The sequence below is a fragment of the Panthera tigris genome, chromosome A3 (assembly GCF_018350195.1).
Source record: "Panthera tigris isolate Pti1 chromosome A3, P.tigris_Pti1_mat1.1, whole genome shotgun sequence".
Lineage (NCBI taxonomy): Eukaryota > Metazoa > Chordata > Mammalia > Carnivora > Felidae > Panthera > Panthera tigris.
Window position 1 is genome coordinate 26022501 of NC_056662.1, and position 225898 is coordinate 26248398.

A 225898-nucleotide genomic window follows, 5' to 3' on the forward strand; every position below is an offset into this window, starting at 1 on the left:
TTCATTTCTGAATACCTAATTACCATCTCTAAAAAATAAATTTTTTTTCCCCTTATCAAACCACAGTGCCATTATCTAAAATTAAAATATGCAGTCAGTGTTCTAGTGTCCCCATTGTCTCACACATTTTATTTGTCTGTAGTTGGTTGCTTTCGTCAGGATCCAGGGAAGGCCCCACATTGCATTTGGTTGCTGGATGTCCCCTCATATGCTTACTTGTCACCATGGCTACTTAACAGCTTTGAGATCTTGAGCCAAGTTACTGAACCTCTCTGAAAATCTGTTTTCTTCAGAAAACAGAGCTCCTAATAGTAGCTCATATATCATTATATGAATAAAGATAATAACTGTAAAATCCTTCAGTAAGCGGTGGCTGCACTGTTGCTAATATTATGATTGTTGTTATCATTACGAGTTGTCTCCCAGACACAGGGAGCTCCCAGATTACAGATTACTTGGCTGTAGGGCTACTACTGAAGGCTGGTTTTATTTTTTTATTAAAAAAATTTTTTTTTTACTTTTTTTGTTTTTTACTTTTATTTATTTATTTATTTATTTATTTAATTTTTTTTTGACATTTATTTATTTTTGAGACAGAGAGAGACAGGGCATGAACGGGGGAGGGGCAGAGAGAGAGGGAGACACAGAATCGGAAGCAGGCTCCAGGCTCTGAGCCATCAGCCCAGAGCCCGACACGGGGGTCAAACTCACGGACCACGAGATCGTGACCCGAGCTGAAGTCGGACGCTCAACCGACGGAGCCACCCAGGCGCCCCTGTTTTTTACTTTTATTTTAAAATTTTTGAGAGACAAGAGCATGAATGGGGAAGGAGCAGAGAGAGAGGGAGACACAGAACTTGAAGCAGGCTCCAGGCTCTGAGCTGTCGACACAGAGCCTGATGCGGGGCTCGAACTCACAGACCACGAGATCATGACCTGGGCTGAAGTCAGACATTTAACCGACTGAGCCACCCAGGTGCCCCTATTAAGAAAAAATTTTTTAATGTTTACTTATTTTTGAGAGAGACACACAGTGTGGATGGGGGAGGGACAGAGAGAGAGGGAGATACAGAATCTGAAGCAGCCTCCAGGCTCTGAGCTGTCAGCACAGAACCCAATGCAGGGCTCAAACCCACGAACTGTGAGATGGTGACCTGAGCCAAAGTCAGATGCGCAACTGACTGGGCCACCCAGGCACCCCAAAGCCTGGTCTTATTTTAATACGTAGCAAGATATGTGGCCCTTGTGGACACTCAGTAACTGTTTTTTTTTTAGGAAAAGTTGATAACTCCTCTTCATTTGTCCCAAAGGAGTTCTTTCTGGCTGGGCAAAAATAGAGTAATCAACAATGAACAATAGTCACGAATGGTATTAAACAGCTGCAGAACTAAGTTCCCCAGGACTCCCAACCTCACTTCCCTCTATTACTTCTTTCTATGGCACTTTTTAGTCATATTCTATATGGCTTTCTTACTTGTTACATTATTGTTGTGGTCTTTCTCTTCCTGATAGAATGTAAGCCTCATGACCGCAGACATTGATGTTTGCCAGCATCTAGCATCGTGCTGGCACTAGTAGGTGCTCAGTAAATGCATGCACAGTGACTATGACTTCTGTCCTTCCGTGAGCTTCAGGGAAGTGGATTCAGCTGGTCAGCCTTCAGGGTCAGTGATGGCTCACTGAATGTGGCTTACCGTCATCTCCCATCTGCTTCCTTCTCCTGGAGTTTTAACCAAGGCTTAGTTCTTTTCCTTGAGTTTCCTTTATTACACAGAATAAGCCTATGTAGATTTTTGGCTAGTAGAACAATTCGCTAATTTCCCAACTGTTTCCTGGCAAAACTGAAACCGTCCCCCTGGACATACACTTCTGTGTTGTCCCCCATACTGTTTGATGGCAATAAGGGTTTACCAAGGCAACTGTTCCAGTGACAATTGGTGCTCAAGGATTTTATAAACCATCTCAGATGGTTATATGTGTGGGTTTTTTAATGTTTATTTTTGAAAGCGAGAAAGAGTGTGAATGGGGGAAGGGAAGAGAGAGAGGGAGACACAGAATCCGAAGCAGCCTCCAAGCTCTGGACACAGAGCCCGACGTGGGGCTTGAACTCATGAACTGTGAGATCATGACCTTGAGGCGAAGTCGGACGCTTAACCGACTGAGCCACCCAGGCGCCCCTGGTTAGATGTGTTTAAAGATGGACATTCTCAGATTTCCCCAAGTGGGATGTTCTGGGGACTCCAGCTCTGGATTTACAGTTTTCTTTCTGTCTGACATAGAGTCAAGGCTTCAGGCCTGTCTTGTGCTTAGGACAAAGGTATCACCAAAGGAGAAAGCTGAAAAAGAAGTTAAGAGCTATAGTCAACAATTCTGTATTATAAACTTCAAAATAGCTCAGAGGCTAGATCTTAGAGTTTCTAACCACAGAAGGGAAGTGATAATTATGTGATGTGATAGAGGTATTAGCTAATGCTACAGTGGCAGTCATATTGCCATATATGAATGTATCAAATCAACAGATTGTACACCTTTAACTTACACAACGTTATAGGTCAATTATATCTTAATAAAAAGAAAGGAAGATTAATTAAGGGCTTGAGGCCTAGCATGATGCAAATATATATGTGTGTGTGTGTGTGTGTGTGTATACGCACACATGTATATATTTTTTAAGATTTCTTTTTTTTATTTAAATTTTTTTGAATGTTTGTTTATTTTGAGAGAGAGAGAGAGAGAGAGCACGTGCAGGGAAGGAGCAGAGAGAGAGGGAGAGAATCGCAAGCAGGCTCTGAGCTGTCAGCGCAGAGCCCGATGCGGGGCCCCATCTCATGAACTGGAAAATCATGACCCGAGCGGAAACCATGAGTCAGATGCTTAACCCACTGAGCAGCCACCCAGGCGCCCCGCAAATACATTTTTAAAGTACGACGTGGGCCACAACAGTGGGCACAACGGACCAAGTCTTTAGTCTCATCAAACAGGCATTCTAGTGGAAAAATTGACAGTAAATATGTAACATGAAACTGGGTGGTTATAAATGCAATGCAGAAAAGCGTAGCAGTAGGAGGGTGCCAGTGAAGAGCGGCTCCGCCTGAAATGGAGGGGGGATGTTCAGGGAGAGGCCGTAATGACTGTGTGCAGATTTGAGGAGGAGTGTCCCCAGCAGAGGGAACTGCAAAGGCAAATGCCAGGAGGTAGGAACCTGCCTGGCATGTTGTAGAAAAAGCTGAGTAAGCAAGGGAGAGAAGAGCTTAGGGGTTCTAGAGGTGGCCAGCCACTGCCACACGTGTATTTCAGTGTACTTTCAGGAGTGTATCTGTTGGGTGACTTCTTGGCAGTGCAGTTGTTGACTATGTGCCTTTGCCAGATTTTCTCCCCCAAAGCTTAATCTTTCTGATCTTTAGTTTTCCTGGTAAATTAAAGGCTTCGATAGCAATCCCCCACTTCAGAGTACTTTGGGATCATCAAGCAAAATATTGGATTTGAGCTAGGTATACACTAAGGGGCTGTACATGTGGTAGTTATGAATTAATTGAATTGGCTAGGAAGTGGCCTTTTTCTAGGGCCTTTATGGCCAGGGTTTCCTGGTGTCTTGCCTTTTTAATTTCCCTATGGCTTCCTTGCTCAGTCTGATTTTGACGATAAAAGATTTCCTCCCTTTGTTTACATGGTTTATTTTGCTGCAGACAGGCTTTAGGATTGTTTTTCTGGAGTGAGATGGGAGTGGGGGTTGGGTTTAGGGTATTACTTCAGGGCCCTCCCTGGATGGTGGTGGATATCTTCTTATTCTTTAATTAGTCATCTTCTGGAAGACTAAGAAGTGGAAAATTTTAAAGTGGTTTCCAAATTGTGACTCTAGGCTGTAGTCTGAGGTTAAACACTGAGAAGCCCAGGTTGCTGGCGACACTTTGTTTTCAGGAATTGGAGCTCGCAAGCAGAACAAAGCAGCCCCCACAGGGGAGTGATCGCAGGGCTTGTGAGGAGCTTTGCCCGGCCCCTCTGGAAGTAACTTGTGAATCATAGAGGCCAACTGTTCAGTCCATCTTGGTTTACGTCCTGAAAGCAGGTTCTCTATGGCAGCGCTGGCCAGTGCAACTATCTAGGTAGACGGAGATGGTCTCTGATCTGTGCTGTCCAGTACCGTGGCCACTGGACCCATGTGGCTGTCGAGGACTCAGAACAGCTAGTGCAACTGAGGAACAGAATTTTAAATTTTGTTTAGTTTTAATTAATTAAAACCTAAGAGGGTGCTGGGAGAAAGAAAGAAAGAAACTTTAAATAGCCACACATCTTTATGGTTACGTATTGCCCAGCGCAGTTCTAGGCTGTTGCCCTTACGCCCAGCCTGACGTCGAGCTCCCCGATGTTGCTCCAGGAATCTGAGGCCTTACTCTTGCCTCTGATCAGGGACCCCCAGCCCCAAGTCCATAAAGTCCTTTCTGTTGTCTCTAGTTTCCTTCGTACTTTCTGGAGGGGTGAACACTCCTGTTGTACAATAAATAGAACGTGCTGTCACGTTCTCCAGTCGTTTCCTTTCTGCATCTTCTCCGCAGCTGGGTTGAGATCTTCCTGGAACCAGCCACGTCTTTGTGTATCCCTTTTGTCCGTTGATGCCTACTGCCAATTGATTACTGATTTGTCCTTTTTAACTGCTTTCTCCCCTGTTTCCCAGGTGCCTTGAAGAAGAGTCTCACAGCTGATCAGGTCCGGGCTGATTTCATAACTCTGGGTAGGTCATCACCGAGGGAGGTTGCTCAGGGTGACAGGCCCAGTGGCTCTTTATGATGTTAAAATCTCCTTCTCTTCTCTTATAGGTCTTAGTGAGGAGAAAGCCACTTACTTTTCTGAAAAGGTATCATAATTCCTCTTAATCAAGGTTAATTAAGATTGTTTGCTTTTATTTCATGAATAGAAACAAATGAGAAATGCCGACTAAGGAGAAACCACTCATCATTATGTGTCATTTCCCCAGCTTACTGGTTTTCATTTGATTTCATGCAAATAACATACATACAACATTTAAACGGCACTATTTGGTGCATCTCTAATTTTTTGCCTCTGATTTGTCTGACTTTAATTGTCATACAGTTTTTGTTCCAATTTGGAACAAATCTTGGAATGAAAGAAAACATTTAGGGGCACCTGGGTGGCTCAGTTGGTTGAGTTTCCGACTTTAGCTCAGGTCATGATCTCGTGGTTCGTGAGTTCGAGCCCTGTGTCGGCTCTCTCCTGTCAGCATGGAGCCTGCTTTGGATCCTCTGTCCCCCTCTGCCTCTCAAAAGTAAATAAAACATTAAAAGAAGAAAAACATTTATATCGTCTTCTGCCCCTCTTTGCTTCCCACATCCCCCAGATCTGTGCCTATAGGCCAGGCCCTTAGTTCTGCATTCTTCGCCTTGTCTGTATAAATAAATACATTGCCGTGCTGGGGGCAGAATGAAGAAGGGGGATTTTCCCCATTGTTATGACTTTGGCTTTTTGCTTTTGTTTCAGTGGAAGCAGAATGCCCCCACCCTTGCTCGATGGGCCATAGGACAGACTCTGATGATTAACCAGCTTATAGATATGGAGTGGAAATTTGGAGGTAACTAGTTAGAGCCAGTCCTGGGTCATTTGGGGGATGTAGGGCGGGGGTGCAGAGGCTTTCAGATAGCTTCCAGGGGGAGGACAGGTCCTCAGTCCTCAAAGACGATTGGGGCCAGCAGCGGCTGCTCTGTATTGCCATTGGGCAGCTGTTTCTATCCATGGCTCTCAGTAAGTTGACTTCCTGAAGAGCACATTTTGCTGTCCTCATACTCGTCCCCACACGGCTTCTGCTGTACAGCCTGCAAGATTGGGGTGTTCAGAGTCCGTTGTCAACCCATCACTTATTACTTTTCTCTCTTGTGTCACAGTGACATCCGGGAGCAGTGAACTGGAAAAAGTGGGAAGTATTTTTTTACAAGTAAGTTTCCTGATCTGTGAAAATGGGTAGATTTTTGACTTGGTTGATAATTATAAAATCAACATTGGATTTTTTTTAATACCCAATTTGGATGTGGAGGTCCTGTGTATCTCCGAGCAGTATTGTCAGCCAAAAATGTGGCCACTGACACGCCTACTCTCGGATTAATAGGATCCTGACATTGTTCTTAAAAGCTCAATTGTTCTGTAATCATGCAAATTGTTAGAAGTTTCAGTGATAGACGCCCAGACCGCTCCCGTCTGACTCTCAAGTCCGAAGCTGGATGCTTTGATATTTAAGTGGAAGGATTTCAAGAATTTCTTTGCCCAGTTGTCATCATTTTAATTTCAGCTTTTTATTTCTTCTTTTTTTAATCAGTTAAAGTTGGTGGTTAAGAAAGGAAATCAAACTGAAAACTTGTACATAGGTGAGTCCAGATTCCCATTTGAGCCTTTTCACTTTTCCCGCGTTCTCTTCAGTCTGTGGGCTCGTGAAGCACCACAAATCATTTCTTCTAGCACAAAGTCATAACCGAGCTGTGGAGTAGCCATTCCGCTGCCTCTCCTCTCGTAAATAATAAGCCGTCGGCAGGTTGGAGACCCCACAGTTGAAGGGCCTCTTTGAAAAAGGGAAAGCGCAGGGAGAAGGGACGGCAAGACTGAAGAGCAAGCAGCCCTTGCGTCAGAAGTCGCGTTGAGCGTCCTAATGCCCTTTCATCTCTTTGTGCTGTGGAGTTAGGCCGCTTTTAAATTCTGTATGGAGCTGAGAGAACCCTTCTCTGTTCAAGGCTCTCAGTTCTTTATTATGGTCAATTACCCATCAAGAGCTGCTTAGATGTACTAAGTCAAAAAAGAAACAGAAAAAACTCTTTGGGTGGAAATTCGTTTTCTCAGATGATTCTGTGGAGTTGGAAACATGTACCTGAAGCTGAATTTTCTTTCCCCAGAATTAACCTTGCCCCAGTTCTACAGCTTCCTGCACGAGATGGAGCGGGTCAGAGCCAGCATGGAGTGTTTCAGCTGATGTCTGGCCCCCTTCCCTGCCCCCTCCCCTACCATGGGTGGCTGCTCTGAGAGGCGCCTCACCCACAGGCCTGTGGGGTGCTGATAACAGCTCTGCTTGCTTCTCGGGAGCCCAGGTGCAAAGGTTTCTGGAAAACAACAGGATTAAGTACTTAAAGAGCCCTACATGATTACTCTGTGAATCCTTTGTGAAGGGAACCTCCAGCACCTATATCTCCCAGGACACTTTTTAGGTATTCAGACAGGCTATTGCTTCTCAGATTCAGGGGAGGAAATAAGTTGTCACTTCCCCATCAAAGTTTCAGAGTAAACAGATGGTGCCATCACTCAAGATGCCCGCCGATCACCCTCCCCTCCAAAAAGCAAGGGCTTATTTATGGCTGAGGAAGAGGCGGACTCGATGGCTGACACACGTGGGGAGCCCCAGCAATCTGTGCGCACCCTGCCTCGGTGGTGGTGGCGGTGGTGGTGGTGCATGGCTAATCAGTTTTGAACGGGGCACCTGTGTATAAATACTTGCTTCGTCTGCTCAGAAAAGAACCGAGGCCAACCTCTGTCCTCGTTTCGGGTTGTGCCCTGTTGTGTTGTAATGAGGCTATTTTAGCTTGTTTTGGTTCAGGCTGACCTTCTCTGTTGGTTAGATGTTGAATAAAAAAGGTTCTGAAGAAAAGGTGTGAATCCAGTTGTCTCTGTGCATGGATGAAAGAGTCATCTGCCTCGCAGAACACTGTTGCTCTAATCTGCAACGTTTATTTTCCCAGTTTTGGGGAAGGCCCTGCGTCTTCTGTGAAACTGTTGTCCAAAGTTGGAATCTGTAAGAGCAGTTCAGGGGAGATTCAGGTTAAAAACATTACAAAGATCGTAGCGTATGAATGCTTTGTGTTCCCCTGACTCTGGGCTCCCACCTCATATGTGATTTCTCCCCTCCTGCCTCATCCCTTCTTGGGAATTTTTTTAAATTGAGCATAGATGATACATGGCCGTGATCGTGTAGTGGTTAGTACTCTGCGTTGTGAGTAGATCATACGTGCCCGTGGTTCAGAAGGTACATTGTGAAGTAATTTGTGCCTCACGCCCATTCCCTAGTTCCCTGTTGCCTTTCCCCAGAGGTAACCACTGTTACAGTTTATTCTGTGCCCTTCTGGACTCTTTTCTTGCGTTTGCAAATACACAGGCATAGCGTCTGATTTTCTTCCCACACAAGTGGGAAGTACACACGGCATCCTGCGTCTTGCTTTTTTTTCTACTTACCCTGGAAATCGTTCCACATCAGAACAGAGAGAGCAGTCCTCTGTAACAAATGCACCATGTTTCTTCACATGGATGATTTATTTAACCGGTTTCCTGCTGGTAGGTGTTTAGGTTGGTTCCATTCTTTTTCTCATATTAATGATGCTGCATCTGAATATTTTTATAGGTATGTCATTTTGCATGTGTGGAAGCGTATTTATAAGGTAAACGAATGGGTGTGGAATTGCTGGGTCAAAGAATATGTGCATTTATCAAAGAGTATGAAAAGGAATAAAACAAAAAGTTCTTCTGCCTTATCCCATTTACTCAGTTTCCCTACTACTCTCCTCCAACAGATAATCCCTGCTGTTAGTTTCTTTTTTGTTTTTAATTTTTTTAATGTTTTATTTTATTTTTAGAGAACACGAACGAGTTGGGGAGGGGCAGAGAAAGAGGGAGACACAGAATCTGAAGCAGGCTCTGAGCTGTCAGCGCAGAGCCATGAGATCGTGATCTAAGCCGATGTCAGACATCAATTTAACCAGCTGAGCCACCCAGGCGCCCCATGCTGTTAGTTTCTTAAGTGTCCTTCCAGAGGGTTTTTCCCCAACATATAACCAATGAGAATTTAAATGTTTACTCTTTTTGTTTTATATACAGATGATTATACACTATATGTACTATCCTTAATATATCTTGGAGAACTTTCCATGTCAGTATATAAAGTGCATTCTTTCCTGTGGCTGTAGCATATTCACAGAACCGTAGACAGACAGATTGATTGACTTTCAAGGATTGGCTCACATGATTGTGGAGATTTGGTAAAGCCTGCAGGATAGGGGTATCTGGGTGGCTCAGTTGGAAGAGCATGAGACCCTTGACCTTGGGGTCATGAGTTCGAGCCCCACATTAGGTGTAGAGATTACTAGAAAAATAAATAAACTTAAAAAATATATAAAGTAAAAAATAAAATCTGCGGGATAGGCTGGAAGAATTTCTTCTTGCTGGGGGAGGTAGGGATATCCGTCTTTTTTTTATTTCTTTTTTTAATGTTTATTTTTTTTTGAGAGAGAGCATGAGCAGATGAGGGGCAGAGAGAGAGGGAGACAGAATTTGAAGCAGGGTCCAGGCTCTGAGCTGTAAGCACAGAGCCCGATGCAGGGCTCAAACCCACAAACCACAAGATCATGACCTGAGCCAAAGTCACGCTGTACCTACTGAGCAACCCAGGCACCCCTGGGGAATCAGTCTTTGTTCTATTAAGGCCTTCAACTGATTGGATGAGGCCCACCCACACTATGGAGGAGAATCTGCTTTACTCTCATATAAAAGTCCACCAATTTAAATGTTAATCTCATAAAAAAAAAAAAAACAGTTTCACAGAAACATTCAGAATAATGTTTGACCAAATATTTGGCCGTAGCAGGCCAGCCAAGTTAATACATAAAATTAACCATTACGGTGCCAAACTGACATATAGAGATTGTTCCAATGTATGCAAGATTAGCAAATTAATCTTACAAATACCAAAGAAGGGCAAATTGGTGCCTTTGGACAATGTCCAAATGTGTCTGTGAGATTTCTGGGGGCCTCATATGCCTGAAACCATGAAAATCTAACGTAAAAAGAATTCACAGAATGTCAGAACAGGAAGACACCCTAAATATACATACAATCTAGTTAAATCCACTCATATTTACAAATGGGGAAGTGGAGTCCTAGAGACTGAAACTGGTCACTGGCTAAAGGTGAGCCCTGTGAGCCATGGGTGTCCTGCTTAGTTCAGAAATGCAATCCTGAGAGACGTGAAGGGGATTCAGCCTGGCAAGTGCTGGTCTCAGTCAGGATACTCCGTAACGGTTGCACCCAGCTGGCCACTGGACAGATTCTGACCAAGGAGCTCCTTGGCCCTGCCCAATTCAAGCCTTCCGGCCCCACCTGGATCGCAACAGTGGCTTCCTGATGGCCCCACCCCAGGCTTCAACATCACAGCTTCTGCTATCTGGCCTGTTTCCTGTGTGAGCATTCTTGTGGGCAAGTCTCATGTCAGTAGACAGATCCAAATGCTCGTGACTCTGCATGGTATCCAGGGGAAAGTCCAAACTCCTTAGCACACCAACCCCCCACAGTCTGGTCCCGCCTATATCTTCCACCCCTCCATCCCCCTTGCCTCCTGGCACGTGTCCTGTAGAGGAGTGTCTGGTCTACTAGCCTACTGACAGCTGACAAGCCATGAAGCCATCTGCCTCTTTTCCCCTTGGGCCCACAGTGCTTGCCAATGCTTCGAGATGTAGCATCCAGGGCACTTCAGAGGGCCTCCTCTGACGTCTCCAGGCCATAATAAGGAGAACTCTGGTCTCCGCCAACACTTCCACTACAGGGGGCACCTGGGTGGCTCGGTTGGGCATCTGGCTCTTGATTTCAGCTTGGGCTCTGCGATTCTCTCTCTCCCTGTCTCTGAAACCCCCCACCCCCATAAATAAGTTGACATTAAAAAAACACTTCCCCGGGGTGCCTGGGTGGCTCAGTTGGTTGGGCGTCCGACTTCGGCTCGGGTCATGATCTCACAGTCCGTGAGTTCGAGCCCCGTGTCGGGCTCTGTGCTGACAGCTCAGAGCCTGGAGCCTGTTTCAGATTCTGTGTCTCCCTCTCTCTCTGACCCTCCCCCATTCATGCTCTGTCTCTCTCTGTCTCAAAAATAAATAAACATAAAAAAAATTAAAAAAAAAATACTTTGTCTAGGGGCGCCTGGGTTGCTCAGTCGGTTGAGTGTCTGACTTCGGCTCGGGTCATGATCTCGCGGTTCGTGAGTTCGAGCCCCGCGTCGGGCTCTGTGCTGACAGCTCAGAGCCTGGAGCCTGTTTCAGATTCTGTGTCTCCCTCAGGCCAGCTCCTAACCTCTCAGAACTTTAGTTTCCACATTTGTGAAACAGGTATAGTTCTCGCCTCACAGGGTTATCGGGTGGCTCATAATGCCTGCCCAACTAACGGTGAGCTCTTCATTATCAACTTATTGTAATTATTTGTTTCCAGGATTCTCTTCCCCACTAGCCTGTGAGCTCCTTGATAAGACTTGTTTTTCGGCTCAGGAACCCTAACACTTGGCATCCCAACCCCCACCTGGTCACAGGTCCTGTTGTCAGTCGAAATGAAATGAGGCTGTGTGCAGATCCTCTGTGGCAGGACTGTTAAACAGGCCTGGCTTGATCATTGGTTAGTTTTAACACAGATCATAGATAAGTCTTAGTACAAGGCAACCTGCCCCTCTTCCAAGGGCCTTCTTCCAGGAGCCGTTGAACACCTTGCTCCATGATCCCACCAACGTTCTTGGAGCGCCTCCTGTAGGCCAGGGCTCCCCTGGTCCCTGTGGACAATAAGCTGTCTACACCGGTAACTGGCAGTTTGTCTTTTCAGTGCCTCTAGTTCTATGCAAGAGGAGGTTATATCCTCACTCCCAATTGTTCTAGTGCAGATTTCATTATGAACCCCAGGAGCTCCTCCAGTCACTTTATCGATTGGAATTTCATTCCAAATATCATCTATCGAATCAGGGGCATTGATCAGAGGGCCTGTAGACTGTTAGGTAGAGATTCTGCTGCAGTGCTGGGGCCTCTGAGCAGGGTCTTTCTTACTGTTAGCACTTCATCTTTGCATTGATTCACTCTTGTTCCTATTCTGCTTAAAAATCTGCTATCCGTTCACCTAGTCTTTGGTTACAGATTCTTCTTATTTTATATCTTATTTACTTTTGGAGCACAGCGTTTCTTAAGACGGCACTAGTCAGGCCAAAAGATAAATCAGCAATACCTGTCTTCTTTCCCTGGAGGAAAAAGGACTGCCCTGGTTGGGGTGGAGGAAACATTCACTGTTCAGTTCTGACACAGAATTAATTTTACTCTGGTGATTTAAAAAAGAAAAAAACAAACAAACAAACAAAAAAACCCAAAACGTGATGACAAGGAAAATCCCCAAACAGTTCAAGTGGTCAGCTGCTCCACTGTGGGACCAGCTGCCTCACACACGAGCATTTGCTGGGGTGTCAAAATGACCTTTCGAAAAGGCAGATAGCCGAACAACACATATCTTCCTGAAACATATTTGGTCTTTTCTGGATTGTATTTTTTTTTACATTTGTTATATTTCACAAAGATATTTCAGAACTGTGAAAAGCATTACGGATAATGTCTGATGGATGATACCTTGTATTTGGATGGCACTATAGTTTTTTGGTTTTTTTGAGGGAAGTCAGATTTGTTAAGGCATAACTCAGGTGCAATACAATTCACTTTTTTTAAGTATACAGCTTAATGAGGTTTTTTTTTAATGTTTTTTAAATTTACTTTTGAGAGAGAGAGCACAAGCAAGGGAGGGGCAGAGAGAGAAGAGGACAGATGATTTGAAGCAGGCTCTACACTGACAACAGTGAACCTGATGTGGGACTCGAACTCACAAACCATGAGATCATGACCTGAGCCGAAGTAGGATGCTCAACTGACTGAGCCACTGAGGTGCACCCAGCTCAATGAGTAGGTGTACGTAGTCATGTAACTATTACCACAATCAAGATACAGAATATTTCCATCACCCCAAAAAGTTCCCTCCTATTCTTTATAGGCAATCCTCTCCTCTTACCCCCAGTTCTGGTAACCACTGACCTGATTGCTGTCCCTATAGTTTCACCTTTTCTAGAATGTAAGTGGAATCATTCAATATGCACCCTTTTGTGCCCAGTTTCTTCCACTTCGCATGCTTTTCAGATTCATCTATGTTATTGACACATCAGTAGTTTATTCCTTTTTATGCCTGGCTTACATTCCATGGTATGGATACACCTCAGGTGTTTTGTTTGGTTTTTATCTATTTACTGCTAACCAATGGAATGGGTTGTTCCCTGCATTGGTGATTATGAATAAAGAACAGTAATATAGTTTTTTCAGCATTCATTCTTTCACGTCCATCATCTTCTGAAGCTCAGGACACCCTCAGAGTTGGGAGTTGTTACATCAGGTAGGAGAAAAAGGACACACCAAGGGTTGTGCTTACATGGGGTCACCGGGCAATATTTGGAGCCTTGGTCATCCAACTCCCAAATAGAAAGGGTTTTTGTTTGTTTTTTATTGAGAGATAATCCACATTCCATAAAATTCTATAAAATTGGAAAGGTATTAACAGAATTACATAAACTAGGAAGTATTATACAATCTAATCCCCACTGAAACATCTCCAAGAATATTTTATTTCTTATTCTGTGCTAAGACAGGAAGAATCTCAAAACATCATTTAAAAAAAAACTCGAGAGAGAGTGTGCAAGCAGGGGAGACAGGCAGAGAGAGAGAGAGAGAGAGAGAGAGAGAGAGAGAATCTCAAGCAGGTCCACACTCAGCGTGGAGCCCGGACACAGGACTTGATCCCAAGACCCTGACATCATGACCCGAGCCAAAATCAAGAGTTGGACATTCAACTGACTGAGCTACCCCAGGCACCCTAAACCATTTTTTGATCCAGATTGGGCTCTTTTTGAATCATGAGTGATCCAATGATGACTTAAAGGTAGTAGTCTAAAAATAAACATTTGTAATAGCAACTAATTGAGAGCAATCTAGTATTAGGTAATCGGAGATTTGTTGTATACATTACATATAGGTATAGAATGGGATAGCATGCAGCCACTGAAGCTGATACTGAAGAAGACAGTGTGTGAAAGGGATCATGGTCATGGTGTATAGGCAAAAAAAAAAAATCAGGTTGTCAAAACAGGTCAAAGCGAACCCACTCTTGTAAAAAATGTTTACATAGAAATGTAATTTTTAATTTAAAAATAATTTTAATTAATTTTAATTTTTTCTTTTGCTTATCTGTAGTTTCTAAATTTTTCAATATAAGCATATGATTCATTTATAGAGATAATACATGAAAGGTGCACAATCAAAAGTTCAAACAGAACTGAAAATGATGAAAAGTGAAAACAACCTCCTTCCCTGCCCCTCAGATTGCTAAGAACAGCTATTATTTTTGTAAAAACTTTTTCAACCAAAACAGTTGAACTTCCTCCACACCAACGACCTGAATTATTTCTGTCCCTAACATTTCTGCCCTGTCCCTAAAAAGGCCATGATGTGGCTGATGTGGGCCCATAACCTGGGAGTCCATTCTTCTAGCTGGTGGCCCCACTTCTCTCCCACAGCCCCTCTAGAGCCAGCTCTGTACTGTGTCTTTTCATTCTTGTGCCCCTAGATCCAGCCCTGAGCATCTTGATGGTATATTTAATTCAGAAAAACTTTCAGGTATCTCTACTCTTATAAAATCAAGAAGGAAATAAGGAAGGGAGGGAAAGAGAAAAGGAGAAAAAGGAGTAGAGGAAGAGAGGGGCGCCTGGGTGGCTCAGTCCGTTAAGCCTCTGACTTGATTTCAGCTCCGGTCATGATCTCGAGGTTCATGGGCTCAAGCCCCAAGTCAGGTTTCTTGTAGGCCTCCTTGGGATTCTCTCTCTCCCTCTCTCTCTCTGTCTGTGCTCCTCCCTTGAGCCCATGCGAGCATGCACACTCAGTCTCAAAATAAACAAACAAACAAACAAAAACGACAAAGAAGCTTTAGTCCTTAGTCCTCGCCTCCCAGAACTTGCATGACTTTTAATGCTTCCCGCTGATGTGGCAGAATGAGTTTGAGCTTTGGAATCAGACTTGGGTTCAAATTTGCCTCTTACCAGCTGTGTTCCTGGATACGCTTGTTCCATGAGAATACGTTGGCCACCTGATGTGCACCAGCTCAGATACTAAGCTGCATGTGACTTTGAAGAGGTTCGCCTCACCACTGTGCACCTTTGGGTTCATCTGTAGAATTGAGTGGCTGCCTTATATACAGTGTGGTTGTAAGGACCGACGGAGGTGGCCTCTGCCCGGTGCAAAGCCCAGGGTCTGCTCCAGAGGGGTTGGTGCATTGTCACTGCTGTCACCCATCTTTGGGTTGTTGGTAAAGAGAAAAAGGGAAATACAATCATTGGTACTGGGTAACTGCACCCCTTCCCTAAAATTTTCACCCCAGGACTGAAGGAATGGTTAGACCTGTGGTTCTCAAAGTGTGGTCCCTAGACCAATAGCATCAGCATTCCCTGGAAACTTGCTAGAAATACAAATTCTTCTGCCCCCGCTCTAGACCTACGGAGTCAGGAACTCCGGGGTGGGACCCAGTCATCAGTGTTTTAACCAAGCCTCTGAGGGTGATTGTGGTATACGCTCCAATCTGAGAACTCCTGTATTACATACACCATCCCCTGCCTTTGAGAGACCCCTGAACACGTCTTTAATAAACACAGAATATGACCAGGCCAAGGGGGACTCTGCTAAGATTCTACCTCTGACAGAGATGCCTCTGAAGCATGGCTTGAGGAGCCTTGAAATTTAGAGACATCCCTTAAAACGCGTTGGCTTCCCCCAGGAGCACTTCATGATGAACTCACCCTTGAATTTAGTAAAGAGTTTCATCTAGTGGATTAGGTTGTTCTTCAATTTTTTTTTTTTTCATCCTGCTGTACAAAACGGCAGGTTTGAGACTTGTGGAGTGCTTTGTCTGGATATCAGAGAGAAGGGAAGACAGATTCTTCCCGTTATACTTTTTTTTTTTTTTAAGTTTATTTGTTTTTGAGAGAGAGAGAGCGAGAGGGCATACACACAGGGGACGGGCAGGGAGAGAGAGGGAGACCCAGAGTCTGAAGCAGCCTCTGAAGCACAGAGCCCGACATGGGGCCTGAACCCACAAACCATGAGATCATGACCTGAGCCAAAGTCAGATGCTTAACTGAGCCACCCAGGCACCCCCTGTTATACTCTTATATGTTCCCTTCAATCAATGGTTTTTTGAGCTGTTTGCTGTGTATATGGCAGCCCCAGTTTCAAAATTCTGCCCCCTTGTCCCTTTGGGAACCCTTAAGCTTGTGAGATCTTTTCCATAGGTTTTTGGTTTGGAAGTAATGGTCCCTGTAACCGTGTACGAGGCATGGTGCTGGCGTGGCAGGGGAGGTTGGGGGGGGGGGGGGCGCAGAGTGAATTAGGATATCTAGCTTCTCATCATCAAGGAACTTGAAATCAAGTTCAAGAAACTCAGGCAACACACCAGAAATGGTAAATCTGTGTGGACAGGCTGTGCACGGTGGACAAGGAAGAGCACCGGCCGGGGAGGAGAGGGGGTGAGTGGTTGTGGAGGCCTCACTGCAGGCTGGTCCAGAGTCAGGAGCTGTCGCTTTGCCCTGACAGGCTGAAAGAGGGGGAGTGCCAGGGCCACACGTTCCCTTCTCATGGCCCAGTGTGTTGAGGAAGATCAAGAAGCTGCCTCTGGCCTCTTCGAGAGACCATTTACCTACTGTTGACTAAATAAAGGCTTACAGAGGCTTATAGAATAAGGCGGCTTTCACATCAAAGGGCTCTTACAAAACAGCTTGGTGATGAGTTAAGTACAAATGAATCAGAAACAGATGGACTCAATTTCCTAGAAAATACCCCTGGGCTTCAACAAGAAGAGGAAAAGTGCTCAGCCAAAGGCATTGTGGGTTTTTGCTGATCCTAAAATATGCTGAACGATTTCGCCGGAAACAGAGCCAAGATGTCGGGACTCTGTCAGGCTCTAAGTCACTGGGAACTCCAGGCTGGGATCCTGCCAGCACATCAGCTGATTCCCAGCAGCCCCTCACCTGCTCTCCCCAGTGGCCTGGAAGGGGACCCTGTCGACTGGGTGTATGAGGGCTGGACAGAGCGCCAGTGAGACCTTCCTCTTTCCTGCCTCAGTTCCAGCTATAAAATGCAGGAGTTAATTTAGATGATCTCTAAAGGCCTTTTCAGTATGAGTGTTCCATGAGTAATAATAACAATAATAATTGCCAACATTTACTGAATGATTCTTTATGCCAGGCACTACCTAAAGTGCTTTATATACATTGGCTTGTTCCACTGCTTTTGAATAACCCTGACTTAGAACTATAATGATCTCTATTGTACAGATGAGGAAACTGAGGTTCAGAGAGATTAAATAGCTTGCCCAAAGACCCACAGCTGGTATATGGTAGAGTCTGGAGTTTAACCGAGTGACAAAGTAAACGGTAATTCCTAGACTGTCAATTTATAGATTTCCATTCTTGTGGCAATCTTCTAGTCCTTGAGTTGGTACAGAATAGTCTCCTCTCTGCCCTGCCTGAGGCTCTGTGTCCTTTTGGGAGTCTTTTGAACCTGGCCACAGTAACCTGAAACCACATCTGGTCCGTGCTTACCCTCTGCTCCCCCAGACCACTACCTGCCTGGGCTCAATACTTGGGATGCCCAGCTTTGTTCTTAAGGACAGTGCCTCCAGGGCAGTGTCACAGATGCCCACTGGAGGAAGAGTGCAGGGCATACCCAGGAGCCCCAGAGGGGCATGTCTGACTCAGACTGGGGAGAGGTACCAGCAGGATCTGGGCAAGCAGGAAAGGTGGGGTGATGGTACTGCTGAGGGAACGGTGTTGCCTTTGCAGGGAGGTGACAGATGTGACAGAGACCCAGGGTTGACATAAGATAGTAAAGGACTAGATCCTAGCAGGCCAGCCTTAGGACTTGGTCCTGAAGGGAGTCACAGCCAGGTGTTTCTCAGAAGAGTGACAGGAACATCATGTCCTGCCTTCTGGTCTGGCCCTCCTCCTAGCTGTCTCCCAGCCCGAGTGGGAGTGAAGGCCTCAAGGGCAGGGGACGTGTCCAGCACAGCCCATAGTAAGTGTTCAGTGTTGCCAAGAGTGCTGGTGACAGAAGTTGGGTGGCCTTGACCCTGAACATCCACTTCCCACAAGATGATCCAGGTCCTCTGACTTGGGTCAGCTGGAGTAATCTAGAAAACGAGGATCTAGGCAGTGGTTCTTAACTCTGGCTGCACCACAGAATCACCTGGAGAATGTTTGAAAACACCAATGTCAGGTCCCTGGGCCTTGAGTCAGGATCTCTGGCAGCAGAGGGGCCTGGCATCAATGTTTTCAGAAGCTCCTTAGGTCCCTTGGTGTGCATCAGAATCCCCCAGGGCCTTTGCTTCGCCCCATTCCAGACTTGTGAGATTAGCATGGGATGGGGGCACGGTTGGGGCATCTGCATTTTTAATAGGCTCCCTGGGTGATTCTCATGTATACACAATGTTCAGAACACTTGATCCTATCATTTGGATGTACAGTAGAACCTTGGTTTGCAAACATAATTCATTCTGGAAACATGCTTCTAATCCAAAACACTTGTATGTCGAAGTGAATTTCCGCATAGGAAATAATGGAAACTCAGAGGATTCGTTCCACAGCCCCAAAATATTCATATAAAAATGATTACAATAATGTAATATAATGCAAAATAACAAAGAAAATACAAAATATAAAGAAAAGTAAATAGGGGCGCTTGGGTGGCTCGGTCGGTTGAGTGTCCGACTTCGGCTCAGGTCATGATCTCACGGCTCGTGAGTTCGAGCCCCGCATCAGGCTCTGTGCTGACAGCTCAGAGCTCGGGGCCTGCTTCGGATTCTATGTCTCCCTTTCTCTCTGCTCCTCCCCGGCTCATGCTCTGTCTCTCTCTCCTTCAAAAATAAATTAAAACATTTAAAAAAAAGAAAAGAATTGTGCTGACAGCTCAGAGCCTGGAGCCTGCTTCGGATTCTGTGTCTGCCTCTCTCTCTGCCCCTCCCCCACTCATGCTCTGTCTCTCTCTCTCTGTCAAAAGTAAATAAACATTAAAAAGAGTTTAAAAAAAATAAAATAAAATAAAATAAAATAAAAAAATAAAAAAAATAAAAAAAAGAAAAGAAAAGTAAATAAATTAACTTGCACTGACCTTTGAAAACCTTCGTGGCTGGTGTGAGAGAGACAAGAGAGAGGAGGGTTGTTTTGTAGGACCACTTTCACTATCACTAATGGATATTGACTACAGTACAGTATTAATAAACTCTGTCATATATTGTAATTAACATAACTGGCAATAAGGCAGCAGAGGAAGGGGTCTCTATCTGCAGGCAGCTTGACCTAGAATGAATCAAAACATCCCTAAGTTTACTCTTGTTTGGAAAAGCAAAGGACTGTCCGCAGGTGCTTCAAAGTGACAAAAAATACGCCAGTGCCAGTTGTGGGCACCTGTGGGCACCAATGTTCTGAAACATGACTGATTTCCGCCAAACACCACGGCCTGAGACTGAGCATCTGAGCATGGGAGACGTCACTCACAGTCCGAGCAGGGGAGCATTACCCACAAACCTGCAGAGAGAGAGAGAGAACCATTGGCTCAGTCGTCATCATGTGACATCTTGTGCCACGTCGTACTCATATTGCAAGACATCGCTCGTTTATCAAGTTAAAATTTATTAGAAATGTTGGCTCGTCTTGTGGAACACTCGCAGAACCAAGTTCTTCACAATCCAAGGTTTTTACTGTATTTGCTTTGCCTTCTGACATAGGTCTGGGTCCTAGTGGGTGCTCGTAAATGCTGATTAGAGATTGATCAGAGGGGGACCCAGACAAGCTCGAAACACCTGTCATGAAGCCATGGGTGTTTGATGACTCTGCCATGCTTGGGGCCACAGAGAAGGGGACGCCGGCAGTTTGTGGAGTGTCCTACAGAATGCTGTCTCACATCATCATCCACAGGGCGGGGTGCTCACCTGAGTGGGTGGAGCCCTGTGCCTGGGCTCCAGACTCTTGGCTCCACCCCCTCCTCCAGTGTCCTTCTGACCCCTCTCTCATGAATGTCAAATAAGAGCAATGAGGGGCACCTGGCTGGCTCGGTTGACAGTGCATGGACTCTTGATCTCGGGGGTTGTGAGTTCGAGCCCCGTGTGGGGTATAGAGTTGACTTAAATAAATACACTTTAAAAAATCGAGGTAAAAAAAAGTAAGAACAGTGAAAGGAATGGACATGTTCTGATCATTTGACTGGTCGACTTGGTGATATAGTCAGAGGACAGAGGGACTTGAGTGCCAGCCTGAGGGGTTCTGATCATATACGATAAGTCCTTCAGTTACTTACATAATAAATATTTGCCAAAGGTCTGCTTTGCATCAGGCACGGAGACACCATTGTGAGCAAAACCAACCTTACAGGCTTACTCTACACGTGGGCGCAGATAATAGATAGGTAAAGAAGTACGTAATTGTAATATGGGTTGGGAACTATTTTAATGCAAGGATAGGGATAATGTGTGGTGGGGGGAGGCTTCTTGTGGTGGTCAGGGAAGGTCTCTCTGAGGAGGTGACAAGAAACCTAGTCCTGGAGAATGATAAGGAGCCTGGCGACTAATGTATGGTAGACAGAAGGCGTGGTATGTACAAAGGCCCTGCGGCATGCTTGGTGGGTTTGAGAAACAAGGACGCCAGGGTGGCTGGAGAAGGACAGCAAGGGGGAGTGTAATGAGGACAGAGGTTAGCAGGGCCCAGGCACACAGGGCTGTGCTAAGGAATTGAGTTCTTCAGGAGAGCAACTTGCATTTTATCTCCCAGGTAGGAGTACATCAGGGTTTGAATGATGGGAAGTGAGAAGGACAACCTACGACACCTCCATTTGAGGGGACATGGGCTTCAAGTCTGAGGACGTGTGTGACCTGGGGCGAGTCACTTCACCACTGTGGACCTCAGTTTCCCTTTGTGGGAGGACTGGCCCAGTGATCTATGTCTATCGAGGTGTCCTGGGAGCCTCTAGCTACCCGTACATACACTGAAGATAAAGAAGTGTCCACCGCTGACATTGTCCCCAGGGCAAACAACCAGCAGATGCGATTCACCAAGGCTGAGCTGGCCTTATTTCACATTGGTCTTTATCCCAGGAGGAGAGTGTAAAGTGGGCGGGGGAGAGGCAGGAGGGAGGAGGCTGGAGGTAATGTCGTTGTGTTGTGTAGCTGGCTCGGGGACAGTGGTTGGGGTGAGGCCAGGAGCCGGGCGCTGGGAAGGTGTCATTTTTTATGAATGATTTCCTGACAGGTAGAGAGGCTGACTCAGCTGGCAGCCTCCCGCAGGCGGGTGTGTGGGGCCTGCTTTTCCGGAGCCTCGTACTAATCTGCCTGGGGCAGCTGGCCCCGGGGAAGGAAGGGCCTCCTGCCCGCTCGGAGGGGAGGGCAACTGTGCATCTCTGGCGGTTTTTCTACCCCAGAGCTTTTCTTAGCTTGTCCAGCAGGACCCACCAGGCCTCTCTCCTCCTCCTCCTTTCTTTTCCTTCCCCCGCTCCTCCCCACCGTGCTCCTCCTCAGAGGCCTGCCGTCAGCAGCTTTCAGCTCCAGTGCCCGCCTCACTCCCGTGCAGCTCTCAGCAGCCTCGTGTCTGTGGGCAGCGTGTGTGTGTGTGTGGGGGGGGGGGTTGTTGGGGGGAGAGGAAGGCTGCTCCCTAAGAGCCCCTCTGCCCAGCAGGCCTCTACAGCCAGCAGGTTCTGGGCGGGACTGGAGGGAGGGGGCTGAGCTCTCAGGAAGCCAGGGTGACTGGTGAGGACAGATTCTGCCTCCTCCATCCGTGCACCAGCCCTTGGGAGCTCTCCCCCAGAGAATTCCCTGACTCACTCTGTCATCTCCCCAGGGTCAGAGAAACCATTCCAGAAAGAAGCCCTGTGCTTGTGGCCAGCGTGGGAGGATTTTCAAGCCCGTCCAAGAGCCTGGACAGATGTGTGTCTCTGAGCTTGGGAAAGTGAGGGAGAGGGGGAAGGGAATCTGTGGAATGTCTGACCGCCTACTAGGCACCAGGAAGGACCGCCGGGGGCCCAGGTGGAAAATTCCATCTTGTAGACACCTTATGTCATCAACTGCTTACTACAACATTAAGAAGCAGTTATTATTTTCCCTATTTTAAATATGAAGAAACAGGCTCAGAGAGGGGAATCCAGTTGCCGGAAGACACACAGCAGTTACGTTGCGGGGAGTGAGGCTTCCAACCAGTCTGCCTAGCCCTAAAGCCTTTCCTTACACTTCATCCCCTTCCTCTGGGAGGGAAAACCTGTGAAGAAGATGAATTTGGAGGAAGAGTCCCTCTTAGTGTGTGCCATAGAGAAGGACGAGATGGGGGAGTCAGGGGATTAGAATCAAACTTGCTGTGTGATCTTGGGCAAACTGCGCCCTCTTTCTGCTCCTCCATTACTCCATCTGTACCAGAAAGGGGTTAAACTAGATGCTATTGAGATCCCTGCCCGTGCCGAGGTTTTCCTTCTGAAATCACCCGCCAAGGCCCAGAGCTTTGCAGGGGGGCTGGACGCTGACTGACTTGGCTGAGAGTCCTGCCTGGCTGTGGCTACCAGAGCCCCTTCCTGTGGATCTTCCACTCTTCCTTCAAAGCTGGTTCAGTTCAGGGAAGGAAAGGCACTGCTGGTAAGTGGAAGCTGAGCTCTGACTCCTCTTTGCCTGAAAGGTCTGCGTGACCTTGGGCAAGTCACTGAGCCCAGGCCTCAGAGAATGGGGTCCATGACCCACATCCTGCCTCCGTACTAGAGGCTCAAGGGAGATGAGGATGCCAAGTGCTCTGGGACACTCTGGAAGGAGGAGCCCCCTATTCCCTCTCAGGTGTTGATTAGATTGGGTCTGCTGTAATTATCAACATTTGGAAGCAATTTGCAGCCGGCTGCAGGCGGTGGGGGCGGAGGGGAGGGGGCAGCCTCTGGAGGGCCTGGAAAATCTAGTTGCTGAGGAGCATCTGGGTCAAGGTCTTCTCCTCCCAGACTTATCTGCAGGCTGAGTCAGGCCTGTCCCCTCATCCCTGTCTTTGTGGTACAGCCGAGGACCGATGCCCCACCCTGCTAGCTGGTTAGGGATGCTGGAAACAAGACGGAACAAGTTGGCAAGTTTAAACATATCAGGTTCCTGGAAGCCCCTGTCAGTGCTCCCTTGGGGGAACGTCTCTGGAAACCGGCATGCCAGCTTCCTCCTTCCAGACCCACACTTACTGCCTGGGGGCCCATGAGCAAGTTGCCCCCCTCTGCGTGCCTCAATTTTGCCGTCTCTAAAATGGGAGCAATTCCTGTGCACCTAGCTGGCTCAGTCAGTAGAGCATGAGCCTTTTTTTTTTTAACTTTATTTATTTTGAGACACAGAGCGCGTGCGAGAGAGAATGTGAACAGGGGTGGGGCAGAGAGGGAGGGAGAGACACAGAAGCCCAAGCAGGCTCCACAGGGGCAGCGCAGAGCACGACGTGGGGCTCGATCTCACAAACTCTGAGATCACGACCTAAGTGGAGATCAAGAATCGGATGCTTAACCGACTGAGCCACCCAGGCGCCCCGAATGAGACTCTTGAACTCAGGGTCTGAGTTCGAGCCCTACACTGGGCGAAGAGCTTACTTTAAAAAAATAAAATGAAAAAGATAAATAAAATGGAAGCAAATCCTACTCTGGGGCTGCTGGAGTACATGAAGCCAAGTGTGTATTCTTGGCATCCAGGGTGAGTCAGTCCGTGACAGCCATCGCTGCTGAGGGTGGCTGTTACTGTTGGCATAACACCTCACACAGCCCACCCCCTTGCATTGCGCAGGACACTGTCCCCGGATGGAGGCAGCCGTCTCCTTTGCCCCCCGACAGCACTGTGATGGGACTTCCATCTGAGCAGCTGCACTGTACTTGCTTCTTTACCCATCTGTCTCCCAGCTAGATGGTGAGCTCCTGTGATTCCAGGGCTGTGCGCCCTACGGCCGACACCCATTATTGTTGGATGGATGCTTTAACAGTCTTCGTAGGGAGAGGAGGGGAGGCAGGGCCCTTCCTGCTTCTGAGCCTCAGGGTACTACTGTGTGCTTCCCGCCTCCCCCCCCCCCCCTTACTTTGCCGAGTTCCTGCTGGGAGCGTGGGGCTGATGTGTTCCCTGCAGAACCCCTGGCACGGGGAGAAGCAGACGATTGCCCAGACTGCCTTGAGAAGGAGCCAGGCTGCAGATCATGCACTTCCTCTTCCATTCGCACCTGCCACATCCTGAACTGGTGGTTCTGTCCCTCTGCGAGAGCTGATAAACGGGCCCGTGGGGGTGCCCAGAGCCACTGCCCATCGTACCCACCCCCAGCATCCTAGAAGGCCCCAAAACCGAGGAGGTGCTTGATATGTGTTTGCTGGATACATGTTTATGGGCGGGGCTTTCTTCCGGAAGCACCTACTATCAAGGTAGATAGGAAAGCATGTAAGTAGTATCCTTGAAATTGCCAAAGACACCCTGAAACCAGCTCTGCAACTTCTACCACTGAGGCTTGAGCTCGTACTGGACTGAGAGGGCTACAAACTGGAAGTGAAACCAATGTGAGGAGCTGGGCTCAGGCTCTCTAGGGGCCCCTGATGCCCTAGCACCACCAAGACCCCACACTTCTGTGATGGCGCTAATCAGCAGGTAGCAAGGAGGCCAGGAAGTAGTGGGAGCGCCGTGCGGCTGCCACCCCATCGTCTCTGCCTGTTGAGTGACACCGAGGGCGGTGCCGGTTCAGCCCACGTGCTCTCGGAGCATCCTGGAGACACCAAGAGCCAATTCAATAAATGCTTATTGAGCACCTCCTACACACCACTGGGCCTCCAAGATGGATGTGATGCACCCTCTGTCCTGGAAGCCCCAGGGTGGACACGTGACCCAAGGCAGGTGATTCAGAACCATTTGGACAAAGGGTTGGGTGCCTTGGGTGGGGGCAGTCAGGAAGGGGTGCCTAACAAGCTTCGGGTCCATGTGTAAGTCACCTGGCGCTGTGCCTTGGCTCCCCCACCTGTCAGGCAGTCCTGCGTGGTCGTGGTCCAGCCCCTGCCTCTCCGTCACCCTCTGTGCTGCTCTGGTGTCCTGTGGCCTCCCATGCTAACCCCTCCTCGTTAGGCAGGTCTCAGCTCAGTGTCATCTCCCCCAGGAGGCCTGCACACCTCGGCATTCCCTATGGCTCTTTGTTTTGTTTTTTTAATTTTTTTAATGTGTATTTATTTTTGAGACAGAGAAAGAGCATGGACAGGGGAGGGTCAGAGAGAGGGAGACACGGAATCTGAAACAGGCTCCCGGCTCTGAGCTGTCAGCCCAGAGCCCGACGCGAGGCTCGAACTCACAAACCGAGAGATCATAACCTGAGCCGAAGTCGGATGCTTAACCTACTGACCACCCAGGCGCCCCTCCTATGGCTCTTTGTGACACTTGACATCAGGTGCGACAATATGTTTATGTTGCACCTTTTACTCTCTCTCCCCAGCCCAGGGCTTGGTGCTGAATACATATTTGATGAGTGAGTGAATGAACAAATGAGTGAATGAACGAATGAATGAATGAACGAATGAATGAACGAACGAACGAATGAACGAATGAGCAGGTTTGCCAGACCCTGTGGGGCCTTGCTCACCACACCAGTACTGCTCCTGGAGAGTAGAAAGACTGGAAGGTGTTTTGTTTTGTTTTGTTTTGTTTTGTTTTTGTCAAAAGGCCTTCCTGTCACTCTCCCAGGAGGGGTGAGAGAAGAGGGAGGCAAGAGACCAGAATAGAGGCTGTCACCATTGCTTTCCTCTCTGCCTCCCTTCCAGGCCTCACCCCTTCCAAAATGGAGTGTTTTCAGCTCGAAGCCCAGCTCCTCATGAGCTGTCATTATAAATAACCTAGAGGTCAGGAACAAGAAAAATTCTTTGTTATTCTTTTTTCCTCCTTAAAAGATTAGCATAATGAAAAGCTGCTGTACAGGGGTAGGCAAGAGTATGGCATGCCTGAGCTAAGAAGGGCATGGGGTCCTCAAGACTGGAGGCCGGGGCCCAAAGAGAGGCACTCTCAGAGCCCAAGTGTCCCAGTGCCCTTGAGGGCAGTGCTTGATGCCCAGAGCGCTGGCAAAGTGAATGTAGTGAATGTCCTCCTGTCACAGTGTCTGGCCCAGACTGGAAGGGGAGGAGCAGCAGGGGGAGGGGCGGGGAGCAGCGGGGGGAGGGGCGGGGAGCAGCGGGGGGAGGGGGGGAGAAGGAGAGGGTGGGAGGAAAACCCAGGGGTACCTAGAAATCCAGAAGGAGTATCCTGTGGGAAACTGGCTTTTTGTTTTGTTTTGTTTAAGTAGGCTGCATAACCAACATGGGGCTTGAGCTCACGACCCTGAGATCGAGAGTCGCGTGCTCTACGAGCTAAGCCAGCCAGGCATCCCCTGACTGTGGAGTTTTGAGAGATGGAGAACTGGAGAGAAATAATCCCAGCAGAACAATGTGAAGATAGAAGAGTTAGAATTGTTTTCTGTGTGTTTGTTTTTGGTTAAGGGGCAAGGTTGTGAGGAAGGACAGAGAGGAAGCCAAACATATAGATATTGTCAACAACTAAAGCTTCTTGGGCGAGATGAAGCAAAAAGACTGGCCTGTTTTTGAAGAAGGTCTGGGTATTGTCATTTGTTGTTTTTAAATATATATATATATATATATATATATATATATATATATGTTTATTTATTTTTGAGAGAGAGAGAAGGAGGGGGGTAGAGGCAGAGGTGGAGGGTGGGGGGGGACAGGATCTGAAGCGGGCTCCAGCAGGGAGTCTGACATGGGGCTTGAACTCACAAACCATGGGACCATAACCTGAGCAGAAGTCTGATGCTTAACCAACTGAGCCACCCTGGCACCCCTTGTCATTTGTTTTTGTCATTTAAATCCAGACGCTGTGGGCTAACCTGACTGAGCCCCTGACCCAGAGGTGCCTCCTGGTGGTTGGTTCTAAAAATACTCAATGTTTTCTGGCTTGCTTTTTCTCCCTCATTCAAACAAGGTACTGTACTTTTTTCCTGAGTACCAAACAAATAAATCTAAATACAACATATTTTCTATAGGATAAATTCCTGAAAGCACAAGGGCAGGGTTGGTGGACACCAGCATTTTATTTTTTACTACTTATTTTATTTTACTTTATTTTTTTAAAGTTTTTTTTAATGTTTATCTATTTTTGAGAGAGAGAGACAGAGTGCAAGCAGGGAAAGGACACAGAGAGAGAGGGAGACACAGCATCCGAAGCAGGCTCCAGGCTCCGAGCTGTCAGCACAGAGCCCAACACGGGGCTTGAACTCACGAGCTGTGAGATCATGACCTGAACCGAAGTTGGACGCTCAACTGACTGAGCCACCCAATCGCCCCAATTATTATTATTTTTTTAAAGTTTATTTATTTATTTTTGAGAGAGAGAGAGAGAACCAGTGGTGTAGGGGCAGAGAGAGAGGGAGACAGAAGATCTGAAGCAGGCTGTGTGCTAAGGACAGAGAGCCCAATATGGGGCTCAAACTCACAAACCACAAGATCATGACCTGAGTTGAAGTCAGACGCTTAACTGACTGAGCCACCCAGGCAACCCATGAGCATTTCACATGTGGGCAAGTTATGTCTAAGTCTTTTTCCAAAAAAGTTTGCACCAGTTTGCACTCCCTTTTTGGTTCATTTAATGTTTACTTATTTTTATTTTTGAGAGAGAGACAGAGACAGAGACAGAGCATGAGTGGAAGAGGGGCAGAGAGAGAGGGAGACACAGAATCCGAAGCAGGCTCCAGGCTCTGAGGTGTCAGCACAGAGCCCGACGCCGGGCTCTAACCCACGAGCTGTGAGATCATGACCTGAGCCAAAGTGGGCTGCTTAACTGACTGAGCCACCCAGGCGCCCCCCCCCCACCACCTTTTTTGGTCCATTTAAACATAAATAATATGAGACAGGGTAGATCACTTCCCCGAAGTGTCCTGTCCATAAAATGATGGGTCTAGACTTTAAAAAAAAAAAAAAAAAAAAGGAAAGGAACCAGTCTTTTTTGGGCAGCACGGCTCCTACCCTGCCTTTGAGAAGTGGGTGTATGTTAGACTCGTGCTCAGCTAGCAGGCAAAGGCTGAGAGAACAGCTGCTGGCAAAGTCTTCCCAGACAGCGACCGGCCCAAGGTCACACAGCTAGTGGGTCTCAGCTGGCTTTGCTTCTCAGACCTGTCTGATCTCCAAACGCTTTGCTGCGCCCACTCCTTCCCTCCCCCGCATCTCCATCCATTCCACCAACAAACAGCTTTAAGTGGCTAAGGTGACCAGGCTCCCTGCTTCCTGTTGGGGATGCCACAATGAGCAAAAGCAGATGCATCCCTGCGAACTTGAAGAATCTCACCAAGAAACACACAACTGCAAACAGAGCCAAGCGGCCTGGGCAAGAGGCCCAGAGGAGCACAGGGTGAGGAGGGGAGCCTGCAGCTGGCCCCAGCTCAGCCCCTGTCTTTATCTTAAAAGCACGAGGTGACCCTGAAGGGTTTGAAGCCAGCGTGGGTGACAGAGGGAAAGAGCGAGCAGAAAGATCTCTGTGTGCTTTTGAAGTTGCTGTCTGAGTCTCCCTGGCCCTCACGTGTCCCCTGGAGCCCCACCTGGGCCTCTGGGCCCACGGGACCTGTTGTGGCCGGGGCTCCCCCGCTGTGGGGGCGCATGGCCGTTGAGCCCATCTCCGGCAGCCAGGTCTGAAGTCCCGGCCACTTCCGCCATTTGCTGTCCCTGTGGTTGCTGGTGGGGCTGAGGCATCTCGGGCCAGCGTTGAGGGGAGCAGGAGGGGCAGCCCGACTGTCCCAGGAAGGGCTGAGGGCCTCCCCCCTCCCAGTTTGTCTGTGGTTCTGAGGGCCCACTCCAGCCTCTTCCTGCCCTTTGTCCCGGGTCTAGTCAGGAAGGCATTTTCCAGGGCTTCTCCCCACCCCCTTCCCACTTCCCTTCCCCACCTTCCTCCCAGGCCGTGAGGGGAGGCATCTTGGGGCTGGCCGGCTTCTTTTACCGACACTCCCTTTCAGCTCCCTCCTCACTGCTGGTTTCCACTCTTGCCTTCCTCAGGTCCTCCATGGTCTCCCAGGCCTGACGCCAGCTGTGCCTCCCATGTGTCTCAGTCAGAATCCATTCCCCAGCCACAGTACTTACCGCACTCCTCCTGGCGGCCAGCTCTGGGTAGAGTTGGGGACACAGGGTGGGACGCTCCCTGCCCTCTGGAGCCCCCAGTCCGGTGGGCAGACAGCAGAGCCAGGCCTGAGTGAGCAAGAGAAGCAGTTTTCTGCAAATGCGTGTGCAGAGAGCTATAGGCTTGGGGGAAGAAGGGGAGGGAGGAGTGGTGGTCAGTGGAGGAAGAGTCCATGGCTTCCTTCCCCTGGGATTTCCAAATACAAGGCCTAGTGTGATGAGGAATTGTCTGGGCAGGGTGGGGGAGGGGGCTATGAAGAGAAAGAGAACAGGAGATTGAGATACCCGCACATGATGGTTATTTAAAAGCTATTTAATTTGGAAAAAAAAAAAAAACTTTAAGTTTTATTTATTTAAGTAATCTCTATACCCAACATGGGGCTTGAACTCACAACCCCAAGATCAAGAGTCACGTGCTCTTCTGACTGAGCCAGCTGGGCGCCCCAAAAGCTATTTAATTTGAAGGGTTATTCTTTATTTTGAGATGATGACCTTCCTGTTCTTTTGTGTTTTAATGTCCTGTCCAGGAGGTACTTTGTTGTTTATTTGTTTCATTGCTCTGAAAAAAAATTTCTTTTAAAGTAAGCTCCATGCCCAGTGTGGGGCTTGAACCCATGACCGACCCTGAGACCAAGAATCAGACGCTCCACCACCTGAGCCAGCCCGGTGCCCCCTGTTTTTTTTTTTTTTCTATTGTAGTAAAAAGCATATAACATGACACCTGCCCCTCTTGACAAATTTTTAACTGTGTGGTACTGTATTGCTAACTAAATGCACGATGTTGGATGGCACGTCCCTGGTTTGTATTCATCTCGTGTGACAGAGACTCTGTACCCGCTGGCCAGCAGCTCCCGCTTCCTCCTTTCCCCGGTCCCTGGGAACCACCACTCTAACTTCCTGTTTCTGTGAGTTTGAATTTGACCACGTCAGATCCCTCCTATAAGTGGGATCTTGCAGGATTTGTCCTTCTGGGAGTGGCTTATTTCACTTAGCGTGATGTCCTCAAGATGCATCTGCGTTGTAGCATATGATGGGATTTCCTTCTTTTTTATGGCTGAATTATATTCCATTGTATGGATAGACCACATTTTCATTATCCATTCATCCATCGGTGGACATGCAGGTTGTTTCCACCTCTTGGCTTTTGTCACTGATGTTGCAGTGACCGTGGGAGGGAAAATACCTTTTGAGATCCTGATTACAGTTCTTTTGGATAAATACCAAAGGTGGGATTGCTGGATCATATGGTAGTTCTATTTTTAATTTTTTTGAAGGACCCCCATACTGTTTTTCCTAGCACCTGCCACATTTTACATTCCCACCAACAGTGCACAAGGGTTCTCTTTTCTCCACAGACTCCAACATTTGTCTCTTGTCTTTTTGATAACAGCTGTTGAACATACGTGGGGTGATACCTCGTTGTGGTTTGATATCCATTTTCTTAACGATTAGAGATGTTGAACACCTTTTCATGTACTATTTGTATGTCTTCTTTGGAGAAATGCCTATTCAGGTCCTTTGCCCATTTTTAAATCAGGTTTTTTGTTTGTTTTGCTATTGAGTTGTTAGGAGTTCCTTATATAGTTCGGATGTTACCCCTTACCAGATACATGGTTTGCAAATATTTTCTCCCATTCTGTAGATTGTCTCTTTGTTTTGTTAATTGCTTCTTTTTAAACAATTTTTTTCTGTTTTTTTTTTTAATTTATTTTGAGAGAGAGAGAGAGTGCGCATGTGTGCGCACGTTGGGGAAGGGCAGAGAAAGACAGAGAGAGAATCCCAACCAGACTCTGTGCTGTCAGTGCAGAGCCTGATGTGGGGCTCAATCTCACGAGCTGTGAGATCATGACCTGAGCCGAAACAAAGAGTCTGACACTTAACTGACTGAGCTACCCAGGCTCCCCTTTTAAAAAATTTTTTTTGAAGTTAAGCTTTATGCCTGGCGTAGGTCTTGAACTCATGCTCTCTACTGAATGAGCCAGCCAGCTGCCCTCAGTTTACTGTTTCCTTTGCCCTGCAGAAGGTTTTCAGTTTGATGGCATCCCACTTGTCCAGTTTTGCTCTTGTCGTCTGTACTTTTGGCATCATACTCGAGAAATCACTGTCAACACCAATGCTATGAAGCTGTTCTCTTATGTGTTCTTCTAGGAGTTTTATAGTTTCAGGTGCTACATTTAAGTCTTCAGTCCATGTTGAGTTGGTTATTGTGTGTGGTAACATCAGGGCCCATTTACACTCTTTTGCGTGGGTATCTGGCTTTCCCACTCCCATTTGTTATTTGGTTTTAAGGGCCTTCCTTGGCAGAATCACAAATGTTCAGTCCTTTGCAGTTTCCCCAATGTTTCTTTAGAAATGTTATTCGTCTGTGAAATCTTGTGAACCAGACTCTCATAATTTTGTTGTAGTGTCCAATTATATTTTAAAAGTTTGAATGTGTGGTCTGGTATGCACATAGCTCTTATGAGATGCATGGGTCAGTCAGGAATGTTCCAGAAAAAATCTGAGCTGTAGGACTTATGTCCTTAGAGGCCACATCCCAGTCTGACTGGCAGTTAGTTCCTTTTCCCCAGAATGTGAGCACTTTGGAGTCGGGACTTCACAGAGTAGGGGCTCAGTTAACATCTGTTCTCTTCCATGCAGCCAGGGATGCTGAGATCAGAGAGGTGAAACCCTTTGCCCCCATCACAGAGCGGGTCAGCCAGAGGTGGCTCAGCCTGGGCTCTCCCAGTTCTCAGGCCAGTACTGTTTTGACTGCACTCGAATCGGCCTGTAGCTCTGTCTGCATTGAATAAAATTTTCTTCCCCTGTGGCCCAGAGTGGTTGAGAAAGAGGTTTTTCTTTCTCGATGGGAAAGCCTTGACTTTGTAGAGATGACACTTTTACCATCTTGGTGCCAAGCTGCCAGCACGACATCTGGCACATGTGGAGAACAGGGTAAATGTCCGAATGAAGGGATAGCCAGCAACTTCAATTGTGAGGCAGCCATTAGAGCCAGAAATGAGAACATTTAGATTCTGCCTCCTGCTCTGCCTTAGGTTTGCTGTGTGACATTAAACAGGTCCCTTCCTGTCCCTGTGTCTTAGTTGTCTGGTCTGTTAACACCGACAACAAGCATAGTAACAGGCTAACGTGTAATGAGTGCCTCCTATGTGTCAGGCACTGCCCTAAGCACTTATATAGGGTATAAACCCCTCCTGGCCACCCCCCAGAGATCAAGATCATTCACACATCCACTATACGATGAGGAAACAGAAGCCCAGAGGGGTCAAGTATCTTTCCAAGGTCACACAGCTAATTAGAGGGCAGCAGGGGTTCAAACCCAAGCAGGTCAGTCCCAGAGACCACTTAAGTATTATATGATACGAGCACCTAGAAGATTTATCTTTTCTTGAGTGATTCTTTGGGATACAGAAAGTGGCAGCTGTTTCAGTTCTGGGCCCTTGGCAACATGTTTTTGGTTGAGTTCCTTTAGGCTTTGTTAAATAGCTACCATGCAGATCTCTTCCTGGAAGGGAGGCAACTGTTGAGACAGGGTTACTTGGGAAGAATTTTGGCAGAAAGGGAGGAAAAAGGCAGATGGCAAGGCTTCTCCCCTGTCTCGCTGCCTCTCCATGGCTTCTCCTGTGTTCCCTGAAGCTCACCGTGGCTGCCTTCACCAAGGTACAGGCCACCTTTGGCCCTGACCTGGGCATGTCTCTGGACAGCTAATCTCATTCCGCTCTGCAGCATTGCAAGTGGCCAGAGTCAGCCTCTAAAAGACAACAATGGATCACATCACACCCCTGCTTAAAGCCTTCCCGTGGCTTCTCAGAGCTCTTGGAATGAAACCGAGCATGACCCCTGCCCGCCTCTCTGACTTCATCTCGCACCTCCCCTTTGCTCAGCACCCTGTAGCCCTGCTGTGCTGTGCCAGCCAGTGGCCACTAGCCATATGGGGCTGCTGAGCATTTGAAATGTGGCCAGTCCAAATTGAGATGTGCTTGTCCATATAAAATACACACTGGCTCTCTAAGCTATAGTCCAAAAGAGGGCGTAAAATACCTTATTAGTAATTTTATATTGACTATATGTCTATTTTTTTAATTTTTTAAAAAAAATTTATTTATTTTTGAGAGAGAGAGAGAGAGAGAGAGAGGCAGAGAGAGGGAGACAGAGAATCCCAAGCAGGCCCCATGCTGTCAGTGCAGAGCACAACACGGGGCTTGAACTCACGAATGAACTGTGAGATCATGACCTGAGCTGAAACCAAGAATCAGACGCTTAGACTGAGTCACCCAGGTGCCCTGATATTTATTATATGTTGAAATGATATTTTTTATATATTGGGTTAAACAAAATACATTATTAAAATTAATTTCACTTCTTTTTACCTTTAACAAAAATTTTTTAATGCTTATTCATTTTTGAGAGACAGAGCATGAGCAGGAGAGGGGCAGAGAAAGAGGGAGACACAGAATGCAAAGCAGGCTCCAGGCTCCGAGCTGTCAGCACAGAACCCAACACAGGGCTCAAATTCATGAACTGTGAGATCATGACCTGAGCCAAAGTCAGGCGCTTCACTGACTGAGCCACCCAGGCGCCCCTACCTTTTTTTCTTTTTTTAAAGAGAGAATGAGCACGTGAGCAGGGGAGCGGGGAAGAGGGACAGAGAGAGAGAATCTTAAGCAGGTTCCACACTCAGCGCAGAGCCTGATGTGGGGCTTGATCCCATGACCCTAGGATCATGACCTGAGCTGAAATTAGGAGTGGGATGCTCAACTGACTAAGACTCTCTTTTTTTTATTGTGGCTACTAGAAATTGTCAATTCCAAGCATGGCTTGTGTTCTGGTCCCATCGGACCGTGCTGTTGCAGCCACACGCTGGCCTTTGTCAGTTCCTGGTCTGCCCGAGGTCTTCCCTCAGGCAGGCAGGGCCTATGTCTGTCTGCTACTTTCAGTGCCCTCTGCAGTTGCAATCTTTCTCCTTTTTTAAAAAATAAATCTTGATTTTCTTATTTTATTTTATTTTATTTTTGAAATGCTCATCTATTTATTTTATTGAGTTTTTTACCTTAAGTGTATTTATTTTGAGAGAGACAGAGAGAGTGTGAGTGGGGGAGCAGCAGAGAGAGAGGGAGACAGAATCTCAAGCAGGCTCTGTGCTGTCAGCACAGAGCCCAATGCGGAGCTTGAACCCACAAAACTGTGGGATCGTGACCTGAGCCGAAACTAAGAATCGGATGCTTAACCAACAGAGCTACCCAGGCGCCCCTAAGTTATTTTTTTTTAATGTTTATTTATTTATTTTGAGAGAGAGAGAGAGAGCAGGGGAGGGGCAGAGAATGAGGAGAGAGAGAGAGAGAGAGAGTGAGAGAGAGAGAGAGAATCCCAGATAAGCTCTGCACTGTCAGCACAGCGGATGTGGGGTTCGATCTCACAAACTGCAAGATCATGACCTGACCCGAGACCAAGAGTCGGATGCTTCCCCAACTAAGCCACCCAGGCGCCCTTGCAATCTTTCTCCTGTTTGCTGTCTTGCTGCCCCAGGCAGAGTCGGGGTCCCCCACTGCAGGTGCTCTGCCCTTGGTCCACCACCTGACTCTGGACCACAACCAGGAAGAGCCTGGGGTCAGTCACATACCTGGCGGAAGGAAGGATGGGAACTGACCCGGGCTCTCCAGCCAAAGGGCTCCGCGTGCTGCTGGCCAGGGTTTAGCTGAAGCAGGTGACCAGGATCCTCAGCGGCTCTGAGCAGAACACACACACGGACTTTACGAGAGGGCCTTTGGGCTTTGTGTGGGGTTTGGGGCACCTGCCGTGTCAGTAGGATGACGGTGCGAAGCCTCCCCAGTCTTCATCACAAGAACCCGTTTGGCAGCCTGGGTCAGCGGTCATGTGTGCCAGGTCATTGGGAATCGCCAGTGCGGCCGAGGTGGATTTGGGCTTTGCTGGGACACCCCAGGGTCCCTCTCAGCCTTGCTGCTTACTACACGGTGACCTTTGGAGGTCACCCAGCTCCCATTTAAGTGAGGATTGGCTCCCTGCCTAGAGCCAGTGAGGACCAGAGGGAGGGCTGTGTGTCACCAGCGGGGTACGGCGTGGGGACACATAGGTGTTCAGGCCATCAGAACATCCTTGTGACCAGCTCGCCCTTCCTGCCCTCAGCTACCTTCACAGGATGCCGGCCACAGTGGGCATGGAAATAATGCATGGCCTCAGCTCCTGAGCAAGGGCCCCCTGCTACGGGAGGACCACCGGGTTGTCCCCTCATGCCGTTTTCACCCTGAGGACACTGACTTTGGCAGCATCTGGAGGAGGGAGAGATGCCACCATTTCTGTGAAAAGGGCCTGTGGGTTTTAATTGACCGCAAGCTTGGAGTGAGCCAACGGGTGACCTGATTGCTAAAATAGCCCAGGAGGAGGGCGGAAGCTTCCAGAACAGGGAGGGGGTGGCTAAGATCTCAGCTGGAAGGAAGTGAGGGCACCATTCTTGGAACCTGCCCAAGTCTGCAGCTCCAGAGAGCAGGGAGGCCCTTCTCTGTAAACTCTGCCTTATCCAGCCCCCCTGGGTGAGATCGGGGTGGGACAGGAGGCAGCACTGCCAGAGGCAAAGCTGAGTCGCTCCTGGAGCACAGTAACCTGGGAGGGCGAATGCAGGCCAGCACCCCTGGGCCTTCACCACTCCGTTTAGTTACAAGGGCTCAGGGAGACGAGGTGGGTCAGGCACTCCAGTCCCATGTGGGGAAGCCGAGAGCCTGCCTGAGCCCACAGTGAGAGGGTGACAAAGGCCAGCTGTCCTCCAGCCTTCCTGCTGTACTCAGCAGCTCTGAAAGAAATGCAAGGAACAAAGAAGATGACTTCTCTCATACAGCAGATAATGAATGTTCTGATTCGCAGCCCCTGAGAGCATCAAATCCCAATGTCCCCGGCCAGGAAATTTACAGCCTGCCATTGACCCTTCTGGAGGGCCCAGACAGGGCAGTGTCCCCTTGCTGGTTCCTTCATGGGCAGAGATGGCTGGTGAATCCCACGACCTCTGTGCCGGCTGCCCTCGGCCTCCAGTGGCCCGGCCAGGGTCCCTCAGCTCTGGCCGGTGCTGGGCTGGTCAGTGAGGACAGACCCAGAGGCCACCCAGCTGTGTGCGGGGGCGGGTGGAGGTGGAGGGGACAGGCCTGGGCAAGGGCAACCCCTTCTCTGCCTTTCTGCTTTATGTCTAATTATAAAAGCAATTCATACTCATTGTAAAATTGGGGAACTACATTAAGGTGCAAAGGAGAAAATGAAAGTCATCTGTCATCTCGCTGCCCAGAGATAACTGTCATAACTACTTTGTTATATTTCTCTCCAGTCCTGTTTTTCTATTTGGATCATACATATGCATATAAGTGCATTTTTTAATTATAATAATACTCTGTAGCTGGCTTTACCCCCTGCCTTACGTTATATGGTGAAATGTTTTCTCACAGTTAAAATTTTCTTTAAAGTTATTTAATGGCTATATGGTATTGTGTTAATAATTTAACCATTCTCCTATTTTTTTTTTCATTCTCCTATTTTGACTCTCTCTCTTTCTTTTTAAACCAAGGAGACTTGGCAGTTTTTAAAATTCTGCCCAAAGGGTGCTTGGTTGGCTCAGTCAGTTAAGAGTCTGACTTTAGTTCAGGTCATGATCTCACGGTTCATAAGTTCGAGCCCCACATCAGACTCTCTGCTGTAAGCTCAGAGCTTGTTTCAGATTTTCTGTCCCCCTGTCTACGCCCCTACCCCATTCACATTCTCTTTCTCTAAAGTGAGTAAACATTAAGAAATACTTTTTTCAAAAAAATAAAATTCCACCTAAAAATTTAGATCCAGCTTTTTAGCTGCTGAGATGGAACAGTTCTGGGTTGCTCTCTGCCATTCACACTGAGAGGGGCCTCTCAGGTTGAACAGCTCAGGTGACAGCAGAGGTAGAGTATTTAGAAACACAAAAACAAAAACAAAAAATAAAAACCACCACCATCGGGATGTTTAGGAAAGGAGTTTCCTGGGACCCCTGGGTGGCTCCGTCAGTGAAGCGTCCTACTTCAGCTCAGGTCATGATCTCACGGCTCGTGAGTTCAAGCCCCACGTCAGGCTCTGTGCTGACAGCTCGGAGCCTGGAGCCTGCTTTCGACTCTATGTCTCCATCTCTCTCTTAAAAATAAATAAACATTAACAAAAAATTTTTTTAATTAAAAAAGGAAAGGAGTTTCCCTCTGTGCCTGCAGCTCATGCAGTGCCCCTGCTGAAGAACGATGGGCATAGCCAGCATGGGTGTAGATGTGCCCATCCTTGCAGGTGGCTTCTTGGCATGGGAGCTGGTGGAGAGGGCTGGCAGTCCTTGGTTCACGTTTTGCCTGTGCCACAGGCTGGTGTGATCTTGGGCCAGTCCTTCCCCTGCCCCGTTTCTCCGTTTCCTAGGCTGTGAAAGGGACCTGATGTCAGAATGGCTGAACCGAATGCCATAATGCTGCCTCTGAGCCAGGATGCTGTCAGTGGGGAGCAAAGGGACACACGCTTGTTCCTAAGGCATTAATTGGGTTTCCCTGCCCTTTCTGGATCCCTGCTCAGCATCCCAGAACCAGGCCCACGTATGATTCATGGAGAACCCAACCCCTAGAGAAATTTCCCATTGTGTTCAGGGCTCAGGGGTCACGCAAGCAGGGTTTCTGGAGGTTTGGAACTGGATACCACTAGAATATATGCTCCAGGAGGGCAAGAGCCTTGTGCTTCTCGTTTACTTGGTGCCCCCGGTTCCCAGCACGGGGCCTGGCCTACAGTAAGCCTTCAGTAAATACTAGCAGACCCAAGCAAGTGGTGGCCTCTTCCTGCCTCAGTTTCCCTTTCTGTTCTGCTAGGCCATGAGCTCTGCAAGAGCACAGATGAGCCCAGTTTACCTGAGTCCTCAATGCCCAGCAAAGACACTGACATGTGGAGAGGGTCCATGAATGCATAAACAGAGAACAAATGGATTGATGAATAAATCATGTCCCAAGAGAGTCAGAGCTCATGACGCAGGCCCTTCCTTCTCCCACCTCCCCTCCATAGTGGGTCCCTGGCCTCCCTCTGAAGGGTCCTGGATGATCCATCCCTCTGTCCCTCTTTGGTTGAAGTTGGCCGCCAGGAACTCTGAGACTTCCTGGCTGTGTGACTTTGGACAAGTCACTCTACCTCTCTGAGCCCCCATCACCTCTTCTGCAAAATGAGGCAGATATGATGTACTGAAAGGGCTTTATGAGGCTTGGTGCCCGATTGCATATAGCTGGTGCCTGGAAGGTGGTAGGTACCCAAAGAAGCAGCCCCTCTTGTTGCCAGTGGCCTGGCCCTCTGTCCACGATGAGCTCTCTGACTCGAGTTGGCTGAACAATTGACTCTGGGAGGGACATGAGATAATCTTGAGCTGGGGCTACCTGAGAGGCAGCAGAGGGTTACAGATCCCCTGAGACCCCTGCAGCTGTCCTTGACAATTCGCCTTGGCCCTGCCATTCAGTGCCCTTTCCCCTGCCAGGAAGGCTCACGCTACAGCGGGGGTGGGGGGTGCTGGGGGGGGGGGCGGGCCTCGGCTGGGAGGCAGGCCGCTCCGCTGGAGAACTGTTCTCCTGATGCCCCTGTGATGGGAGAAGGGAGCTGGCTGCACTGCCAGGAGCTTCCACACCAGGCTGCCCTGGACCGTGCCGTAGGGGCCCCCATGCCTTCACTGCCTGTCACTCATGGCTCTGGGCCTCCCATCTCCAGGCTTCAATCAGATGGAAGATTTGCAGTTTTGATGAGAGTAGCAAATGAAACAATGCACTTTCGCCTCTGCCCCCGCACGCTCCTGAGGTTGTGCTACAGTAACTAGTAACTTTACTAGGAGCCAGCCCACGGAGGTGGGGAGCGTGCCGGGGCCTCTCGCAGCTACCGCAGGCCGCCTGGCGGAGCTTCTGAGAGTCTCTGCCTCTGCGCCTGGCCCTGCCACATAGTCGCCGTGGGACATGGACAGGTGACTTCCCTCTCTCAGCCTCCGTGTCCTCATCTGCAAAACCAGGGCGGCCACCTTCCTGGATTTCCAGGAGAAGCCTCTGACGCTGTGCCTGCGAAGGGTCTGGCTAAGTCCAGCCTCAGTGAGAGTGACTTCCCCAGGCACCCAGGCTTCCCAGACCTCAGTTTGCCCAGGTGTACTATGGAGATGATGATCCCACCCATGGCTTCAGGTCATCGGGAAGGTTCCATAAAACCAACCATGTAACCCACCTAGCACAAATATATATTGCTCATTTAGCTCGTTATTACGGGATTTTGTGCCACTAGTGGGCAAAGCCAGCCAGGATGAGACCCTGCGGCCGCCCGCCCTGCCCCCTGCCCAGGGCTTCTTCCTCTGGCCCACAATAGGAGGCTTGTACAGGTGGGACCAGAGTGACCTCCCTCCGGTTTGCCAGGTCAGAGCCACACTCCCAGTGTCTGGAGCGCAGCGGGGGGATGGCCACGCAGCACCTGCTGCCAGCTACCTGACCGGCTGAGTCTCCAGGAAGCCGCGGTGGAGGCTGGGCCTTGGGGTTTCGGCTAAGCCCTGGGGTGCTGAGCAGACAATGAACTTTGGTCTTCTCCTGAAGTGCCCCTGTGCAGTCTCCCAGTGCCCCAGCGTCTACTTTTCTGGCCACACAATGTCAGAGCGCCGAAGGAATGCCCCAGCCACAGTAAATAGCTTTATTGGTTTTTTTCGGGCTGTAAAAGTAATTCTTGTTCATTGCAGAAAAAAAAAATCAGAGAAGCGTAAATTAAGAGCACCCCAAATCCCAAACTTTTGGCTGCTTTTGTGCATATGCACATAAAGATATAGATTGTTTTTACTAAGATCGACTCTTATGATACACGCTTTAAAAATTGAAATGAGAATACTTGATTTTTTTAATGTTTATTTATTTTTGAGAGAGAGACAGAGCATGAGCAAGGGAGGGGCAGAGAGAGAGGGAGACACAGAATCCAAAGCAGGCTCCAGGCTCCGAGCTGTCAGCACAGAGCCCAACACGGAGCTCGAACCCATGAGCCATGAGATCATGAACTGAGCCAAAGTCAGACACTTAACCGACTGAGCCACCCAGGGCACTCAGGTGCCCTGAGAATACTTGATTTTTAACTTTTTTGTTACAAAATATGACACAGAATGACCATACAAAATAATTGTTCAGTTGACATATTATTATAAGGCAAACTTCTGGAACCACTGCCCAGGTGAAGAACTCTGCCAGCCACCCTAGAAGCCTTCAGTGTGCCCCCTCACCCTACCCCACTACAAAGAGTTACTGTTAGCCTGACTTTTTTTTTCTTTTTTCTTTTCTTTCTTTTCTTTTCTTTCCTTTCCTTTTCTTTTTCTTTTTTTTTTTTTAAATAATCTCTCCTCCCAGCATGGGGCTTGAACTCATGACCCTGAGATCAGGAGTCACATGCTCTACTGACTGAGCCAGACAGGTGCCTTTTTTTTTCTTTCTTTTTTTAAAGTAAGCTTTATGCCCAACATGGGCCTTGAACTCATGACCCAGAGATCAAGAATCATGGTCCACCGACTGAGCCAGCCAGGTGCCCCACTGTTATCCTGACTTTTAAGGTCATCACTTTCTTGCTAGTTATCACTCAGTGTGAATCCCTAGATACTATAATTTTGCCTTTAAAAAAAAAATCTCTTTTAAGTCCCTTTTAATCTATAGATGTATTTTTTTAACTTTTTTTTTTTTTTTTTTTACAAAACATGACAGTATATCTTAGACCTTGTCCATGTTAGTAAATGTGACTCTCATTTTTATTTTTATTTTTTTCAATGATTCCATTGTTCCATCCCAGAGTTGAACATAACTGACCGGTCCCCCCCACTGATGGACACTTAGGTTACACTTTTGCTGTTACAAACAATCCTATGCTGGAAATCTTTATACCTATCTTTTTATGCACTTGAGTAATTCTTAGAAGAAATTTCTGGAAGTAGAGTCATGGGTCCAAAGAATAGGTTTGTTTGTTTTTTTTTTTTTAACAGTATGATTCACTTGCCATCCCATTCGCCCATTTGAAGCACACAACTCAATAGTTTTTCAATGGTATGTTCAGAGTTGTGCAATCATCACCACCATCAATTTCAGAACATTTTCATCATCCCAGAAAGAACTCCACACCCATTTCTTCCCAGTCCCTTCCCCCTACCTCTAGGCAATCACTGCTGTAAAAGAGTCTGCAAGGTTCACCCATTGTGGACACTTCATGTAAATGAAACCATACAATGTGCGATCTTTTGTGACTGACTTCTTTCACTTAGCATATATTTCAGGGTTTACCCATGTCACAGCACGTATGAGTACTCCTTTCCTTTTTCTTGCTGAATAATATTTCTGTGTGTAGCTAGACCACATTTTATCTATTCATTCATCAGTTGATGGGCATTTGGGTTGTTTCTACTTTCTTAGCTATCATGAATAATACATCTGTGAACATTCATGTAAGATTTGGGATGAACATATGTTTTCCCTTCTGTCAGATCTGTACCTCCCAGGTATAGAACTGCTGGGTCACGTGGTCATGCTACTTAAGCTTTTGAGGAACTCCCAGACTGTTTTTCTTTTTTTCTTTTTTTCTTTTTTTTTTAATTTTTTTTAACGTTTATTTATTTTTGAGACAGAGAGAGACAGAGCATGAACGGGGAGGGGCAGAGAGAGAGGAAGACACAGAATCAGAAGCAGGCTCCAGGCTCTGAGCTGTCAGCCCAGAGCCTGACGCGGGGCTCGAACTCACGGACCACGAGATCATGACCTGAGCTGAAGTCCGACGCTTAACCGACCAAGCCACCCAGGCGCCCCTCCCAGACTGTTTTTCAAGATGGCTGCACTGTTTGCATTCCCACCAGTAGTGCGTGAGGGTTCTGATTTCTCCACATCCTTGCCAACACTTTTCACTGTTTTGTTTTTTTTTTTTTTGATTACAGCAAACTTACTGTGTGTGAAGTAGCATCTCATGGTTTTGATTTGCATTTCCCAAATGGCTAGTGATTTTCAGCATCTTTTCATGAGCTTATGGACCATTTGTATATCTTCTTTGGATCAATGTTTATGCAGATCATTTGCCCATTTTTAAATTGGGTTATTTGTCTTTTAGTACTGAGTTGTAAGAGTCCTTTATGTATTCTGGTTACAATTCCTTATCCAGATATATGGTTTGCAGATATTTTCTCCCATTCTATGTCTTTTCACTTTTTTTTCCTTTTTTTTTTTTAATATTTTATTTTAAGTAATCTCTACACCCAACGTGCCTCGAGCTCACAACCCCAAGATCAATACTTGCACGTTCTACCAACTGAGCCAGCCAGGCGCCCTGTCTTTTCATTTTCTTGACGATGTCCTTTGCAGCACAGAAGTTTGTTATTTTGATGATGTCCAATTTACCTGTTTTCTTTTTGTTGTTGTTGCTATGCTTTTGCATCATATTATCGACTAATCCTAGGTAATGAAGATTCAGGCCTGTGCTTTCTTCTAAGAGTCTTATAGTTTTAACTCTTATATTTGGGTGTAAGATCCATTTTGAGTTAATTTCTGTGTAGGGTGTGAGGAAGGTGCCCAGCCTCCTTTTTTTGCAATGTGGATGTCTAGTTGCCCCAGGCACCATTTGTTGAAAAGACTGTCCTTTCCCCACTGAACTTTCTGGGCACTCTTTTTTTTTTTTTTTTTTTTTTATTAAGTTTACGTGTTTATCTTGAGGCAGGGGGTGGGGGACAGAGAAAGAGAGGGACAGAAAGAATCTCAAGAGGGCTCCACACTCAGCATGGAGCCTGATGCGGGGCTCAATCCCATGATCCCATGACCGATAGATCATGACCTGAGCCAAAATCAAGAGTCAGACGCTTAACTGACTGAGCCACCCAGGCGCCCCTGTGTGGGCACTCTTGTTGAAGATTAATTGTCTGTAAATGTGAGGGTTTATTTTTGGACTCTCATTCCGTTCTGTTAATCTATATATCTATTCTTATGTCAATACCACACTGTTTTAACTACTGTAACTTTGTAGAAAACTTCCTATGGTTTCTCCAACAATGTTCTTCTTTTTTCAATATTGTTTTGGCTATTTGGGGTCACTTGAATTTCTCTAAGAAATTTAAGATCAGCTTGATAATTTCTGCAAAGAAGCAAGTTGGAATTTTGTTGGAGATGGTATTGAATCTGAAGATCAATTTTGGGAGTCTTACCATCTTAACAATATTGGGTCTTCAGATCCATGAACATGGGATGTTTTTCCATATATTTAGGTCTACGTTAATTTCTTTCAACAGTATTTTGTAATTTTTAGAGTATAAGTTTTATACTTGTTTTGTTAAATTATTTGTAAGCATTTTATTCTTTTATGCTAATATAAATAGAATTAATTTCTTAATTACATTTTGAAGTGTTCATTGCAAGTGCACAGAGATACAGTTGCCTTTTTTTGTATATTCATCTTGAATCCTGCAACCTTGCTGAACTCATTTTTTAGTTCTAAATTTTTGTGTGTGGATTCTATTTAGGATTTTCTATTTACAAGATCATGTCACCTGAAAATAGAGATAGTTTTACTTCTTCCCTTGCAATCTGGATGCCTTTCCCCACCTTGTTTAAGTATACTGGCTGGAACTTCCAGTAAAATGTTGACTAGAAAGGCAGGAGTGTACATCATTGTCTTGTTTCTGGTCTCAGGGGGAAATCACCCAGTCTTTCACCATTAAGTGTGATACCCAATACTCTCTGTAGGAAGGCTCATTTTAGGCTTTCCTGAAAGGCTGGTTGGTTAGAGCCTCACTATTAGCAGCATATGAGAGGGACCCCAGTCCCTAATCTCCTTGTCAGTAGCTCCAGGTTTTAGGAGGAGCTAAAGGAGGCTCCTTCTGAGCCTTGGCCTGAGGAGCCCAAGGCCAGAGAGCAGAAGTGTTGCATACATCATCACACAGTTGCTCAGCTACCTGCCATTCCAATTGTCTTTGGTCACTGGGGAGTGAGCCTCTGGGACCCTCAGTCTTCCCTCCCCTGGTGGAGATGCCTCGCGACCCACCAAGAGCAGCCACTGGTGCAGAAGGAGACCTAGCTTCTGTTCTGGACCTGGCCACGGACTTACTGCATGACCTTGAGCAAGTTACTCCCCCTCCACACCCCTCGCAGCCCCAGGCCTTTGTTTTCCTATCTGTGCAGTGGGAGAGGTGGTTCAACTCTGAAGTCTCCACGTCTGACCCGTCTGACCGTCCACCCTTAAGCCTGGGCTGCTTCTGCCACTGCCCAGAGTGGCCACCAGAGGGCACCCCAGACCAGCATTTGGCCCAGCTAGGGCACAGGGGGCCCTGGGGAGGCTGAGAAGCAGGGTGTGTTTTTAAGGAGCTGCTAGCTTTCCTTGCTCAGGCTTCCTTGTGGCTACACCTGCCAGGCCCTGTGCCTCATTCCTCTGGATGAGCCCTGGTCTCCGAGGAGGGAGGATGGAGACATCACCCCCAAGACCAGTGACCTTGCACTCATCCCTGACTGCCTTGGTTTGGCTGCCTAAGGCCCAGGCATCCGGTGTCAGGGCCAACAGCCTTGAGTGTCTCAGCCGGGAAAGGTTTCTACTGTCTCTGGGCCCCTGTGGGCACCGCATCCTTTGCCTACTGCATTTCGTGGCAGTACAAAGCCTCCCTCCTGGTGAGTTCCCGGCCACCTGGAAGGGAACAATTACAGCCCCTTTAGGACATGGATGGATTCTTGCCGGGGGTCCTGGACAGTGTAGCATCTGAAACCACACCCTCTGGGACTCCCAGATTCCTCAAGAGACCGACTCCCCAAACCTCAGAACTAGGCACCTTAGGCATCAGAGACCACCCGACACTCCCCAGGGCAGAGTATCTGAGCCCCGTGGCGAAGGATTCTCCTGGGAGCACCAGAGGGGTTCCAGCAACCCTCTCTAGCCTCCCCCCGGTGCTGATTGTACCCTCCAAATAGAAGCAGAACTTTTGCTTTCAAATCGAGCTCCCAGTCAAAGCAGCAGCTCTCAGCCCCTCGCGTGGAAGGACACTGGAGCACGTGCCCAGATGCCCGCCACGTTTGCCTGGAGCCCCCATTGTTGTGTCTTCCCCCCCTTCCACACCGGGTCCTCTTGAGGGCAGAGTGAGTGTCCAGTTCCCCTACGTCCACTTCAGGGTGGCTGGCTCAGGACTTGGCGTCCAGTAGAGAAGCTCAGCAGGTGTCACCATGGGAACGCTGACCCCATCGTCTCCCACTCCGGGGACCAGGGCTGCCTCTGCCCCTTTCTGAGCCGTACGACTTTGGGCAGGTCACTTAGGTTTCTGCGCATCCACTTTGTTTTTTCTTTGTTCCTCTACTTCCCTCAAACGGTCACGGGGGTCAGAGCAGAGATGAGAGCCGTGGTGTGAAGGGTGACCTGCTCTCCCTGTGTCTGACACAGGGACACAGGCCCTTATCACCCCTGCTGCAGCTGTGGTGTCAACCAGGAGGTCACATGGAAGAGAGGTGGACAGCAGGCCACATGACTCCCTGGGATTTTCAAATAATGGCTGGCGTTTTCTGGGCCCCTTCTGTGCACCAGACATTGTGCTGAGTAGCTCACCTGGGTCATCTCTCTCGATCCCTTCAGCGACCCTGTGAGGAGGACGCATTACCGTCCTCAGCTTTGCAGATGAGGAAACCGAAGCATGGAACGATTAGCTACCTCGCCCAAGGTCCCACAGTTGGCAAAAGGTGGGGCTGGGGCTTGGACCTCTGGCCTCTGGAGCCCATGCTCTTAGCCACTGGGCCACTTCCTGCCTTGAGCAGATGTGGGGCTGGGACGGGCAGTTTGGGGTCTTTTTGTCCACGACATAGGAACCTCCAAGGACCACAGATCCTCGGTTCTGATCCTCTTTTCTAGACTTGTGTACCGAGACCAGAAAGGAACCCCTCCTCTCAATCTCTGTCTCTCTCTCTCACACACACACCAGGGCCTATGGGGCAAAGCAGGACCCCAGCGACAGCAGGTGTTGTCACAGCAGGGAAATTGGGTAATCCTCAAAGCCCCTATGAGTCTCAGAATCTGTGATTCGAAAAGTCATCTCGGGGTCTCGTCCACAACAGCCAACCTCCCGTCTTGGTCGAGCTCATTTGCCCAACTCGGGGGTCTTGGGAGAGGGTGAAAGGAAGTACCTCAGAGGCTCAAAACGATGCCCACCCTCCAGCCCAGACACTGGGCACCAGCAGGCTCCTCCTCCCCAACGCCCGGGCCCTTATCAGGAAAGCAATTTGGGTTGGTGGGGAGGGGGAAGTCCGAGGCCCCGGGCTCCGGCAAGGTGGGTAGGAGAGATAGGGAAGTGGGGAGGGGGCCGTGGGGCCCTGCTGGGAGGGCCTGAGGATGGAAGGGATGCCGGGAGCCAGCGCTGTCCTTGCTGGCCTGGCCTCTTGACATGGTCCCAGAGCTGCCTTCCCTCCTTGCCAGGCAAGGCGCCCGCACCTTTAATTAGCGAGCAGCAGCCTCTCCCCGATTCATCTCAGTCACTGTTTAATTAGCCGCGCACAAGGCACCCCTACCCCCCAGCTCTGGGTTGAGCAGCCTGCCTCTCTCACGGAGGCTGCCACCACCTCATGGTGTCCCCTCTCACACACACACACACCCCACCGTATTTATTCTGCTCCCCAGAAGGGGGGATGGGGCGGGCACGCCTGGCTGAAACCTCAAGGAGATTCTGGGCACTGACGCTTGTATTCAAAGCATCCAGCAAACATTATTAGGGCTTCGAGTCTGCGCCAGGCTGGCGCTGGGCGGAACCCAGGCTGGATGGGGGTGGCCGGCCGCCGTCCTGTCCAACTGTTCCAGAACGGCTTTTCCCTTTGGGAGGTGCCGGGACACCTCTCCAGCTGGTCCCAGGGTGTTGGGAAAAGCTTAATAATCCTCCCTGTTGCTCCCCCCCGCACCCCGCAACCAGAAAGGAACGATCGTTTCTTCCTTCGCCTCCCTGCCCCAGAGCCCAGCAAGCCCCCCGGAGAAGGCTGCATCCACTGAGGGGGAGAGGGCCCTTCCTCCAGCCGGGCCTCCGCAGTGCTCAGATCCCAGAGGCCCGGGCCGAGGCCATGGGCAAAGGGAGGCGGTGAGGCGTCTCAGTCCCGCTCTGGGGCCTTGGGGGCACAGGAGAGAGCCCACAGCCTGTGGCCGAACCGGCTGCCCTCTGTTGCCCTGAAGCAGGGTGGAGCTGGTGGCCCCGGCAGCCGCGCTCACACCCTTCCGGGCAGAGCCGGGGTGCCACCGCCTCAGGGCAGCCAGCTGGAGGCTGGAGGCTCAGGTTCCAGCAGCCCTGCGCCCCAGTCCCTCCTGTGGCTCCAGGCAAATCAGCCGCCCTGGGGCCTCAGTCCTGCCCACAGAAGGGTGCCGGCCCCCCTGCTCTGATATGGACTAGGGACACAGAAGGACTAACGCTTTATCTGGTACTGACCGTCTGTGTGGCCGCGGCCAGCCACCAAACTGTGCCGTGCCTCAGTTTCCCCATAATGTCTACCTCGTGGGCTGTCCTGAGGATTAAATGATTCACGATGTTTAACACACTCAGAACGGTGCCTGGCAGAGGGAGGAATCATTGGCTGTTTCTGCCATGATTTCCCCTGCTTTTACCGATCGATATTTATTGCCAGGTATGAGGGACTTGGTGGTGAGTAATATGGCAATCTCCCTGCCTTTCAGAGTTTTCCTTCCGGTGGGGGAGGCGGATGAAAACAAGTAAATAAAGGAAAAGTGCAATTTCATCTGAACAAAGTCTGCGGTTTAGTTAATAGTAATGTGCCGGCGTTAACATCTTGGTTTTAACAGATGTACCATGGTCAGGTTAAGGGACGCGGTGACATGGAGAAAAGTGGATGAAATGTATACAGCGACCCTCTGTACTGTCTTTGCAGCTTTTCTGTGAACCTAAAATTATCCCTCCCCCAAAAAAGTTTATTTAAAAAATACAATTTCGGGTAAGGGTAAGTGCCATGAAGAAAATAAACAAGGCTAAGATAGAAGAGGGTGTGGGGGCCGTTGTAGACAGGGTGGGGTCTAGGAGGGTCTCTGTGAAGAAGTGACACTTGGGAGAAACTGAGTGATGGGAAGGAGCCAACCTTGGGAGATGAGGGAAGGGCCTGCCCCAAGCAGACCGACCGGCAAGTGCAAAGGCCCGGAGGCAACCACTGCCTTGGGAGGTTTGCAGTCCACCCGCTGGGTGGGAGAGGCTCGATGTGGGGAGACGCGTTCAGAGGAGGAAGTAGCTTCCCTTCAGCATCATTTTGCCCTTTCAGAGGACAGGAAGGAAGGAGACTCGGCAAGAGCCTGTACCTAGCACTCTGGTACCTCTTTTTTTTTTTTTTTAAAGTAAGCTCTACGCCCAACACGGGGCTTGAACTCACGGCCCAGAGATCAAGAGTTGCACGCTTCACCAACTGAGCCAGCCAGGCCCCTCTCTAGTAGCTCATTTTAGTCTGTAACTTAGTTACCCCGTGGGGGCAATGTGGTCATTTCGCTTCTAGACAAGCCGGTGGACAGGTGGAGACTCGGCCCATGTCACAGGCCTGTGCTTGGAAGGAGACACCTCCTGGGTGTTGAGGTTGTGCTGGGGTCTCGCTGGGAGACACGGAGCGGGTCCAGGCCTGGGTGTGGCTACGGAGGGGTGGGCCAAGCCAGGCACCCTGTGGATGGGGTCTCTGGCCAGCATGAGACCATGTGTCACGGCAAGGGAGCACCTCTGTGTGATAGTTACGTAATTCACTCCAGTAACAGTAACACCACACGTATGTCATACAAAATTCTGGAAGTCCAAAACAACAGATAGGATGACAATTTAGATTCCCCCCTCCCCCCCACTTTTCCTCCCCAGAGATGCTGTCTGAGACCCGTTCCTTGAGGTCTGGACGACAACTCTTGGACCACACCAGCGGACCATCGGCGGGCCCCCTGGTACCACCTTCCAGAAAGCCCTAGATGCAGGGCTGTCTTTTCTCATCCTCATCCCCAGCCTTGCCGTGTGTGTATTGAGCCCTTCCCGTTAAGTCAGAGTGAACTGGGGCGCAGGCAGGTTAAGTCGCTCTCCCACAGGGTTCAGACTCAGGGACTCTCTGATAGCATTGTACAGATGAGGAAAGCGAGGCACAGAGAGGTTGTGCGACCAGCCCCCCGTGACTCTGAGCGGGTTGAGGGGCCGGGACCCGAGTCCGGCTGGCTCACTTCAGAACCCACTGCACCGCTGCGGCACCGTCCTGGGAGAAACGCCCCCAACTCTGGAGCCCACCGGACCCAGGACTGATGTCCACCACTGCCTGGCTGCATAGCCTCAGGCAAGTCACCGTCTTCCCTGCGATGCGGGGGGGGCCCCCCCCCCCAGGACAAAGAGAAGGAAGCTTTCCTCTCAGATGGCTTGAGGGTGAGTGCAAGTGGTGGAGAGCTCAGGCGTGGGGCGGGCTCCGGGCACACTGGTCTCACCCCCGCTTGTCATGATGGGCAGGAGGAAGGGCACGGCCAGGTGGGTGCTTCAGGGGGCCCTCAGCTCAAGTGGGGCCTTCCTTCCCTGCAGCTGTGCAGACAGAGCAGGGGGTCGGCCCACGAGAGGGATGGGTGGAACCCTCTCCCCACTGCCTCCCAGCACGCAGCCACGCTGCTGACCCAGGAGTTCTGAGGAGTCAGGAGAGGGGAGGGGGGTTTCCAAAGGTTTGTGTGATGCCCGCACCCCCCCCCCCCCACACACACACAGGCTGAGCACCAGGACCCTGCGGGGGTGGGGAGGTGGCTGGGGCAGGATGCAGAGGAGGAGGCTGCAGCCAGAAGCGGGCACCCAGGTGACAGCTTAGGCTGGATTCCTGGGGGTCTCCATACTGGCAGTGTGACCTCAGGCTGGTGGGCTGGCCTCCAGCCAGGCAGGCTCAGAAAACGGATTCATCTATCTGCCCTGCCCACCCCGGGATGATCAGAATGTTGGGGGCTAAAACAATCAGATTCTCCAGGACAAACCCAAATGCCAGTTTTTTTCATCTGCAGTGTGCACCAGACTGTTAGGAGCCAGACTATTTTAGTCCCCCATCCGGTCCCCTTCCTCACACCCTAGGCCCTGAGAACCTGGGTTAGTAATGACAAGGGGGCCCTGGGATCTAGGTGTAGACCGAGGTCTTGGAGTGATCCTAGCCAGGCTGCATCAGAACAGCACCGTGGAGCGGAGAATGCTGGGACCGGGGAGGCAAAACCACGCTTGGGTTTGCCGCCCGGCTCTGCTGTGTCCCTGGGCATGCTAACTCACCACCGTGAGCCTCATTTTCCCCATCTGTAAAACGGGGCTGTTATCAGGCCGAGATCTCACCGCAAAGGTAGAGCTTCTGACACAATGCACAACCTGTAGTAGGTGCTCAATAAATCACTCTCCTCCACTGACTAGCCAAGTAATCTTGTTTTTCAAACCCTACGGGGCCTAGAGACAAACTCTGGCACTTGTCCTGTATTCACACGGCCGTCTGGGATCTGTACTTTGGCTGCCAAATGCTGGAACATTTACAAGAAGATGGAAGAGATGATTTGCAAGTGGTGCTGTCCCTGCTAATGGGGCTTGGTGGTCACAGGGCCTCCTCTGCAGGTGCCAGGAGTCTCCTGAGCCCGAGACACCTCTCTCTTGCCCGAGGCTGGGCTTGCCCAACTCACAGAGGTTTCTCTTTGGCAAGTCCTTTTTCTCAAAGGCTCCTGACAAGACAAGACGCCTCCTTCTGTCCTGATGATGTCTGGGTGTTGCGTGTGGTCTGTAAGAGCCGAGGCTGCTGCGGAGGGTGGAAGGGGGCTGGGTCAGTTCTTGCCGGGCATCCTTGAGGGGCCTTCATGCTCCGATCCCCCCCTGACCCGTGGAGCAGGGCTGAGGGCACATGGCAGGGCGACGCTCGCCTGTGGGCCAGCGTGACGGTGCTTGGAAAACTGGGGGTTTCTGAGGGGGTTTTCAAGGCAAGGAGGATGATTTTTAGAAAACGTTCTGTCTTTTCTGTGAGGTGGAAACTGTGAGCCAGATATGACCTTGACCATCAGTGCTTTTCCAGGAAGATGCTAAATTGATATTGGGCCGAAAAGGGCATTCGTGGTCAAATAAATTTGGGAAACACCACCATGAACATCCGATGGGCTTCCTCACTGCAGGTTTCTCAGGCCCTTTCCTGAGCATTTGCTAAGGGCAGGGGCTGTACCTACTCAGCAGCCAGGCCTGTTGGATGGTCATGTTCTTTTCAACCGTCTTTTCTTTCTTTCTCCCTCCCTTCCGTCCTTCCTTCCTTCCTTCCTTTCTTTTTTAAATTTATTTATTTATTTTGAGAGAGAAAGAGGGAGAGCGTGCGCAGGGGAGGGGCAGAGAGAGAGGGAGACAGAATCCCAAGCAGGCTCCTCACAGCCAGCACAGAGTCCGATGACGTGAGGTTCACACCCACGGACCGTGAGATCACGACCTGAGCGGAAACCAAGAGTCAGATGCTTAACTTACTGAGCCACCCAGGCGTCCCTCAAATTGTTTTCTCAAAAAGCATCTCGTGAGACTAGAGGGCTATGGAACACACTTTGGGAAATGCCGAAACGGTTGAAAATTTCCCCCTCCTCCATGTATGAAAGCTGGAGGACATGAGGGGGAGATGGAGGCCAAATAAGTTGAAAGGACTTGGAGGATGTTCGAACCTTTATTTTATTTTGTAAATGGTGTATTATTTATTTATTTATTTATTTATGGGAGAGAGAGAAAGAGTGCATGAGCAGAGGGGAGAGGTAGAGGGAGAGAGAGAGAGAGAGAGAGAGAGAGAGAGAGAGAGAGAATCTTAAGTAAGCTCCCCGCTCAGTGCAGAGCCCAACTCGGGGCTCAATCCCATGACCCTGGGATCATGACCTGAGCTGAAATCAAAGAACCAGACTCTCAACAGAGTGAGCCACCCAGGCACCCCTCCAACCCTTATTTTATTTTTTTAAATGTTCATTTATTTATTATTTTGAGAGAGAGAGAGCGACAGACACAGTGAGAGAGAGAGAGAGAGAGAGAGAGAGAGAGAGAACAAGCAGGGGAGGGGCAGAGAAGGAGGGAGACAGAGGATCCAAAGCAGGCTCTGTGTGCTGTCAGTGCAGAGCCCAAGGTGGGGCTCAAACTCATGAACCATGAGATCATGACCTGAGCTGAAATCAAGAGCTAGACTCTCACGCGACTGAGCCACCCAGGTGCCCCTCCAACCTTTACTTTAAAGCTGGGACTTTGGGACACCTGGTTGGCTCATTCAGTGGAGCGTGTGACTCTTGATCTCAGGACCATGAGTTTGAGACCCACATTGGGTGCAGAAATTAAAAATAAACTAATCTCTAAAAAGCTGAGACTTTAATCCCTATTTTATGTGTGTCAACTCACAACCACCCTGGAGAGTAAACACTGCTGTCGTCTTCATTTTTCTGAGGGTAAACAGAGGCACAGAGAGGCAGGCCCTTCCCCAAGGTTCACAGCTTGTAAGCGGGATTTGAACTCAGGCTGCCTGAATGAGGGGCTACACACACAACCACCGCGCATGCCTTCACCACGGAGGCTGGGTTGGTGAAGCCGGCCCTGCCCAGCAGCCACACGCTGAGGCTCCTGTCTGAGGGTTAAGCTTCCTGCAAGAGGCTGGTCTCCAGTGTTCTTGGGAGAGTCTGCCTCCCATTTCATAGGATGACAGTCTTCAAGCTCTGAATCCAGGGCCTGGGGACACCCAGTAGGCGAGCCCTGCTGTCCACAGCTTGCCTAGCAGCAGTCTGGCCCCACCAAGAGGCTCTGTTATGGTCTCATTTCATCCGCACCCCGGTTTCTCCATTCTTGCAGGAGAGGCTTAGAGGGGAGCCAAGACTCAGAGCGGGGAAGTAATTGTCCCAGCCACACAGCCAGGAGATGGTGAGGCTGGGATTCACAGTCAGGCAGTTGGATTCCAGAGCTGGATGTTCAGGATTCAGGTGCCCTTGGTGACAAAGCAGTGGCTTTCCGGAGCCAGGGCAGGGGTACAGCAGCAGGGTCACGCCCCACCACGGCCCTGTTCTCCTCTGACTCGCCATGGCCCCTACCGATCCTCTACAGTCCCCCTCTGGACAGATACGCTCTCCAGTTCCTTGCTAATGTCTCCGGGCCTCCCCTTCCCAGCCTTACACAGGCCAACAGTCAGTAGCATAAAAACAGGCAGATCACTCAGGGCTTTATCTCCAGCTCCCGGAGCAGGGTCTTGGCCATAGCCTCCCTCTGGGGGGCAGACTTTTTGTTCTGGGTGTTTTTTCTTCCCTTTGGTTCACCGGTTCCTGGAGGTGGGCTTGTTTGTCCGTCTGTGTCCATCCACAGACCCTCATTGGACACCTGTCGTGGGCCTGGCCCCAGCTGGGCTGGCTTCTGTAGCAGCTGTGCTGGCCCTCACTTGCCCAGAGGGTAGGCAGGACTCCAGGATGCTTCCAGATCTCCCTGGAGTCAGGGATGCATGACTGTATGGGCAGGATCTATTGCTTGACAGTAGGACAGGACGTGGGTTCAAATCCTACTTCAGTAATTTAATAATAAAGACACAAATGACCCATGTTTTTTTTAAATGAGCAAAGGATCTGAGTAGACATTTCTCCCAAGAAGATATGTAAAGAGCCAATAAGCACACGAAAGATGCTAAACACTATTAGCCATCAGGGAAATGCACATCAGAACCACGTGGGATATCACATCATACCCACTAGGATGGCTCTAATCAAAAAGACAGATCATAACAAGTGTTGGCGAGGACATAGAGAAAATGTGACCTTCACGTACTGCTGATGGGAATGTAAAGTGGTGCAGATGTTCTGGAAAACATCCTCGGAAGACGAAACATAGCATTATCCTATGCCCCAGCAATTCCACTCCTAGGTGGATCCCCCAGGGACTTGAAAACACATGTCCACACACACAAATGACATAAATGTTCGTAGAAGTATTATTCATAATTCCCAGAAAAGTAGAAATAACCTGAATGTCTTTCAACTGATGAATTGAGAAATATAACATGGGATGCTACTTAGCCATTAAAAGGAATAAAGTGCCGACCACACACTATAGCACGGGTGAACCTTGAAGTCATGTTAAGTAAAGGAAGCCAGACACAAGCACCACACATTGTGTGAATCCATTTATATGAAAGGTCCAGAACAGACACATCTGGAGAGACAAAAAGTGGTTGCTTATGGCTAGGAGCAGGGGTTTGGGGAAATGGGGAGTGACTGCTAATGAGTAGGGTTTTGTGGGGGGAATAATGACAAACTTAGCAAATAGTGGTGTTGGATGCACAGCTCTGTGAATACACCAGAAACCGTTGAATTGGACTCTAAATGAGTGAATTGTGTGATATGTGAATTACATCAGCATAAAGCTGCTATAAAAAGTTAGGAAATACAGATAAGCAAAAGAAAAAAAAATGGTAAGGTCATAATCCTATCATGTAGAGACAACCCCTGTTACATTTTATTTATTTTTTTTCCCTGTTACATTTTATTTTATTTTATTATTATTATTCTATTCTATTCTATTCTATTCTATTCTATTCTATTCTATTCCAGTCCATTCCATTCCATTCCATTCCATTCCATTCCATCCTATCCTATCCTATCCTATTCTATTTTGAGAGAGAGAGAGAGAGAGATGAGAAAGAGAATCCCATTGTCAGTGTGGACCTAGGCGTGGGGCTCAATCTCATGACCGTGATCAAGGCCTGAGCCAAAATCAAGAGTCGGACACTCAACCAACTGAGTCACCCAAGTGCCCCCTCCCCTGTTACATCTCAATGATACTCTCCCAAATTATATTGTTGCCCTACATGCTGCTTTTTCATTTGATAATACATGGAGAACATGTCGGTAAACCTACCTGGATGTAAAACCGAATCCTGCTTCAACCACTCCCTGGCTGTGGGCCTTGGGTAAGCCAACCTCAGCTCTCAGACACTTGGTCTCTCCACCTGTAAGGTGGGGTAACCCAAGGACCCCCTCCAGAGGAAGCAGAGAGGACAGAAGGAAGGACATGGCACACGTAAGGCACGTGATACAGACACGGGGCCCAAGGGAAACACTCTGAAGGTGGAGGCCCTGTTCAGATTCCATCTGGGCCCAGCTGAGCACTCCCGCCAGGCCCAGCTCCTCTCTGTGCCGTTCTGTATGTTCCAACACATCATGGTTTAAAACATCCATGGTTTAAAAGTAGGGAGGGTGGTCAGGCACTGACCCCGGAGGTTGTTGTGACCCTCTGGAAAGAAACCACCCTTCCCAAGCACCTACTGTGTGCCTGGCGTAGGCTCATGTTGTCTCCTTACAATATCATCAACCCCATGTGACAGATGGGGAAACTGAGGCTCAGGGAGCTGCCGCCTGCCCTTTGCAAACAGTCGAGGGTGGAGCTAAGGTTCATTTCCAGGTTTGCCTCTTGAAAGTCAGTGTCCTTGCTGCTTTGCTGTCCTCCAAGGAAGGGACACCTCTGAAAAGCCTTGAATCCTGTCCAAATTGGGGATTGGGCTATTATTTCCCAGACCTGGAGAGGGAGCAGCCCAAGGGGGAAGTCACTGCTGCTAGATTTTGAACAAGAGATGTGTTCATGTGTGCCTACTCGCTCTGAGCCCTCTGCTGGGCTGTGGGGACACAGTAGGGGCTTGAATGCGGCGTCTGCTCAATGCACAGGCTGGCAGGGTGGCCGCCAGGGTGAGCCAGGGCCCCACCTCCCGGGTAGGGGTGAGGGGCACAGGCTCTGCAGCCAGACAGTCGGGCTTGGAACCCCACCTCCACTGGTGACGTGGGCAGCTACCCCACGGTCTGAACTTGATTTTCCTGTGACAGGTGGGAGTAAGCACTGAATAAGTTAGAGTGCCTGGGGTCACTCAGCGTAGCTCCTGACATGGGATGAGCTTTGGTATCACTGGGGTGAGCCAGGCTGACAGAGACAGGGAGCCCAGGAGGAAGGGCCCCTGAGGGGGCTTTTGCCCACGCTGGGGTTTTGTATGCTCCCCTCCAGACCCAGCGGATGGGTGGCCAGCCCATATGAAGGCTTGGAGACGGTTGGCCACAGCTTCCCAACCCATTGGCTAGGAGAGAAGAGGAAGGGGAAACTGCCACCAAGAAGTCTGCCCAGACAGGTTGGGTACCCCCTGTCTGCCTGTCCCAGGCAGTTGCTCTGTACCCCTTCAACATGGACCCCAACTGGCCTGGCCTGGTCTCTGTACCCCTCCCCTGCTTCCTGTCCATCTTCCCTCGGTCCCCCTCAGCACCAGCCCCAGGACAGCCACCTACTGGGACCCAGGCTGCCTTTGTAGTCCTGTGGACCCTTCTGTGAAGCCCAGCCCTGCCTCTGCGCAGCTCGGTGACCTCAGTAAGAGATGCCACCCCACCCCCCACCCTGAGCCTCCTTCCTTCCCTATGGTAGCAAGGTTAGCAGCTGGCTCCAGAGTCCGATTCCGACCCCCGCACTTACTGCTGTGGCCCCCTGGGAAAGTAACTCAGCCTCCCTAGCCTCAGTCTCCTCATCTGCACCTCCACAATTTGAGAATTCACTGAGAAAATTACATGTAAAAGCCTCAGAACAGTGGGTGGGCAACAGTAGCAAATGTTCAAGATATTTTGGCCATGGTTACTATGATCCTGGCCTCTTAGGACTGTCGCAGTGCCCAAGTCCTGCCCCAGGGACCCCAGCTCCAAATGCCAGGTCTGCGGACCCACATACAGCCTGGTCTCTGTCCCTCCCACCACCAGCCCGTTAGACTGGGCACTCTGCTTTGTAGCCCCCACCCCCCCCCCCCCCCGCACCCTGCATGGACACGGTGTGTGCTGATGTCTGTTGAACAAACTAAACAAAAGACGAAATGCATAAAAAGAAGGTGGAGCGGGGAAAGTGCAGGGTCCACTCATTCGGTCACCGTTCATTCTTTTATTCAACTATTGCCTGCTGAGCACCTGCTATTGGAGGCACTGGGGATCCAGCAGCAAACACAACAGGGAAACCGCTGCCAGGGTAGAGGGGACACTCTCATAGGGGAGCCAGACCCCAAAGGAAATGAATAGTGACACAGAGAGAATGCTGGTTCGTGATAAATGCCGGAAGAACACGTCCAGCAGGGAGAGGGAGGAGGGTACTGGAGAGGTTGTGAGCTGAGACAGGGGAGCCAAGGAGGCCCTGCGGAGAAGGGGTATCTGAGCAAAGATTTAAAGGAGGTGGGGTTATTTGTTCATTCATTCATTCATTCACTCGTTCGTTCACTTGTTCCTTCCTTCCTCTTCCTTCCTTCCTTCTTCCCTCCCTCCCTCCCTCCCTCCCTCCACGCAGTCAGCCAGTGACACCAAACATCTCCTTGGGCCTGTTATGTGGCCTTAGCAGGCCTGGTGGGAGGAGTGGAAGCAGAATCTAGGGTGACCAGTCACGGGATCTGCCCGGGGCTGAGGTGTCCTCGAGACACAGGACTTTCAGTGCCAAACCGGAAAGTCCCGGACAAACCAGGACAAGTGGTCGCCCTCACAGAGATTGCCCTCGGTACCAGCGGGCCCAGGAAAGGTCAGCAAAGGCCTCCACTTGCTTCTCTGAGGATGTGACCCTTGCGAGGGATGGGGAAGGGAGAGGCCATGCGCCCTTGCCGGGTGAGCGAGGATGACAGAGGCCCCAAATCACCAGTGCCAGAGCCTGTCAGGGGTGCAGGTACGGGGCAACACTGTCTTCCGGGGGTCAGCAGGCGATGGGGCGGGAAGGCATGACGGGGCCTTGGGGGACTGTGCGGGGGCCACGTTGACTGTGGGCAGCCGGCTTCCAAGCAGGTGGGTGCCTGTGTCTGCATTTTAGAAAAATCCATGCTTTGCTCTGCAAGTTTTCTCCCCGAGGCAGAGGAGAGAGAGAGAGAGAGAGAAAGAGAGAGAGAGAGAGCAATACCATGTCCTCGTTCCTCCTTTCCTTCATTCCAGCGAGCATTGAGCACCTTCCAAGCTCCCAACTCTGGCCAAGATGTCTGCACTGGGTTAGCAAGACAGGGAATTTCAAAGCGAATAGTGGAGAATCTAACTGAAGGGTAGAGGGGTGTTTGTTGCATTATTTTCTGTAGGTTTAGACATGTTCAAAAAATGTTGTGGTGAAGAGTAAATAAAAATAAGTCCTCGGCCCCATATAGAGCATCTGGGGAGGGTATAGATGAGGCAGGGTCCTTCCCTCCAGCAGCCCAGGCTCTGATGCGGGGTCTGGGTCCATAAACCTGCCTTTCCACATGGTGGGTGCTCCGTGTGTGTGAGGTCCTCAGAGGAAGGGCCCTGAGGCAGGTCTGGGAGGCCAGGGGGTGGGAGTGGGGCGGGGGAGGCGGGGAGCCGGGGTTCACAGGATGGAGAGGGAAAGGGAAGGGCACTCAGATGGAGGAAGAGCAGAGACAAAAGCTCAGAGACTGGAGGCACAGGGATGTTGAGGCAACAGGACGTTCTGTGTGGCTCAATGGAGGGTTCGAGAGAGACTGGAAAGGGAAGTTGTGGCCTCATGGACCTTGTCTCCTCGATTCCGCCTCTGAAAATAAAAGTGAGACTGGCCCACTGTTGCAAAATCAGAGAACACAGGAAATTATCTTAAAAAAGGAAATACAACCCCTAGGTTAGCCCACCACCAGAGGTAACCACTGTGAAGTATTCGACGCATTTCCTAATATCTTTATATATACATATATCTATACATACTTATAACTTAGAATAATAAGTTAGTTTGTATCGTGCTGTCTTTGGGTTTTTTTGAAGATTAAAAATTTTATTTTTATTTGTTTAATTTGAGAGAGCGAGAGCGCGCATGCGCGCAGGTGGGGGAGGGGCAGAGGGAGGGAGGGAATCCCAAGCAGGCTCCAGGCTCAGCACGGCAGAGCCCGATGCGGGGCTCAATCCCACGCCCCCTGAGCTCATGACCTGAGTGGAAACCAAGAGCCAGACGCTCAGCCGACTGAGCTACCCAGGGGCCCCTTAAAGATTTTAAGTAACCTCCATACCCAACCTAGGGTTCAGACTCACAACCCGGAGATCGAGAGTGGCATGGTGTACGAAATTCAGGAGCCCCTGCATTTTGCTGCTTTCTACTTAACGTTACGCCAGATGCATTTTTCGAGTGCCGTTAAATAACCTCTGCTAACCTGATTTCTAAGCCATTCGGATGACTCCAGCCAGTGGTGGGTTCTTGGCTGAAGTGGTGATTTTTCATGGCTGGGCACTGTTTGTACTTGTTTGCTGTAACAAAGAACACCGTGATAAACAGCCTCCATACATACATAATTCCATGTCCACATCGCTGATTTTTTTTTTTTTTTTTTTTTCTGGTCAGTTCCTAGACATGAGATTCTTGGAAACCCTGCTCAGCGCGGAGCTGGCTGGGTAACCAGGAGAGGGGGTGGGGTTCCCAAGGCCACCCGGTCCCACCTGAGGACAGCCTGGGCCTCAGCTGTAGGGAACAACTTGCACTTTCTGAGTGCCTCTGGTCCCACCTACCTCCAGGCCTGTTTGTCTGGGTGTTACAACGCCCCTCCCCGAGCTCTCTCTTTTCCCCCTTCTCTCTGTCTTACTGACTCTTCCTCATCTTTCCAGACGCTGGCATAAGCTTCCCCAGGGAGCTTTCCCAGGGCCCCCAGGCTGGGAGCTCCCCACCGCCACTCCCTCTGCCGCTGTGTGCCTGGGCCATCTCCACCGGAGTGCTTTCTTGCGGGGTCACAAGTGCTGTTTCTTTGTCTGGTTTTCCTTGTCCCCTGAGGACAAGGCCCAGGCTAGATTCATCTTTGAATTTCCAGAACCAGGGGTTGAGCTGGCTCATTTCAGTTTCAGTAAATGTTTGTTGAGCAAAGGAATGGAGAGTTGGACAAATGAATTGAACAAATGAAACAAAGTCCATGGAGGAGGCTGGGGCTCAGACATTGGACTTCAGACGAGCATCCAGTGCAGGGGGACAGAGTGGGGTGCAGAGCAGGGCCCCTGAGCCAAGAGCAAGGAGCAGGGAAGGGCAGACTCTTGAGAAAGGAAGCAGGGGCCTGGGCAGTGCAGGGCAGCAAAGGAGGAAGAGAACTAGGGACTGACCTTGGGAGTCAGAGGCAGGGGGCACGAATGGAGGGTAATGTGGACAAGAACATTCCAGAAGAGGGAAGAGTTTCATGGGCTCTGGAGCCTCCACGTGGATTCAAATCCTGACCTTGATGTGTACAAGCTGTGTGATTCTGAGTCAGTGACTTTGCTTCTCTGTGCCTCAGTTTTTCCATCTATAAAATGTGAATAACAAATGTTAGTACTTCATTCATTCATTCATTCATTCATTTTCTTTCTCGCTTAACAAACACTTGTTGAGTGTCTGTTCTGGGCCCAGGATCAGAGGCTGAGATGGAACTGACCGTCACGGTCACACACGCAAGCAAGCCCTGTAGCCGAGATGGAACCCAGGTTTGGAGACCACAGGTTCCGTTCGTGATTCCCTGCAGTCTCCCTCCCAGGCTGTGGTGAGACCAGAGGAGGTGCAGTTACACACGGAGGAAACACTTACTAAGCGGGAGATGCTGCCAGTCCTCCTGAGGTGTCGTCATCATCAGGTAGCCTGTGCTGACCGAGCACAAGGTCTTGGAGAATGTCCCCACCCCCTCTGAGCCTCGGTTTCCTTTAGGGCGAGCAACCATCTTGGTTTGCCTAGGAATGAGGATTTCCCCAGGATGCGGTGCTCTCCATGCTAAAACTAGGACAGTCCCAGGCAAACGGGGATGGTCGGTCACCCTAGTTCCCTCACCTGGGACATGGGGAACCGCCTGCCTCCCAGGGCTGTTGTGCACAACAGAAGTAAGCACAGGGGAAAGGCAGAAAACCATGGGAGTAGAATTCTAGATCGATTACATGAATATTAAAGACTTCCATGTGCCATGGAAATCCAGTCATGAAAAAGAATGAGCCAGCTCGCGTGTACCGCAATGGAAGAAGCTCTAAGATACATATTTTTAGTGAAAAGGGCAAGGTACGGAACGTTTTGTGTGGAGACCTTCCACTAGTATCAAAGGAGGGGTGTGAATAGACACACACATGTTCATGTGCGTGGATTCTCTGGGGAGGGAGCTGAGTGGCTGGGGAGAGAAGGTGAGGAAAAGATCAGCTTTTCACTATATATCCTTTTGTGTTGTTGGAAGGCTTTTAACCTTTTGTTGTCCTCATCAGGTTGAAAAACCTCCTCAACTTCTGTGTGTCCAAAAAAAAAAAACCAAACAAACCCAAAATTAAAATAAAAAAGAACGATTCTAAACGATTAGAAGGCCAAAGATACACAGCAGGAAAAGCGTTTAGCTCAGGGTCCAGCACCCAGGATGTGCATGAATGGCCTTCTCCCCTCTCCCACCCATGGCCTCGTTGGCTGCGGGTCTGTGTAAGCAAGGGGCACAGTGTTCATCCGGCTCGGGTGCAAGCACAGTCTGGGAACACACAGTCTGGGAACCGCAGGCCTGGGGCTCACGGGACCCTCACCTGCTTCTGTGCCTACATGTTCCGAGGTGGCCATCTGCCAGGTTCCAGGGCTCTCCCTGCATCTTGGGGTGGAAGTGAGCCCATCTTGCGGGGTAAGTGCTCAGCGTTCACATACTTCCAGACTTCCCCGACTAGGAAAGCTGCATGAGCTGCTGCTGCCACCAAAGCCAATTCTCTCTGCCTCTGGCCTTGGGGAGAAAGAGCCACAGCTGGTGTAGGAAGGGGCTCCAGGCTCAGCCTGAGACTACCCAGCGGGCCTGACCCCCACAGAGCAGCCTCCCGTGAGATCCCGGCCCGGCCCTGCCTTGAGATGCCAGACACGTGGCCAGGCTCTTTTCTTTTTTAATTTTTAGCGTTATGCACATATTTCAGGGAAACGTTCTCATTGCAATATCTCAAGCATTAACAAAATGTAGCAGACAAAAACCGGAGTAATTCCCCTGAATTTCCTGAGCCTCATTCCCCTCAAACATTACTGCCTGTTAGTGGGTATGCCCTTGAACGTTTTTGCTATCCTGTGTATATGTCTGTATCTTTCCCTCTGTATGTACATTTCCATCTGCGGGTGTGACTATACCTTCGTCTATATCTGCATCAACTGTATCTATAACTATGGATGTAGAGGTGTGTGTGCTTCTCACATAAGTGGTAACGTTCTGCATGTTCTGTTCTGCACGGTGCCTCATTTTTCACTGAATGTCATATGGGCATTGTTCTGGGTCCGCACACATACAACCACCTGCTTTTTAACAGCTGAGCACTATTCCACCATGTGAGCTGGCCCGTCGTTTCTTGTCCAGTCCCCTATTGAACATTTAAATGATTTCTATTGTTTTGCTTCCACAAACGGCCCTGGGCAGGCCTCATTGTGCACAGAGCAATTTCTCTGGGATAGGTACCTGGCTAACCTCCCAGCACTACTGAAGACACTGGGTACCCCATCTGTGACGAGTACTAAAAAATCGCAGCCCGGGGAAGCCAGAGAGCAAAGCCACACTCCCACACAGGGCATAGACCGCCTGCTTCTGTGCACATCACTGGCACTCAGCTGCCCAGTGTATCACATTTTTGTATCAGACCATCTCTCCCCAGCATGATCCTTACCTCCCAAGCCTCCAATCACTCCATTGGGATGGCTTTGAAGCCTGGATTACAGGGAACTTTCCAGCCATCTTGGTTTGTCCTGCTAGTGAGTGACCTCCTGCCTGGGGTGATTTCAGGGAAAACGGAGGAATCTCCCAGTCTCCAAATTTCTCCCATATCTAAAGGAAGAGGAAGTTTCGTGAAGTCCCTGCCCCTTTTGGGAGCTCTTTTTCCTAAGGCTTCCGCCACATGGGCAGTGTGGAACAAAGAAGGGCAGGCTTGGGAGGTGGAAAGCATAGCAGGAACCAAAAGAGATAGAACCGTAATAATGGCCTATTCCTTACAAAGTACCCGCAGTGCCCCCGACCCCACACCAAGCCTGAGGCACACACCCTGCACTGGGTGCTGTAATTGCCCCCACCTTGTAAGTGAGGGAGCCGTGGCTCAGAGGGAGGGGAAGCAGGATCTGAACTCAGGCCTATACAGCCTCAAAGCCCTGGTCCTGTAATGGCAAGGAGCTAAAAATGTGTGCCAGAAGGTAGTACTGACTCCCCTGGGAGCCCAAGATACACGAAGGCTGGAGAAGCGTGCGTGTGTCTTGGTGAGGAAAGGGATCTGAGAGACGAGTGGGATTTGGGGAGCAAGGGAAGCACCTTCCGGGGTCGGCAGAACAGCCTGAACAAAAGCCCAAGGTCGGGGTGAACCTGGCATGTTGATGGGAGAAAGGTCTGGTCTGGGTCTGGGTGTGAGACGCAAAGCTGGAAGCGGCGGAGGGGGGCGGGGAGGGGCCCTGCACTGCCTGCCATGAATGCCAGGCAGGGAGCTGGCTTGCAGCTAATCACCACCGCCGTTATTATCTACAGTCAGTGACATGAACACAGCTGCCATCACCCCGGCCTTCCACACGTGTCAGCGCACCCTTCCAACAACTTCAGGACATGGCCGCCATGACGTCCGTTTTGCAGACGAGGAACTGACAATGGAGCACCAAGGGGGCCGGATCACCCTGCTGCTGACCCACCCCGGTATGCCCTGTGCCCAGTCCTGGGACTGCCCTCCAGGACGAGAGGGACAGAGGGAGGAGGAAGGCAGACGGAGGGATGAGGGCGTGGGGCGCCCCGCCGCGCACCGTCACGGCCCCTTGCACCCTCGGGGTTTCTGAAGATGGCGGGTGCTGGCTGTGGTGTGGCCTTCCTCAGCCCTCCTGACCCGAGCCGCTTTACCCCAGTGACCTGCGACTCCCAGGGCTGCTATTAGCTGCGAGCTTGGCCCGGAACCCTTCCTTCTGAATTTACATCCACAGTTCTTTCTCTCACATTCCAAACGCAAGCACTGTTGGATGGCTGCACCCCACAGAGCTCTGGGAATACATGGGACTTACCCACCCGGTTCCAGCCACTCCATGATCGGGGAAACAGCAGGCTCTTTGGGTCTGGTCCTGGCCAGAGCCTCAGTTTCCCCGTGTGTGAGACAGAAGTGGTCACTGTCAGACTGGATAATTGCTATGGGTATTTATGCTTGTCTTGGGCCCCTGCTCCTCTGGCTTCTGGTCTCAGAAGACATGTTGGCACAGGGAATGGAGTGTGGCCCCACCTCAGACCCTTGCTAGCCTCTGTCTCAGGAGGACAGAGCCGCCCTGGACCGGGGGTCAGCCATGAGTTCAAGCTCTGCTCCTGACACTTTCTAGCTGCAGCCTGAGCGAGCGTGTTGGTACCCACCACTTATCGGGCACCTCACGTCACAATCCCTCCCTCTTTCCCTGCCTGGGCAGGTCAGGTCGCCTCTCCGGGCCTCAGTCTCTGGATGCCTGCGATGGCTGTTCCTCCCACCCAGCCCAGCACCAGGGCTGTTCGAATGAAGCCAGTGTAAGATGCTGGATGGGGAAGAGTTTGCGGATGGAAAACTTGGCCCATTGGGAAGATTTATTGCCGTGACTGTAAGTGTGAGGGCCAAAGGCCATCGGGGCCGGACGGCCCCTGCCCAGAAGGCTGTGCTGGAGCCCAGGCCGCTTTCCCTCCATCTGTGGTGAAGGAGCAGATGACCTTCTCCCTGGGGCCTCAACGTGTGGTGACATGCCAGGGCTGGGCTCCCTTTCGACCAACATTTTGCCTCTTATTTTGGAATGCCCACCTCCCCTGCAGGGCCCTGGTCAGCACCTAGATGACCCAAGTCTGGGGGGCGGGATACACAAGCAGCCCAAACCCCTGGACAAACACAGAGACGCAGACCAAGCCCTTGCTCCCTCTCAGCCCCCAAGTCCCATCTGGTCTTCCTGTTCTCCTCTAACCCGCTATTCCTGGGGGTCCTTGCCTTACCTGTGGCCCCTGCCAGCTTCCCCACCGCCCTCATGGCCCCTCCATTTCCTCTCCTGCCACCAGAGACCTTTGGAAATCAAGGATTCCGGCAGATCTCTCCTGCCGAGTGCCCTCTGCCAAGTGTCCCAGCCTGTGCAGAGCCCCAAGGGGCAACAGGGGCCAAAGGAGAGGAAGAGTGTCCCCGTGCTCTGTAGCCTGCTGGCCCCTGGCCTGCTAGAGTGGCCTCCCGCTGCTCCTGGGCCCCGCATGCTGACCGAGGTGCGCCCCCCACTCCTGCCCACAAGAGGCTGTGCCTGCCCCCTCTCCCCTCTGCCCGGACCCCACCCCTTCCCTCAAACCTGACATCGCCTCATGGGCATCAAGGCTCCCTCCGGGCCCTCTTCCCATCCTGCCTCCGGTGTGTGAGGGAACCTGTCTGTGTCCCCTTGACAGTGTGTGCTCTGTAAGCCATGGCTGCAAGTCTCTCTGAGGGGTCCATGAGCCCCGGGGGAAAGGCACACCTGCTTCGCGGCTGGGGCTCTGAGCCCAGCACTGCGCCTGGCTCCTGAAATACTCGTCTGATACCCAAACCCATGGACGTCACTCGCCAGCCTGAGCATGGTCACCCCAGGCAGTCGGGAGTGTGTGTGACCTCAGGCTCAGCCAGGCTGAGCTATATTTAGACACCGGGGCCGGGGCGAGCTTCTGGGCCAGAGAAGGCGGCGGAGCCCACGGTGGGGCCCCAGGGGGACCTCCTCATCTAGGGGGACGGTCCCACGTAAGAGGCCGTAGCCCAGACCAGGCGCTGTTGGCTCCCACTGCCCCCAAAAAAGGCCAAGGAAAGATTCTGTTTGAACAAAGGAGGCTCTCTGGCTGGTTTTGTGTGTGGTGTGTGTTTATAGTTAGAAAAAACAAGTTCCGGGCTGGTCGGTCAGCTCCAAGGGTGGGCCAGGGGTGGGGGGCAGGGGCGAAGGCAGGGGTCTCCCGGGCAGCCCCGCGGGCCCCTGCCGGAGCTGGGTGGGTAGCCGTCTGCCCACCGGGCTGCCTGCGCGGCGTTCCTCCCCCGCATACCTCCGGCGGCGCCGGGCCAGGCCAGGGTGCGGCCACCCGGCGGGCGAGGAGGGGCTGGCCTGGCCCCGGCTGCTCGCTCCCCTGCTCTCCCGGGCGGGCAGGAGGCAGGATGGATGTTCGCAATAATTACCCAGCTGCAGCTTCCCCAGAGCGGCCGCCATAGCAACGGTGCCGGGCGCCCCAGCCGAGCGGGCGGCCGAGTGGCAGGAGGGGGTGTGGGCGCTCTGGGCAGGTCGGGGAGGGGGTCGCCCGAGCCCCCGGCGCAGCCCCACTGGCTGCCTTTGTTGGCTCCCTCTCCCCGTCTGCCCCTCCCCCAGAGGCCAGGGGGAGGGGGCTTTGTCTGGGCACAGGGAGGTTGGCACGGCCCAGGGGAGGCTCCAGCGACGCCCCGTTCCCGCTGCCAGGACCCGTGGGGGCAAGGGAAGCAGGTGTCAGGACTGGGGGTGCTTGGGGTCCCTGTGGCTCAGGGCTCCACTCGGGGCATGTCGGCTGCCCGCTGCTCACCCAGGACCCTTGGGTGTAATCACCCCCAATGTCCTCTCCCCTCTCCAGAGGGGGGCGCGCAGTCACTGAGGGCTCTCCAGGAAGGGTGTTTATGACTCTACTCACGCTGCCCTGGCAGGGTCCTGCTGGAGCCAGGCATAGAGCTGTTGTGGGCAGGGCTGGCTTTGTGTGTGGGGTTGCCTGTGGGGGAGGCCTTGGGCCCAGAGGCAGTGCTTCAGCACCCCCAGAATCCTGCCCTGATGGCGTCCAGGCCACTCCACTCAACAGTAAAGGCCCCATAGGCCTCCCTCCTGAGAATGCTTGATCTGATGAAGGGGATACATTTACCTCCATTTTACAGATGGGGAAGCTGAGGCCAGAGAGGTTATGTGGCCTGTCTGAGGTCACACCGCTGAAAATAGAGAGTGTCCAGCCAGTTCAGGCTTGTCACGGCCCTGCCATCGCTGTGGTATTTGTTGTGGCTATTCCCCAGTCATCTGTCATCTGGCAGTGTAGCCCAGTAGTTGGTAAGGGCGCAGACTCTTTGGTCTGGGCTGGGAACGGGAACGGGGGTGGGGGGGTGTGGGGATGCGAGTCAACCTCTCCCAGCCTCAGTTTTCCCCTCGGTCCAGTGGGGGATATAATGAACCTTCCCTTATGGGATTGTTGCACGGATTAAAGAAAACAGTGCATGGAAAGAGCAGTGCCTGGCACGTGGGAAGTGTTAGCTGTTGTTATTGTTGGAATTATGATTATTTTTATTATTGTTACAACGCGAGGAGGTGGACCTACGCTCTCACCAAAGCCCCTTTTGGCTCTGGCCTCCCAGGGCTCTCCAGGCGGCTTTCTGAAGGCGAGGCCTCTCCAGCAGGCACCAGAGAGGCTAAGCAGGCTCGGAAGTGGGGAGTTCACAGCCTAGTGAGGAGCGGGTGCTAATTGCCTAATCCCGCAAGTGTGTCTGGGGTGTGGGCTGTGAGTGTGAGGAAGGAGACAGATGTGGGGCTGAGATGGGGTGTGCCAAGCAAGGGCTGAGACCCCATGTAAGCAGAGTGAGCCGGAAGGGCCTCTCCAGGGGGCCAGCCTGTGGAAAGGTCAGGAAGAGGACATTCTAGAACATGGCCTTCCTTGAGGAACCGAAGGGGTGCCAGGGTTCTGGAGCAGAGAGGGACAGGAAGACTAAGGTCGGTGAGGTCTCACAGGGTTGGATCTCCAGGGCTTTGTGGGCCATGGAGGAGAGTTTTGGGATATGATTCTAGAAGCTGTAGAAAGTCAGAAAGTGGTTTTCGTCAGAGAAGGAGGTCAATACATATTTGTTAAATGAATGAATGAATGAGTGAATGCATGATTGAATGAATGGAAGTTTTGTTTTGCAGTGGCCAACCACAGAAACCCTCTCCCTTCACCTCTCCCCCTCCCCATCACCTCAGTCCTTCCCTGATGGTTTGGTCCAGTCATTTGTCAGCCGCTGCCCTGGGAGCCCACAGTCATATGGTGGATGATCAACAAGTAAATGGAAAAATTCCAGGTCAGCTGTTTGGCCAGTCTGGAGGAGTGTCCTAAGAAAGGAGAGATGACACTGGTCAGGGCACTTTCTGAGATGGGTGTTGAAGGAATAGGAGTTCACCGTGTTGCCAAGGCAGAGAACACAGCACCTGCACAGGTTCAAAAACAGGAAACAGCACAGCACAGTGGGAGAATATTTTAGTGTTTTCGTGGGACCAGTGATAATTAAGGACAGCTACCTTTATGGAGCCCTGACTGTATGTCTGGCCCAGGGCTACAAGGCATGAGCTCTTTGGAATCACACAATTTAAACCCTGCTCTCTTTGTGGCAGCGGCCGATTTCACCTTTCAGAATGAAGAATCGAGGTTCAGATAAGTCAAGTAACTTGCTCAAGGTCACACAGCAAACCCAGAGTCCGTTCCCTCCAACATTCAGGGGTGGGGTTGGACTGATGATTCTAACTGGGCCATAAAAGGCCCTGAAGGCCAGGCTAATGTCAGGATCCAGTTCTGGGGCTTCTGGGGAGTCATGGTGAGGCTTTGAGGTGGGGAGAGAGAGGGTCGGAGCTGCGTGTGAGAAGAAAGACTCTGTGGCCTCTGTGGAGGGTGGGTAGAGCCACCAAGACCAGCCGAGAGGCTGCTACAGTGGTGCAAGTGAGGGCTGGTGGGGTCTTGATCCACAGGGGCCCCGGGGCAGGACAAGGGGAGGCCTTTGAGGGAGGCCGAAGGGCAGAGGTGGGGCCGGGTGAGCAGAGAGAGGCCTCTGGCATGGAGGCCTGGCTCATGGCTAGAGTTCAAGTCTAATGAGCCTGACAGGAAGTTGGTGCTCTTTCCTCCCCTCTGGCTGGTTATTATTTCACTGATATGTACAAGAGTTGGCCTTTTCTCCCTTGTGAGATTACAGGCGGCTTTTTTCTTTAAAGGTGGCTGGGACAAGGCATTTCTTAACCCACAGTGATGCTGGCTGATGGTGGCATTTCAGGCACAGGGCCACTACTGTGGGTTTTCCCCAGAGTCTCCAAGCCCCCTAACAAGCCAAGAGCACAAGGCACCATTCTTGGTGGCAGTGACCCCTGAGTGTGCAAGTGGGAGCCAGCATTTGGGAGGGGGTCTGTGCAGGGGTCAGACTGCCCTGGGTCCATTCCAGACGTTGCCACAGCTACAGAAACTGGAGACGCTTCTGGAAGCCCAGCAGCAGCATTCCTGACCTCCCTCTTTGGGCTTCCCGAGGCCAGGCCAGTGAACTGAAGCCCTTGGCCCGCCTGCCCGCTGCTCTGGGAATATTGTAGTTGGTGGGCCAAGCAGGCGGTGGCTCGAGCTGCAGGTGCTATATGTCACCTGAGCCCAGGATCCGGCTGCTCCACGGGGAGGAGGGAGCATGTTCCCATACAGCCTACTGGCTGGCTCGCTTCCTCTTCCTCGTAACTCAGAGAAGCATGGCCCGGGCCTTCCCCAGCCCAGAACCTGGGATGAAGGTGTGGCTTTGTCGACCCCCTGCCCACACCTCAAGTCCCTTCTGGGTGTCTGAGGCCAGTGGGGAATTGGGACTTGGTGGAAAGTGCTGGTCTGGAATCCAGTAGTCCGAGGTTGAAATCCTGGCTTGGCTTTTTAACACCTAGGTGTCCTTAGACAAACCACCCTCTTCGCTGAGCCTCAGTTTCCACACCTGTAAAAGGGGGGGGGGTTCGTATAAGATGGAATGAGATGATGGCTCCCACACAGAGCAGACAGGAAGTGTGAGCCCCTGTGTCCCCTCCTGTTCCCCAGCAGTACCACCGGGGAAGAGATGGGCCAGACGCAAGCCAACACAAAATCACTGGGAGCCTGATGAATCTGGGGACGATGGCCCTTGTCAGAGGCCCTGCTTGAGCCGGATGTGCTGTCAGCTCGGCGTCCAGATGGGCACCCCAGAGCAGGGCACGCCTGGCCAGCCGTGGAGCACAGATGGCAACAGCACAGGAGGCCAGACCCAGGTCTCCCGGGCCAGAGCCAGGACTGCGGTGGGACGGACCATGGAGGTGGCCGGGGGCGCCAGCAGCCTCCAGGCCCTCCCTTTCTCCTAGAAGAGCCTCAGCTGTTCAGGTCAGTCTCTATCGGCGGTGGTCACACTGCTGATCTTGGCGCTAAGTTTCACCAGCCTTCAGGAGCCCTTCCTCATCTGTAACCCTGCCCTCTGTGACAAGGCAGACAGCTGAGTCCCCAGGAACGGTCACTGGCTTCTGTCTACATGACCGGGTCCTCTCCAGCACACCCCAGAATCCTTGAAGGATGGGACAGTCCCTTCTGGCCTCACCACTCTGGGATTTTCTTCTCCCAGAATCTCTCACAAGGCAGCCCACGGAGCTGAGGCCACCACCATCCCCATCCCACAAACGGGACGTAGGGGGCAGCTCCATTCATTGCAAAACTCCTTTGGAGCGACGCGGCACCCTCCAGAATGACTCTGTTACCTTGGAGTAATCCAGTTCCCACACGCCTCTTACACATCTGCATTCACCGTTCCCTCTGCCTATGGTGCTCTGCCCCTAGATCCCTACCAACTCCTGCGTGTCCTTGAAGCCTCTGTTCTAATGCCCCCTCCCCACAGGAGCTCTTGTGATCATCTAAAGGTGCCTCCCTTCTCACTCGCTACCCCCTACTCTCTCTCGTCTTCTTCCTAGCACTTACGCACTGTTTGGTTAACGTGCAATCACCTGCCTCCCACACCCTGGCCCCAGGAGTGCGAGTGCCACCAAGGTGAGGGCCTCTCTTGTTCACGGCTGAACCCCAGGGCCTAGCACAGGGCCCGGCCTAGAGAAGGCACTCCATACAATTGTCGAGAGAATAAACGAGCGAATGGATGACAGAAGGAATTTATCACTCAGCACACATTTATGGGCACATACTTCGGGCAAGGTCACCATCGGTACAGGGCCTGGGAGCCAAAACCCTCACACCGGGTCTTGGGGATGACGCTGCAGGGCAGATGACCCAAAAGCAGAGGACAGAAGGAGGCAGGGAGGAATCTCAGGAAACCGAGGCATGGGTTCTCATCTGGGACCATCTTCCATTTCCTAGCTGTGTGCTTTGGGGCTCAGCGCTTGCCCTCTCTGAGCCCCACAGTCCTCCCTGTAAAGTGGAGCAAAAAATTCTGACCAGGGGGCCCCAGCCGGCCTCCTCCTCATCTCCCAGCCACCGCCATCTGGGCACATCTAAAATCTATTATCCACATGGCAGCCAAAGGGGCCTTTTCTTTTATCTTATTTCTTTCACTTCCAAAAAAGTATTTATTTTTTGAATAGGTGACAAATTTGCATGGCTCAAAATTCAAAAGGTGCGAGAACGAGTGTAGAAAAAAGAAAGTATCCCTCCCACCTGGCCCAGCCAGCCAGAACTCCACCCCAGAGGCAGGCACTGTTTCCTCCTATTTTCATCTATCATGCCAGAGATAATTTTATGCATATACAAGCCAATGCATACCTTTCTCTCTCTCTCTCTCTCTTTTTTAAGCAGACCACGCACATGGTTCTGCCCCGTGCTTTTCTTCACTTGACAATCAATCTGGAGAATTTACAGAGGACTTTTAAAAACAAACAGAATGACTGGTCCCTCCCTTGCAAACCACCCCTCTGGTGGATCCCTAGCCTTCTCAGAGTAAAATCCAGACTTCCACAGGGTGCTCTCTGATCTGGCCACTGCTGGCATCTCTGAACTCACCTCCCTCTCTCTCCCACTGGCTCCCTCTGCCCCAGCCACCGTGACCTCCTCACTGTTCCTCCAATATGGCAGGCACAATTCCACCCCAGGGCCTTTGCACTTGCTGTTCTGTCTGCCCTCTGCCTCCACAAATTCTCTCGGCTCTCTCCTTTTTTTCAGGTCTCTACTCAATTAGCACCTGTTCCGAGAGCTCTCCCTGATTAATTACCCTGACTAAAGCATCCATTCCCTGCCCTGTCCCTTTATTCCCCTTTATTTTTCTTGATAGCATTGATTAGCATTTGTGATGGGTGTAACTGTACTTCATCTGACTCTTCCACCTGACTGCTGGGTCTGTCTTGGTCAAACACCATTCAATACTTGCAAATTTTTTTTTAAGATTTTATTTTTAAGTAATCTTTATACCCAAAGTCAACCTTGAACTCACAACCCCGAGATCAAGAGGCGCACTGACTGAGCCAGACAGACCCCCCAACATTTAGATTTTTTTTTTAAATAAAGTTTATTTATTTATTTGGAGGGGGGGGAGAGAGAGAGAGAGAGAGAGAGAGCAAATGCACGAGAATGGGGGAGGGGCAGAGAGTGAGGGAGAGAGAGAATCCCAAGCAGGCTCCGTGCTGTCAGCGCAGAGCCCAACACAGGGCTTGAATTCACGAGCCCATGAGATCATGGGCTGAGCTGAAATCAAGAGTTGGACGCTTAACCGACTGAGCCACCCGCGTGCAATCCCCCCAGACACTTCGATTTTAATGAGTACTCCATAACTATGTGTTGTCTGGTGAATCAACATCCCCATTTTACAGACGAGGAAACTGAAGCACAGAGAAGGGAAATCCCTGCCCAAAGCCGGGGGCGGGTGGGGGGGGGGTGGGGTGGGCATCGCAATTCCATCACCCCTCCTGGGTTCTTTCTCCTCGGAGCCCCTCCTCCATTTCCTAGCTGTGTGGTCTGGGGCTGGCCTCTTGCCCTCTCTGAGCCCCAGCGTCTTGCCTTTCCGTGCCGCGAGGGACTGTGAGGAAGATGAGAGGGTGTCCGTGGCGCTTTCCCGGAGGAGCACAGCCTTACTCACACATCATGATGCATCAGATACATCGCTGTCCTTTGTCCGCCGGGACCCCACCGAGGCTGGCCCATCATGGCCGTCTAGTGCAACGAGAAGGTTCCCAGCCACTAACAGTATTTTTAAACAACAATCCCAAGGAAATATTTTTAAAAGCCTGCGTCGTGCTGGGGAACAGCTAACAGCTCTGAATTATTAACTATCAGGTAGCCCTGCTATATTTTTGGACAGAGTTTATTCCGACACATACAATTTTCCTCCTGGTAATTTATGAAAAGCGCATTCCCTTCTTCAGGAAGTCACACCCCCTTCTGAGCACCACCTCCCCCACCCCAAACTTGAATGTTTACTGGGTAAATGCAACAAACTTTTATCTTAAAGTGCATCTGCTTGCTCGCTTGATACTGGAGGACATTTCCCAGGGAGACACTGCAACGGTATTTTCTGAAATGTCCAGCCTGGGGCCTTTTAGGAATTCAATAAAACCTTGTCAATTAGGATGAATTAATCATCCACCCCCTGCAAGGCCCCCTTTCCCTCTGCCCCACACTGTGACACCTACTGGGGAGATCACATATCTGCTTCATAGCCAGGCGTTTGTGGGTTCAAGCCCCAGGGGAATCCTGTTTCTTGGGACTCAGGGAAAGTGGCCTCCCCCTGCATTGCCTACCCTGTCCCAGGCCTCAAAGGCACACACAGAGTAAAATGATCCTGAATCTAGAGGCAGAGGCCCTACGTTGTCTTGGCATCAGACTTAGCCGAGTGACCACAAGTAAGTCACCAAACCTCTCTGATCCAGTTTTTGTGTTTTGGGTTTTGGTTTTGGTTTTGTTTCCTGATACAGTTTTCTCATCCCTAAAGCAGGAGGTGATGGTCCGAATTCAGGCATCCACTCAACAAATATATAGACGACCACGTGCTGGGCACTGGGGACCCAAGCCAACGCCCACCCTCACGGAGCTCAATCCAGGTGGCAGGTCCGACCAGCTACACACACGAGTGAACAAGAGAAATGTTGAACGCTAGTAACAGCTATGGAGAAAATAAGGCTGGGGGCGCCTGGGTGGCTCAGTCGGCTGAGCACCTGACTCTTGATTTCTACTGTGGTCATGATCTCACAGTTCGTGGAATCGAGCTCCACGTGGGGCTCGGTGCTGATGGTGCAGAGCCTGCTTGGGATCCTCTCTCCCTCTCTCCCTCTGCCCCTCCCTATTCGCTTGCACACATGTTCTCTCTCTCTCTCTCAAAATAAATACTTAAAAAATTAAAAAAGAGAAAAGAAGGCTGGGGTAGGGAGGTGTGATTTTCAGAAGGAGGTCCAGGACAGAGTGGGATGGGGGGAATGAAGCAAATCCCAGATCCCAGCAGGGAAGAGTGTGCCCCCCAAGCCCCAGAGACAGACATTCGGCAGTGTCTGGAGATTTGGGGTTGCTGCCCTGGGGGTGGGGTGCTGCTGACCTCCCGCAGCGCAGGGGGCAGCCCTAAAGTGGACAACGCCTGGGCCCTGGATGTCATTAGTCCCGAGGGGAGGAACCCTGCTATGGGGCCGTGGGCCACTGCAAAGCCTTTGGCTCGTACTCCAGGTGGAAGCCACGGGAGGGTTTCAAGCAGAGGGAAGACGTGACGTGACTGGGTGGAAAATGGGCTGTATGGGGGAGAGGGATGGCCGAAGTCCCCTGAGATGCCCGCACAAAGACGACGCCACTGATCCCCAACCCTCCTTTACTGGGAGCAGCCGCCGGGTGCTGCTCACGTAGTAGGTAGCAGCCGACAAGCTGGACCAGGGCCTGCCCTAGCTGGGTGTGCATTCCACTCGGGGAGCGGCGGGGACACATGCACGGAGCCACTGCTCTGTGCAGAGTGCAGAAGGCTCCTCCCGTGTCACTTGGGACGCGCTCCAGGGTCCACAGGCTGTGCCTGGCCCCTCTGCGCCCTGCCCGGCCCTGCGCTCCCTCGCACCCTGTCTCCGGGCCTGCGGATGTACCTGGGGTGTGCTCGCCTCCCACCAGCGGTGCCTATGCTCTTCCCTCTGCTTAGATACTCCCCTGCTTTTGTGACCCTTCTCAAACGTCACCGCCTTACCGAGGCTCCCTTGGCCCCCAGCCGCCCTGTCTAAACAGCTGTCACTTCATCCTTCACCTTCTGGCTCCATCCTCTGCTTCTATCCATCCTCCCATCCATCCTTCCTTCCGTCTCGTCATTCGTTCAACAAATCCTCAGTGAGTCTTAACTATGTGCCAGCCCCTGTGCTGGGTGCGGGGGCCCCAGGAGGGAATGAGACAGACAGGGCCCCACTCACGCAGGTCCACTGAGGACAGGTGTTATTAGTCACACAAGCACACGCCTGCAGCTATAAGAAGAGTTGTAAAATAAAGGTTCGGGTGCCTTGGGAGTGTACAGTGGGAGTGCCTGGCACAGGCTGGGGTCAAGGAGGGCTTCCTTGAGGAAGCGGCCGCTGAGCTGAGGTCTGGAAGGCAGTAGGAGGTAAGAGGGTGAAGTGTGGGTGCATTGGTTAGGGGGCTGGGGGTGGGCAGGAGCATGGTGCATGTGGGGACACTGGAGGCCAGTCAGCGTGGAAGAGCTTGGAGAGGTCGGGAGGTGCGTGGGGGGCAGGAAGTGAGGTCCAGAGGTAACCGGGGGCTCAATCATGTGAGGCCTGTGGACCAGGGTAAGGAGGGCCAGGGGGAGGTTTGAGGCAGGGGGAAGTGGGAGATAATTTACATCCTGGGTCCTCTTGCTCTTGGAGAATAATCTGAAAGGGGATGAAGGGGACCGCAGTGAGAAGGGTGCTATGATTGTCCAGGCCAAAGAGGGTAGTGGCCTCAACAAGGAGGTAGCAGGGGAGATGGAGAGAAAGTGAAACGTCAAATGGACGGCTCTGAGGGTGGAGTGGATGTGAGGCTAAGAGCAAGGGAGGAGTCAAATATTCATTCACCCACTGAGTTGCCCTTTGTTGGGCATTGAGTAGTCCACTGGCCCAAGAGTCCCCTTCTCCATCCATCCATCCATCCATCCATTCATCCACCTGCCCATCCGTCCATCCATCTACACATCCATCCATCCATCCATCCATCCATCCGCCTGCCCATCCGTCCATCCATCTACACATCCATCCATCCATCCATCCATCTGCCCATCCATCCATCCATCTTTCTATTCTGTGTTTCTCAGCACCTACTGTGTATAAGACTGAGTGTTGAGACCCAGGGACCAGAAAGCCGAGCATTTATCCCACTCTCACTGGGAATCCGGAAGTCTGGTTTCAGTTAGAGAATCTTAGCAAGGCTGGAAGGGGCCCGAGAGGTCAGAGGCCAGATGCCATTGCTCCAGGGGCACTGAGGCCAGGAGAAGTGCAGGTCCCCATCCATCGCCGAGAAGCAGGAGGATGGGCCTTGGAATCAGAGAGCCCCCACACCTCCCACTGCAGCCCTTTCGCCGGTCTCCTGGAAGTCCTTCCTGGGACCCTTCAATCCCTAAGGAGGCCCTGCAGCCATATGGGGAGTAGCCTTCCTGGGCCCACAAGCCCCTCCTTGCAGACATCCTTGTCTCACCGCCCCCCCCCCCCAACCCCAATGGCTGCAGGAGGGGCCCGTCTGAGAAAGTGCTTCTGTGCCGCCCAGAGGGCCCCTGGGCTGCTGATTCATGGCTCACAGGAGCTGCCTGTTAAATATGCAGAGCTTGGCTATGGCCTGTGCCTGTCTCTTTAAGGCGGGCTTGGGGCTCCCTACCCAACCAGCATTCCCTGAGGAACAGGAACCGGGCAGGCCTGGTGTCTCCTGGGTATAGACCTTGTGACTCCTGTTAAGGCAGCCTGGGGCGGGACCACAGGTCCCTGGGTGGAGCAGGGAGGCACCCCCCAGCTCAGAGGGGCCATCCTTTTCCCAGGATCACATTCCCAGGAAGGAAAGGAGCCTGGATCCCAGATCGGGCAGCTGGATTCCAAAGTTTGGGTCTGTGGCACCTAGGAGGTCCTGAGCAAGGGTAACCTATTGTTTGGTTTGTCTGAGGCTAAGGGGGTAAACCAGGACGTGTTGGTCACTCTATTATGAGCACTCTATCAAGGCCAAAGCAATCCCCATGCCGATAGCCCTGTGGGGTGGAAAAATTCCTGGGTCCTAGGGGCTGCCCCACCTGGGACAAGTGTGACCTTGGGCAGATCCTCTGGTCTCTATACTCCCTTCTCCTCAGCTATAATGTGAGGCCATGGCCACTGCTCTGCCCCACTCAGGCCAGTGAGAGATTCCAGGCTGCCTAGACTTGGATGCTTCGTTTGAATCCGTTTCTGTGCACTGGGGTCAGCTGTCCTTGGGGACTTCTGGGTTGGCCGATGTGAGGAAGGGGATCCGTGGAATCACCGGGCACAGGGCTTGGCACATAAGAGGTGCTCAGTGCATATTGAATGAATGCATGCGTGCGTAAATGAGCGGACAGAAACATTTGTCTGTGCCTCCTCCGTGCACAGAGCTGGCAAAACAGAAGAACCAGACCTAGCCCTGACACGAGGAGGTCATCCTCGGCGGGGAGGGGAGACAGAAGAAGAGGCGGTGCCCAGAGTGGCCCCGGTTTGACCTTCTGGGTTATACTACTGCCGGCCAGGGGACCTTGGGCAGATCACTTTACTGTTCTGTGTCTCAATATTCCCCACCTGAAAACAGCATTCAAAATGGCATCTTCCTTACAGGTGTTGAAAGAAGTAAACAAGCAAATGCACGTAGCGCCCAGCACCTGCACGATGGTGGTTATTATTATTGCAATCATGATGTGAGGGAGGCAGATGGGGGAGAGGGGAGAGGTTGCCAGGAGGAGGGGGCAGTGGCAAGGGGAGAGCCAGGAACCCAAAAGGGTGACCTTGGGGAAGGCGCCTAGCCTCTGTCTCCAGCTGGCACGGAAGAAGTTGGAAGCAGCAGCTCTCAGGCCTCTGGGGTCTGCTGGTCTGAGTCTGCAGAGTCTTCAGGAAGCTGAGATCCCTGACTAGGGGGGTGGGGTGGGGGAGGCGGGGCGGGGGTGGGGGGGGGCCCTTTCTGGCAGAAGCCCTTCTGCCTTGTCCACACCTCATCAGGGCCAGGGTCGGGTCCAAGGACAAATCACACGATTCGTTGCTGCCGGGCAGCCTTCAGCCTCGCCACGAGACCACGCTTGGCAGGTGAGGAATCCACCACAGCTAAGGTTCACCAGCTACCTGATGAGCCAGGGTGGGGCAACCATTTGCTGTCCCAGAGCCAGCTCTGCCCCGACCCTGTCCCACATAGAGCTCTTTCAGCTCTGTCGCTCTTATCCTCCAGAGGCGGATGGGGAACTGAGGCTCAGGGAAGCCAGTGGGTCACCCGTGTTGCCCAGTGAACAGGCAGAGCAGAGAGGCCAGGTCTTAGGCAACCAGTCTCTACCCGCTTCTTCCTGGGCTCCACGGGACCCACGGGGACAGGGACAGATGGCAGGCTTCTCCCCAGGACACAGAGACATCGGGCATTATCATAGCCTACCACCCACGCTAGCTGGCCCACTGCCCTCCAGCTCCCGCGCCTGCTCTGTTCCAGGGTTCCCAGAAGCCCCATGGCCAAGCCCATTCATTGTGCAAAGGCCAAGGTGGCACTGGCTGACTCCCCTCCTCTTGGCCCAGGAGCTGAAACCCGGGGACAAGGCTGATGCTGAAACCGGCCAGGCGAGGGGCCTGCAGCCTGCCACTGTGCTGGGCAGGCAGGGGTCCTGAGCCACTTCTGGGCACCTGCTCGCTCACTCGGCCTCGTTTGCCATAATTATCCAGCCGTCCCCTTCAAATGTATGGCAACCATAGCAACAGACAGATGTTCTGTCCCAGCCACAGTCCACAGTGAGCCAGGAGGCAGCACAAAACTTAACCCCTTCCAGCTCAGGCAGGCAAGGGCAAGAGTGGACTGTGGGCCCAGAGGCCCCAGCCAGACGCTTAACCTCACTGGACCCCTCCACGTAGGACTAGGTGACTCCTGAGGACCCATTCATCTTAGACAGTCACTTCCCTGTTTGTCCCCTCCCACCCTTTGTACCCGCTTCTCCCTTCTCCCCAGAAATGAAAGAGAGTGGTGAGGGATAGAGGCCCTGTATAAAAGGTTGGGACGGGCTGGCTGTGCCTTGAGGACTAGCTAGCAATGGTGCAGGCTGGAGAACCCTGGACACGGTGTCAGGTGAGCCGAGCTGGGCACCTGCTTTAGTTCTGCCTCTGGTTTGCTGTGTGACCTTGGGCAAGTGACTCGCCTTCTCTGAACCTCAACTCTGCCTCTGTACGATGAAGGGGGTAGGCTCTCATTCCACAAATATTCATTGGTCATCCATTGCACGCCAGGCCCTATGGCAGGCCCCGAGGAGACTCCAGGGAACGCGTGGGGAGTTCACACCCCAATATAGAGATGGAGACCCAGACAATAGAAGCAAACAACACATAAGCTGACCGGCATTTTTGTTAAGTGCCGTGAAAGGCCTGAAAGTGCCCCCTGACGGAGGGTAAGAAGTGGTGGGCGCCGGCCTGCTTTAGACAGGTGGTCGGGGGAGGATTCTGAGGAGGGGACGCTGGAGCTGAGGCCTGAGGCTACACACGGCCCAGCTGTAAGCACTGGGGGAAGACAGTCCCTGGCAGAGGGACCAGCAAGGGCTAAAGCCTGTGGGGGGAATGAGTGAGACAAGCCTCCACTGTCTGGGAGCAGCAAGGAGCCATGGGGAGGGGAAAGTTGGGGTGCCAGCCGGAGACGGTCCCACAGTGCTTGGCAGGCCCACCTGCCCTGGGGAGGTTCTGAGCGGTGGCCCCCCGGTCCGACTTCTGCACAGCCTCGAGGCCTTGGCTGTGATGTCTCCCGTGCCAGCCAGTCACCCTTGACTCCAGCAAACTGGGCCTCTCGAGGGGGCAGGGGACAGTGGCTCCAGCCTGCCCGCTCGCTCATTGAGCTTGGCCCCAGAGGTGACTGGGTTGAGCCAATACCTCTTGGCTCCTGACCTAACAGGGCCCCACCTGGGTTAGCTATTAATGAGCAGAGCACAAGTGAGCCCCAGGAGTGATCGGGATGGGCCCCACCTAGGGAGGGGCCCCAAATCCCAGCAGGCCTGAGTCCAATCCCACCTCTGCCACCTCCTTGTTTTGTGGCCTTGGGTAAGTCACTTAGCTTCCTCGGGCCTCCACCGACCCTCGTGGGAAAGGGCCTCCCCAGCCCAGTCTCCCTGGTTCACTCAGCTCTGGCCTCACTTGCTGTTTTGTAACACCCTGAGCTCTGCCTGTCTCAGGGCCTTTGCAATTTACTGCTTCCTCGACCTGGAACATTCTTCCTCGGGTTCAGTCTTCACGGCCTGAGTATCTGCTCTTGCTGCCTCCTCACAGAGGCCTCCGGGACCCCCCTGGCTAGCATAGAGTCACCCCAGGGCATCTGGGCGGCTCAGTCGGTTGAGCATCGGCCTCTAGATTTTGGCTCAGGTCACGATCCCGGGGTCGTGGGATCAGGCCCTGCATCAGGCTCTGCGCAGGGCCTGGAGATTCTCTCTCTCTCTCTCTCTCTCTCTCTCTCCCTCTCCGTGTGCTCCTCTCCTGCATGCACATGCACGCTTTCTCTCTCTCTCTCAAATTAAAAAACATTTTTAAATGAAATAATGTAGAGCAACCCCATCTCTCTGTCTCTCTATGGCACTTGATGTTCTCCTAAGTGCTTCTAGATGGCACTCCTTCATTCGGCGCCTGGCACTGTCCTAGGTGCTGGGGAGAGAGCAGAGGCAATCCTTGCCTGCCCTTCCCAGAGGGCACATTCTAGTGGGTGACACAGACGAAGATAAAGCAAATGGCGAGAGGGTGGGGAATTTGGGGGGCCTATGGTGGGGGGGGCTCACAGAGACAGCAGCAGAGGAGCAGAGACCTCAAGAAGCAATGGCAGGTGGGAAAGGTGTCAAGGCAGAGGCCCTGAGGAGGTATGTCTTTGTTATCGCTCTGTTCTTGGCGCCTAGCACACAGTAGGTGCTTAACAGACGTCTGGCGTTGCTATCGTGGGGGGCAGTTGGAGGAGTGTGGACCGCTGCCGAGCTCCTGGCCCACGCAGGGCCTGCACACCCAGGCCCTCAGGGAGCACGCTCACCGTCACAGGGTCTGATGGAGCCGGCTGGAGAACCCTCCTGCGGGCACAGGGAGGTGGCGAGAGCCAGCAGGGAAGGGGGAGGCAGGGTGGTGGCTGGGGCTGGTCTCCAGGGGTCTCCCGTGCCATGCAGGGAATGGACATTATCCTGAGGACCAAGGGCAGCCGTTGAAGGCTAGGGTGGGTGGAGGACATGATTAGATCCAGGCTTTTTAAAGCCCTTCCGGCACCCACTGAGGAGAATGGAAGATCCGAGTGCGCCAGGGGATGGCTGGAGGCAGGGAGACCGTGGGGGAGCAGGAAGGCCTCCAGCAGGCCCAGGCCCAAACGAGCCCCCTGACTGCCCAGCCAGGCCCTGTTCAAGGCTCAGGGGAGGAGGTAGGAGCACATGAACCCAGGACAAACCGGTGCCCTCCTGGGAGAGACCGGCTACAAAGGCGGTAAGTAAAAATACATGTATGCGGGACTGTTCTAAGTGCTAAGGGGAGAGAACGAAAATGGGGAAGGAGACAGGAAGTGGCAGGTGGAAACTGTGGATAGGGCGCCAGCAAAGGCCTCCCCAAAAGGAGACTTCTGTGTGCCTGAATGCTGCTAGGGAAGGACATTCCCGGGAAGCAAACCCCCTAACGCAGGAGCTGGAGTGGAGGCACCTGGGGAGGAGGAGGGAGACAGCCAGAGGGGGTGCGGAGCTTGTGGGGCCTAAGGGTGTTTATAAGGAGCCAGGCTTCTCTGAGGGCCTGCCACCCACCGGGCAGCGAGTCCCGCAGGCCATGTGGGGCTCTCCTCGGAGCAGGGTCCCTCTGGCTGCCACGTGGAGAATAGACTGCAGGCAGCAGGGCAGAAGCGGGGCCGTGGGAGGCTGGGGAGGCTGCTGGCGGAGGGAAGAGCCGGATGGAGGCTGATCCAGGGGGAGGTGAGGGACTGGCGAGGAGCGCTGGAAACGGAGGTGAATCAAGAGGTTGGCGCCAGCAGGACCTGCTGGTGCTGCCCGGGCGGGATGAGACACACACACACACACGCACACACACTCACACACACACACACGCATACACATGCACATGCACACGGAGCCGGAGCCCGAGTCCGAGAGGGAGGAGTTCAGGACGTCAGCCAGCGTTTTGGCGTGGGCCGTGGGAAGACCGGAGTTGCCATTCACTGGGATGAGGAAGGTCGCGGGTGGAACAGGTCAACGTGCAAATATCAGATCAGATGGGAGCCAAGTAAACTGGGGAGGCCAGGAGGAGCGGGGGGCTCCGGGGAGATGTCCAGGTTGGCCATCTCGGAGAGGCGGTCGCCCGCAGAGAAGCCGTATTCATTTTTTTTTTTTTTTTACTTCTTGTATTCTATTATTTATTTATTTATTTTAATATACTTTATTGTCGAATTGGCTAACATGCAGTGTGTACGGTGTGCTCTTGGTGTTGGGGGTGGATTCCCGTGGAGAAGCTGTCTTTAAAGTCAGCCGGGGAGGAAGGTAGTTGGAAGACACTGGATGGGGGGGGGGGCGGCAACCCTCAGAGGTGGGGGTGAGAGGGCAGAGGAAGCCGAAAAGGGGCTGAGAAGGGGCAGCCAAGGGAGCAGGAGGCAAACCAGAACATTCTGACAGCCGGCAAGGAAGGTGTCGAAGGAGGGTTAACTACATCGGATGCTGCTGGTGCGTCAAGGGCAATGAGAGATAGCACGGGTTTGGCAAGGCGGAGGTCCTTGGTCTCCTGAGAGGGGAGGCGATAGGCTGAGGGGCGCTGGTTCAAGGCAGGAGAGGGGGCCGCAAGGAAAGACTCACTTTCCTGTGCAGGGTGGGAGAGAGACGGGACAGCAGGGGAGGGATTGCGGGCTCCGGGAGAATACCCAGCGGTGTGTATGTTGCTCGGGTTGAGCAGGTAGACGGGGAAATGCTGGCGGGTTCTAAGAGGGGAGAATTGCTGGAGCGATGTCTCAGGGAAGACAGAGGGAAGGGGTCCTTGAATCATCCCCCGCCCCCTCCACCCTAGGAGGAGAGCAGTGCTACCGTTTCTGCTTTACGGATACGGAAACCGCAGCCCAGAGAGGTCGGTTCTCCTGGCCCAGGTCACACAGCCAGGAGTGATGGCGGATCCCCACTACTCTGCCCTACACTTCATAGGCGGGGCTGTTGTCCTAGTTGACAGATTCGGCCCAGAGAGGTTCAGGCACTAGTCACAGCTCACAGAGCAGGTTAGGAGGTGGATTTGACTAGATGTTGAGGGAGGGGCAGTAGGAGGTGTTAGGAGTGACTCAGGTACCCAGAGTAGTTGCCCGGGGACTTCTCCCTGGGCTGGGAACCGGGAGAGGAGCAGGTTTTCAGAAGAGCTCAGTCTGGGATGTGCATGAGTTTCCCCGTGTATAAAATGGGGCATGGAGCTGACCTCACCAAGTCACTGAGACTCAAATGAGTAAATACAGGTAAAGCCCTTGGACTAGGGCTCAGCACCCAATAAATGTCATGTAGTGTGTTTGTGATCATTAGTCTGAGTCTGTCCGGTTGGCTGCACAGGGCGGCTTCCACCCAGAAACGTGTACCAGCAGCTGGCTCGTGGGTGAGCTTGGCAGGACGAGAGGATGATGGGAAACTCGGGGCCACAAAGACCCTTCGGAGTCCCTCCAGGAGAAGCCTCGGCCCTGAGTTAGTCCCTGGATTTGAAGGCTCGGCCTTCAAGGGACCTCAAGAGCCCCTAAGAAGCTCCAAGGATAGGGGTGCCTGGGTGGCTCACTCCGTTAAGCATCTGACTTCAGCTCAGGTCATGATCTCATGGTTTGTGAGTTTGAGCCCCACATCGGGCTCTGTGCTGACAGCTCAGAGCCTGGAACCTGCTTCAGATTCTGTCTCCCTCTCTCTCTGCCCCTCCCCCACTTGTGCTCGCTCTCTCTCTCTCTCTCTCTCTCTCTCTGTCTCTCTCTCTCTCTCAGAAAAAGTGAATAAACATTTAAAAAAAATTTTTTTAAAGAGGCTCCAAGGATAGAGCCTCTGGGGGAAAGAGCTTTCATTTCTTGAAGCCTGAGGTCTTCATCTAGAGGATGAGTAACCTGACTCTCACTTTGAGGAGACGCGGTAACTGTAAGATGTGCTGACTGAGTCCTGGGACCAAAATTCAGGACTGGGAACTCTACCTGCTCTGCCCTAATTTGCTCTGTGACCTTGGACAAGTAACCTAACCTCTCTGGGCTTTGTCTATAAAACCGGGGTGATGTGAGTGTTCCTGCAGACTGATGACCCCATCATTATTTAGAGCTTCTTGATTTCATTAGTAGGCAAGTCCACAACTATACCTGGGGAGCTTCTTAGCTTTGAAGGCCTGCTTCTCATCACAGCAGGACAGGGGCTAGAGCAAGAAGAATGCAAGGACTCCCGGGTCTGAAAGATCCCACTTTGGGGCAGCCCTGCCCCAGGAACACTCTGAGGTGTCTGGGGTGGCATCTCGGGTGGCCTGGGTTTCATTGATCCAGGACAAAGAAGCTCTGGCATATTTTCCAAGTGTCCCCATTTTATGGATGAGTAAACTGAGGCTCAGAGGAAACATAACTCACCTACCCTCAGAGCCCTCCTCTTAACACAACTCCAGGCCACCCCAAGGAGCTGGTCCTCAGGGTCCAGCTATCAGACCCTCAAGGGCATAAATAAGCCTCCGCTCTGGTTCCCCCAGTCAGTCTCAATCTGTGGCATCTCCCAGATGTCGGGCCTCGTACTGGGCACTGGGGACACTTAGAGGACTCAGATAGCGTCCTCGCCTAGAAAAGACGGGCGTCCTCTGGTGGAAAAGACACATGTGAACAGAAACACAGAGAAGTTAAAGAGAAGGAGAGATTCATTCTGACCCAAGGATCTGGGGAGGCTTCCCGGAGGAGGAGGCACCAAGATGGTTCTGGAACACCAACAGTAACTGTTACCATCTTTTGAGCAACAGCCTCCCGCTTCAGGGTATGGTCTTGCCGCACCTTTCCAGGTCCATTTACCTCAGTCCCATTTTAGAGATGAGAAGAGTGAGGGTCAGAGAGCCAACGTGACAGGCCCAAGTTCACGTGGCTTGTGAGAGGTGCCTGAGCCCATTCCGGAGACGCACCCTCCTGGGCTGAGGAGGCAGGGAAAGACTCCTTAGCCCGACAGCCTCAACCCAGGAGGCCCAGGTCTTCCCCTGGCCGAGTGTCCCCAGCACCCAGTTTCACTTCCCAAAACACAGACCTATTTTGGATCCTGCTGACTTCCTTTCTCACTCATGGCCGTTCAGGCTCCGAGGACTGGGCAACCGTAGAATGGACCCGGTGCCCCCGGGCCTTTCCCAATGCCCCTCTTACACCACCGCGTTGGAGCCTTCTCCCTACCGGGCGCCCTGGCTCCTCGGGGAGGGCATCGACCGCAGGGGGCTGGCAGGAGCTGCTCCCCCCGCACCAAGCCCCAAGCCCGCTCCCTCCAGGCCCCTGGCTCAGCCTGAGCTGTCGGGGTCCAAGTCCCAGCCCCACTGTGTCCGGACCCTGCGGCCTCAGGCAGATCAGTGCCTTCCCCGAACCGCCCGTTTCCTCCTCCATGCTAGGAAATTGAGGCAGCCTCCCATCTCGGTAGAACCGAGGGAGAGTCCGCCTAATTTAGCAGCTGTTGTGGCCCAGACACTACCCTCGGCACCGGTGATTCCAAGACCCTTTCCCTGGGGAAGCAGAAGCCCTTCTGGGGGGGGGGCGGGGGTGAGGCGGTCAGGGGCAGAGACTGAGCAACGGGATAGGCCAAGTACGTGGTGTCTTAGAAAGCGAGGTGAATTGGGGCGCCTGGGTGGTGTAGTTGGTTAGGCGTGGTGGTTTCCGCTGGCTACCGAAACTGACGATGGTCAGTTACCGCACTGACCATGCAGAGCCTGCTTGGGATTCTCTTTCTCCCTCTCTCTGCCCCTCCCCCACTCGTGCTCTCGCTTTCCCTCTCTCAAAAGTAAATAACTAAGAATTTTAAAGAGCCAGGTGAGTTACCGAGAAAACGAAGGTGAGAAAGGGATGTATGTGTGTTGGGAGGAGGGGTGTCATTTTATTTTTTTTAACTTTTATTTATTTATTTTACTTGAGAGAGAGAGAGTGTGAGCGGGGGAGAGGGGCAGAGGGCGAGAGAGAGAGAGAATCGTAAGCAGGCTCCATGCTGAACGTGGAGCCCGACTCGGGGCTCGATCCCACCACCCCAGGATCATGACCTGAGCGGAAATCAAGAGTTGGCTCAACCGACTGAGCCTCCCAGGTGCCACAGGAGTTGTCATTTTAAGTAGGGCGGAAGGAGACCTCCGGAGAAGGTGACATCTGATGGCCTGGGGGACTGACGGAGCTGGCTGTCCTGCAGAACCCCGGGAAGGGCATTCCAGGCAGAGGGCACAGCACGTGCAAATACCTGAGGCACGAATACCACCTCGGTGAGGAGGAGAGAGGGCTGCAGCAGAGGAGAGAGGGTGAGAGCCTTTGGAGCAGGGGAGGGACGGTTTGCTTCCCGCTGCCTTTGGAAGGTACACAGAGGTACACTGTGGGCCAGTGTGGGGGCAGGAAAAGGTGGGGGCAGCCATCCTGGTGGGGCCGGGGGTGGCAGTAGGGCCGGGAGAAGCGGTCAGATTCTGGTTCTGTTTTGAAGGTGGAGCCAAAGGGATTTGCTGCCGGGTCAGGTGGCAGTGAGAGAGACGGGAAAGGGGAGGGTAAAGGTGACTCCAAGTTTTCTGGCTGAGCAGTGGGAAGAATGGAGTTGGGGTGTGCTAAAGTGAGGAGGCAGTGGGACGGACAGACGTGGAGAGGAAATGGGGAGCTTGGAGTGGTGATAGGGGATCAGCAGGTGGGCAAGCAGGTCTGGAGGTCAGGAACAGGAGCAGGCTGAGTGCAGTGGCCGTGTCTGCCTCCCAGGCCTCCCTGTTCCCCTCCTGCCCTCCTGCAGGCCAGCCCACAGATAGACCTTTCCAGTCCCATAACTTCCCACTGTTGTGGCCTAGAGCCCAAACCCCTAGCCCGGCCAAACTTCAGCTTCATCTTCTTTCAGCTTGCTGGCCTCGTTCATATTTTGTGCCAGCCACAGGGCCTTTGTACTTACCCTGCTGCGCCTCACCTGCCACGTGGCCCTAGGCTCATCCTTTTCCTGGGCCTAAGTTTTTCCATCTATAAAGGGGGAGCTTGGACTCCTTGAGCCCTAATGCAGGTCCTTAAGTTTGGAACTTTTAGGGCCACAGAGAAGCTACCCTTCTTCACACTGTTTATGCCTGGTGAGACCTTGGGCAAGATGCTGCATATTCCCCACCCCCCTCCATCTTACCTGCCTTCCAGGGTCTGTCACACATGCTGGCTGCTGAAGGAGGGACACGTAAGGCCTGGGATCCCATCCCTGGAGGAGTCACACATCGGACAGACCTGTGTGGCCTGGGGCAAGACCTTCCCCACTCAGAGCCTCGGTTTTCTCACCTGCAGAATGGTGCTCGTGGTTGCTGGGGGGTCTGGAGACAGCAGAGTCCCCGGCGCACTGCAGGTTCAACAGGCACTCACTAAGCGCTGGCCCAGGGCCCAGCCAGCTGCCCTGATAGTGGGGGTGAGAGACCCAGCCCTACCTTCACAGAGCTTGCCCGGCGGGCACTAGGCAAATGGTGTGATTACCAAATAGGACACACCCAGGGTCCCGCCCCAGGGGACGTGGGGGGCTCAAGCTGCACACTCGACCAGCACCCGCTGACTGCGTTCTCCTCGGCCTGCAAGGCTGGGCCCCGGGCCTCCCTCAAGGACTCCACCCAGGCTGACAGCTCGGAGGATGAGTTGGACTTAATTAGGTGAACTCATGGCAAGAGGGGAAGGGTTTGGGCAAAGTGGTGGGAGGGAATGACATGTCCGGCATCACATGGCTTGTAAGAGGGGCCTGAGCTCATTCCCGAGGCTCTGGTAAAGTCAAGGAAGCCAAGGAAGTCAGTGTATCTGGAACGTCCAGTGACGGCTGTTGAGGAAGATGGGAGAGCAGGGGGTCAGACCTTGCTGGGTCAGTCATGGATTTCACGGTTTCAGGACAGAAGTGACCTCAGAAACCACCCAAAAGCCCCATGATACAGAGGGGGGAAACTGAGATTCAGTTGGGTTAAGGACATGGGCAAGGTCAAAGCAAGTTGGGGGCAGACCCAGGGTTGGAACCTGGACTTTCTAACATGTGCCCATGGCTCTTTTTTTTTTTTTTTAATGTTTATTTATTTATTTTGAGAGAAAGAGTAAGCACAGGCATGAGCAGGGGAGGAGCAGAGAGAGAGGAGAGAGAGAATCCCAAACAGGCCCCACACTGTCAGTGCAGAGCCTGATGTGGGGCTCAATCCCATGAACCCAACTGGGAGATCATGACCTGAACCAAAATCAAGAGTCGGACGTTTAACTGACTGAGCCACCCAGGAGCCCCTGCCCATGGCTCTTTCTGCATCTGGTGAGTATCCCAAGAGAAGAGGGAGAATATAAAATGTTAAATTAGCACCTACTATGTAACACACACACACACACACACACACACACACACACACACTTCACCAGTGGGTCCCTGGGCCTTAGGCCAGGGCCGGCCATAGCCTTGGGAATCCCTTCCAAACAAGAAAGGAAAAGGAACCTAGAAGGTCATTTGCTCCAGCCTCCTGCCACTGGCCTCAAGGCCTCATCCCACTGTCTCAATTGAAATCCTCTGTAGTAAGCAGAAATTATAACCCCCATCTTGTTATGAGCAAGCCAAGAGGAGAAAATGAAGCACTGACCTAAACTCCCACAGCAAGCATCAGTTAAAGCTGTCTTGACTCCTAGTTTAGTGCTCTTTCCAAGGTCATGCACAGCCCAGGTTTGAGCTAGCTGGCAGGAGGAAGTCCTTCCTGCTGTCTAACTGAAACCCCTCCTGCTTTACTGTGCCAGCTTTCCTTTGGTTGGATGCCTGAAGAAGTAGAGAAGCACCAACATCCACCTCATGGTCCTTGACTATTACTGTGGAGGGGACTGAGCTGGGCGTAGGAGACTCAGGGACACCTCCCCCTCCCCGCCATGAATCTGAATGCAGGAGTTCGTTTGCTGGATGGGGTGGGGGAGGTAGACAGGCCATTTGCTATTAGGGCCTTTCCTCCAGGGGAAGGTTCTGGGAAAACTCTGGAAAGAATTCCTTGGGGAAGAAGTCCTTCTGGATCACCCCAAGGACACACACGCTCCCCAGGACGCAGCCGCCTGGGAACTGAGCTCGCGGCCAGCAACCAGCAGAACCCAAGGCCTCAGATCCACCCCCGTGGCCAGAGGCGGCCTTGCGTTTCCTCCACACACATGCCTGTTCGACTTGCTTGTCAGAAACCACTCAACAAAATCCAATTTATGGAGCCAATATGAAGTGGGGGAAAATTCCTCTAAACAAAAAATGTCTTTTTTCAAATCAGGGAGGAGGAAAGCCCGGCAGTTGGACATCCGGATGAGTAGGCCCGGTGCTAAGATCCGGGTTCCGAACCCTGCGGAGGGGAGCCGAGTCGGGACGTAGCATTTACTTGGGTTTCTCCAGAGAGACCCACGGCTCCCCCAGATGTCAGGGCTCAGTGTGCCCAGTACTTCCGGAGAAAGCTGAGCTCATAGGGATGCTGGTGGCAATTTACTGAGGGCCTACTGTGGGCCGGCCCCTGTGCTAAGTGCTTCTATGTGGCTTACTTCGCCTGAACCCTCACAGCAACCCCATGAGGTAGGTGCTGTTACTGTCCACACCCCACAGATGAGGAGATCAAAGCTCAGGGAAGTTCAGCCATTTGGCCCAGGGCACACAGCTCGGGAGAGGGGGTACAAGACTTAAATGCAGGCAGTCTGGCTCCAGGGACCCCCACTCTTAACATTTCGCTACAAAAGTGACTTGCACCTAGTGGGGGCCTGAGACGTAAAGGAGAGAGATACAGAGGCGCACGGGAGAGAGCACCGGCTGAGGCAGCAGGGGGCTGGGCCCCAGGCCAGTTCCGCTGTCAACCGTCCAGATGAGTCCTTGTCCCTCTCTTGCCCCTTGTCATTCCTGAAAGGCCGCAACTGGGTAAGGTGATCTCAAGCTGGCACCCAGGCTCCCAGTGCCCACTAGCACATGAAAGGTTCTGAGAAGTCCCGAAGTAAAGAAAAGCCAGTGAGTGCTTAACTGGAAGACCTGACCAGCAAAAATCGTCACCTAATGATTCATAACCTTGAGTTGAACTCCTATCAGTAAGTTGGTAAGTTGACAACTATTCACGGGCCCCTTGGAAGGTAAGTGAACAAGACATGATCCTGCCTGTGAGGTGCTTCTTCTCTGGAGAGAAGGTAGCCAAGTGGAAGACAGTGACCACACGGTGTGGCCATTGCTCTGAAGGAGACCGGTCAGGGAGCCTGAAGCACCGGGCAGGGGAAGAGGCACCTTGCCCCACCTGAGGGTCAAGGGAAGTATGGCAGAGAAGTTCACGGTCAAATAGGGTTTTAAAGGATGAGTAGGAGTTCTGCAGGAAGAGAATTAGAGAGGAAGGGCAGCCCCAGGGGTAGGAACAACATGTACAAGTCAGTCGTGTTAAGGGTTTGTTGTTCCACAGGCTGGAAAATACAGCGTGGCTGGCAGAGAGGGGTGGGCTGGAATAGGAGCGTGAGAGGCCTTGAATGCTAAGCCAAGGAGTTCAGATTGTATTCTGGGGGAATAATAGAGGCCATAATTGAGAAGGGAATGGAAGGGAAAACCTACAGGCCAGGAGTCCAGTGAGGAAGCTGGTTCTGCTGTCTGGGCCAGACCAGAGGAGGCCCAAACTGCATTGAACAGACAGCACATCTGACCAGGATCTTTGGTTTGCAAGAAACCCAGCACAAGGAGACCTAGGTGAAAATGAAAAGGGCCTTCAAGCATGACTGAATCCAGGGGCTCGAATGATATTGTCAGAAATCTGGCCACAGTCACATCGGTCCAGGGGATGGGATTTTTTCGTGGCCAGTGTTCAGGCCAGTCATGATCCAGCTACATGCTCTGAATATGGGGCAGGGGCAGTTTCTCAAAGGAACTTTGGATGACCGGCAGCAGGGTGTTGCCAGGCAGGTGAAAGCAATAGCTGGCCGCTGTGGGTGGCGACTGTTGCGGCTTTTGGTGGGGGATGGGCCCTTGCCCAGCCCTGCCTCTGAGGCTGAGGCACGCAGCTGAGGGCTGGGGTGGTCAGGGTGGGCTCCATGGAGGAAAGGGGCCTGGAAGGGAGACTTGCACAGTGAAAAGGACTGGGGCAGGTAGAGTGGGCACTCTGGGAGGAAGGATCCTGGGAGAACAAAGCTACGGAGGTGAGAGTGAGCAGGATGTTCCGGAACCGGTGAGCACGGCAGGCCCAGAGGGCTGATGAAAGGGGGTGGAGGGACGTCAGAGGTGCTTCTACGCCAGGCCCCCTCTGGCCTAACTGGACAGCCTCCTTGGATACACAGGTCGGGGCGAAACAGTGGCTTCATTGCTAGTAGCTTCCCATGGCTCCCTATGGCCCAGCCATGAGGAATTTAAGGCCCCAGCGTGCCCATTGCCCCCTCATGGGGCACGCATGGTCTCACGGAGGGCCATGCCAACCACACTCCAAACACACCGTTCCCCTTCCACCTTTGAGCCTTTGCTCTGGATGTTTCCCTGCCCTGAAACACATCCCCTGTTTGGTATTTCCACCCATCCTCTGACAGCCAGCTAGAGGAACGGGCCTCCCCTCCTTTCTCATTTTTGAACTCCCAGAGCTCTTTCTTTGGGTTTTTTGGTTTTGTTTTTTACATGCCCCTTAGCCCAGCCAGCCTGGTGGGGGCAGGGTGGCAAGTCACATGCACCTGGGCCTTGGATGCTGGTCAGATCTGGGTTCAAATTCTCCCTGCGTCACTCACTAGCTGTGTGACCTTGAACACATCATTTGACCTCTCCTTGAAGACCTTTTCTGACCTATAAAATGTGAACAAGACATCACATGAGGCTTAAATGTGGTTATATGTAAAAAGTTCCTGGCACATGGTCTCTCATGCAGCCCTCACTACTGTTTCATCATTGCTCAGATTATGAATTATGTCCCTCTCCTCCTCTATGAGCTCAGGCCAGCCAGGGACTACACCTGGATTTTTTCCCAGTCCCCCAGTGTCTGGCACATCGTAGGGGGCTTGTAAGGGCTAATCTATCTGCTTTCCTGGGCCGTGCAGATCTGTTCTGCCCATCCTGCTTCACCTGGCTGAGGCTGGGGGGAGGCCTCGGGGGCCCCACACCTGCTCCCTGAGGCTGACCCGGCAAGCTACTAGGTGCCAGCATCCAGCATCAATAAATTACCGGCAAGTTCAAGTGACGGGACAGATCCAGTGTCAGCTTCCTCTGTGTCATGCAGGAAGGCTCAGGCCCAGGGGATTCCCCTCCATGAGCCTCTCCCGCCAACGGCGCCATCGGAAAAACAGAATTGCTCACAGGGCACCTACTGTGCGCCAGGCCCCATCTGGGCGCTTTGCACCGCATTTGATTGGCGCCTCACAATGACTCTGCAAAGCAGGTGCTAGCTGCATTTTACACACGCGAAAACTGAGGCTTGATGAAGGGAGGCGATTGGCAAAAGACACAATTAATAACAGAAAGAAAAGCCCCCTTCCTTTCTAATTCGACATAAATCTTGGATCTCATTTCAGTTTTTAGTTACAATACATCCGCACGCACACACACACTTGGGGTTTCGTCATTCATTTATTCAACAGCTATTTATTGAACACCTACTATGTGCCAGGCTATTCCGGACTTGGAGATACTGCAGTCAAGACAGAATCCCTGCCCTCTGGGAACATACATTCCAGTACTGAGATGAACAGAGACAAGGAAACAAATACATATACTGGAAGGTGGTGCTGAGTCTTGGAAGGTGAATAAAGCAGGGCAGGAAGATAAAATCACTGGGGGACTATTTTGAAAAGGGCTGTCAAGGAGGGCTCCTCTGGGGAGGTGACATTTGAATGAAATTCCTTGTCTCTTTATGCTTTCGTTTCTGGAAAAGGGAGACACTGGACTCCAAAGGTTTTCAAACTCTGTGAGGTGGACAGAATGTTTTCCCACTGGGTTGTGTTTCCACAGGCACCATGCCATGGGCCATTGGAGATGTGGAGACACTTTTGTCCCTCCTCTTCTCTTTGCCCCGAGTGCTTCTGTCCAAGGAGCCCTCAGGCAGGGCTTCTCAGGGATGCTCACCCGAGCCCCCCTACCATATGTTCTCGGGGCACCTTTTTGTTTTCTAATTCTCAACCCATTTGTCACAATCTTTGGAAAGTCAGCTCTTCCCTGGGCTTCATGAGGGCTGGGGCCAGGTCCACCTCGTGTATCCCAGCACTGGGCGTGGCATCCGACACAGAGGGCACTCAAAACATAAATAAACATAAATATAACATAAACATAAATAAATGGCAGGCAGACATAGTCACGCTAGGAGCTAATACTTATCGAGGGCTTATTCTCACAATAGGCCTGTGAGTCAGGGGTAACTTTTATCCCCACTTTACCAGCGTTGCAAACTGAGGCTTAGAGCAAGGAACCCACGTCAGGTCACTGAGCAGCAGAGCATGCCGGGAGGAGACACTAAATGCTGCTAGACTGACTGGTTAAGAGGGAGGCAGTGTAGTATGGTGAAAAATGCCATCAACTTTGAGGTGTGCATTTTTAGGACCAGCCCATTTACTCTTTCATTCACTCACTTTTAAAAAATTTATTCAGTGATTGTTAAACCTCAGCTCCTGTGCTGGGCACTGGTAAGTACAGGAAACCAGGTAAATGTGAAATTGTGTGGTCAGAGCCGGGATGGGGAAAGCCCAGGGGTCGGAGGGTGAGGAACCGTGGCGGTCCCTGAGCCAAACTGAGGGGTCAGGAAGCCTTTCTGGGTGAGGTGGCCCTGGAACAGCAGGGGGGTGTGCCCAGGCAGACTACGGGGGGGCCAGGGGGAAGCAAGGGACCACCTCACCTCTGAGTCGTAGGCATTCCCACCCCATCACCTTCCCCCCTCCACCCGCCGCACTCTCCCCTTCTCCCTCCCCCCACCCATTCCCAGGCCCAGAGTCAGAGCTCAGTGAAATACAGGTGATCTGGCCAAATCAGGTAAAGGCTATGCCTGTGGCCCTGAGCCTCTTCCCCTCTGTGGGACTCAGTTTACCCATCTGTAAAAGGCAGAGTTTGTATTGTATACTCTCTACAGACCCTTCATCGGTGGCCTCTTGTGATCCAGGATAGTACTGTCAGCATTAAAGAAAAACTCCAGGGGATCTACTGACCTATGATTAATGGGACAGCCTACTTTGTCCTTTTGGCAGGTGGCTGGAATGTGAAGAAAAGAGGAGCAGTTGTCCCCTAGGACCATGACCGTCCCCCTCCCTGAGATGGACATTGTGAGAAGCTTACCTCCCCCCCCCACCCCCCGCCGCCCCCAGCATGCTCTGGGGCAGGACCTCTGCTAAAGGATGCCACTGACATGAACAGGCTAGAAGTCCAGGGATCCGTTTCAGCAGAAGGGGCTTTGCTTTGGGCTCATTCTTCTGCTCGGCCACCTCTACTTTTTTACCGGTACTTTTTTGGGGCATGAGGCTGAGATGTGCCTAGTATAGAGTAAGCTGACACACGGGAGGAGAGGGCAAGGCCTCTGACCTCCAGGCACCTTGATCACAGACTGCTGGGCTGCCCTCCACTCCTCACTCCACCTCTGCTCCTCAGTCTCTCCCTTCTTTACAACTCACCAGTGGCTTTGCATCCCATTTAGAATGCAATCCAGAGTCTAGGGTCTCCTGCCTCCTCATTCACTTCACTCTAGCCACCCTGGCCTTCTTTCAGCTTCTAGAAAATGCCAATGTCTTTCCCACCTCAAGGCCTTTGCACATGCTATTCCCTCTGCCTGGAATACTCTTCCCTCAGAACACAGCCTAGATGGTTCCTTGTCATTTAAGTCACTGTTCAAATATACCACCTCAGAGGGGCCTTCCCTGATCCCCTAAGGAAAGCCGTCCCTTGTGTCCATTTGTTATCACAGCTCCCTATTTCATTTAAGGCCCTTTCCCCAAGCTGTAATTATTTTTTTAAAGATTTTCTTCTTTAAATTTTTAAAAGGAATCTCTATTCCCAAAGTGGGGCTCAAACTCACAACCCGGAGATCAAGAGTTGAATGCTCTACTGACTGAGCCAGGCAGGTGCACCCCCCAAAGCTGTCATTATTGATGGCTGATCTGTTCAGTGGCCATCTTCCCCACCCATTAGTGTGCTCCACAAGGGCAAGGACCTTCAGAATCCCCTGGCTAGATCCCCAGCACCTGGTGCATAATGACTGCTCAAGAGATGTTTGTTGAATGAATGAAACACAAAAAGTATCAACAATCCCCATTTTCCTCCTTGAATACTTTGCAATCGTATGAAGGAGAAAATGGCATTTATTGGGCACCTGTTATATACCAGGCGCTCTCATGTATATGATTACATACATGACACCCACGCCATTAAATAGGTGATGAAGTTGATGAAGTTGGGGTTCAGTGAAGGGTGGACTGATGGGCTTATTCAGTTGGGAAGCAGCCACCTGGGACCCGTGGACATGAAGAATGCCCTGGAAAAGAGCAGTCAGGATCCCATCCCAAGTCTGTTTGACTCTACCCGAAGCCCGTGTTCTTTCCACTGTGCTACATCTTCTGCCACAATAGAACCCAGCCCAAGATTGGTAAGCAGGTTTCTAGGTTCTGAAAGGCGGGCAAAGACCCAGATTTCATGGACAGGTGGCCTGGCTTAGTGGTTACTCAACTGGGTCTTGGAACTGAAGAGAGAGACCTGGGCTCCAATGGGGGGGCCCCACCACCTAGGCACCAAGGCACCCTTGCTGAGGGTGGTCATTCACAATGCTAAGTGAGGGCACTTTTCCTCTCCGGAAGGAAGTCAGCTGTGAGGGTAAGTGTCCACTGGTATATTGGAAAAGTCAGGGCGTGGGGCTTCCAAGTCATGCAGAAGCATACCTCCGGGGCTGGGTGGCCTTTGGGTGGTGCCTTCCCCTCTCTGAGCCCCAGTAGTAATCTCCGAAAAATGGACACGCCAGCATGGAACCAAAAAGAGCTTTTGGGGAGATGAAGAAGAAAAATGACTGTGGAGTTGTTGGTGTATATAAAGTAACATGGAAATGTAAATTATCTAAAAATAAATCTTCCATGTGAAATGCAGTGCGAGGTTGGGACTTGGGAGACCTCTTCGGTTCTTTCAGCATTTATTGGCACCAACTGTGTACCTGGTACTGTGCTAGGGCCTGGGCATAAAAGGATGAGTCAGACATGGGTCCTGTGCTGGACTGGAGCTCCCTGGTCTACTGGGAGAAGTGGGGTAGGCACATACATTGCGGGGGGTTCCTCCCAGTGGGATGGCGGGGGGAGACTTCATGTGGGGTGTGGTAGCAGGAGACAGACAGCCCTGGGCTGCAACCTTCCCCTCCTCCCTGCATGACCTTGAACAGGTCAGGCTACCTCTCCAGGCCCTAGGCCTTCATCTGTAAAATGGGCCAAAACTCTCTGCCTCTGAGATGCCAGCACATGGCACTCTGTAGGTTCCAGGGTGTGGGACCTTGGCTGGGGGTAGCCACTGGTTTCTATTAGAAGAAGAAAATGGCCCTGCACAGGTCACAGTCTGGGCCTCAGGTTTGAGTTGGTGACTTACAGGAGTGGCCTGGAAATATGGGGGTGGCCGCCAAGGAACACTAAGGAGAGAAACCAAGTAATTCCTCACAACCTGTTAGGAAAGGAGGGCAGAAATACTGGGGAATTGGCCTGGGCCTTTATTTGTGTTAGTGGTTTCATTAAGGGGGAGAGGGTCAGCTCTACCCCAAGGTCAGTCCTGCCCAGGGAGGAAGAGGGTAGGGGACTACCTCAGTTTACTCAGCAAGAGCTTCTAGGTGCACGCATGAAGGCAGGGTGTCTTGGGAATGAATTTGTGGGTGTGCTGAGCGTGGCCTGAAGCCTTGGTGGAGCTGGCCTGAGTGAGGCCACGGGCCAATGTTGACGATTTTCCTGGGGCCTGGGGCTGTCCCAGAGCAGTGGGACTGCCAGAAGTAAGGCCGGCTAAACTTCGGGGGAATTCAGGGTGAGGGGAGAGGGAAGGAAGTTTGGGGGCCCCAAAGGGCGGCGGTTCGGGGTTCCCCAGGGGGAACACTGCTCTTCTGGCGCCGGGCTCGCACCGGAGAAATCAGGCCAGTTGCGGGAGGGAGGGAAGGGCGCCTGCCCGGTACCGCCCGCGCTGGACTAAAATCGGGCGGGGCCGCCCGGGGAGGCAGGGACGCGTGTGGCCAGGCGGGGTCTGCGCCCTACTCCCTGCGAGACCGCCGGGTCCGGGCGGAGCGCGGCCTGCGAGGCTCCCGGCCAGGCCCGGACAGAGGAACTCGGTCCCTGGGCTGGGCACTGCGCGCCTGCGGCTCCTGCCCTCTCCGCGGCTACGGGCGCGGCGGCCCCGGCGCCCCCAGGGGCCGGGCCGGGGCGGGGTCTGGGCCCCGCGGGCGGGCGCGGGAGGGAGGGGGGGGACGGCGGCGAAGGCTGCGACGCTCTAACAGGTGGGATCCCGCGGCGTGGTGGAGGCGGGCGCGGGAGGAGGAGGAGGAGGAAGAGCAGCGGCAGCGGGAGCCTGAGCAGGAGCAGGATGAGCCGCGCGAGCTGACAGCCGCCGCCGCCGCCCGCGCCCAGGCTCGGTCTCGCTCCCCGCGCCCGGAGCCGCTCCCCGCCTCCCGCCTCCCCCGGCCGCCCGCGGGGCGGCCCGCCCCCTCTGCACCTCCGGGCCCGGAGCTGCCTCCATCGCTCCCGCATCCCGGCCGGGGGGGAGGAGGAGGCGGAGCAGGAGGCGAGCCGGAGCCGCCGCCGCCAACGCCGCCGCTGCCGCCGCCCGAGCAGGACAGAGCGCGCCGCAGCCCCGCGCGTCCGGCCGCCGCCCGTGCCCATCAAGCAGCCGCGCCGGAGCCACACCGCGGGACAGCCCGGGCCGCGGCGCGCCCCGGCCCGGCCCGGCCCAGCCCAGCCCAGTCCCGGCACCGGGCGGCCCGGCGGCCGGCCCGCCCCCGAGGGCGCCGGGCGCGGCGGGAGGATGCCGAAGCCGACGCTGCTGCTGCGCGGGGGCTGGGAGCGCGAGCGCAGCCCCGGGGACTCGGAGCTGGGCCGCCAGTTCCGGGACTGGTGCCTGCGCACCTACGGCGACTCGGCCAAAACCAAGACGGTGACACGCAGCAAATACCAGCGGATCGCCGAGGTCCTGCAGGGCGGCGGCGGGACCGGCGCGGGCAGCGGCCCGGCGGCCGGCGAGAAAGGCAAGTTCCAGTTCTGGGTGCGCTCCAAGGGCTTCCGCCTGGGCAGCGGCCGGGAACCCAAGATGGGCCAAGTGGTGTATGTGCCGGTCAAGACGGGCTCGGTGAGTGCGCGCGCGGCGGCCGCGGGCCGGTCCCGCCGCGGGGCTTGGGGCGGGCGGGGGCGGGGTGTGGGGGTGTGGATGTGTGTCCGAACGTGTGTCCCTGAGGTTGTCCGTGGGTCTGGCCCGCCCGGGGCGCACGCGTCTCTGCTCACCCGCCTGCCCCGGCCCGCCCAGGCAGCGCTCCGGGTTCGGGGCGTCCCTGCCCCCCTCTGCGCCGCTGCCCGGGCCGTGGCCCTGCCGAGCGGGCTGTCCCGGGCTGCTCACCCCAGCATGTTCCGTCCTCCCGTCCCCTCCCCCCGCCAGCAGGCGGCTGCTCCGAAGCCCGAGCCTCCCCCCAACCCCCCGCCCGCCCCGGGGCTGCCTGTCCCGGGCGCCTCGCGCTCCCGCCCCCGGGCCGGCTGGGCGGTGTGTGTGTGTGTGTGTGTGTGTGTGTGTGTGTGTGTGTGTGTGGAGGGTGGTGCTGTGGGGGGGGGGGGGGCAGGGGCAGCCACGGGACGGGGAGTCCACTCGGCTCCCCAGCGCCAGGGTGGGGGGGGGGCCCTCCAGGGCACTGTCTCCCAGACCCCACCCGGGGCTGGCCCGGGGAGGGGCGGCCCGAGCCGCAGCCTGGCGCAGGAGCAGCCTCGCGCGGGTGGGTGGGGCGCCCCCTCCGCCCCCCGGGCCCCTAGCTCCCCCCCTCCCTGGGACGGGGGCGGCCTGACCTATCCATCCCCTCCCCTCCCCCGTCCCCGGGGCCGGCCGGGTCCGGGCGGGGTGGCGTGGGGGAGGGGGCGGGGAACCGCAGCCGCCGGGAGGGAGGAGGCGGGCGGCCGGGCGGGGGCGTCCCCTCCGGCCCGGGGCGCCCTGGAGAGGGCGTGCGGCGCGGGCCCCGCGGCTCCCCCGCCGGGACCTCATTGTTCTGCAACGGGTGGGGGCTGGGGGGGGGGACGGCTGCTCCCGGGGCGCTGCTGAGCTTTGAACTTTCCGTCGTGGAGACCCTCCATTAGTGCGTTCAGCCCCCGGCCCGGCCCGGCCGGCCTCCCTCCCTGCCCCCCTCGCTCCCTCCCCGGCCTCGCCCGGCCGGAGCGAGCGAGCGAGCGAGCGGGGCCGCCCCGCGCCGGCCTCCCTCCCTCCCTCGCTCCCCCGCTCCCCCCTCCGTGCTCCTCCCCCGTCCGGCCCGCCCGCCCCGCGCTCAGCCCCGTCCCCGGCCGGAGCGGGCTCTTCACACACAATTGATTCGGTCGTTACGAAAAGTGCACTTGTCCCCTCCCCCTCCCCCTCCGGCGGCCGCCCGGGCCCGGCCCGCGGGGTGAGGGGGCCGCGAGGGAGGGAGGCGGGAGCCGGGGAGCGGATCCGGAGGCGCCTCCCCCCCGCGCCCAGGGGACGGGGCTGCAGGCCGCGGGGAGTGGGGAGCCGTGAGCGCGGAGGGCGGGCGGCCCATCTGCGAGGAGCGCTGATAACCGCGCCGCTGCCGCTGCGGCCGCCAGCAGCCCATCTGCGCCGCTGCCGCCTCCGGCCGGACCCGAAGCATGGGGCCGGGCCGAGGGGTGCGCCAGGGCGGGATTCCCGGAGGGGGAGGCTGGAGCAGTGTCCCACCCTGCGCGAGTCAGGGACCCCCCCCCAGCCCCAATCAGTGCTCTCCCCCAAACCCGGGGAGTCTGGATCATTGTCCCCTCCCCTGATGGAGGCAGGGACCACCCCCCCCCAGCCCAAATCAGTGCCCACCTTCCCTTAAGGGGAGTATGGGTCAGTGCCTTTCCCCAGCGTAGGTCGGTCTTCCCCACCCTGCCTTCCTTACCCCCTTGAGTTCTCCCCCATCTTGGGCTAGTGTCCCCAATCTAAGTGTGGTTTTTCCAGGTCAGTGGCCCACCAGGTGGTTGACTGGATCTGTGCCCCCTACCCTGTGACAGTGCCCTCAGCCATCCAGGCCAGTTAGCACCTCCTACCCCATCCTGGTTATCCCTCCCCAGGGAGCTGAGAGTCTTGGCTCAATCTTCTTAGCGGGCAGCAGGGTCCCCCACTCTACCCACTCCTGAAGTTGGGAGGCAGGTGACCCTCAGAGTTGGCAGCTGGCTCACTGCTTCTCTGCGTGGGTTTACCTCTTCCCTAGGGAGTGGGCATCCTGGGGCAGTCTCCCTATCCTCTTAGCCATACTGCTGTCTAGGCAGAGCAGGGGTGATTTCGAACACACACACACACACACACACACACACACACACACACACACACCCATGCAGGCCACACGTGGAAATTCAGTGCTAGGCCTGGGTTCCGGGTCCTGGAAGCCCAGCTAGTCTCTTCAGACCCTTCATGAGGCCCACGCTGACCTGCCTTGTCTGCCCCTGGCATCAGGGGCCTCATGAGGCTCCACCCTGACTCCCAGACCAATAATAAGCCTTCCTCAAGGGACCACCTGCCTGGGAGGCAGGGAAAGGGGACCCAAGTCTCCCTGCCCAGGCTGGGGGGTGGGGTGGGGAGGGAGGGGGAACAACGAACACAGCAGAACAGACGTACCCTCCTCTGACAGCCTGCCCCTCCAGCTCCCTGTGCCTTCTTGCCTGGCCTGCTGGTCCCTAGAGAGCCTGTTACCTGCTGCTCGCCCAGCCAACTGGAGCCAGCCGCAGGAGATGCCCCTGGTCCTGCCACCCCCTGTCTCCAAGCACCTTCCTGGGGCTCAGTTATTATTATTTTTATATTTCCATTTTTCTTTTCACTGATCTAAGAGGAACAAATCCTGCTGGGAATTCTGGGCCAGCCATGGCCTCTTCCTGGGAGAGGCTGAATGGGACCTTCTTTGAAAGGTGCAAAGGACATCTCCTACCTTCACTAGCCTACACACACACACACACACACACACACACACACACACAAAGTTGCCATTGCCTCTGGTGGCAGTTGGGAGACATCCTGTAGTTTTGTCCTGGGTGGGTTTTTGTGAAGGTCACTGGGCCTTAAACCTTCGTCTGAGGCGTTTGTTCAGTGCCCACAGGCCTGGTATTGGGTATAGGGGCGGGTCAGACTCTGCCTGCTCCTGGGCGCCCAGCTGGTGGGGGAGGTGGGCATCTCGAAGGATGTGATAAAGAAGCCCGCGCACGGAGCCACCAAGGGAGGGCGGACAGGCAGACCGATTTCAGGCAAGAGGGGGTGTGGGAGTTGGGTCGTCCAGCAGCTGAACAAGGGCCCCCGGCGCGGTGTGCGGTCCCAAGGGTGGCCATGGTATGTCATCTCTCTTCCATGTTGTTCTCTGGCTGCCCCCTCCCTGGGCCCCCTTTCCTCCTCCCACAGCCATATGCGGTGCTATGGTCGGGCCCTTCCCTAGTCCCGGCCGGCCGGCCGCGGGTCGATGATCTGACACCACTTGTCCTGTCCCATCTGGCCCTGAGCTTTTCTGGGTGTGTGTGACAAAGGCTTAATCTGTCCGGACGGGCCCAGGGCGGAGAGGAGGGCGAGGGGAATTGCTCTGTGCCGGGGCCTCCTGCAGCTGGGGCCCGGGCGGGGGCGGGGCGGGGCGGGGGTCGAGCCAGAGCCTGGGCGCGGGGGAGAGGCAAGTTGGTCTTCAGTTTGCAGGTTGTCACAGGAAATAGAAGTGGAGGCGGAGGGCTGAGGGCTGAGGGGAGGAGGGCGGAGTCCTCCACCAGCGGCACGGGGCGCTCTTGGGGATAAGATCTTTTTATGACAAGAGCCAGCCGGGGCCTCCTGACTGGGCAGAGCCTGGTTAGGATTTATTATTTCTTGTGTTTGGCCTGCTCCAGCCTCCGTGCGCTGCCACGCAGGGGAAGCAAACCCCTTGGACGCGAGACCCTCTAAATTCGTTCCAGCGTCGACCACAAAGTGAACCAGCCCCTTTCCTTTTCCCCTGGTCTCTTTGAGTGGGGCTGTCCCTGGGGCCTGCAAGGGCCACAGGTTATGACTGGGGCAGGGCCCCGGGCCATCTGTCAACTCCCAGGACCTCCTTGGAGATAGATGTTCTCAGCTCAACTCTACCATTTTCCGGATGGGAAGACTGAGGCCTCAAGAGAGGCGGTTTCCATTGGTAGGGGGCAGGACTGGAATGCAGATTTCTGTGCTCCGCAGTGGGCGTTGTGGGCCCATCACAGGCCATGAATCCCCCCATTAGAGCCCCATTCCCCCGAGGGAAAACGCCAGCTTGCCAAACCCCACTGTCAACATTAGGCTTTTGCGAGCCGGACCCCAGGTGTTCCGCTGGCCAAATTGACTAATGGTGGTCTTTTCCCAGTTTGCAGACAACGTTCATTTAGTGGAGAGCGTTTTCTCAGTCTTCGGTCTTTCTCCCCAGAGCTTTTGTGTAAACCTTTGGCACCTGCGGCCACTGGTCTGGGCGGGAAATGGCCTCTGACTTCGCACAGTGTAATATATGCCATGACCTTCGCTTGAATTCCTCGATGTTTCTTGCTTTTCTCCGAGTTATCACCACACTGACCATTTCTGAGTCACCTACTATGTGCCTGTCACTGTGCCGGGGTGCTGACACACACTAATTTGTCAGATTCCCGGGATGGCCCCCGGGGGTCAATGACGTTATTTTCGCTATCCTTCAGATAAGTGAACTGAGGCTCAGCAAGGTTCAGAACTTCCTTAGCGCCATGCTGCTGACAGGGGCAGGCCCTGAGCTTGGGGACTGCTTGCACACATCTCCATTCTTACCTCATCTGAGGGGTCTTGCAGCCTGATCCATTGGAAAGCACAAGTCCCTTCGTGACAAGCTTTCAGTCCATTACACCTTAATCTGAATTATAGTTTATGAGAATCCCTCTGTTCAAGATGTCACAGGCTAGTGCTTGAGGCAGGACTGGCTCCACACGAGGTGTCAGGGGACTTTCCTGGGGCTCACTAGGACGGAGAAGGGGTGAGAAGAAGGGAGGAGGCCTGGATCCTGTGGGACTTTTGAGGAGAAGGTTGACAATGGCATCTGGTGTGGGCCCTGTTCAGATTTCTCCTGAGTGTCAGAAGTGGGCAATTTTGTCAATTAAGCCTCGGTGATTTGGGCAAATGTGGTCTCAGGCACTCTGGGGGCTCATTTTGGAGCCTGGGTGATGCTGGAGGATCAGGCTCTGCCTTCCTGGGGTCTCCCCTCCAGGTCCTGGGTCACTCTCTGCTGGGCACGAGGACAGGATACCCCCTTCTTCCTTGGCTAAAACCTGGCATGGCCCCAAAGACTGCCTTCTTGTCCTGGGGTGTCTGAAAGTCAGGAGGCCCATCTGGGACTCTAAAAATGCTACTGGAAAGACTGGGGGGTGGGCAGCCTGTGTCTGGGGCTGCCCAGGGACGAAGGTCGAGAGCTTGACTCAGCCCCAGGCCAACTTGGGCTTCTCCAAGCCAGCTCTCCACTTAGAGATTGTGGGATTGATGGAGTGTTGTGCACAGGTGCGTGTGTGCTCATGGGGTAGAGCATGTGTGTGCATGAGGAGGCTGTGTGTGTGTGTGTGTGGCAGTGTGACTGTGTGGGTGTGAGTGTGCTTGTCCATGTGCAGGCTGGGGATGCTCGTGTGCCCGGGGCAGTGTGTGTGTGTGTGTGTGTGTGTGTGTGTGTGTGTGTGTGTGTACAGGTGGAGGGGAGACTGCGTGCTTGTGAGTGTGTGTGACCGTGGGCGTCTGTGTTGGCAGATGTGCAAGCACCTGGGGTGTGGGCATTGGCAGAGCACGAGCGTGAGTGTGTGCGTGCACACATGTGCAAGCTCCTGTGGAAGAAACCCCATCAGTCTGGCAGTGCAGTGCTGACAGGGGTGTCCTTCATCATAACAGAATCGGCCCAAGCTGCCGTCCTGGCCCCCACTGCCCCCGGAGTCTCAGCAGCTGCGGAAGTGAAGTGTGAGGGAGGCAGTGAACAGGAGAAATGATGCCTTGTCCCTGTCCCCATGACGGTGGCCAAGGCACCTCCCTGTTTCCAGCCTTCCTCAAGCACCATGGAGGGTGGGTATGCCCTTCTGGGAGAGAGGGCTCAGCCTACTAGAACAAGAACTCCTGAGTCCACTTTCTGCCCCTACCCCACCCTGACATACACGGAGGGGAAGGGCCTGGGGTTTCAAGACTCAGGCTCCTGGATTCAGATGCCAGCTCTGCCCTTTCACCAATTTGACCTTAGTTTTCTCATCTGCAAAATGGAGCTGATAATTCTGTCTCCCTCATAGCACTGGTATGAAGATTAATGCATGAATCAATGCAGAACCTGAAGAATGTGCATATCTTAGGAAATGTTAGGTGCTCTGTGATCTCACCGAGCCTCAGTTTCCTCATCCAGAAAATGGGGATGGTGATGAAAGATGTCATGGATATTAGATGGAACAGTGGAGATAAAGCAGCCAGCCAAATCCCTGTCACATAGTTGGTGGGCAGTAACTGTTAGTTCCCTGGAGATTGTATCTGAGTCATTTCTACGTCTCCAGTGCCGTTCGGGGTTGGTTAGTGTATTGAATTGCACAGAACACCGGAAGAGCCTTGATGAGGGGCATAGGTGTGGCACGAACCCCCAGGCCTGGGGACTTAAAAGCTCAGGGTCTCTCTGCTCTGGTCGGCTCCTGCCCTGCTCTGAGCCTCCGTTTCCCTAGTTATTACACAGGGACTGCTCTTTTGGTCCCTCCTGCCCCTGAGTCTCTTCCTGGTGCTGGGTGCTGGGTGCTGGGTCCCAGAGGTCAAGGAGAGGGGTGTAGAGGGGTGAGGGTAGGGACTCTACCGAGGCCTGTAGGCATCTCCCGGGTGGAAAGGTAGTAAGTAGGATGAGCATTCTGGAGGCCTTCTCCTTTCCACTCCCCATCCCCACCCCTGCTCCCGTCCTGTTCGACTTGGGTCGGCTCTGGGATCTTAGAACACAGTGAGGCTGCTTGGGCAGGGGTCTGAGCACATCTCCTGGGTTTTCTAGCCCCTGCCATGTGCCAGATACTTTATTTCACTTAATTATCCCTAGACTCTGTGAAGTGGGTGAGAACCTGATATCAGGGAGGCCAGGGAACGTTCCGAGTCCCTCTGTGAGGCAGTGGCAGGGCTTGGGTTCCATGGCTATCCGACCCTAAAAGCTACAGGGCGTGGAGGCAGGGGTCCACAGGGGCCATAGCTCTCCACCTCTCTGCACCCCAGGCTCATGGTGCCCCCTCGTCTGATGGCAAGCCACAAAAGCTTCTCAGAGCTCGAGGCATCCCCCCACCTGCCCAGACCCAGCCTAGTGGGAGACAGATGGCACCCCTCCCCTCCCCGCTGGCTTCCCCACCCCCTCACCTCAACTGTTGCTCCAGACCCGACCCTTCTCCCCACGAAGTCATCCACTCCCTCAGCATCCAGTCCTCTCACCAGCTTGGGAAGGGGGGGAACTAAGGCCGAGAGTGGACAGAACGAGATCAAGGTCCCAGAAAGTGCCAGAGCTGGGGGTGAACAGGCAGGCCCCCAAACCTGGCTGGTCGCACATTTAGTCACTCACCCTTCACTTGCTCTCTTGCTGTCCCCGTCTGGGCAGCCCCATCCTGCCCCTGCTCCCACACTCCACTGAGGACTCCTCTCTTCCTGCTCCTCCTTCCCCATCCAACTCATTTGCAAATTCTGTTGGTTTGACCTTGCAAATGCATCTCAGGTTTTACCTTCTCACCACCTCCACTCCTTCCAGCCTCCCCACTGCATCCACTCTGACCCCCCACCCCCACCCCGTAGCCCCTCTGGCTCACGCAGCCAGAGAAAACTTTGCAGAAAGCAAATCAGATTCTCACCTGCCTCTGCTCAGAACCCTCCAAGACAACCGTCTCACTCAAAGCGAGAGCCAGAGTCTCTCCTGAAGCCTCCAAGGCCCTGTATGATCTGCCCCAGCTGCCTGCTGCCCTCACCTCACTCCACTCTCCCCTTGCCCATTGGGTCTCAGCCACAGCGACCTCTTTGCTCTTCCAAACACTACCAAACACAATCCTGCCCCAGGGCCCTTGCACTGGCTGTCTCCCCCCAGCCTGGAATACTCTTCTCCCATATCTCTACATGTCTGGTTCCTCTCCTCTTTTGGGTCTCTGCTCAAATGCCACCTCCTCAGAGAGGCCCTCCCCAATCACCTAGTCAGGACTGTTTTACCATTTTAGGTCCCTTGGACCCTTTTCTCACCCCTTTATTTTTTTCTTTTTTTTCTTTTTTTAAAGTTTATATTTATTTTGAGAGAGAGAGAGAGAGAGAGATAATGAGTGTGGGGGAGGGGCAGAGAGAGGGAGAGAGAGAATCTCAAGCAGGCTTTGCCCTGTCTGCGCAGAGCCCCATGTGGGGTTCGAACTCACAAACCCCTGAGATCATGACCCGAGTCGAAGTCGGACGCGTAACCAGCTGAGCCACCCAGGCGGCCCTCTCACCCCCCTTTCTATTTAATCTTTTTCTATAGCTCTTATCCCCCCTGCCCCCGACATTAGGTATGTTTTTTAGTTTATAGGTTTAGTACCTGTCTCCCCACAAGGCTGTGAGCTCTGCCAGGGCAGACCAGCCTGTTTGGTTCGCTGCTGTGTCCACAGGACATAGAATAGCCCCTGCCCAAAGGGACTGCCCGCTGTGGGGGGCAGCAGAGCATGGCTTCTGCACTCGGAGGGCCTCGGGAGCCCCAAGGCCCAGACCGTCCCTCCTACCCGAGGGAGTCCAGGGAGTCCTCAGGAAGACGACATTTGAGCTGGACCTGGAGGGCCCAAACACATTTTTCAGCAAGAGCAGAACACGGAGGAGCTCATTCCAGGGGGTGGGAATTCGAGCAAGAGCTCGGAGGTGGGGCAGGTTTTCACAGGTTAGCGCAGGCTGTGGACGGAGGCGACTGGGGCCACGTTCCCGGAGCAGCGTGCTCTGCAGAACATTTCACATGGGGTGGGGGTGGGCAAATGGTCAGATCAGCTCGAGAACCGCTGTGGGGTCCTGAGGGGATGAGCTGGTGAAATCACTTGGGGCCAGATGGGAGAGAAGGATCTGGAAAGCCACTCAGAGGAGCTGGTGTATCCTTATCTCCTTGTGTCATCGTGACAGAAAGCCAGGAGTCCACAGGAGGGTTTTTTAGCGGAGGGAGCTAAGGTCAGATTTGGGTTCTAGAAGGAACCCTCGGAATGCCGGGCAGGAGGGAGACATATTCCATGTAGGGGAAACAGGAGGTGAAGGAGTTGTGAGGTGCAGAGAGGGAAGGCCAGCCTGGGACGAAGAAGAGGGGTTGCCTCCCCCGTAGGACAAGATGTGGAGTGACTGGGACCGAGTGACAGGGAAGGTGGGGAGCAAGGGTTGTTCGAAGGTCAGGGTTGACCCAGTTTTCTTCGGTGGAAGCAGGGGAGGTTAAGACACCAGGAATGTGGACAGATGTACAGATCTGGGGTGAAGGCTCAGGGGCCAGTGGGTGGTGTCCGGGAGCTGTCCTTAAGGCCAGCAGCATGTGGCAGTGGGGGGCTGTGGGGAGCTGCTGACTCAGGGCTCCAGGGGGCCAGCTCGGGAGTCATCGTGTCCACGGGGCCCCCTTCCCAGCTTGGAACCTCCCGCGCCCCGGCTGGGACCCGACTGCAGGCTCCTGGGAGGCCTATGCTTGGGTGGATGACTCATCGTTTTCTCGGCATCCCCGGGCTGAGAAAATGTTCAAGGAGACATGGGGCCCTTCCTTTGGCAGGCCAGGCCCTGACTGGATGCTGGCGGGTGGAGAAAAGCGCACTGGGGCCTCATCTCCAAGCGTCCTGAGGGCGTGTTTCCAAGAGCCCCTGGCTTCCACAGTCTTGCGCGGTCCTCATCCACCCTGGGAGGCGGTTATGACCCCATTCTACAGGTTAGCAAACCCAGGCAGAGCCTGTGCGGGCGACTAGCTAAGTAACCTCTTGCTGCTGCAGTTCTCCACCTGAAAAATGGGTCTGATGATTGCCCCTCCCTCCAACAGGTTTGTTGGGAAAACCCAGGGAGGGAATCATGTGAAATGCTTAAATAGCGGCATTGTCATTTTCCTAGGGACAGGGAGAGGCATCTGCCCAGGCGATAGGGGCTGTCTACGGATAGAGCGAAAATAGGGAAGACCAGAGAGTAACATGGCCAACAATAGACCTGAGTTTGGATCCCAGCTCCGCCACCAGCTTCTGGTTCTGGGCAAACGGCTTGCCTGCTCCGATCTCTTGCCCCCCTTGTGTAGAAGTGGCTGATAACCCACATCCTGTGGAGTAGCTGGGAAGATGTCCTAAAGCCAAGCCTGGCAGGCAGGCCACAGAGCAGGGCCTGCCGCTCCAAGTCGAGGGCCCTTGGAAGACCCCTTTTCCCAGTGCAAAGACCCCCAAACCACATAGCACGGGTGGTTAAGAAGCACTTTGTGGGGCAGTAGGAAATGCCCAGGCCAAGGGGAAGAGAGACGAGAGCTCTCCCACCTCAGAGGGTTCCTTCTGGGAAGGCCCATGGGAGGGGGTCCTCTCCGGGAGCTCTGGAGCTGGGACAGGAGTGGGCTGGGGCAGAGGGTTTTATGTTGAATGTAAGGCCCCTGCAAGTCACAGGAGGAGTGGGGCATGTGGAGGCAGGGGCTGAGTCCAGGCTCCGCCATTCACCGCTGTGCAGCCTTGGGCGAGTCACTTCCCCTCTCTGAGCCTAAGTTTCCTCATCTGCAGGATGGGGTGATGACAGCTGTGGCTTCACTTATATCTCCCTTCTAAACTCTGTTGTCTGATACAGAGGCAACTATCCCAGGGTGTGGACATAGTGGAGCCCTCGATGAAAGGGAGCTATAATTAGGATTCTGGTTGTGATTGAATCAATAACCCCAGAGCCTGTGATGAGACTCGGTGAAGCGGTGCTGCTGAGTGGGGCTTTGGAGCACAGACTGTCCCCAGGTTTGAACTGAACTCTGCAACTCACCAGCTGGGTGGCCTTGAAACAAGTCCCTTTCCCTCTTTGAGCCTTAATTTCCTCCTCTGTAAAATGGGCCCAGTGGTATGACTGCTCTCACGGGGTTGCCGTGGGGAGGTGCAGAGAGACTCCATGTCAGGTGCTCAGCACAAGAAACAGGAGCTTTTGTCTCTTATACCTGCAGTGTGGCTGGGGCCAGTTGGACCTGGGATACGGGGTCTGGGGCAGGGCCGGGAGAAGCTAGAGCGGAGAGGTACGGGAGAGGCAGTGGGCTTCACCGGGTCCAGGCTGCCCACTTTGGGGCTGAGAGTGAGCATGCTCCCTGGGCCAGAGAGCCCTGGGTTCGAATCCTGCCTTACCAACCAGCTGTGCACCCTCAGACACACCCCGCCCTCCTCTCTGAGCCTCTGTGTCCACGTCTATAAAATGGGGATACTAATATCGACCACTTTTCAGAGTTGTGAGGATAGTTTGAAATACACGAAGGACACAGTGAACGTCTGCCGCTGAGCAAAAACAATGACAGTCGTGACACAGCTAGTATTTGTGGCCCGCTTACGAAGAGCCAGGCACTCTGTTAAGCACCGTCTGCACATGACTCCATGTGATTGTCCAAACCTGGCTCCCTTTGTGATCCTCCTCTTGCTGATGAGGATGTTGAGGCTCAGAGAGGTTGAGTAATGGGCCTGAGGCCACACAGCTGATAAGAGGCAGAGCAGGGACTTGAGCTGGTGAGGTTGTTGTGTCCTCAGCTCCCCATATCACTCAGCCTCTTGACAACAAGTCTCAGATCCTGGGGTCCCTGTGATATTCCACAGGCTTGCCCAGTGCCCCTTCCCGGGACGGAGAGGCGGCCGTGAGTCTATCTGGCAGAGTGTGCTGACCCTGGGACGCGCTGTTTAGGTGCAAACAGGATCTACTGGTAGGGTTGACTCTCAGGGTCACCGAGGGATTATTTGGTTCAGGGAGAGCCAGGTTATGGCATGGGGCCACGTAGCAAGCTGGTCGGCCGGCATGCTGCACTGCAGCTGACCCAGGGGGAGCCTTGTGCCCACCAGCACGAGGCAAGGCAGAGCTCAATGCCAGTGTCACAGGCAGCCACCAGCAGCCCCAGGAGGAGGTGGATGGCCAGTGCCTAATCTGGGTGGCACGGAGGGGGGTCAATGGAGACTAGGGAGGAACCAAGGAAGGCTCTTACGAGGAGGTGAGTCAAGAAATGGGAGATGTCCTCCCGGGACAGGGGAAAGCGTGCTGTGGACAAAGGGGTGCAAGAGAAGTATGTTTTCGAGGTAATGTGCATACGTGACTTAAAGCAACAACCACAAAACAGCAGCCACCAAGGGGGTACAAAGTGCCCAGCCCACCCCATCGCACGCCACCTAGTTCCCTGCCCAGAGGGATCCAGTCCCTTAAGTGTTCTCCCCGGTATACTTGGCTCTGAGCTGGGCTGCCTGGGTTTGAATCCTGAATCCACTATGCACTTGCTGTGTGACTTGGGCAACTTACTCAATCTCTCTGTGCCTGAGTTTCTACACCTAAAATGGAGGTAATATGAGGGCCTGCTTCTCTGGACTGTTGTGAGGCTCAGGGCTCTTCGAGCCTAGCTGAGGTGGGCCCCTGGCTGAGGGCTCCATGAGTGCCGACCCATGAGTGCCGACCGTCCCTACTGCTGCTGCCGCCGTGGCTGGGATCGCTGTGGCGTGCCCACAGCCGTGCACGCCATGCGTGTGGTTTTTACGCCCCGCTTCTCTTGCAGGTCCTGAAGCTCAGTTTTCATGGCTTCTGCCCTTTTAGGCAAGAGGCAGAGGTGAGAGGCCAGCCCAATGGCCCTGGGTCTTCAGAAAGGCCTCTGATGCGGAGGGGTTTCTGACATTGACTGGGCCCCAGGAACTAGCCACTTGTCTCATCCAGGGCTGGGGGCCTGGGGACTCGATCCCCCTTTCCTGTGCTGGGGACATGAAGTGGCAGTGGGGACGGGAAGGATGAGGTAGGCTGTGGAGAGAGCCCTTGTCCAGGCTCAGAAGATGGTGATCCTGCCTCCCTCCTCTGCCACTGCTCAGCCCTACCGTTGCTGAAAAAGTTCCCGGCTCCTTATCAGGATGGCAGTTCAGCCTTGGTGGGGATCCAAGGCAACCCTTCAGATGTGACAGGGCCTTGAGGCTGTTAACGGGGCCCCTGCCCTCAGGGGATTTACAATTGAGCCGATGGTGTCATTTATAAGATCCCCAGGTAGGAGGTATTAACATGTAGCTGAGGATAACCCAGTCCTGGGTTCAAATCCTAGCTGTGCTGTTTACTAGCTGAGTGACCTTGGGGGAATTGATTAACCTCCCTGGGCCTCGGTTTCTTCCTCTGTAAAATGGACATAATAGAACCTGCTGTGTTGGATGCAGCGTAAGAGGCTGAGCTGGGGGGTGGGGGCTGGCTCGCAGCAAAGCTCTGAGATCAGCGGCCGTTACGATTATTTTAAGGAACTCAGCCTAATACAAGAAACCACTGGCAAACAGTACAGGGCTGCAGGCAATCCATTCACTCACCGATTCGTTCATTCAAAAATTTACTAAGCACCTACTACATGTTGGGAGTGGTGAACGGGACAGACATGATCCTTGCCCTCCCAGAGCTGGGAGTCCCAGGTACCCACACGGGCTGGTGGCGGGGGGCAGCCTAGGGCCTAATGTGCCATCCAGCTGGTTGGCTCAGACAACCCCTGGCCCTGTTGTACCAGGCTTGCTGAGCTTAAGGGGGCTGCTTCTGCCTGGTGGCCCCAAGCTAGCCCTGCCATCCCCATGTCTGGCTCCTCTGGGTCCCCCTTTCCCAGGGAGGTAACCTCTGGGGGTTGTGGGGAGCGCAGGGCCATTTCTACCCCCCCACCCCAGTTCTTGTCACCCCGTCCCCAGCACTAGCTCATTGTCCTTCCTCCTATTTCCTCCCTCTTCACACAATAGCTAAATGGCTGTGTTAAAAAGGCAAACTTGACCATGTTCCTTCTCTGCTAAAACCTTCTTGTGGGTCCCCATCAGCCTCTGAGCAAAGGACACCAGGACCCACCAGGCCCAGCTGTGGCCCCTCTCTCTACCTGTGGGCTCCTGCTCACTACCTTTAGACACACTGTCCCCCAGGCTGCTCCCCCAGCCCTCACTGGGCCCTGCTACATTGTCACCTCTGCAGTGAGGCCCTCCCTGACTGCCTTTCCAAAATGCCTTTTGTCCCCATGTTCTCTGCCCCTTCCTCTAACTTTGGAGCCTTTATTAACCTCTGACCAGTGCCGTCTTTGTGTGTGAGTTCCTCTTGGGCTTTGTGAGGACCGGAATATCGGCTATCTTGCTCACTGCTGTGTTTTTAGCACCTGGTGCCTAGTCAGCACTCAGTAAATATTTGTTAAACAAATGTCTCAAACCTTTTCATTCTCCATTTTGTGCCTCAGTTGCCTCCTCTGCAGAACGAAAGGACCAGGGCTGTTGCGGGGCTGACATGAGGGCTGGTGCAATGGTCAGGGTCCCGTCTAGGGCCGTCTGACCTGCCTGACAAGCAGGCTCCTCCAGTCTTAGGGCTGAGGGAGCCAGAGGAGGCTGGCAGGGTCAGCAGGCGGTCACAGAGACATTTGGACTCGCTCCTGGCCATGTTGAGAAGCCCAGGTGGAACAGAGACACAGCTGTGGGAAGAGGGGGAGAGATGCTGTTTTGATGGGAGGTCTGGGGCTGGGGCGATGTAGCTTGGTGGCCGGTCCCTTAATGGGACCCCAGAAGGCCAGATCTCAGGCAGCGGGAACTATTGGACATTGCAGAACAGGGGACCATGGGGAGGGAGGCATTTAGGGAGCCGAGTCTGGTCTGGTGTGTGCAGAGCAGAGACTGAAGTCTCAGGCCCAGGATGGCTCTGGGTTCTAGGGCACAATGGCCTAAACGGGAGCAGAAGCCACAGACACAAGGCGGCGAGGGGGGGGTGGGCTGGAGAGGGGCTACAGGAATGGGTCTGTCTCCTCCTCCTCGTGTCAGCTGCTTTGGCCTCCATAAAAGCCAGTTCATCATTCATTCATTCATTCATTCATCCATTCACTCATGAGTTCGCTCAGCAACTTGGAGAGAGCCTCCTGGGGTACAGTGGTGAGCCCCACAGATGTGTGTCCTGCCCTGGTAGGGCTCAGGATGCATCGCAGGGGACAGGCGGTTGTGGTGACGGTGATATGATGATGATGGCGGTGATGGTGGTGATGGCAGGGGTGGTGGTAATGAGGGTGAGATGGGGATAGTGTGGTTGGAGGTGTGTCAGCACACATTTATGGAGTGCCCACTAGGTGCCGGCCTGCACTAAGTGCTTCCTGTGTGTTTGCACACTGGGCTCCTGAAACAGCCCTGCGAGGCAGAGATCTTACGCAACTTGCCCGAGGCCTGCTGTGAGCAAAGGGCGGCACCCGGATGTAAGCCCAGGCAGGCTGACTGACCAGCAGCTGCTCCCAGCTATGGCTACCTGCCACTTCCAGCAGGCAGCTCCCTCCCTTAGCCACAGGCGGGTCCCTTCCTCGCCTCCTGGACCCAGCACCCAGCACGGGGCCCACACGGGGGAAGGTACGTGAGCCTGACTTGCCTGAGCAGGGCTTGAAGTCTGGCTTTGCTCCAGCAACCTTGAGCGAGTGGTGCCCTCCCTCCTCTGCCCCCAGCACCCTGTATGTGAAAGGGGAGAACTGTCTCCCAAGGAGGCCACTGGAAAGGCAAGGAACCACCACCCTCACTGTAGCAGTTGATGTTTTCAGGGGGACCCCGTTCCCTAAATCAGGAGTCAAGAAGGCAGCGAAGGTTCTATTCTGAGTCCTGCCTCTGGGATCTGAGATGTGGAGGGTGCAGGCAGGGAGCCGGGGTCTCTTGGATAGACACATTGTACATACCGCCCCCCTCCCCTTGCTGCTTCCCCTACACAGGCCCCTCTGTGTTCCCTGTGTGGCCTGGGGCCCAATGCTGTCCCTCTCTGAGCCTCAGTTTACTTCAGTTGTTCAAATACCTATGCAACGACTGCTCTGCCAGGCGGTGTGCCATGCTCTGGAGATGCAAATGAAAATCTCTGCCCTCAGAGAGCTGACAGCCTAGTGGGGGCTGACACCACATGATAAACGAGGAAAGCTCCCCAGCTTGTCAGATGCAGCTAAGCGCTGTAGAGAAAAACCAAGCGGAGTTAGGAGGATCAGAGGTGCTGGGGAGGGAGGTATTAGAATTCTAATCAGGGTGTCAGAGACAGCCTCACTGAGTAGGTGACATTCTGAGCAAAGCCCTGAAGGAGGTGCAGGAGCAAGTTATGCAGGTATCTGGGGGACAAACATTCCAGGTAGAGGGAACAGTAAGTGCAAAGGCCCTGAGGCAGGAGTATGTCAAGTGGGTTTGAGGAAAGGCCAGGAGGCCATTGTCCCCAGCTGCCCCCACTCCTTGTATTTGGGAGTCAAAAGACCACAGTTTATCCCTCAGGACCTTAGTCCCCAGAACAGAATTATTTCTGAGCTCTCATAGCCTGTCCCAGTGAGAGCTAGTGAGAGGGCCCTTGATACCCATTTGTTCAACCTGTAGGGTGGATTTTAAGACCCATGGGTCCTTGGAAAAGAGAACACCATTGTCTTAACTCCTCACTCCGTGTGGCTGACTCTCAGATGGCCCTGAGCTTGAGTCCTGGGCCCACCCCTTTCTGGCTATGTGACCTCAGGAAAATCATCTTCAGAGTCTCCACGTCATCTACAGAATGGTGATATGATGCTTGTGTAACAGGGCTGATGGGATGGGAGACGGGAGACATCCCAGAAAGCATGTGTGGAAGTGCCCAGCTGTGTGCCTGCCTGTGGGAGGAGCTCAGTAAATGTTTAAAACCAGAACTTAACATGTGTATGACTTTGAACTATGTTCACCATTGTTGGAATCTGTCCTGTCACTTGAGTCTTCTAAGAAGTCCATGAGGAAGAGGGGGCAGAAGGAATAGTCCCAACTTATAAAGGGGTAAACTGAGGCCTAGAAGGGGCGATCCCAGGGCCACGGTGAGGCAGGGCCAATAGAAGGCTAAAATGTGGGTCTCCTGGCTCAGGGAACCCTGGGGATCCGGGGGAGTGGAGATTGTCCAGAGCCCGCGCCTGACCCCACGAGCATGATGAGCGTGCGTGTACACGTGCTTAGCTATCACTGGCACCACGAAATAATAGCGACTTTCAGATTTGTGGTCCCCGAGCAGGTTTTGTAAGGCATGGCTTGGTGGGTCAGGAGGTCTGTTGTAAGGGTGTCGAAAGGCCCGGAGCGTGGGGAAGCTCAGGCCACAGGCAGGCGGAGTCTGGGGTCCCCAAGAAGAGGAAGAGGTCTGAGCTCATGTGATTGTCCACTCGGCCTGTTTGTCCATCCGGTGTCTGGCCTTGCTGGGCAGGGAGGGCTGGGTCCCCAGACTGGTCTCCCAGCAGCCTGGCCGGTGCCTTATCTCGTCCTGATCTTCGCCCGAGCCTCAGGACAGCTCTGGGGGGTGGGGAGTGGAGCGTCATGAATGAGGAAGCTGAGCTGCGGGGAGTGCAAGCCGGGCTGGCATGGGGAGCCCTGGTTTGGAGTGGCTCCCGACCTAGCCCCAGCCCAGGCCGTTCCTCCCAGGGAGCTTGCCATGGCTCAGCCGGGCACCAGCAGGCAGGCTCTGTGCAGGGGCCCCTTCGTCCCTTGGCCCACCTTCCTGGCCACTAGTGAGCCGCCTAGCCCTTGACGGGGGACTCTGCCCACCAGTTTCTGCTCCTCCGTTGCTGCAGCCCCAACCCTCATCTCACGGGCCCCGGGTTCTAGCGCCACCCTGCACCAGCCCGCTGTGGGCACTAGACCGACCATGTGACCCTCTGAAGGAGAGGTCAGGGAGCCCCTCTGTATTCAGCACCTTTAAGGCCCCCGTGCCTTTCCTCGGTGCCCGCACAACTCGGGGGTTTCTAGGCCCATTTTCTAGACAAAGAAACTGAGGCACGATGAGGCAAGGTTATGTCCTGAAGCACACAGGCCGTGAGAGCAGAGCGGGGACTCCAGAGCCTGTACTTATTCTGTAACGTAGACTCCAGCCCTCCGTTTCTTCAGCTGCAAAATGGGAGAGGGGAACTGGACAGTCCCCATTGAGGGCACAGCGGAGGGCGCCTCCTGCCTCCCTTACCTCTTAGCGGGGTGGCCTTGGGCAGTCACTACCACTCCCAGGGCATCAGTTTTCTCACCTGGAAACGGAGCCGAGAGGAGTACCACCCCCAGGCTGTTGTGAGGTTCATGGGCAGCAGTACAGAGTGCCCAGAAAATGGAAAAACACTTACAGGGGTCGTTTGTTTTGAAATCGCTGAGCTCCCTGTCTACCCCTTCCCTGCAGGGCTCGACAGGAGGCCAGGGGCCGTTACACTCTTTGGCTCTTCCTGGGGCTTGGTCCAGTGACCCAGCCTGGCTGGGGGCTCTGTGGATGTGTCCTGCGGACAGACACGTCCCGGGAGTCTGTCCCGGTGGGTAGTGGGTGAGGTGGAGGATGTGGGACCCGCTCAGGCTGTGCTGGGCAGCCAAGGGCGCCTTTGTCCCCTTTGTCTCCTCTCGTGCAAATTAGCAATTACCTTTCCTGCTCCTGCAAGCTCGGCCTTCCCTGGGAGAATTATCCAAAGAAGCCAGTGAGCAAGCAGAAGCCGCCTGGCTAATTAGCGGGTGGCCACGAGGGACAGGCTCAGGGCCTGGTGGCCAGAATTGGGGCTACAGCTGCCTACAGCTGGTGCCGGCTCAGCTGGGAGACCCAGCAATGTCCTGGGCTCTGGGACGTCATGGCCTTTCAGTCATGAGGTTCAGATCCCGGCCCTGTGACTTTTTAGCTGTGTGACCTCAGCTAAGTTGCTTTGCCTCTCTGGGCGGCAGTTTCCTCACCTTTAACTGTAGGACTGTGTGGGTTTGGAGACCGGCACCTGAACGGTGTCGTTATCAGTGGGCAGTATTATTACCGTTATTGTTGTCATCACTCCACGGCCTTGGGTCTGTGCTGGCTCAGGTGAGAGAACACAAGGAATGTAAGCCCAGTGACAACCCCCTGGGGACCCTGTAGGGCCACCCTAGCTTCATAGGCAGCAGGAGAAGCCCAGCTAGGCCTCGGGCCCTCAGGCGATAGAGAGGCTTAGTCTCCCTGAGCCTGAACTTCATTTCATTCCTCTAAGTGATGCAATGAAATAATTGAGATACTGTGTGGTCACGTGCCTAGTGTAGGGCCTGTAGGTGCTGATACACGTGGAGCTTCTTCCCCTCTCTCCTCTTCCCCCTCTTCTCCCTCCCTCCCCCTGCCTCCTGTCTTAGCTCCCTTTGCCTCAGGAGCACACAGAAGGGAGGCAGGAAAAGCAGATGGAAGGACTGCCTGTGGTTTGGGTGGTCAGGAAAAGGCTCCAGAGGAGGGAGGGTCTGAAGTGGACTTGGAGGGACAGGAGGCTGCTGGGCAGCACGGGGAGGGCAGTGTGGCAGGCTGTGCCTGTGTGGTGGGGCTGTATGTATGAGGCGGGGCCTAGCGCAGGAGGACAGCACAAATGAGCCGTCTGCTCAGGGGCTGAGACTATGAGGCGGACGGCCCAGGACAGAGGCTGCCACCTCTGTGGCCGGTTGAGGTGGGGCAGAGACTCTGGAGGTGGCCTCTGCCCGCTAGGACTCGGATGTCAGGCCAGGTGCGTTCTCCCCCCTGGCCTGGAGTCCAGAGAGGACATCTTTCTAGGGCTGTGGGTGGAGGTTCATAGAGGGTCTCCCAGCACAGGACAAGGGGCCCCTGGCTTGGTCTGAAGAATGCCATGTTGGGAAGGCTTTCGGGAATAGTGAATCCTAGAGCCAAGGCTCAACTCATCTTGGAGCTAAGCAGAGGGTGGGTGTCCTGGGCAGAGGAGATAGCCTTGCAGAGGCGCGAAGCACTGCTCAAAGCTGCAGTGAACAGGGCCACCTCGCTGAGGCCTCTGATGCCCAGCAAATGCCTGGCTTCCATCCGGGCCATGGAGGGCCAAGGAAGGTTTGGGGCAGGAGGCTTGAGATCTGATGTCTCAAGTCTAGCCGCAGCCCCATTCGTTGGGGGAGGTTAAGATGGTGGTTGTGCCACCTGGGAACCTGACGGGGTCAGCCTGGCATCTTTCTTCCCTGGGTGTCCGACCCAGGCAAACCCCGCATCGCTCCTGGAGCTTGAGCACTGTGTGTGTCCAGTGAGTAGGTTGTAGACCTGCCTCCATGAGTGCCTGGGGGGAGACTGAGATCGTCCCTGTGACACGGCTGGGTCTGGGCACCCTCCGGTCCTCCTCAGAAGACACCCGTGATCTTTTGTGGAGTGTTCACTCTATGCTGGGTGTCTTGTAAGGAATATATCATTTCATTCTCATGACGGCCCTTCTAGGCAGGCCGTCCCCATTCACTTAGGAGGAAACTGAGGCACAGAGAAATGACTCGCTTAAGGGACAGAGCTGGGACCTGAGCCCAGACTGGTCTGGCCCCCCAGTGCTTGCTCTTAGCCCTTCCACACCCTGTCCCCAGGTGGGGGCCTTGGCTGGGTGTGGCTCAGTCCCCAGCCAGTTCCCTTGGGCCCCACTAATCCCCTCTCCGGCCCACCAGCACAAGGGCCAATTAGCACCTGCTCTGTGGGGGGCACTACACCTGTCTGCCTGCCCTGGGCACCCCCCCCCAGAGGCTCAGCTCTGCCCAGATCTCTTGTGGTACCACCCTCAGTTCCAAAAGCTAATGTTTCCAGTATTGCGCCGCAAGAAAAAGGACTAAAGCTCATTTCTTGTCAGAGAAACTGGGAGAAATAAAGCCAGTAAGAGAATCATCCCAGCATCAGGATTTTTTCCAGGTCGTGGCTGGGCCGCCTGCGGAGCACCATTTCCCCCGCCTTGGCTCGGCCTCTGGCCTCCCGTCTCTCCTGCGTCTGCCTCCCTCTCCCCCACCTGGGGCCGTGGGCCCCTCGTGGGTCCCCTGTGCGGGTGGCATTGGCTGCAGCTTCTCACCTGTGTGCCGGGTCTGGCTCCAGCGAGAAAGGAGGAGGAATAAAAGGTCCTTGAGATGGTGACAAAGGTCTGAGTGTGGGCCGCCAGAGCAGCCTGTTTCCAGGCAACTGCTCTACCCCGGGCTCCCCGCGGCGGCGGGCGCATCCGTCATGCCGCAGCTCAGCTCAGTGAGGGAGCTGGGGCCGCCCCGGCAGCCCGGGCACGGGGCCCATGGCCCCCAAGCTCCAGTTCTGCTGGGGACACGAGGCCCCTTCTACAGGGGCTGCAGGAGAAAGCACTGCGTTGTCATGGCAACTGCTAGCCAAGCACCTACTGGGTGTCCAGCTGCAGGCCTGGTGCACAAAGCAGAGCTCCTATCCATTAGCCACTCCATCCATCCATCCATCCATCCATCCATCCATCCGGAATGGAACGGTGTTTAGTGTGCAGGCTCCAGATGGCTGGATTGAACCCCCACTCCACCACATCCTGGCTGTTTGATTTTGGTCACATCACTTTACCTTGCTGGGCCTCATTTTCTTTATGTGTAAAATGGGCGTAATAATAGCTCTTACCTCATAGAGTTGCTATGAGGATTAAACGATTCAATATAGGTAATGCCCTAGCCACAGTGCCTGGCACATATTAAATGCTCAGTAAATAGTAATTATTGTTTCTATTTTTATTGTTTTTTTAAAACAATTTTTAATGTTTATTTTTGAGAGAGAGAGAGAGAGAGTGTGTGCGAGCATGAGCGGGGAGGGGCAGAGAGAGAGAGGGAGACACAAGAATCAGAAGCAGGCTCCAGGCTCCAAGCTGTCAGCACAGAGCCTGATGAGGGGCTCAAATTCATGAACTGTGAGATTATGACCTGAGCCAAAGTTGGACGCTCAACCAACTGAGCCACCCAGGCCCCCCTTTATTGTCTTTTTTTAATGTTTATTTATTTTTGAGAGAGAGACAGAGACAGAGTGCGAAGGGGGGCGGGACCGAAAGGGGGGAGGAGACCGAATCCGAAGCAGGCTCCAGCCTCCGAGCTGTCAGCACAGAGGCCCATGGGGGCTCAAACTCAGGAACTGTGAGATCATGATCTGATCCCAAGTTGGACGCCTGACCGACTGAGCCACGTAGGCGCCCCCTATTTTGATTGTTATTTGTAAAGAGACAATAAGGGCAGTGGGGAGCATAAGGTCTATTGCCATCACATGGACCTGGGTGGGGCTCACATTTGCCCCACTTGCAGCTATGACCTTGGGCAAGTCACTTTGCCTCTCTGAACCTCAGTTTCCTCCCAGCTAAACTGGTGAGAGAATTCATAGTTTGATACCTGCTCTCTTTGGTAGAAGCCTGAAGCCCCATCTGGTTGGAAGGCTCAGTGCTGCTGTGTGGCCAGGGCCCGATCCTGACAGTACTCTGTACCCATTATTCAGCAAACCTCGGTTGGCGCCTGCTGGGTGCCAGCCCCCCACCCACCTGATCTCTGGGCGGCTCAGCCCTGCACGACTGCCCTGTTCCCGGACCATCGTTCTGATTGCTCCAGCCTCTGCCCTTAGGGCTGTCCAGTCCAGTCCCTCATCCTTCCTTCCACCTCCTTTTTGAAAATAATCTCTGCCAGTGCCCCCAACCTGGGCCCTGGAGAGGGAGAGAGAGACAGAGAGAGAGAGAGAGAGAGAGAGAGGAGGAGGAGGAGGAGGAGGAGGAGGAGGAGGAGGCAGACCGAGTGCCAGGGGATTGGGCACGCTGCCGGCCTTTGTCTGGGCTGCCCTGCGGCCCAGGCTCAGTCCCCCGGGGCAGGCCACGTTGCCGGCCTGCTGGAAGGCCGCGTGGGCGGTGGGGCCTGGACAGGCCTGGGCTGGCAGCAGCCCCCAGGGACGGCCTGGCCCACTTGGGCGGGAGGGAGACACAAGCCTGGGAGGAGAGTGGGATCACGCTGCAGCTCTCTATAGCAGCTGGTTTGGGGATGACTGTGTCCTTCTGAGGTCCGCTACAGACACGTCTCAGCACCTCATATGTGCCAGGAACAGTGGAGTGCTGGGCCTTCAGAATGAGACCACACGGTACGGTCCTGGAGCCTGACAGCCTGGGTTCAAATCCCTGCTCTGCTGTTGGACAGCTGTGTGGCTCAAGCAGATCCCCACACCTTTCTAGGCTCCATTAGCTCGTCTGCAAAATAAAGCTAATAGTCCTACCTCAAGTACTTAGAGCAGTGCAGTATTGAACAAAGAAGGAAGAGGCTGCCCTTAAGAGGAAGGGGCTGAACATTTAACTCCTACTGTGTGTTACATCTGCTGGAGAGATGATCCATTTCAGGAAATGTTTACTGAGGTGCGCCTGGCTGGCTCAGTTGGTAAAGCATGTGACTCTTACTTGTGGGGTTGTAATAAGTTCGAGTCCTGCGTTGAGGGTGGAGATCACTTAAAAATAAAATCTTAAAAAAAAAAGAGAAACATTTACCAAGCACCTACTGTGTGCCAGCATCTGGGCTGGACACTAAGGATACCCAGATGAAAGACCTGAGAGAAGGGGTATTGGGGAGACAAGGGAAAGAAAGGGAGGGGGAGTGACATATGAGGTCCTACTGTGTGCCAGGGTCTTTGCTGAGGACTGGGAATCCAGAGAGAAGCAAAGTAGCCCCTGCCTTCTTGGTGGGAAAGGGCACGGAGATCTGGAAACCAGTGATTGTGTCCTAGGATAATTAGTGCTGTGATATGGGATGCTTCGGGGCTGCCGACACAGCCTTGGAAGTCAGGGATGGCTTCCTGGAGGAGGTGACCTGGAATCTTGGCATTATGGTCCAACTTATCAAGTCCCTACTATAATAGGTCTGTCGTGCTGTGGCCTGGGCTCAGTTAAACATGTCCGGGCCCGGGGAACTTACAACCCAGGGGCAAATATACTTTTGCCATTTGCGATCAGCTCACCTTCCTTGGACCCATTCAAGCTCTCCCACTGCTCCGTGTCTGGCCCAGGCTGCGTTGGCTTGTGCATCAGTCTCCTGCTCCTTCTCTTGCCCCTCTAGTCCATTCTCCACCCAGCAGCCAGAGCAATCTTCCGAAACATAAATCAGAGAGCATCAGTTCCCAGCCTAAAACCCTTCAGTGACTCCCCAGGGGCTCTTAGGACAAAGACCAGACTCCATACTGCAGCCTGCAAGGCCCAGCCAGGCCTAGTGCAGCCGACCCTCCAGCCTCCCTGGGCTGCAGAAGGAGCCGTGTACGGCCAGATTCTCCACCTGCCCATGTGGCCTCTTGAGGGGGCAGGGGCTATTTTAGTATAGACGGAGCCCCCTCCAAATGCCTCTGTCAGGAGACACGTGGTGCTGGGCTGTGGGGTGGTGTTATGCCCAGTTTGGTGGTGTTATCTAGGCACATAGTCCCTTTCCAGCTCCGTGACTCAGTTTCCCCATCAGTAAAACAAGGGGGCTGCCTGGGTGATGTCCCTGATAGTCCCGTTCACAGTGCTGGGCCACTTGGGCTTTCACGAGCTCATCCCCTCAGCCCATGGCTCCCGTGATAGACTGGTTCTCGCCCACCCCCCAGAGCTGATCTCGAGAGACTAGCAAATTGGGGTTAGATTATGGCATGGCTTTCAATAGCTACCTCGATCCCGAGGAGACACCGAGGCCCGTAAGATGAAATGACCCCTCTCAGCTCGCTGTGTATCAGCCACTCCTCTCTGGCCGGTTGTCAGTTACCTGCAGGAATGGCAGAGGCCCGTGCAAACTTGGGGTGCTGAATCCTAGATTCTGCTATATTTGTAATTTCGTTTAAATACACAGTGCATTCACATGATTTGAAACTTGACCGTTTTAAAAATTACGGTAAAAATTCCCTTCCTGCCCCTTTTCTTTCCCCGGTTGCCCAGTTCCCCTCTCCCAAGGCATGGCTGTGACCAGCCCGTTGTCTTTCCAGAGCCAGCTGATGCATACAGAGGCAAATGCTTATGTACAGAGCCTGTTTCTAGAGCTAGAGAGAACTGGTCCATGTCAAGAGTTTGCTCCCTGTCAGTCGTTCAGGGCTTGCCAGAGGTCACAGAGCTTGGTAGGGAGCAGAGCCTCCCCTGATCCTGTCACTGCCCGAGCACTGGGCATGCCCAAATGGGAAGATTTGGGAAGCTGGCTGGGTTGCTCCCGAAGTCCCTGCAGAGGAGGCCCAGGGTCCTACTTTCAGAGGGTGTCTCTGTAGAAGCAGTAAGTAGACAGCAAGGAGAAGTTAAGGAAGTTCTAACTGGCTACCCTGAATACCTTCAGCACTGTCCACAAACCGAGGAACGAAGAGAGTCGGTGCCGTGACCCCGCAGATGAGACCACAGGGCAGCTCAGCAGCGAGGGGGCCCATCATTGGGGGCAGGGTGCAGGGGGTGAGGGTGGACCCCACTTAACAGAGTGGACTGAGTGGGTGGACCCCACTTTGAGTGGTAGACAGGCTCTGGGTTAATGGCTTCTTCACCTTTAAAGTTGACACGCATGAATGAATGTTAGCCTTAACATCGTTTCCCTGAACCTTCCTCATATCCCACCAGGTAGATGCCATGAACCCCAACGTTACAGTTGAGGAAAAACATCCCAGAGCCATGGAGTCCCTTGCCTAAGACCACATGGCTAGATTTGAACTCAGGACTGCCCAAGTCCTAAGATTCCCCGCTCTGTCCTACAGCAGGGGCGGGATCAATATTACACAACCCAGATCTGGCCCCACTCTTTCCTGACTGTGTGGGCTTGGGCAGGCCACGTTCTCTCTGTGCCCCAGGACATCTGCTGTGCCTGAGGTTGGCTCTGGCCAGTCTCTTCTCAGTCCAGAGCAGATCTGCTGGGTGGGGTGAATGGAGGGGAGGGGGCAGTTTCCCCAGGGCTGAGGACACTTTTGTGGGCAGATACCACGGCTGATGCCCTGTGAGATGGGACTGGGCCCTCAGCAGAGATTCACAGATGCCCCAGTCCCTGCTTGGCTGTGTGACTTTGGGCCACTGTCTTTCCCTTTCTGAGCCTCCAGTTCACATCTCCAGGTTCTCCAGGGGTGAGGTTATGGGGGAGTGAAGTTTTTGGATGCACCCCAGGGAGGTGGCCAGATTCAGGCAGCACCAGAACTGAGGAGCAAGGAAGAACGGGGTTCAAGGAGACAGAGGGACAGGTAGCGGAGGGTGAGGAACCTTCTGGAGACTCTGGGAATTAATTTTACCCTTTTCCAGCAAGGATTTGATTTAAAGTTGCTGGGCAGAACCAAGCCTGGCAGAGCAGAGGGGCCTCAGGGCAGACCCCCACTCCACAAATTAATATTTGCTTCAGAAGGGGAATGAAGTTTAAAAGTTCCAGAAGCCTTGGATTTGCTGTTTCATGATCAGGGAAACGGGCACAAAGGGGGGGCAAGAGAACTCCCCAGGGCCACGGAGCTTTGCTTATCCCTTATTCCCTCAGCACCTGTTTATGGAGCACCTACTGTGTGCAGGCACTGTGCTGGACCCTGGTGGAGACCATGGCTGACCCCGTCGGCGCCCTCGTGAGGGTCACCATCTACCGGGAGAGATGGCCGCTGACTAAATAGTCACACAAGTAAACAGCGTGGCCATTGTGACAGGTGCCATGAAAGCAGTGAGTGCTCACAAGGGCCCGACATAGGCTTAGGGCGTCGGGGAGGGCTTCTCTGAGGCGCCCCAGTCATTTGCTCGGGCTGCATAGTCACATACTGCAGACTGGGGGCTCAAACAACAGAGATTTATTTTCTCACGGTTCTGGAGGCGGTGCGTCGAAGGCCGCTTTGTTGGAGGTTGGTTTCTTCTGCGGTTTCCCTCCTCGGCTTGCAAGTGGCTGTCTTCTCTCTGTGTCTTTACCTGGGCCTCCCTCCTTATGTCTCTGTGTCCCAGGCTCCTCTTCTTAAAAGGACACCAGTCGAATTGGACTAGGGCCCACCCTAATAACCTCATTTAACTTAACTACTTCTTTAAAGACCCTGTCTCCATCTGGTCACGTTCTGAGGTACAGGGTCAGGCCTTCAACATAGGAATTTGCAGTGGGGAGGAGTGGAGAGACACAATTCAGCACGTGAGCTGAAGCCTCAAAGTCAAATAGAAGTTAGCGTAGGGGTGCCTGAGTGGCTCAGTTGGTTTGAGTGTCAGACCCTTGATATTGGCTCAGGTCATGATCCCGGGGCCGTGGGGTCAAGCCCCGTGTCGGGCTCCATGCTGAGTATGGAGCCTGCTTAAGACTCTCTCTCTCAGGGCGCCTGGGCGGCTCAGTTGGTTGAGCATCTGACTTCGGCTCAGGTCATGATCTCATGGTTCGTGAGTTCGAGTCCGCATCTGACAGCTCAGAGTCTGGAGCCTGCTTGGGATTCTGTGTCTACCTTTCTCTCTGCCCCTCCTCCGCGTATGTGTTGTCTCTTTTTCTCTCAAAAATAAGCATTAAAAAATTTAAAAAAAAAGTTCTCTCTCTCTCCCTCTGCCCCTGCCTCCTCGCTCACTATCTCTCTCAAACAAACAAACAAAAACAAAAGAAGTTAGCTTAGTAATTGGGAAAAAAAGAGTGATTCAGGCAGAGGGTACAGCATGGGCAAAGGCCAGGTGGCAGGAGGGAGCATTTGGCCTAGATGTGGTTCAGAGAGGAGCCAGCGTGGCTAGAGTGCAGGGAGGGCGTGGAGAGATGGCGTCCTACTGCGGCTGCTTCATAACCCCCTTCTGCATCCTTTTCCAATCATTGGGTTCCTTGCTGGTGAGAGAGGAGTAACCAAATCAGCCTTGCAGGCTGGGGAGCCTGGAATGAGGTCACGTAAGCCTGAAACGTCTTGTCCGATGGCAGCCCCTAGAAGTTTGTGGGTTCGAGCCCCGTGTCAGGCTCTGTGCTGATGGTGCGGAGCCTGCTTGGGATTCTCTGTCTCTCTCTCTGCCCCTTGTGCTCTCTCTCGCTGTCTCTCAAAAATAAGTAAACATTTTTTTTAAAATGAGTTGTTCCTTTTCTCTTCCCTGCCTAGACCACTCTTGTTCTTTCTTAGCCCTTCCTCATCTGCTACCCTGATTTGTGTGACCCAGCTTGAGATCCTGAGCAACAGACCCAAGAAAAGCCTTGGCAAACTTTATCATGATTTGGAGAGGCTGTCTGGGCCTCCTGGGGACCAAGGAGAAAAGGACAATTTTCTGGGGAGGTGCCTGTTTGAGTGTGCCTCACTTGTGAGCTCTATAAGACCAGGTGTGGATTCTCAGTAGAATGCCTGAGCCCCCTGTGATATGTGGAAAGAAAAACTCCCCCTCTCCCAATACAACATTGCCCTTCATTGCAAAATAAATAGATCTCCGGTGATAGTAGCCTCCTTCTCTTGGGGGCTGTTTGCTGGGTCTCTTTGCCCATGAGTCCCTGGTTTTCATTGGCTATGTAGCTGTGGCAAGTGCCCACAAGTTTGAGCCTCAGTTTGTATATTTGTGCTTTTATTCAACACATTTAAAACATTTATATGAACAGTTTATTTTAGAACAATTTTAGATTTCTAGAAAAGGTACAGGGGCACCTGGGGTGGCTCAGTCAGTTAAGCATCTGACTCTTGGTTTTGGCTCAGGTCATGATCTCTTGGCTTCATGGGTTCAACATCAGAGCAGAGAAATATTGGAGGTGAGGGAGCCTCCATGTGGGTATCTAGACAGACAGCAGAACAAGTGCAAAGGCCCTGAGGCAGGAAGTGCCTGGGGAGCTGGAGAAACAGTCAGTGGGCTGATGCCCAGGGTGTGGGGGCGGGTGGCAAGGACAGATCTGTGTGGAGTACAGATGGAAGGGTGGAAGCTGGGAGTAGGGTGGTGCCATGATCCAAGTGAGCCAGGTGAGAAGGGATGGCAGCCTGGCCCTGAATGGTGCCCATGGATGGTGAGAAGTGGGCAGATTCTAGGTTTGGTTGAGGGAGGAGCCACAGGATTTGCTGGTGGAACTGGGGCTGGTGCTGAAACCTTCTGGCAGGGCTTGTGTGAGGAATAAGAGAGGCTAGATGTTAGTAAGGCTTGGAAAACTGTCAGGTTGGGTTTTCTTCTCCATCTCCTGTGTTCAGAGCCTCCTGGCCCAACCCATCCTCTGGCTGAGGGCCACTAATAAACCACCGGGCGTTTGTTTTCTTTGTTTGTTTGTTTGTTTGTTTGTTTGTTTGTTTTAGAGTGTAACATTTTGCAAAGGTAATAAAATCTCATTTCTTAAAAAAAAAAAAACAAAAACAGAAACAGTTCATCAGGTACTCATGTATAGGGGGGAAAAAAAAGTCTACTTCCTAGTCCTTCCTGCCTGCCAGCCACTGAGAGCTCCCCTCCCCAGGGGCAACCATTATTATTTCTTGAGTATCCTTCCAGAGATGTGTGTGTGTGTGTGTGTGTGTGTGTGTGTACACACACACACACACACACACACACACACACACACATATGCATATATATTTGTGGGGTTTCTTTCTATTTTTACATAAAATATGTTGTACAAATATTCTGCAGGTTGCTTTTTTTTCTTAAAATGGCTTTTTTGAGATATACTTTACACACCACGCAGCTCGCCCATTTAAAATATAATTCAAGGGCACCTGGGTGGCTCAGTTAGTAGAGCGTCCAACTCTTGATTTCGGCTCAGGTCACGATCTCACAGTTGGTGGGATCAAGCCCCGTGTCGGGCTCTGTGCTGATGGCATGGAGCCTGCTTGGGATTCTCTCTCTCCTTTCTCTCTGCCCCTCTCTGATGCACATGTGCTCTGTCTCTCAAAATAAATTTTTAAAAACATTAAAAAATAAGGGGTGCCTGGGTGGCTCAGTCGGTTGGGCGTCCAACTTCGGCTCAGGTCACCATCTCACGGTCCGTGAGTTCGAGCCCCGCGTCGGGCTCTGGGCTGATGGCTCAGAGCCTGGAGCCTGCTTCCGATTCTGTGTCTCCCTCTCTCTCTGCCCCTCCCCGTTCATGCTCTGTCTCTCTCTGTCTCAAAAATAAATAAACGTTAAAAAAAAATTTAAAAAAAAAACATTAAAAAATAAAATACAATTCAGTGGATTTTGGTCTGTTCAGGGTTGTGCAACCATCACCACAATCCATTTGAGAAGCTTATCATCATCCCAGGAAGAAACTCTATACCCATTAGCAATCAATCTTCACTCCCCCGCCCCTGCTCCCCCAGTCCTGGGCAACCACTGATCTGCTTCTTTCTCTGTAGATTTGCCTTACCTGTAATTTCCTCTAAATGGAATCATACGATGTGTGGTCCTTCGTGTCTGATTTCTGTCACTTCGTATAGTTTTTCAAGGTTTGTCCATGTTGTGGCACGTATTTCATTCCTTTCCATTACCAAATAAAATTCCCTGTTATGGATATAGCACGTTTGATGTATCCGTTCAACAGTCGGTTGACATGTGGGTTGTTCCTGCATTTGGGCTATTATGAATAATGCCGCTACGGATAGTCATGTCCAAGTTTTGGGGAATATGTTCTCAGTTATCTTCCACCTAGGAGTGGAACTCCTGGGTCATATGGTAACTCTATGTTTAACCTTTTGGGGAACTGCCAGACCGTTTGCACCATTTTATAATATCCTACCAGTAGTGTTGTGTGTGAGGCTTCTGATTTTCCCACATCCTTGCCAACACTTACTAGTAGGTCTTTTTGATTAGAGCCATTCTAAGTGCATGTGAAATGGTATCTCACGGTGGTTTGGATTTGCATTTCCCTGATGGTGAATGATGTTAAGCATCTTTTCCTGTGCTTATTGGCTATTTGTATGTATTCTTTAGAGAAATGTCTGTTTAGATCCTTTGACCATTAAAAAAAATTTTTTTTAATGTTTATTTAATTTTGAGAGAGACAGACACAGAGCGCAAACCGGGGAGGGACAGAGAGGGAGACACAGATTCTGAAGCAGGCTCCAGGTCTGAGCTGTCCGCACAGAGCCTGATGCGGGGCTCAAACTCACGAACCACGAACGTGAGGTCATGACCTGGGCCAAAGTGGATGCTTAACCAACTGATCCACCCAGGTGCCCTCCTTTGACCATTTTTAATTGCATTATTTGTTGTTTTATTATTGAGTTATAAGACTTCTTTATATATTGTAGATAAAAATCCCTTATCAGATATAGGATTTGCAAGTATTTTCTTACATTCTGTGAGTTCTCTTTTCATTTTCTTCTTCTTCTTCTTCTTCTTCTTCTTCTTCTTCTTCTTCTTCTTCTTCTTCTTCTTTTTAAAGCAGGCTCTATACCCAACATGAGGCTTGAACTCATGATCCTGAGATCGAGTCCCACACTCCACTGACTGAGTCAGGCAGGCACTCCTGTTTTCTTTTTCTTGGTGGTGTCCTTTGGAGCACAAAAGTTTTTAATTTTTATGAAATCCAACTTGTCTAATTTTTCTTTTTTTATTGTAAAAAATTTTTAATGTTTATTTTTGAGAGCGAGAGAGTGCGTGTGCACAGGTGGGGGAGGGGCAGAGAGAAAGGGAGACACAGAATCCAAAGCAGGCTCCAGGCTCTGAGCTGTCAGCACAGAGCCCAACTCACAAGCCGTGAGATCATGACCTGAGCCAAAGTCGCATGCTCAACCTACTGAGGCACCCAGGCGCCCCTGTCTAATTTTTCTTTTGTTGCTTGCTCTTCTGGTGTCATATCTAAGAAACCCTTGCTTAATCCAAGGACACAAAGATTTGTCCCTATGTTTTCTTCTAGGAGCTTGATAGTTTTAACACTTACATTCTTCAGGTTGTTTTTCCATTAAACAGTAAATTTATGTACTGCCAATGCATAAGTAGGTCAGAACATAAAGAACTTCTTTATTCTTTTTTATAGCTGTGTAGTATTCGATTTTATGGGTGTACCGTAATTTATTTACCTGGTCCTCTGTTAATGGACATTTAGGCTGTTTCCAATATTTTTCTCTCATAAAAAATACTTCAGTGAACATCCTTGAATGTAGATGGCCATTTCATACACGTGTGAGTGTATATATCAAGGAGTAGAATTGCTGGGTCCGGGGACGATATGTTTTTTGGTCTTTAATTATTTTTAAGTTTATTTATTTATTTTGAGAGAGAGAGACAGAGAGAGTGATCAAGAGAGGGGCAGAGAGGAAGAGAGAGAATCCCAAGCAGGCTCTGTGCTGTCAGGGTGGAGCTAGACGTGGGGATCGAACTCACAAACTGAGATCATGACCTGAGCAGAAACCAAGAGTTGGATGCTTAATTGACGGAGCCACCCAGGTGCCCCTGTTTTTTGGTCTTTAATAGTGCCCCCCACTCCTGGTGGCAATGTCCAGAATATGAACCATTAATTACTAACCATGGTAACTGTATACTGACTGCTCACTATATAGAGGCATCTCCTCACAATGACGCCGATGGTGAGATTTAAATCTCCACTTTACAGTGACCTAAGGTCATATGGTCTCTCCAACTCCTGACCCGGCCAACTTCCCCCCGTCCTATCCCCCTTGTGCCTCCGGAGTGCCTCGAGCCCCTGCCAGATGATTACTGACAGAATGCCAACTCTGCACGTGGTCCCTGGAAGATCTCTTTCTAAAACCGCACTTACTCGTGCAGAAGGCAAAGGCCATCCCATCACTAGGAAGTCTTGAGTGAGCACCTACTATATGCCTGGCACTGTCCCAGAAGTGCAGAGCGGCCTTTGCCCTTGGGCTGCGTCCCCCCTCGTAAGGAAGGCAGCTAAGGCTCAAAGACAGACTTTGGGAGACATGGTCTGACTCAGAGGTCTAGCTTTGGGTCAGGCAAATGTGGGTTCAGTCCTGATTGCATCCCATATCACTTTGGGCAACCCACTTCCCTTCTTAGTGCCTCAGTTTCCTCATCTGTAAAATGACCTTGTTCAAATACCTCCTGGCATATCCAGATACACTAATTATCCTTGTGGGCAAAGTGCTACAGGAAATCAAAGGCAAGACATATGGCTAGGGATCAGGGAAGACTTCATGGGGCAGAGGGAGTGGGTAGAAGGGCACTGAATGAAACTCGGAGGAGGGATGGCTCAGGAGCCAGGTGATGGCATTTCAAGCAGAGGAAACAGGAAAGTGTGTGTCCAGGCACAGAGGCAGGACAGCCCTGGTCTGATGGGGAAGAGAGGCAGCTAGGACCGCTGGCACATTAGATTTATGCTGGGGCCGGGGTGAGGAGGAGATGTGGCTGGGGCTACATCCAGGGACCTTGAGTCCAGATGCGGGTATTGGGTCTCATGTGTCCAGCAATAGGGAGCCATGAAACTGCTGGCATCCCTGCCCAACATATCCCCATCTGCAACATGGGCTGCCTCCCTGGGGCAGGATTCCCCAAACCTCATTTCTTCTTGAAAGCAGCCTGAAAGAGTGTTTAAGAATGAGAGTTCTGAAGTCAGGCTGCCTAGGGTGGTCTATGGCCCAGCCACTTATAAGCTGTGTGACCTTGGTCATGTCACTTAACCTCTCTGGGCTTTAGTTTCTTCAATCATAAAGGGGAGCTGTTCATACTTTCCAGGGTTACAGTGAAGAGTAAACCAGTGGGCTGGCCCAGTCGGTAAAGCATGCAACTCCTGATCTTGGGGTTGTAAGTTCGACCCCCGCATTGGGTGTAGAGATTACTTTAAAAAATTAAGGGGCGCCTGGGTGGCTCAGTTGGTTGGACTTCTGACTTCGGCCCAGGTCATGATCCCATGCTTCGTGGGTTCAAGCCCGCATCAGGCTCTGTGCTGATAGCTCAGAGGCTGGAGCCTGCTTCAGATTCTGTGTCTCCCTCTCTCTCTGCCCCTCCCCTGCTTGGACTCTGTCTCTCTGTCTCCCAAAAATAAATAAATATTAAAAAAATAAAAATCTTTAAAAAAGAGTAAATGAGTTAATATATGTAAAATGTTTAGACCAACGCTTGGTGCATAATAAGTGCTCAATAAATGTTAATTTTTACAAGAAGAAAGGCAAGGCATTAGATTACTCTGTTTCTCAGATGGGAAAATTAAGGTCTCTGCAAGTGAGCGAATGCCCAGGGTTCCTTTGGAGTGACTTGAGGATTCATTCATTCCTTTGTTCATTCAATAAATGTTTCCTGAGTAACTAGTCTGTACTGGGCTCTGGTAGATATTGGGGATCTAGTCAGCGTTAACAAGACAGCTTCTACCCCAGAGAGCTCCTGACCTGCCCCCTCAGGGTGTCCTTCCTAGGCCAGAAAGGAATTAGGATCGTAACATGAAGTGTCTAGCTCCAAAATCTGGACAAACGGATAATAGGAGTCAAATGACACACTTTATCTCACCCTTCCTACAGATGAAGCAACTGAGACCCAGAGAAGGGAGACGGGAGCCAGGCCCCAGGGCCCTTGAATGCCAGTGCATGCCTTTCCCAGGTGCCCCACAGGCCCTGGGCCAGGAGGTCAGGAGCCCGGGGAGTTGTAGAATGCAATTGGATTCTGGGTATAGTTTAAAGGTGGAGCGAACAGGCTTTGCTGGTGGATGGAATGGGCGTGGGGCACGTGGGAGAAGGCAGGAAGGAACCCAGGATGGCTCCAGGGTTTGGCCTGAGTGAGTGGGGATGGAGGAGGCTTCTGCTGGAGGAGAGCTCGTGGATGGCTGGGCAGTGGAGGGGGTGGTGGTCCAAACACTTGTTGGATGAATGGATGGATGCCTTTCCCTGGCCATCTAGAGGGGCCCTACTCAGTCGCTTTCAGATTTGGCCAGCCAGCCACATGGAGGCAGAGGAGAGCTACAGGCTGGAGGTGTGACCTCCCCTGGAGGCTACGAGATGGACGAGGTTCAAGGACTGGGTCCTGAGGCTGCCAACATCGGGAAGTTCCGTCCAAAGTTCAGGGTTTCTCCTTCCATGAAATTTTCCAATGTTTTAGTAATAAATTCAAAATTATAATAAATCTCTACATGCTCCCCCCTCCCCCAAATATGTCCATGGGCCTCATTTGGCCTGTGGCCTGGTTAGGACATCTGGTGTATGGGTCTGGGGTCAGACTGCCTGGGTCTGAGTCTGGCTCTCCATTCCCAGCTTGTGTGCCCTTGGGCGAATGACTTAGCCTCTCAGAGCCTTGGCTTTCTCATCTGTAAAATGGGAGCGATAATAGTACCCACCTCCTGGCCTCATAGTAAGGGCTCCATAGCTGACAATGAGGTTGAAGCACTACTCATGATGGACGTTATTGGCAATCAAGGCAGATGATGCCAAAGGGGAAAAGAGCACTGGGCTCTGGGGTGAGAGCCCATCTCTCTCTTGACAAGCTCTGTGACCTAGGACTAAGTTTTGGATCTCTCTGAGAAAGAAGTGTGTGTTTCTGGAGTTGGGCAATGGCCAAAATGCCTGTTGAGGCCTCTGAGTCCCCACCCACCACGCTCCCCGCCCCCTGCCCTCTTCCCTCTAGCCTCACCCACCCACCACCTCCCACCCCTCCAGCCTGCCACCAGAGTGATCTTTCAAAAGCACAAATCTCAGCATGGTCTTTCCCTGCCTGGAGAAAAACCATGTTGGTTTCCTGCTGCCTTTAGGAAAAAGCCCAAGAACCTTAGCCTGGCATGAGGAGGTGGGAGGCGGCCCTCATTTCTCTTCTCTCATTTCCTTCCACCAACCCTGCTTATGTACCGGCCCCACATCCAGCTCTGTCCGCCCATCATCCATCCAAGAGTTCCTGAGTGCTGCCACTTCCTGGATCCAGCCGCTTCCCTCCCACAGTGACCGATGGCTTCTCCACGGTCTCCCGATGTTCCCTCTTACCCTTTCCTCTCTGCAGCCCATTTTCCACAAGCAGCCAGAGGGATCCTGAAAAAAATGTAGTTTGGATGGTGTTGCCTGCCTACTTAAAATCCCGCCGTGGCTGCCTGTTTCACTGTGAGTGAAGCCACAACCCCCATCCCGTCTCTCCACGCTATCCACTCACCACCGCCTACAATGCCAGCCACCTTCCCACCTGTGGGCCTTTGCACATGCTGTTTCCCTTCCTCGATGCTTTCCACGTCACTCCTTCAGGAGGGCCTCCCTGCCCACCTGCCCACATCTCCCCCACCTGAGCTTTCCCCACAGGTGCAGATCACTTGTTCAGGAGGCCGGGCCGCAAGGGTCTGCCTGGGACTCTGTGGCCACAGAGCCTGGCACTGGTAACTGCCCTTTCTGTGGACAAAAACGCCACTCATCCTTTAAGGCCCAGCCCCAAAGTCCTCGGTGAAGCCTTCCTTCTTTAACACAGCCCCATGCCCCACCCTGTTCCCGAGGCCCCTTGGGATCATCCCCTCCTGGGCCAGCCCCTGCCGGCAGGCACTACCCCATCCTGGCTTCCCGTGAGCTTTCTTCTCTCCCTCTCTGTCTCCCACATTCAACATTATAATTATCACTGGATGGCGAGCTCCTCAAGGCCGAAGAGCGTCACAGTGAAGAGAGCTAATGTTTATCAAGCAAGCGCTGGCTCTGTGCTAAGCCCTTTCCCGCATTCTCTCCGTAAATCCTCACAACCCTGTGGGGTTGGCTCTCCTAAGAGCCCCACCTTAAAGAGAAGCCAGTGGAGGCTTAAAGGGGTTCAGTCACGTGCCTACAGTCACCCAGCAAGCCTGACACCAGACCCGGAGCCTTTCATCAACGAGGGCAGTAACTTCTGTACAGCACCTTCCCTATGCCAGGCACGCTGCTGAGGCCTAGCCAGGTGCTTCGACCTCACGGTAACTTTTATGGCAACTCCACATTACGGCTGGGGAGACGGAGGCACAGAGAGGTTAAGCAACGCGCTGGAGCTCAGGGGTAGGATGTGAACCGTGCTGTCTGGCTGTGGGTCACGCTGTGCTAGCCATTGTACCGTCCTCCCTCTGACCTGCCTAGAGGGTTCTCTGTATCCTGGCATCCCCAACACCTGGAATAGCAGCCAGCCCCCAGGCGGCACCAGTTAGTGAGTGTGTAATGAATGCGGGAGTAGGTAAGTGGTGGACAGGGGACCCTGCCCTAGCCGTCCCAGAGCCACATCTGAAAGCTCAAAGATGCGGCAGCCCATCTCCCAGGCTCAGTGCTCCCCCCATCCAGTTGTCCAGACAGCCCCGGGGAAGGACCAGATCCATAAACATGAGGCTCCACTTGGGCCCAGGAGGGGCTCTGGGCACTGTACAAGTCCTCAATATTATTGCTTTATTGTCATTTAAATGGAGCCTGCCTTAAACAGGCCACCCAGTTCTAGCCACCAGCGCTGGACAAAACCCCCATTGAAAAGCCAATTACAATCACTCCATCTAAATTGTCATGGATTTGTATAGAAAATTACATCTCCATTTAGTCCTGAAGCGACGTCCTGGACATGGACAGAGGGGAGGCTGGCCCATTTACCCTGCCGGCTCAGCGCGGGTGCCGCGGGCAGAGAGAAAGCCCAAGCTGCTGGGTCTCGGCCGGCCTGGGGAACAAAGGCCAGTTTGTGGGGGCCTGGAGAGAAGCTGGGCCTCTCAGGACGGCTCAGATTCCAGGCCTGGGCCGATGGACCCTGCACCGCCAGCTGGTCTCCCCTGCTGGCGGCCGTGGCCAGACGAGCTCCTGACAGCCGGCTTCAGGCGGCCCGTCAGGCCTGCCACCATCCAAGGCAGCCAGAGCTTGGCTCATGTCCACACGGCCATGAAATGAAGGAGGTTTAGCTTAGGGAGCATTGGACTGGGATCCTGAGATCTTGGTTTCATTCATTCATTCATTCATTCATTCACAGGTTATGAAGTGCCTGCTGGCAGTGTGAGAAGTACAGTATCAGAAAAGTGAGCTCTAGCTTCAGAGTAGCCTCGGTTTGATTCCAGGCTCTGCCCTCTGTAGCTGTGAAGAGAAGGCTACTTGGATTATTCATTTAGTTCTGAAGTTGGGGGCACCTACCGTGTGCCAGAGGACAGGACAAAATGGTCCTTGCTCTTGGCCCTTAATGTCCAGTGGGGGGGGCGGGTTACTGTTTCACAAATGATAAGTGTTCTGAGGGAAGCAAACAGGGGCTGACGTGGGCTTTTGGGAGTTGCTGTGTAAGTAGGCAGTTCAGAAGGAGCTGGTCATGCCAAGACCCGTGGCAAGGGCATTCCAGGCAGGGGCAACAGTGTGTGTGGGTGGGGGTGGGCATGTGGGTGGGTAGTGGGGCAGGCTGGAGCAGCAAAGTGAGAGTGTGGCAGGGGACAGGGTGAGTGGGGGCACCCTGAGGACTCTGGGCCTCTCCCCTGAGCCTCAGTTTCCTCATCTGTGAAAACGGGGACAATGACCTTAGCCACCGGGGCTGGGGCCAGGACTCAGGAGGTAACTTACGTGGGATCTCAGCATGGTGCTGGGTACAGGATGCTCCAGGCTAACTAAGATAGCCTAACGTAGATGGCGCTATGTCTGAGGGTACAGCCCCACTCCTCCTGGTCACTTGGGGCGATAGCCCAGGGCTGTGGCATGCGTTAGCTCAGTAACCCTCCCAACAGCCCTGTGGGGTAGGGCTCTTCTCCTTCTTGCACAGATAAGGCAACTGAGGCAGCACCACAGGTCACCTAATTATCTGTTACCATTTCAATAATTCTTACTATGGGTTACCCAAGGCCTGGCACAGAGCAGATCCTTAAAGAGTATTTGTTGAATCAATGACCACATCTGGAAGCGGGGTGCTGGGCAAGTGTGGGGAGCTCCATGGGAGATTCCTATCTGTGTGCATGTGTGTGAGTGGCTCTGAGACTGGGTATAGCTGTGTGGAATTCTCTCCGGTGCCCAGGTGCGAGTCTATGTCTGACGGTGTCACACACGTCTCCTGGAGCCCTTCCCCAAATGCCCATGGCTGTGGGGACTCTGTCAAAGTGACTGGGTGTGTGTGTGGCTGTGTCAGCCTGTGTATCACATGTGCCTACACATGTCTGTCTGGGTCCAAAGGGGCACTTGGCACCCTTCCGGGGATGGCTGGCAGGATAGGCGGCTACTGTGGGGCGGGGCAGGACGGGCAGGTTTAGGGTTCAGAGGTGAAGAGGGCAGAGTCCTCATCCTCCCCAGCCCATCCCCACCAGGCAGACAGGCAAATGGAAAAAATGTTCACACCCGGGGCGGGCAGGCGGATGGCTGCCCCACCAAGGACTGCTCTGTGCACAGAAAACAAGTTCTTCTGGTATCAGCTCAAGTTTGGCAGGAAGTGGCTTTTGGGTGGCAGGAAGCTGGATTCAGCTCATATCAGCCCCGGCCGAGGGGCAGGAGAGCACTTATCTGGGGTTAAACAGAGTTACTGAGAAGCAGGGCCCCAACGCCCTGTACCAGATAGAGCTGAGGGCACAGCCCACCCCTCCTGGTCATTTGGGATGACACATGGGGAGAGGAGGCCTCGTAAAGAAGAGTTGCCACCTGTCAAGTGCCCGTTGCACCCCAGATTCCAGACAGAGCTCATCATCCACCTCCCATGAACCCCATTTAGCAGATGTGCAGACTGAGACTCTAAGAGGCAGTGACGTGTCTGAGGTGACTAAGACAAGTGAGGAGAACGGGAGGAGAGAGACTGCGAGAAATTTATAACTATCTAGAGAAAAGAGGAAAACCAGGATAGAGGGCAAAGAGGAGAGGAGAGATGGGGACAGGACAGAGAAAGTAGTTGGATGAATGCAGAGAGCCATGACTTGAGGCCAGTGGGAAGACTTCCGGGGCGCCTGCCTACTGTGTGCCAGGCCCCCCCAGGAACATCCCAACTGACCTTGAGATCCTGAACCCACTTCTCGGATAAGGGGAGTGAGACCCACAGAGCCTTGCTGGCTGAACCACACCTGGAATCTAGGTCTGATTCCAAAGCCCATGTTCCTTTAGGCCATGCCCCTATGCCCAACTTTCCGGGAAGGGAAGTGGCTGTACTAAAAGGGATGCACAATCTCACTCCCTATTCATCTGGGTATACGGTTGAGGAATTCACCAGTGGAGAGCCAGGGTTCAAACCTGCACAAAGTGGATGCAGAACTCATGTGCTTAACCGTGTGACAGGGTGTGCCAAGCACTATGCCAGAGCAGGCACAGAAAGCCACAGCTCTGCCCTCAGGCTGGGACGCAGAGGGTCCAGTCGCTGAAGCCCCAAAGCTATACCTGGTGAGAAACTGAATCTCCCAACTCCCAGCCCTGGACACTCTTGTACCCCTCCACTCAGCCCCAACTGGAGCCCCTAGGGAGTGGGCCACTGGTCCTTCTGTTCTCATCCCAAAAGCAGCACCCAAGCTGTTCCCTGGCTAGGATGCTGATTTGAAGCTCAGTTTGTATGTCGTTTGCACATTACTCAGTGCATGTCAGGAGGTACGAACATCTCCCTTTCCCAGAGAGAGCTGCTGCCCCCCCCCCTTGCCCTCCTCCAGACAGCAAAAATGCCAGCCGGCTAGACAGGGAGCTGCGCCCTGGCCTCTGACAGCACCCGCCTGCTGCCGCCTCCCCCATTCCCTCCTGGAGCCAAATTTAGGCAGCTCCGCTACTGAGAGATGGGGAGAGCGGAGGCAGGAAACGGTGAGGTTGGAGGCAGCCCTGCCTTGGCCTGCATAGGGTGGGGCGGCCTCAGGGGTACCCCTGTCCCTAACGCCCTTGGCCCAGCCTCCCCCAACCCCTCCTCCCCCAGGAATGCGGGCCAGGTTGGGGAACACAGGGTTCTCAGCTGCAGCCCAGGGTGCTGGCTACTCTGGCCTTCAGGGAGGAGGGAGAGATGGAGGGAGGGAGGAGGTCATGGCCGGGGCAGTGGGGAAGGGATCAGATAGCCTCCTCCAGCCCCAGACACCGGCTGCCACTGGGGACAGGAGCCTGCTCTGCTTCTCAGCACTTCCTGCCCCTCCTTGATGTGCCCACCACAGACCTGATTGTGGGGTAGGAGGCAGGAGGTACAGCTGGGCCTTTGGGGACTGAACTCCCCCCAAAGTCTCCACCAGGATGTCTCCTCCTCGGGCTAGACTTCGGCCTTGGTGGTCTTGGTTTTCCTACCTGGGAAACGGAGAGGCTGGCCTAGAATGATTTCCCAGTGTCTACCTACGGCGACAGCAACGGCTCCTGGGAGGCCTGGTAGAAACTAGGGATGTGGCAGTAGCTTTAGGCCTAGGAACTTCTTAGATTTCTCAGGTATGGCTATGTAAGAGACAGCTCCTCACTGATGTGGGATGTGGGTGGGCTGAACAGTGAAAGACCTGGGTTGCATTCCAGCCACCAGGAACCTGGGGGTGCAGTTAATAGTGCCCAGTAGCTGGGAGCATGGATCCTGGCGTCCGACTGCCTGGGTTTGAATCCCAGCTCCACCACTCTGTTCATTCTGACGGTGGGCATGCCAGTCGCCTCAGCTTTCTGTGCCTCAGTTTCCTCACCTCTGAGATGAGGGTAATAAACCTCCCAGAGCTGCTGGGAAAGTGAAATGAGGCAGTGAATATCTGGCACACATTAAGTGCACCACGATGCCAGCTACCAGTGTGACTGTTTTGTCTCCTTGAGCTGTTGGGAGGCCCCCGAAAGCTATAACGGATGTGGAGGCGATGGGGAGGCGCTGTAGCTTGGTGGTTAAATGGGCATCGGGATGGGGGTTCAATTCTGCGTGACCCCGGGCAAATGGCCACACCCCGCTGCGCCTTGGGCGGGGAACAGCACAGGCTCCTACCGCACAGGGTCTGTGAGGATTACACAGATCAGGCTTGGCACAGCGCCTGGCACATAGCGGGCGCTCCCTGAAGGAGAGCTGGCCAGATCGAATGGTACCAGCCCGCACAAAGGACAGGTGGGCAGCGTCCCGGGGATGGTTGGCGGGGGCGCGGGGGAGGGAGCGGGCGCAGGGCAGGTGCGCTGGGAGTGGGGAGGCGGGGCTGGGAGAGGGGGGAACGCGAGGGCGGGCTGGCGGGCGCGCGGGCGCGCAGCAGGTGCGTGTGGAGTGGGCGGGGCCCCGCGCGGGCGGGGTCTCCAGGTGAGCGGACGCGCGCCTGGAGGCTGGCGACGGGGGGGAGGCGCGTCACCCTGGCCCACAGCCCGAAAGCGTCCCTGTGTCTTTAACGCCCTCCTCCCCGCGTCCCCCCCCCGCCCCCTTTGTGCGCCCCCCCCCCCCAGCCGGGCTGCAGCCGCGGAGCCGTCCCCCCTGCACTGACAGCTGGTATCTAATTACTGTGTGAGAATGGAAAGTCAGGCTGTCCCAGCTCCGGGGAGAGGGGATTAACGTCTCCTGCAGAATACACTTCCTCTGGTGGGTTGCCATGGTTACTCTCATTACCTGCCTGCCCGCGAGGAGCCCGCGCGAGCCGCTCCAGCAGGCCCTCCGAACCCGGGCCCGGCGCGCGCGCACCTCCCCGCCCCTCCCCGCTTCTCCCCGCCCCTCCCCGCCGAGGCGCACGCGCGTGCGCCGTGGGGGGGAAGCGAGAGCGGCCTCACCCCCGCCCTGCGCCCCGCGCCCCGCCCCCCCGCCCGAGCAGCTGTCAGTGGCGCGCGCGGCCCGGCCGGCCCCTGCGCGCGCTGTCAACAGTCATTAGCGCGCGGGCCCTCCCCTCCCCCTCGAGCTCCCCCTTACCCCCCACCCCAGCGCAGGGTGGGGCCCGCACCTGGGGCCTCCGCTCGTTAGCGCGCCAGGCCGCCCGCCGCGGCCCCGGAGGGACGCGCCCGCAGGGCCTGCTTGGCTCAGAGCCGCCCCCTTCCGCCTAGAAGCCCCCCCTCAGCGACCCCATTCCCGGTCCTTGGCCTCGGCGCCCGAGGGAGGCGGGTCCCCAGAGTCCTGGAACGCACCCTTTCGGAGTGGTCGCGACAGCGGTCATTTATGGGGGTCTCGCCCAGGGTAGGCGCTATTTGTGCGCCACTCGCGTTCCAACAGCCGTCCTGTCACATTGTATCACCTCGACACAGGAGGAAACTGAGGCCCAGGCAGGCCATCCTTTGGCCAGGGTCAGGGCTGGATTGTCTTCAGGCCTGTGACCTCACCCCTAGGGCACTGGGGCCTCAAGGGCACCCCCAGCCCAGAATCCCGGAGTCAGGCCCGGACCCCCACCCCCATTCCCCTCCTCCTGCCCCACAGTGCCCTTGGCTGCTCTTTCCCTCCATCCCTTAACCTGGGGTCATTGCCCCTTCCTGCCAAAAGGGGGACCCTTTGACTCTTTTCCCTTCCCACCCTTTCTCCCTCATCCTTTCCAGACATCCCAGAGCTAACCAAAAAAATTTAAAAAAAAAAAAAAAAAAAAAGAAAGGAAAGGAAAAAGAAAAGAAAAAGAAATATTCAGAACTGCTTGAAGGATATGGCATCCCTCAAAGGTAGCGCTGTCGTTCGGGGGGCTGATCCCAGGCACCTTTCTGTGGCCTGGGGTGTGCATTTTGGTCCCCGGCGTGATTTGAAAGAAGATGGAGGTTCAGCGAAGCAGAAAGGAGGTCTTGGAAATATGTGAGGCCTGTTCCAGATGGCAGGTGCGCCGCCGTGGCGGCCCGCACTAGCAGTTGGAAATTGTGCAAAGGGGTGGAGAGGAGGCAGGTGCTACACTGAGTCCTCAGCGCCTTGTTTACGTATTTATTTATTTATCAGGGGTGTGGTCTCCTCCCTCACCATCCAGGCCTCCAGAGCTCATTGCAACTGTGGGTCCTAAAATTCTGGTGCATCTTTGTTTTAGAGGGTTGGTGTTTTGTTTGGTTTTGGTTTTGGTTTCCAGCCCACAGTAGGTAGTATTTATAACTGAGAGATATTCAAATGCCGTCCTTGTTCCATTTAGGCAATGCCCTCCCCTCCATCACCTGAATGCCTAGCTTTACTAACGATGACTGGCTTCTCGTGGGGGTTCTGTTGAGAAAATTTCTGGCTCTCTGGGTGCGGGTCTTCATTCCAGTTTTCTTCTTTTCAGTCTCTCAGTTTAGGGTGGCTTATAAATTTCCCGTCCACCTCTTTCCTTTGCCTCTGAGAACCCTTTGCAGGAGGCTGACTCCTCCCTGTCGGGTCTTCTTTCGGCCTTGCCAGGAGCCGGAAGGAGACTTTGTAGGAACCCCCCCCACCCCGTCCTCAAACTGCTACCCCCACTTGCAAAACCTCAGCCCTTCCTGAATTTATTAAAGTATGGTTTGGGGGACAGGAGGAACAGCCCCAGTTCCAGAAGTTGAAAGTAGCATGCAGCTGATATTTGCAGGAACTTTGGCTGTAATGGCAGCCACTTAGCCGGCTGGCCGAGATAGGACAGCACAGCATCCTCACATTTGCCTGTGCAATCAACCCCCTGAAGTCCTAGAGTCCCACATAAGTGGTAGCCAGAGGTGTCTCCCCCCGGGGGTGGGTTCTTCTGCTGACTGACTTTCTCCTCTGATGGCGATCTTGTTGATTTGTATGCTTTGTCAAGAGCCGGCCCTGAAATGCACCAGAAGGCCACATCCTAAGGACTTTCTATGTGGTTTCTTCCTCTGCTGTAGAAACCCAGTTGAGACATGTCGGTGCTATTTAGCCACATCCCTCAGCCATGGCCTCCTCATTGCTGGGAGGCACACGCTGCTCTTATTGTGGTGATGCACTAGCCAGCACCCTCATGACCGGAAACAGGGAGCCCATCTCGATGGGTGTGCGACTTATTACCAGCGAGTGACTTCGAAGTTCCAGTGGAGATGACAGGCCTGAAATCCATCAGCCGTTGGACGGGGGTCTGTTTAATTGGCTTGGTGGGAAGACAGGCAAGGCTCAGGCAGATTCGGCAGCTCACCTGAGGGAGGCCACCCTGGCCAGGGACCTAATGGCCTGGCAAGATATGCTCGTCTCTTCCGGGTAGGTGTGCAGTCCTGGTGTCACAATCCTCCTGGTCCTGAGCATTCAGATCAGTTGAGGAAACTGAGGAAGCCAGAAAAGACCTGTCAAGGGGTGACCCACTGAAGTGTTAATTACTTTTGCCAGGGAGGACTTAAAAATCTGATGTCAGGACGCCGGCACTCCTGCCCTTTCTACTCATAATTTGCATGAAGTCTCTGGACAGGTGTTTTGAATTTATACCAGCGTTGCCCAGGAAGATTCTTTTGTTCTCACCATCAGGCAAACTGGCCTTCAGTGAAGGAGAAGAAAATAATATTAGGCCTAGAAGCACAGAGCAAGCATATATTGAATGAGCCAATATCAGTTTCTTTACTCGTTACCTCCCTGTCCGAATCATGGAGACATTCTAATCAGCAATCCTCAAAATCTGTTGTGCGTCAGAATCATCCGGGAAGCCTTGTTAAAACCCCCAGAAAGTGAGATTTGGTGGGTCTGAGGTGGGGCCGGAGAATTTGCATTTCTATCAAGTCCCCAGGTGATGCGAACTCAAACAGTCTAGGGACCACCCTTTGGGGCCACTGCTGTAAATATTCTTGAAACACGAGCAGTATATAAGCAGACGTTTGGTGATTTCCTCCATAATTCGCAACCTGGCCTTTAGTTTAGAATCCACATGGACTGCTTTAAAGGAAGATGGTGATGTCCAAGAAAGGTCGTAGCTCTGTGAAATCTTTAAAACTATTGCCATGCCTGTTTTTGTTGGCCTGGGTCTGACTGGCTGTTTTGGAGTTGGCTGGTTCGAAAGGATGTAGTGTGTTGCCATGGCAATACTCTTCCCCAAGCAGGAAGGCCCCAGAGGTTGGTCCTGCGCAACTGACCGTGTATTTCTCATGGCTTTTCCCTTGAGGTGCTTCAGGGTTCCGTTCCATCACTCCTGGCTGGCGGTCCCAGGAAGCCGGGGTGAGTCAGGAGGCTCTGGGCCCCCTCTTCATTCAGCCTGTAAATGAAGTGAGCTTTGTCAAGCCAAGGCCCAGCTTGCTTAGGGCCATGGATCAGATTAAGCTAATTTGGGTACAAAGCAGAAGTGGTTGGCAGGGGCATCCCACGGCTATGGGGAAGGTGCTTTCTGCTCCTTTAATTACCAGCTCTTGCCTTATAGCACTGTGTCTGGATTCTCAGCTAAGGAAGGCATGGCTCTCCTGCAGCACTTAGCATGAAGGTTATTACCTCTATGGATGCAGGGCATGGCAGAGATGTCTCGCACGTGACTGCCGTGGGATCCCTTTGTTCTCTTCCCAGGGTTCTCCTTGAAGGACAGACAGATATCCTGGTGTTCTTCCCTTAGGGTGTAGCACACATGGTGTCCAGGTGGCCACAGCTCACCAGAGGACAGTTCAAGGTGGGGCTCTGCAGACCTTGTGTGGTTTGAATTTGGGTTGCTTACAAGCCCTTTCCTTTCCCGTGTACATCTCTGCAGTTGAGAGAGACCAGTTATAGGACCCAGGTTTGAACATCAGGGGAGATCACAATAGATTTTTAAAGCGGGAGCTACTGAAAATGATCCCTGAAGAGTTTCTTTGGGGCAATTTTGTAGTCACATTGGAGCAGGTACAAAGCTGTTGGGTACTCGTGTCTGCCTTAGAATGGGGGTGAAAGGCTGGGACAGAGATGGGCCAGGCACTGGGCAGTGAGGTTTGCTGTTTAATCTGGGTTGGTTAGTTACACCTTGACTTTCAGAAAATTTATTTTAAGTTTGTGTGACAGCCTTAGCATGTTACTTAGGAATTGCATAGGACTATGCATCTCCTCTGATGGTGGGTATTGCCTTGGGGGACCCGTGCTGTAACCTGAATGGATCAGAGGGACAGAACATAAGAGCAAATTCCTAAACACAAAATGTCCAAATTCAGTGGGTCCAGAGGGAAGAGATGAACATTTACAAGCCTATATGTGCCAGATGTCTGACATACACTCTTAGCCTAATCTTTGGAAGAGCCAACAAGGACTTTCTAGGCCCATTTTACAGGTGAGGAAACTGAGTTTCAGGAGGTCAAGAAGTGGGGTGCCTGACTGGCTCAGTTGGTGGAGCATGCAACTCTTGATCTCAGGGTTGTGAGTTCAAGCCCCACATTGGGTGTAGCGATTACTTAAAATTAAAAAAAAAAAGAAAAAAAAAGGTCAAGAAGGAACCTGCCCAAGGTCACCAAGCTGGTTAGGGGACACTTTCCATTTCACTTACCTGAAATACTGTCTTTCATCAGATTATTTTCTTTCTACATTCCTTCCCACCAAATTTTATCTCCATTTTCCAGAGGTGCTACATTCTTGCTTGAAATGGTTTTACAAGCAGAGAGGTCTATTCACTTTTAAGCAGCTAAGCCCCTCATTATGCCTCTAGATTCAGATTATCAAAATGTTGTGGAACTACCCACCTCATTATACTTTTTTTAATATACTTTTTTTCTATTAAAGCTTAGCAGACATATAGAAAAGTACACAGATTGTAAAGTTTAGATTAATGGCTCTTTACAAACCGAACACACCTGTAAAACTACCACCCAGCTCAAGAAATAGAAACCCAGTTATATTTTTATTCTTATGATCCTTTTGTTAGTTTTTGCCAACATGAACCTCTGGTTAGAAGGATATTATTACTGGACTGTCATAATATTTGTCTCATCCAACTCTGTCACAGCAGTATTTGAAGATCCCCAAAATGCTGGGTAGTTACAAGTCAGCTAATGATCAAGTTTGTCACTGATGAGCCCCGTTTACAGATGGCCCAGGACGTCAGAGGGGACTTCAGATACCCCCAGGAAAGAGGTAACGGTAACTCCTGAGAGAGTTTAAGAAAAGAAGAGTCATGGAATTTTACAGCTCAGCTCATAAGTGAAGCTCAGGGAGGCTGAAGAGTTTGCCCACAATCTCACAGCAAGGAAGCAGGACCAGCAGGCAGCTCCTCCTACACACACACACACACACACACACACACACACACACACCACACCACACACCAGATGCATGCTATCTGAGAAGTCCCCATTGAAATGGATCCTGACTAGGAAGGAAGCCATTGGCAAGACGAGCTGTACAGGGCCAATAGGGTCACCACCCAGGGTCACCACCCACGGATGCTGCCCACTGGCTGTAGGATTTGGCACCCTCCACTCCAGATACCCATCTGCTCTCAAGTGGGCCACTGGGAAAGAGACAGACCTATTTGCCCATCATGGCATATTGGGAAAGTTGCTGGACAAAACCAAGCCCCGTCTGTGGCCAGAATGTTCTGTGAGCAAGTGTCCCATTTAGCACCGCCTCTGTTTTCCTTGGACTGCAAAGACCGAGGTCTTAAACCAGCTCTGCCACTTACCAGGCACCATACCACAGGCAGGTCCTGACCCCAACAACCTCCCAGGCTTGTCACAATGTTCAGCCCTATCATAGCTAGGGGAAACTAGCTATGGAAACTAGCTAAGGAAACGACAAAGCCCTTCTTAATTATAGTATTTGTGTAGCAGTTCCTATGGGCTGGGCTTGCTGCTAAGTGTTCCACACGCATCTCAGTTCTTCCTCTCTGTAGCTCATAGGAAAGGTGCTTCTGTTATCCCCCTTTTCTAGATAAAGGAGCTGAGGATTAGAGAAGCAAAATAACGGCTGAGGGTCACACAGCCACTTCGATGATGGGCCGCAAACTGAGGAAGCGTATGTCTCAACTACCCTGCCTGGCTGCTGCTTATAGTCAGTCAGGCGTTCGGTTATTTACTGAGCCTAGTATGTGTCCGGCATTGTTCTAGGTGCCAGGGAGACAGGCAAGAGCCAAGAGATGAAGTGCACATCCTCATAGAGCTGATGTTCTTGAGCCGTGAGCAAGATCCTTTAGGAAAGAATTCTCTGGGAGATTTGTGTTTTGGACAGTTTTAGAGACTCTCCTATCTCCTTTTCCCCCATCTTCCCCCTACACACACACACACACACACACACACACACACACACACACACACACCTGGTTGCTCTTAATCTGTGAAGCTCCCCAGAGCTCTCCAGGTCTCCCCATAGGGAGATGATGGCTAAGAGCCGGGTGTCCCCGAGCATGTGTGTATCCTGTGCCCTATGAATAAAGACCTCACTCTGCAGTCTGTTCCCTTATGGACCCGGCCACACACCACCCCCCCCAGCCTCATGCCCTGCAGTTTCCTGGTTCCCTCCCATCCCTGCTGGTGGGAGACAGCAGGTGTCTGCCCAGCAGCAGGACCCCCTTCTCAATCCTGGCACACCTTTTCAGGACCAGCTGACAGCACCCCTGCTAGCCTTGTAAGAGGCTCAGGGGCCCACGGCCACCTTGCTCATGAGGCCCCGCCACCTCCACGTGGCCTTGTATCTGTTATTCTCTGTATCTCCACACACAAAGAGCCTGGGTCTGCTGCCGGCGCTCAGCTGCTGGAGTGGGGAGGGCCGGCAGCGGTGAAAAGCTTTTCAGAAAGGCCAGGGTGGAGGCAGGAGTCACCCAGGTGATCCGAGCCATTCCCCTGGGACCCCAGCCCGGGACCACAGTGAAAGGTTACTGCTAATTGGCGAGCTCCTGATGGGGCTGCATCTATTTAGCACCCCCCCCCTTCCCCAGAGACTTCCAGGATGGTCTTGGCACAGCATGTGATTCGAGAGCTCCCCGCCTGAGTCTGGCACAATCTGTCTGAAATTGTGAACATGGAGCCTCTTGGTTTTTTAATTTGTATTTTCGTTGTTGTCGTTCTCTTCCCATTGTTTCTGGTAGATTTGGTAGCAGCAGCCGCCCTGACTCTGGTGCCCCTGTCTCTAGGGCTCTTTCGGCAGGCTCCTTCCACCCCCAACCCTCCAGACCTACCTCTGGAGGCCTTGCGGGTCAGGGAGCAGCGCCGTCCCTGCCCCCGACCCGTTGCCAGGCCTCAGGGCCCAGCTCTCACCCTGCCATCATCCCTGACACTAACACAGCTTGTCCACCCTGTCGCAGGGGGCAGATGGCCTGTCGGAGCCGGAGGGCATCTCTCTGAAGCGGGTCGCTGTGGTGGAAGATTTCTTTGACATCATCTACTCGATGCATGTGGAGAGCTCAGCGGAGCCAGGCAAAGCCCCCAAGCACGCTGGGCAGAAGAAAACCTACCGAGCGGTGAGATTTCTGTCTCTGGGCCTCTGTGGGCAGCCCCAGGCCTTGGCAGGAGGCCATGGGCTCCGCACATGTTGGGCGGGGGCGGGGCAGGGAGCTGAGGCGTGATGAAACGGCCTTTGGGGACCCAGGGGGGCACAGGGCAAGGGCATGGCAGCCAGAGATGGCTCAAGGGGGGCGAGGGGGCGGGTTCTGTGGTCTGAGCACAAAGGAGAGGCAGGTTGAAGGGAGCGAGGGAGGGAAGGAGAGGGACGAGGGCAGGAGCAAAGCCCTCTTCCTGGTTTCTGCTTCACTCATTCCCCTCCCCACCTCCCACCCCAGCCCCTTGCAGCCTGTTCTGGGACTGTGGGGGTAGGGGTGCCTAGATAATAATAATCGAAAGAGCAAATGCTTCCATGGCATTTACTGTGTGCTAGGCCTGCCCTAAATGCTTCCTGTGTGAGTTCGTCCGGTCCTCCACCACCCTGTGAAGTCAGTACAACAAGTTCCCCAGGGGAAGTCTGAGGACCTGGTCCCTACCTTTGAGGGAACAAGAACCCTGAGGGCATTCAGCAAAGGCACCTCCAGAACCCTTACGTTCATATTATTGCTAAGCCAGCGAGGGCTTCATGGAGAAGATGGTGCATAAGCTGGCATTCTAAGCTTGGGTAGGCAGAAGGGAGCAGAGATGGTGATCTAGGGCTAGGAAACGTCACACATGGGGAGGTGTGGGAGACAGTGGCTAGAGAAGGAGGAGCCTGCCTGCCTTCTGGTCCCGTCCCCCTGTTGACTGCCATTGCCACGGATCATGCACAGCTCTGAACCCAAGACCCACCACTAAACCAGTAAAGCCAAACACTATACGTTCATTCAAGCCTCAGAGCAATTTTGTGATGGAGGCACTATGGTCCCATTTTGCAGTTAAGGAAACCAAGACCCAAAGAGTTGATCTACGGTCACACAGCACTTATGTGACAGACAGCTGGTGTTCTCATGCCCCCTGTGTGTCAACTTTCTCTCTGGCTTCTTACCTGCCCCTCTGTAACTGGACTTCCCCACCCAAGGCAGCTGTGAACTCCACCCCTACCCCAAATTCTTCATATAAATAGCCTTGGACTGCTGTGGAGGTAGCCTGTATAAGTCTATAATTTTCCTATACGGCCTGAGTTCTGAGGGTGTTCCCACCAGAGGGTCATAGATGAAGGGAGGGACAGCCAAGCCAGGGCCTTTGTGGGCCCCTTGGTATTACTGAGACCCAACACATTTTCTAAGCATTAAATTTGTCAGTGCTGGGCAGTTTGCGTGTGCCAGGCTCTGCACTCAGCAGTTTCCTGTGCACCAGCTCTCTGAGCCTTCACTCGTACAAAGAGTGTGTATGTATACATACATATGTGATGGAGGTCATGTATATATATGTGTGTATACACACATACACACACACACACAGACATATGTATATGTTAATGTTACCTCCATTTTACAGATGAGGAAAATGAGGCTTAGAGGGACACATAACCTGCCTTGAGGTCACCCCTCTGATGCTTGGAGGCAGGCAGCTGGACCCAGAGCCTGTGCCCTGACCGGTACACATCCTGCCTCTCCACAAACCCCCCGTGTGCAGCTAGTAAGCCCCAAGACTTGTTGTGGTCAAGGTAAATGGGCTTGGGCTAGCCAGACCATGTGACTTCCCTGGTCCCCTTCGTGTCTAGCACCAAGCTTCACCCACAGGCACTCCCTGGGTATTTACGAAGGCTGGGTCTGCGGCCTCCATGCTGTAGAGAGGGCTGGGCTGGGCTGGTTCCGCCAGCCTCTGTGTCCCTGGGCCCTGTGTCCAGCCCTTTGCTCTGCACTTCCTGGCTTCCCGTCCATATGCCCGCCGCGTGCCCCACTTCCCGCTGCCCAGCCTGGAGCTGGCACATGACTGGCAGTGGGCCAGCTGGGCTGTGCACAGAGCTGGAATTTCAGCAGCAGGGCCAAGGCTGAGTGGAGCAGGCCAGGGCCCTCCTGCAGCGGGTGTGAAGGCCAAGGGGGCTGCTGCACCTCCCTCCCCACCGTGTGCCTCCTCTCCCTTCCCCCTCCTCTTCCCCATCTGTCACCCTTCTCTTGCCACCCTTTCCTTTTTGGGGGGTGGGGGTGGTGTCTGGATGCTTTTGTCCCCCTGCTTTTCATCTGCTCCCATTTTCCTCAACCCAAGCGTAGCTCTTCAGTCCCATCCATGCCAGGGAAAGAGCCCCCAAGGAAACTCTGTGCTGACGACTGCAGAGAGGCACAGCCTGGCACAGTGGGGTTTACATCAGGCCCCGGCTGAGGGTTTTTTGGACCTGTCTCTGTGTGTTTTGCCAAACCTGAATCCTGGGACTTACTTGCCATCTCTAGGGCACCGGAGACCTTCCAGATTCTTATAGGCCTGGGGTGCCTGCAGGAAGCAGGGGGCTGGAAGGGAGATGGGCAGACTTGTTCAAGGGTATTGAAGGAGGCACATTATTCTGTGGGAAAAAGAAGCTTCTAGCACCTACCACTATCCAGCAATAGATCAGAGAGGGCAGGTAATGAGCTTTCTGAAACTGAAGGTATATGAGCCAGGGATAGATGGCCATTTAAATGGATAATGCAGGGGATTCCCATTTTGGAAGAGAAGCTCCTGCCTTATGCTGCCTCTGATGCAGTGTGACCAGAGGATCCAGAGGCTTCGCAGGGGGACTTGCCTATGCCAGGGTCTGGGGAGGGTTCCAAGTGGTGCTACAGAGTTCTCTGAGCCCACATAGAGGACTGGGCCTCTTTCAAGGGGGCTTTTCTGGTGTCCGCACCCATCTGGGTTGGAGCAAACTCTTTGCTTCCTTCCTCTCTCCCAGGGTGCTGGTAAGCTAGATCAAACTACGGAGTCCGGATCTGGCTGCCCTGACCACTCTGGAGGTGGGGCCAGATGTGGTCAGCAGCTGCTCCAGGCCCACCGCGTGCTAATCCACCGCAGGGCAGTGGCACGATCTTGTAAAGTGGTGCAAATCCCCCCAATTGGCCTCATCTGTCCTTGTCGGCCCCTGAGCTGGGGAGCGAAATGGGGCCTTACAAGTCAACGACTCTGCAAATAGCTTCTGCTCTCCCTGCCAGTGAAATCTCCTTTTTACCATGAGGGAAAACGTAAAAGGCAAATGCACTTACGGATCTCAGTGTCCAGGCAGGAAGCCCTGAAAGCAAGGCAGCAGCAGGCAGCCGAGGGAAGCTGGGTGGGGACAGTGGTCCTGGGCTCCCCTCCTTAAACACAGCAGCTCCATCTCTATCTGTTTCACACGTTGGCCTTCAGCATAAGAGACTACTTCCAGAACTGTGTCCGGAGCTCTAAAACTATCTGAAAACCACCACCCTATTGACTAGAGCATGAGCTAGGATTGTCTTCCTCTCTTCAGCTCATCCCGAGTCCTGTGGCCTTGGGCATCCATGCTGTAGAACAGAAATGGATGTCCCATTTCTCACGTGGACAAGCCAGGAGAGTGAACCAAAAGATGCCCGGAGGAGGCCGAAGGCCACACATTGCCCCCTCCTCCATGCCAGCCCCTACAGCAGCGTGGAGCTGGGCTAGACGCTGCACCTCACTGACTCCCCATGGAGCACTTAGTGAGGCTGCAGACATTCCAGCCACCCAGAGCAGGGCTCCCTCCTGGCCCTCAGATGGCTCCAAGGACTCCTCACCTATACTTCTTGGGTCCACCCCAGCCACCCCCGTGTGGGACCCAGGTCCAGAAGGTGTGCGCCCCGTGCCCCCTGGCCAGCTTTGCGTACGGCTGGGGTCCCTGCCGAGGCCAAGGGAGCTGCGGCTACCATCCTGGCCCCTGGGCTGGGCCCTCCTTGGGAACTATCCCTGAGCCCTCGGTGGGTCAGGTGCAGCCAGGCCGGGAGGGCTCTCCTTGAGCGCTGGGAAAATGATTTCTCTGCCCAGCGGCGGGTGAGCTCTGTATAGTGAATCGTGCTGTCCCTCTGGAACTTTCCTCCTTTCTCAGCAGACTATGACCCTCCTCCCCCAAGCCCTCAGCTCACCTCTCCTAGGTCTGACCTGGGATATCACCCCTTCTGTTGCGGCACCTCGGAGGTCACCTGTTTGCCCGACTCAGCCACACCCCCCTCTTTGTCCAGCAGGTGCCCTTCCCTCTTGCCCGTTTACTCCTGCAGCCGGCAGCCCTTCAGTGGGGCCCACCCCTCCCAACCCTGAAGGCCTGAGAGGTGCACACCACCCGCCACCCATAAGACTTCCAGGCAGGTAGGGCTGAGAATGAAGATGTCCACGTGTGTGGCAGGAAGGCCCCCATCCCGCAGCCCTGAGACCGGAGGAGGATGGGCTGCGTGCCCTCCCATCCACTGGCTCCAATCAGAGAGCTGGGGTTTGCCCTTGTCCCTGACCTCCAGAGGAAGGCAATCAGACAGGGAATTTGGAAGGGAGATAACTCATCAAGGAGACTGCCTGCTCTGCAGAGCATCAAATCAGCTGAGAAATAACAATTGTGTCACCAAAATTAACTCTGCGTTTGCAGCCGGCCACCGAGCAGGAGTAGCCCCCGAGGTCCACAGGCCAGCTGAGCAGGGGGCACGGCCTGGCCCCCGTGCTGGGACCCTGCCCCCCCCCCCAGCCCCATCCGCTCTGCCCTACCCTACTCCGCCTCCTGATCGCCACAGAGATGGGACAGGGTGCTCGTGCACCTCCAAGCAGCAGACCTGGTGCGGTCCTGGAGAGCAGTCCCCACCCCCTGAGGGCTGACCAGAGCCCTCCGCCAACTTTCCCCGCTGGGCTGCGGCGAGGAGGGAGGAATGCTGGGGTGATGCTGCCCCTTAGTGGAGAGGAGCGGAAGGGCTCCGGCTCTGGGAAACGTGCGAACACCAGCGGCTGGGCAGCTACCGGCCTCAGCCAAGGGAACCTGGGCCTAAGAGGCGGCCAAACCAGGGCCAGTCCATTTCCCAAAACCCAGAGCGAGAGGAGATGGCCTGGGCTTCTGGGACTGCACCCACTTCTCCACTCCCCTGCCCAGCCTGTTTCTTGTATTCCCTCCCATCTATTCCAACTTCCTTCCCACACCTGCTTTCTCCTCCCTGGCTAGGGGAGGCCCTCTGGAGGCAACTATGGAGGACAGGCTTTTGGTCCAGCACTGCCTCTAAAGAGCTGTGTGACCTTGGGCAAGTCGGTTTACCTCTCTGGGCCTTGTGACCTCACCTGGAACATAGGGGTCATTGGCAGCCCAGTCTGAAAAACCTGATCCCTTGGCATCAGACTTTCACAGCTCTCTCTAAAAATGTTCTTGATCTGTGAGTTATTGCAGGAAGAGCTTATAGAACCTTGGGCTCTGTTCATAGGCCCGGAGCCAGTAGCTTTGTAAGTGGGTCTCCGTTTACCCATCTCTAAGAACGGAAATTTTTCCTCCTCCCGTAGAGCAATGCTTATAAGCTAATTTTTCAGTAGCAACAATAAAATGCTCTGAGAGGAGTATTACTTATTAAAACATAGGTTAGATAATGTTTACGTGTTTTGCTTTCTCAGTTTTTAAGCTCCTTTATTCAAAATTTTAGAACAAATGGTTTTCCGTAAGAGTCCTCACTCATTTCCATGGCTAAGAATTGAGGGCACCTGCCACCTGCTCCTCGAATCCCTTCCCTTCCTGGCAAGGGCCAACCACCTGCCACCTGAGCACTGACCTCGGTGACCTGGTGATCAAGTGACCTCCCCCTGGGTCCATATGATGAGCAAACCTCCTCTCTCCCCCAGATTGCAGAGACCTATGCCTTCCTTCCGCGAGAAGCCGTGACTCGATTCCTGATGAGCTGCACAGAGTGTCAGAAGAGGATGCACTTTAATTCCAATGGCCTGGAGCCCAAAGGTAGGGGAGAAGGCAGGCATGCTGGTGCCTTGGGGGAGGTTGTGCAGGGAAAGGCCCTCCCACCAGCAGGGCCTGCCCTTTGCTGGCACAGACAGAAAAGTGCATGGCCAGCAGTTGTCTCAATTCCCAGAGGCCAGTGTGGGTCCATGCCTAGAGAACTTCGCTGTTGGTTTGGTTGGGGGTTTTTTGGGGTTTTTTTTTCAGCTTAAAAAAAATGTCAGGTTTTATTTAAAAAACCAATGGTATATTCCTACCTCCTTTTAAGACCCTCTTCTCCCACTGAGGTTCCTGGTGGCAATGATCACCTCGCCCTAGTCCCTGAGCACCTTAATACTTGCCACCCAAGCCTCACTCTGGGCAGTGTCCTCATGGGTCTGGTCTCACCATCATGACTGCGAGCTCTCTGAAGACAGGAGCACCCCCCTCACCACGGGTACCTCTGTACCCTGTAGCCCCACACCTACCAGTAGTCGGTCCTCCCTCAGTGTTTATTCCCTCGCTGTGAACATCCAGGAAATCTGTGGGAATTACCTCGAATGTAAATGCCCAGAGCACTTGTGACCAGGCAAAGTTGGTTCCTTGGGCCAGTGTCCATGCTCTCCAGCTCTGCCCTGCCCCCTGAGATGCAGCAAGGACCCCCATTTCAGTCCCCCTCAGCCCCTCACCCTGAGCACGCCCAGAGGCCTCTGGCAAGCCTGGTGCCCATTTGTTCGCAGGTGGCTTTGGCACAGCAAGGTGGGCCGATACATGTGGCCGGTGTGACTGTAACTCTGCCCTGAGAAATGGTGCTCAGGTGGGCGATTTATCAGGGCTTCTAGGCTGCTCCTGGGCATCAGGTCTGTAAAGGTTGCTGAAGTCAGTGGGCGTTTTGCCTGAGGATGGGAACAGACTCAGCCTGAAGGGCAGGCTGTTCACTTTGGGTGGTACTCAAGTGGCACCCCCCATTTCTGGGGAAGGAAAAATCAACAACAAAGCTCAAGCAAAGTAGATGACAACAAAGAAATTGGAGCCTAGGTATCAAGTGTTTTGGGGTTTCCTCACTTTGGTGATCTCTGCTGACTCACCAAATCCAGAAGCCTTCCTGTCCATGGGGTTGCTAGGCCATGGCTGCTTCACCAGGCACATTGGGTAGCTTCTAAAGTATGGGGGACAGGAACAAGTGTGGTTAATGCCTCACAAACGCTGGGTTCCTGGTTTAAGAGCAGAGCCCCCAAGACCACACTGGGTGGGTCTGAATCTCTGCCAGTCAGCAGCTATGCATCCTAAACAAGTGACTTCGTCTCTCTGAGCCTCAGTTTCCTCATCTGTGAAGTGGAGTGAATCATGGGACCTACGTCAGGGGGCTAAGGTTGGAGAGTTAATCCCTGTACCCCGGCACACGGCTGCCGCACAAGAGGAGGGAACCGTGGTGGTTGTAGCTATTATGGTAATGCGCATGCCTCAGAGGCCCCCGCCCCACTGGGCCTGGCCCTGGCTGAGTGGCTGCAGCCTTGGGCCAGGGCAGTGTCTGGTCCCTGCAAATAGGCCAGGAGGGCTTTCCCTGCCGCACCCCTACCCTGTCAGGGTCTGAGTCCCAGGGGCACGTGCCCTGGTGGTGGCTGCCTGTCCCCTCCTGTTCTGGCCTAATTGTTTCCATAGCAACTGGCGGAGTCACACTGAAGCACTAGCCTAGGGGAACAGAGGCCAGGCCAAGAGGGACTGCATTTGTGGGCCGCTCCGGGGTGTCTGCAGCCTCCCTCTGTTCTGGTCCCTTGCTCTCTGCCGGTGTGGAGGACGTCCCTCACCCCCCGCCCCCCAACTCCTCAGTGAAGGCTGCAAGGTCTCGTCTCCAGGCTGCAGCTCCGCTTCTCCTCATCTGTGGGCTTCGGCATGGCCAGCGCGGCCAAGAGGGCGATGCTGAGCACAGCGGCAGCCGGTTTCTTCTCCAGGCTGCCACCATCAGGCCCCCACCCCCAGGGAGGAGGAGGGAGGAGAGTGATGGGAGGGAGGTGGAGAAGGAGAGGGAGAGGGGGAGAAAGAGAGAGAGAGAAAGAGAGAGAGAGAGGGAGAGAGAGAAAGAACGCGCGCGCGTACTCACGCCAGGAGGGAACCGCCTAGAATATAAACCAGCTCCGTGTGCTCTGTGCTGGAGCCTCCCTTCCCAGGGGTGTGCTCCAGGCAGGACGGAGCACAGGAGGCGTAAAGCTGCGTGGTACCCATCCTTGCCGGTCCTCAGGCAGAATGCCACTTCTCTGCCCCCGGGAGAGGAGCTTCCCATGCAGGGAGAAGAGGAGACACTGAGAGAGCAGGAGACGGTGCGACCCACGGAAAAGCCTGGGCTGGGGGTCCAGCAGACCTGGGTGTGGTGCCTGGTCCCTGTTGTATGTCCTGTGGCAGGCTGGGGACCTCCCTGCTCCTAACAGCTTGTATGATCCTACGAGGTATCCATCCCACCTTGCCGCTAAGAAAACGAGGCACAGACAAGTGTCATGGTGAAATCAGTTGTCCAAGCCCTACCAGAAGGCAGGAGAACTTATTTTATCATCAGCAAGATGGGAGTAATGCCTCCCTCATGGAGCTGAATTAAAGGAGCCTATTCTGTAGGGCATCTGGTGTGGCAGGTACCTGGGGAACATCAGCCCGTTTCTCCCACCCTATTAGGTGTGTGCACCATGGTGTTGAGACACAAGAATGCCAATGTTCAGGTGGCCCCGCAGGGAGACCTCCGGTCAGTCAGCCTACCTAGGTGAGCACCCTGGGTCCACAACCTGGTCGCTAAGCAAAAGGGAAGAGCTTGGTTCTGGAAGCTGCCAGTGAAGAGCTCTGGAGTGGGAAAGGCTCCCCTGTCTGCTTAATGGCTAGAGGCATTAGCTGCCTGGGCCACCCTTGCCAGCTGGCAGGGCGTCCCTTCTCCTACCCCAGCTAAGAGCCCACAGCGCTGGTCTCCCGCAGTGCTGGCCTCCCTGGATGAAACCATACTGCTCGCTCTTTCGTAGGCGCCCCTGCCATGCCAGCCCTCCCCCCTCCCTCTCCTGCCCCAGGCCCCAGAGGCAGGCCTGGGTTCCTGTCCCAGGAAGGTGGGGCAGGAGGGGGACAGGGAACAGGATGGAGACTTCTCAAGGGGCTGTTGGGAAAACTCCTGGCTTCCTGGCCTCGTGTTAAAAAGAAAGAAAGGAAGCAAAGCAGCCTCCCCTGCTCAGCAGTTTGTCCCCGACAGAGCCTGGGGGCCTGGACCGTCCCCTGCCCTCCCCCCAACGCCAGGAGCACAAACAAAGGAGGCAGCTGAGGATCAGGAAGTCCAGGGATGGGAAATTCCAGGGCCTCCCGGCTCCACACTCCTTTTCCACCACCCCACAGCAAGTCCAGGCGGAGATGGGACAGAGTGAGAACCGGGTGTGCCCTCAGACTAGCCCTAGCTCCTGGGGAAAGGGCCTCTGGAGGCATGCTCCGGTTTTCTCCGATCCGATGTGGCAAAATATTATTTGCAAGGCAGCAAACTAGGAGTTAGCAGTGGGCAACCCAGTTACCTATTGAAGGGTCCCTGCCTTGGAGACAGAGTTGTCCACTCAGGTGGTGATTCATTCACAGCCAGGCCCAGACTCCTCTGTCTCAGTCCAACCCCCTCTGTTCCCCCCGCCCCCGGCATCCCTCCTTCCTTTCCTCCCTTCACGTGACCCCATTGCAGCTCGTTCCTAGGCCCCTGCAGAGTCTTTCCAATGCTGGCCTGGTTGCTGGCTTGGCCTGGCCCAGTTCTCATACTCATTTGCTGTGTGACATGGGGAGGGTGCCTCATCTGTAAAATGGGCTGTTAATACTAGTACCCACCTCCTGGAGCAGGAGGGTCTTCGTGGAGCTCCTAACGGGTGCTGAGTAGCCGTCAGCTAAGTGATTGAACATTGTTCAGATCCTCCCTCCACAAAGCTGTCTTGAACTACTCCAGAGCCTCTGAACTCTTCCTCCTCTGACCTCTAATGGGCTCCGCATCAGTCCCACCCCGCCGAGTACAGGGATTGTACCTACAGAGTCCCCCCTACCTTTCCCGCCAAAGGTACACACATCAGTTCTCCTCGAATACCTGTTGGCCTACTGATTCACTCCCCGGGGAAAGAGGCTTTCCATCACCTTTTGAGCCAGCCCCAGGCTTTGGGTCTCTGTTTCCAGATCCAAACACCCACACAGGCTGGCTGGTCTCGTGGCTCCTCTGGGCCCTCGTCACGCACGTATCCTTCAACATCCAGCCCTGCCTGGGAGAGCTCTTGCCACTGGCAGCTGAAGCCACAGGCCTCTCTGGACTGAGTTCTGTTCTGTAGGTGAAAGCTCAGGAGAATTGCCCGCGTTTGCTCTACGTGGAGGAGCGAGGGCCACTGCCTCCGCTGAAGCTTGCCTCGATTGATGCATGCCATTGGAGCCTAGCTGTGGAGGCCAGCACTTGGCTTGGCCTGGGTCAAGCCTCCGCATCACAGGTTATTCTCGAGGCCCATAAAGCCAGGGCTAGCTCCTGGGCGGGTGTCAGTTTTCCTTGGCAAAGCATGTTGAGACATTTCTTTGAGTGATTCCTCTGCTCCTCTCACCAGCAGCCTGCTGGATTATGGTGGCTCTGCGACCGTGGTGATCTCCTAACTCACCAGCGGTATCGCTAAGTGGCTTGAGCACGGCCACTGTGTGTTGACCCCAGCGGGAACTGACCTGTCTCAGCAGAGCCCAGGGAAGCCACTTGTAACCCATTCATGCGTCCACCTTAGCTTATGCCCATCCTGGCATTCGTCTGGCCTGTGAGCACGTGGCTCCACGGAGTTCCCGGAGCTACCACTGGCTTCTGCACCTCCCCTCTTTCCTACCAAGTTGATCCTCTTGATGTGAGCCACTTACCACCTCTGGAACTTCCTGGCTGGCAGAAACCCTGCCTGCCTTTCTCCTCACTGCGGTCCCACAGCCAGCTCCCTGGCATGTTTTCTCACCTGGAATGCCTCCCCGCTGCCCGCCAAGGTCCCGCCTCCCCGCCAGCACTCTCGCTTCTGGAGCCGCAGGCACGAGCATTCCACTGCACTTGGATCTCTGATGGATTTGTGCGTGCATGCTCAAGGCATCCGGGTTCCCCCCAGACGGGGCATCCTACCTCCTCTTCTTGAGCCCTCCTGGCTCACCTCTGGGTACTGGAAATGGTTTCTGATCTGTGGACCTGCCGGGGACAGAACAGGCCAAGGAAAACCCCTTTCCCCTCCTCCCAAGAGTAACATCCTAGCCATTGGTTTTCTGTTTTCTTTCTTAAACCAAGCTGTACCCGGCTTTATTAGAGGTGCCTTCTCATAAGCAGCCATGGTATTTTAGGCAGGACATGGGTGACCATCAGGGAAAAAAACACAGTGCCTGGCCTCCCCAGATGGCCAAACACGGAGAGCTGCCGTGACACTCCATGAATTCTTCCCTTTCGGCTCTGACCAGTGATCTCCAGGACGAGGATGGCCCTGCTCATGCACCATGTTGTCTGGCAGCTTCTCACCAGACAACCATGTCTCTGAGGAAATGAAACGGAAATGGCAGAGTTCTCTGTCTGGAGACCCAGGATCAGAAAACAGGAACCATGGCTCTTTTGAGTGACGCCCTCTCAATGTGGTTGCTCAAATGTCCGCCTCACATACGGCCTCCAACCCCGTCGCTGTGTGGGGGAGGGAGGTCCCAATGTGCTCCTGGGCTTAAAGAGGTCAAGTCTGGGTTGAGGGTGGGGCAGCAAGAAGAGGACTAACGGACGCTGAAACCGACTTCAGTCCCCTCGCCGTGCCAGTCGTCTGTGCGAAGGCGCCAACGTGCAGCGGTGTCAGAACCCTCTGCCACGGAACCAAGAGGAAGTGTCTACGGAAAGAAAGTGCAGCTCATTTTAAGCCAGTTTTCTGAGATACTCTATTAGTGATATTCACTTCTTCCTCAGAGAGCAAAGACCTTCCTCAAGGAGCACAAAAACCCCGAGTGCGACAACATGGCTTTAAAAAGCAAGCCATAGTTGTGCATTTTTATAAACCTTGATGATATTCAAGCTGTGCCGTCACCAGAAGGATACCACCTCAAAATGACACCCGTCGGCCCCAGACCCAGTCTCCATGGACCCCGTTCTCTGTTTCTGTCCTTGTCAAGGCAGGGACTCCCTTGTCCCCTTTGGGTAGCTTCACCCCCTTGTTTGCAGGGGCTTTTTTCTTTATCGTAAAATATAACATAAAACTTGTCATTTTAATAATTTTTAAGTGTACATTCAGTGGCATTAATGATATTCACACCACTCAGCCACCCTCACCACTGTGTGTTTCCAAAACGTTTTCACCACCCCAAACAGAAACCACGTGCCCATGAAGCAATAACTCCCATTCTCAACCCCCAGTCTCCAATAACCTGTGTTCAACCCTCTGTCTCAGTGACCGGGCCTGCTCTCGATAGTCCAGCTAAGTGGAATCCTAGCGTATTTGTCCTTGTGTGGCTGGCTTCTTTTACTCAGCATAGCGTCTCCAAGGTCGAAGGGACCTTCCTGGCCTGGGCCCTGGCTCCCGCATTCCTCCACCGAGGCCCCAGCACCCGCTTGCCCCTGAGCCCGTCTCTCCGGCACGATGGTGGTGGTGGCAGTGGTGGAGAGCAAGCTTTGGCAAGTCCACAAGTCGCTCCTGCTTCTCCTCCTTCTCCTCACACTGCTCAAATCCCAGCCCATGAACAGAACTGAGCACCAGGGGGGACTTCGGGCCAAAGGCCTGGAGTCTTGGAGGCAGGAAGAGGAGGCCGGAGAACAGGTAACCAAGACTATGCCCCAGGCGGAGGGTGAAGCTGGGTCAAGTGACTAAATGACCAAAGGAGGCCCCGCTTTGTGTGAAAGGTCCCAGCTGGTGACTCCAGGGTTTTGAGACTGGTCATAGCAGGGGGCATCTGCAGAGAAAGCTGGAATGGGAAAAGGGGCAACGGGCTGGGCTCCCTTTCAGTCCTGCTCCCCGTCTTCCTTGACTTATTACTGTGCCATTTTAGTCTGTCCCTTATGACGCCCACGGTGGGGCCTCAGACGCAGAACACAGTGACTGGGCACCATCCACTGCAGCAGCCTCTGCAGAAGGCAGCTCAGCTGGAGACTTTAAGAGTTCTGGAACAGTCCTACCCTTCGGCCCCCAAATTCCATTTTTTGGGAAACAATTAGAAATACAGACCAATATTCATGAATAAAGATGTTCCCTGTAGTACTGTTTATAATAGCCTCCAATAGGAAACAACCTGAATGGCCAATCATAAGCAATGACTTGAGCAAGTTATGATAAAATAGTACACAGCCATAAAAACACTGTTTGCAAAGCAAAACAAGATTTTTGATGGTGGGGGAAATGACCGTGACAATGTTAAGTGGGAAAAAATGTTTTTAAGCAAACTATAATTTTCTGTATGCATTTTAATATCAAGTGCGTAAAGAAGAGAAGTCACAGAGAAAAAATAAACAGAAGCATATGTCAAGCTGCTCGGTGCAGTTATTGGTTTTGGGTGGTTTTTTGGTTTTTGGTTTTTTTTGGCCTTTACATTTTTCCACATTTTGCAAATGCTTTACAAAAAGAACATGCGTGACTTTGATCTTCAGGACAAGAAAGCAATAAATGGGGGGAACAGAGCTCCTCTCCGTGTGATTAAGGAGGAACCAGAATTTGGGAGGGGATAGTGGAGGCCTGGCCCAGACCTGTGAGCCATATGGTACCTGACAGTGCTTTTGGGGGACGCTGTTGGAGTGGGAGATGGGGTCAGGTGGTGGTGGCAGGTGTGCACCAGGAAGCTGGCTTAGACCAGAGCTGGAAACGAAAATGCCTTTGAGGGCCCGGCAAGTGTCATAATCAAGTGGTGAAAATGCGCATAGGAACCGGTAGGGACTGTGGCAAAATGGAGAGTTCACACGCTGGCTAAAGTGGCTGCTGCAAGGCTGCCCTGGTAGGTGGCCAGGTGGGAGCATGGGCCCTGTGTGACCAGACCTTGCAGCTTCCAAGGAAGCCAGATAGTCCCGATTTTTAGCATGCGAACACTTGCTAAACACCGGCACCTAACTGAACAATATTTTCAGGGCCTCACAGTCTGCATCCACAGGCCAGATGTGGTAGGTGAGCCGCCAGCTTGTGAGCTCTGGCATGTTCCTTCCTCCTCCTTAGGCTCTGTGTGGGTGACAGGGTGTGGTGCCTGCCAGGGGGCCCCTGGCCCAGACTGAAAGTGGCTTCCTTTTGTTCTTCCTGCCAGAAAACGAACCTCCTTCTCCTCTGGTCTCCGGGATTATCGATTACAACATGCCCCTTACCTCCACGTACCTGAAGCAGATGAAGTTGCGAGTGATGAACTCCCAGGAACAGGTAAGGCACATGTCTCTCCTCTCTTCGTCCCGCCTGGAAGTGTCCCAACCTGTCTGGGTGCAGTTGGTCCTTTCTAGGATGTGGGGACCACAGCAGGTGTAAACACACTGGGAATCGAAGGGGACCGTACGTGGTTATCTGGTCCTTGCAGTCCAGGCTGAGGAGTGTGGGGGTGGAAAGAATGTGTTCTTAGTTAGGGATCTGCTGGGCAGACAGCCCTGCCAGGTCTTCAGTGAAACTCAGGAAGCTCATGCTTCACAGAACTTTCCCCAAGGGCAGGGGTGAAGGAGGGGGTGTGCATGAGCTGTAGACCTTGGCCCTTAGGTTGTTCTCTCTCTGCTTTTTGCCCTTTGTCTGCTGTGTCACTCACCTCCTTTCCCCAGGGAGGCATGAGAGAGAAAGAGAGAGAGAGAGGTGCCCTGGCTGCTCACCTGTGGCCTCTCACTCTGGGGGCCCAGAGAGGCCAGAGGCCTTGGAGGGTGGCCCGGGTGAGATAAGGCCCTGGGCCCCCCTGGCTGTCCAAGACTCCCCAGCTGTGGATTGCCAAGTGTTGTCAGGCACCATGGAAACTGGCTCTGAAAAGAAAACTGCTCTTGCCAGCTTCCCCACACAGTCTACCTTCTAGCCCTTTGCAAAGCAAGTAGCATGACTGTCCTTCAAGGAAGGACTAGGTGAATGCCACCCCCTCCCTCCACCACTGCCTAAAATCAGAGTAATAATTTCTCACACAGCTTCACATCTTCTCATCTGTTGTGACGTATGAACCTACTAGACCTTTGAGGCCTCCCTAGGGGAATGGGTTCTTCCTCCCCACCCCCACCGAGAGTCTGACTTCCGGCCCTGGGTGCACGCTGTCCCGCGTACTGCTGGTCTCCTTGACAACCTGAGTGTGTGTACGCAGAGTGGGTGATGGCTCCACAGCCAGCTCCAAGGTGATGTAGCAGGATGTTTAGGTTGCATCTGGGGCCGTGGCACCCACTGGAGGATTTGAGCTGGCCTGCTTGAGCATGACCCATTCTGCCCTCCCCCAAGGAGGAGGGATGTCCTCCCAGCCCCGTACCATGCCCGGCCCATAAAGGTTGAACAAAATAAGCCTTGCTCTGGATGCTAGGGCTGTTTGTGTCTCTGTGCCTCCCGCATCTTCTCGCCTGACATAGTCTCCTCTATGATGGTTACATCCCTAAGAAGCTTCACGTACTCAAAAATAATGTCAGTGGGGGAAAGGATGTGGGGGTTTCTAACTCACAACGGTAAAATTGTTTCTGTGCAGGAATGCCAATAATATGGCAGTGTTTTTGTTAATAGTTACAGAATCTAAACACCACCATGCAGGTTCAGTGCGAGACCTCTGACTACGCTGAAGAGTAATTTCCTTTCCCGTAACCATCCACACAGTCATAAGCACCTGGCTTCTCTCACCTTCTTTTCACCATTCCCATCCGTCACCATGAAGCGCACAGCCACTCAAACAGCTGGCGGTCCAGCCTCGTGCCTCTTTCTTTCCCACAGAACGATGCTAGATTCAGATCGCCACCAGGACCAGTAGTGGTCAGGGTAGCCCCATTACTGGATGCTGTGCTATTTTGCTTCGTGATACGAATTCTTGCTATCTGTGGGGAATTACAACTATCGGCCAGGTGCATTTGCAAGGATTTAATCCTTCAGCAAATACTTATGGAGCCCCGCCCCGTGAGCTCATCTAGGGATGCGCAAGTCTTCGGAGCTACCATTACTAGCCCTTCTTATGATTTGGGGGAAATAGACACTAATGAAAAAGAATCACACACAAGGGCCCAGCTCAGAGGAGGTAACGATAAATAATCGGAGGGAAAGATGAATCGGTTATCACAGGGAAGCTACGACAAGTGCCACACGGGAGGACACACAGTCCATGAGTACTCTTAGATGGGCATGAGGGGTGGACCGAGGCAGGGCTTTGCTTCAGAAAGGGGTGCTTGAGCTGAGGTGGAGGTCCGAAGGGAAGAGCTCCAGGCTAAGGAAACCGCTTGTGCCGAGGTCCTGTGGCTTGAGGGAGGACGGTGCCTCTGAGAACCTGAGAGGCTGATGTGGCCAGTGCAGGGAGTGTGAGGTATTCTGTTCCTGAAGAAAGAGGTGGAAGACACAAGTGTTGGGCAAAGAAGCACTTGGGTATCTGTGAATGAACCAAAGTTCATGAAACAAGATGGATAAAATACCCTGGTGAGGTTTGGGCCACTCACAAAGGAAAGGCGGGTTGTGGGAAGGTGTTTCTCTCCAGGGTGCTCTGAGAGTCCAGCTGGGACTGAAATTGACAGCAAGTGTCTCAGAGTCGACTCTGCCTTCCTCGCCTCCATTCCCAGTTTCCCGGGTGGGGGCCCTGGGACGGTATCCGCTCTTCTCCTGTCCCCTGTGCTGCAGGAGATCAAAGGTGTCGACCTTCCTTGCATACACCGGGCAGGAGAGGCAGCGTCCCTCCCCGAGCCTAGGGCTTGGCATCTGCTGGGCTCCAGCACTCCCCGCAGAGCGGTGAGCTCGCAAGGCCTCACTCGCTCAGGCCATCCCTGTTCTATGGCTGGGCACATGGTGAAACCAGAAATCGCATCGCTCATCAGATTATTTATCTGTAGGAGCAAGGAAGGGCCAAGGACCCAGAAGTCTTTGATTCTTCGGTTTGAGTTGGAACTAAAAATACATTTATTGGAATTGGTAGCTTGTTCCCCGGGGGGAAGTGGGAGTCGGGCTCTCCTCGGGGCCAGTGAATGGCGTGCCGTGCGAACACGCAGCCAGGGGCCTGCCTCTGCCGCTGTCACGTCTCGTGTGCCGCCGCCGAGGCTCTGAAAGCGGCTTCATTCCCTGAAGCCTCCTCTGGCCCCGAAATGCTGACAGAGGGCCTAAGTGTTTGCAGGTCACTCCTGCAGGCCCTACGGAAAATAAACCTAATTCTAATGTAACAGGAGCTGGATAAGTGATAATTTATTAATGCCAAACAAAACCCTCCATCTAAAAACTCCGGGTAAGAAAAATCCCAATAATTCATTTTTTCCAGCATTTGATATCCAGGAGACAAACAGTAAGGCAGGTAGAACATGTTGCCCTCACTTTGCTTCTAGCAGACAATGAACAGGTGGTGGGATTTACTTGCGAACTGGACAGAATCATGTTACTTGTCCAATTGTGTCAAATTAATATGCCGGGAAATGGGCCCTTCTCCACAGAGGATATTAGGTAATATGAAAATCTAATAACAATATTCACACAAAGGGAAAAGATTCTTCTTGAGGTCTGATTCAATGCAGCAAATATTAATGGTGTCCTCAACATGCAAGACATTTGGGGATCAGACACCAGCCTTCCAGGACCTCCATCCTAAGACACAGAACCTGGGAGCTATCATCGCAGGGGCCACATTGAGCTGAAAATAGGGGACTGTAGTCTGATAAAATCCTTTTTCCCCCTTGCTTGGGGAAACTCTAATAAAGACATAAAACTGAAATCACATTTTGTTGTACTGATGAAGAAAACATTTTCTTATAGGGGGCGGGGTAGGAGGATCTCATAAGTTGCGGACTGTCTCTCGGAGAATGCTCTGTAGCATTCCGTCATAAGATGAGGTCTCAGGGAGACGTGCCACACTCACAGGACAAGTGCCATCCACAACGGCTGGCCTGGCACATCCCCCTTTAGGGCTGTGTGCAAGATGCACCGAAGAGGAGTGCTAGGGTCTCCTCTTTATGTGGCCGCTGGTTTCATACCTCTTTTTTTTTTTTTTAACGTTTATTTATTTTTGAGACGGAGAGAGACAGAGAATGAACAGGGGAGGGGCAGAGAGGGAGACACAGAATCGGAAGCAGGCTCCAGGCTCCGAGCCCTCAGCCCAGAGCCCGACGTGGGGCTCGAACTCACACACCGCGAGATCGTGACCTGAGTTGAAGTCGGACGCTTAACCGACTGAGCCACCCAAGCACCCCCCTCTTTTTTTTTTTAAGAAATGTTTTTTAATGTTTATTTATTTTTGAGAGAGAGAGCACAAGGAGGGGAGGGACAAAGGGCAGAGGGCAGAGGATCCAAAGTGGGCTCTGTGCTGACAGCAGAGAGTCTAACGTGGGGCTCGAACTCATGAACCGTTAGATCATGACCTAAGCAGAAGTCAGACGCTTAACCGACTAAGCCACCCAGGTGTCCCCGTACTTCTTTTAATTACACAGGTAGCACCTGACCTCAGTAGTCAAAAGCAAAAGCATGGTGATAAAAATCACCACCATCCCACCACTCAAGTCACTGAGATTTTGGGGTCCAGCCTTCCAGACTGTTGAACAGAAAGGGGATTATCCTGCACAAACACCGTGCTTTGCTTTTCTTCTTTCAAAAAAAAAATTTTTTTTAATGGTTATCTATTTTTGAGAGAGAGAGAGAAACAGAGTGCAAGTGGGGGAGGGGCAGAGAGAGAGGGAGACACAGAATCTGAAGCAGGCTCCAGGCTCTGAGCTGTCAGCACAGAGCTGATGGTGGGGACTTGAACCCACAAATCGCAAGATCATGACCTGAGCTGAAGTCAGACACTCAACCAACTGAGCCACCCAGGAGCAGGGTGGGTGGGTGCTTTACTTTTCTGATGCTGATTTTCCATGTTATCAGAGTCTCTTTACCCTCTTGGCCAAGATATTTCCCACCTACCAAATAAACTGGTTATATAATTTTCCTGCCATTCCCTCGCTCCTTCACCCATCCATCCACTCATCCATCCACCCATCCACCCATCCACCCACTCATCCATCCACTCACCCATCCATCCACCCAACCATCCATCCATCCTTCTGTCCATTGCACACTGTAGCCAGACATGGTTGTAGGCGCTAAGGGAACAGTGGTGAACAGAGGCGAGTCTATGCCCTGCTGGCTCTCAGAGTTCAGTGATAGAGATAAGGAAAACCCAAATCAACACTCTGGGGTTTTAGAGGAGGGACGGAGGAGGGACAAGGAAGTGAGCCAGGTGGATGCTATTGTAGGCACTGGGTTATTAATTTAGGCACTTGTTCTGTGTCCAGCACTTCACACTTTACCCTTTGCCCTCACAGCCCTGCAGGGTCCCATTATTCTCATTTTGCAGATTCCATAGCTCAGGCTCAGAAAGGTTCAGCACTTGCTCGAGGTCACACAACCACTGACATGAATGAAACTCAGATCTCCTCCATCCCTGAACCTGTGCACCTGCCAGAGCCCCAAGCCCTGCTTCTCTCCACACTTACTGGATGAGGATGTGCTCATTAGAATCTGAAGCAGGTGTGTCACCCAGGGGGTTGGAGGGGGGAAAATGTCCTCGGCAGAGATTCTGGCAGAGCACGTCAAGGGTCTTTTGTTTGGCCTGGGAACTGGGATCTGCTTTAAATACATGATGCTTGGGGTGCCTGGGTGGCTCAGTCGGTTGGGCGGCCGACTTCGGCTCAGGTCATGATCTCGCGGTCCGTGAGTTCGAGCCCCGCGTCCGGCTCTGTGCTGACAGCTCGGAGCCTGGAGCCTGTTTCCCATTCTGTGTCTCCCTCTCTCTGACCCTCCCCCGTTCATGCTCTGTCTCTCTCTGTCTCAAAAATAAATAAACATTAAAAAAATTTTTGAAAAAAAAATAAATACATGATGCTTAAGGAAATATCACAAGAGGAATTTGGCAGGGGGCTGGGGTTGGGAGGATGGTTACCCCTACCTCGTGTATGCTCAGTTATCTGCGGGGGTACGTGTATAATTTGATATGCACATTACGGGTGATGTTATCCCGATCTTTTCTTAGATCCCAGTGTTTGACCCAAGACCCTATTATAGAAATCATGTCCCGATCTGGAAGGAGGGAGACAGATTGTATTCTTTCTTCTGACACATACTTCCATTTTATAGAAGTGGAGGCTGAGACCTCTGGACTATTTGTTTTTGTCGGTGGTGGTGGTTTCTGTTCTTGCTCTGTCCGGAGTGGGAAGGCTGTCAGACCTTCTTAGACCTCCCCTTCTCCAGTTCCTGGAGCTGTTCTAATGTCCTACTAATGGTTTTAATCATTCTCCCAGCAGCCGGTGTAGTGGTGCTGCTCCATTGTTTAAGCCCCAGTGACGGAAGCTCTTACTTGTCTCCGTTAACCTCTGCCTCCCTTTCTACTGCCTTTCTCCCGGCCCAGAGGGTGTGGGAGGACCTTGAAGGCCCCAGCAAACATGTGGGGCCTGGAAGGTCCACCGCCCCCTGAGTCTCCAGAGCTTGGGCCCTCATGCTCCTTGCAGCCGGCCTGTTGGAGCAGCACTGTTCTTAGCCAGGACGCCAGCCCCCCACCTATGCAAACACCCTAAAGGCAGGTTGACGGCACCAATTCCACCACCTACCAGCTATGTGACTTTGGGAAAATTGCTTCACTCTCTGTGCTTTATTACTCGAGAGTAGTAATAATACACCTAACTCATAGAGTTATTCCAAGAGGTAAATGATGCGAGGCAAGATCAGTGCTTAGCACAGCGCCTGGCACGTTAGAACTATGGAGTGACCTCTCCTGCTGTTAATGCACCTTGTGTTTAATAGACACAGTGGATGACCTTGTGCAAGAGACCAGGGCCGTAAAGTTGAATAAGAAGTATAGTTGTTCTCAAGGAACTCTTCTTAACAGACGGGACAACAGCCATGGAACTGTGACCCAGACAGAAAACAGAGGCCAGAAGGGGCCAGGAATCTGCCAGGTGGTTCAGGGGACATTTGCTTATTTTAAAATGAGATTCGGGCCTCTCATTGTAGCCCATCTGGCAAAGAGGGCCCAGGTGAGGGAAGCTGAGAGTCGACAGCTCTAGGAGACGCTGAGCTGGTGAAGGCCACAGCCAGTTTGGGGAAAGTAGGAGAAAGGAGACAGAGGAGGAGGAGGAGGCTCAGAGCATGGGTCTCTCTTGGCAGTGAGGCCACAGGAGAGCCCTTTCCTCAGCCAGCACTGGGGAGCGAGGCACGGATGGGGGCAGGAAGTGAGCACAGTCCAAGTGTGGAACTTTCTCAGGTCCCAACCTCCCTAAGTGCAGGAGAAAACAAGCCCACTCCAAAAAGTTCTCCACATTCACTTTGTTTTTTAATTGTGATAAAATATTTGTAATTTAAAGTCTGCCATTTTGACCATTTTTTTAAAGTTTATTTATTTATTTTTTTATTAATCCCTACACCCAGTGTGGGGCTCTAACTCACAACCTCGGCCAATATCAAGAGTTGCATGCTCTTTGGACTGAGCCAGGCAGGCGCTCTGCCATTTTAACCATTGTTTTTAAATTTTTAAAAATTTATTTATTTTAAGAGAGAGAGAGAGTATGTGTGTGTGAGTGGGGCAGGGACAGAGAGAGAGGGAAGAGAGAGAATCCCAAGCAGGCTCTGCACTGTCAGCACAGAGCCCGATGCCAGGTTTGAACTCACAAGCCATAAGATCATGACCTGGGCTGAAATCAAGGGTCAGACGCTCAACCGACTGACCCACCCAGGCAGCCCTAACCATTTTTTTAAGCTTATTTATTTATTTTGAGAGAGAGAGAGAGACAGAGAGAGAGAGAGAGAAAGAGAGAGGGGGGGGGGAGGGGCAGTGAGAGAGGAGAGAGAGAATCCTAAGCAGGCTCCTCACTGCCAACACAGGGCCCGATGAGAGGCCTGAACTCGGGAACCATGAGATTATTACCTGAGCCGAAATCAAGAGTCAGACACTTAACCAACTAAGTCACCCAGGTACCCCCACTTTAACCATTTTTAAATGCACAGTTCAGTGGCATTAAGTACATTCACAATGTTATGCAAACAGCACCACTATCTCCAAAAGTTTTTCATCACCCTGAACAGAAGGTCTATAACCATTAAGCAATAACTCCCCGTTCTCCCCTCCTCCAGCCCCTGGTAACCACCTAGGTTTTACTTTTTGTCTCTATAAATATGACCACCTAGGGACCTCATATAAGTGGAATCACATAATTAATCTTTGTCCTTCTGTGTCTGGCTGACTTCACTTAGTGTAATGTGTGTCCAAGGTCCGCTCGTGTTGTTGCATGTGTCAGAACTTCATTCCTTTTTATGGCTGACTAATATTCCATTACTTACCAAACCATATTTTATGTATCCCTTCACCCACTGATGAACGTTTGGGCTGTGTCCACTTTTTGGCTAACCACACTCACTTTTTAATCTATTGGACCAGGTTGCAGGACAAGGAAGAATTAAATCAGGGCTCTGTTCCTTCTCTCCCTGAGTCCTTAACCCTCTTTGTGGCTTTCTTTTCTCATGAACACTCTCAACCTCAGAAGGACCCCAAGAAATGGGGGGACCCAAAGAAGAAGTGAGAGCCTGTTGCTTAACTTAAACAGTGCCTGACTCATAGGGCTCTTACTTGTGGAGAACCCATGAGCACTGACTCTGATCCAGATTTAAGAGCTTGGTAACAATAATGATCTCTGGGGCACCTGGCTGGCTCAGTCCAAAGAGCATGCAACTCTCGATCTTGCAGTCATGAGTTCAAGCCCCACATTGGGTGTAGAGATTACTTTAAAAAAATAACAATAATGATCAAAGAATCTCTTCCTTCCCCCTCCTCAGGCTGTCTTGCAGCCCAGGCAAGATGTGAACTCAGGGGGAAAATAACAGAAAAAAATCATTTCCATGTCCCCTGCTGTGGCTCAGTGTATGTAACCTTTGGTGGTCTCTTAAGAAAGCAGAGGTTCTGAAGTATTTCTTTAAAATTAAACAGTAATCTCCATGCAACAGAACTAGAATTTAGAACTTTTCAATCCCTAGAGAAAATAAAAGAAATAAAGAAAACTTGACCAATGCAGCAAGAGTAATTAAATGAGGGAATAAAAGAAGAAACAACTAAAAAGAGATATAATAAGTAGAAAACATAAATAAGCTAGTAGGAACAAGACCAAATGCCAGTAAATCACAGTAAATGTAAATGGATTAAATTCCACTGCAGAGAATTTAAAAAAAAAAAAAAAAAAGAGGCTCAGATAAGGTTTGTTTTTTTTAATGGCAAACAAAAGACATTTTTTTAATGACACAAAAACTAAGATGAAATCAAGAGAAAGAGAAGGCAGTGTTGCTCCTGTCAAACAAGCAAATGTTTAAGGCAAAAAAAAGCATTAAATAGGGCAAAGTGAGATATTTCATGTTGATCAAAGGCAGTTTCCCAGTAAGATTTCAGAGCCTCTTGACCTTGGAAGTCTGCCCTTGGGGGAGGTTGAGGAGGTGGTTGGTCCTGTGGAACATAAGTAGCGCCTTTAAGCTTCACCATGAGAGGCAGCATCCTTCTTCTGTGTCCCCATCATCATTCTCTTCACCTTTTGTCATTTGTGGTACTGTCTTGCTGTAGCCACTTCTCTAGACCAGTATCTTCAAACTTTGAGCATTTCTGTTTGCTCTCTGGAAATGTGCATGGAACAGAATGTGGCGTGGACCCTGAAGAACCTGTAAGAATGTGGATCTGCTCCTTGGCTACCTGGATTTTAGTCCTTCTCCTCCTCTCCTGACTGGGCTCATCCACCAAGGCATACTGGACTGCTTTCTCAGTTCCCAGCCTCCTCCTTTCCTCCCAAGTCCTGGTCTTCCTGGCTTCCTTCTCTTGCTTCATCTCTTGCTTCCCGCCTCTCAGACACCCTTAACAAGCCTCTGGGATCAGCCCACCTATGACTTGTTATGTGGTTGAACTGAAGGGGTGCAGCTTGACTCCATGAGAGTCCAAAAAGGACCTGAAATGGCCCTGGCTCCATTTTCAAGATCTGAGAAGCTATAGCCCAAACTTTTTCCTGTCTCAGTAAATCCCTGGCACTGTGGAAGGTTTGTGCTGCGGCAAGAAAAACAAAAAGCAACTGAAATATTGACCTTGACCAAGGCTGCTGTTTGGATTTTTCCAGGCAAAGAATGATCCTTAGAGCATTTCTGCTGTGAGATGATGTGCAGGTGGGGTAGTTGCCCTCAGATTCTGCCCTGTGCCCCTCAGACCCTCCCCCATAATTCCAGGGTGGTTCAGTTTCAGAAACAGCATCTCAGGTGGCCCTTTATCTTTTTTTGTTTTTGTTTATTTGTATTCATTTTTATTTTTATCAAAAGAATATATATTTTAAAAATCAGATAGAAAAACAGCAGACCCTGCCCTGGCCTTCCCACTTTAATTTCTTCTTTTCAGAGACAGCCTCTTAGTTATCTTTTAGCTCTCTCTTCTGGTTTTACCTTTTTTTTCTAAATAACATACGCTCGTGCTGCTAGTTCTTGGTTTTTTAATTTGGGCTGTTTGGATTGATGTTGTTCAATTTCTTGCTGTATAAGATAGATATTTATACTATTATACCCTTTCATAAATACATATATTATTTCCCCTTCCTGCATCCCTCAATATTCTCCATACCTCTCTATTTGGATAAATCACTTCATTATCTATATTATTATGACTGTGCATAGATTATTCATAGCTAAGCCTTATGAGCATACTATGATTACATTTTCTTTCTTTTGATTCCCCAGAGTTAGCCATTGCCTCTTTTTTCCAACCTTCACCTTCTACCTTTTGATCTTGCTTACGATGTGTGTGTTTTGTCATTTTTATTTTTGTCTTTATGTGCTCAAATTTATCTTTTTTTCTTTAATGGCTTCTGCATTTGACTCTTTAAAAAGCTAAGTAACTCCACTTCCATGTTCTCCTTCAGTACTTTCATGTTTTCATTTTTTTAATAGACTGCTTTTTAGAAAAGTTTTAGGTTTACAGAAAAATTGAGACGATGGTATAGAATTCCCACATTACACCCCCCCCCCACGCACACGCACACCCAGTTTCCCATACTATTAACGTCTTACGTGGTTACAATACATTTGTTACCACTAATGAACCAATACTGACACATTATTGGTAACTAAAGTCCATAGTTTATTTAGATTTCCTTAGTTTTTACCTGATTTCCTTTTTTCAGTTCCATAATCCTGTTGGGGATACCACTTTACATTTAGTTGTCGTGTCTCCTGAAGCTCTTCTTGGCTATGACAGTTCCTCAGCTTTTACTTGTTTTTGATGACCTTGACAGTTTTGACCTACTGGTCAGGTATTGTGTAGAATTCTGGAGTTTGTCTGATATTTTTCTCAATATAAAGCTGAGGTTATGGGCTATTAAGAGGAAGACCACAGACATAGAGTGTGATTTTTACCACATTATAGCAGGGGTACATACTGTCAACATGATTCATGACCATTGCTGTTGGCCTTGGTCACACCTGGCTGAGATAATGTTTGTCAGGTTTCAAAACTGTAAAGCTGCACTTTTCCCCCCTCTCCAGGAAGGAAGTCACTATGTACAGCCCATACCTAAGGAGTGGGGGTTATAATTTCCTTACTTGAGGGCGAGGTATCTACATATATTATTTGGAATTCTTTGACATGGGACATTTGTCCCTTCTACCTCATTTGTAAATTTATTTAATCGTTCAGTAATTTATATGACTATTTATTTTATACTTTGGGTTATAATCCAATACTACTTTATTTATCTTGATGCTGAAACTGTTCCAACTTTAGTCACTGGGAGCTCCTTCAGTTGGCTCCTGTGCTCTTCTGACAAACCCTGATGGAGGGGTCTTGGGGTTTGTTCTTCGTAGGGTTTCATTTACTTTCTGGCACTGTGAGATGCTCCAGGCCCATCTTGTATATTTCCTGCCCCAATCCCAGATCAGCTATATCTCAAAGGAGCTCTGGTTCCTTTTATTGAAGAATTGTATTAAAAACCATGATCTGGGTGCTAGGTGTGCTTATTGCTACTGGAGTTTCCTTCCTTTTAGACCATCTAAGCAGAAGGAGCAAAAAATAAGCACGTTTTTATTTTTCAATTAATCTTTGATCCATTTGGAGCTTATCCGGGTATATTCCGAGACACAGATCCTGTTTTACCCTTCTGTGGAAGCATCACTTATTAAAGAATCTATTTTCTCCCCATTGATTTGAGATGCCACCTTTATAATTTACTAAATTTCCATCTGAAACAGAATCTACTTCTATTCAGCCCATTGGACTCTTTGTCTATTTAGTATCTGGTAGGAATGGTTCCCTTCCTTGTTGTCCATCTTTTCCAAGTTATCTTGGCTTGAAAAGAAAGTTATTTGAAAAAAAAAATGTTTAATGCCTGAAAATTTTTGTATCCCATTCTTGGTGGGGGAAAGATAACAGAGGCACCGGGCTTTGGTGTTTGTTTTTTTTTTTTTTTTTTTAACATTTATTCATTTTTGAGAGACAGAGCATGAGCAGAGGAGGGGCAGAGAGAGAGGGAGACACAGACTCCAAAGCAGGCTCCAGGCTCTGAGCTGTCAGCACAGAGCCCGATGCGGGGCTCGAACTCAGAAGCCATGAAATCATGACCTGAGATGAAGTCGGACACGTAACCGACTGAGTCACCCAGATGCCCAAGGCACTGTTGATCTAACCAAGTAAATATTAAGTCAAGACACTTTTACTGCAGGCCTTTCTGTTCACCAAAAAACAGGGGTGGACTATGAGCCAGGAGCATCATGACCCCAGCGTTATCTGGGGGCTATAAACATGGACAGCCCAGCATTCCCATCCTCCTAAGGATGATGTCAAGCAAAATAGGGCATTTCTAAATTTGAGAGGGATGGTTTTCTTGGCAACCTCTTTGAGAGGACAAATAAGGGAGTGAAGAGCCCACTCCCAAACGTTATTTTATTTTATTTTATTTTATTTTATTTTATTTTATTTTAAGTAGGCTCTAACCTGATGTGAACTCACAACCCCCAGATCAAGAGTTGCATACTGTACTGACTGAGCCAGCCAGGTACCCCTAAACATCTTTGTGATAGGGCATTGTTTTAGAGATTAATACATACTATTGAGTATACTCAGGTACTTTCTAGAAACTTGCTGCAGTTTCCAGGTACTCAAAGAAAATGAGCATTATGGCTATTTTGCTAGGACAGCCTGGGGTTCATAGAGATCTGTATCTCTTCTGTCTTCCTGCTTCCCTGAAGTTGTGTGGGAAAAAAGCAGAAAACAACCAACATCCTGTCTCAAAAGCCAGTTGCCTGATGGAGTCAGTAGATACCTGAAACCTAAACAGCTCATTGTCCCCATCAGTTTTTATTTTTTTAATTTATTGTATTTTTTTTGAAAGAAAGACAGTGAGTGGGGGGAGGGGCGGAGAGAGATGGGGAGAGAGAGAAAGAGAATACCAGCATGACAACCCCACACAGGGCTTGAACCCACAAACTGTGAAATCATGACCTGAGCTGAAACCAAGAGTCAGATGCTCAACTGACTGAGCCACCCAGGCGCCCTACGTCCCCATCAGTTTTTAAAGGCTCAGTGCCCTTCCAGGCTGCTGACATCCACCCCGGCATGTGAAGATGCCGACCTGGCCTTTCAACTTCATTATCCAGGAAAAAAAAATGTACACAGTGCCCATAATTTACTGGTACAGGCAGGAGAGCCGCCTGGTACCACGAGCAGAATCCTGCATGCTAGGCTAGCCCGGAGATGCTTTATCTGTGTCAAGGGAAAAACTGGGAGCAAGGTCAGGAGCTGCTACCTGGGCCTCCTGAATGGGAAGCAGCTCTGTCTCCTCAGACTCTGACTGTAAACCGCCCCTGGGAGGCACCCTGGGGAGCTGACTCCTGCTCTGTCTTTAAGGACAAGAGAGATCCAGCAGGAAAGGAGGTGTCTCTCCTGGGCTGGGCTGGGCCAGGAAGGAGCAACTCAAAACATCCAGATGGTCACTGAACCGACAGCTGACCTTGTGACACCCCCCTCCCTTCTCTGGGCCCAGCCTGACTGAGGCCCAGAGGGGCCCTGTCTTGTGACCAAGTCCCATTGGGTCATTGTCGTTGCTGTTTTTCACAACTGAACTCCTAACCCCAGTTTTCAAGGTATCTTCCATCTAGAGCAAGTAGGTTATTTGGGGCAGCGTGCTTTCTCCAGCCCTCCCTGTTTTCTGTCACATTTGGGGGGGGGGGCGGCAAGTCCCCTGGTGGCTTTGTCTAGCCTCCCACTGAAGGCCCTGAAATATAGGTCTCTGGGCCCCTGGCAGCTGAGCATCTGTGGGTTGTGGTTTTCCATAGGTTCTTGACCCCCCACCCCCGACTCTTACCGCCCTGATTGCTCCTTCCCACATGGGGGGCAGATGGGTCCCGGCACCCCAGCAAAGAGCTGCTGGGGGAGATGTGACCCCACTGGGTGGGCCTGTGGGTGGGTGAGCCAGGGCTCTGTAACCAGACCTGGGGGATGCGGGAGGAGTTCAGACGCTTCAGCAGCTGATGTCTGGAGATCAATTAGAGATAATGGCTTTGGGTGAACGCAAAGAGGCATGGCCAAGATTTTCCTGGTTATGATTGTGTTTACCTCATTAGCAGCCTTTTCTTTTTTTCTTTTTTGAGGGTGGGATGGCACAGTGCTGCACTGTGAATTTGTGCCGGCTGCTTTGTGTCACTCAGGGTGACCAGGCACGGACCCCTGGCAGCCGGTCGTCCCCCCACCTCCACTCAGACGGAAGAGACACAGGCCCGCGGCTTCTGCTCACAGCCCACCAGACCCGTGCCCTCCCAGTGACCCTGTGTTTGTACAGCTTTAACATTTTTTCTTCCTTCCGTCATTCAAAAGTCACTGAAGTTCCTACTATGTTCTGGACACTATGTCCTACTATGTCCTGAGCAAAGAAGACACAGCAGCGAAAGAGACACATAAGGATCCTGTTCTCGGGGAACTCCCAGGCTGTAGGGATGATAAACAAATCAATAAGAAAAAATACACAAAAGTGAGAAGTTTGGGGCAGAGAATTAAAATAGGGAGAGTTGATAGACTGCACCTCTGGGTGAGAAGCCCTCTCTGAACAGGTGGCAATCCAAGCCCAGATGGATATGAAGTAGTCAGACCTGAATGGTAAGAAGTAGCCAGACGTGGGGCAGTGAAGGAGAAAAGGCTTGCCAGGTGGAGCAGACACCAGTGCAAAGGCCCTGGGGTGGAACAGCAAGGGGGCTAGGACAGAGGGAGTGAGGTGGAGACACGCTTGAACAAGCTTGAGCGGTCTGCAGAGGACAGCCCCCTCTGGGCCCACCAGCTGGATATGAAGTTTGTCGTGTTCAGTGTGAAACCCTAGGCTGCATTTTCCTCCACCAGAGGAGACTGGTGGCTTTACTGGGGGTGGTGACGAGCAGAGATGAGCACCCAAGAGGGTGTCCGGGGACTCGGGTTATAGGTGTGGCCCTGCCCCTGACCAGCTATCTGACTTTCACTTCTCTGTGCTGCAGTTTCCCTGTTACTGAAACAGCAGATTTAGGCCAGGCTTTAGTGGTTTCCAAAGTTTGCCTTTTGACAGAGGAACCCCTTCCTTCAAGGAAGTTCTTTTGGGGAGGAAGTCCAGCATATCAAGGGGCAGCAACAGGCGGGCATGTTGCCGGCAAAGCTGGCAGAGGGGCCCATAGCTCTGCCCACCTTCCTCTCCTATGCCCAGGCGGCACCCCCTCCACCCTTCCATAGGACCCCAAAAACAGGGCCTAGAAAGCTTTGGGCTGAGGTGCTAAAGACAGGCAGAAGGGCTCAGCCCAGCATAACCACAAGCAGCCTGGCTTCAGGCCAGGACTCCTCTCTCTCCTGTAGTTTCCTCCTCGGTGGAAATGAGTAACTGAGCCCATGCTAGCCCCATGGTGTTTTAAGGCTTGGATCTTTGGAATGTCTCTTAAGTGCCTCAAGAAAAAAATAGCATAGAAACAGAAGATATGTTTTAACTGGTGCAGTGCTGTGGCTCAGGAAGTGCCCAGGCACAACCGTGCAATAGCCTTGGCACCGTCCCCTCCTGCAGAGTTCATAGGGAAGGGAAATAAGAGCTTGTCTTCTCCCAGGCACCACGCGTGCACAGCAGGTGCCTGGACATAGCCGCCTTCCTCAGTCTTTTTAAGGAGTCTACATTCTAGAGAAAAAGCCACATAGGAGTGGGGTCCTTGCTGTCCAGTCCAACCACAAACAGGAATCCCATGAATCATTCAGAGATGCATGCTCCTGACTATAAGAGCAAAAAGTCAGCTGACTGTACAGCCAAACTTGAAGCTTTTTTTTTACTGCTGAAACAAGACGAGCGGAGGAGCCATTGTTGGGGTTAATGTCTACAATGTTGTTGATGTCTCTGATGTTGCTGACCTTTTCCTCATGCTTGCAAGTTGGCTGCTGTTGCTCCAACCATCTTGTCCACATTCAAGGTGAGAGGAAGATGGGAAGGGGTGGTGTAAGCTTAGTCCAGCAAAGCAAAAGCTTTCCCAGAAAATCGCCAATAGACTTTTGTTGACATCACATCGGCCAATGTCACATGGCTACCTCCAGCTGCAAGGGAGGCTTTGAAAGAAAGAATTTTGTTTTTCTACCCTCTCTAGTTGAGAAAAGGAAAGGAGAAATGTCGAGTTTGGGTATCAGATAAGTTAGTCCACAGTATCTCCCATGGCCTGGGTGCCATCAATTGAGCTTGATAATGCACTTGGGTTATTAAGATGCCAAAGGATCAGGTGGGAGAAAATAATAAGAAGGGAGGGGAACAGAGGAGAAGCAGGGAGGGAGAAGAAGAGAAGAAGGAGAGGAAGGAAGAGAGAAGGAATGGTTGTTGGAGGCCTTCTGTGTGCCAGGTCCCCCACGTGGCTAGGGAAACTAGGCTCAGTCTCAGAGAGCTCAGGTAACTTATCCAAGGTCTTAGAGCTAGTGCAAGAGAGCCCTGTTCCCTCTAACATTATGCTATTACTTCCCAAGGGAAGAGGAAGGAGGAGAGAAAGGAAAAGGAAGGTGAGAGTGAGCAAATATAGAGACAAGGCCCCCAGTGGCACCAGCACTAACAGCTTCAGAGGGATGGGTCTGGGTCCCCTTATCCCAGCACCGCAGTCCTGGCACGTGGGGCAGGACCCAGCACACAGCGGGGACTCGGTGAAAGTATTTTGGCTGATGCCTTTATTACAAACTACTTATTTAAATGCATCACTGCATTCAAACCTCACAGCAGCCTTCAGAGCTAGTCCCTGTTGTCCCCCCATCTTAGAGATGAGAAAACAAAGTTAAAGAGGTTAGGTTGCCTGCCTGAGGTCACATCAAGGAAGGGCCTGAATGTAAACAGAACACACCCAGTCACCTGCTCCCCAGCTGTACCCCCACCCCGGCGCTGCCCACCAGGCACAGGACTCCAGCCGTCAGAAAGTTCTCCGTGCTGTAGCTCTGCCCCCAGAACCCTTGGCCATGACCCACACACCTCCCAGCCTCGGGCTCTGTCACGGAGGATGCAGGCCGAAAAGGGGAAGTGCCACCCGCCCCTTTCTCTTGGCAACCTGTCCCCACAGCCGAGCCTGTCTTCCTTGGAGCAGCATCCGGTAGCTGCAGCATCTGGCAGAGGGGCCCTGGCCTCTCCTCCCATCACCTGCTGAAGAGCTAAGGAAAGGCCCCAGGCCCAGCTTCCCTCAGGGGTTGCATGGAGAAGCCTTGGGGTCCCACCAGGGGGGAGCAGCCCCAGCCCCTTGCCAGTGCTCAGCCCGAGGGAGACCTCTGAGGGCCCAGACTTGCTCTGGGGCTTTGTCTTTCTGTGCTGCAGGTCGGTGAAGTATGACACCACATGGTCCGACTCAGCGGTCCTGCCTCAGCAGGGTACTCCCCACACTCTGGGGACCCACATACCCTGGTTCGAACCCCAGCACGGCCACTAGCTTCCAGCTCTGTGACTGCGGGCATGTCCCCTGGCCTCTGAATGCCAGCTTCCTCACTGTTGGGTGACTGGATGAGTCATTTAATCTTCCTCCCAGAGCCCCTACTTGTCATTACACAACGGCAATTAATATCAACCTTGCTATTTGGCTGATTCAATAAGGTAACATATACTACCACCCAGCGTAAGTGCCTGGCACAGAGTGGGTCGCAGTTAATTGAGCACACCAAGCTCCAGGCTGCTCGACCATGGTAACTGGCTCCAGCTTTTTTTTTTTTTTTTTCCTTTTCCAAACTTTCATTAAACTATACCACTCAAACAGAAAAGAGCACACATCGTTTAAGTGGACAGCTCAGTAAGTTTCTCCAGACTGAATCCACCTCCTGTGACCAATTCTCAGATCAAGAAACAGAACATTGTCAGCACCCCAGAGACCCCCTGTGCCCCCTCCCAGTCACCACCCCCACCAAGGGTGACCACCACCCTGGCCTCTAATAGCATACATTGGTTTTTCCTATTCTAGAAGTGACTGTGAATAGAATCATATAACATGCGCATCTTCACTCACAAGCCTGAGTTTGTGAGCATCATCTGTGTGGTGCTCCCTCTGTCGCCGAGGGGTATTCCACAGCATGTGTGGAGCCACGGCCAGCCGGTCTCCGTTAGCGTTCACTCGGGTGGCTTCCGGGTTGGGGCTCCTGCGAATAGTGTTCTGTGATCCTTCTAGAATGTGTTCGGTAGGGACCGTCTCCCTTTGGTTTGTTGTGTGCGTACCTAGGAGCGGAAGTGCTGGGTTGCAGCCGGCCTTGGCTTTTTGGCTGAGCCTCTCCAAAGGTGCTACAACGCAGGAAGAGAGAGGAGGGGGGAGCGCGTGCTCTGCGGGAGTTACAAAATGCGGCCTGGGTTGCAGATGGTGTGCCTAATTCAGAGCTGCGTCGTGGAGCTCAGAGCTGTACTGGGCGGAGGGCGAAACGGGGTCCTGAGTGATGCAGTGAGGAGTTCTGCCGGGGACTGTGCCGCCTAAGAGCCTGTCCTAGCCCTGAGAGTTCATGGTCCAGTTGGGGAAAGGAGGTCTAAAGCAGGAAACAGGAAGTACAAGCACATTAGGTAACGGGAGTAACGGAGACCTGCCACAAGAGCCAGCCGCGTGGTCTGCGAAATTGGCTGCTCCAGGTTCAGAGGGTTCCAGATTTGGCAAGGGTGGAGGGGGTCTTTGCTGATGGCCGAAAGCACCTTTCTAGCATGCATCCTTCAATGCCCAACTTAAATGTCACCTCCTCAGTGGATCCCTCCAGGATCCAGTATGTCCCTCTTACATGCCGGGGACTTTGTTCTCAACAGGCCCCACAACTGTCAAGTACAAACTGAATGTACATCCTGTGACCAGAAACCATGTGGTCATTTGCTTAATCTCTCTCTCTCTCTCTCTCTCTCTCTCTCTCTCTCTCTCCTGCTGGCCTGCAGGCTCTGAGTGGACAGACTTATATCTGTATTGTTCATTGCTGGGTCTCCCATACTTTTCATGGTGCATGGCATGTGATAGGGGATCTATACATATTTGTGGAAAGAACATGTGCCCGAAAGCATGCATGATCAAAGGAATGGAGGGGGTCACACATGGGTGATTGGGGAACAGAAGATAGTGAGTCTCTCTGAAGCAGAGTTCACCACTTGGAACAGAAGGATACAAGGCCAGCAGGGCTGTGGAAGGCCTCGAACACGAGGCCATTGAGCTGCAACTTGATTCTGCCAGCAACTGGGAGCCATTGAAGGTTTTGGAGTGGGAGAGCGACATGAACAGAGATTAACTGATGACACTTTAAAGCAACACATCACTGAAAAGGAGATTGGGTGAAAGTGTAATTTCTACCTTTTGTTGTGGTTGTTAGGAAAGTACATTTCCACAAGCCAGGCCCTTTTAGTTATATTCACGTGGGAAATTTATCTAAACAGAGAAGGAATGAGGACACAGTATTGGACAGTTCTTCTAGATTTCAGCAAAGTGGTCAAACTGACTATGAGGTTGCAGCCAGCTGTGCAAAAATCAGCCAATGCCAAGAATAGATGGAGAAGCCAAGCTAGGCCCCAATCCACAGATCAGGTGTTTTGAATTCAGGCATGTGTGAAGCCCTTGGTGCTTCCATCCATGCTCCTCTTCCTGCTGAGATGCCCTCCCTACTTGCCACCTGTCACATTCCTCCTGCCTTCTTTGGTTCAGATGGATGTCATCTCTTCCAAGAACCTCCTACCCCAAGCCCCTCCTTTCTCCATGATTGTCTGCACCTAGGGCACCTCTCTGTTACGGCCTGGGTTTAATTGGACAGCTCTTGGGGGATAGAGGTGGATGTCAGCCCTACTAGATATTAAAATATATTCTAGAGCTATAATACTGGGACAGGAATAGATCAATAAAATAGAATAGATGATTCTAAAAATAAGGGAAAATTAGTGTAGTGTGCTATAATGGTGGCATTTCTAACCCATGGACAAAGATGAATTATTTAAAAGATGGTATTGGGACAACTTGGAGAACCTCTTAAAAAAATACAAACTAGGTTTAGTAGTAGACCTCACTACTTATATGGAGATAAATTACAGATTGAATGAAGATTTGGGGCACCTGGTGGGCTCACTCAGTAGAGCATGTGACTCTTGATCTCAGGGTCCTGAGTTCAAGCCCCACATTGGGCATAGAGCTTATTTAAAAAAAAAAAAAGAAAGAAAAAGATTTAATATAATGGAGCTATAAGTGCTCTGCAAGAAAATATGGGTGAATTACTTTTATAATCTTAGAGTGGGAAAAACCTTTGTTTTGGCCTGAAACCTTTAAGCCCTAACAGAAAAAAAAAAAAAAAATTGAGAGGATATAAAAATAAAAATTTTCCATATGGCAAAATAATCTCATCACAAATAAAATAAAAAAGACAACAAAAGGACAACATATTTGCAAAATATATGACAAAAGATTAAATTTCCTTCATAAAAAAAAAGACCACCAGGGCGCCTGGGCGGCTCAATCGGTTGAGCATCCAACTTTAGCTCAGGTCATGATCTCACAGCTCAGGAGTTTGAGCCGTGCATTGGGCTTTGTGCTGACATCTCAGAGCCTGGAGCCTGCTTCGGATCTGTGTCTCTGTCTCTCTCTGCCCCTCTCCCACTCACATTTTCTTTCTTTCTTTCTTTCTTTCTTTCTTTCTTTCTTTCTTTCTTTCTCTCTTCCTTTCTTTCTTTCTCTCTTTCTCTCTCTCTCTCTCAAAAATAAATGTCAAAAAACATTTTTTAATAACATTTTTTTAAAAAATACCACCAACCCAAATAGAAAGATGGGCAAAGAATATGAACAGGTTGTTCTAAGAAATGCAAGTGACCGATAAATACATGATACACATACATATACACTCACACTGCCAAATGAAGAGAGGCAAAGGAAAATAAGAGATACTATTTTTCACCTCTCAGATTGGTAAAGACAGAAGAGATTGCTAATACTAAGCACTGACAAGCATGCCATGAAATGGGAATTGCCACCCGTCACTGGTGGCTGAGTAAACCAGTGCAGCATTTGTGCAGGGGGTTGGGGGGTTATCATTGTGAAAATTCAGAATCCTGATGATGATGATAAAAGCTACCATTTGCCAAACACTACCCCTCAGGAGGATATCCAGCTGCATTTTATGACCTAACCTCAGAAGTCATTCACCCTCATTTCCACAATATCTAATAGCTTGCACAGCCCTATGCATTGTGACCATTGTGACGGGGCACTAGGGCGTGATACCAGGAGGTGAGGATCACACGGAGCCATCTTGGAGGCTGGCCACCACAGTGTCCAATTTGAAAGGGGAAATTTGGTGTCAAATACTACATTAACCACACTCTTATTATCCACTTTGTAGATCAGGAAACTGAGGCTTAAAGAGATTTAAGTGTGGTGCCCAAAGTCACTTGAGTGTCAGAACCAGAATTTGAACCAGTCCCATTTGGCTAGACTCTATTGGACCTCCTCACTGGTCTCCCTGCTGTCACTCTTGCTTCCTTATAATCTCATCTCCTCTGATCTAAAAACATAATTCATATTGCATCATTTCCTCACTCTTAGAATAAAATCCACGTACTTTACAGTGGTGTACATGGCCCTGCATGCTTGGCCCTGAATACCCTCTCACCTTTATCCCCCCGACCCCGGCCCATCTTGCTCTGGTCACACTGCTCACCTTTCTGTTCCTCAGACATGCCAAGTCCCTTCCTACCTCAGGGCCTTGGCACCAGCTCTTCCCTCTGCCTGGAAGACTGTGCCCCCAGGTCTTCACCCAGTTGTCCACTTCAGCCACCCTGGGGTCAGGGCACACATTGGCTTATTCCTGAGAGGGTCCTTCTCTGACCACTCAGCCCAGAGCCCACCCTTGTCTCCACCCTCAACCCGTCTCCACTCAATCCCTCGCCCCGACTTCCTGTGCCTCTCCTTCGCCCCATCTCCATCTTACTCCTTGCTTCCAGGATCCAACCAGGATTCAAACTTTGCATTTAGTTGTTATTTCTCTTTACTCTCAGGGTTTAGAACACCCGAATTAATAACAATGAATCTTTTTGAAGAGTCCTGGACAGTCGTGTTGTAGAGAGTCTCTCTAGATTTCTTGTCTGGGTGTCTCTTCATAGTCAGATTCAGGTTATGCGTTTTGGAGAACACAACGTGGGTGATGATTGCATCTCTTCAGGAGGTGAGCACATCATGTCAGGTGGCCCCACTTCAGGGGGCTCCTGAATTTGATCGCATGGTTATGGGTGTCTGCCAGTCTCTCTATTGTGCAGGTACATGTTCTCTTCCATCATAAGTAAGTAATATATAGGGATAGATGGGTTTTTAAATGCTCTGAGATGCTTGAACGGTATCCTCTCCGATCAGACTAAGCTCCTGTTTTTCCTAATAGTAACAAACCCTTGATCCCCTTGGCCAGGTCCCTACTTGTGGGGGGGATGTCTCATGTCATATAGGAGTCTGTCTGGAGGAGTTTGCTGCTTAAGAAGTCCTATAGAGCAAATGCCCTGCCAATTGTCCACTTACAAAAACCCCTACTGTTGGGGCGCCTGGCTGGCTCAGTCAGTTGAGCATCCTACTCTTGATTTCAGCTCAGGTCATGATCTCACGGTTCATGAGCTCGAGCTCAGTGTGGAGCCTGCTTGGGATTCTCTGTCTTCCTTTCCCTCTGCCCCTCCTCCACTTGCTCTCTCTCTCTCAAAATAAATAAACATTAAAAAAAAAAAAAAAGCACCCACTGCTTGCAGAGCCTGACATGAAGGGGACATGAAGGCAGTACTGCCCTCTGAAGCAGATGGGAGCAGCCTTCCCTGCCATACTCTCCCACCAAGACTGGGGCCGAAAGAAGGAAGGTCGCATCCTTGGGAGAATTAGTGGTCAAGAAACTAGGTCATGCCATTCCTTGTTGGGACCCGTGCTGTGGCCACTTTAAGGATCGAGGGAGTTGTCCAAAGGCACAAGGACACTGAAAACAACCAGCACAAGGTTACTCAAGGAGTGGCCACTCCTGCAGGAATAAGGATCTGGGAGATTTCTGCAGGCTTCAGCACACATGAAAATTCACCTAATTTTCGGTGCTGCTAAACAGCCAGGTTTCTCTAGGGCTCCCAACTGCTTTCTGTGGGTTGAGTGGGGCTGAGGCTGTTTTATCTCAGGGATGGTAAATGAGTTCACATTTCATGCCTAGAGAAAATCACTGCTCTGCTCTCCTGGGCGGTACTGGCTCTCTTTTATTAGTCAGAAAGGAGGTGGGTTATCTGGGTTCAATTCCACCTTTGAACTTCAGCTGGATTTGGCTTTATATTTCAAGCCCAGATGTCCACCACTGCTGTGAAATAGTGAATCAGGCCAAGAGAAGTCAAAGGTCTCTAGAAATGTGGTGGGAAGAGATGGGAAATCCGGGCCTGAATTATCTCATTTTCAAAGTGAGGAAGGGCATTTCCCATGTTGGAAACGCCCGCATTTCCCTGGATGAACTGGAGAGTCATGGCCACTAATTAAAATTCTAAAAATCATTATTGGGCACCAACATGTGTGGACATTCAGGTGATGCAGCCTCCAGGCTGTCCCCACGACAATGGGCAAGAAGATCTATTAGAGAAAACTGGGAAGGGTGCATTGGTTTGAAAACACATTGGATTTTAGGAATAAAAGGCGCTAATGAGTAACATGCTTACACCCTCTTTTAAAAATAAAGTGTAAGTTCTATATTGACAAATCTTTAGCACGTGTGGGACAAGTCTGTCTGCCTTTAATTTGATATGTTGCCATCCTTCTATTTTTCTAAGGGGTGAATCCTGAGCTCTGAACCTGTGTTGTACTTCCCACTCACACCTGTAGAGGGAGCCTTGTTTACCTCGGATTGCTCACAATGCAAAGCTTTCAGTGAAAGAAAGAAAAAGGCTTTTAGAGAAAAAAAGTTGGAGGGTTAAAGGCAGTCTGTTTCAAAATTGCAAACAATCGAGATGGCTGTCTTGTTTTTTGTTTTTTCTTTGCTGTTCTACTGTGAATGAGTTGTAGCGTGAAGTCAGTAGAAATTGCCCTTCTTTTTCGGATGCGACTAGAGGGACCAGGAGGTGGGATCGTTGTTGGTATTTTTGTTTTGTTTTTTGGCCATTTCCTCACAGAATTCCACGAGGGCAGCTCCTTATCCCTGTTAAAGCACAAGCTTTTCCTGAAAGCTGATGCGTGGTAACGGAGGTTGTGAATCTGAGGAGGGGGACGTCTGCCCTTGACCCATCTTGTCTGTTGGGGTCTAATTGTGCTGTTTGGGGACAAGCGAGTTCTGTTCTAGGCTGAGTCTGAGGTTGCTCGCAGGTCCAGGGTCCTCCACCCCCCACCCCGCGACGCCCCACGCGGTCTTCTCCAGCACGCCAGGCGGACAAGGTCCGCCTGTGCGGAGGACGGCGTCTCAGATCCGCCTGGGTCTTCCCTCTCCTGCCACGCTGTGTCCCCGCGGACAGTACGCGCCCAGGTCTGGGATGGAGCAGCATTCGTGATGTTATCCTATTACTTTACAACTGTAGCTCGCGCGCCGTAAGGAGCCGGTACGGTGTGGTCTAGAGGAGCACAATGACCGGCGGGAGGAGTGGGTGGGGGTGGCCGGGAGGGAGCAGAGAGCGAGTCGGCGGCGAGCGCTCCCGATCGCAGAAATGTTTGGGTCGGACAGGTGAACGCATCTTGGAGTCCCAGGCGCCCGCCAGGGAGGAAGAAGGGGAGCATGGGAGGGTGTAAACTAAGTGGTGGGAAAGAGACAAAGGAAGAGTGAAGAGGCGAGATGGTACGGAATATAGGGAGGGGGAGGGGAGAGGAGGGGGCAGGGGGGGCAGCGCGCTAAGGACCCCGATCTTGAACTTGATCAAGAAAAGGGGGGCCCTGAGATAGGGGTGGGGGTGGGGGCGGGAGAGAGCCGGCCACGTGCCTGATTCTCCCAGACTAGGGTCTCGCTGAGACCGCCCGGGGACCCAGCAGCCCCGCCCAGCGAGGACCCGCGTGCCCAGGGAACCAGGGGACACGAGGAGGTCCAGGGCTGCCCGAAGGCCCCAGGGCGCGGAGAGTTCCTAATGGTGCCTGAGTCACTTTCTTTGGGCCAAGTCTCTCCTCTCCTGGCCTGAACGCAGAGAGCCGGCGGGCCGGGTGCCTCCCCTTCCAACCCCCAGACCCGAAGACTGCGGCCTCCAGGAGCGAGGGGCGGGCACACACCCCACCGCTTTCTTTCCGGGGCTCAGCCCCCAGCAAGAATCCTCCTCGAAGCGCTTCCCCCTTAAGAGCGCTCTCCCCCCGGAGCGCACGGCAGCGCGTCCAGTGCGCCCTCATCCCTCCCCCACTACCTGGCCCAGCACCCCCTCCTTCCACCTCCTCTCCCCCCTCCCCGCCCCCCGGCCTCTCCCTCCTTTCTCCTCTCTCTGGGTGCCTCCTTTTCCTCTCTCCCCCTCCCCCCGTGCCCACTCCTCCCTCTCGTCAGCCCCTCCACCTCCTCCTCCTGCTGCTCCTCCTACTCCCCCTGCGTGCGCCCTCCCCGCGCTCCCCTCCCCCCGGCCCCCGCCCCGTGCCCGGTCCCGCCCCCCCTCCCCCGCCTCCCCGTGCCCGGTGCCCCCCTCCCTCTTCCTCCCTCCCGGCCGCGGCGCCGCCGCCGCTGCCGCCGCCGCTCGCCTGGGCCCTCCCCCTGGCCACCCCCGCCCCCGGGCCGGGCAGTGACGCGCCGCGGCGGTGCCAGCCCCTCTCCCCGGGCGGCCGCGGCGGCAGCAGCAGCAGCAGCAGCTGGAGCTGTGGGGCTGTCACTGCCGCCCGCCCCGCTCACTCGCCGAGCCCGACCGCCGGTCTCCGCCTCGCCTCCCGCCCAGGTACGGAGTCCGACCCGGATCCCCGCGATCGGGCCGTTTCCGGGCCCCCGGCCGCCGCCCCCCTTCTCCCGCCGGTGCCGCCGGCCGTTGAGCTGCGGTTAAGGGGGTGGGGGAGCTGGGGGGTTCTGGGGAGGGGGACGCGGGGGAGCTTCCTGCGCCGGGGCTGAGGAGGGGGGCGCAGGGAAGCGGCTGCGCCCTGGGCGGAGTGGGCTGGGGCGGGGGGCGGGTGAGTGTGACCGAGTGGGGGGGGGGGACGGGCAGGGGAGGTGCACTCTAGGGGCTTTGGGGTCCCGGAGAGGTGTGCCTGGCGGCGAGTGCCGGGGGGCCGCCGGGCGCACCCCACTCCCGGGCCGTGCGCGCCGCCGGTCCTGGGGGGCGGTGATTGTGTGCGCTGCGCTGCGCCGCGCCGCGGTATTGTGCGGCGGCCACACCGTTTGCAGCGGGCTCGGCACCGCGTCCCGGGGAGGAAGGCGTTCGCAGGCGGCGGGGTGGGGGCCGGGCTCGGGTTGCCGCCACCGCGGCCGGCGAGAGAAGGGAAGTGGACTGTTTGGGGATATGAGGACGGGAAGCGTTGAGTGGCAGGGAGGGGCTCCCCGCCACGGCGCGGGGAGTTGAGATGAGGTTTGCAGAGTTGAGCCCACTTCGGCAGGCCCCTGTCCCTCCCCCGAGAGGACCGGGTGCCCTGCTCAGGTGTACCGTCAGAGCGGAAGCCGGGGGGCGGCGGCGGCTCCTGGCGAAGGGGCATTCCTAAATGAAGGGGACACACGGGGCGGGGGCAGCCGGCCGGAGTGAGGGCGCGCGTCCGCGTTAAGTTGAATTTACGCCTCCGCCGGCCACTCTCCGCTCTCCACCTAGCCCTCCTGGACCGGACACTTCTCGTGGGGCAGGGTGGGGGTGTGCCATCCACAGTTTTTATTCCAGCGGCTCGAGTTCAGAAATGACTCCCCCTCCCTGCTCCCACCTGGAGCAGCGTTTTGCCCGAGTCCGGTCGCCCCTACTGGGCCGCGCTTCCTGGGGGAAGTTCTCATTAAGCCTGGCTAATTAGCATTATTCCTGAAGAAAGGTTAAGGTTAGACCGTCCTTTTCCTTACCGGGAGGCCCACCCCCTTCCTCCCCATTCCCTTCTCCCTTCTCCCTTCCCCCTCCCCAAGAGCACAAAAGCACAAAAAGAAAGTGTGAAGAGGCGCAGATCAATGGAGAAGCCACAAACCCATTAATTCAAATGGAACCTTTTTCCCCCCTCTAAAACATTGATTTTTCTTTCTGTCTGCTCTGAGGGGAGATTAATAACCTCCTGATTTCACCTGAAATGGTGTTTGGACTCTGTGATTTCCTCCTCTTTCTGAGAAGGATTGTGGCTTGAAATAGATTCTCCCTTGAGATAAAGCCCTACTTATCCCAGAATCAGCTGGAAACCCCAGCCTGGGGCCCCCAGCCTACCAGGTGGGGGTGTGGGGAGAGGTGTTCAGGGGCTCTCACAGCTCCTCTGGGGAGAACCATCTGTGTGATGGGACTAGGGGTGCTGTCTGGCCCCCTGCTTCTGGACTGGAGGTTGGTTTGGGGAAAGACCCCTATATGGCCCAGGCCTCGGGGGTAGTTTAGTCCTTACATAGTAAATTACCCCTTCATTGGAAAACCATTAGGGCCCAAATGTGTCTTTAAATAATATCAAGCTCCTGTCTAATCCCATCTCAAGCTGGGCTTGTTTTATAGAGTAGGTTTTAAGACAGCACCTCCTCCCACACCCACTTTACCTCAACTGTGTGGCATGACCCCATTCAGCACCTTTCGGGAGCAGAACACCCCAGAACTTTCCTCCCAGCTGAGGAGGTGGATTTGGGGAAACTTCTGTGGCCTCAGCCACCCTGGGGCCATGTGGAGCTGGGCTGCCCTGAGTTTCTCAAGAACTTTTTTGTCTTGTCTGGGTCCTTTTCTTGGAAGGAAACTCCTGCAGGGGATTAGCTCAGAGTGGTTCCTCTCCAGCTCTCCTTTTGGCTGGAAGAACCCCGTCTGCTGCAACTCCTCTCTCCAGCCACCCTCTTAAAGAGACCCCTGTTAATGCCAGGGCCTGGGGTGTCAGTGAGGCCCTCATGGTGAGGAGTGCTGGGAAAACAGCCAGTTGCCTTTGCCTAGGAAACAAAAGCCCATTTTACACTCGACACACTAGTAGGAAGGTGTTGAAAATGCTCACTCCCAGCATTCAGGCCTTCGTGACAGCAAGGACAACAGAGCATCTCCCTATGTGTGTATGTATGTTTCTGACGGACCCTATGCGTGTGTGCGAGAACACCTGAAAGGTGTTAGGGGATTGGCTGCCTCAGCCCTCCCCACTCCACGTTTCCCAGAAGGGCTTGTGCTCACAGGACTAGTCAGCAGAGAAGGTATGTTAGCAGGAAGGAGTGGAATTGTGCAGGGAGTGTCCCCAGGAGGCTGGCCTCCTCCCCTGGTGGCCAGGTGGGCTCAGTGTGGAGCATGAAGCGGCAGCCTTGGGACCCCACAGCTCCCAGGAGCTGCGGCTCAGACCACCCTAAGATTTCATTTGTGCAATCCCTTCACTACTTTCAATCCTGGGGGGTTTTCATCTTCCATTAATAAGCCATCTGATGAACCGAAGGGGTTAAGTTGGGGTCAAATGCGGTTCAGTACCTTCTTGGCATGCTCAGAAGGCTGTGTGTGTAATGCTCGCTGACATGGAGACAAGGGGAAGAGTTGCCTCTTACTGAAGAATTCCAGGGCCCAGAAGGAACGTGCAGGTGTTCCAGAAGGAGGTGCTCACTTTCTACATCTTGGTGCCCGCCTCCTTGGGGTAGAGCTAGTGCTGGGGCAACTGTCCCAGCCTGGCGATCTTTCTGGCAGGAGCTTCAGCCTCTCATCAAACAGACTGTGGGGGCTAGACAGAGGGGTCTGTCTCCTGCCTGGCCCAGAAACACCTCTGGCACATCCCTGCCTCCCCTCCCCCACTCCCCTTCTCTGAAACGTACACCCAAGGCTCCTGGTCAGGGCTTATGGCTTACAATTGCACTAAATTCTCAGCAAATCCTCCTCTTTTTTTTTTTTTTTTTTTTTTTTTTTTCCCTCAAAGCAAGTGGTAGAGATAGAGTTACAGCTGAGAGGAAAGGCCTGGAAAATGTTGTGTGAGGCACGCCCCAGGATCCCTGTCCTGGAGGATGCAAATGGCTCAACTTCAGAGGCACCAGGAACCTAGTTCCCAAGAAATTGACCCCAGTTGTAAAATAATCAGGTTACTGATAGCACCTGCTCCTAGTTACCCGCCATGGATACAGGCGCGTTTCCACCATTTCCCCTCTGCTCTCCCGTTTTCTCCTCCTCCTAGGCTGGGCAGTGGTTGGTGCTAGTTTGCCTGCAGAGGAGGAAGGGCCTCAGAACCTGGGTGGAGAGAAACTGAACCTGCCCATGAATTTTGGACTGCAGATAAGCAGGGAGGGTTTGGTCCGGTTCCTCTCCTTCTGCCCAGAGTCAGGGCTCCAGGATTGGGGTGTGTCCTAGGGCCTGGCTGGGTGCTGCTCACCTGCTCCCCACATATTCTTAAGGTCCCCCCCTTCAGAAAGGCAGTGGTGCTATCACTTTGACGCCCACAATGGCTCAGGCCCTTTGGTGCTGAATGATGGACTTTTATCAACAGGTGGCAAGGCTGTAGGCTTCAAGGTGTCTGAGGTAAGAGGAGCTGGGGGAAGGGGGCAGCTGGCTGGTCACTCTCATGGGGTCTGGGGAGAAGTGGCCCAGAAAGACTGGATTGTATACACTCTTTTATTCTCTAATGAAAATTTCACTGAAGTTTGTTTACAGAGAGAAATTAGTAGATCAGATTCCCTTGAGAGTCCAGAAGGGAAAAGCAAGAGGGGCCTAACTCGTGACCTCTGGGTGAGCAGGGGGAGAACACCCTAAGTCAATCCACAGGCCCAAGAGCCTACGGCTCACAAGGCCGCGCTGGCCACCTCCTGCTGATCCCTCGGGAAAGGAGTGCATCGCCCGCCCCGCACAGTCATGGACGGTCTCAGAGCCGCGTGCACCGGCGACTGCCTGTGTAATTAGCCTGCTCCTGGAGCCTCAGCTCCATCGAGGGGGCGAGGTCGCGGCCTGCCCTCTGCGGCTGGGGGCTGCGCTGTAGCAGCCAGGTTGCAAAGGGGTCTGGGAAGGCTTCTCTCCCACAAAAGTAGCTGTGGCAGCTCCATCACAACATACTCGTTTTCTGTGTTTCAACCGGGTTGACGACGCTTGGTTTCTCCTAAAAAGCAGCTACAGCAGCGGTGTTGGAACCTTGCACGGAGCCACCGCCTTCAGAGCCAGGGGTCGTGCAGCAGACCCCATGGGCTGTGAGAACACTCTCCAGGGGAGAGCTTGGCGGTCCATCAGCGGCTCGGGAGGGGTCCGTAGCCCCTTTCTCCTGGCACTTAAGCGGGGCAGAATTTTTGGCTGGTGTCTCTCCGTAGATAACAAGGTCCTGAAGGAAAGGAGCCTTCGTTGTCTGTGCCCCCGGCACAACACAAGCACATAGTAGATGTTCAGAAAATGTGTGCCACTCATTGAAGAGAGGGAGCGCGTGTGGGAGTATGTGTAAATATAGCTCCATCTCCCATGAGTCTCCTGTGGGTCTCATCCTGAGACACTTTGTCGTTAAGGAGTCTGGCTCTTTCAGTTGAAGGGAGGAAGCGCGGTGTGGCGGCTCTGTGATGTGGGCTCTGGGCACAGACTGCCTGGGTTCAGAGCCCAGCTCTGCAGCTAGCTGTGGTGCCCTTGGGCAGCTGGGGTCGATCTCCGAGGGGCAGGTCCCACATCCTGAGACAGGCCTGACGTGGGCGCCTGCTTTTTTAATGGAGCCATGGGAGGGAAATCTCGTGAAACCCTTGCCCCCAAAGACCCCGCTGGCACAGTGGGCACTGGGTTTTCGCTGTCAGTCAACTTCAGTGTAAAGTTTTGCTCACCTCTTCCCACTTCGACTTGGCAGGGCAGGGAAGGGTGGAGGGGGTCATTCTGGTGGACAGTTAAGCGATCTGAGTCAGAGAAACCCTAGGCCCTGCGTGGGGTGGTTGGCATGTGCCACGGGGAGACGTTGCGAGGCCGTGTGCTGCCGCCAGCCTGCCAGCCACCATCCGGGTTTCATATGGTCTCCATTCGAGAACCGTGTGTGGCGGGACCGAGGCCGCCATTGTCCAACTGATGCCGCATCCTCCTCAAACGCCAGGATCCCGCCAGGCAGTTCAGCCAGTGCCCCGCGTCTCGCAGGCCTTGCGGGGGGGGGGGGGGGTCCGGGAGACACGCAGCCTCGTCCCCACCCTCGGAAGGACTTAGGTTCTCTGGGGAAAGTCAGGGCAAAGCCCAGAGTATGTTGACATGCCGCAGCTGAGGGGCGTGTGCCTGACTGCAGGGGGCTGCTGGTGTGGACAGATTGTGTAAGAGTGATGGAGACAGCCGGAGCTGGTGGGTGAGACAGGTACGCGTTCGGACTTTGCGCTGTGCGGTGCCACAGGCCGGTGGGTGTTCCGGGTGAGGGGGACAGCCTGGGCGCAGCCTTGTAGGTGGGAAGGATGGCGCGTCTGGGCCCCTAGGATTGCGCACGTCTGGCTCTGCCGCTTGTAAGCTCACGACCTTGGGCGGTCGCCCTAAACCCTTGGAGCGGCCGTTTCTCATCTGTAGAATGGGGCTGGCGACTACACCTGCCTCATGAGGCCCACAGGTGGGCCTGTGGGGAGGATGACCTGAGACGATCAAAGGGGAGCACTTGACGCCTAATGAACTTTGGTGTCTGTTCACGTTTTCAAGTTGGTGGAGGGGGGGTAGAGTGTGGGCACCTTGAGCGCTGCCCCCAGCGGTTCTGACTTTCCCCGCTCCTGGGTGAGGCGTGTGCTTAGTGGACCCGCTGCGGACAGCCCCGCCCAGGCTTATGCGCACCTTGGGAGGGGACACTCCTGTGTGGCGCTGCCGCCCCTGGCCTACCCCTCTCCTCCGGCCACAGTGGCCTCCTGGCTGCTCCTTGGACCCACCAACATGTGCCAGTGCCTGGAAGGCTCCCTGTGCAGACCCCTGCATGGTAACCTTCCTCACTTCCTGTGGGCTTCCTCTCAGATGTTTCCTAACCGGCGAGGCCCTCCCCGGCCACCTGATAAACACGGCCCCACGGGCCCCTCTCCCGCTTGCTCTGCTTCGTTCTGCTCCGGAGCCCATCACCACAGCTGTTACGTGTTTTTTCTGCTGATTATCCATCTCCTCCCCTGCGGGACAGGGAGTGCCAGGAGCATTAGGACTCTGTCCTGTCCACTGCTGAACTTCCCAACGCCTAGAAAGTGCTTGGCTCATAGTAGGTGTTCAATAAATGCTTGTTGAATGAATGCATGAAGCGTTTTGAGTAGATAGCGCTTCCGGATGTTAATAGATTCAGCCTTGTAAATCATGGGTGTTTCAACGACACCCAAGAGCCAGGAAAGGCCTTCCTACCTCAGGTCAGACCTGAGCACAGTGTGCTCTGGGCAGACAGGAAGGAGCAGGCGGCCCAAGCAAGGATGTGTCTGCCCCTGGCTCCCAGAGCCTCGATGGGCTCTGTGCCTCCAAGGGTCCACTCTCTGGCCAGCCACCCCTCTCACTCTTAGGTTCCGTCCTGGGGGGCCGCACGGGAGAGTTTTGTTGTCCCTTTGTGCCTTTTGTGCAGAGAGAGCCTTTTGACTGTGTGTGTCCCTCTGGGTGTGAGAACATAGTCTGAGTGAATGTGAGTGAGTGGGCTTTCACCCAAGGAAGACTGGGTGGATGTGCTTGTGCGTAAGGAGCAGGGCGGCCAGTGGGAGGGAGGCAGGGTGAGTGGAAGCGGGTGGGAGGGGAATAAGTCCCAAGAGGACACCTGGTCTCTGTCCCCTGAGGCTCTGGGTGTGCCTCGTGGGGACCCCGGAGCTGGGCAGAGCTGGTGTGGTGGATTTGGCCGCAGAGGGCACACACTGGCTGCACAGAAGCTGTAAATTCCAGGAAACTCCCTGCCAGCCTGCCATAGTGGGGGAGGGGTGGATAATCCACGCCGGTTCCCTAGCACTTGGAGAACAGATGTGTCTGCCTCAGGGACAGCCTCCGAAGAAAGTTCGAACCAAAGTGTGTTTGCTCATTATAAAAGAGTCGTTTGTGAGGGGCCCTGGAGAGGCTTTTTTTGGGGGGTGGGGGGCTCTGCCAGAGGTCCTTACTGGGGGCCCACAGATGCCATTGTATCCTGCTAGAGAGGAGAGGGGAGGGGGCAAAGCCAGTTGGGGGGGGGGGAGCTGCTGGGCCATCTTTCTTGCATTTTACAGCCAGCTCCCAAACACAGTTGCTTGCTGCTCCTGAAAGAGGCTGGGCCAGAAGGAGGTGGGGTCCCTTCCCACTGGAGGGCTGGATTGAAGGGGCCCCGCCCTGGGGGTTCCCAGATGACTGGCCAGGGGCTCACTGAAGCCAGCAAGGGGAGAGGAGGCAGGCGTGGTCCTCTCTAACAGGCCCTCCGGCTGTTTGGAAGGCCCTGGCGGCCCCCCAGGCCCTGGAGCCAAACCCCCTTTGCGGTCTGATCCGAACCCTCCTTGCCTGCCCCACCCCCTTCCTTCTCTGCACTTCTGGGGCTGGCCTTTTCAGCCCTGGAAGCTGCCCAAGAGCATATCTTTGAAGCACAGCAAAGGTTAGGAAGGAGGAAGACAGAAATGTCCTCTGGGTTGGGGGAGTGGGAGAAAGGAATTCCATGCATGCTCCATGGGAGCTGGAGTCGGAGGCAGTCCTAGTGGGGGCGGTCTGCTTGGCCTCAGCAGTGTCCGCATGTCTCGCTACCCGCTTTTGGCCACCCGTCCCTGTGCACAGCGAGCCCTCTTCCCGGGGCTGCAGGCGGGGAGTGGTGGCCCTTGTTTACAGCGCTTGCTTCAACCTTGGCTCACAAGGGTAAGAGCCAGGCCCTGCTATCCGCCCCTCCAGGATGCAAGACCTCATAATTGTCTTCAATTACAGACAGCGCCGGCCCTCAGCCCTGGCTTCCGACAGGAACCAGAGCCCGAACCGCTTGCACGGGGGGCAAGGTTTGGGGGTTCCCTGTGGCCTTTGGAGGCTTCCAAATGCCCACAGGCCCTAGGGTTCACCCAAAATGCTGCCTTGGGGCTGCACAGAGCCTGTCCCTGTTGAAACATCCACCTTCTTTGTCCCTGATCAGGATGAAACTTCTGTGAGCAGTGAAGATTTTGATATGAACGACTCCACATGGATGTCAGCTGACCCACACCTGGCCTCCAGCCTGAGTCCCAGCCAGGACGAGAGGATGCGGAGCCCTCAGAACCTCCACAGCCAAGAGGACGGTGAGTGTCTCTTGGTGGCCAGTGAGGAAGGCGCTGTGCCTGCCTGCAGGGGCCTAGAAATCTGGGCTGTGGCCTGGCGAGGGGTCCTACTGGAGGGCCTCAGCATCTCCACCAGCACTCCAGCCCCCGGCTGCAGGGAGAGCAAGTCCTCCCAAAGGTAAACGGAGAGAGCTCTCAGGGGCTGGCAGCCTGACAGGCTGTCCTGCCTGTCTGTTTGCCCTGACGCTCACAGGCTGGTAGGATATGGATGTCGAAATTACCGTGATTCAGGTCTGGGAAGGCTAATAGTTGCCTGACCCGGAAGAGTTCAGCTGCCCAGCAGTGAAAGCAAGAGTTAGGCTTCTGCAACTCAGCATGAGGCTATAGGACAGGGTCCCTGCCTGTCACCTTGTGAGCCAGCAGGCAATAAGCTTGTCCACTGTGTGTCCCCAGGCCCTTGTGATAAGAAGTGGCCCAGCTCAGGAGCCGTCTGGCCTCTTCCCTGGCCCCCACTGCCCTCCAGGGCCAGCCAGGCAGCTTCCTGTGGCCTCCCTCGGAACGGAGGCCTTCTTCTTGGCATGGGAGTCTTGGGGTCAGAAGTCAGATCCCAGGGGTCCACTCTGGAGCACCTGTGTGAAACCCCCAAGGGGCTGGGGCTCTGAGACAACAGTGCCTGTGTCAGTCATGTGCAGTTGTGGGACCCGGGTGGCACCTGTGGTCAGTGTCTCTGGTGGGGCTCTGGGTTCTGGGGAGGTGATTGGGGGGCGGGGGCTGAGCCCAGGGCTGAGCCTCAGAGATCTGGGGTGTAGAACCAGCAATTAGGAAGGGTCAAAGGTCGGGCCTGGAATGCGGGAGGGAAGTGCAGGGTTAAAAAGGGGTGTAATGTTAACTCTGTGAAACGGGTTAGCCTTAAAGAGTAAATAAGGGGTAGGAGCCTTGCAGTTTGGGTCAAAGTTCGTCTCCATGGCAGAACCCGCGCGCGCCTGCCTCCCGACTGCCCTCACAGGCCTGAATCCGGCTTTGTCTGGGAGGAGACCCAGCCTGGAGGCAGCTGGGGAAGCTGGGCTAGGGGCTGGGGAGCCCAGAGGGTGGTTCTGCCGGGCCTGGAGTATAAGGCTGCTGGGAAAGAAAAGACTTTTGTGCCCTGACACCTCGTGAGGTCGGCACGACCCCCTCGTGCTGTGAGCCTCCCCACCAGAGCCTCCCAGGCCAGTAACCGCCTCCCAGTATTCCCACAGGGTGGGGGCAGCCACATGCTGCTGGGGGTTCTGGGGCTCGGAAGTGCCCAGCAGCTGACCTCCCTTCTCATCTGAGCCCATCAAAGGCCACGCCCAAAGGCCACACCAAGGGCTGTGCCAGCAGAGCTCAGCCAAGGGCATAGGGTTATACCTTCCCAAGAAGGATCCAGAACATTTTTTTTAAAAACTCAGAGTAGTAGGACTGAATGGGGGCCATATTCCCGCAACTCACTCTTGAAAAAGTCTTATGTTATTGTTGCTCAAAACCGTCCTTTAGCAGTCTGATTTTTGTTGGAGACATCTCCCAGGGAGACTTGGCACTTTGTGGGGAGTTTCCAGGCTCAGGTAGCAGAAGGGAGTATTTCTGTGGGGGTCGCAGGGATTCTTCGGCATCATTTGCCCCGCTGCCCGGGGCTTGGCCGGTCACGAAGATGAAGCAGAGACCGGGGTCGGCACATCCTGCAGGTGGTCCCACAAGAGCTTCCCAGGGGGAGCCGGCCTGGGTGTAGTCCTGCAGTCCCCCCGCCCCTCCCGCCGCCCCAGGCCTTCCTGGTTGTGGGCACTGGGCTGAAGCAGGCTGGCCTGCTGACAGTGCCAGGGTGTTTATCAGGGCAGGCAGCCCGAGCTGGAGACAGGGAGGACGGTGTTGACTGTGATACCATCAATTTAATTATTTAATCAGAGGCTGTGTCTGGAGGCTGTGGGCTGATGTGCTGGCCAGAGGCCGACCGAGACCCAGTGCGGGGGGTCGCAGGCCTTGAGAAGGCCTGGTTGTCTGGCCCGGTCTCTGCTGCCCCTGCTGGTCCGGGATCTATTGGTGACTGCTGTGTTTCTCCAGAGCAGTGGGTTCCCGTAGGGTTTTGGCTGGGTACAGACCTGGCCTAGAGCCCTCCTCCAGCCCCCCAGCCCCCACGGTGGCACGCAGCCAGCTCCCCTCTCTGAAGGTGCTTACAGTGCAGACACAAGCCGAGATCCTGCTCCCATCAGTGAATCAACGGGAGACCATCAGACTACGGGGTGTTCTCATATCCCCTGTTGTTAACGAAGGACCGGGGTGGGGACGGGCCAAGCAGAGGCTCTGGTCTACCCTGGACTCCGAACCTAGCCACAACCCTCCGTGGTGGCTTGCTGTGTGGTCTCCGGCCCTCGGTCCTCCGCGGAGCTGGCAAATTGGAAAGATGAGGTCTAAAGCCCCCATTGTGAGTCCTGCAAGGCACAGACCGTGTCAATCTTGCTCTCTACTCTGTCCCCAGTGACTCCAGCTGTATGCTTGGCACGTTATAGGGGCCTGCTGAATATTTGTTGCCTGAATGAATAAAGAAGCAGACATTCATCAAGACCTACCTCTGAGCACACCATCCGGAGGGGATATAGGCCCACCCTTGTTGGGGACCAGTTGGGTTCTTTGTTCCTGAGGATATCCCCAATCTGAGCACCTGGGTCTTTTCCCTTAGCCAGAAAGTGTGGGGCTTCCAAGGCTGTCCCAGGGAGTGCACCACTCGTGCTGGCCAGTGATGCGGCCCAGAACCATTTCGGGAAGCCAGGTAGCTTGCACACATTCACACCTGTAGGTGTATGTGTTGGGCCCTCCTCTTTCCCCTCCTCCTCCTCCCCCCTGCCCCCCGCCTGCCTTCACCACCCCCTCTTCTCTCCTTCCCTTTTCAAATTTTAACAAATGCAGATGAAGACTGGGTCTTGGCGGGCCAGGTCCCCATGCCGAGACCAGAAATGAATTAGCACACCAGCTTTCACCCCTGGGAGCTTGCCTCTGAGATGTGCAGGGAGTGGGAATGCACTCGCCCTGAAACATGCATGGTTGTGCTTTTTCCCCCAAGCCCGCCCCTGCCTGCAAGGATGTACTTCACGGATCTCTTTTCTGGGCGCTGTTCCTGGCTCCCTGAAATCACAGCAGCAGACACTGGGCTGGGGTGGGGGAGGGACACACCACGCACAAAGTGCTTCCCTGCTGGGGGCTTTCGCTGCCGTGGGTGAGCATACACTCTTGTCTCACCTCATGAGACGTAGGAGATGATGAAGAGAATTTGGGTGATCTGACCCTTCTCACGGTAGTGCCGAAGGAGGCTGCCCTCCTGTTTCTGCCTTGGCAGGTATTGGCCATGTGTGAAGTTCCCCAGAAGATGGGGGAGGGGGGAGCCTGGGAACCAGAGGAGCCTCCCCTCACGTATTCGAAGCACTGGCTTCTTGGGGCCAGAGTGATCCAGGCTGTTTCCGCTGTGGCCTCTTGCCCACGCGTGGCCGAGTCTTTTCCAGACCTGCAGCTAGGCCCTATCTGAGGCTTTGGCCTATGAGTCCAAATGGAACTCTGTGTACATCACAGGTGACTGGAAAGACACTTGGTTCAGGGGGTGCCTTCTGGGGTAGAGAGAAGACGCCTGGGAGAAGCTAGCTGTTGAGACTTTGTCCAGAGACACTGTAGTCTGGAGTTGACTTGGGACCAGTTTGTCAGTCTGTAGTCATGTCCCGTCGGTGGGATTATCTGCCTAATGTCCATCTCTCCCCCAGAGAGCATAAGCACCCTGAAAGCTAGGACCCCAGAACCCAGCACAGAGCCTGGCACAGAGCAGGTGGGGGTAATGGTCTGTCAAATGGATGCTCGAATGAAATGGTGAACAAGAGCACACACATGGGCAAGGCAAGCCCGCAGGTCCCCCAGGCTTCAGATGCCGGCCAGGCCAGGGTCCCAGGGGGCCGTGGGCGGGCCAGGCAGTCTGGGCTGCAGAGGGCGGGGCCAGGCCAGGGCCTGCTCCTTGATTTCTCCTTGATGTGCTTCACTGGCCTCTTGCTCTGCCCCTTCCTGAACGGAAAATGTGAGGCCTGGCCTCCAGAAGGGATGCAAGGGGGTGGGGAGCGGACATTACTCACCTCTCCGGCAGACAGGAAGCCAGCGCCAGGGGAGAGCAGAGGGTCCCGCTTCCCTCTTCCTGCATGGTCGTCTTCCTGCAGGATTGTGGGGGTGGGGATTGCCGGCCAGGGGCTGTGTGGTGTCCTGGGGCATTTCAGGGCCCCTTGTATGTGCCTCTCAGACGAGACCGCTCCTATAGGCCCACAGGACACCACACTGGACCTCTCTTCTTCCCTCCCTCCGGTGACCCGGTGCCGGCACTCCCTTCCTGCAGATGGGGAGGGTTTGGAGCCTCCCCTCTGGTGCCCATGACCAAAGGCACTGGCAGGGGTGGGGTGGGGGGGTGGTCTTCAGTTCTTTCAGGACTCTTATCAGTTTGGTCATGGGAAGATTGAGCCCCTGTTCCTGCCTTTCAGAAGTCAGGCAGAGAGGGACAGGCACAAGAATGTGGGATCCCTGCCAGGCTGTAAGCCTCCTGAGGGCAGGTGTGCCTCTGTAGAAACCTATCTTAGGTTTCCCCTGGTTTCACAAATATTACATTTATTGTAGAAATTTTAGGGGGAAAAATGGAGCAAAAGAAAAGAAAAAAATACCAATATTTGGGGCATATTTTTCTCAGTCTTTTCTTTGCATATAATAAAAGTCTTGTTAAAAAAAAAAAAAGGCAGGGGGATTATGTAGTGTTGCAGCCACCTTTTCTTCTTAATGTTATTTGCCTCTCCTGTCAGTGATGTGGCATTTTTTGAAGACTGTCCAGTCATTCTAGTGACTGGAATCCCCATTCCCAAGCCTGCTGGGTGCTCAGAGCTATGACCATGCCTTTCCTACAGGGAAGGACATGTCCTCTCCTGAGGGGGAAGTAACTTGCCCAGACCACAAGTCTCTCTGACTCTGGAGCCAGCGTTTGGGCCACTTGTGGGGAAGGACATTCGAGTTCCTCTTTTTCATTGTTTCAGACAGCGCCACGGGGGGCATCCTCAGGGTCAGGGCCCTGCACCGGGATGAGTGTCCTCTTCTGGATGTTACCCCCAGCTCTGACCATGGAGTAGCAGCTCAACCAATGGCTGTTGAGCAGCTAGTGGCAGAGATGGGGGACCAGAGGAGGCCCGTGGGAGCAAGCAGGCTGTGTTTGGTGTGATGTTGAAGGCAGGCACAGGGGGCCTGAGGCGTGCCTGGGAGGCTCAGGTAGCAAGCACGTCTGTGCTCCTCCCAGGGAGGAGGCTGGGCAGGGCAAAAGGTGCTGAATGCCAGGGCTGGGGGTTTCCTGGGTCACATGTCTCCAGAAGCTCCCCAGGACTCCAGCCTCCAAACAGGAGAGACGGGGCAGGGAGGCTGCAGCCAGGAGGATGGAGAGAGCTGGGGCCATGTCTGTGGGCCAGGTCTCAGTTGGACGTGGCCCCCTGCAGGCAGGCCCTGGCACTGTGCCATGGGTCTCCTGAGCTGGTTCTGGCCAGTCCCGTCCCTGCCCGGTGGTCCTCGGCAAGTCATTGGCTCTGATTCCTGGCTTCTGCTGACGTAGGACAGGCTAATGTGACCATTAGCCCTGAGGTCCTTGGGAGCTCTTTGAGAGAAGACCGAGGCTTCTTGCCTGCTGACAAGTAGGGCCTCTACCGCCCAGAAACGCAGCCCGGGCGGCAGGGGCTGTCCCCTGGGGAGCAGTGGGGCTGTCCCTCCTTTCCTCACCAGCCGGGGCCTCTCTCAGTGTGCCTCCCCCACCTCCCTGCAGCGCAGTGTGCAGGGGAAGGGGGCGGCCGTAGCCCTGCTGCCCTGCCCCAGGCTCGGTCCTGCCTCCACTCGCAACTCCTCGCTCCTTGCTGTGGGGCCTGGGGCAGTGATCTGCCCTCACTGGACAGAGAGATGAGAGCTGGGTGAGGCAGTGACAGAGCTTAGCGCAAGCCTGGGACGGGAGAGGCTCAACAAATGGGTGTGGGGCCATTTCCTCATAAGTGGCCAGCCTGGTGCAGGGGGCTGTGCTGGAGGGCCGGGCACCCGGGCTCACTGCCAACTGGCACGCGCGGGCTGAGGGGCTGTTGGCAGGTCAGGGCCTCCCTTGAAAGGCTGAGGGGTTCTCCTCACTGGTCCCAATTTCTAAACTCTTCACCAGCCTCACTTGGTCCCGTCCAGTCTATCTGTTCAGGTCCCTCTGGGTCCCGTCTGCCACATGATCCCCGTGTGGTCCTGACCACAGCTCCCTTACAGCATCACACCAGTGTTCCTTGCTCCTGCTCTACCACACACACACACACACACACACACACACACACACACACACCCATCCATCCATCCATCCATCCACCCACCCACCCACCCACCCACCCAGAGCCTTGCTGCTTTGGAAAGAGCTGGGATGGGAGGTCAGGTACTCACAGCTTGTCCTGGCATCTTGTGAACTCCTGTCACACACTCTGCTCATATGTGCCAGGGACCCTGAGTCCTTCAAGACCCTACCTCTGGATCCGCCTGACCCTGTCTCCAAGCTTCCACACAGGCAGGTAGCTAGGCAGGCAGCTGTGAGATTGTTCCGCTGTCCAAGGAGAAGGCTCCTGGGCACTGAGGATGCCACGGGAGGGTTCCCGGCAAGGGGTGGATGCTGCTCGTGCAAGGGAGAGGACAGGGGCCACCCTGCTAGTGGGGAAGGGCTCCGTAGGAGTTAGGAGCAGGCCATTCGGGCTCAGACAGTCCCCAACACCACCCCTGTGCTCCGGATACTTAGTGTGCTCGTGGATGGTGCCCGCCCTCTGGCAGGCCCACTGCTGGGGTTGGAGCTTTATGGTTTGCTTACACCTGACTCCCTGGGGACCCCAACGCTCATGGTTGCGTGTCCGCCCTGGTCACTGTCACATTGGGGGAGGATTGTGGCCCCTTCACCGTGGCCAACTGGGGATGGCTTCTGAGGGACTTGTCCTGCAGTGAGCTTTGAAACTGAGCTTTCTCTCTTTCACACCTGTTGTCATCTTGGCCCTGGCCACCCCTGACCCTACTTGTCTAAGCTAAGGCTAGAAACTGGGTCCGGGCCCCATTCTCTGGCTACAGGTCACACTCCCTCCTTCCAGAGCACGAGCTGTTTGTTCCTAGTCAAGGCTCCAAACATCCACACGGAATGATCCCTCTGCCCTGCCCTCCCCCAAGGAACAGAGAACTGGGGCCCAAGTCTTTCTGGGGATTGGCCATGGGCCACCCTGGCAGTCCTGGGTCACAGGAAAGTGTCCATCATCAGCTGGGCTGCTGGCCGCACAGACAATGCTAGGCTGTCCTGGCCTCCAGCCACTGAGGGGTGAGAGAGGCTGGGAGACAGCACCGAGGGATCCCTTTATCCCAGGAGCAGGCGGGGCCTGCACAGCCCTGGCCTTGTGTGGGCTGCCAGGGTCTTAGGCCCCCAGATGCCTGTGAGGACATTAGAGCAGGACAGGCTCCCTGGCCTGGGGTGGTGAGGTTGACCTGCTAAGGGAGAGGGCGACCCCCACCCCCAACACCCCTGGGAGATTAGCCTGCATCTGCCGGCCTGTCGGGGAGATCAGAGCCGTCCTGCTGCTCCTGCCCCTCGGTCTAGGATGCGTTAGACCCCAGTTCCCCGTTGACCCTCTGCAGACACAGCCCTGCTGTGCTGGAGAGCATACCCAGGGTGGGTGGGGGCCATGCAAGAGAGGCATTGCCACCCCAGCCTGTCGAAGGGCAGCTTTCTCGGGAACCAGGAAGTGACCGGAGCCATGGTGGCGTCATCACTCTGACCTAAGGACTGAGGTGCACCGAACCCAGGCCGGCTTCCGGGAAGGCTGGTGGAGGACCTTCCAGGGCCCTCAGATGCCACACACACACGCACAGGCTTTGGGGCCCGGGCCCTGCCCCGTGAATCATCCACACATGGTCACCTGAAGTGGCTCTGTTTGCTCTCAGAACACACGATTTGTTTGGTAGGGGGGGTGGTAGGGGTGCAGTGGGCATATTGGCTGGAGCTTTGTATGTTGAGTTAGCATGGATTTCTCACTGCCCGTGCTTGACCTGGAGGGTGGGGCCAGGGAGATGTCAGACCTGGGAAGACACAGACCCAGCCTGTCCATAGCGGGAGCACCTCCCACTGGGCATACCTGACCAGTGCGTGTTGGGGGAGAAGCCGAAGGAAGTGGGGTGGCGGCAGAGGTGGGGACCGTCCCACGGTACAGATGGGCAAATGGAGGCCTAGAGGAGAAAGAGGGCAGGTGCCTTGGGAAATCGGGGGCCTGTCTGGGCTTTGCCACACACGCGGTGTGATCGCCGATGACTCGCCTCGGGGAGCCCCTGGTTCCTCCCCGATGCCTGCCGTGGGGTGCTTGCGCAGATCGGGAACAGTGTGCCTGGCGCCTGACACTTAGTATCTCCCCCACTGAAGGTGGCACCCGTCCCCAGTGCCCTGATGCCAGCCCTGCTCCGGCCCCCTGCCCCCAAGACCCAACTCCTCTGTGGGTCAGACACCTCACTAGGGGCTCCTGCACTGAGAGACAGGATTTCAGTTTGAGGGGGAAATCTAGGTCTGCGCTGTCTGATACTATGGCTGTAGATGGCTGTTAGAAAGGCTCCTGCAAACTGAGGTGTGCTGTGTGTGTGAAATACACGCTGAGTTTCAAAGGCGTCGTACGAAAAAAGAATGTAAAATAGCTCAGTTTTAACACAGTATTGACTCCTTGTTGAAATAAGATTTTGACTATATTGGGCTGAATAAAATAGATTATTAAAATTCATTCTCTCTGTTTCTTTTCACTTTTTAAATGTGGCTACTAGAAAACGGGAAAGTCCATGGCTGGCTCACATTCTGTTTCTATTGGACAGCACTGCTCTAGTCTCTGAGGGCCCGGGCGTCGGTGCCTGCCTAAGGAACGACCTGCAAAAGGCCGGGCGGGATGGCGATGCTGTGGAGTAGAGGTGCCGGCGTCCCTGGGTCCGGGGCATTAGGAGGCAAGAGTGGAGGCCGGTGGGGAGCATGGTGGGGAACAGGGGCCGGCCTGCCCCTGGAACCACAAGGGTGGGATGGGATGCTTCAAAGGGACAGTTCGGTGGGCAGCCGGGGGCCTGACGGCCAGACCGCGGGGCGGGCACCCCGTGTGGCCCTGTCACCCAGGATGGTGGGATCCCAGCAAGACCGCCTGGTCCAACTCCTCTGTGTCCCCCGTTTGACCCCAAGGCCCTCCCCCTTCCTTCCGGGAGGAAGAGCAGGGTAGCCTGCCAGGAGCCTGGTGCTCCTGGGAACTATGCATCATGTAAACATGGCCCAGGCCACTGGCCTTTGTCAGAGCAGGCGGGGACCGGCCCTGGTGAGGTGCACACCCAAATTCAGAGCGCGGGCGGAGGAGGAGGAAGGGCCGGCTCTGCAGACTCCCTGCGCCTGCCCTGGTGTCTACTCCTCCCGGCCCACGGTGGGGCTGCCGGCTCCAGCCCTCTACCCCCCTCCTCCCCCCAGCCCAGCTCTTTTGTGTGTGAATTATCGATGCCCCCTCCTCTCCCCCTCCTGGCCGCTGCTGTGACAGAAGCCCACGGAGGAGGGGGCCTCAGCCCCCGCCCCTCTGGCCGCAGAAGGCAGCCCGCGCTGGGCATGCCGGGTGGCGCGGCCACAGGCCCGGCCCGTGGTCTCAGTGGTGGGGTACCTTCCCACCTTTTCCCAGCCCGCCCTGGGAGCTGGTGCGGGTCACCCACTGGGAGAGGGTGCCGCTGGCTGCGGCCCCAGAGCCCGGTGTGGCGATTGGCGGCTCGCACAGAGCCGGGCTTGTGCGGGCTGCGGGGTGCTGGCGCCCACATAAGGGCATTGTTTGCCGAGGTAAAAGGGGTTTTTGTCTCCTTCTGGAGACGGGACAGAGGGAGGAACAATTTCCCCCATTCATCGCTAATTCCCCCATTGGAATAGCAGCACATCGCCCCACGTTAAATAGATGGGCACCTCGGCCCTTCCCTGCCCGAGGCGTTCCGGGCACAGGTGGTGGGCTCCACGTCCTGCCCGAATCGGGGAGGTGTCCTTTGCCAGAGCCGGGGAGGCCTGGCTTTGTGGAAACGTTCAGAAGGGGTGCACCCCCCAGCGGCTCCCCTGCGGCCACTCAGGGCGCCCTTCTGTCTGTTGTTCACACACAGTCACAGGCTGGGGGCAGTCTCACCCCGCTGGCGCTGTTCTAGGCTCCGGCGGCCTGGCCTTGGGTGGGATGCCCGTCCTGCCACAGCAGCACGGACGAGGACCGGGTAGACACAAGAGGGTCACTTCCGGCCAGGTCTGGGACGGGTTGGACCAGAACACGTGTCCGCCCGGGGAGACCCATGGCCGGAGGCCTGCGCCCTGGAGGGCCCGACTCCCACACCCCGTGTGTCAGGGCCCCTGCTGCCCCTGGGGCCAGCTGGGTTCTTTCACAGGGTCATAAAGTGTCAGAGCCCAACAGGGCGTCAGCGGCAACTCCCTGGACTGCAGATAAGAGGAGCCAAGGAGGCGGGCTGTGCCCAAGGTCGGGAGACAGCGAGGCCTGCACCTGCTCCTGCCCTGGCCCCGCCGGCCTCATTCGGGCACGCGTTTGAATACGTGCCTGTATCTCCTTTAAATCACACTGTTTTGGAGGGAGTGGGGAGAAGGGAAGAATTGGGACCGTACCGGAACCCAGCTTGCCTCAGCCTGGGGTGCTGACGCTTCTCTCTGTTCCTTCTTTCCCCAAACGGTGCCAGGCGCTTCGGGGGCGGGGGCTGCCGCCAGCCCTTCCTGCGGGTACCAGCCACCTCAGGACTGAGCTAGGGGGACCGACCCAGTGGGGCTGTGGTGGGCCACAGTGAGGAGACAGCCTGGCTTGGGCTCCAGTCCCTGGGCTCCTCCCAGAGGGAGGATTGTGGATCACTCAGAGACTCCGGCTACCTTCCCCAGTAAGGAAACTGTTGGCTCCTGTAACCGAAAAGTCTAGGTTCTTCTTTGGCTTTAGGCAAGGATGGATATAAGGGGGATTTATTCCTGACAGCTATTCAGCCTTGCCAAACGGGTTCAGCAGCCCTGGGGGCTTGGGGGAGCACTTCTTTCCAAACATTTCAGCCAGAGCCCCAGGATTGACTTTCACGGGTCCAGCTTGGTCACATGCCCACTGACCGCCGGGATGGGCTGTGCCGACTGGCCAGGCGTGGGGCACGTACTTCCCCTGGAAGACTCGGGGTGCCCTCCCCCAGAGGAAGGGGTACGGGTTCTGGAGAGGCGGGAGTGATCTGGGCCCACCCAGCACAGCCCTGCTGACCCTGGGTCTGCTGGGCTGGGGCAGCTTACGTGGGGAAGGGGTGCTGGGCACAGGCCACAGACGTACGTAGTATGTCAGAAGGTGATTAAAATGGTCTGGAAAAAGTAGGTAAAGGGGTCAGCCTGTCAGAGCGGGGGCAGGGAGGTCTTACTGAGAAGGTGACCTTGAAGCAAATCCCTGAGGGGGAGAGGCAGCTGGGGACAGAGTGTCGGAAGAGGGAACAGCAAGTGAAAAGGTACACAGCTGGCACAGCTGCAGTGGGTGGCAGCAAGGGGCCCCCTCTGGAGGGAGTCTGGCTTCCACTTAGGGGGTTGAACTCCTTTCATGCAGCTGCTGCTGCCTGGGCGGGGGGTGGGGGGGGGCGCTGACGGATGGATACACTTACCCCCTCCCCAGCAGCACCTTTGCCCCCACCAGGGTCAGGGGCCTTCTCCTTAGTCCCAGGGCCTTCTCAGCCTCCTCCAGTGAGGCTTCTTCCATGGGCTGCTTCTTACAAAAAGCCTTCCCTCCTTCCCTCCCTCCTGGTGTCCCTCCCTCCTTGGGAGGAGTTCTGGAGATGGGGCTCTGCCGTCGGGGCTCAAGGGCCAGAAAGCTCACGACTGTCTTTTTGGGGCCCAGTCTCTTCTGGAGCCCTGGGTCTGGTTTTTTGCTCACTGGAGTATGAGTCGCCAGGACAGCGACCACCCTCTCTTTTCACTGCTGAGTCCCCAGTGCCCCTCATGGGCCTGACACCAGGAAGTGTTCAGGCAGGGAAGGGACAAGGGTGGGAAGAGCATCCTGCGGGCACTGGCCTCCCCCTCCTCCTCCCTGGCCCACCTCAGATTTCGCACCCGGCCGGGCTCTGGCGGGCCCTCCGGAGCCCCTGTGTGTAGGAAGCAGGTGCGTTATGCAGGAAGACAGCGGGGCATAGAGAACCAGCTTTTTCTTTTTTAGCGCCTACTCTCTACGCCAGTATTGTCTACACCTCATGCATCCTGGTTTACTGACAGGAGACGCATTTGGAAAGGAAACCGAGGCTCAAGGAGGTAAAGTGGCATCTTCAAGGTGACACGGCCCCTCTGCATTCTGCCTAAAACCCACGGCCTCTCCAGTTGGCAAAAAATGGACCCGAGTGGGAGGCAGTCCGTGAGAGGGTGGCGCTGCGGGTGGTCGGCACGCGGGTTGAGGGTGGCCCCGGCAGGATGACGGGCAGGATGACGGGGGAGCACACGCTCGAGGTGGGCTGTGTGTGTGGCTGGCTTTCCCTGCCCCCGGGCGAGGTGCGGAGGTGGGAGGGCCTTGGCCTGTGGCGGGAGGAGGTGGGAACAGAGCTTGTGAACTGGGGCCCGCTGGCCTGCTCAAGGTTTTGGGGTTCTTTTGGTTTTGGGGGGACTTTTGTGGTGAAATATGTATAACATAAAAATCTTATGTTACATTTTAACCATTTTTAAGCGTACAATTCAGCGGCATTAAGGACATTGACAGTGTTGTGCAACCAGCACCGTTATTTCTAAAATACAGTGTTCCTCACCCCAAACTATATCCATTAAGCAGTAGCTCCCTGTCCCGCCTCCTCCAGGCCCTGATACGTTTTCTGTCTCTATGCATGTGTCTAATCCACACACTGGGTGGAAGGGGACTCATTCAGTATTTGTCCCGTTGTGTCTGGCTTCTTTCACTCAGCATAATGCTCTCGGAGTTCATCCGTGTTGTAGCGTGTGACAGTATTTCATTCCTCTTTAGGGCTGAACAATATTCCATTGCATGGATAGACCACATTTGGTTTGGCAAGGTCTTTCAAAATGGAAACAATGTAAGTCAGCCATTAACATTTTAAAATCTGGACATTTACATAATGGTGCAGATTTCCGGTTTCTTCTAAAAACTCAGGATGCCTGGTCTGGACTCCTGGCACCTCCTGGTCCCACCTGCACAGCCACTTCCCTTACTGGATGAGAGCAGCCTCGGAGTACTGGGAAGAGGGTGCTGCGTTGCAGTCGGAGCCAGTGCCTGTGGCTGTCTGGCCGAGCAGCAAGGATGCACCTGAGCTGTGGGAGGCTGGGAGTAGGCACGCATCCCCTTTCCCCCTTCCACCATAGGTGTAGGGCAAGGGAGGTCCGTCCTCCCACGACGAAACCTAGTCAGAGAGGCAGGTGGTTGGGGTGCCACCCGTGGGCCTGTGCAGGGGTGTGGCACCACCGCAGGAGGCCGTGGGCCTGACGCCCCTGCGTTGGGACAGTTGGCTCACTGTGTGCAGAGCATGGTGCCTTCCTATCAACCCCTCCTTCCAGAAGAGGAAGCCAAAGCCCTCCAAGGTCAAGCAGCTGGCCTATTAGGAATGATGCCAGGGTGTGAAGTCTCACCTATAAGGTGGGCCAAGAATGGGCACCTGCCAGAGCAAACAGGGGTTCACGTGATCAGTCAGTATGGGTGCCCATCCCTGCCTTCCAGCTCCTCAGCTCCAGAAGAGGCTCCTGCATGTGCGGGGGCTTCTCTGGCAACAGGTGGGAGGTGGGCAGCCGTCAGAACTCACCCTGGGCCAGGCAAAGGAGGCGCGAAGTATCCCCAGGAAGGACGGGCATTGGGCTGTAACTCCTTCCCAGGGACAGTGGAAGAGGAGGCCTGCCCTGAGGAGGCCGCATTGAGCCAGGCCTCGAAGGTAGACTGAAATTTTCTGAGTTAGAAGCAACATGGCAGGCAGGCAGCAGAGCCTGAGCCCAAGCAAAGGCCTGGAGATGTGAGGTCCCGCGGTGGCCAGGAGGGTGGGGTCTGGACTCCAGAAGTCAGGGGACTAAGAACACACCCAGCGGGAGTCTGGAGGATAGTCTTCAGGGGTCTTTGGAGAGCAGGAAGGTTATGGAACAAGAATAGGCTGGTGCTGGAAAGGGGTGGGGTGGAGGTGGGTGTGATGAAGGGAGGGAGGGCAGCCACTTTCCTGTGGTTTGGTAATGAGCATCTGTCCCTCCAGGAGGGCTGGCACCTTGGTTGTCATTGTTACTTTGTTTCTCAGCCTGGGACTGTGCGGGCATGCAGTAGGTGCTCAGTAAATACTGCCGGGCAATTTGTTCATTCCGCCAACATCTGCTCTGGTCGCTGGAGATCCTTCTGGAGGAAAACCAGGCCCATCTGTGATGGAGGAGGAGGGGGGCAGCGGACGCGTGGTGAGGTCCTGGAGGTTGCAAGGACGCAGGCACAGGGACTCTGGGGTGTCGTTCAGCAAGCAGGGAGCTGTGGGGCGGCTTTGAGCAGAGCCTGGAGCTGACCTGCAGGAGGATGAAGGGAGCCGTGGCTGCCCGGAGGAAGAGGAGAAGGAGGGGCAGCCTGGCCCAGGGGACCTGCGGCAGCCAGGGGGGGGAGGGGTGCCACTTCACCACGGCCTTTCCCATCCCCCTCTGCCCCGGGCTCGGCTGCTTGATGGGCAGCCCGGCCCCGCCCCCGGGCAGCCGGGAGGCCAGCGATTGGTTGGGGCGCTAGAGCCGCTCGGTCGCCATGGGGACGCTCTGGCGGTGCGCGTGCCCAATGCCCAGCCCCGGGGACTAAATCTTCATAATCTGCTGGCTGGGAGAGTGGGGGTGGGGTCTTGCGCGACCCTGGCCTGGGGAAAGGGGGTGGCCTGGGATGCGGTCTAGGCTCACTGTAGTTCCCCCCTCCCCCACCAGCTCTGGGTCCTGGTGCGGAGCCCTGGGGGCACCTGGGCGCCACCGGGAACCGCTCGGTACTCACCTGGCCGTGACCCCGGGAGCTCAACCTGCTTCGGCCTCCGCCGTCTCAGTTGATCAAGCAGGAGGCTGGGCCTGGATTGGGGAGAGGGGCCTGGAATTTTATCTGAAAATGTCTAACCCCTCAGTTGAAGTTTGTCCTCCCAGGTCCACCAGGCAATACTGTGCTCTCCGCAGCAGGGGGCGCCCTCGGCAGAGCTTTGTTGGGTTGTCACCTCTGGAAAGCAGAGGCAGCCTATTGAGATGCCAGGAATGCAGCCCCCTGAGCCTGCAGCCCTGGCTCAGGATGTCCAAGGCCACCTGACCTTGCACAGAAGGCAGCTCTGGGGGGAGAGGGGGGCACTGTCTGTGTGTAAGCTGCCAGGACTCGGCAGGGCCCACATGCGGGAAGAGTGGGTAACTGGGGGAGGAGGGGGGAGGTCACAATGGAGGCATTATCCCTTTTTCCTTGGGCAGATGAAGGAAGCTGAGAGCCCACTGTGGGGAGAGGGTGTGAAGGGGCAGGGCAGTGGCGAGTTAGAGGAAGAGGGGGATGCCGGTCAGGCCCCAAGCCAGCTCTGGGTGTCCAAGCACCTCTGGCGTGCAGCAGGCTGGTCAGACCTGAGGCAGCAGCCACTCGGGCCCGGGCCCTTGAGGCTGGGCCTCCCTCGAGCCTGGATGTGGTGTCACGGGTGTGGAGTGCAGGAGATCACTACGGGCGCTCCACTCCTGATGGCCTGCTTCAGGCAGAGGGGCCCTGTCCCTCCATCGGGCAGGGGCACAGCTAGCCTCTTCGACAGCAGGGCTCACCTCTTGCTCAGAGACGCCTGTGAGGACAAGACGGGGCAAGTATTCCCTGTGGCTGCCGTGGCCGCGGTCCCCCAGGGCGCGTTAGGGGGCAGGAGGGGCTGAGGTGGAGCCTCACACCCAGGCCTCTTGTTCCAGATGACTCCTCCTCTGAGAGTGGCAGCGGCAATGGCTCCTCCACCCTGAACCCATCCACGTCCAGCAGCACGCAGGGCGACCCCGCCTTCCCCGAGATGAATGGCAACGGCGCCGTGGCCCCCATGGACTTCACCGCCACCTCCGAAGATCAGCCCATCAACCTGTGTGACAAGCTCCCGCCGGGCACAGCACTCGGCACACCATCCTACCCCTCGGACGGCTGTGGCACCGATGGACTGCGGAGCCGCGTCAAGTACGGGGTGAAGACCACCCCTGAGGTGTGTGGGGCTGTGGGCCCGCCTGAGATGTGAGCCCCCTGCTTCCTGTACACGTCAGGGCTGCACGAGGCTGAAATGACATTGTGTGTCCCCAGAGTTGTGACGCCAAGTCAGGGAGGAGGCTGTGGCTGCTGTCATTTTCCTGGGAAGGCTCTGGAATAAGAAATCACACAGTGTGTGACCTCAAGCAAGGCCTTCCTTCCTCTGAGCCTGTGTCACCATCTGTAAAGAGGGGTGGGCCCCACCTTAATGAAGGTAGCGGGTGACGTGTGGCCTATTTCCCTCAACCCCCAGCACAGAGTCTGCTGCAAATTACAGCAGCAAAGTGGCCGCTTTCGGCACCAAGTCCCCACCTTTCTCGGCTACTCTGCACGCCTGTCCCCATTTTACAGATGGTGCGGAAAAAGAATGAGGCCTCTGAAGCCCCAGGGATGTGAACGTTTGAAACTCAGTAGGCCAAGCTGATGGGAGGCGGGGGTGGCCACCAGGGAAGGCTGGCCCGTACAGGTGCCCCCAGCACCGGGAACTCCCTCCTGCTTTCTGCCCCACCCCCCTCCGCTTGCGCCTGCTGCCTCTGGGCCACGGGGGTCTCCTGCAGTGGTGCGGTGCGTCACTGGGCACTTGAACTCTCTCTGTGCAGGAGCGTTTTCTCCTGCCGGGGCCGGAGGAGGGCCAGAGGTGACTCATCAGAGCCCTACGCCCCTCCGCTCCAGCCGGGTACCCCTACACAGCTTCCCTCCCCTCCCTGGGCCTTTCTCTTCTGCAGAGGGCGTAGGGCAGGTGCCAGTGCTTGCCTCTGATGGCCTGTCTCACGGGAAGGTTCTGTACAGATGAGCGGGTGTTCGGTTGTCACTGTGTGCCTGAGCTCAGGCCACGGAGGTCAGACATAGCTGCCACCTGCACTGAGCAAAGAGCTGCAGAGGGGGAGTTTGCCGCCGTGAGCTCAGGCCACGTGTGTGGGCCGAGGAAGTGAGATGGGAGCACCCGTGCCACCAGCAGCTTGTGTCTCACGGTTTCTGTCTCCCCTGGCCCTGGCAGAGGACTTGGCCGAGGAGCAGCTTGGGAATGGGACTGGCCCAGGGCCTGGAAGGTCTTTCGACTCTCCACTGCGAGTCTGTCGTGACCCGGCCGGAGGACCTAGGTGTCTCTGCCCGTTAAAGTCTGTGTGTGGATCAAGAGTTGGGCACCAGGCCGGGGGCCCTGGGAGGTGGGTCACATCTCCCGTGGGATGGTCACAGAGAGTCCTGGTGGCCGCAGCCGCAGCAGGACCGGGCGCCGGTCAGTGTCCATCTTTATCCGTTTGTTCTTCAGCGAGAACTGTGATCCCCACAAAAAGAGGCTTATTCTCTGAGGTGTTCATGGGGTGGGAGTAGGCAGCTGGGTCCCTCCTCTGCTGAACGACACGGTGACTACCTGGGGAGCTGGGCCTGGTTCCCACTCCCCCTTTCTGCACACACCCCCTCCCCGTGATGGGGCTCACGGTGTCTCCCCAGGAGTGGCAGCAGACAGGGGAACCCCAGCCCAGGAGTTTCGGGAATGCGCTTTGCCTGATGGACCTGTTGCCTTGGCTGGTTCCCTCTCCCAGCCCGTCTGTTCCTCCTCCCTGACAGACGGCGCTTACTTGCTGCCTGTGTGACAGCTCGGTTGCCGGCTCGGGCTGCGGCTCCTTGGGGATCGGGGAGGAAAACCCCAAAACCAGAGCCAGCCTTGGCAGAAGCAGAAGAGGCTGAGAACCCTTCCCACGAGTGCCCATCCCTCACACGATGCGGCGGGTCACGCTGTGGGCGCTGCCGCCGAGTAGAGCACTCACACGGGCCCAGACCTCTGCTGCCCTGCCTGCTGCTGCCCCCGGGCATCTCCATTCACGGAGGAAGGGAGTGGAGAGGGGAAGTGACACAGGACCTCGAAACTGTGGCTAGCGCGGCGGTTAGGTGCGCTCACCATCCCGGTGCCCGAGCTCTCCGTGGCTGTCGGAGACCACGAGCGGGCCTGGTCTGACCCTCCGGCCCCTGCCCTCTCTCAGTCGCCCCCTTACAGCTCCGGGAGCTACGATTCCATCAAGACCGAGGTCAGTGGCTGCCCTGAGGACCTGACGGTGGGCCGGGCCCCCACGGCGGATGACGACGATGACGACCACGATGACCACGAGGACAACGATAAGATGAACGACTCTGAGGGCATGGACCCTGAGCGCCTCAAGGCCTTCAATGTGAGCGCCGTGAGGGATGGGCGGGGTGGGGGCCGGGGCCACAGCCGCGGCGGCCCTTCCTACAGCCGGTGTCTCCCACAGATGTTTGTGCGTCTCTTTGTGGACGAGAACCTGGACCGCATGGTGCCCATCTCCAAGCAGCCCAAGGAGAAGATCCAGGCCATCATCGAGTCCTGCAGCCGGCAGTTTCCCGAGTTCCAGGAGCGGGCCCGCAAGCGCATCCGCACATACCTCAAGTCCTGCCGGCGCATGAAGAAGAACGGCATGGAGATGGTGAGCCCCTCGTCCCCGGTCCACCTGCTCCCTCTGCGCCACCCCCCCGGGGACTCCTGGGTGGCCCCCCTGGCCAGACACTTCCCCTTGACCCTCCCGATGCCCCTGGGAGCAGGAACCACGATCCCTGATTCTCAGAGGAGGGAAGCTGAGGCCCAGAAAGATTACGCGGTTCCATAGATCACGGTCCTGGAGCACACACGCCAGCCCTGTCCCAGCCACCTCCAGGGCAGGGTCTCGGTAAGCCCCAGCACCGGCCCCATCCCCGTTCTGCCTGCAGACGAGACCCACACCTCCCCACCTGACCTCGGCCATGGCAGAAAACATCCTGGCGGCAGCCTGCGAGAGCGAGACGAGAAAAGCAGCCAAAAGGATGCGCCTGGAGATCTACCAGTCCTCCCAGGTACCTGCTTACCCACAGCTGCCCGGGCGTTGTTCCTGGCGTGGCAGGGGTGAGAGGGTGACCGTCAGTCATGCTGGAGACAGCTGGGGACAGGGAGAGAGGGAAAGGCCTTCCTGGGACCCAGACGGAGCTGCAGTGGGGCAGATGAGGTGGGGCAGATGTGGAAAGTCAGAGGGCCCGGTCACACAGGCCTCACAGACCTCGGGAGCCCGGCCTCTGAGAGGGTTTTTGAGCCAGGCAGGAACGGATCCAATCTGCCCCCCAGAGAGATGAGCAGAGGCCCGTAGCTCAAAGCACCCTTCGGTTCCCACTCTGCAGGATGAGCCCATTGCCCTGGACAAGCAGCACTCCCGGGACTCTGCAGCCATCACCCACTCCACCTACTCACTGCCAGCCTCCTCCTACTCCCAGGACCCCGTGTATGTCAACGGCGGCCTCAACTACAGTTACCGCGGTTACGGGGCCTTGGGCAGCAACCTGCAGCCCCCTGCCTCCCTCCAAACAGGAAATCACAGTAACGGTGAGTGGGGGGACCCGGGCTCTCTGGCTCCCTGACCAGAACCCAGGTCTGTGTGTATCGCAGCCTGGAGAAGGGGGCAGGGCAGGTGGGGAGGCAGAGGCCGCGTGGCACAGACACCCGCCCGTTTCACAGTCTTGGCCAGTCCTCAGGTTGGACGGCGAGGAAACCTCAGCTGGTTAAAACAGAGCATACCAGTCCTTTCTCGCCTCCGAGGAGGCTGCCCCAGCGCTCGACTGGATGCGCTGCTGGGCCTCTCCCAGCTCCGGCTCCTCGCAGGCCATCGCAAGCACTGAGTTGCAGCCAAGGTCTTGCTCTGACTTGAATCCTCTCCACACACCTGCTTTACCCCCAGTGACCAGAGCTTGGCGAGGTGGCCGCTGGCCCAGGTCACTCGGAGTTGGTAGCAGAGCCAGCATCAGGCCCGGGCATGGCCCAGTTCAGCAGCTGTGGCCTGCACAGCTGTCTAGTGGCTCTGGGCAGGTCCTCGCCTTCTCCAGGCCTCAGCCCTTGCCCCTGCCCCATCTAGGAGCCCCATCTAGGTCACCTGGGGTGACAGTTAACTCTCTGTTCCCCCAACTCCAACCCCTTAAGCTGGTGATTCCCTTGGTGCCCCTGCAGTACTTCCCAGGGGCCTCTGATGCAGACAGGACATAGCCCAGTATCGGAGAAACGGTCCCTGAGAAGACGCAGACCTCCCTGTGGAGTCAGGCATCACCCTGAGTGGGAACTAGCGTGGGGACCTGAGGCCCATTCACGCTGGGCCCCACTTGAAGCCGGGGTGGGAGCAGCAGGGGAAGAGCAGACTCGGCTGGTGGAGAGCAGCCTGGCGGCCTCGGGGAACGAGAGGGGAGTAGGTTGGGGGGGGCGGTGACCTCAGGGCTGGGTGCTTGGAATTGGTTGTGTATGCGGTGGAAGCCACTGATAGGTTTTAAGCAAAGCAGGGCTGTGAACTCTGCTCTGTCTTCGTGGTGAGATCTGAATCAGAAGGGCAGGAGGCAGCGGCTGTGTGCAGTGAGGGTCCTTCAAAGCCAGAGGGGGGAGGAGGAGAACTGAGGGTGACCCCAAGTTGCTTGAGGAGTAGGTTGGAGGAAAGTACTGCCCATAGGCCAGGGAACTTTGGTTCTAGGTCTTGGCTGAACGTGCCTGAGAGTTGCTCTCAAGCCCTTGTCCTTGGCTTCAGGAGACCCCTCAACGTTCCCGGGCAGCAAGGGAGGGGCTGGCCCGTACCCACGGCAGGAAGCCCAAGCCCCCTCCGCTCACCTTGCCCCCTGCCACCAGGAAGTGTGTGCAGGTCCCCGGAAGATTCCTGCCTGGGCTTAACTTCTCATCCCTTCCTAATGCCTCTTAACCTAAAATAAGAGGCTGCCTGGCCTTAATCCCTGAAGCTGAAGCCGGAGTGGCCAGCCCCAGTGAGAGGTGGGACCACTGTCCCAGAAGGGTGGCTTTTCTTCCAGGAAGAAGAGCCATCTGACCCCTGAGCAGGGACCCTATTAGAGTATCTGAAGACAGGCCCCAGGGCAGAGAAGTTAGGACCCCCCTAGATATACATGAGGAGCGTGAGGCCCAGTCATTTCCAGGCAGCAGGCTATGGTGACAAGCCCCGACCTGGTCCATGCAGCGTGACCCGTCTCCGGGCTGCAGCTGCCAGGGAGGGCGCTGGGCCTGCTCCCCTCTGCGCCCTATTCACACCTGCCAGAGAGGCTCCAGCAGCAGCCAGATCTTCCTTTGAGGGAGGCAACTGGCTCTGCCCTTTGTGCTTCCCGGGGCCTCCGTTCCCTTCCGTATGCACCCTCCTTCCTTAGAGGTGGGTGGCGAGGTCACTGTAGCAGAGCTCTGCTCATTTACCTCCCGGCCTGGGGCAGCACATGCCCTGCAAGCACTGGGTTGGAGTCCAGCAGCTGTCCACAAGCAGCCGCCCCAGCCCTCCCGCCCTCCCCGGCAGCAGCCAGCCCTGCAAGGGACCCTTCAGTCAGACCGGTGCCTTGGCAGGGCGATGTGTTAGCCGCTCGGAGCTCCTCGAGTTGCTCATCAGGTTGTCATCGGGAGATGCAAATGAGCTTAGATAACATCCGCTTGGCCCCCTCTCCTGGGGTGCTGGGCATCTCATGCCCACTCCTGCCCCTCCAGCAACCACACCTGAGTGTCAGCACTAGCGCCTGTGGGAGGATGGCTCCAGAGCAGACTGGCTGCAGGAAATAGGGACATTCTCCTCTCTGGGCTCTAGCTACTGTCCAAGAGAGATAAGAGGACAAGGCTCGGCAATGGGAGCGAGAGGAACCCCAGGGCCCGGTCACACCAACTGTGGCAGGCGGCTCTGGCCTTCATTGTCTGGAAGAGACTGGGAGCCGCTCCAGGGGAAACCAACCCTCCCCTGGCCCGGAGGCAGCCCTGCAGCTTCCAGGAGTCTGCGGAGGCGCCCCTGCCCCCTACCTGTCCCCTGCAGCCCTCTGGCCAACAACAGGGGAGTCCACCACCTGCTTGGCTGCTGTTTCCAGCAACTCACAGCCCTGCTTCTTCCTCCTGCATTTCATTTGAACAGACTTAGCTGCTCCCTTGACTCTCAATTCCAAGGACAGTCCTTAGCAAGCCAGTTCCAAGGACCTGCTTCTTGATGTCCACGTGCTCCGGTCAAAGAGGAAGCAGCCCGTGGGACAGGTGGCCCCTCCCCCCCACTCGGTCTGCACCAGCTTCCTTTAGCAGCAGGTCCAGCTTCCAGTGTCAACCAGCAGGTCACTTCCAGGCACGACGTCTCCACAGACTGGAGCTTGTCCATCTCTCTCTCTGCAGCAGCATAAAAAGTGCCACTGCAGATGCAGTAATGAGTGAAGCTGGCCGTCAGAACCCACGGGGTAGTGGGGAAACGGCTGATAGCCAAGGACAGCCTCACACGCCTGCCTGCCAGGGTGAGACCACCCGGGGTGGAGGGTGGGTAGGCAGGAGCAGGGAGACGGCCCCCCGAGGAGGCTCCAGGTATGCTCCTCCTCCTCTCACTCAACACCTCTCAAGAATGCTTTTCAACTCCCAGGAGCCTCCAGGTCTCCTGGGAGCCCGTTCAGAAAGCCGCCCCCCCGCCAAACCTGTCTGGAAGCCCTTTCCCAGTGGGCCTGGCAGCTCACGGCCACGCGGAGTGTTTCCCAGGCAGGGCTCAGCCTCCCAGCAGCCTCCTCCTGTTCCGAGGCTCAGGGACGTTGAGCTGCCTGCAGAGTGGCAGAGCAGGCCTTGCATTCAGGCACCCGTGGAGTAGCCTGGGAAAGGCAGAGAGGAGACAGGGCCTGGTGGCCCCTGCCTCACATCCTCCCGTCTGTTTCAGAAAACCTCAGGCTCCTTTTTTGCCGCCACCATTTGGAGGGTGAAGGGGCCTTCTCCAGATAGCACCCCTAGGTCCTGTCCTGACCACTCCGGCCCTCGCACACCTGCCCCACAGCATGGACTTTCCCCTCGCTCAGGCACAGAACACCTCCTCAGAGGAAGGGGGATTCTGCGGCTCCTCGGAAATAGGCTTAGCACCCACAGCACCTTCCTCCATGTGGCACTCCGTGCCAGGCACCCCGCCCCCGCAAGGCACCGTCACCATCTGCCCGGCCTGGCCTCAACCTCTCCCACAGCCAAGCAGGGCACCTGGCCTTCTCCACCTGGACAGGAGTCCCACCCCGGTCTGAGCACCCGCGCGGCTCCACTCTGGACTCCAGGGCTTTCCACACACCCGTGCCTCTCAGGGTGTCGGGTGCCTGCTGCAAGGTGCTTACCATCTCCCGGACAGCCTCCCGGTGCTGGGAGGAACAGCACACCTCTCCGGCGCACGCAGACGCTGATAGCCCACGGCCGTTCTTCCAGGGGGAGCTCTGCTTCACCACAGTGCAGAGAGGCAGGGCAGTTCTTTGCCTTGAGGCCTCCCCCTCACCCGGCTGCCAGAGCTGGGATACGTGCGCGTTAGGGGAGCGCTGTCCGCCTGAGGGTCCCCAGAGAGCCGTGCAGGTGGGAGACGGGCCGGGGAGCGAGGGTCAGAGCCCCACGCTGGCTGATGTAAAGCCCGTGCCCCCACCACGTCCCACCCTGCCCTAAAGGCAGAGCCGAGGGCCCACATTCACCAAGTGATCTCTGGCAAACCTCGACCTCCAGGTCTCTGCTTCCCCCCCCACACCCCCACCCCCCCCCCCCCCCGCCACGTCACCGAGGAGGTCCCCTTCCTTGAGGATCGCCCTGAGGGTTAACAGAGAAGCCCACGTTTCGTCTGCTGGTACCAAGCCCCATTCCGGGCACTGGCATACACCCGTCAAGAGGCCCAAGTGCCTGAGTCACAGCAAGCCCCCAAGACAACACAGAGTGATGGCCTCCGGTGCCATGGGAGGTGTCGCCTCCCCTTTTGCCTCTGCTCCTCACCCACACTCTCCCCTCTACAGGGCCCACCGACCTCAGCATGAAAGGCGGGGCCGCCACCGCCTCCAGCACGCCCACACCCACGCCCTCCAGCAACAGCACCAGCAGGACCATGCCCACCGCCCAGCTCAGCCCCACGGAGATCAGCGCTGTGCGGCAGCTCATCGCCGGCTACCGAGAGTCCGCGGCCTTCCTGCTGCGCTCCGCGGACGAACTGGAAAACCTCATTTTACAGCAGAACTGACCCGCGGCACCTGAAGCGCACTACCCTAGGGAAGGAGGCCGGCCCGGCCCGGCCTCCTGCCTCACCACTTGGTACATTTTGGTTTTTGAAAGAGGTGGGATCCAAAAGAGCGGTTTCTAGCCACACGCCAAGCACCTGCGACTTTGGGCACAAGGACACTTTTTTTTGGAATCTCACCACACGGGTGCTCTGACCTGCTTGGAAGAGGCCATGGGGCAGCTTTGGAAGGGCTGGGGCTCCCCTGACGAGGCGCTGGGGACGCAGCTCTATTTAGAATCATCTTCGTGGACCCTGATGTTAGAATCCCACCCCCAGATAATTACCTTTCAAGTCTTAGGTGAGCAGAATTGCATATTTATTGAGAAAAACAAAGTGGACCCTTTCTTCCTCTCCCCTTAGTAATTTATTTTTCTGAAAATGGATTCTTTTGTGTTTGTACAGATTGCCAGTCTGTGTCTGTCTGATCAGAAGGATGTATCCCTGTGACCTAACATTCCATATCACTACACTGGCGCGGGCTGGGGGAACGGCAGGGCAGGGTGAGATGGGGCAGGTGCCGGGCTGGCTGTCCCCTTGAGCACCCGGCACAGCCAAGCCGCGCAGCCAAGCCGGAGGACCTTGCCCACACCCAACGCAAAGCAAAGGCAAAAATGGCTCCCCCACCCCTATCCCACAGAAGCCCCCGTCACACGGTCACCTGTGTTCTACCTCACACTCCAGCGTGGGCTTTTTCCAGGATGTGCCCTGAGCCTGTTCTGAATGGCTATCTATCGCCCAACTCCCCCACACCATGTGTCCGCCTGGGAGGTAAGTCCAGAGGGGTGGCCAGGAGCTAGAGCCCAGAGAGGGCTTGGACCCTCATGAGCAGCAGCTCGCGGGCACCTGCCCCCAGGGAGCCAGGTCTGAACACTTCTCCACACAGGCCCAGAGCCCTCAGATACCTGCCAGGAAGGGCCTGTTTCTTCAGGGTGAGCCTTCAGCTGTCAGGTAGCCACCAAACAGGAAAAAGCAGCTGCGAGCCCCTGGTTGGACTTGGCAGCTCCCGTCCTCCGTCCCCGTGGTTGGAGTAAAGGAACCATCAGAAGTGGAGAAGCCACTTGGGTTCACCTAGGACGCACCCTTCTCGTCAAGGGGCCAGTCCTAGAAGAAACCTGTAATCCCTGGAGTGTGAAAAAGGACAAAAAGAAAAGGCTGGCCCGGTTTCCTTCCTCCCCGATAGGCACTTCTTCTTGCTCAGTGCAATACCTACCAGTGCTGCTAAAACCAGGGATTCACCCAGACCTCAGAAGGCCCAAGGGGCCTCTCCATGCAACACTCCGTAGCCATGACAGCAGCTCTCCGCTGCTTGCCCCTGCCCAGAGCCGGCAGAAGCCCTCTGTTGCCTTTCCTCCCTCAGAGCAGAGAGGCCCCAGGGGAGCCAGGGCTGCGTGGACCCCAGGACGGCCACAGAGAGCCACTCGACCCCAGAGCAGGCGCCCCTTCCCAAACCAGCTTTCTGCAGCCAACCGCCTCCCGGCACCAGTGGCAGACCACCCTCAGGAGCGCCAGGGAGGGGCTCCAGCGTGGAGGCCCCAACACACCTCGGATCCAGGCCCGAGCTGTGGGCCCTGGATCCGGAACCCTGAAAGGTAGGGTGCCCCGCGCCCCGCCCCTTGCTTACTTCCAGCCCCCAGCAGTTCAGGGTGGTCTTTTCTCTCTCAAGTGGCCTCCAACGCCCTACCCAGCCACAGCACCTCTGCCTTCCATCGGACCCATCCCCTGGCCTCCGGTTGGGGCCAGGACACCCGAGACTCCCCTTTAGCACAGCACAAGCTCCAGTGCCCGAGGCCTGTCCCCCAACCCGGCCACCCACATGTCCAGCCCCACCTGCTCAGTGCTACTCCCGGTTCAATTTGTGTAAATATTTATTTTTGTGAGTGAACAATACTACAAAGTAATCAGCAGGTCTTTTGCAAAACGTTCCCCCAGGCAATTTGTGAAAATCCTAAAGTTGAAAACTGGCAGAGACAATCGCCGCCTTAGAATTCTTGATACCAACTGCGTGTCATTTCCCCTCCCGGAGGCAGGACCCAAGCCAGGCACCGTGCGCTTTTCTCACAGACAGGAGAGAGGCAGGCTGGGAGGGGCTGCAGCCGCCACCCACACGCAAGGGATTAGAGCTAAAGATCAGCATAAGCTCCAGTTGGAAGTCGGCTCTCCTCAGCCGGCCACCTCGGCCTGCCTTACCACTGGGCAAGAGCGCAGGCACACTCGTGTGAGAGGAAGGCCCCGGGTGCTCGTGGTGAAGGCCCACCGGGGCTCCCCGCGGCGCCTCCGGGACAGTGGATTCTGTCACGGTGACCCCACCGCTTGGGTGGGCCCCTCCGTGAAGCTATGCCTGAAGCCCTGGTCATGGCAAAATCAGGAGCAAGTCACTGTGTGGAAACAGGACTCCATTAGCTAGTTCAGTCAGGGACCTTGTTCTGTTTTGCGTTTGTTTTTCAAAGATGCAGCTTCAACCCCTCCCCACTCCTGACTTGGAGGGCACCAAAGAGCTGGTTCGGCTGGACCTAGCTCACTGCCGTCCCTGCCGTCCCACCCGCACCCTCACCCTCACCCCCACCCGCACCCCAGGGACTGCCTTCTCCTAAAGGGAGCTTCCAAGGCCCTGCCCCGCAGCCATTTGAAATTCTGACGGAGGGCCTTGGGGGCGCAGATTCATCATGGGGGATCCTAAGCCAGAAGGTAACTCAAGAGTTAGAATACACCAATTCCAGAGTCTTTGCAGGGGGCTAATCCCAGCAGAAGAGTAGAATCAGGAGAAATGGGAATTTGGTCTTAGTGGTGGATAACTAGACGACCAGTAATGGTGTGACCCATCTGAAATTCATTTTACCATCACCTCCAGGACAGTTTATACCCAAGGGCAGTGTTGAGGGGGAGGGGGACCGAAGGGGGCGAGCAGGGTTTTCAAGGATTTCAAACAGGTGGAACCCGGCCATCCCTATTCCCAAGGGCCACTTACGACTCCAGGGGTGGTTACAGGATTAACTACCAGTTCATTTTCAAAATGCTGCTTTGAACTCAGAGGGTTGATACTTTTAATTTGTAATTTTTTGTAAAACTTTTTACAAGATAGTAAAGTATTTCACCAGAATACCAGTTTCAATCCGTCCATGGTCTGATTTTTATATAATTTAGTGGTGCTTTAGAAACTTTGTTTTTGTTGTTTCTGAGCTAAACAGCTCAATCCTTTTTCGCCTGTATCTACCTAAGACCAATGTGAACCTTTGTATTTTTGCTCCTAATTTTGGACTCAGTGAAAGTGTACTGTTTACATGTACAGATGCCCCCGTCCCTGTGTGTTCCGCAAGACTCGCTCTTGAGGAGGAAGGGGCACCTCACTAAGCTCATCTGCTTAGCAAAGCCACAAAACAAAAACCTCTCACTTTTTACCTGTGTTTCCACCTAAAAACAAAAGCAAAAACCCTACGCCACATAGAACTCAGATTTGCTGAAAAATACTTTTCTAAGCTCAGAAAAATCTCCGTGCGCCAGATGGCCCACAGGCCTCTGTCACGTGGTCCATTGAGGAGCAGGGGTCAGAGCAGACACTTCCCAGAGGCTGCCGGCGGGGCACCTACGTGGCCTCTCGGAGAGCGCGAGCAGGACTTGACTGCAGGGCTGTGGGCCGGTGTAGTTCTTCCAGCAGCCCGGGAAGTGGGGAGGTCAAGATGACCCTTGTGACCTTCAGGGTCAAGCCGCCCAGGATTCAGGGACGACCCAAGAGGCTGTCAATCCTCTGGCATAATTTAGACATGTTTCGGAAGAGCGCAAGTTCCCCATCCGAGATGAGGTTTTAGGACTCGCCAGTGCAGATGGTACAAACATTCTTCAGGGTTCCCCTGGAGGCAGCTTGTTCGCGAGGCATCACCCTCTGAGGAGGGGCAGGGGGCTCCAGACGGTAAGCATATGGCACTTGAGACAAACGGCGGGCGGCACCAACTTTTAAAGGTGACTCTTTATTACTTAATCAATGGCTACACCTCTAAATTATATTTTTACAGATATGCACCTATGCAACTTAACGTGGCTCTTCTAAGCAGGTGAGGACTTCCTCCTCAACGCTCTATAAAAATTATTTGTGTTCTATATAGTGAGTTTTTTCCAGTAAATGTGGCTTAATATTTTAATTCTTAGACTGTGTCTTCTTTATGTGATGCAACTAAATTCTGTTTTGTTTGTGGAATGACTAGCACAGGCCAAGTCCCTCTCCCTCACTTAACAAAAGACCAATGAGCTGTTAATCGAGCTGTTATCTCCATGGTATTACTTGCTAAATGCACTGATTTCATAAGTATGTGGAATCCCTTTTCTTTTGAATCTGTATATCATATATAAGACTGAATCTACTTAATAAACACTGAATAACAAATCAGACGCTTCATTCCCACCGTGTCCTCTCAACAGCCCTGCCAGCCGACTCTCTCCCGCAAATCTAGTTCGGTACCGACAGACATGCCCTTCTGCTAGGAGACCACCTTTTCCCGGCCCACGCCCTAGCCCACCACCGCAGGCCCTCAGTCAACTGTTCTCGAACAAATAATCCTGTCCTTTCAACAGCCAGCCCGTCAGAAAGAGAAGGAAACGAACCTTACTGGTACTCATCAGGTGTCCGGTGCGGGAGGCACCTTCCCGGGGGTGCACACCAGTCACCCCGCAAGGTCCCTCACACGCGGCCTCTGCCCTCACCCCGGCGCACAGCTCTTCGCCGGCCGAGACCAAACTCACACGGACTGGACCCGCTAAGTGCTGGCTTGGAAAACTGAGGAAACACCATCCCTGATCCTGAACCTTCTGCACTTGACGTCCGACTCGACCCCAAACTCCCAATCCCACCTTAAGGGAAAAGGGCAGTTTACTTGTGCGCAGTCTTTTTTTCATCCTACATAGATCATTTAGGCTAACCCTGGAGGAAAACTTGCAGGAATATGGCTTGGGGCTAACCTGTCATGAGTTCTTAAAAAAATTCTGAATTACAAGCATAAGTGTCAGTTTTACTGTTATAATGTGTGTGTGTGTGTGCGTACAGAGACAGACACACGTGACAGTTTTTAAAACATTTATATTTTGTAATGGTAGAAGAATCTTAAAAGCTGAAATTCTGTATAAAACTCTAATATATAAAATACATTAAAAAAGGAGGGGGGGCACCTGGGTGGCTCAGTCGATTAAGCATCCGACCCTGGATTTCACCTCAGGTCACGAGCTCACGGTCGTGAGATCAAGCCCCATGTCGGGCTCTGTGCCGAATGTGGAGCCTGCGTAAGGTTCTCTCTCTCCCTCTGCCCTTCCCCCGCTTGTGCTCTCTCTCTCTCTCTCAAAAAAAAAAAAAAAAAAAAAAAAAAGATGAAAAGAGAGGGGACAATAGTTGAAAGACACTGCACCCAGGGAACCCCGTCTGTTCATAAGGGCGATTGTTCACCAGGATGGCAGGGACGGTGAAAGCCAAAGACAGCGACTAGGTGCCCCTCTTCACACAACGAAGGGACCAATGGC

General features: G+C 53.8%; 4 protein-coding genes and 1 long non-coding RNA gene across 15 annotated transcripts in view; 4 read left to right on the forward strand and 1 right to left on the reverse strand.

Annotated features, from left to right (window-relative positions):
* COMMD7 (COMM domain containing 7) overlaps positions 1-8606 on the forward strand; it is a 22422-nt gene extending 13816 nt beyond the window's left edge. The window contains exons 4-9 of one of the 2 annotated variants that reach the window (XM_042980645.1): positions 4673-4729; positions 4815-4852; positions 5494-5584; positions 5895-5944; positions 6323-6371; positions 8384-8606. In XM_042980645.1, coding sequence (XP_042836579.1) covers positions 4673-4729; positions 4815-4852; positions 5494-5584; positions 5895-5944; positions 6323-6371; positions 8384-8424 — 326 coding nt within the window. In that variant the 3' untranslated portion in view covers positions 8425-8606. The other variant, XM_042980644.1, reaches the window with a different exon arrangement.
* A 37105-nt stretch (positions 8607-45711) lies between these two features.
* LOC122237105 (uncharacterized protein C20orf203) lies at positions 45712-48366 on the forward strand. The gene is given in 5 exon segments (XM_042979825.1): positions 45712-45757; positions 46080-46288; positions 46290-46336; positions 46338-46448; positions 46450-48366. Coding segments are annotated over 5 exon segments (522 nt in total). The 3' UTR covers positions 46559-48366.
* Positions 48367-64453: 16087 nt separating this feature from the next.
* LOC122237106 lies at positions 64454-69808 on the forward strand. The gene is made up of 2 exons (XM_042979826.1): positions 64454-65161; positions 69707-69808. The coding sequence occupies exons 1-2, from the start codon at positions 64661-64663 to the stop codon at positions 69806-69808; spliced, it is 603 nt and encodes a 200-aa protein (XP_042835760.1). The 5' UTR covers positions 64454-64660.
* Positions 69809-97820: 28012 nt separating this feature from the next.
* On the forward strand, positions 97821-224774 carry NOL4L (nucleolar protein 4 like). 10 transcript variants are annotated; one of them, XR_006215519.1, is made up of 12 exons: positions 97821-98141; positions 147473-147628; positions 153351-153462; positions 161677-161786; positions 195993-196134; positions 212057-212334; positions 214358-214543; positions 214625-214816; positions 215097-215219; positions 215538-215739; positions 220140-220697; positions 220802-224774. XR_006215519.1 is itself a non-coding variant. In XM_042980647.1 (12 exons), exons 1-12 carry the CDS (start codon positions 141008-141010, stop codon positions 220358-220360), a joined length of 1791 nt encoding a protein of 596 aa, XP_042836581.1. In that variant the 5' UTR covers positions 140292-141007; the 3' UTR covers positions 220361-224774. The 10 variants fall into 10 exon arrangements, 9 of the variants coding, with proteins under 9 accessions (XP_042836580.1, XP_042836585.1, XP_042836581.1 ...); XM_042980647.1 differs by lacking the exon at positions 97821-98141 and adding exons at positions 140292-141023; positions 143393-143445 and having other exon boundaries at positions 220140-224774; XM_042980648.1 differs by lacking the exon at positions 97821-98141 and adding exons at positions 141006-141023; positions 145184-145308 and having other exon boundaries at positions 220140-224774.
* On the reverse strand, positions 210128-212050 carry LOC122237228. Its single transcript, XR_006215522.1, has 3 exons — positions 211922-212050; positions 211137-211349; positions 210128-210676 (listed from the first exon to the last, which is right to left on the reverse strand). It is a non-coding gene; the product is annotated as an uncharacterized LOC122237228 (long non-coding RNA).
* Positions 224775-225898: the final 1124 nt, after the last annotated feature.

Bases quoted from the DNA above. Each gene is read 5' to 3' on its own strand.
- LOC122237106 (XM_042979826.1), top strand. From the start codon at position 64,661: ATGCCAGGGCTGGGCTCCCTTTCGACCAACATTTTGCCTCTTATTTTG. The intron at 65,162-69,706 runs GTGCGCCCCCCA...CCTGTTCCCCAG, and splicing joins GGCCCCGCATGCTGACCGAG to CAGTACCACCGGGGAAGAGA.
- NOL4L (XM_042980646.1), top strand. From the start codon at position 97,821: ATGCCGAAGCCGACGCTGCTGCTGCGCGGGGGCTGGGAGCGCGAGCGC. The intron at 196,135-212,056 runs GTGAGTGTCTCT...CTCTTGTTCCAG, and splicing joins CCTCCACAGCCAAGAGGACG to ATGACTCCTCCTCTGAGAGT. The intron at 212,335-214,357 runs GTGTGTGGGGCT...GCCCTCTCTCAG, and splicing joins GGGTGAAGACCACCCCTGAG to TCGCCCCCTTACAGCTCCGG.